Source organism: Ochotona princeps, chromosome 11 (genome assembly GCF_030435755.1).
Source record: "Ochotona princeps isolate mOchPri1 chromosome 11, mOchPri1.hap1, whole genome shotgun sequence".
In the NCBI taxonomy this organism is placed as follows: domain Eukaryota; kingdom Metazoa; phylum Chordata; class Mammalia; order Lagomorpha; family Ochotonidae; genus Ochotona; species Ochotona princeps.
The window spans coordinates 18,725,113-19,013,470 of NC_080842.1; the positions used below are offsets into that span (position 1 = coordinate 18,725,113).

The following is a 288,358-nucleotide window of genomic DNA, read 5'->3' on the forward strand; positions in this document are numbered from 1 at the left end:
CTTCCGATCCAGCTCCCTGAAGATAGCCTGGGAAAGCAGAGAAAGACGAACAAAGGTCTTGGGCCCCTGCACCCATGCAGGAGACCCAGAAGAAGATCCTGGCTCCTAGTTTTGGATCAGCCTAGCTCCAGCCTTTGCAGCCATTTGAGGAGTAAACAGCAGATGGGAAATCTCCCTCTCTCTCACCAACTCTGCCTTTAAGGCAGAGTTACAGGAAGAATGGAAAATAAAGAAAGACAGAGACAGACAGAAACAGAAATCTTCCATCCACTGGTTCACTTTCCAGAAGGCTGCAATGGCCAGAGCTAGAACAGGGTAAAGCCAGGATCCAGGAAATTCATCTGGGGCTCCCATTCTGATCACAAGGGCATAGGCATGTGGGCCATCTCTTGCTGTTTTTCCCAAACTACCAGCAAGGAGCTGAATCAGAAGTGGAACAACTAGACTCAAACTGGTGCCTGTATGCTATGCCAGAATTGCTGGGAAGGGCTTAACTGACACAACACAGCATCAACCCCAAAGTTTTTAAGGAGTGCAACATCATTGTGTATAATTAAAAATTTTAATTAATAGTCAAAAAAGATAATACAATTATTGCATTTTAATAATTTATATTATGTTGAATTTTATATTTAAGTTTTGCCAATTTTTATTCAAAATTAAGTAAAATTAATTATATATTAGAAAGAATTTGTTGTTTTGAAAAAAATCAGCATTTTCCAAATTCATTTTACCAGAATACAAGTGAATGATGGGATATTCTTCCAAATCCACAGTTAACAATTAAAAATGTGAATAGTACTGAATCCTATAAATACTATGTCTGCTGCTTAAATTGGGCATGGGAGATTTACCACAATAACTATGATAAAACCAAGTAATTATAACAACACATTGTACTAACTGTCAGCATTACTGTTCTTGTGCTTTGGAGCCATTACCAAGTAAGAGGTGCATGAGCAGGAACAGCACAATACTACAACAATCTGTTAACTGAGGTGTCTGCTAAGTAACTAGTAGTTAGGTCAGCACATACAGGGAAGATATGCTACACAAAGGGCCAGTCTCTTTCCCGAGTAGCAGGGAGCAGGCAGGTGTTGAAAGGACCACTTTGATCTTTGCATAATCTATGGTGATTAGAATACCAAAGTATATTGCTCACATTACAATCCCTTACAGAGTTTGGTAAAACCAATCAACCAACTAACCAACAAAACAAAAACAAGAAAGCTCCTATTATAATTCTCTCTTCCCTATCTCTTATACATCCTAGGCACAAATCCAAATAAAAGCTATCAAAGAAGTAATGCTACTTCCACTGTATAAAGCTTCACCACATCCAGCCCCTTTCTCTCTTAAAAGAGCTCCTCTGCATATGAGAAAGGGATCTGTAATATTATATTTACAGCAGCATAATTTACAATAGCAAAGACATGGAAACAAACCAGATGTCCGTAAAAAGAAGAGGGGATAACAAACTGGGGTACATCTACTCCATGAAATACTACTCAGTCATTAAAAGAATGAAGCTCTTCCATTTGCAATCAAATGGTTCCATCTAGAGACCATTATACTCAGTGAAACAAGTCAGTCCCCAAAGGACAAATACCGTATGTTCTCTTATAAAAGGCAATCTTCTTGCAAAATGAGATCAATAGCCCTTTCAATACTATTTTTGTTACATCTCAGGGAATTGATATTTTAAATTTTCATTAATTAATAAAAGACGTTTTTGTTTTTCTTATTAGTTTCCTCACTGACTCATGGGCCACACAATGGCATCATTTGCTTCAGAAAGGTCTTTGATTTTCACTTCTTCAGTGACACATTGGTCATTCAGTAGCATGTTATTTAACTTCAGCTTGCTGTAAATTTTCTATTTTTCTCTCTGTTGATTTTGTTTTATGGTTTTTCATTTAAGGGGATGTAGAGTAACTGTGTAGTAGAGATTACCAAGTACAGATGTGAAGATACAATTCATTGAGCATCTCTACTTCCAAATCAAAGATGGACTCCCAAGAAAACTGCTAAACATATCTTGACAGTTAGGATGCTGGATTCTCTGCCATTGCCCGTGCCTAAAATGTCAGGACACTTAAATAGCAGAATGATGGACTTATGGTTGATTGGGAAAACTATACTACTGTAATAACATGGGGGTGGGGATTTAGGAAGTTGGTAAGGGAAATCCTGGAGCACATGAAACTGTATCATGAATGATAAATTATTTTTTAAGAAAAGAGTTGCTTTCTTGGCTGCTGTGTGGTCCAAAGTCTAATTAGTCATAATGCTTAAAGGCTTGAGAATTCCGCAGACACATCCATGTACTAAATGATACCCTCAGACTCAGCAGACAGACAGTCGATGTTTCCTTTTGATCACAGAAATGCAATGTGAGTATTTATGTGAACAGGCCGTGAGACAGAATAATTTCTATCTCATGACACAAGGTCATCCTACTTATCCAAGAGACAAGTAGCACCATTTGCCTGGTCGAAGGGGTTAAGACAGCAACAATGATCATAGTCTGAAAAAGCTAAGTTGTGGTCAAAACACAAAGGAGGAATTTAACCCACTTAATGGAAATTAGCCTTTCTGCAAGTGAAATGCTTCATCAGTCTTTGTTAAAATAGAGAAAATTATTTCAAAGTGTTACCTCTCATAACTGTACTGTTAGTGCCTTCTTGATGGGAAACACATAAACGAAATATTAGAGACTTTCGTTAATACTCCATCACTACCAAATTAGGCCCGACCTTTTTTTTTTTGGTAATAAATCTGCAATACAGTTTATATCTCTTGTTACAGTATGAAGCAAATGTTAATAATTTACATGTGGCCTTTCATGCAGATCTTTTTTGTTCTTGAAATGCTAAGTGCTTTTCCTGCGGTGATTGTGTAAAATTGAAGACAATGATGCAAACCCTTTTCACATATCATGCCCTTCATATAAAAAAATTAGCTATTCTCTCCACCACTGTGACTATTTCTATATTTTGAGGTGAAAATAGGATTACTTATCCAGCAAGTAAGAGAAGGTTATGAACCCAGGAAGTGTAATTTTAGGGTCAAACCCTATGTCACAAAAATATGCTGCCAATCATGGAGGACAGAGATCCTGAAATATGAGAATGGGGGATTCTAAAAGCTCACACAAGTGTTCATTTTCTTTCTGTTCCATTTTCCCAAAAACTTTTTGGTGCCCCGTTATGTTGTAACTATCTCAACAGTCTTCTTTTTTGCCACCTTCATTCTTCTACTGTTTTTGATGGTATTTGGGCATATTGAGGAAGATCACTGATAAAAACATACTTGAAGAAACTCTGGGACCTGGTGCAATAGCTTAGTGGTTAAAGTCCTTGCCTCACATGCACTGAGATTTCATATGGGCACTGCTTTGTGTTCTGGCAGCCCCGCTTCCTATCTAGCTCCCTGCTTGTGGCCTGTCAAGGATAGCAGTCAAGGATAGCTCAAAGCCTTGGGACCTTATACTCGCATGGGAGACATGGAAGGGGTCTTATCATCTCTAAAGGAAAATCTGATTTCTTCCAGATATACTAAAATTCAAATCACTGACTGCAACCACAGAGGTTAATATTATACAATCCTGAGAGTATCATTCAACCCCCATGGGAATGATACCTCTAGGAGTTACACCATTTGGCAGTTCTATTAAAGTGGAGCAGTAACATTTATTTATAGTTACCATGTTTCAGAAATTGCTATCAATGTTTTACATGTATTAATTCATTTATTTAGTTCTCAGTTTAGTTCAGAATAAAGTGATAATAAATTCAGCTTAATAATATAGAGAAAAGTAGACATATGTTAATCATACTATGAACCAAAGTAATAGATAATAAGAGATCATCATAGTAGAAGGAACACTTTCTGAAGACAACCACTTGGACAGACAAGAGGAGTATTTTTTCTTTCCTAATAATCATCAAATATTCATTTCAGTCATTCCAATTGTTTCTTTTTTCCCTTAATCCTTATTATCTCTTTTGTAAAGACAAAGTATATCCTTTTAGGCCAGAAAAAAAATTTTTTTTAATTACAGAACAATAAATGGCAACTTCATGAAAGAAAGAAGATTCCCTAGTTAAAACATTCTGTTAAGTTCATTAAAGCATCCCAAAAATACTTATGCAATTTCAAGCAATTCTGACAGGTAACTGTGCTGTTTATGTCAACATTAATCCATCCTGAGTGAACATCAAGGCCTTCTATCTAGAACATGATAGCTGAACTTCAGCATTCTTGAAATAATGTCCAAGTAGGCCCTTTTTGCTCATATTCCTCTGAGATTTATGTCAAACTACGATATTTAGCAAGCCTTGAAAGCACACTGCAAAAATAAAATTATTTTTACAATATTTCATTAACACTATATCAGAATTCTGAGATTAAAAGGAGCCTATATATATGTATGTAATTTCACTTACGCTGAATACCAGAAGGAATATATTATTCAAATATATCCATACTCTGATTGAGTATAACTAGTACTGAACATAAAGCCCTTAATACTTCCTCAAAAAATCATGATAATAGTGTGTAATCATCTCTTTCTTAGGTGGAACAACATCTATCATCAAAAATCTTTTCATAATTAGAGAGCACTGGTTGAATATAAGCATGTGTTCAAAAAAAAAGTTTTTGGAAAATGACATTAAAAGTTGTTTATCTTCATGCAAAATATTTTGAAAGCCATGCCTATGGTGGACCTTCAAAAAGCTCATGAAAAATGCCTATTGTGAAAAAACTTGCATGAATTTCAGATTTTCATACCAAGACAAGCTATCATTTGAATCTATTTTCCCATGTTTCTCTTGTGTGTTCGCAAGTGTAATTTGAGTTCCAAAAGAGAACAGTGATGCATTTAAAAAGGAAGCACCATAAATGTTAGATGAAACGAATGTATAGATTAAAAAAATCGACCAATTCTAATTGGCTTAAATAAGTAAAATATATACCTACACACATAACAGAATTGCAGAATGAAAACCGCAATCTTAAAAGCAACCATAAAATAATTTAATGTTATGAATTAGAAAGGTGACGTTTCACTATAAACTAAAAGCAAGAAAGCATTCTCCAAGGGCTGACAAGTAATATCTGTCAAACAAAGTACTGTTGTGCAGTGAATATACTGAAAACATAAAAGTGAAACAAAGAAGTATGCTAGACAGAAATGCTGAGTTCATTTTCTACCAATGTATCACACTATGAAAAACTTCACTAAAAACCAAATAGTATGAAGCAGACTGTGTATGGAGGCCTTGAGAACATGAGACCCTTGTGTATTGCTTCAGAGGATCATACTGATCATTCATAGTCCACACTGCTGCCCTCTGGATGACATGCTGCTTGACCTTCCTGTCCCAGCTCGGTTCCCTGCAAATGACCAGGCAAGGCAAGCACACCAGTGCAGCCCATCCCACTGGGTTTTTACTGGAAGGATAGCTATCTCATCAACACAGAGGGAACCTTCTTATAATTATACAATGGCCTGAAATGCTTTCTACTCTATACTTTTCCCTCACATTCACCCCAAACATTCCTATTTTATTAATGAGAATCTACTCACATACTTACGAAAAATTAAGGTCTTCATTTAGTGTGACTTAACAAAATTATTATTTGGCAACCTCCATGGCAGATGGCAGTCTGTGAAGTGGGGAGGGAATTTGGGTGGGGTTTCTTGAAACCGTTTCCTGGATATATCAACTGTGGACCAAAGTAAATATGGAGGAAAAAGGTGGACCCAGGAGTTAGGAGACTGTTCTGGGAGAACAGCAGCATTGGAGTAGCTGCATCCCTGTATTGCGGTAGACTGTGTCTCCATCTCTGATGATGGTTTCCCTAAGAGGGTAACCACTGTTGTCAAGCTCATGGCCTCTAAACCCTCTCAAGCACTCTTTTGGGCAAAGAGAATAAGTCCACTGATGCATGGGTTGGAGAGTGACAGAGGATACATGTTACCTAATCATTCTTTATTTCTCTCACAAGAAGCCCATGGTCTGTTTGTCTCTTCCATACTATATGTCTTCAGAAGCGCTCAGATTTGTAGCATATTACATGGCATCTATGGGGTATATAAACCTGCTTAAATCTGGTATTCATATTAGAAATATAGTTTGCCTATAACTATGTAAAACCATATTCTTCACACTCACCTTTATTAGTAATTAAGCTGAGCCTTTTGTCTTGATATTCCTGTTCACTTTTGTCTTCTTTAATGGTTTCATCTGAAATAGAGTTAAACAGTTTTAGCTGAGTACCCAGACATTGTGGCACCCAGAACTATGCTGGCACACAGTAGACAACCCCAATGAAATGAATATGTTAAGTGCAATAAATCAAAATGAAATTGATGTTTAAGTTCAAAACAGGCCATCACCGGGTACACTGAGGATTCCATGAAGTTCATATGAACAGTTTTACATTTTCCAATATTACATATTTAATGCAGACATTAGCAGGAATTTATGTGTCTCAAGCTGAGAACTGTACCATTATTTTTGCCCCTTCCTCCAGTTATTCGCAGAAAGGGGGAGGAATTTTTCCAGTTGCAGCTGTTTAAAATTCTCATTCAGCTCAACACCGTGGGAAAATGCTATGTTCATTTCCTGAAAGTATTTTTACTTTTACAGTAAAATAAAATCTGCAATAAAATCTCTTTCCTAATTAGGTAATGACTACTATAAAAAAGAAATCGTAAAAAAGTATTACTATGCACTCTGAAAGACCTTGCTGGTGATGTGCCTACTGCCGTAAGTGCGCTGATAGCAGTGGTACGGGCACTCAGACATGGACAGGTTTTCTTTTTCTGTCTTTTTTTTATGGCATGAAATGTTCTCTCTCCTGACATAGAGAACATGCTTTCAGTTTCTTCAGGTTTTCAATCTATGCCCTGCTTTGTTCCACACAGTTTTCCTTCTGGGGCTCTGACTGCCAGATGTGTTCATGGGGCACTCACAACACCAGGTCAGCTTTGGGCATGTACTCTGCCCTGGGTTATTCTCATCACATTGGTATCTGAATGAATCCACTCTCTGGGATTGGAAATGCAATCTACCATTCTTTTCCCAGGGACTTTATCTGCTGTCCGTATTCTTTTTAACAGTTTAGTTTTTTTTTTTTTTTTCAAATCTCTGTTTTTCTTGCTAGGAGAGAAAGCCTAGACTTTCAAGTGGATCAATAGTGTTAAGCAGTCAGTTTGACAATTCTTATGAAAATGGGTTTTTCATTCCTTTCAGCTTTCTCCTCTGTTTTCTCGCTGACACAATCATGCATCTATAGACGGATGTAACAGCCTGCTTTCAAAAGCTGAGGCAGACGAGTTCCATTTACCAAAACTTCTGAGAAACTACATGATTGTGTAGAGGGATTTCCTCATCTAACGGGAACAATTATTGGGATAATTATAGAATGATTATGGAATAAATTTGCCATATTATTTTATAATAATATGGGACACTGGGGTGGCAGTGGTGATCAGAGATCCCTCCCAGGAATCTCTGCCTGCGTGGTGTTGCAGCATCTCTGTAGCCTGTTCGCACTTGGCTTAGTCTCTGCATACACATGTAAGACAATCAAACGAAGGCTAAACTGTACCTAGATAGTGATAAATGTTTCATTTTAACTAGATAGTTTCTGTTTTAAGAACTCTTCTCCAGTTATGAACGATTGGTTGGAGGACATTTTAATTACAGACTAGAGTTTCGAGTGATTAAAAGTGAAATTTATGTAAATACTCTGGTGCAATGAAATCAAACCACATGTAATCATCCAAATTGGCTCCATTTTATAGAAAGTATGAGTAAGGCAGGTCATTGTAAATGTCAGATGTCACACATTTATGAAATACTAGCAAGAACGGAGCAGAAGCCCCATCTCTTACCTCTCTGGACAGAAAATTTTGTTCTACACATTTTTTTTTTTTGCTTTACTTTTTAAAATTGGGAAAGAAAAGGATTAAGTTCATGGAACCATGTGTTACTGATTTCATCCACATGTGGATCTTGTATGGCAGAATACGGCACCTGTGATTTTTAGGTGATGAAAAGTACCACAAGGTCCTTGAGCTCACAGCAAAAGTCAAGTGAAGGCCTGCCTGCCTAGTACTACACATGACCCAGGGCACCCGATCATGTGGTCACCAAATTCCACTTATGGTACTTTGTATTTTAGGCAAAAACAGACAAATGTCTTGAGGAAATAATGCCCTGTGGTCAGCTACTGAAAAATCCTGTATTGGCCAAAGAATTTGCACAAAGCTCCACTGTGACTGTTACCATATCTCCTACAATGTGGATGGGAGTACCATGAGCTTAGCAGCCTCTGCAGATAATATTGGATCAGAGTAGTGCTGCATGCTCATGCTAACCAGGCAGGTGACAGGGAAGCAGTCTGCAAGATCATTGGTGGTCAAGCATTTCCATGGCCCCAAGACCAAGTGTCCCTGCCCCTCTGGCTCAGAGTCCAGTGGGGTCAGTTCAAGCCACACAGATCATGAACAGGTGAGCATCCTTTGCCTGCCTCTGCCTCTCAGACCTTCCAATAACAAAGAGTAAAAAACCCTGGTATCTTTTGTACACAGGGCCCTCCCCACTCTGGGTCTGCATAAATGAACTCCTTATGTATGCTAGGAGTGTAAAGAAGAGGAGGGGAAATAAAGAGTAGAAAAGAAAGGAAACTAAAAACAAAGTTTTCATGTATGTTGAGAATGAAAGGCTCCAGGCTAAATAAACAGGCCCAGGTTTCATATTTGTTACATCTTCTTACACACTCCTTGGTTATACAACCTAGTCTTCACAAAGCAATCAGGTATCTGGGCAGTATAAAATTTCATTTCACCAAAGCATCGTTCTCCTGCCATCAGCATCATTAAAAAGCAGAGCATTGCTTATTGTTTTAGTTTTGAAATTTGGCAGTTACACCAACTACAAAGAAAACTACAACAATGGAAATCAATTATGCCACTAGGAAAATTCTTCAAGCAAAAGTTATTCTATAAATATTATTTTATATGTGGCTTTTTATTTTGAAAGATACTGTTTTTGACAATATTTTTAGCTTATATTTAAAATGTTAGTTAAATTTTTCAACCCTTAGAATGAAAATAATTTTGTCTTTACTACTTGTAACTTAATACTAATTAGTGGGATAACATTTACATGATAGCCAAAGGCTTCATGATTCCACTGACTAAAGAGCTCAACAAGTAAAAAAAAATATATATATATATATATATTTATTTATATATATATATAAATATAGTTAAGTTGGAAAACAGGCCAAATCTATTAGCAAGTATGAAATGAGATATTTTTCTGTGTCTGGACTATTGTACTCAACATGATGTTCTCCGGTTCTAAACATTTCACTGCAAATGATACAATTTCATGCTTTTTAAAAGATACAGGTGAATAATATTCATACTAAATTAATAACTGTAACATAAAGCTGCAAATAGAGTATAATACGCATCCATTCACCTGACGCTGCATACCTTGGTTGTTTTTCTATTTTAGGTATCATGAACAGTGTTCATGCAAACATGGTGGATCAGGTAACTGATACAATGAACTTACATCTTTTGAGTATATATGGAAACTTTGTTTTTAACTTTAAGAGAAATTTTCACATTATTTTACTCAGTAGCTGCACTATTTAATGATTAATGAAAAAAATTTACATCACCCTTATTTCAGTCTCTAGCACAGCTCTACATTTTCATCACTATTTTGTATTCCAGCATTCAAAGATTAGATGAATATTGAAACTTCCGATTTTCTTTGATAATTTTACGTAATTACTTTCTAGCAAAATAAAGGTTTGCCTTTCAAATTAGATGTTGTTTTTAATCTCAGAATGATCTTGTCTGATTTTTTTCCTTTCTTTATGTTGTACACCCAACAGGTCGGTGTGTGGAAGAGCTGATTGGGGCACAGACTAACTAGCATGCTAGGTGAGCAACATGACAGGTGCCTCATTAAAATCCACTCTGCTCTCTCAGGATAGTTTAATTCCTTCTGTAACATGTTAACACTTTTTCTTTCCAGTAAATAAATTCAAAATTCCCTTTTCTTCTTTGAGCCCCAGATGGAAAATGGCTGATGTTCAGATTCAGTGTTTCTGCCAGCAGTATGCCCAGCAGGTGAGAGAGTTCTGAACCTGAGCATGAAAGAGATGGTAGGAAAAAAAAAAAAAGCAGAAATTGCAAAGTTTACAAAAATCAATAGTGTGTAAGAAGCAGCAGAAACTATTTTTAGGCAAACTATTGGAAAGTTGTGTCCAGGAACAAATTAGCCTTACTCTTAAAAGCTAAATGGCTAGAGGTATTCATTCAGTGTTTTATTTTAGGTATTCTGAGTTAGCAAAGTGAAGTGGAGAATTAAAGCTTGCCTTACCATATATCCATTCTCCACTGTGGCTTGTCAGAAATGTCCTATCCTAGGCTGCGACACAATTAATTTCTATCCCCTTTGTTCTAAAAACACTGCTCTATAGGACAGTAGTTCCAAAACAATCACTGTTTATATATACTCAGCTGCAGTACTTACTAGATTTAATGATACTCTTCCCATTCATCAGAATTCATGCGTAATGTATTTGGTATTGAGATACTATTACAATTATCTCTGTCTACAGAGGGAAAAATGATCATTATTATTAATTCACTAATTATGTTGATGGATCAGGCCAATCAAACTTTTCCATAAAATGGCCAAGTATTATTTTGAGTTGAATTATTGGTATTATAATTCTAACTCCTCCGTTTACTTTTTCTGTGGTTTTGCAACTGTAGAATCTACCTTAGATAAGCACACTGGGAAAGAAAAGATAATTTATTAACAGGAATAGTTCCATCATTCTCTATTTTCTCCAAGTCTCTTTTTTGATGCAATCAAAACTGATAGAAACCAATGAAGATACAGAAACAAACGCCAGTTGCAATCTTCAGCACTGCTTAGCTTTGCCTCTGAGCTTCTATGTTATTACAAAAGGATATAGATCTAGTTAATATATATAAAAATAAAATATTTTGGTGGGTAAACACACTCAATTATTTTATCATGCAGTCCTCGCAAGTGGAAGAAAGTGGTTTTACATCTACCAGTGATACTAAGATTCATATACATATATATAAATATATATATATATATAGTGGGGATATGGGTATGTGCGAAATTTTCACTGCAATAACATTTGGTTGAATTAATTAATAACTGGTTAACTTTTCCTGAGTGGTTTTTAAATAAGTGTTTAAGATTTTTTCTTTGGTTTTGATTTTTTTGGATGGATTCAAAACACAGAATATGGATGACATTCTTTCTATGTGCGGATTCTCAAAAACGGCAACGTCCCAGTGGCTACTGCTTTGAGGAGATCACATTCTCTTAAGTCTTTTGTTTTTTAAGTCTAGAAAAATAACTGCTGCTAGGAATCTGATCTCCCAGTTACTCAAACAAAGAGCATAAAATCCTGCCACAAGTTTGCAGTGAATATTTATGGATTGGTCAACTGTCATGCTTCAAATACACTGTCAGTGAATTCACTATGCCATAATGTATTTTACTCAGCAGAGAAAAAAATACTCTGAGACAATCTTTTCAAATAAATACTTCCTTAGTGCCAGGCACAGTAGCCTAGTGGCTATAGTCCTCACATTAAAGGCACCAGGATCCCACATGAGCACTGGTTCTAATCCCAGCAGCCCTGCTTCCCATCTAACTCCCTGCGTGACCTGGGAAAGCAGTTGAGGATACCCCAAATCCTTGGGGTCCTGCACCCACATGGCAGACCCAGAAGAAGTTCCTGGCTCCTGGCCTCGAATTGGCTCAGCTCCAGCCATTGTTGTCACTTGGGGAGAAAATCATTGGATGGAAGATCTTCCTCTCTGTCTCTCCTCTCTCTATATATCTGATTTTGCAATAAAAATAAATTAATAAATACTTCCTTGAAAGTGTATTGAGCCACCATTGCTACTTCCCAGGGTCCACATAGTAGGATGCTGCTGTGAGGAACTGAAGCCAGGCATCTAACACAGGCACCAATTTGGGATGCAGGAGTCTAAATTAGTACATGCCTGCCTCTAAAGATAGTTTTTGTTTTAACAATACTGCTCCTAGGAAAGCAACAACTCTAAAAGTGTGATCTTACAGGATATTGGTTAAGTAAATTGGAGAACATCTACATAATGGAATTCTTCATGCCCAATTAGTACAGGATTATGCTGGAAGAGCTGAAAGCATGATGTACAATGATGAAAAAGAAAACTTCTGTGTTGTTGATGTGATGCTATTCATATTTTTGTGTGTGTGAAAAGACATGTTTGCTTTGGAAATTCAAAAACTACATTCTGTAATTTACTAATGGAGCTATTGTTGGTGTGCTTTTCTGTGGATGATAAATAGATTTGATACTTATAATAAAGAGGAAATAATTTTAACCAAAGGAGGAAATTGACTTTGGAAAATGCTATGCTTAGAACACTTGCTGAACGTGGCTATCATGTAATCTAACTACTTTGCTTCAGGAGACAAGAGGGCTTTGTTGATTTGTAGAAGTGAGGAAGAAGAATACAATGTAGTGAAATCAGCATTAGGAGAGAAGAAGTTCCATAACCTCTGAAAACTACAAGAGCTCAAGGAATCATCTAGAACAAGATTTCCTGCCACCCACCTAGGACATTTGGTCTGGGTTTCCCACCCAGCTCTTAACATCAGCCTGTTTATCTTCCTTCTCACTCTGACATTCTGCCTTCCAAATAAATAAAAAATAAAAATTTAAAAGACTATCTATGGCAGTTTATTCATATTTACTCTACATACTAAAACCTTAAATCTATAGGGTCATGTGTTTGAACTATACTATTCATTTTTCAGCCAAGCAACTAAACCAATTGCAATTGCACGCAGGGAAGGGAATTCAATGCTGGTTTTGAATCCAGAGAAGGGCCAGTATAGATAATTAATATCCTTCCACAGGAAAGGAGTAAACAACAGGAGAAACTCTGGGGCCAATGCCCCTTTTGTGTCTCCAAGGAGAGACCTAACAGCACTTCAGCAGAGTCTGGGTGAAGTACGCAGGCCTGTTTGTCACTCTGCTGCTTTTCTTACACTCACCTGAAGTTTAAGGGAGAATTAATAAAATAAGCTTGCAAGAAGCTATAACAGTTTTGCCCATGGGAAAATGTAATGAGGGAGAAAATTGAGTTCTGTTAGCTGGTAGGAAAAAAGCAACTTAGGGAAACGAGCTGCCTTTGTCTGCAAAATGCTTTGATTAGAACACTTGGGAAAATGAGTCTCTACGGGGATAGATGTGACCTGATATTGGGATGTAAAGGCAGGAAGATGCAGAAGAGAAGCTGCATGGGGTGAAAGGGCAGCTTACTCTATGCTGTGACCCCCAAATCCTGAGAGGCAGGGGCATGAAGGACGCTGTGTGTTCTGGGAGCAGTACGCATGCACACACCTGAAAGTGTATAGTGAGCAGCCGTGATAAAATTACCAGATAGTACAAGACTGAATGTTTGTATCTAACTATGTCTCTATCTGAAATAGTGCATGAATAGAGAGGGCAACCTTTGAACCATTTACTCTTTTATAAGTTAGTGTACATATTGGCCAGGACAGGATTGAGAACTTCAATAAATTGTGAAATTAAAGTTTTAAGGCAACTATACAGATTTAATAAATGCAGAATGACCATTGTTACATACGGGTAAAAACCTTCGTTTCATGTCCATAGCCTATTTTACAAAAAAAAAAAAAAAATTTCCAGAAATAGTATCATTTAAAAAAATCAAAAGCATCTATTTTCTGGAAAATCTCTCCTATTGATTCATTTATTCTGAACCTTTTTTTAACTACTTTAGTTTTTTAAAAGGCAAAATGGCAGAGGAAAGGGAGAGATAAAGATAGAAATGTTCCTTCTGTTGTTTCACTTCCTCAATATCTACAATAATACTGAGGATGGACCAGACCATGGCCAGGAGCCAGAAACTCAATTTAGGTCTCCTGTGCAAGTGGCAGGGACCAAGGTCCATCACGGCTGCTTCCCAATGTGCACATATGCAGGAAGCTACAGTTGGAAGCCGACTTGAGCCAGCCCAGATACTCCAATACTGGAGATGGACATTCCAAACAGCACCTTAACCACTGAAAAATGCTTGCCTCAAATACATGTCTTGTGAGCACCTACTGTCCCAGCATGGTTCTAGGTGTTAGGACATGCTTGAGGATGCAGACAATGAACTTGGAAGCAGTTTGAAAGTTGTAGTTCTTTACACATTAGCAGTTGGAAAGTTTAGGAATCAGGTTGTCCATTTCTGTACCTAAGAATTAAGATTCGTATATATTGCTATTGAATTCAGACAGAAATAGCTAATGTTTACTGGTTGTCCTACAGTCCTACAATTCTGTTCCTTTCTGATGTTAACCAACTGGAATTAGGGCAGACTCCAAACCATAAAGCACAGTCAGTAACCAGATTCTCTCTACATAACGTGTTGTTTGCAAGTGGGAATCCCTGGAGTCTTAATTAATTAAGGCTGCAGTAAAAAAAATTCCTGATAATCCAGGTGACTTAAACATCAGAATTTGGGCAGGTGAAGAAAATGGTGACTATGACACTCTGGCTATGTCTCCACACAGGAAATCATTTGGACATTTCTTCACTGACCAAGTCACTTTCACAAGGACCAGAGAAGCCAGGTGAGAAGCCATAGTGCCTCCGTAACATCTAGCTTCAGTGTACTAATGAGAAAACACACACTGAACAACCATCCCTCCCTCAGGTTCAAATAGTACAGCAAAAAGACCGGGGGCACCCACTTGGAATAAGAGAATGAAATAAATCCAGATCATAGAAGTAAAATATATGCAGTACCAGGCTTGCTATGCTGAAATCTAGCCATGGAAAAGTAAGGCTGCAATGAGGGAATCTCAACTGAACTTGAACTGTGGTTATGCAACAAGGTGGAGGAATCCACCATGGGGGGAGGGTTTGGGGAGGGGTGGGGAGAATCCCAGTACCTATGAAACTGTATCACATAATACAATGTAACTAATGAATAAATTTTTAAAAAAGAAAGAAAGAAAAGTAAGGCTGCAAAGTGAATTTAAGCACTTTCCTTGAAATTCAGGGCCAGGCCTGCTACTGTGAAATGAGGCACCAAATAAAGCTTCCAAGTTTCTATCTCCAGGCATGTGCTCGTAGACATGAGAGCAACCAGAGATCTGCCCTTTATGGGACAGACTTATTTCACTCGATTGCTGCCAGTATCATACACCTGGCATATACTCTGGGCCTACAGAGGGGCTGGTGATTGTACAACTCAGGTATAACCAGCATAGAATTTGCCTGAGCATTCAAAGAACCACTTCTACCTCTTCTTCTTTAATTTCAGCCAGAAATGAAGGAATGCGATTTCAACCAGAGGGGAGTAGGAAAGGAATGTGGACTCCAGATTTAGCTTGAGGCTCAGAGCTATTCCTGCTCTTATGAAACCAGCCCCAAAGAGACAACAGAAGTCCTTATTCCCAGACCAGTACTCAAAACTTGGGATCGGATTATTGCCCATAGCCCTTGCCTACCTTCCTAGTGAACAGTGGTATTCCTATGTTTTATCTGCTTGTATCTTTACTTAGTGGAGCATTATTCCTGTGATTATAAAAGTAAATTAAAAATATGTTGTAACAATTCTTGAGGGTTAAAAGAGGAGTACAGGTTTAGAAAACTCAGAGTGAACTAATATTGGAAAACTTCCTCAATGTAGACAGACAACCTGGTTCAGCAGACACATAGAACACCAAATAAAGTTGACTTAAAAATTGCCCTCAACATTATACAATATAGTAAAGCTCTCAAAAGTATGACACAAAGAATGAATTCTAAAATTTGAGAGAGAAAACGTAGAGGTCACTTTTACAGGAATTGCACTATAGTAACAGGGAATTTTTCAAGAGAAGAAAGAATGGAAAGAGAATAAAAAGGAGAGGAGAGGAGAGGGGAAGGGAGGGGAATGGAGGGGAAGTGAGGGAAGGGAGGCCAGGGGAGGGGAGGAAGAAATGAAGGATATGAAAGAGGGATGAAGGAGAGGAAACAGGAGGAAACGAAAGAAAGAAAAGGGAAGGGAAGGAAGGAAACTGAAGAGAAGGCTGGGGTAGAGGAGGGCAGGGAAGAAGACCCAGCAATGTGCTTCACCAATACAGATGAATAAACAACAAAAAAAGATGTTGGAAAAACACATTCTCCCCAGAGAGCTCAAAAGTGAGTAAGGTTAGCTGTACTGACATCAGACAAAATAAACACTAAAACAAAACTGACAGAAAGAAACAAGGGTTATCTTCATATAATAATCAAGGAATCAATTCAACAAAATATGATTACTATAATTTTCTATACATGTTACACAGGTGTACCCAATTTCATTAACATGTTATTAAAGGGAGAGACACACGCCAATATAATAAAATGTGTACCTAAACATTCTATTTCATCAGTGGAGAAAGATCACCCAGAATAACAACAGCAAGAAAATTAAAAAAAAAAAACGTGAGAGCTAAATTACACTACAGAGCAAATGAGCCAAACATATTTACAGAGTATTCCATCCAATGAATACAGGTACACATTTTTTAAGTGAACTTACAGTACATTCTCTACTGTAGAGCATATGTTAGATGACAAAATAACTCTCAACAAATTAACAAAAAAAAAAAACCTAATACCACGTATTTGTCTGACCACAATATAATGCAATTAAAAATTAACGGGCCTAGTGTGATAGCCTAGCAGCTAAAGTCCTTGTCTTGAACGCACTGGGATCCCATGGGGCGCCGGTTCTAATCCCGGCAGCTCCACCTCCCATCCAGATCCCTGCTTGTGCCCTGGGAATGCAGTCAAGGATGGCCCAAGGCCTTGGGACCCTGCACCCATGTGGGAGACCTGCAAGAAGCTCCTTGCTCCTGGCTTTCAGATTGGCTCAGCACCAGCCGTTGAGGACATTTGGGGAGTGAATCATCGGACGGAAGATCCTCTCTGTCTCTCCTCCTCTCTGTATATCTGACTTTGCAATAAAAATAAATAAATCTTTCAAAAACAAAGGAAATTAACAACAACAACAGAGATTAATACTAAAGTTTTACAAAAACATGGAGTTTGAAGAACATACCCTTGAATCAATACTGAGTCATTGAAGAAATGAAAAGAAAAATGTTAAAATCCCTGGGAATACGAAAATGGACATACAATCTATCAAAATTTATCAAATGTAGCAAAAATAAGCTATGTTTGAGGTGTGTAGCAATAAATATCTACATTAAAAGAATTCAGAAAGAGGCTTTTATTAAAAGCACACCAGTCATCCAGAAAAATAAAAATGAAAGATACTGAAAGTTTAGAAGTGATCAAATAACAAAGATTCAAAAAATAAAAATCAAACCTAAAATGTACAGACATTTTAAATAAATCTGCAGTTTTATTTGCCAATGTGTTTATTTGTAAGACAGAGCACAGATGCAGCTGGCAGTAAAAGTGGGGTAAAGATAGATATAGAGACAGAGAGAGCTACATCATCTCCAACTGACTCACTTCTCAAAGAGCCGCAGTAGCTGCACTGGGGCCAAGCTGGAAATTTCATCTCCTACATGAGAGCATAGATGAGTTGGACCAAAGCACTAGCAAATACTACTAATTTCTCAAAAACTGAGTATATCTCTAGTTATATTAGAGCTCAACATGAGGCCCTCCTATGTCTTGGATCATAAAAATAACAGAGAATATAGTACTCCACTATTACAATACTTTATTTTGTTATTATACTTCTGTCTGAGGCCTTTGAAAGTAACAATATGGAGATAATTCATGCTATAATATTCTCAAAACATTCCATTTAGAAACCACATGATACAGCATCAATACAGTTCTCACATATCTGGATGGACTGTATAAACCAGTCAAAATTTTCATATACTTTATGCCTGAGTTGAAGCTATCCAAAAGTTCAGTTATCTTGAAAATGACTATTAAACAAAATAAATTTTATGATACACTTCCTACTCCCAGAGCACTTTGGAAAATATTTTTGAACATTTCAATAATTAATCATATGTATTCTCACTTTCCAAAAACCTTAGTAATCACTGATAAAGTACATATGACATGAAGGCTTAGTTGTTGTTTTATTTTGTTTTGTTTTGATGCAAAAAAAATGTTATACCAAGACTCTAGAATAGATACCGCTAAGGGTGTTGTAAACATTATACATGTATCAGGAAGGTGGATGGAGTAGAGACATAATGTCCATGTCAACAAAACATGGTGAACTAATAGCACATCATTTTAACCTCAAAGATGAGTGGCACTATTCCAGAGGTGAGAGAATATTTTATTTATCCAAACCTTATATTCAAATTGCAAGAAAGGGCTCATTGACCAGATGATGACTGGGTTCTGTTCTAAATTCAGGAAATTCCACTGTGGGTAAAAGGAAAAGGTACCTAATAAAGACCCTTGGAGGTTCCTCTGCTTATTTCCTCATTGGGTTCTTTAATGTTCTTACTGAAAGCACAATTTTGGCAAAGCAGTTTATGGTCACTGAACTTCCTGTGCAGCATCAAAGAGGGGCTGTAATGAATGGACTTTAAGAGTTTTACCTTGTGTTGATAGATTGGGCACAAGGATACCTTTGTCTTCTGACCCATCTGGATGGATGTAAACAGGGTAGTTTTTTAAAAAGAGGGTATTTGGAATTGACATACAGCAAGATTCTTGTAAACATAAGATTGATGGAAACAAAGGTGTATTCAGGAGGTCTTAGAAGAGCACTGAATATCATGAAGTTTTTGCTCTAAAGCAACTTTCACCATTATCTTTGAATATGCAGGCAGGGTGGAAGTGAGGTCCTAGGTGTTTCCTTCATCTTTCCACTAATGATACAATTTCAGATTCTTCCAAGTTGGAATTTGAGTTTCAGGGGCTAAATTTATAAAACATAGCTGGCCTCAACAACAAACATATATATAAATAAAAACAAATTTATCAAAAAAAGAAAGACATGTAATATGTTTCTAAAGAGAAAAAAATAAAGGATTGAGGGTGGTGCTGAGATTGAGTTCACCATTATGTGGCAATTATTAATGCCACATGCATGCACATCACTTGGCAAATATTGGTTGTGTTGAGTTTCCAGAATATATAAAATTCCCACCCCATCACCCAGCTGCCCTGTTCCCTCATGGACAGCTCCTGCACCTTGTGGCCAGAGGTGGTGAGGTGGCCATGCACCACTGACGGTTCTCCTGCTTTATATGAAAAGAAATACGAAGAGAAATTATAGGGGCTGTTTTAGCAGCCAATAAGATAAAATTAAAGGAACAGCCTCTAAGAAACACAAAGGAAAGCTATGTGCAGATAATGATAGTCAATAATATAAAGTATTGATCATAAGCACTTGCCTCAGAACAATGTAATCTTCTTAAAAGCAATACCTGGTAAAACTTCTAAAGGAAATAAAGATCCAAGGTTTATTTGGAAATTCTCATCTAGAGTTTTCAGAAACTGACAGATAAAAAAATGAGTAAAGTTAAGAAGAGTAAATATTTGGAAATGATTCAAAATCTCAAATTGATAGACATATCTAACATGTGTGCTTCACAAATTGAGACATTATTTTGTAACACACGTGGGACAGTTATATAAATTAAATACCTTCTGGTTTGCAGTGATCCTTAAAAGCTGTCAAACATCAATACTAAAAAAAACTTTACAATAACTCAAGCACAAAAGGAAAAGATCACTAAAATTTAGAAAGTTCTGAACAAGAAACAGAATTTAGTGATAAAAGAGAAAACTGAAAAACATTTTCAACATAGCTAATGTTTCTGCATAATAACTGAATGAGCAAAAATTAGTAATTACTATAAGCATTATGGGTGCATTAGTACTTTGATGAGGCAATCCCACTTTTTTGTGACTATGTATGTGAAGAGACGGGACTGTCCATACAAAGTTTTTATGGAGATTGGCTTGTGATAAATTCCTGGAAGCAATTAGGACTCCACTCGTTAGGAACTGGTAGAATAGACTACTGAATATATCTCACAGTAGAATATGACACAGTTGAACACACGCAGAGAAGAACTGCATTTATAGGCAAATAGGTACATACTCTTCAGTGAAAACTCATGAAGAGAGATATATGGCATGCGATTTTCATGGAAGGAAGAGTAGGAAATGTGAAAAGTCTCTGTATCTTCACACTTAGCCATTTAATTATATTAAAAAACTTTAGTGACAGCCAAGCAAAACCAATTATGAGTCAGGGAGAGATGGTGAAAAGCACAGAAATTAAAGCAAACTGCATAGTCTTCAAATATAGATTTCAGTTTATAGGTACATGCTCAAATTTTCATATTTGAAACCTAAGCAAAAAGACTGAGGCTTTCTAAATTGGTCATGTGCTATCCAGTGGAAATGGATTCTTTGCATGTTTGCTAGTGATAGGTGTGGTCTAAGAAGGCATAGAGATCCTAATTCTAAAGTGCTGATCTGTGAACACCAATGCAACAGGTGGCAACTAGCTTCATATTGTACACACAGGAAGAAACTAAGACTTGAATCGAAGATGACAGCAAGGACAGAGGGAAGACACACAGTAAGACCAGCTCCAGTGCAGAACCAAGAAACCATTTATCAAAAAACGGCCAAGGGTGTGGAGGCAAGTTCACATTGGAGTTGCAAAGATGAGTACAGAAATAAGTCATCTGTAGCAAATAATTGAGAAATTGGCACATCCAGCATTTTTTTTCCATTGGAAAGGCAGATCCACAGAGAGGAGACAGAAAAAAAAGACCTTCCATCTGCTGGGTCACTCTTCAAGTGGCAGCAATGGCCAGAGCTGAGCTGATCCGAAGCCAGGAGCCAGGAGCCTCCTCCAGGTCCCACACAGGTCCTCAGGACTTTGGGCTATCTGCCACTACCCTCCAAGGTTACAAGCAGGAGCTAGATGAGAAGTGTAGCGGCTGGGACAAGAACAGGTGCCCTTATGGGATGCAGGCACTTGCAAAGCAAGGATTTAGACACTCAGCCATCACTCCAAATACCCATCCAGAAATTTTTAAAAGACCTGTGTTCAAATTAGGAACAAGTGAGGATATCCTGAAGTCAGTTTGGCAGGGTTTAAGTATGGTTCTACCAAGAACCAGCTTAATCCTGTCTGGCTGGTAAACTTCCAGCACTGAGCAAAAGGACTGGAGGAAGGAACAGGGTTTTAAAGTACTTTAATATCCACCAACTTGTGTCAATTAAGAATAGTTCTATACAGCTTGAACTTGTATATCTGTCATCACTTCTCAGATGATACTCAAGGAAGTGAAATTCCATTGCATGTTCAAATACCTAGTAAGAAGTTATGCAAAAATAAAATGTAATTCCTACTCCTGTTACTGCTGTAGGTAATTAATATATTCATTTACCATTCATTATGCCTAGCAAGGGAACCACCAGGCATGTAGGATTATAAGAATAAATGTCTCCTCTTGAGCAGTTCACCACACCATGAGGGGGCTCTTTACACTGAAACTGTTTCCAAAAGGAATTTTCTGTTATCTTAACTGTGCCACTGGCAAAAAGAGACATCCAACCAGCATTATATTCAGTTCCAAGGGTTTTCAACACATCCATATGAGATGGCAAATCTCATTTCCTCCATGTCTAATGGTCTGGTTATATGGTTTGTCAGATTCCCCTACCCACAATTTACATTTCTTAGGACAGTTTCACTGGATATTACCAGCAGCATCAATAGAAAATAGGGAAATACAAAAGGGGTAGATTGCTAGCCCTTCAATTTTATTGTGTGTTAGTAGTCCTTGGATACAAATGATTAAGAAGTATCCGGGACCATTGACAAAGTGATGTCTCCTAGTAATAAATAAGCATATAAATTACTCAGTGAAACTTCCCTCCCTTCATGGATAGTAAATAGATCTTTCATAAGCATATAATTTGACTTAGATCTTCTGGTTTGTTTTATTACTTATCATGTTAAAAATGGAAGGGCTTTCTCAAATATATTGAATTACTTTCATTTTAAAATCTTTGAATTCCTTTGCTTTAAGTTAGTGGGGACAGTGAATGGAGCAGCCAAAGTAGAGATCTTGGAAATGATCCACTGGTATATTTAATGTAAAACTGAAATCTATTGATCCATATTTCTGCTGTAAAGTGGGAAAATGTAAGAGAAAACATCAGGAATGAATGCCTCAGGTCTGTTTTTTTTTATCAGAAATGATGAAAGAGACCAAACTAAAACTGCATCCGAGTATACATTGCTTATAACTGCTGTCCAATGGAGCACTCGTGCAGCTCTTCTAGGCCATAATTTTTCTGATGAGTTTATTGCTAAAATAATTAATTCCCAAGCAGGCCTAGACAGTATGAAATTAATTTATCATAGTATATTTTCATACAGCAATTTGAGAGTTTCCAAAGCAAGGAATAGAAAAATCGAACTGAGAGATCTCCCAAGAAGCTAAATTAAAAACATTTAAGACAATGTTTTGCTTGGTCTTTGAGAATTTGTGTGTAACCTGCAATCAATGCTCTGCTAACAATGATTCCAATGACATCTTTAAGCTCTGACAGCACTCAGAGTCAGTGCTTAGCTACTGGTTTCTATAAAATAAGGCAGCTGTTTGGAAATGCTTGAAAGAAATTGTGATTCCCTCAATATGACTCTAAATGGAAGTTAGTGCTGGCCAAGCAGAAGCTCACAGTTAGGCATTTTAGAGGCATTTCCCTTACAGAATATACATTGCTTATGAAGGCTGCACCTTTACAGGAGCTGGTGTAGACTTTCCTAAGTGGAAGAGAGGAACAGCAGGAATATGAAGCATGCAACACTTCTTTCATGTGTGATCCCTCTCTAGGAACAGCAAAATAGCAATATACACAACCAGACCCATTACACCTACCTGGACTAAGACACCCCACAATCAAAACCAAAAAGATACATACACACATGCATGTATTTGACAACCAAGCTCCATGAAGTATGTCACATTCAAACTGCACACATTTGGGGGCCCGACGGCGTGGCCTAGCGGCTAAAGTCCTCGCCTTCAACGCCCCGGGATCCCATATGGGCACCGGTTCTAATCCTGGCACCTCCACTTCCCATCCAGCTCCCTGCTTGTGGCCTGGGAAAGCAGTTGAGGACGGCCCAAAGCTCTGGGACCCTGCACCCATGTGGGAGACTCGGAGGAGGTTCCTGGTTCCTGGTTCCTGGCTTCGGATCGGCACAGCACTGGCTGCTGTGCTCACTTGGGGAGTGAATCATCGGAGGGAAGATCTTCCTTTCTGTCTCTCCTCCTCTCTGTATATTTGACTTTGTAATAAAAATTTTTTAAAAAATGCACACATTTTGAGGAGTATTGAAAATTGAGATAAAAAAGTCTTATTTAACAAAATGAATTCAGATATAATCATATTTTAGTAATGGATTCTTTCCATTAATCTGATGCAATACAGAAACAAGGCCAGGGCAATGAAAGTAAAAAAACTGCTTAGAACATAGGAGAAATTAAGAAACTTATCACAGCAACTTGAGCTTGTTTATGTCTCACCAAATAAGCTCCACTTATCTTGACATATTACTTATTCTTGACATGGGCCAAAACAGGAGTAATATAGAAAGCACTTTAAGTAGTAGTAACTGTAAGATGTGCATGTATTAGGGCAAAGTAATTTTCCCCCTCTACATTTTCCACATTTCCCTGTCAGTTATTTTCATCATTGCTCCTCTATTTTTTGCCAGTAAATTCTAAGAGAGAGTTAACTGAAAATAATATTCATCCTCATTTTGATGATCAGAGGTACAAATTGTTAGGATGTTACTCAGAAACGTTATTTTCAAGGCCAGCCCTGTGTCATCAGCAAGTTCAAACGCCCCATGCAGTGCCAGAATCCAGTATAGGTGCTGGCTCCAGTTGTGCCAGCTCCACTCCAATTCTCTCTGCTAATGTTCCTTGGAAAGCAGCAGAGAATGGTCCATGTGCTTCGGCCCCTGCAACCCAGGTGGGAGATCAAGACGATGCTCCTGGATTTGGCCTGGCCCAGCCCTGGCTGTTGCAGCCATATGGGGAATGAACCAGCAGAAGAGAGGATTCTCTCTCTCTGATTCTGCCTCTTCCTCTCTGTAGCTCTTTCCAAAAAAATCTTTTAAAATGTTTATTTCTGAATTAAATATTGATTTTCAATTGTAAGTGAAGAATACTGGTTTTTAATAGTTAATATTTTAATTTATGTGTGAGGCAGAAAGAGAGAGAGAGAAGAGAGAGAGAGAGGAAGCTTACATTCACTGCTTCACTATCTAAACGCCCACAACAGTCAAGGCTGAGCTGGCACAAAGCCAGAGTCCAGGAACTCAGTGAAGGTCTCCCATGTGGCTGGTAGAAACACAGTCAAGCCAAGCCATCACTGCTGAGTCACAGAGTGTGTTAGCGGGAAGCTGACTACCAGTCAGGAGCCAGAGCAACAAATCAAACTTACATGTCTGGTGCAGGACGCTGGCATCCTAATAGTCATCTTAACGACTCGGTTGAGCTCCTCCTGCCTCTGATTTTCACTTTTGATTCTCACAGTAGATAATTGTTGAGAAAAGATTGACTAACCAGTCCCTTTCACCGCAGGAATCTTTGGGATGCTTTATACAAGCAACCTCATACGTAGTGGCAAGGTATTACCACAGTGGATGCTTATTCCAGGTATTTACTCACTACTTTCAGACTTAGTACTCCATATACTAACGCAATCTTTCTGTTTGTGATAGTAACATTTTTATTTTTCACAGATGCTAGAATTTTATTTCATATTTGGCAATCCTTCCTTCAATTCAGTTCCTGTGGTTTCTTTTCCCTTCTCATTTCCTTCACTCCCTTTAATATCTCTCTTTCTGCCTTCCTCCTCAGTTTCCTCATCTTTCCATTTCTTTGATTTCTATCTTCCCTATTACTATGCCACACTTTCTTCTGGTTATTTTTTAAGTAATTGATGATCAATAATCATGCTTATTTCTGGTGAAACAAGCAAATTTCCTGTTCATGAAGGAATCAAACTGAATCAGTGTTAATGTGGTAAGGTAAAAGCAAAACACACTACATACAAGTAACTAAGGGGAAAATCACAGGAGGGTGGGAAATTAGTTGAAAGAACCAAAGCAGGAAAGGAAGAGTTAAGTTTTCACTTTTTAATGTTTTGGAACTCAGAGAAGTTTGGAGGACATTTTGTGTAGTGGCCAGGTTGGGGGATGGCAGGGAGAATATCAGTGTGCAGTGATACAAGAAGACACAGTAGCCAGTTAAGTCTCCTGCATGGGAAGAAGTAATGGGGGAATTACTTTTTGTGAGGAAAAAGGACCTCCCATCCTACAGTAAGACTTGTGTATTTATCTTGGAGATAATGCTCTCCTTCAAAGATTTTTAACATAGCAACTTTTTCTGTTTGCACAAAATAATTACAATGCAAATTGATTGAAGACGTCTTCCAAAAAAAATTACAACCAAAGAACCCCCTTATTTATCTATGATACGCTCTCAAATGACTAGTTTGTAAAAACATGTCTAGGTTCTTTTGTTCTTTTATTTAATTAATTAATGTTGAGATGCCGAAGGACAGAGTGAGCTCTTCCATCTGCTGGTTTACTCCCCAGATTCCAGCAACAGCCAGAAATAGGTCAGGTCAAGCCCAAGCCAAGACCTCAATCTGGTTCTCTCACACGGATGGTGGAGACATCAATATCTGAACCACCATCTACTTGCTGTTGAGAACATGTGCCAGCAAGAAGCTGGGTTAGAAGCAGAGCACCTGGGACTTAAATCAGGCACTGTGACACAGAATGCAGCATTCCAAATGAAAACATCCCTCTAAGAATTTTATAATACATACCTGCCATCCTTCCCAGGAATATCACCCACTTGGGAGTGCTGGAAACATGGCTGCAGTGGTTCAGACTTCATGAGCCAGGCAGTATGGATGCTGCACTCATCTAAAGGGAGACATGAAGCTGTTACCACAGGGAATGGGAAGCCAAGCATTCAAAAATTCCTGCTGCTTGTTTATGTTATACTGTCTGTATTGATCTAGGCTTCTACTTAGCATAATTTTTAAAGATTTATTTTATTTTTCTTGGAAAGGCAGATTTGCAGAGAGAAGGAGAGACATAGAAAAAGACCTTTCATCTACTGGTTCACTCCCCAAGTGGCCGCAATGGCCAGAGCTGAACCAACCCAAAGCCAGAAGCCTCTTCCGGGTCTCCCAAGTGGGTGTGGGTTCCCACTGCTTTGAACCACTCTCTACTGCATGCCCAGGCCACAAGCAGGGAGCTGAAGTGAAGGGCAGGACACCGACTTGTGCCCATGTGGGATCCCAGTCATACAAGATGAAAATTTAGCCGCTGAATCATCACAAGGGGTCCTAAGAGAGACATTTTCTATCTTTTGGTTCACCCCCCAAATGGCCACAGTGGCCAGGCTGAGCCATGCTGACATTAGCAGCCAGGGGCTTCATCTGGGTCTCCATGTGGGTGGCAGTGATGCAGGTATTTGGGTCATCAGCCCCTGTTTTCCAGGTGGATCAGGAGTGGAGCAGCAGGGCATGAACTGGTGCCCACGTGGGCTTTTCTCTTGCAGAATGTATTCCATGTCAGTGTGACCGAGTTCAAGTGTGACCGAGTTCAAGTCCCAGCTGTGCTCTCCAGTCCAGTCTCCTACTGATGCACTGACTGGGAGGTACTCGTGTTCCAATTACCCATGTGGGATACCCAGATTGAGTCCTGGCAGCTGGCTTTGGCCTGGCACTGATCCAGGCCTAACTGCTATGGGCATTTGAGGAGTTAAAAAAAAATAAAAGGCAAAAATTTGGAAACTATGAAGCTGTCCAGACTACACATTCACCCTCTGAGTCTCTGACAGACATGTCCCACAGCTCTGGTCCACTCACTTCGGTGTATATTTTGAGATCAAAAACTGGCAGATGACAATGCAACCAAATATCAGAATAATAGTATTCATTCACTGTGCTCTTCCTTTCACCCAAATGGCCTGATGACAGTACATTGCTTCGAGCACAATTTCAGCTACTTCTGAAGCTGACCCATTTTCAAATGAGTGTTGGGGAGCAGCTCAAATATTTGCCCCTAAATTTTAATCACTGCCATGGAAAAATTTTGGAGCATCTCATAGAAAATTGTGATCTTTGATAGTTTTACCAGAAAAAAAAAAAGTGGGAAAATTGCTGAAAATTGTAAAAAAGAAATACAGTTACAATTATTTGGCATTTCTGAAAACCTTTCTTAAAACCTGCTATTTTAACATTTAGGTAATGTAATCTATGATTTTAACTAATAGCTCAAATTTTCTTTTTCAATTTGCTGCCTTCAGTCTGGATGACATGGCCCTCTGCATGTGGTATCCGAGCAGCAACATCTACCTGGGCACCATTGCCAAGCTTCTGGGCTTTTTCGTATTCACGTCCATAGCACTAGTGGTGATATGCACTTATTAAAGACTGACATTTTAGGCAAATATTTTGTGATTAACCTGTCACAAATTACACTGCAAACATTTCAAACTTTCGCTTGCAGATATTTAAAAGTCTATTATAATATAAAAATACCTCTAAGTATCTAAATCTTAAGAGTTCAATGTATGTTTCTGTTAGGTACTGTGAAAATTTGATTCACTGACAGTTTGTGAGGGTTAAATAACACTAGTTAAAAATTCCATGTTTAAATATTTACACAGCTTTTGACTAACATGATACTTGCATGTGTTCTGGGGGGTATAGTGTGATATTTCAGTACATGCTGACAATGTAAAGGAGACCAAATCAAAAGTCAACCTTTCCTTTTCATTCTCATGATTTTATGTGTGCAGATGTTGTCTTTTCTATTTATTCATATAACATATAATAGGCTATTGTGATCTAGAGAGATATTTTAGTAACAATAGGATCCTGGTACTAATGGTGGTCTAAAAACAAAAGTCCCCTTTGAGTTGCAATGTTTTCTTCAACTTACTTTCCTCTAGATTAAATTTGACTTTATTTTGCTTCTAATTATTTATGCAGCTAGTTATGGTGTGTATTTTATTCCCCCTCATAAATTTTCAGCTGCGTTTCCTTCTCTTCCAGCTCCTAAAACTCTGTAAAACCTGACATACTGCCTGACATGTTTCATATTCAAACTATTCTGTCTCCTGCCCACTGTTGTGCTGTAGTAGATTCAGCTGCTGCTTTTAACACTGATATCCTATCCCATAACACTGGTTGAGTTCCAGTTTCTCTGTTTTCCATCCAGTAGAAAATGACCCAAGCACCCAGGGTCCTGACACTTACATGGGAGACCCAGATGGAGCTACTGGCTCTTGACTTCAGCATTGCAAAACTTCAGTTTTTATGGCTAATACAAGAAGAGAACAAGCAATAGAAGATTCTGTCTTCTCTCTCTCTCTTTACCTTACTCTCTATTGCTCTATTCTTCAAATAAACACTAAATAATTCTATCAGAATTAAATATTTTGATAAGACATTTGTTACTATATATTTAATATGCCTAATATACAATTCAGGAAGGCCCGGCACAGTACCTAATGGCAAAGGTCCTTGTCTTGCTTGCGCCAGGATTCAATATGGACACTGGCTCATGTCCTGGTTGCTCCACTTCCCATCCAGCTCCCTGCTTGTGCCATGAGAAAGTGGTTGAGAACAGCCCTAAGCCATGGGACCCTGCACCCACGTGGGAGACCTGGAGGAAGCTCCTGGCTCCTGGCTTTGGATTGGCTCAGCTCAAGCCATTGCAGCCACTTGGGGGAGTGAACCAGCTGATAGAAGATCTTTATCTCCACTTTTCTCTATATCTCTGCCATTCCAAGAAGAATAAGTAATTCTTCACAAAAAAAAATCTCAAAAATAATACAACTCAGTAGAGTAGATATACCTAACATTGCTTAGAATCTTAACTGTTTTAACTAATCTCTCTCTTTTTTTTCTTTTTTAAGATTTTTGTTTGTTTTACCTGAAGGCAGAGTTGCAGAGAGAAGAAGAGACAGAGAGATCTTAGATCTGCTGGTTCACTCCCCACATGGTCACAATGGCTGGAGATAAGCTGATCTGAAGTCAGGAGCATCTTCTGAGTTTTCCACATGGGTGCTGAGCACCCAACACTGCATTCCCAGAGCATAAGCAAGGAGCTGGATTTGAAGTGGAGCAGCCAAGACATCGACTGGTCTCTATATAACATGCCAGCATGGCAAGCAGAGGTTTAGCTAACTCTGCCACAGAGCCAGTTCTCCATTCTGTTAATCTTCACAATCTCACTTGCTATATGCATGCACTTTTGTTCTGTCAGTATTCCTACTGGACATTTAGCTTTATTCACATGTCTGTGCTCCCATAATTCTTGTTTTAGAGTTTAACATGATATATGGTACAATGAGGTGTTTTGATTTTTATATACACTGAGTGATGACTGAATCAGGATAATTAGTTTATCCACCAAGTTAAACTCTTACAGTTTCTTTATGGTAAGTATGTTAAAAATCTTCTCTTCTGTTTTGAGTTTAAAAATGCATTGTTGGTAACTATGTTAACCATGGTGTGCCTTTGAACGCCAGAATATCCTCTTACTGTAACATGAACAGACTGATCATCTTTTCCAACCACCTCCCCATACAGAACTATTAAATTCAGAGCTGCCACCTCATAGATTTTTCCATTTTGTGTTCTCTCCAATGATAGAAAAGCAAGCAGGAAGATAAATTGTATTTTCATGTACATACAGGACAATAATTTGACTCAAAGAAGTGAATAGAACATGGATTTTAAATTATCACCATGGCAGTGTCAGAAATCAGGCAGAAGACAAGGGCTACTAGTACACACTGATGAAGCGAGCCCAGTCAGTGGTAGGAAGCCAGATAATGAAGTCTGGCAAGAAATTTGAAAGAGTTCAATGACTGACTTTTATAGGAAAGTAGTAAATACAGAAAATTTATCACAGGGAATGTAACAGCAAGCTGTGATTATATACAGGATGAAAGACAACGAAAAATGTCCTTCAAAAGGAACTCATCACAGTTAAAAAAATCACTTCCTCAATCTGAAATGAAAAAAAAAATGTAACTTACAAGATATATGTAAACCTCATAAACCAGTCAAAGATACAGGGCAAATAAGGAAATAACTTACCCTCTAAAAAACAGATAGGAAAAAACACATAAACATGTTGAAAAGGGTCTGATATAACAGCAAAAGAAATCTCGTTTTAAAAAGAGATAATTTTGAAACACGCCAACATTTCTCACTTGTAACAGAGAACGCATTTTCCAACTTGTAACAAGAGAAAGGTGATTCAATACCACTTAAGCCAGTCAAATAACCTTCAATTATTTTAATAGCTACTTGAGATTAAAATGATAGTATTCTTAAACTTCATGAGCATTTACAAATCATGCTCATATTGCCAGCTAAAATATTAGCACATATTTTCAAGATTAAAATACAGTTTAGGGAAGCGGGATGTTTCTGAAATGGAAGAAACTGTCAGCAAATTAAAGAGCCAACCCTTGTACACAATGATACTCATGTATGCACACAAAGGGGTACTATATTAAACATCAAACTTCAGTAATCTAAACTCCCCTTTCCATTTAATTGCCCAACATGTATTACAAGCCCATGTGCCACATGGACACAGAGGTATAAGCTGGCACAACTTTCTAGAAACGGAATATTGGATCCCACCTTTGGTTTTCCAGAAGGCACAGCAGCCAACATTATCACTAACTGACCCGGGTATCAGAGGACATTGGCAATGTGATGTTTTAAAAATACTTCACTGATGGGACCAGCACAGTGGCAACACAGGCTACTCCTCCACCTACAGCACAGGCATCTCCTATGGGCACTGGTCAGTGTCCTGGATGCTCCACTTCTAGTCCAGCTCCCCACCTAAGACTTATAAAAGTAGTGGAAGATGGATCCTTGGGCCCTGAATCCACATGGAAAATCTGGAGGAAGATTGCTTGTTTCCTTTCTCCTTCCCTTGCTCCCTACTTTCCTCCTTCCATCTCCTTCCTTCTCTCTGAAAATCTGTAAAAGTAGTAAATAAATCTTCAAAAAACATTCACTGAAGCTGTGGAATAATGAGTATTATTTGCATTTTCTTAGAGATCCTCAAGTACTACCTCCTTAGCACGAAGCTATCATGATGTATGGGATTGGGGGGGGGGGGCGGGTTATGGTTTGATGACATTCCTGAACCTTCATTGGTAAAGACACAAACATGATGAGATCCTTGACACAGTCTTGCTTCCAGGGAACTCTTGGCCAAAAAGATTTTCTACTTTTGTCTGTGGGTTAGTCTGATTTGAGTGGTATTCCTATATCACAACTAACTTTTTTTCCCCTCAAACTCAGGCAGTGTACTGCAGGATCAAATCTATTCAAAGATACTAAACACTGGCTCTACCACAGACACACATACTCCGCTGTCTTATTTTGTGCTTACTCACACCCTCTTTCATTAATAAGCAATTGTCATAAATCCAAAATAATATTCCCTTTGAGTCAATTCGCCATATTTTATAAGAACCAAAGCTTTCATACAGTATCAATGACAGATATGCTGGCATACTGTTACCATTAAAAAATAAGTATACATATTTTTTCTTTTTCTTTTGGTTAATGTTTGAGATAGGAAGCTGAATTTCGTGACAGCCATGGTTGTTTGTCACATCCCATCCAAAGTAAGGGCTTCGAGTCAACCAAATGATATATGGAAGATAATGTGAATATTAGTGGCATGTCAATGATTCTGCCCTTCATCTATTTTAAATTAATATGGAAAATAAATGCAAAGGATATGATTTCTGAAAAAGCTTTACAGATGCTCTAAGGCTGTTTTTATTTTCACAATATTGAATGATTTTACATTTTCATACATATTTTCTACCTCCACTTATGTCAATAAATCAGGGCCTCTTTGTCAAAAGGGAAATAACCAACATCACTGTGGATGCTATGTTAAAAACCAATCTGACCACAATGCCAAAACATCTTTGAAAAGAATGGTTCTAAAGTTGAATAGTATACCAACAAGAGCAAAGGTCAACTGAACAAGGTGATTCTTTACTGTAAAATACATATTTTGAGGGGATTAGCCATTTAGCTGAATGGTTAAGATAATTTGTGTTGCATATCCCATTACCACAAGGTGGTCCCCACTGGGGTCCCAATTCTGGTTTCTGACTCCAGTTTTCTGTTCCTGTAATGCTCAAGTCATTAAGTTCCTTCCACGTCCTGGGAGATGTAGATTCGGTGCTCTGATCTCGTCTGCCTAACCACAGCTCTTCCAAGCACTGGTGAGTAGATCAGTAAATAGGAGAGCTTAGTCCCTGCAGTTACAAACACAAAATCCTGAAATTTAATGTATGTTTTGTGAAGTCTCGATGGGTAGGAAGTATATTTTAAAGGAATTTCCTGTTGTACCTGGATTCATGTACTTTCAATGTTGCATTGAAATGAAATGAGGCTTATCATGTCACCACACCTAAGTTTTGTAAAACATTCAAAAGTACCCTAAATAGAAACAAACTGATATGGTGCTACAAAAATGTCTATAGAAGGGCACTGCTGGGGGCCAGAGCTGTAGCCTAGTGGACAAAGTCTTCGTCAGCCATGCATTGGAATTCCAAATGGGCACAGATTCATATCCCAGCTCCTCCATTTCCCTTCTAGCTCCCTGATTGTAGCCTGGGAAAGCAGTCAAGGATGGCCCAAAGCCTTGGGACCCTGCACCCATGTGGGAGACCCAGAGGAGGCTCCTGGTTCCTGGCTTCAGATTGGCTCAGCTTCAGCCATTGCTGCCACTTGTGGAGTGAACCAGTGGATGAAAGATCTTTTTCTCTGTCTCTCCTTTTCTCTGTAAATCTCATTTTCCAATAAAAATGAACAAATCTTTTTTTAAAACGAAGAGGAAGAAAGGTACTGCTAATGCAGGCAGAAAGGAACTATTTTTGAAAATGTTTTAGAAGATATATTTACATAGCTAATATAAAAAATGAAAATGTATTTTATTTGTTTAATAAAATATTAAATTCATATATTTCAATCTAGCAGATTTTATAGATGCAGATGTAATGAATTTTGAATTAAAATATTATGAGGAGAGAAGAGTCAGTTAACAGCATCAACAAATTAACCATAAATTATATCTTTGAAGCAAATGGTAAAATAACTTCAAATAGTTGTCCTCAGTGTATCTTGTTAACAGTGTATCCCATTAAGCAGAATTTTTTTCCCTCTATGGAACCTAAATCTTTATTTATTTAGCAAGGATGAGGGTAAGTGAAAAAGTATGGAAAATGGAACCAGAAGGTAAATTTATTATTGAAAGAAAAATGACTTTCATTCCATTGTGCAGTATGGCACCCTGTATGTATGGCATACTCTCCTATGCTGATTCCTCTTCGAAGAAGCAGTCAGCATGTGCTCCACAGGCCGTCACTCGGCAAAGGCCACTGCAGTCAGAGGTGTGTGAGCCCTGGCGGGGAGTGCAAGGGAGTTCCTTGTATCCCACCCATCACAGGCGTGCAAAGAATTGGCCTGTCCCATGTTTCATACTTCCACACTTTGAGACAGTGAATTTTAGAGCCTAAAAATATGTTCCTTTTTGCTTGACATTTTTTTTCTCATTTTGATTTTTCAAGTCCCCTATTAAATTTCCTGCTGAAAATGGCTAATTCTGTACTAACATTTTCTAGCAATGATTCTAAAACAGATGGGAAGAACAGAATGCATGTGAACCAGGGTAAAGAAGGATAATGGCAACACAAATACTGAACTTTGCTCTACTGATAATAGTGAAGAATGACAGAGCAGGATGAATAATTTTTATTTATTCAGTTGAAAGGAACAATAGACACAGAGGCAGACCTCTTCCATCTGCTGCTTCGGTCTCCAAACACCTGCAGCAGGTTGTATTAGCCTTGGGTACAGTCCCAAGTGCTGGAACTCAGTCTAGATCTCCATGTGGGTGGTGGGGACTCAAATGAATTCAGTAAGTCTAATGTGGCATACAAGTGTCAAAAAGCTTGGTCTTAGCTTCTCAGTCAAATGCCTAGCCTCAGAAAAGACCCATAATTTTATTCAAAGAAGAATTCAGGCTTGTAGTTGGTCAGAGGAATGTGCAGTTCCTTTTGTTTAAGCTTTTTAGGTCTAAATAACAAAGAAGGCATGAAGAGATAAATAATGAAGATATATAAAGCTACTCAGAGGAGCTTTTCGAATGGAAACTCACGGATATCTATCCAAAGAGGAATGGATAAAGAAAACTATGACACATGTACTCTATGGAATATTTCTCAGCCACTAAAAAGAATTTTATTCTACCATTTGCAACAAAATGATCTCAACTAGAGACCATTATGCTCAGTGCAATAAGCCAATCCCAAAAGGACAAATATAATCTGTTCTCTCTGATGTAAGGCAACCTTGATGCAGAATACAAGATCCATAGATATACAGGTAAACATGCGTGTATATACAGCCATCTAGAGGAACTGTGTAATTGAGACTATCATATCAAAATGTGAAGATATAATGCAGTATGCATCTCCACTTTTAAATCAAAGATGGACTCGCAATGAAGCTGTTAAATATATCTTGACAAGGATGATGGACTCTCTGCAATTGTCCATACCCACAATGTCAGGATACATTTAAATAGAATTACAGACTTAAGACTGTTTTTGAAGAACTATACTATTGTAATAATACAGGAGAAATTAATGGAAGGAGAGGATTTGGAGAGGAAGGAAAGGAAAACTCCAGAACCTATAAAACTATATCATAAAATAAATAAATTATTTTAAAAAGAAATGAAATAAGTACATTTTGGTACAGTGATTTTTTTGGAGGCATTAATACATGGAATATAAAACATTCAAAATGTTCATGGAAAAATAATCAAAGATTTCATCACAGAAAATCAATAGAAACATATACATGGTAATTTCTAAAAGTTTGTATTCTCATCACCCTAATCTAATTGTGATGGGACATTTTGTCATCAGAAACTTGTTTCATCATAAATGCATAAAAACCTATTGAGTCATAAGAGAATCAATAGGGAGACAGAAGTGGTACAAAGACCCAGCCAGGAAGTTAACACAAAATTCATGAGGAAATCACAATCGACAAAAATGGGTCAGTCTCCTTCCCTGAGCAACCCCTTTTTAGGCAGAGAAGGACGTGTAATTCTGAATTTGGCAAGCTGGCTCTGAAGCAATGCATCACACACTGTACACATGCAGCTGTAACCCATGTTATAAACCCGTCAGGGAAGCCCCTTACTGCTGGTCTGGGACCTGTATTCTCCTTGAGACTTGAGCTTTCTAGGAGCTACTGTAGCAGATACAGTAATTTGAAGTGCCTGAATTCAGAGAGAATCCTGAGCATTCTTATGGTTGAGTTCAATAGTATCTGCTATTTTATGTTACTGGGCAACTTGAAACCACCACACTGATACATAACCATAATGAGGTGGATGTACACCTCATTGAAAAAGAATACAAAGTTTCTTTTTCTCAAGAAAGATGCTTCTCTTAAGAAAGAAATGACAAAATGTTCACAAGTTTTATTCAGGAAGGAACACATGGCAAGAAGTTTATTTCCTAGGGTAATTTCAGAGGAAATAAGGAAGTGGATTAGAAAATAGAGCAAAGAAAAAGTTTGATAAAATTCTATGTATTAAAATGTTTTCACTTCTGAAGTGCTTTTAATTCATCTATGTGTTTATTACAAGGCAATATTTAATGGTGAGGAATATGTTTGGAGAAACGGTAAATATCTATCCTAATGGGTGCCTTTATAAAAAAAAAAAAAAGACTTGATGGAAATTCTTATATAGGCCATATGAGCCATATTTGTTAACTCAATCTTTTTCAACATTTGCAGCTGGGTGAATACTCACAAAGAATTTCAGAATAATTCTTTTTAAATTTCATTGAAATAACTTGTTTTTGTGTCAATGAAAAAAATCTGAGGGTTAGGCATTTTGGGCAATGGTTACGTCACCTTTGGGGATAACCATACCAGAGTACCTGAGTTCAAGCCCGGGCTGCTTTGCTTCCTATCCAGCTTTCTACTAACACTCACCATGGGCTGTTAGGTGCCAGTTAGCCATGCAGAGCCCTGGATACAGTTCCTGGCTCTCAGCTCCAATCTGCTGTGTGTGAGGCCCTTGCAGGCATCTGGGGGAGAGAACCAGTAGATGCAGTTCTTTTTTCATCTGCCTTCTTGTGTCTGAATCTCTTTTTTCCTTTCAAGTAAAATGAAGACAAAGACATGTTTTAAAATCTTAAAAAAAATTAATTCATACCTCTAGTTATGAGCATTAAGGAATACTGTATTTGAATTATCTACTAAAATATCACTTCCAAAGAAGGGAGAATGATTGGGATCAACTCTGAATGGAAAAACAGAAATCTATCCACGAGAAACAGTTAGTGTGAGGACAGGGGAATAGGGAATGGAGAACTAGTAAGAGGCAACATCATGGGTACACAGGAGATTCTATGCTGAAGGTCATCCCTGACAACTGTCAAGGATAAAATTCTAACTAGCTACCAAGTCTGATCAGATCTCAAGGGTGAGGAGCTCTGCCTCAAAGGACTGAGCAACGATCTCACTAGCATTGGAAAAGGCCGAGACAAGCATAGTTCCCACAAACAGCCTGGCTGAAAAGAGAGCTCAGGGAGGCTTGATTACAATTTCCTCAAGGAGAAAATCTCATTTACCAAGAAGAACATCACATTTCCTGCTTCTTTAACATAAAGGATGGTAGCATAACTCCAGAGTGTTTTTTAGCTGAATTTATTGAACCACCAAAGCTTGAGGAGACAATAAAATCTGGGACCAGGTCTCCTGTTCAAAATCCATTTTTAGGAGGAACAGAATAGGGATGAACTTTATGACCAAACATCATCAAACAAGGCATGAATAAGAAACTCAGACAAGGTTATAAGAAAAAAGTCTAAAACATAAGATCTCAGAAAAATGAAATCTCATTTAGTTTGTTCTCTGAAAGATGCATAATGTAGGATAATGGGGAAATCTGAGAGAAAAGTGAGAAACAGAAAACACAAAAAATGTTTGGCTCAAATTGAAAAGCCTACAGAAATAACTAAGCAGGATTGCCAGAAACATACAGGAGATTCATTTAAAATTCAAGCTGATAAAAACAACAAAATAGGATTTAAATTATGTGTCATAAATATTGCATGTAAAAATTATGCTCTTAGAACCTTTTGTTATTTTAAGTTCAAATTGAAGTTTTCCTCCTCTGTTACAGCTTATTGTAAGTGCGAAGAACAAGTCATTATGGCTATATCTCATGTTGATGGCTGTTAAGTTCTTATCTCGCATCTTTGCATTTTAGTATGTTGAACACTTTAATTTGTGATCATTTATTTCTGACTTCATTTGGAACACAAAACTTTCCAGATGTTGTTGCCATAGGATTAACATTTTTGTAAGCATTTAAATACTTAAGCATGGCTCATTCAAGAAAAAAGCACATAGTTTTACAATGTGTTATACACAGATAATGCATTTTTAATTGTGAATGTATTTATTGAAGGCAAAGAAAGTATTAAGTGTGTTCTCATGGGTCAGTAATTGCAAATTGAGGAAGGCTTTTCTTAATCCTTGTTTCTCACACTATTTTATTTCTTCCTTTTTTTTTTTTTTTTTTTTTTGGTATCTGCCTGATTACTGGATCTATCCCTTTTCTTCCAAACCCTTTAAGCTGAACAATCAGAAGCTTCTTCTGAGTTCATTCTTAGGTAAATTTGTTCCAAGATATCCATACCTAATTATTTTTGTTTTTTGCTATTTTTCATTTATGTTAAGTGCCTCCAGTTAAAGTAACCAATGTCTCTAAAAGCTCAAAATGCTGCTTCTTTGTAGAGGAAATGATTACAGTGTTTTTGTGCTAAAGTGTTGCTGCAGTCCACACGTAAAATACATGCAAAGTTTGATCTCAAACTGTAGCCAAGTCAACAGACTTCATTTGGAGTAAACAGGTTTTATATGTGTGCGTGCTTGTCTGTTTTCCTTTGTCAGCCTCAGAACTTGCGATCTCTTCTCCACTAATATTCTTAGTGCTCCACTCAAACAATAATTCCCAAAGAATATACCACTTTCTTAAAATTCAAGACTGCATAATTTATCTATGGAAGATACAAAGATTTATGCATCTATTTATCTGAAAGACAGAATGACACAGAGAGCTGCAGAGACAGAAAGGGAGACGTTCCAGCTGTTGGTTCATTTGGGGAGTTAATCAACAAAATGAAACATCTGGGAAAGGCTAAGGCAGCAAGCTAGCATACCATTCACAGCTCATCTTGGGTGGTATGAGCACAAGCACTGGAGCTACCATCAGCTGATTCCAGGAACATTATCAGGGAGTTGGATTGGAAATGGAGACCATGCTGGGACATGAACCTGCACTGACATGAGATGTCATCTTTCCAAGCAGCTTCCTAAGATGCATCACTACAACACCCACACCCTAATTCTTATATTTGCTCCCTCTGCAGTATTAAAGAGGATTTTGGTCCACTTTCGGCTTCTTTAGAAAAACATCTGAGACTTGTTATTTACGAAAACGAAAGATCTGTTTAGTTCCTGAGGCTGGGAAGTTTGAGAACATGGTGGAGCATATCACGTGATGAGGCAGAGCAAATGTACTGGCCCAGTCTCTTCCTCTCTAGTTGCAAAGGCCCTCCTGTCCTAACCTCATTGTCTCATCCTACCATCTCCCAAGGAAACACTTCTAAATACCACTGATATCTAAATTCGAGGATTAAGCTTCTAGTTGATGAACTTTAGAGAACACATTCAAGTCACAGCAGCCAATTTCTGGCAATAATCCCATTAAAGACATCATACATCCACAACACTTCTTCCTCTAAAATAGTTAATGAAATAATTATAATTAGAAAAAACTATATACTAATGTGATGAACACTGAAGAGGCCACCACTGATCCTGGGAGTCAAATTAATATAAAGAAGAAAAATCTCCAGTAAATCTCCTGACCATAATCCTATTTTTCTCTCCTTATTTCATTAGTTCTAATTTTGTGGTTGGCCGTCTCTCGGCAGTCTTTTGAAGTGCATATTGTCTATCTTTGTTTTCTCAATAATGATCATAATTTTATAGAACATTAAGTAATTTGTATAATCAGCATATATTAATTTTATGTAAAAGGAACTAAACTGCATATCTGTATTTCTATATCAATTTTTGCTTTATTTTTGATATTTTAAGGTCAATACTATGTTTTGGAAGATTCAGTCACATTAATTTATGTATGATTTAAATACAGGTTGCTACTTTCAAAAGCTGTGCAGATATTTAGCAGCCATTATGAGAGATTTAAGACGTGGAAACAGTTGGGCTCTTTAAGAGTTGAATAGGGTTCTGCTCTCCTCAGAATGGACTATTCCATTCAGGTAATTAATTAGCAATGAATTATCTTGATAGATTTGCAGCTACAAAGGACAATGTGGCTAGGTCTCTAATATGGTCCAAAGCTCCCACCCTGGAATATTCTTTCCTAGCTTGCACAACTGCCAATCAGAAGGCCAGAACCAACCATGGTCCACACACCCTAGACCAGAATGTGGGCCAAAAACGAGCCTCTCTCATTTGTAAATCATTCAATGTGTACTATACAGTAGCAGAAAAGGAATTAAGATAGTAAGTCTACTTCTAAGTCATTTCTTTGTGGGGCTCAAGGGTGAATGTGTCACTGATTCAACAAGATGGCAATTGAAAGTCAAGGTCACTGTGGCAAACAAGATGGTGGCCAAGGACAGAGCCCTGTGCATGAACCAGGGTGGGGATCAAGTTGTTTCAAAGAAAGACTGATTGGCCAGGGCCATTTCACTCACCTGTCCCTAGCCTATGGGAAGTGGTTTCCTCAGTCATGCTGATGAAAATTGGCCCCTAGTTCTCCCCTCTGGGAATTCCTGGAATTCCTGGCCTGAAGCTGTTCGCTGCTCTATATAAGAATTTGTTTTTCCCAAATGAATCAAAACTACTTGGACTGAACCCCTGTCATGTTTGTGTGTCTCTTGTGAGCCGGGAGGCTGGTTGGTGGGTAGCAGGTTCACCCCCTCTGGCAACGGGGTCCTAGAGGAATCTGTGGGGGAGACCCTTCAATTTCTTCTCATAGTACATTTATTTAAACATACTGAAATTGACTGTCAATATACAATACAGAAATACAGTTGATCAACAGCAAAGGAAATTAGTAAAAATGTTTTGGGGTAGTAGAATACACATGTCTCTATTTTCATCTGTCTTTTGCTTTATACATTTAATTTCTTTAAAAAAAATTGATGGAGTAAACAGTAATCTTTTCGCTATGATCTATTTCCCTGCAAAGAAGTTGCAAAGATACCTTCCTCATTTCTCTCTTATTTTCACAGGTTTGCATTAAACATTTGGATCGTTAATTCACCAGGAATTGATTTTTATGCATGGTTTAAGCTAAGATCTATTATACTTTTTTCCATTTGTAGATACATATTTATTCTGAATATAATAATTTATATATCTTCTGCTTAATTCTCATCCTCTGTGACAGTTAACTCTGGTTTCAGAAGTGCCCTTTGGCTTGGCAGAAACTTTCTTAAAACTGCCATGTGTCTTAAGACCATTTATTTGACTCTCTAATATTCCCCTATGCTTTCTCAAGTGTAGATTAACATCACAACCTTCATTCTTCTCCTTAGCCTTCAGAACTCTCACTTAATAAGTCTATTGCTTTTCTAAGCATGTTTTCATGTCTATCTCTGGGTGCACTGAAATACACAACATCTTGCAAAAAGTTTATAATTTTCTCCAAAACTTATTTTTAGAACTTTAGAAAATATTCAGTAAGAATAAAATAAAATGCCTGTCATTATTAATGGAGGGGAATTTTAAAGATACAAACTATCTTTAAGTACTTAGTTAATTCTTGTTACTCCTTGCCTAGGACATCGAGAAGTACAGCAGAATGAGAGATGGTTATAGCCATACTAGGTTAGACCCTGTTTGGGTATAGCATACCGCAGTGGCTATCTTCACCCCCCTTCACGTAACTAAGACATAGGTTACAGAGATAGTAAAAAAAGGATTGTGAAATATTTGATTCCTGCTCACGAAAAGTACCAAGGAAACAGTGTGGTAGAATCACACATCAGGTAGGCATAAGGCTAGCCCACTAACCTGAGCTTGAAAAAAAATTTTGTATCTTGAACAAATCTCTTGCTTTTGCAAAATCGTATGGAGATTGTATTTCCTATGGATCACATCTTTGAAATATTAGAGGTGATGCTACAGTGAGAAATCATTAAAGGATAAGACAGCCTGGGAGAAATCTCTTAACCATCCATAAGTGACAATGACCATTTGTCATGGGATTGGGGGAGACATTAGGTGAGTGTATTCCTAAGTCTGTGCGAAACATCAAAAATGAGTCACATAGAACCTTGTTGACAAAACAGACATTAATTTCAGTAATAGTTTTACCTGGAGAGAGGATGTTCTGGGTCAACCTCTACGCAAAAGATTTTCCAATCTGTGGATTCAGTTGCTGCTGTTGCGTTATAGGTTACCCTGGCACACACAAGTCACACCAACTTCTTGGCTTCCATGTGGGAATCAGTGGGTCATAACAGATAATGCCCACTTGCGGAGATATAACTACTCCACTTGAGTTCTATGCCAATCTTACAGGCTCCAAGGGTTTCAGAATCATTGTTACCATTCCTTTTTTTTCCCTTTTTTCCAAAAGCGATGTCGCTATGAACACTTGGCCACCACAAGCCATTTATCCCTGTGTTAACTTTTCTGACACCTCCTGCTTAAAACCCAAAAGCTCAGCAGGATTGTGAGGCCCCACTTTCACAGTCTGTATTCGTACTGAAAATCAAGACCAAGCGAGTTTTTGCCCTTCTGCTCCACGGAAGGTTTCTGTCCTCCCTGAGCTCACCTTAGGACGCCTATATTACTGTTTGACAGGTGTATCGCCCCAAACTCCCCACCTGGCACTGTCCCTGGAGTGGGTCGCAACTGGCCAGCACACGGTATCATTCCATTTTCATATCACTTCAGGAAGATCTTGCTTCTTCATAGTCCCCTTCCTTCCTTTTTCTTTGGCCTAAACTTTTCACTTGGGAGCAAATGACTGAGACCAGTCAGTGTCTTCCTTGGTCTGGCTCTTCAAGAACTGTGTCAGAATATAGTTTATGACATTTGGTCATTTAGTGATTCTTCCAATGAGCCTTCCAATTACCGTGGTTCATTATGACAATCACTATCACATTAATGTAACAAATAAGAGTAGTGGGTCTAAGGAAGGTCAAGCATTGTACCTAAGGTTAGCCAGCTACTAACCTAGCAAGATGCAGAGTGAGAATTTAACCCTACCTCTCCTTGACTTCACATTCCACATCCATTCCGTTGTGCTGGCTCACCTACTGTCATCTATGCTTACACTCCCCAACACTAAATTTACCTCACAGCCCAGATAATCTTCCTGCTTCACTGCTTATGCTTCAGGGCAAAGTTTGTGGCTAAACTTTGACAGTGTCTGCCAACTCGTCCCGCCCATGCTTCATTCTGTGCTGACGTGGTAATGGTTGTTCCCCCTTTGCTTCCACTCTGCCTTACTGATGGATCTTTCTTCTACAAATGCTGACCATTGTCTTCATTACATAGCTTTCTTCCTGTTTCTAGTTTCTCTGCATTTTCATCAAATATCAGTTATTGATTTCTGAGATGCCAGAATGTTCATTTGAGGAACACTCCACTGCAGACAGAGTTTTACAGATAAATTATATTGAAAATCTGTTAGCTATTTAAATTCTAAATTGTTTTACACTGTCTTTAAGTTATTAAACTGTGCTATGAGAAGTCAGAAAATGTACAGAGAGCCCAGTTAATATACTCTGGCACCAACTCTTAGGGAAGGTTATGCCTTCCTGGCTAGGCAAATGCTTAAGTCATTTCATAGCTTATTTTAAAGTTCAAGAATAAAGTTATTACTGCACGGAGACATCAACCTAGTGCTTAGATAAAGGGTACAATGAGAAAACAATGAGTGATACTGTATCTGAACAAATACCTTTTTATGGTCTATTAACAATTCTGTGCTTGAACTGGTAGTTATTCACATTATCTTCTAAATGGAGTGTTGTTAAGAAGCACTGGGCTGTAAAATTATGTATTACATTACCAGTAGAAGAAAGAGACAAGAGTTGAGCTGCTTTTAAATGATAGCTGAGATGATGCCATTGGATCCATGAGTTTGGTGCATAATATGGACAGGGAGAGAACAGAGAGAGCTATGTCTTCTGAATGCTGAGTTAGCGGAATAAAAAAATGTACCTCGGGGTGATGTTGTGGTGCAGTAGATTAAACACTACCTGTAAAGCAGAATCCCTTATGAATCTTGATTCAAGTCCTCGCCACTCTACTTTTGATCCAGCTCCCTGTAAATGTGTCTTGGAAAGCAGCAGAATATTCCCCAGGTATTTAGGCCCCTGGTACTCATTTGGGAGAGCTGGACATAGTTTGTGGCCCCTGGCTTCAGCAAGGCCCAGCTCTCACTATTGTGACCACATGCGGAATGAACAGTGAAGGGAAGATCTCTTCCTTTCTTTCTCTGCCTCTCCCTCTCTCTGTAACTCTGTCTTTCAAATAATAAAATAAATATTTTTAAAAAATATTTATTCACTTTATTACAGTCAGATATACAGAGAGGATGAGAAACAGAGAGGAAGATCTTCCATCCGATGATTCACTCCCCAAGTGAGCCGCAACGGCCAGTGCGCGCCAATCCGAAGCCAGGAACCAGGAACCTCTTCCGGGTCTCCCACGCGGGTGCAGGGTCCCAATGCATTGGGCCTTCCTGGACTGCTTTCCCAGGCCACAGGCAGGGAGCTGGATGGGAAGTGGAGCAGCCGGGATTAGAACCGGCGCCCATATGGGATCCCAGGGCGTTCAAGGTGAGGACTTTAGCCACTAGGCCACGTCACCGGGCCCTAAATTAAATATTTTTTAAAAATCTCTGGTCCAAATAATACATGACAACAGAAGAAATTAGAATAGAGGAGGTTGCAGTTTTTACACTCTGGCTTGATATAACCCTGTCTAAAATATTAGTTTGCTGGGCCACAAGGCACAGATGGACCAAAGGAAGGCAGTGATTGGATGTACTTGATAGGGCTGTACAACCCCTTCAGCTGGGCAGAACTCCCTGGTCCCCCAGGCTAGCAGGAAACCCCTATGAAAATGAGCTCTGGAGGCGGACATGCAGCAGTCAGCAGTTACAGCAAGGTTCTGGTAAGCCAGGGTTTTCTTTGGGTCGTGAGGACAATAGGACTTTCAGGAAATGATCTCCTAGATCCTGCCTACAGCAGTGATGTGAGACTTCAGCCGCTGAGTGGAGCTGCCTTTGGCGAGGGCATTCTTGCTTTATTAAGACATGAGTGAGGGATCACTGGGATTGAAGCTGGAGCCTTCAGACTCAGCTTTCTTCCTCTACGCAGACAGTCACTCATCCTGATGCTGGGCCCCAACCCAGATGAACTCAGCTAACCCCAACAACCATCCAAAAGTCCTCCTTCTAAATACAATCAACCTATGATTGAGGACTAAATGGCCAACACAGGAATTTGTGGGCAAAGGGAGACACATTCAAACCATGGCAATAATAGCCTGCAATTATTGGCATGTGGGTACTCAGGTCCCAAAGAGAAAGTTAGAGGACAGAAGCAGCCAAGGAAAACGCAGGGAAGTAAGGTAGATCAGAGCCATTCTCAGTGGCAGGGGAACGCAACAATGGGGATGCTTGATATGTGGTTCTGATCCGGGTGTTTATGAAAACTTATTCCTCTCTGAGTCATCAGGCTTTGTGCTTGGGATATTCTGAGCATAATGCAATCAGAGACATAATGCACAATGAGTCACTTTCAGAAAAGAAATGTTCTTTGGAACACTAAGATGAACCTAAACTAACTCAGAAGAGGCAGGGACGGGGAGCTGGTGGAACCTTGGGCTGACTTTCCTTCTAGTGAAATTCTGGAGACAGGGGAGGGACCTATGTTTCCCTCTGCAAGTGGGAAAGGAAATTAATCAATTTTATGTCACTTAAAAAGGCTTGTTAATTTTATGAAACACCACAAGTTCCAGGTTGTAAGGACAAAGGGAAAATTTTCTCATATCTTAATTTCCCACCTTAAAATTCAATATGGATCTGACAAAAGAATTTGGACTTTAAGGAAGTTTTGACGTGTAAAACAGTTCTGAATTCTTAAGATTAGCACCCTTCTGCATACTTCAACGATCTAAAAGTTGATTTTTAAAGAGTCTAGTGAATAGGAGAGATATAATTTTAATACGTAAAATTAAATATGTAGAATTCAGTTGCTTTCCTTGTTATGAAGACTTCTAACAAAATCATCCTTATATTGTCAATCAATGTGAAGAAATCCTAAATGCTTTCTCATGTGTCATCAATACTTAAAACCGATCTTTAATCGCTTTCACCTTTTTAATGATTTTTAAAAAGATGTATTTTTATTTTCTTATTAGAAAGCCAGATATTCAAACAGGAGGAGAGACAGTGAGGAAGATCTCCTGTCTGTTGATTCACTACCCAAACGGCCACAATGACCAGTGCTGAACTGATCTGAAGCCAGGAGCCTGGAGGCTGGAGTTTTTCCAGGTCTCCCACACAGGTGCAGGGTCCCAAGGCTTTCGGCCATCCTCAACTGCTTTCCCAGGACACAAGAAGGGAGCTGGATGGGATGTGAGGCTGCCGGGATTAGAACCAACACCCATATGGGATCCTGGTGCATGCATGGTGAAGATGTTAGCTGCTAGGCTACCATGTCGGGCCCATTTTTAAAATGATTTTTAACAAGAAACCTTTAAATACTTTTATTATCCCTACATATGCTTATGGTTAAACTTATATTCATGGACTAATAGACAGTTTACATATGTATATGATTGAGGCTGATACTGTGTATCTGATCATATCAAAATGACTGTTAATGCCCCAGTTACTTTGCTGCAAACCCAGCTTTCTGTGAACGTTCCTGGGGGCAGCAAATGCTGTCTCAGTACTTGTCCCACTGCCACTCCCACAGGATGCCTGGCTGGAGTTCCTGGCTCCTATCTCCCACGTGGCCAAGGCCTGGCGGATGACCAGCCAATGGAAGATCTCTGTTGCTCTCTGTCTCTAGTGCTGACTCTGTTGCTATTCATTTAAAATAAGTAAACAAGTCTTTTTTTTAATTTACTATTTGTGATGGAATCAATACCAGCTGCCCAATTCCACCATGAGACTAAAAGAACAGGAGATACTGATAAGTGCTCTTTTCATGGCCTGTGCCAAAAACATTTTCCCTAAAATTCTGGATAAACCTCTTATATACCAAAGCAGGCTGGGGTAGATAATATTCCTTAAGCATTTTAAGAAAAACACAGAAACCAAACAGTCTCTATCACTAAGATAATAGCACCTGGCAATGTTATTACATGCGTTACACATTAGAGCAAGATCGTTACACCACAATGTCCATCAGAACTACCAAGAACTTTATAGCATTTTCCCAGATTAAAACTTCATCCTACACATTTGTATATTAGTATAAGACTACACCAAGCCAGACTCCCTTAAGTGCATAATAGAGACAAGATCTTTGTACCTCTGAAACTTCTGCCAAGACAGCAGTATCAACCGTGCTAAATCCAAAAGTTATCACACCATACATCTCACAGGTTTTCATACATGCATCTAACTGTAGAACCGTAAGAAGCAGGGTCAGGGTATAAATACCTTTGAAAAGACTTGAAGCCTGGGAAACACCAATGACTTTCGTAATTTTGCTTCACTTGTCAGGGCACTGTTGAGGCTCCCCCCAGATTCTGACCCAGTTTAAGTTTTGTGGAACAGCGGTGAGGCTGAAAACTTTAGGCTTCAAGAAGCTCCATCCCGGATCTGGCGTTATGTCCCACCAGCGGCTCCAGCCTGCAGGCAACCAGCTGTCCTCATAGACACAATCAGCATTAGCTACAACCTCCCCCACCACAGCTGTTCAATGGTTCCCAGACTTAAATTCAATTAAAAGGAAAAAGCCCTCCTAAGTTGGAGTTTTCATTCTTCTGGCAATTGGTTGGTTTGTTTTCAGCTGTTAAGTGCTCTCCAAAAGAGCCTCGATCTTGCACAGATAGTTGCAAGTTTCAGCTTTTCTTTTTTAGCACCTGTTTCTATGTAACTGTCAGGTCCTGCCTGGGACCACTGAGCTGTGCCAGACGCTGACTGGCTGGCTGAGTGCAGGTTTGGATGAAGACGTTGGCAGACATGCTGCAGGACTGGCCAGTGTGAGTGTAACAGCTTTTCAATTAAACCACAGCCTTTTCCTGAGTGATAGTAAGAAGTAAAGGAACAGTGACAACAAGCAAGAGGTGAAATAAAGGGGAGAGAAGTGAGGAGACTCCAGCTTTGGGAGGCAACCGACACAGCTCTCCCCCCGGGGAGCCTTTCCCATGCTCCACCATCAGAGGTTTCAGCTGTGGCCCCAGGCAGGTTTACTATAAGGAAATTTCTCCTTTTGTCTGCTTTCTCTTCTTACTCATCTTTTGGAGGCCTTGGGCTCCCTTCTATGTTGGAACACTTGGCGGTGTCCCCCTGCGTTTTTACAAGACACTTCCTCCAGCTACTGAGTAAGCTGAGCACATAGCATTTTCTCTCCCTAAGGACCTAAATGAATAAATAAATAAATCCAGTTATTCAATCCCATTTCTAGTTTAAATTACAGGATACCATCACATTTTTTAACCTTAATAAAGAATAACATAAGGGAGTCCCACAGTCATGACAAAGGGTAAAGGATGCAGTCAGGGAAACCACAGTGACTGTGAAGTGATTTGATTTCTTGCAGTCACACCATCGAATGTCAGGGGTCAGTACATGTCATCAGGCGCCACATGCTGATACTGCTGTCAATGATGGCCAACACACACAGTCATAGTCCATGACATTAATGACCCACCGATGTCCTAGCCACCCCTTTCTGAGTAGCCCCTAGGACATCCACACATGACAAGATCACCTAAGGATGCATGTCTCAGAACACATCTCTGTCATCAGCTGGCTCATGATAACACCGGGCACGTTTGAAAAATGTAATGTTTTGTTGTCACTCGCATTCATCTCTTGTTCTCACAGCCACATCTTGAATTACCTACAAGGTCACATGCTAAATACAAACTTGCTTCTCTCACATTTCTTGGTTTCATTACTATCTGCAATGTGGATGGGACTGTTAAAGTAGACAAAGAATTTCATAATTCATACATTAAAGTAAAAATGTATCAAATATGCTATAGTCCCAGTTGGTTTTTTCTTTCAGATCACTCTTATCTCTTTTTTTTTCCACCATCAGATGCTGAAAGAAAAATCACAAATTAGTCTACTTGCTAAGATCTTCCATCATTAAGGAGGAGAGGATTAGCAAATTTGCTGTTTTGTAGAACTCCCACTCTTCTCTTTGCTGCTTTACTCTGAACTCTCCCAATGTCGCCCTTCTACCCAGCTGACGAACCTGCTCGTTGGCTTGGATGCCTGACAACGCTAGTTCTCTGGGAACCAGCAGGGCATGACTTTCCTAATAGGCCCCTCTCCAACATGATAGCTGTGTTTTCACTTTATTCTGCCACTGAACCTTGAGAGGAAGCTAATCTTCCAAAATTCAAGAAAAGAAATGAGCAATTTATACCTTTAATTTAAGAACGGATGTAAGCATAAAGCATCAAAGACATTTTTCTGGAAAAAAAAAGTGAAATGTTTTATAGTAGGTTTGATTGAACTTATTTGGCCCAAGGGAGGTTCTTAATGGATGATTAACAAATGCATGAGCAGGTCAGTTACTCTAGGCATATAATTCTACATTTTTTAAGTTCAAAAAAATTAAGTTACTTTAAAGGTCTTCAATTCTAGAGTTATTAAAAATAATATAAAAATTTCCCTTTTAAAATTCTTTGTATTTGACATTTTTAAAGAAATCCTACAGAACAACCATTTAATAATTTAAAACTTTGGACATAGGTGTTCCAGTCTCAGCAAAGCATTTCCTACATGGACCAAGGTTGAGGAGACAAAATACTAGAAACCCTTCTCTTGTGCCTGCCATAGTACCCTAGTGGCAAAAGTCCTTGCCTTGCACATGCCGGGATCCCATGTGGACACTGGTTGGTGTGCCAGTGGCCCCATTTCCAATCCAGCTCCCTGCTTGTGGCCTGGGAAAGTTGTCGAGGACAGCCCAAAGCCTTGGGGCCCTGCATCTGCATGGGAGACCCAGAAGCAGCTCCTGGTTCTTGGCTTCAGATCGGTTCAGCACTGGCTGTTGTGGCCACTTGGGGAGTGAATCAGCTGATGGAAGATCTTCCTCTCTGTCTTTCCTCTCTGCATATCTGACTTTCCAATAAAAAATAAATAATCTTTTTTTAAACTTTCTCTTAATTGCACGATTTGTAAAATCTAATTTAAAATCTAAAACCTAGGTCACAAATGTTCTATAGTCTCTTGAGCAGTATTTATTTAAGGTTTGTGAAAAATGCATATTGCCTTTTAAACTCTTATTCATCATTTTTATTTATCCCCAAAAGACAGAAAGAGAGGGGTGGTAGGAGACAGAAGGGTATCTCCCATCTGCTGAATCATTCCTCTAATACTCCAAACTGGGGGCTGAAAATTCAATGCAGACCTCCCACACAGCTGGCAGGCACCCAACAGAATGTGCATTAGCAGAAAGCTAGAGTCGGAAGCGAAGCCAAGACTGGAAGGCAGGCACTCTAATATGTGATGTGGGCATCCCAGGTGAATTCTAAACGACTGCATCGAACATCCACTGCCCACCCCGTCCTCTTTCTGTGCAGTGCCGCTGTCTTCAATTCTAGACCCCCCCTTCCTTTGTTCCCAGTGACATGGTATTCTTTATTCTCTTGCTTTTTATCTGTCCCCTCCCACACACATTTTTTTGTTTTGTTTTGGTTGTTGAGTAGTCAATCTAATATCTATCCTCCAGAAGGGAAAATCATTAATCTTTTCTATGTACATGGCTGTAGTGGTAGGGTTTAATCAGAAAAACAAATGTAAATAATGTAAGAGATTTGTTATAGATAGTCAGTCTCATGCAGTTACTGAGTTTGGTTCTGAGTAGGCAGCTTAGATGAGTGTTGTCTTTGTGTTGGGTCTGAAATCACAAAGAACTCCACAGGCAGCCCTAGGAACTGTAAGGGCTTGCTACCCTGGCAATCTGTGGGCACAGCATCAGTGCCCTGGTAAACCTGTACAGCCTTCGAAGCATAAAAAGAGACATGGCCATGATAAATTGAAACAATGTGGGAAAGACATCTTGGAAAATGTGGTTCCAGCTTAGCTCTTATGATAAAATATTAATCTACTACTGTACAAAGCAAGAAGCCAAGGAAGATTTGGCTTATTCTACAATTTTTTGTGTTAATGGTTTTTGGAAGTTTTTAATACTCTGGAAAAGGAAGAAGTTGAATAATACTATAGCAAAAATTATTTAGGTCTTATATCACTTGTTCAAAACTCATTTTTATTTTATATTTTAATTTTTCAGTTATATGAAGTATATACACTCAGAAGTTATTTCTTTGATTTTCCAACCCAAGATGTAAGACTCTAATACCTGATCCATGAACTTGGACTCGAGAAGGGAAAAACAGAAAGTTATTTTCCCGCTAAAATCAACACAAGTCTTCTAGTTCATTTTGTGTGACTGTGGCTGGGCAATAAACAACAAAGATGTACCTCTTTTAATTGAGGAGGCTGAGAAGTTCAAGATCAATGGGTTGGCACTGATGAGGGCTTTCTTATCGCATCATCTGATGACAATACAGGGAGGGCAAGACAGTGTCACTAGAGGGACCAAACTTATTTTTCCAACAAATTTGCTCCTGTGACAGTCCATTCATGAGAGCAGAGTCCTCATAGACCTACTGTCATACGTGCATTGAGATTCCAGAATGCCAACTGGATAAAGAAAATGATGCTATTTCTACTAGCTAAGTAATCACATATAAATATCACAGTTTACCTGCAGCACAGGTGCACTATTTGACAAAAGAACAATGGAATAGGCTTTTTGTAAAATTTTAAATTTTCCAGTTAGAAATTTTTCTGGTTGATCACATGGCCACTATAGGAAATCAAAGTTCCTACCATAATCCTTAGGCCTTAGCAGAGGTTCTGGGGAAGGTCCTGCTTTCCCAGCCTGTGGCTGTAGTCCACCGTTTGAGTACATGTAACACGAACAGTTCCAGGACTTCTCTGGGTCTCCGTTTGTCAGCTTTTCCTTCTACAAGACCTTACCCATGGCCCGCTTCTTTCTGGGACACACTGCACGGCTGTCAGCCCTCTCTGGACACAAATGCCTTCTTGCTTTGTGATAGATTCGGTCATTGTTAGGTGAAGTGTCCTACTCAGAATATGTATTTCAGGAAATAGTTTCATTTTAGTCCTTGGAAAAGTAAAACTTTTGTTTCTTGGTTGGAAGACATGAAGAAGTATATACCTTCCAACTCAATTCCAAATAATTTTGCTCATTATGTCTTTAATGTCACCTTATATACTGGAACTCCAGTTTTATTTTAACTATAAAGAATCTCAATATACAGCAATAATATATGGCAGAATGTGCGAAATTATAAGACATTAGTTCTTTCCCCAAATTTGAAAATACTTATATATGCTAAAAGTACATTTATATTTGTAGCTATATTTGTGTGTATTTCTAGATACAAACACATGTAGAGTAGCTTAAGACCTCTATTTCCTTATTGTCTATTGATAAGCTCCATTTATTACTGAATGTGATGAAGTTACCAGCTATTACCAAAAGCATTTCTTACTTTGATTGTATTAACTTCTGATTCATGTGGGTGTCAATTGTGTGTTTATAATTGTTTTTAAATTTTGATGTAGTTTTCTCCCTTTTATCAATATAAATGTCCTTTAACTAATATATAATGTGTATAATGTGCTTTCATGTTCTCACAGATTTTAATGATTATTTTTCAGATATTCAGCTTCTTTTAATTACTATCTGTATAAATATGTTTCATTTTTCCACTTTCAATCTGCATTAGTCCTTGTATCTAAAATTTGGATCATGTTTTTCTCTTTTTAATCTGTTCTGCCAATGGGTGACTATTCATTAAGAAAATGAATCCATTTACATTTGATATCATACTGATAAGAAACATAGTACTAACTACTAATTTTTCCATTTTTCTGTATTGTTTCTAACTTTTAAGTTTCTGACATCCTCTAATTTTTTTCCTTGTTTCAAGTAAACAATTTTTATTCCTTTTTGTATATTTTAAAGATATTCTTTGTGATTACCATATTAACATCCTAAATTTGTAACTCCTACTTTAACTTTAATGACAATTTATCTTCCTGCCTCCCTGTTTTATATTTTGCTACAAAATTATTCCCTTAAATAGTACGTGCCTAACATAATCAATATGTAGTTATTTCTAGTACTTTCATAGTTCAACTGATATATGCAAAAAATGGAATTTTAAGTAAAATATACAGCACTACTGGCTTTAATATTTTTACATGTACTTACTTTTACTGGAAATCAGTTTCCTCCTATGGTTGTAGGGTCTCATGTCCAATCATTCCGAATTCAAGACTTCCTTCAGCATTCTTGTTGGTCAGTCCCAATGGTAAAACAACAACAACAACAACAAAACAAGCAAACAAATAAAAGAAACAGAAATCTTAGTTTTTGTTGATACTGTTATGCCTTAATTTCTTCCTCATTCGAAATTAGTTAATTAATAAATTAGAGAAACAGAAACAGAAATACAGCTCTCATCTTCTGTTCACTGACCAATTTTCTGCAAGGACTAGGGCTTGGCCAGGCCAAAGTCCAGAAGAGGCACAGGCTGAAGCCATGAGCTTGGGACTTACCTGAGTCTCCCATGTGGATTGTAAGAATTCATGCACCTGGGCTATCATCTGTTATCTTTCAGTATGCAAAACCAGGAAGATGAATCAGAAACAGTGTAGCTAGGACAAGAACTGGCACTCTGGGCCCGGAGCAGTGGCCTAGCAGCTCAGTCCTCACCTTGAATGTGCCGGAAACCCATAGGGGCGCCAGTTCTAATCCCAGCAGCCACGCTTTCCATCCATCTCCCTGTTTGTGACCTGGGAAAGCAGTCGAGGATGACCCAAAGCCTTGGGACCCTGCAACCGCGTGGGAAGAGGAACTGGGATCCTGGCTTTGGATCAGCGCAGCACTGGCCACTGCAGTCACTTGAAATTTCCCATGTAAGTGGGATGTCAGAATCATATACAGCGTATCTATATAGTATGTACAACTCATAGGCATCACAGTGACATTTCATGCAGAACTATAAAGGAAACAATTCATTTTTTAAAATGAATCTCTTTATTTGAAATGGATGGAAGTGAAAAGATATGGATGGAGGGAAGAAGGGAAGGATAGGGAGGAAGAAAAAGAGAGAGAATCTTCCATGTATCACATACTCTGGTTTACATATACACACAACAACCAAGCCAGGAGCACAAAATTTGATATGGAACTTCATGTGGGTGAAAGAGATCTGAGAACTTCAACTATCACCTGCTACATATCGGGGTGTACATTAACAAGAACTGGGACTGGATGTAGCAGGACCTAGACTTGAACTATTATCTCCGATTTGGGATATGGAATCCCAAATGACTACCACTGTGCCAAATGTTTGTTCTCAACTAAATTTTATTTTATCATCATCATATTAACTTTTGAAGAAAATGCCTAGATAGTGGGAATTTTATAAGGAAAATTAACAACTATTTGAAGATATATCTAGGGTTTTACATTATCTTGATTCAAGACCCATTCTCTCAGTCACATGTATATATTGTTGGAGAAAACCATCTATGTTCAGCAAGTAGATGTGATATGGTAAAAATGCATTTTTATAAGCTATTTCAAATAGTTTTGATTTCCAGATAACATCCTTACCTGTTCGTGTGGAAGGGGATTCTAAGACTTGATAACTATTGGTGTGAAGAATCTTCAGAATATGAAAATTTGCTTTTACTTGAGTTATACTGTTGCTTCGTACCAGTAAATAAAAAACAGTAGAGAAATTCCAGGACACTTTTCTTTTATAATCACAAGTTCCTGAAAATTAAGCACAGAAATCTTGAAAATTATGCTGTTCTTGGGGTCAACATTATGTTTATTTGGGTTTTAACACAACTTCCGGTCTTTCTACCTTCACACTTAGATTGTCACATTCAGAGTACACATTATTCGGTTCCAGATTGGCTTGTCACACTCTAGTATACAGCACTGGGGCTGGGCTGGTATTCTTAAAAAGCTTTTAATTGCATATGCAGTTATTGTTCTTTGGTCCAAGGATGCCTCTCTCTAGTTGCAAATGCTTACTGTCTAAATAAGAGACTCTGAGCAGGGACAATTTCTTTCTGCACTCAAGCTATTTGCATTCTTTTAGTGCAAATGAAATAATTATGTTCAGTTACACTTTAAACAATCTTCTAGAATTTTAACAAGCTAATTGTGTAAGAGGTTCTTTCCAAAGAGTCAATCTATATATGCAGAGTGTTAGATAAGAGCCAGACCTTCTAACTCATGCAAAAGTCAAAACAAAATGAATCAAGGGTCTAAGCTATAACCTAATTCCACCCACCTACAGAAAAACATTGGTGAAACTCTGTGAGACATAGGCATAAGCAAAGACTTCTTGGAAAAGGCCCCAGAAGCCCAGGCAATTAAATCCAAATAAACAAATAGGATTACATGAACTAAGAATCATCTGCACAGCAAAGGAAATTGTCAACAAAGTGGAGATGCAAGCAACCAAATGAAAACATTTGCAAATTATTCAATTGATGGAGTATTAATATTCAAAACATAGAAAAAACTCAAGAAACATAACAAAATAAACAGTCCAGTTAAGAATTGCTCAAAGAACATGAGCAGGCAATTTTCTAAGGATGAAAAACAAATGACCAACAGACACATGAAAAAAGTTTCAGGTTCACCAGACATTAGGGAAGTGCAAATTAAAACAACAATGAAGCTTCACCTCATCACAGTTAGAAAGAACAGCAACTGAAAAAATAAAAACCATAGAATGTTGGTGATGACGCAGGAAGAGGTGCTCTGATCCACTGTTGCTGGGAATGTAAAATACTACAATCATTATGGAGGACAGTTTGGAGATTCCTCAGAAATCTGGAAATAGATCTACCCAGTGACGCAGCTCTCCCACTCCTGGAAATTTTCCCAAATGAAATGAAATCCACTTGCAAGAGAGTTATTTATAAATCCATGTTTATTGCAGTTCAATTCAGAATAGCTAAGACAGAGAAATAATCCAAATGTCCATCAATTGATGACTGGATAAAGAAAATGAGGTACATCCACACTATGAAATACTAATCATCCATAAAAGGAACGTAACCCTGTCTTTTGCAACAAAACTGATGCAAATGAAAACCATATGCTTAGCAAGATAATCAGTCTCAAGAAGACCATGATCATGTTTTCTCCAATATGTGGCGGAAGACGCAAAGATAGAGGGATGAAATGGTCACTTTGGAATGGGACTGCATTTTTAGCCTGTCTATATACTTCAGAGGAAATGTGGTCTTTTACTTTATAGTTGTTGAGTATTAGGATTATTGGCAAATAAAGCCTGAAAATAGGGCAGATTAAAATGCCTGTGCAAATACTGCTTGAAGCGAGCTAAGGGAGAGAGGAGTACTGGGGAGAGGAGGAGAGTGAGGGAAGTCTGATTGTCTTCCTGCAATTGTACCTATAGGATACGTAAAATCTCTTCTTTTTGCAATAATGAAATATAATAAAATACATATTCCAAATTCATTTATTGGGAGGGTTTGACGTTGGGTGCTTTTAATGCCGCTGTTTCTGAAGGCATGTCCTTCTCTTAATCTTGTTTTTCCTTCTGTAGACTGACAGACGTCCCTGGATCAGTGAACACACAAAACTACTGTTTGAGCATGGCTTAAAACCATGGAGATTTACAGAACCATGACATTTCACAAACATGAAGTAAGACTTAAGGCTCTTTGCCAGGTAATACCTCTTTTATTTCCTCTTCAACTTTTCTGAGATCCTGTTTGACACGCATGTTCTCCATGTGCTTTTGAAAAGGTCATCACCACCAGAAAGTTCCATTTAGTTTAAAATGCAACAAATTAAGGTCCATGTTTACCATTGGCATTTCTGACTTACTGATCATTTGTATACAAACAGTAACGAGGTGTTTCTTCATACAACCTGCTTTACACTATTTTCAAAGTTCAGTAAATGGCTATGTGTAAAAAGCTCTCGGGTGCACTATAACCTACACATATGGCTTTAAATACTACTTCCCACTATTGTATATTCAGAATCCTAAAATCTGGTATTATTCTTTCTTTGACAATGTATGCAAGTTGGAGATTTTGTAAACCAGGCACAAAAGGAGTCATCCCAACCATCCCTTTATTCATAAAGTAACTAAAGTCGACTAAATAGGCTGCAAGGAAGACAAAAATGACAAATTTCGCAACATCATGAAGACATCGTAACTTGGAATCCTTGATTTGCATGCTTCATTTTCATTAGTCTTCAGGATCCAAAGGCCTTATGCTTCGAAATATCCAGTTTGGTATATAATTGTAACTTTTAGTTAAAAGGTCGAATGGATTAAAATAGGTGAGCTATACACAAATTATAAGTATAAAAGTCGTTGAGCTATACACAAATTATAAGTATAAAAGTCGTTTCGTGATTACAAATGTATTTCCTTGAGCAGTGTTTTAAACAGGTTTATTTATTTGCAAGAGTTGTACACGGACACAGAGAGGGAGAGGGTAAACAAGAGAGATCACTCTTCCATCCACTGACTCCTTCCCCAGATAGCCACACAGCTGGGCTGGGCCAACCTGAAGCCAGGAATCCAGAGCTTCTTCGTGTACCCCCATGGGGCTCCCACTGCTTTTCCTAGGCCATCAGCGGGGTGCTGGATTGGAAGTGGAGCAGCCAGAAAGAATCAGCATCTATTGGGATCTCAGGGTTGCAGAGATCAACTTTAACCACCGCCTCAAAGCAGCTGCCTGAACGGTATTATCTCTTAAATCTTCATTAAAGTAATTTTATTGGAGCAAAGGTAATAAAAATGATTTTTCAATGAATGATGATGGATTACAAAGTGCAAGTGACTCCAGCATCTTCGATATGTGAACAGACTCTCACACCCCACTGTCTGATAGCACACTCTTCAATGGATGATTCTCTCCCCAAACAGAGCATTTCATTGAGCCATATTGGACCAGTGCCTGTAATAATCAGATACAAGTGCATTAGCAAGTATAGCTAAGTGCTTATGTGTAGAGGGGCAAGACATTAATTCAGTCTCTAAACAATAGAGTGTTGCAATATCAACATTCCCTGCTCTTTCCTAGGGCTCCAAAAGTAATACCTTGTCTCAGAAAATTTTCTTGGTCAGCAAGTAAATTAGCAAAATACAAAGCAATAAGAACTATAATAAAGGTACATATATTATCTGATTTCTTAATCTATGAAAGATTAAAATACAATGTTTCTAATACCAAAAAAACATTTTCATGAGCCACTGATTTTGACGAGCTGAAGGAGAATAAAAAGCCCGCATAGAGTGACTATGTTGAATTTGCGGCTCAAGCTCATGATTCCAGCATCTAGACAGTGCAGATCCTGGGAACTAGTGGTGACAGCTCAAGCAGTTTGGTTCATGCCACCCACGGGGCAGACCAGGACTCCATTCCAGGCTCAGAAGCCATACATAAGAAACCAAATTCTTCAGTCTGCCTCTCAAACAACAGCAATAAAAGTAGCAACACTGATTTGAAGAGCTCAAATCATTTTTGCAATGCTTGCATCCGTCATGGGCCTTTTCATCTTGAAATTTTAAGGCAGACAATACAGACAAAAGTAACATAATATGATTTCTAAACCAGAAGCCCTGCCAGAACATTGAACTGCTCTCTCCAGATGGGGCATGTCTTCATGTGTAAGCATGTTGGCCGTGTCTGCCCTGAATTGCATGACATCTATAGAAACTTTCTGAAAGTCCCAATCACATGACCATCTCCATGCTGACTCAAAAGGGAGCCAAAATGGTGGGATATTTATAAGTTATGCTTAATACACTTATGGGCATTCATAAATTATATAAATGCACAGATGTGAAACTTCAGTGTGAACCATGGCTCGGTCACAATTTTGCACACAAGGACAGTAGTGTGCTTCTGCACCCAGAAGACTGTATGGTGCTTTGCTTTGAATTTTGTAAATCTTGTCACTGGATTATATCTCAGCAGGACAGAGTTTTAATAAAGCAAAGAAAGAGAATTGGGAGAAAGAATCTTCCCAATAATTCCCAGTTGACCAGCACAACAAGAAAATTATTCAGCTGATTAATGTACTCACACATGGACACTTACTTTTGGAAACTACTGTGAAGGCATTCCTGAATGTTACAATGCCACATTTGTGGGGAGAATACTGGAAATATAATCATGCTATTTAAAAAATTTCCAACGAGGAAGAAGATTTAAAGTGTTATGGGTCTATTATCTGATTGCATCTTTTAATAACCTTAGGCAATTGACTATCATTATTGCACAATCCATTTTACAGATGAAGAAACCAAAAATCAGAGAGAATAGGGAAGTTTTTCCAAGGTCACACAACATCCTCACCTGTGTCTGCCCAGAACAGTGCCTTTAAACAAAGACTGACTGCAATCACCTGAATTATCAGATTCATTCACCTGACAAATCTATTTTGAGTGCCTATCTGGGAAAGCCACATCAAAATCCAGTCTCCTAGAATGACCTCTGCCTAAGATCCACTGCAGATGGATGAACACTTAGATCACACAGTCAATGCAAAATTAGTACTTTTTATAGAATCCTGGTTCCTATTCAAGTTCTTTTTCTGCTGAGGACACACATCCATGTAATATATATCATACCAGTAAGTAATTCTGTGTTTGGCTATGTGGGAAGGAATCAGACACAGTAATCATGTTTTGGGTATTTGCGTATGAGGCAATATGCTAGGTCTTTTCACATTGAATTCTAAATTTCCTTCTTACCATGGCCTTGTAATGCTTATTACTCCATTTGATAGACAAAGACTTTGAAAGAGTATATGGTTTTTCTCAAAATAATAGAGGTTAGAACCCAGAAGAGGATATGATGACACTTAGCAGTTAAAATATTCATTGTATACCTAGATGTCCACATAGAGTTATAGAAATAATTTCCAAAGATTTGCTATTTTATTTTTGTATTAATATATTCAGGACTATTGTGCTTTAGGGAAAAATTTATTTAAAACATATTCTCCATTTTATTCTGAGTGTTTTCTGTGTTAAAAATTAATGCAAGGGGAGTGTAAAATTCATAAAAATGTTATCCTCATGTAAACTCTAAACATAAAAGGCAAATTTGTTTTTATTTCCTTAGATAATAACATCACTCAAAGATTTTTGCTGTTGCTGTTATTTATTTTTGCTTCTGAATAATGATTTGTACTCAGCAGAAAGTTATGCAAAATCGATGTGGGTATTTTGGCATGTTCTTTTATTCTGTCACTCTCATCCTTCTGTCTCTGCATCTGCACATATACCATTTCTTCTACAATTGGACGGCTAGAGGAGGACAAATTGATTTTGAGTTTTCTAAGCGCAATACAGATGTTGTCTAGGGTTCTGAGTTTTGTAAGGATGGTTTTCAATACTTGAGAGTATACATCACAGATAATACCATTTCCCCTTCAACCCCCTTTTAAAGAGACAGATAACGCTATTTCCTTTGGAGATTTGGGTGTTTTTAGTCTGATATTTACATTATCACCTCTTTTATGAAAAAGGTAGTAATCAGATTTTAACCATGAGCCAGATAAAGTGATGAGATTTGAGATTAGTTGCTGAACAGGTGAGCTAGAAAAGAGAAATTATAGTAGTTGAAATTCTCTGAATGTATTTTGATTATATCTAGTCATGGCTGGGTGACATGAATTTGTATCACCTCTAAGACTTTTTACATGGGACTTATCTGTGTTCACACAGTTATGTGTTCAGAGCTAAAGATACCTTAGAAAGTAAAATGTGGGGATAGTCCTATAGTTCAAGACAAGCCATGCACTCGCTCAGTTTTATTAGAGGCACCATAAAACTATGAGGCTAAAATAAGGCTCAGATTTCATCTTCATTCACCATTCTCTGAATCTTAAAGAATCAGCAAAACAAGCACTTTAGAACTTATTGGGTCATTCCATCAAGTGGAAAGTGTGCTATGAGAGCCAGGTTAAGGGATGCCCTTTCACACACAGACCACAGACACACAGACACACACACACACACACACGCACACATGCAGACACACATACACACACACACGCAGACACACACACATACAGACACACGCACACACAGACACACACACACACAACTATCACCATAGCTGCCGTTGCCAAAACATGTATCTAAACTTGGGAAAGTTTTCTAACCTCTGCTATCCTAAATTACTTTCTTCATAATGCTATCTATTTCTACCAGCACTGTGGGCATAGCTGAGATAACACCTAAAACCCTTAATAGATAATGCTATTCCATATTCAGTATGGCCTTTACTACTATGAATGACAAAATGCATATCACGTGAGCTCCACAGATTCTTAACTTAATATCCAAAACACAAGTATTTGTATTTCAAAACTTTCACTGGGCAGGAAGCAATATGTAAGAATTGATTTATTATTTTATTCATCTTCAAGGTTGTTTTTACTCCAATGACAGCTCAGAGATAAAGAGCTGTATTTTTTATTATCTCTGTTTACCCTTGCATTGTTAAAAGAAATATCACTTAGAAATCTGATGATACAATAAGAAAGTTGTAGTTAAAACAGCAACATGAAGGATAATTAAATGATGGCATTCATTTTTTGTTTCTGTCTTCAAAATTGTAAACCTAGGTGACAAAATAACAAACACCAGATACCTCTTCCTTCCACCTTGACTTCACCAGTTTTACCCACTTGGGAAAAAAAGAACATTCCATTTTATGCAAAAGGTGTATCCACATGAAAGAACCTATTTAAAGGTGCATGCTTTAAGCTTTTTCCTATAAATCATTTTGCTTACAGCCGGAAAACTAATTGTTCTTACAGCTAACAAGCATTATCTTTGGTAAGCCAGGTTTGCTTTTTAAAACAATAGAAAAAAGGAAAAGGAAGAACTGTTTCCAGAAAATTATATTCTTTCCATAATGAGGGAATTATACAAAGAAGATAAACTTTAGAGGTTTTTTTCCTTTTCTTTTTACTTCAGTTTCAGTAATTATGTACAATATAATATTAATCTGATTCTCTCTACTTTCCTAGAGAATAATAATTGAAACGCTAATACAAGTCTCTCTTTCACAAGCCTCTTCATTCACTCCAACTTCTGAGTTTCTGTTCCTACCTCTAATCTGTATTCGAAATCGTTTTATTGCCCCTCCTGAGAATAACTACAAATTTGAGGAGGAGTGAAAAATAAGCAATCGCTTTACACGAAAAGATTGCTCACTTCTAATCCCAAATCAGTTTACAATGTAAACCTGACTCTTAAAACACAGAGTCCAATGAAGCAGAGGATAGAATGTATTTAGAATTTTATTTTTTCTTCAAAATAAATCATCCTGTTTCTATTGTTTCTGTCACCGAGACCATTGTGCTTGGTTTGTAAAATTTATTGATCAATCCATCAATAAATTGCTTAATCAGTCTTCTGTAGATGGAGATCTGAAACAAGCCAGGCATGGAGCCACGTGACTGTGAGAGCTCCTGCAGCACGCGCTTCTCCGGGCACAGCTTTGTACGACGGAAAGCCACACTGAATGTTTCGACCCTTAGAACATCAGCAATGTAACACTGATCTGGCTTTTCTCTTTTTAAAAGAGAACGGCAAACATGTTCATTATACAGTGTGCATTTCTGCCAGCAGGGATGTCCTTCGGAGTCCAGCAGTACCATGAGTCACGCTTGGTAGGCACGTTGAATACGATGACTCACTCAGGCATAACAAACCTGCTGGCTTGGCATTACTCGCATTTTATCAGAAAGGCAATTGAAACTCTGAGTTAAGGTTTCAACCCAAATCTCCTTTGTCACAGGGAGACTTAGAACAGGAAGCCTGCTCTTTCCCATCTGCCTCACAGGGTGTTTGAAAATGTGAAAAGGAAGTCAAATCCTGGAAAACTTTATTTGTAATAGTAAAACTCTGAGACACATGTGGTATCACCAATCACCATGGACACACAGCCTCACCAAAGAGCTCTTAGCTATGCCAAGAGAACTTGAGGCTTGTCACTATACAGCCATGTCAGCAATCACATAAACTCTGCATTTTTACTGCTTCTTTAGAAGAACATATTTTCTTGCCCTTATCTTGAACCACTTCCTTTCCTTCTTACTGCTGCTTTATACCAGATATTCCTAGACGTGAAACAGAAACGAATAAAGGCTTTTGAGGAAAACAAAGTGTTCTGGTAGGTAGACCGGCCCTAAGGCTCACGCAGTCTTAAGGCAGCTATCTCCAGTTGTGTGCTTTTGGAAGTTTGGAAAAATATACATGTTAAGTTCATGGCAAGTCTTCATGTTCTGAGAAGAATGAAGTTTGGCTGTGGGAATCTTCACTTTGGAACCACAAGTGAAACTTGCTGTAAGTTGTTACTTTCCCTAAATTAAAGTACATGCAGTACTATCATAGCTCCAAATTTGGATTTATCTTTGTAATAAGTGGAAGATTCACCTCAAGACTAAAAGGTTTAAAAACCGTTCTGTAGGCATGTTCAAGAAACAAGCTGCTAAACGCAGCTGTAAAAAAAGTTCGCTTTGATTTACGATAAGTTGGGATTTTTTTTTTTTTAGGAAACTAGCTCATATTGATTAAATTATGTGAATTGAGCATTTGGCAAGCTCTGTATTTTTTTTTATCTGTAAAGATACATGCTGGGGGCCTGATGCAATAGCCTAGCAGCTAAAGTCCTCATCTTGCATGCACTGGGATCACATAAAAGTGCTGGCTCTAATCCTGGCAGCTCCACTTTCCATCCAGCTCCCTGCCTGTGGCCTGGGAAAGCAGTCAAGGATGGCCCAAAATCTTGGGACCCTGTACCCACGTGGGAGACCCAGAAGAGTCTCCTGGCTCCTGGCTCCTGGCTCCTAGCTTCAGATCTGCACAGCTTTGGACACTGTAGCCACTTGCGTAGTAAATCAACAGACAGAAGATCTTCCTCTCTGTCTCTTCTCCTCTCTGTATTTCTGACTTTCCAATAAAAATAAAATAAATCTTTTTAAAAAAAAAGATACATGCTGGAAATACAAGTCATTCACATACTGCTATTTCAAAAATTGATTTGTTCTTAATCATTTTCCAGGTAAGACACCATGGCTGAGAATTACACATCCTCTTCTGGAACTACAATTGTTTATCTCATAGATTTTAACAATTGCTTGAAATGGCTCACACAATTTTCTATTTGAAGCAAATAACCTTTCCTCCTGTAGACTCTCATTATCAGAGAGACGGATTCTCTCCTCATACAACCTTGTGGAAACTGAATGGCAGCTGAGTGTTGCTAAATGACTCACTCCATCATTTGATTCTCTCGTGACCAAGAGTTGGAGGATTTTTTTTCCTTATTTTTCTTTTCTGGAAAAAAATTCTATCTTATCACGTTTGAGAAAATTTCATGCTGGGGTTAAATTTCATAGGTATAAGAAAGATTTTAAGCTCTCGTTTGGCAACCTGGGGAAAATTCTGGTGGTGTGGTAGAATGGAAAAAAGACTGCACGGATGTATTTGGTTGTGGCAAATTACACATTCCATGTGCTTTGGTTCTTGGCGTCAGACTTGTAGGGGAAACATTAGAGACAGGTGCCCAGGGTTTACCTGGGTACAGCAACTTCGCATACCATTCTATGATCTTACATCTAGTCTCTTCATGACACTAAACGATTTTTCCCGTCTAAAAATACTTTAGGCCCTGTGGCTCCTGCTTCAGTCCATCTTTTAAACATGATATGAAAACAGAGATACAATTTTGACCTATTACCAATATTCCTCCGGTATTTAGCACCATGTCTGACATGTAGTTGTCATCTAATATAGTATAGATATTATCACTAAATATCTTTTAGATGTTAAAGAAATCCTTTTACATTTTTAGTGATAGAAAAATAACAGATTATCTGAGCTCCATATGTGTACTATGAAGAAGACAAGCACATTCCCCTCACTCGCCTTCCCAATACTCTTCCCTACCTTCCCTCTCTTCAACAGTATTTTCAAAAACATTATTTTAATCTACTCTGTATTCACAGTTAATTTACCACTAATCATATTCTTCAACAACTAAAAAGTACAAAGACCACAGGATCATATTTAAGCTGGATTATAAACAAGGAATAAGAATGGCCATCATATCCCAAAGTGTCCATTTCATTCTGACAATCTTTTTCGGGTGTTCTGTATTAGCTGCTACATATCACAGAAAATATATGATATTTATAAGACTGGCTTTTTTCTCTAAGTATAATGGTTCCTAGTTGTAGCCATGTTATTGGATTAGATGGGATTTCATTTCTTTTTGTGACTGTGTAGTGTTTCAAGATGAACATTTTCTTTACCCAATCACAAGTTGTTTGACATTTGGAATCAGTCCATATCTTAATTATGAAATCTATCATACTAGCTTTTCCAGTCTACTTAGCCAGTAAATTCTCTCATTTGTAGTGCCGTTGATCTATGCACTGATATTATATGTTGTTACACAGCAGAGTCCACAAGTGTCAATGCTGAATGAAAACACCGTGTTTAGGGTATCAACGTTCTCTTCAGGGCTCTTATAGTCTACCAAAAATGTGAACAATGATGACAAAACAGTTGACAGAAAGATTTGATGAAAGCTGACTTCTTACTAATATTGAACATGAATCACTAAAAAGTGATACAGACAGAATATAGTCTATGTTAAATTGAATATTATGTATTATCACATATTATCTGTAATATATATAATAGTGATAGAAACCATCAATCATAAAGCCAACTGGTTTAAGGCTTGAATTCATAGGGTTTCTCTACTTAATGTATTTTAATAACTCCTTTAGTGACTACTTATTGTTGATAGAGCCCAAGATTAGTTTTGCACAGAATTCTTAATTTTGTGTTTACTTGCTACAATTTCTGAGTCATAAGCAATATTTATATCTCTCAGCGTTTGTTGCAGATGTAGCTAGAAACTTCGTTGAATCTAGATGTGTCAGTTCGCTGCGTTCTTTAAAAGGGAAACTGACAGCAATACAAACATTTCATGATTACAGTTTTCTAATGTAGACAGCATTATAGGATAACCTACCAGCCATCCAGTGTGGATAATGAGAAGCCTATTCTTAAGAGAAGTATAAGAAACTGACCAGCGATCATGGTATTATTGGGAATCAACATGGAGCAGTGCTAAACAGATTAAATTTCCCATACGAAGTAATCTTACTTAGATTTGAATTCCAGCTGTGGAACATTGGGCAGCCACTGCTGACCCCAAGCCTTGGCTTCCTCATGTGTAAGATGAGGGAGAAAAATACTTCACCGGCCATTGTGATCCTTTCAGGAAGTGAATGGTGCCTAACACACAGTGACACACAGTGGAGCTCATATCTTTCATGCTTTTCCAGGATTATTCATTTATACACATGAAATTAAATTTCAAGGAGGTTACAGAATAAATCTAAAGCAAAAAAAAGAAATCTTTCTTGTCCTAGCTTTCTGATCGATGATTTGACATACTGCCCTATTTGAGCGCTATAGATATAACTGTCTTAAATTCTTATATTTAATCCTACAATTTTACATATAATTACCTCTCCATTTTTCCAGTGCTCCCATATGTATCCATAAAGCTTATAAAATTAATAAGCTTAAACAGTATCATTTATAAAATGTCATGCTGGGATGGGGTTTTCATTCAGCTTGGATAAGCCCTCCAACTGGGATGCTCACATGCCATATTTGAGTGCCTGAGCTTAAAACCAACATTTGGTTCCCAATTGGAAGTTCCTGCTAATAGAAGCCCTGAAAGGCAGGAGTAGGCTACTTATATAAATTGTAAATTCCCTGATACCCCCATGAGAGACTTGGACTGACTGCCCAGCTCCTGGCTTCAACCCCTCACTGGCCCTTGAGGCCATTTGAATAATGAACCAACCCATATATGGCCATTCCAGCCTGCTTTCTCTCAGAAGTGAACAGGTTAAAAAAATAATAAGTTCATGAACAAATACTCCAAATACAAGTTTATTTTTATGCAACATTTTAAAATCAATCCATACTAGGTATTCAACACGTCATGAAGGTGCAAGTATCGCCATAGTGATTAGGATGTCATGTGACCACATCTCACATTATTTTGTGTGATCCCATAAGGCTGACGTTATGGCGTAGTTGTTAGGTCGCCACCTGCATTGCAAGTTTGTATCTCAACTATTCCACTTCTAAACAGCTCTCTGCTAATGCACCTGAGAAAGTGGTCGAAATGCGTGGCCTGCTACACCCATGTGAGACACTTGGAAGATGAACCAGTGATCCAAAATGCAGACTTGCCCAGCTCTGGCTGCTGTGGCCTTTTAGGGAATTAACAGTGAATGAAAGATCTCTTCCCTTCACCAACACCATGCTGCCTCTTTCTCTGTAATTCTGCCTTTGAAGTAAATAAAAATAAATGTTTAAAAATATAAGAAAATAAAATGCCTGGATTCCAGTCCTAGGTTCATTCCTAATCCTCACTTCCTGCTAAAACATTCTGGGAGGCAGCATATGATAGCTCAAGTAATTGGCTCCCTCTCACTCATGGATTCATTTCATGGTTTCTGGCTTAGTCTGGCCAATCCCCAGCTGTTGTGGGTATTTGGGAACTCAACCAACAGATGGCATATCTTCAGCTCGCTCACTTTTGTCTCAGCCTTTAAAATCAACAAGCATTTCTCAAAGAAAGATATACAAATGGCCAAAATGTCCAACTTATCAACATCACTACTCAATCAGAGAATACAAATCAAAATCACAATGAGATAGCAACTCACTGCAGTATGATGTGTTATCATCGTAGGGCAAATCGAAAGATGAGGAAGAGAGAACCTTCACACATAGTTGGTGCTGTTGTCAACTAGTACAACCATTATGGGAAATACTATTACAGTTCCTCAAAAACTAAAACCAGAGCTAGCATATGACCCTGTAATATCACTTGAAATCCCGCTATAGAAAACCTATCTGCACTGCCATGTTTACTATCTCACCATTCACAACAGCCAGAAAATGGAAACAAAGTGTCCCTCTATCAATGAAAGGATAATGAAAATGTGGTACATATACTCAAAAGAGTACTCCTCAGCCATAAAAAGGAGCGAATATCTTGTTATTTGCAACAGCGTGGATGGAACTGGAGATCATTACCTTTGCTGAAATGAGCCATGCCCCCAAGATAAATATCATTTGATCTCACTCACATGTGAAGCCTTCAAATATAAATCTTAGGGGAAAAAAATGTGGTTCCAGAAACTGGAGAGAGATTGGAACTGGCTGCTTGAACAGTAAACTAGAAATGAGGAAGATATATAACATGAACTTACTACTTTAAAAAGTAGAGTATACATATTACTACATATATAAACGAATGTTAGTTGCTTGAAAGGAAAAAGATATTTGGCCTGACTAGACATTACCTAATGAGCACATGTAATGAAAACATCCATACTTACCTCAAAAAGTATGCATTTCTGTTAGCTTTAAATAAATTAAAAATAAAGCAAAATTTCACAAGATACTTAGAGAATTCTTTCTATGCTCTGTTCCTGCCTTTACGTAGTAATTCTGTATCATTAGAGAATGCCTGAATTTCATTACAAATATGTGTGTGTGTGTGTGTTTGTATTCTTCAAATTACCTCGTCCAAAATAAGATTCCTTGTGCACACTTTTAACTCCTGGGTATCCCAAACTCCTGCAGACAACATTTGCAGCACGCAATTCCCAGTGATCATCACAAATTGTACCCCATTGGCCATTGTGTAAAATCTCCACTCTCCCCTCATGAGGGCCGTTGCCACCAATCAGCCGAACTGTCTTATTTGGAGCTTTAAATAAAGAAACAAAAAATGGGGTTAATTATTACATGTTACCTGAAAAAACTTTTTTTTTTCAAAAAGACATTTTATTGCACATTTCCCCAACAAGTTCAACTATTGGAATAAATATTAAACTTTCTAGCACCACCTACTGGTGAAGAGTTTAACTGCAAAGGTTGCATTTGTGAAAGGTGAATAGCAAAATCCATTCTGTTACGTAAGCATGCATGAGAACTGTAAAGATTACATTGCTATAGCTTTGAAAAATTCAACAACTATATGTTCATCATTGTGATATAGATTTTAACAGTTTTTAGAATTATACATAGCGAAGTTAAATGACCCACTGACAGTGACTTTCAACCGTGTTGGACAACAAGCAGATGTTTTATATTAACCTAAACAGGAAAAGGGAAAAACTCATCTTTTACCAGAGGAAACATGGTGACTGTAGTTACAATATTAATTCATAAATAAAGAAGATCTTTTGAGCCCCCATAATGAAATAAAAAATAAAAATATTCTAAGAGTTTTTTAAAATTAGTAAAAACAATTTTGTTGATAATGTCTAATCAAACTTTTTATGTATCTTAATCATGTGACAGAGGTTTACATAAATACATCATACATAAACGCAATGGTTGTCTCTTTAAAACTCAACATGTACATTTTAAATGTAAACAGATAAGTAGCAGTAATCTATTAATGCTATAATAACAATCACTAGAGGTGTCAAAGTTCTTTTAAAAGACCACATTATTCTAGAAAGCATTTATTTTCAAAATCACTTAGTTGAAAAACAGAATAAAAGGCAGAGATAGAAAATTTCTTAAGAGAGGGACTGTAGGGTCCGGCGTGGTGGCCTAGTGGCTAAAGTCCTCACCTTGAATGCGCCAGGATCCCATATGGGTGCTGGTTCTAATCCCAGCAGGTCCACTTCCCATCCAGCTCCCTGCTTGTGGCCTGGGAAAGCAGTTGAGGACAGCCCAAAGCTTTGGGACCCTGCACCCGTGTGGGAGACCAGGAGTAAGTTCCTGGCTCCTGACTTTGAATCAGCACAGCACCGGCCGTTGCGGTCACTTGGGGAGTGAATTATTGGACGGAAGATCTTCCTCTCTGTCTTTCCTCCTCTCTGTATATCTGCCTTTGCAATAAAAATAAATAAATCTTAAAAAAAGAGGGGGACTGTACGTAAGGGGAGGTATAACGGAAGTGCAGCAGGAATAAATACGTCTATAGGCAGAAACAGAGAGGAGTACATCCCTGTACCTGCAAGACAAGGATGTTCTCACAGTGAACAACAGATAAGCCCTACGTTGTTGGGAGACACCCCAATGGTAGTATGATGGACTTCTGGGGGCACTGAAGGCACCCAGTGAAAGACTGGAGAGGAGAACAGTGGGGGAGGGGAAAGTGGAAGCCGCAGTGCCTACATAACAAATGCAAGCTAACAATATTTTCCAACAATTTTAGAGCCAATTAATAAATACATTTCAAGCTAAATATGTTTTTTTTAAAAACAAATTCGAAGAACACAAAAGCAAGCAGAATTGAAGAAAATTCCAGAAGAATTTTCCAGAAGTTATAGTAAATGGGTCATTCAATGCTGAGTGAAACACCTGAATGACCCATTTACTATAACTGTTGAAGAAAATGCAAAAGAATAAAAGCAATAATGGCATGTATAAATCTAAAAATACTGTATTTAACATATTGTGTCCTGCTAAAATTTTCATGAAAGTTCTAAGTATCCAAGCCTCATATTTTTGTTATGAATAAAAAATGGGGAAAAACATCAGGTACGTTGAAACATTTGATTAAATAAGCTGAATTTTCTCCTTGCCAAACAAGCATGTGTAAGCATCTTCACTGTTCATTCTTTACTCCTGTTCCTCCCAATAGGTCACTCATGATGTCTGTCTGGCTGTTTCTCTTACTTTGGTATGAAGCAGAACCACAGATTACTAGACCTACATTTGATCCACCAGGTCTGGAACAGAGTCCAGTAGTTCATACTTTTAACAAGTTTCTAAGTCAGGCACATGCTCTAAGCCAAGAAACATGTTGTGGACTACTACCCAAAAACATTGCGTCCTTGTTTAAACAAGGAGGCATGCAATCCTTTTGTCATGTATTTAAACAGTTGGCCATCATACATTTCTTCCTGATTCTCTATGTTCATTGTACTCTGAGTGAGAGTAAATTTCTGTATTCAGACTCGCCAGGATCAAATGTTTTGATGAGCTCATGGATACCAATCACCTAAAATACTTGATGATTATAAGTTGGTATTGACAGATGGACCCACCATACTGACCACTGACTGTCTCTGAACTCACAGAGAAGACAAGGTGAACAAATTTATTCAGACTAAGTATCACCTCCCATGTGACTGCTCTGTTTTGTCATCACCATCAATCACAGCATCTTCTCTGGAACACTAAAGACTGGATTTTTGTCGAATCTAGCTAACTCATCATTATATGGACACTGATAATGTCTTATTTTGCATCAAACTACGTGTTTAGTAGGTATATTTGGAAACTTTTCTCCTGGAGCTGAAAGTTTCAGAAGAGAATAAGTTATAAATCTATTTCTGAATGAGTGCCTTAATTCTCCTCTTAACTTCATTCATTTAGACTTTTTCCAGATACAAATCAAGTAAACACAGAATAGGAATTGGCTATATGACTACACAATGTGTCTATGTCAATGATTACTTTTAAACTGGTATTGAAACAGTAACCAAGGCAGTGTAGCCCAAAATGTAAACAAAATACATTTTCAAGATCATTGGATGTTCTAATAAACCCAAGGATAATATTAGGATAACCTTGACCAAGATGTGAATTTACTGAGTATCCTCCCAGGTTGCTTCACTCTTATTGTTGTTGTTAAGTATCTTTGTTCTTCAGCACATATGCTAGAATATTTCTGCTAACAGGCCCTAGTTTTCTATTTCTCCACCATTTTCTGAGTGAAAGCTTTACACGTCCAGGAAAGTCTTCCCCTGGCCTGGCTTGAGTTAGATGTGTATCTGTAGATTAAACAACCTGAACATAGAGGCAAAGCCTCCTTCACCAATGTAGACTTTCTGGAATGAGGGTACAGTGAAACATCCCTGTGGAAGATTTTTGAGCCAAGAAAAACCTTAAGTTTATTCTAGAAAATACTTTAAACCTTTGACATATTCACTCAAGATCAGTTATGCCATAGGTCTAGCTCTATATTCTTATCTGTGACTGTAGAGTACAACGAAAGTAAAAAGTTCGGGGGACAGGAATGAACATTTAACCCAGTGGCTAACACAAACTGCATCTGCTATTGAGTACCCAGGTTTGATACCAAGCTAAGGCAGCTGACTCCAGCTTCCATGCAAGTCAGACCCTGGCAGAACACACTGATGGCTCAACTAGTTTGGTTCTTGATGTCCATGTGGGAAGCCTGGATTGCCCAGTCAGCCCCCGCACAGCTGCAGTCACAGGGACCTTCAGGGGAGTCAGCCAGTAGACACATGCATTTTTCCCCTCTCTGCCTGTCTCTCACACCCAATACCTCAAATTTTTCAAAAACTGCTTTACAATCAAAAGTCAACTTGCAGTGAGAAACAGAATTTTCTCAAAAAGTAGAACATCGGAGTATATTGGACAATGCCACATTTTCCTACCTGAGAATATGGATCATAACCAATGATCTTTCAGTTTCACTAATTCACGGATTTACCATCACACATGACAGTGAGCGTTTGTTGTGGAACTGTCTTTCGCTAATACATTTTCCTTTGTATACATTAATACCTGCAATCAGGTTAGATTATCTGACATAACTCTACCCTGGCATCTTAGGTTGACTACAGACAACCTCTTACTTCCTAGTTCTTGAGGAATGTATACAACTGATAGGTTCTTTATGCTTTCTAAAATCTGTATAATTCCATAATCAGAGAAAGTAATTCCAAGTATAGTAAATGTTATCAAATTCAGTGTTTATTGTTGTTTTCTTTTTAATTTCTAATTGTAAGGATAGAGGTAAAACAGAAATAAGATATGTAAGAACAGTGTAAAAGCTAAATCAATTATAGTGTTGTATTTGGTAGATAGCATTACAAGTACTAAAGATAACTGTCAAAATCATCATATAGAAACTGAGTGTGTGTGTGTGATAAAACAGCATTATCATATTTGAGATAAAAATTTATAACTATGTAAAAAAAATAGCTACAATTCTAAAAAGGAAACTTCCAGAAATGGTAGAAAAAAAATTGCCATAAAATGCATGTATGCCTAATAATGGCATAAAATTAGAATCTCCTCCTATTTTCTGCAATTTTATCATTTTAATTAAGTTAAAATAAATAGTGGATTACGTAATTTCTAACACCTTTACTGCTTGAAAATTTCTATGACACACAGCTGAAATTCACTCATAAAACTGAAATCTGAGAAAAAAACACTGAAGTATGAGAACAAATTTCAAATGAGAGTGTAATATAATGCCATTGACAAACTAACAACCACCACAAAAATAGCACCAGCTGGTGTCTAGGCAACACACACAAATACATATTGTAAAAATGGAAAAATGTCATGGAAAGAACCATATAAACTCTAGGATAAAGGCTTTCAACTGGGAAGCAAGAAAGAAAGGGCATACCTGTAGATTCAACTGTACCCAGAACATTGTATTTCTTTAAAAAACAAATAACTATAGCCAGTATGGTAAACGATAGTATCTTGGAAATCTAGGGAGTTTCTTATGACTATCTACTGGACATTTACTGTAAATGTCCTGTCTTCTTTTCTTTATACTGAAGTGCCACATAATGTTTCAATTATTGTCCACAGTGATCTCAAAAATCTCAGAATGGAGCTGAAAAATTCCTAAAACTTATTATTACTATCCCTTTTGTTTTTAGCTATGTTTGTATATACTAATGTTCCTTGCTATATGAGAACTGCTCATAAAATTGAGTATAGTAACATGCTGCACAGGTGCGCAGCTTAGGAGCAATCACTTATACTACACAATGTAGGATTACTGTAGGGTTTGTCATGTCGATTTCTGCAAGTACACTAAGATGTTTAAACAATGACAAAATTACCCATTTCTAAGAATATATCCTTCCTGTTAAATGATGCACAACTTCATGTTTAAAATATAATTTATTTAAAGAAGAAAATAACATATTCCCAGTACTAGTGATAGGAGTCATATTCCTAGTCCTAAATAAATTATGAGAATATTTTAAAAGTTAAGTCTCTTAAAGTTAAGGGGATAAAAAAGATGGATCTTTAAGAATGTACTTACCTCTAATAGATAAACAAAATTTTAATTTGAAAAAAAGAAGTCTGGGAAGATGGGGACTAAGGTGACTACTTTGTATCCATTACCACTACTAAGCACAATGAAAGAACTCAAGATGGACTCTGTGGATGCCTGGACTAGCAATTAAAATGTTGCTACTTGGGAGGCCTGCATCCCATACAGAAATTCTCAGATGGGAGTCCTGGCTCTACATCTAACTCTGTTTTCTTAAGAACAGAGGATGCAGACCCCAGGAGGCAGCAGGTGTAAGTACAGGCACTGGATCCCTGCCACACAAGTGAGATCTGATAGATTCAATTATCTTGGATCTGGTCTGACCTACCACTGGATACTGAAGGTATTTGGAGAGTAATCCAGTTTATCAGAGATCTTTCTGTATCTCTGTTTCCCCAACTCCAATTTACCTTTCAAATAAATAAATAACAAGAAATTTATCTGTAGAACAATGTAACAGATCTGAAGTATTATACAGAAACTCAGGCGAGGGAAAAATGTTTTGAAATCTTGGGCCAAAAAATAAGAATACAATATAAACAAAGAGGACTTCAACAGAGAAAAGTGCTTGTATCTTTTACAACAGTAAAATTACAGTTGTGATGGCTGACACCTGATGAGGGTTCAGTGAGGAAACTCTGGCATCTAAATTTAGTGGAAACACTCGGAGACAGTAGAATCTGAGGTTCAACTTCAGCATGTAGATTCTCCCACTTCTATCTTCCTATTATGCCTACATCTTCAGTAAAACTCTGATTCCTCAGCAAGACCAGGGGACTTCCTCCGATGAAAGGGGAGGTGTGATGCTCACTGATGAATGAGGTGGTCTAGAAAGATGGTAGCAGCCAAAGACACGTCTGAGCATCAGTGTCTCAAAGCTTTTGCGACAAATGATCACAGATTATGCAGCTCAAAGCAGTCATTTGTCCCCTCACAATTCTGCAGGCTAGAACTTGGAAGTCCAGGTATTAAGAGAGCCATCACCTGTGCAGGCTCCAGAGGGATCTTCTTGCCTTTCCTAGCTTTGAATGGCATCTGGTGAGTCCCAGCATTCCTTGTTTCGTACACCGATCTCTGTTGGAGCCACTGTGATCCGCTGGCTCGTGCCTCTCAGTCTTTCTATGCTGGATTTCAGTCAACCGAACAGCGAAGGTTTCAACTTAAGCTGATCCACACACACCCTACTTCCAGATAATGTCAGGTTCCAATGGTTCATGTAGGCATGAAATTTTAAAAACACTGCAAAGTGTTAGAACTCACAACCATAAAGTTACAGATTTGGGTAAAATATAACTGAATAAAAGTTTTTTGAATTTTCACCAAAATGTTGGATAAGAGGTTACATTAGAACATACAGTTTGTGCACTATTTTCTTTCAATATTTTAAGAAAGTACAGATCTAGAATATTGGAAGACTGCACGATAGTTGGAGAAGAGATATTTGGGTTACTCTGGAAATTACTGGATAAAAAAAAAATTCATCCATGATCTTATTTCATATCCATGCTTCCACTGCTGAATAACTGTAATAAAGACTGGGAATTTATGTCTCATGTTAGACTGTGATAAACTCAGATTATGCAAATCTAAACTATGAGTAAGACTGTATGACTCCATGTATGAAAGTTTGTAAATTAAAGAGAGCTATTGTTTTCTATATTTGATGTGTCATTCTAATTTAACTATCATATAATACTTCATAATAAACTTATTAACAGAATGGGTAAATACTTAAGATGAAGGACTTAGCATTTAAAAAAAATCATTATTTATGCATATCCCCACCAGATCAAAAATAAGTTGTATTGGGAGAAAATGAACAAAACTAGAAAATAAATATGACAAAATCATAATATGGTTGTTGGAGCAAGTCCTTTTCAAAGATTTGTGGGCTACAAGACTATATCTGTTACTGGATTTAAAGACCATCAATTAAATAAAAACATCAAGGGGCATATTGTCTTAACTGGGTAGTGTTCATATGTAGAAATATTCAATGTCATTTTAGAGCAATCTTGTTATTTAATATTTTATTTTTAGGAAAGTTAATTTTAAAGTTATTTTACAAAAAGAAACTGAAAAAATAATACAGAGGATTTTATTTACCTATTTCTGGGTTATTTAAATTTTTGTTCTTCACTTACAACTCTGGTACACAAAAAGAGCCAAGTCTAACATTAAGTTAATGACCAGGGCTTTTTAAAAATTCCTGTCATAAAACCACATCAAGCGCACTGATATTCTTTCTAATTTCTAAACACAAAAGTCACATCTACAACATGTAAGTCTTCTTCCTCTGAGCTGCTGAGATTTCAATACAAGACCTTACTTCAATAAGCCTACATCTGCCCCTTTATAAAATGAAAATAACAGCATCTACCAATGAGTTTTCAGATGTAACGAAAGTGAGATTATAGATGGGACAGTAAATGAGAGAATGCATTTTAAACTGTTGAACACCACCATAAATCACAATAATAGATTTGTTAGTTATAATTTCTTCTGAAACTTATTCTTGGTCTATGAAATCGTAATATGAAGAAGATTTGAGGGATGGGCTTCGGGGAAAAATATGTCTGAAGTTTGGCTTACTAATCTGTCCAGTTACTCAGAGAGTTGACAACTCAGTACATTTTTATGAAGTAAAACAGCTTTCTAAAATAACTGTTTTGAAGATAACTGGAAATCTACCTTCTCCTGGGCATTGTGTGTGATATTTTGTTTAAACTCATAATTTTTCCACTGTAATTAGGCCGCCTTACTTGGTAGATGACAACAGCGTCCAACGTCTTCATTACGTCTGCACATGACACGAGAGACCACAGTCCATGTCTAGCGGCCGAGCCCAGAAGTATGTTAGGAGAGATAACTTCAACTTGCAAAAATTCATCCAAGAAGCTCTTTTTTTCCTCATGGAAACCTTGCTTCCATTTGCTTTGCTTATGCCATGACCATGTTAGACTCATCACACTAAGTGTTCTCTCAGAAAACAAGAAAAATGTATACTGGTGTACTCTGGATCATAACAGAGCAGGTATTCTCAGGGCAAGCACTGGCCTAGCAGACGCTGCTTAAGACATCCACAGCCTAAGTCACAGTATGGTTTCAGTTCTTGTTTGCAGTTCCTGACTGGCTTTGTGTTACTAAAAACCATGGGAGGTATCCAGGATGGCTCACATAATTCAAGGCAACACTTAACTGAATGCAACACCCACCTAGCACTGGCCAGTATGAACATTTGGGGCAGAACTATAGGATGAGAGTGTGCATTCTCTCTCTTTCTTTTCTTTTCTTTTTAAACAAAATTTAAAAAGCAAAGATTTAGGGGCCTGGCACAATGACTCAATGGATAATCCTCCCCTTGTAAGTGTTAGGATCACATATGCGTAGGTTTCACACCTCAGTTGCTCCACTTTCCATCCATCTTCCTGCTTGTGGAAAATCAGTAGAGGATGGCCCAAAGCTTTAGGACCCTGCACCTGTATGGGAGACCAGGAAGAAGCTCCTGGCTTTGGATCAACTCAGCTCTGGCCATTGTGGCCACTTGGGAAGAGCCAGCAGATAGAAGATCTTTCTCTCTGTCTCTCCTTCTCTCTGTAAATCTGCCTCTCCAATAAAAACTGTAAAAGTAAAAATAAAAAATAAATGATATATTTCAACATGTATACTAGTTGGTAGTTGGGCTGTGGTACTTATTTCATAGGAAGACCCTGGTTCTGACTTACAGAACAAGAGGCAGAATCACTATCATGAAACAGGATGTTTTTTACTTCAAGTTGGTAGACCTCATTGGTAGCTTTAAACAGGTTTGTCACCCCAGCTGTATTACACACTTGCTTTATAAACTTGGAGAAATAACATTTTGCCTCTTTGCACATATTAGAGATACTATTTGTATTATTTCTGTACCAAAATCCAGATCCCTATACCAAAATCGATACTTCTGGCCTACTGATTGAAAATCAGTGATGGCAGTATCTTATATTAAGACAGTTTCTCAATGACTTTGAGCTACTTTGAGTTTCAGAATGCCAAGGAGGCATTTCAGAAGTCACATGTGTATCAGTCTGCAGCAAAAAAACAAAACAAAACAAAAAAAACCTATATCACAATTTCTGTATGTCAAACCCGTCATATTCATATGGCAAAAACTTCAGAGGTTACTCCAATGTTTGCCAGAGCTTGAGAACAAGCTCTAGATCAATACTATAGTATGAACCCTGGGGCGGTTTTATAATTGCCCATATGGGATCCTGGCACCTGGTGGTGGAGGATTAGCCAGTTGAGCCATTCTGCCAGACCCTTATATCACTGGTTATTAAATTTTTATAATATAACCTCACATTGTGGGAGGACTGATTCACTGCTTATGAACTCTTGCCTAGAAATAATTTTTAACAATTCAGAAAGGTTGGCTTAATCTTTCTATGTTGTGCAACTTGAACAATCTGTTTTACCACCATTGGGTGCTTATAGCATTTGTTTGGACAGTTTAAAACCCTTCTCTAGACCTGGTTGTTAGGCAGGGGAAATTCAATGATCAACATAGAGAAAAAAACTGTTTTATAGAAAAGAAAGAGACCTTCTTTCTCAGTTAATACAGCCTGCACAGGTCAACCTGATGATTATTGGAACATACGTTCAAGAGAAAGTAAGAAATGAAGAGAAACAGAGAGAGAGTCAAATCCTTAATTTGAATTCCCAGATCATTCCATGCCTGAAGCAAAAATCATCTTCCACACTTGTTAATTATATAATGTAATCCATCCTACGAATAAGTAAGCTTTTGTTACATTCCACTCAAAAGGTTCTTACAAATACAAGAATATTTCAAAAAGTGTGTAAAACATGTAATTTAAAATAATCTTGAGTCTGGCACGGTAGCCTAGTAGCTACAGTCTTCACCTTGCACGCAGCAGAATCCTATATGGGTGCCAGTTCTAATTCTGGAAACCATGCTTCCCATCCAGCCCCCTGCCTGTGGCCTGGAAAAGCAGTAGCGAACGGCCCAAAGCCTTGAGACCCTGTATCCTCATGGGAGACCTGGAAGAGGCCCCGGCTCCTGGCATCGGATAGGTGCATCTCCGGCTGTTGTGGCCGCTTGGGGAGTGAATCATTGGATGGAAGATCTTCCTCTCTATCTCTCCTCCTCTCTGTATAGCTGACTTTTCAAAAAAAATAAAATAAATTTTTACAAAATAATCTTATTTGATCACCAAAATTTTTTGGAGTCCCTTTTTAAAGAAGTCTTCAGAGTTCATGTAAAATGAGTATTTCTTTTAAAATCTATGCATGAATTAAAATATTTGTTTTATGTTTTATATTTCTATTCTATATATTTATTTCTATTTATTTGAAAGGCACAGACATCGACAGAGAGAGATATGCCATCTGCTGGTTCACTTCTCAAATCAACCACCACAGCTAGGGTTAGTCAAGAACACAGTTGGCATCTCCTGAGTGGCAAGTACTAACCTATTTGCCCTAATCTGCCTCTTTAGAGGACACACATTAGCAGGAAGTTGGAATTGAAAGCAGAGGGAGGATTCAATCCTAGTCACTTTGATGCAAGGTTCTAGTACCTCCAGAGGCTTATTAATCATAAAGCCAAAAGACCACCCAAAGGTATCTAATTCCATTTTGCTGTTAAATTTTTAAAGAACTGCATATATCAGTGGTGTTCATTTGACAAGGAGTATCCAAGTGAGTACCTAGGTCATCCTATTAATCATTAATGTCATTAAGTATCGTCTTCTCAAATAGTATTATCTTGATCATTTCATCTAATCACGAAACATCCTAATGAAAAGACAATCTAATGTGAAAATAGCACATTGGTAAGAAATAAAGCTAATATGTTTTTATAACTGTAAAAGCAAGAGAATACCTCAATTTTAGGTCATCTTTAAGAACTGAAAGGACAACAAAGAAAGTCGATCTCAATCTGAAACATCTGCATCCTAGTTCTACAAAGATGGTGACATCACACTAGCCAGAGATCATCACATTTTAAGGAACCAATCAAGTATGCCATGTGGATTTTTTATAAAAATGTGTCCAGAACTGAATATCTGTTTTCAGTTAAGGGATTTGTCTGCGTCTCAGCATTCCTAAGAGATGGAAAGGTAGAATGACACAAACTCCTGTTAGGAATTAGGGTCATTTTTATAAAAAGAACTCACATCGTCATTCCTTTCAACAGCTCCCCAGAATAGCAAGGCCTTGGAATTCCATCCTGCAGTGGACTGAGCAGAATGTGAAGCCGCCCTGAGGGAAGGCAGAGTGGGAATGACAGCAGTATCTCAAGAAAGGGGCAGTCTGCAGGTACAGCCACAACGGGAGCTGGGAGAGGGCATGCGTTTCTTGGACGTGTCTTGTGCCAGCAAGTTACCCACATTGTTCCAGGGAATTGGAAGCGGAGCTTCACTTTGTAAGGCCTGTACGTTTCCCCCGGTTACCATTCTGCAGGATTCAAACAACAAACTGGGATCCTATCCTTGGGAAACACTTATATCTGAGCAATATAAAAGATATTGTGTTTATGTGAAGGCTAAATCCCTTACTGCAGACTGGGAAGCCAAAAAAGAACGAAGGCCATTCAGTCCTCAGAGCTAGCAGAGGAAAGGGAAGCTGTGTTGGATCTTTGTACATCTGCATTTCTGCACATACCCAGTGAACTGCAGTTTTTGTTAGTACAAAAGACCTGGCTGGAAGTGTATTGATTTTTTTTTTTTCCTTCTAATTGGTTGTGGGGAGAGTTGGGCTGGGAGAGTCAGCTGGGATAGGCACTTAACAGGACAACTACTAACCCCTGGATCCATTATCAATTTAAATCTGTTTCACTTGATAAGACATATTCAGAAATGCATCTAAGGTGTTAATGAAATGCTGTACATATTTAGTAACAATTTATTACAGAAAGTCTTAGCCACCCTACTGTCAAGAGTCAGCATTTATGCACAGCTATCACTGCTCAAGTACAATGTGTTTTGTTCACTCGTAGCTTATGCAACTGAGAAAACCACATTGTAGAGTTAATAAAGAGAAACAGTAAAATAAGAAAGACATCAAACAAAGGATACTGAAAAATGCTAAAACCCAGCCATTATTGAGGTAGACAGACCACTAACAAGGATCTTTTGCCCCGGTGCACATAAGTAATTCCTATGGGTGGTGATGGAAGCATTACAGGAAGACCACATTTCTGGGGGACAAACTGCAGGCAATAGCTGGAGTAGTTGTGAAAGTAGAAACATAAACAAACAAAAATTAACAAAAAACTCTTTTTGGAACTTGACCTACTACACAAATTTTTATCTTAAGATTTTCAATTTATTAGGCATCTTTTGGAAATCAATCTACTCATGAGAAATCAACAAATCACTGCTTTTTCTTTCCTCTCTCACACACACAATCTTATAAAATATATAAATAAAACAATCCATAAAAGTTGTATAGGAATTAATTGGAATCATAGGTATTGGATTTGTGTTCCTTCTCTTTTACGTGACCATAGGCATCAATTTCTGATCTATATAATGGGGATAAAAACCAATAATCACCCTAAGAGCTCTTCAGAGGATTATAGATGATCATGTATCAAAATACCTTGCACTGATTATCAACTGTACAGTCATCAGAGAAGATTTTACTTCACCTAACTGAATGCTTTGAGAGTGACCAGAATTCATCCATGACTGAGCCACATCTTTGGTAGAACTCAGACCAAAGATTAATGAATTTTTCTGATCATTGCATGCATTTCAAAATAGGATACTCAAAATTTGCATCCTAGTTATACTTTCATTGGGCATAAGAAAAATATACATACTAACAAACCATGCAGTAGTAACTGAAATATTTAGGACAAATCCTCACAAACCATTTAATTGTATAGCAGGATTATGTATTTATTTATTGCATGAATGAAATGCTTACCCTTCCAAGTTCAGATAAGAACACAGCAGACAACCCACTGTAACAACCACTAAGCTTGGTGCATGCATCTTTTCATTCTATAGTACTGTAACCGGCATATTTTGTGCATTTGAACTGGCTATACACTATTTTGTTTAAAGAGACAAAGCAAAGTCTGTGTCGCCTGCTTTGAAAAATCAGAACTAGTATTATACACCTAACAATCCATAGTTAGGCTGGGATATCAGATGACTTTTGAACTGAATCCTTGGAATTGTTCCAGGACATCCAGTGTGACTCGAGGCTTGCTAACAGAAGAATTCACTGTCCTCCACCTGCCTTGAGTGCAGGGTGAAACGGCAAGTCACATCAACTTCAGCCAGGCATAAACAGGTCCCACATATCTCTAGCTGTTCCTGTTAGCTGGCTGTTCACAGTCGCTAGGTGGCCAGTTTTGAAGACCAGATGACTGGCAGATTCCCTCCTGCTTCCTCATTATTTTTCTTTGCAGATCTGGGTGTCATGCAGGTACAGAGTCAGAGGGCACCACTGACAACTCCAATTTGTTTCAGCCCTTCTTGGAACTTTCTCATCCACACCATCTTGGGCTGTGTTTTGTCCTTCAGAGTTTTTGGATTCCTGTTTTATTAGCCTGACATTTGTTCTGACCTCTGTTGACAGCTTCTGGCTTCTGGCGAGCTCTCTGTTTAGTCGCTCTTTTTATTTATAACTAGCGCTCTTCTACTAGGCTCAGACAAACTCAATGATTTGTGATCTGGTCACAGTTGCATAGTTCTATCTAACACAAAATCTCATTCTCTAGCATCTCTCGTTTCTTCCATGATATTTCTTTGGCTTCTTGCATTTTCATTTTCTTTAACTCTTGTTCTGATTACAGATTTAAAACATCTATACCTCTGCATGAGAGACGAATAGCAGTTCCAGTTCAGGGAAATCACTGTGAACCATACCTTACGCCTTTAAAGCATTTTATGATTTTACAGAGTCTCTTCTCACACACATCTTATTTGATCCCCACAACAACCCTGTGAGGTAGGTGTTACAACATCCCACCCCTCTTTTTTTAATGCAAGGCAGGGAATGGAAATGGTGAGCTGGGCATGGGTACATTGCTCAGAACTCTGCTAGAATCTGAATGGTGTGAGCCCGCAGCGATGTGATAGAAAGGGCACTTGTGAAAATGGCTTCTGTGAATCAGCCTACAGACACTGAAAAATGACATGGCATCCTACCTTTTTCTTATGCCATTTTTGTCTAACTTTTCCTGACTTTTTTCCAGCCTCATTTTCTTCACTTTTTCAAACCTACACAGAGTATTTCCAGCTCCACAGAAATATCCCTTTTCCTCCAGGGTCTATGCTGGTCACCTAAACCATAAAATATGGAATGGTGTTTACGAAAAAATTTTGTCAGCACTACTTTTTCTTGATCAAATTATTTTGGGGGGAAGTGGCAAATACTAAAAGGAGTTTTCAGTCAAATATGTTGAGTACATTATCCAAGAACCACTTTACTTCTCTTTAAAACTTGGGGGAAGAATGTGCCGTAATTTGGGGACTGTCAAGACAGGAAGGTAAATAGTCAAAATTAAATGTTTGAAAAACATTATAAGGAACAAAAAGTCATTAACTTCTATGAAACCGTTACATGCCTGGTCTTTGTCCAGTATTAACCTGGACATGTCATAGTTTCCTGTTGATTTGGCTATGTCTCCCAGGGACAACTGACTCTAAAGCCAGAAGACATATCTACCTTACCAGCTGTTAAACTCAGCTCCACAAGTAAGGAACATATACTAAAATAATGAGTGTGTGAATGATTTCATAGATGCATTTTATTTTATGTCTTCCTTATACCTGGTTGAGAATAATGTATCAAATGTAAAGAGACCACATATAATTAGCATGTAAGAGGTTTCTCATAGAACCCAATCTATTAAATTTTAGGTTCAGGAAAAATCTAGGTGAGGGGGTATGGAGAGCCCCTAGTATCAGCATCGTATCACAGGGCTGGTTAGAGGGCCTACCTGTTAGCGCATGGGACTCATCCCAGCTAGAATAGAGTAACCAGGGTGGGGACCTAGAGCGTGAAGTGGTGTGAGCATGGCAGCAGAGGTCCAAGCAGCACCAAGGACCAGGAGAGGAAGTCGTGTGGAGGCAGGCTGGACACAGGCATCGAGGCTGTTTGGAGTCACAAGGAATGTCTTGGAATTCAGTTGTGCTGATGACTTGTCCAGAGTTGAAAGGTCTTTTAATGAGATGCAGCAGGTGTCCTGCTCAAGCCATCTGATCTTAAAAGGGTCCTGCCCTAATTCGATCAGCCTGTTGAACTTGGTCCTAACACATATGTAAAAGAGGAAATCAATTATTATTTTGTTGTATTTAAATCATGTCTGAAAAAAAATTCAAAATTATGCCAAAATAGCTCAACATGAAAACTTTATGTACCAGAATCAAAGATGTGGGGAATCAGACAGTTTGCTATGGAGTAAGTTGGTATTACCTTCTGGAGCCATTTACAAGAATTGATCAAATTGTCAAATGCATATAACCTTTGAATCAGTTATTCTACTTCTGGAAAATTCGCTATTAACATTTCCACAATATCACATGAGGATGTTTGAAGGTAGTATTATTTATTTAAGCCAAAACAAAACAAAAATCATTAAGAGTTCAGGAGTAGGAAACTCAATTATTGCATTATGATAATTTTGATATACCTATATGAAGGTACCTTTAAAAACTTGAGCAAATTAGAATTAAAAGATGGCTTAATTCAAACAATTTTAAAATCTACGCAGTCTTCAAAGGTTCACAAAAAATGTGTATCATGAAAAACTATAACCTGGTTTATGTCAAAAAGTGGTCCTAAAAGGACAAATATAGGTTTTCCCCTCATCTGAGTAAAAAAAAAAGTATATATATATATATAAAATCTGTATGAGTCTGGCATTTTGAGACTTGATTATTGTTTACAGTCTTTATTCTTGAGAAAAAGTATGATGCTTTGTGCTTTTTTTTTCTACTTTCTAGCTCTTGAATTCTTTAACTGAGTGTGAAGCCTATGACTGCAGAGTAACTGAATGTATGCCACTGTATAAGTTGAAAAACAAATAAAAAAGGAAGGAGAGGGATAGTTAACTTCATATAAATAAAGTGAGTTAAAATAGTAAGCCATAAACTCTGTATGAATTTCAACAACTTTTCAACAAAATAAACTTATTTGGTAATTGCATTTTTTTCTGGACCTTTTGAAGTTCTCTTGTGTGTTGGGATAATGTACACTCACTGAAAGGAAAGAGGTAGAGCACTAAGAGATGACAATGATGGATGACAAGCACACTCACTTAGATGAGGGAAGACAGAACATGCCACCTAAGCCTATGTGTAGGATTCTCTCTCTCATTAGAAAATTATTGTGTACTCTGCAGGAAGAAACCAGAGGTCATGCACACTTACACAAAGAAACATATCTGTTAGTCCTGTCCCAAAGGAATTATGTTCATAAATTAAAAAGAAACATGAAGGTATAACTAAAAGACTTTCTAATTCTACCTAAAGATGCTGCTGAAAACTTTTCAAGAGCCTGAGGTTGCAGAAGACAGTGTGGATAAACAGTTTATAAACTAAGAAATATAAAAGATCATTCCTTATCTGTCCAACTTGAGATCAGAGTCAATGTTGAGAAGCCTCAGGCCAAGGAGATAAGGAAGAACAAAAGATAAAATAAAGCTAGAGATAAAGAGAAACCTACAAAGAAGAGTTCAAAGAGAAGCTGGATTGAAACAAAAGAGAAAAGGGAGGAAGGGGGACAAAAATCAGGACAGAAGTGACCACATAAATGCATAAATGGACAATGGATGCAAAGGTAGAGATAACTGCTTCAAGTATTTCAATATAATAGTAACATTAATGATTAAATAAAGCACTCAGAATCTTCAATGTTCTGCCATGCATCATGGAAAGTGCCGTGGTAACATTACACTCCAACCACGAATATTCATGCCAGGAACCCCAACTTGTCTACCTGTAGTGTTTAGAAACGCAATTTTCCGCCATAAAAATCAGTGCCTTCCTTTTCAGAGCAATAATTATAATTAAAATCTATGAAATTTTGGTTTATCAGAAGACAAGTCAAGACCCTTCTAAAACAGATTCCTTAATGAATAAAAATGTGACTGTTTTCTTTGTATCAGCCACTCCCCACAGGCATCCAGCACAGGTGGCCGCTCATGTAGACGCAGGGGGGAGTCCTTTGCTTCTCAGGCCAGTGAAGAGACCTCATTCCTCTTTCCAACTCTTCATCTTGTGAGAGCAGTTTAGGTGAAAACATAAAACAACTGGGTCTAATTTATACATTCCTTGCATTGCAACATGAAGTCAGCATTCCATTGACGACTATCCCATTATAAAACCTACTGTGGTGTAGTTTTTAAAAGTTTAGGCCCAAGGAACATCACTTTTAAGGTTTTAGAAACCCAAAACTTGTATTTGTGAACCTATCTCTCAGGATTCGTAGTTCGTCACAACTCCCATCTGGAAGGTGTCAGCTCAGTTAGTAGGTGAGGAGGCTGTAATTGTTTCTATTCATGAGCTTGGTTTTCCTTCAGTGGCTAGAAATTGACTTGAAAATTGAACAATTTTCTAGGTGTAGTTTTTAGAAAATGGTACTCAGCACATGCACACAAATACAAATGGGTAGGCAGGTTGTATAATTTTATCTGTTTTGCCCAAATTAAGCATGATCAACAGAGAACTCTGGCTAGTGTCTACAAAATCTTTGAATCTGTGCTGAAATTCCTAATATTTGTCTCAAACACGACACCATTGACATGATATTAGTTCATAGAAAAATATGCAAAGAAAGTAACAATTGACACACTTACTTTGGACGCTTCCACTGCCCTTTTCCCCCTTCTGGCCTTTTTGTCCAGGATTTCCTTGAGAAAAAAAAAATCAGCAAAAAATTGTTTTTATTCAGTGAAATTCACAAAGGTTTACTTAAAATGAACACAAATCTAAAATATCAATGTATAATAACTGACAAATATAATGATATAGTAATATTGATATTAATGTGCTATCTCAATTTATTCATAAGGACATAAACTTTCCTATTTCCCTGAAACAAGCAAAGCTGAAATGCAAGCTGAATGTTTTGTGATAGTTTCTCTTCTTCTTTTTTTAAGTTATTTGTTTTTATTGGAAATGTAGAATTATAGAGGAAAAAGGGAGATACATATAGAGAGAGTCAATTTTCCAACTGTTGGTTCACTACCCAAATGGCTGTAAGAGCTAACAGTTAGGTCAATCAAAATCTAGAGCTTCTTCTGGGTTTCCAGACCCTCAGACTGCTTTCCCAGGTCATAATCCAGGGGTTGGATGGGAAGTGGAGAAGCTGGGACACAAACAGGTGCCCGTATGTGTTGCTGTGGACAGGATTACATGCTAAGTCACAGCACTGGTCTCTTCTCTTTCTCATTTGATTATGTGTGTTCCACTGGTGCCCCAGTGTTTATCATCCCCTTTTTAAGCCTTCTTCTTCTACCCCTATGTTCATTTTCTGTGTCTTTAGGCAGAACATCTCCAAGATGAACTGTGAATGAGCTGCTGGGAGTACAAGGTTCCCAGGACCTCAGATGCAGGGAAAGGTAGAAAGGCCCCTGGTGCAAGCGTGCCTGGATTTCACCCACGAGCTTGAGGAATGTAACTTAAAAATCAAGTACTTTGGCACTGGAACTGTGGTACAGCAGGTTCAGGTGCCTATACCACCAGCACACCAGAGTGCTAGATCAAGTCCTGACTGTTCTGCTTCCAATCCAGCTCCCTGTTAATGTACCTGAGAAAAGAGCAGAGGACATTCTTTCTGCTCCCCACCCCCTTATCTCCTTCTATCCTTCTCTAGCTGTCCATCTGCCTTTCAAATATACAAATATTTTAAAAACAGATTTCAGAATAAGTAAAAACTCTTGAATTATTTTATCTTTGCCACTAAGTTTGTATACTTATGACAAGTCTTGAAGCACTTTGTAGAAGAATAAGCTTCACCTTATCAAAGTGCAATACTTTCCTTTCAAAAGTATCCCAAAATTGCTTTCCAAAAGCTTTACTGGAAACTTCTCTCTGAGATATTCTCAGTGAGTACACAGCCTTTTTTAAACCTTTTATGGCACAATTATTTTAAATATTATCTTAAAATCTAAACATGTGTAATAATGTTTATTAAGTATTAATTTCTCTAGTGTATCTTGTTTTCATCTATACTTTCTTTTGAACTTTCATCTTCACATACTTCTCAGAGAATTCTTCAGGGAACTAATTTACCAAATTTTAAAAATAAAACATATAATGAGTAGCACAAGACTGAGGCACTTAAAAAGTATAGGTTCTCTTCAACTGAAATTTTACTTTGAAGATTTAATAAAATGACAACCATTGTTATGAAAATAAATTCTAATATTGTATTTCTAATTCAGAGAAGTTAATATAATAAATAAGATTTCATCATATCAGATCAGAAAAGAGAAAAAGAAAAACGCAAATTGTTCCCAGAAGTCTTTCCACACAGCAATTTGATATTCGTGAGCAGAAAAGCTCAAGCACAAGCAATGACTCTGCTGTGTAATAATGTTAATCAGAAGCTACACATAGACTAAACCACAAAGATGCTGAAGCAAACTCCTGTATGATTTCTCAGGGATCCTGAGTGGCCATTACCATTTATAGCATTTTAACTTTAAATCCAGAGATCACATAACTTATTTTTCTGACATAAAATAATTATTTTTGAGTTTCCTTGAAATCTATAAGTAATTTTGCCATGATTATTACATGGAAGGCTTTATTTATCTGTTGAACACAAAGAGCCTAAGTTCAGAAATCCCTGGGTAATGCTGATAACTTCAAACAAGTTAACCAACACTTCTGTATTCGTTGCCCTCCAGGGGCCTGGTGTCAGCTTGGCTGTATTAGAGACCCACATAGATCCCATTGTTCAGGATTAGACCATCCCGTCTCTGGTAGAGCCTACTTCTAGACTGGTTATCTGTGGCTAGCTGATTTGTCCCCAAGCCTAGTTGCCACTGGCTGCTCATGAATGTTGATATTGCCAATAATCCTATAATAAACCTTGTTAAAACTGATAAAATTCCAAATATGGCAATATCAGCATTTGGAGCAATAGGAATCTTCATTTATTGCTGGTGAGAATGCAGAACACAGAATCGCTTTGGAAGAAAGATGAACAGTTTCTTTCAAAGCAAAACAGATTCTTCATGGGCTGCAGGAATCTCATCCCTAGGTAATTTCCTATCTGAGAAAAAAAAAAAGAAAAGAAAAAGCCCTGCACCTGCACACAAAGGTTTACAGCAACTTCATTTGTAATCGATAAAACTTGAAGCTACCAAATGTCCTTTAATATATGAAAGGAATATTATTGAGCCATCAGGCCATGGGTAAAAAATGGGGAGAAACCTTAAACACATATATTTGCAAAGTGAAAGAATCTAGTCTGAAAAGACTACACACTGTTTGATTCCAATCAAAAGATGTTCTGCAATAGACAAACTAGGAAGAAAACAAAAGATCAGTGATTGCCAGGAATCTGTCAGAGGGAGAGTTTGGTGACAAGGAAAATGATGTTTAGGCTGGGCAGCTATTCTGTTAGAATACTGTGGTGAATACACAACATTAGAGATTCAGTCTTTATGGATTTTGAAAAGCACATACACCAAGTAGTTCAGTGAATAGTAATCTACCAATATCACTTTATTTATTGATATAAATTAGACAAACTAAGGCAAGGTGGTAACAGTAGGTTGGTGATATATATGGGAACAATTACTATGTATTTTTTTTTCCAATTGACCTAAACTACCCTAAAAACAAATTCTATTTAAGATAACTTTGTAATAAGAATCTGATTCTTTTGGTGATAATCCACTTTGCAATTCAATCTGAAACAATAAACCTACCCCCTTCTGAAATTGCTGCTCAGAGTTCAAAATTTGAACTTAGGACATTGGCACAAACCAGTGAAGATATGACCATCACAAGAGTGTATGTTAAAGTGTGGAAAGATGTTGATTATTAAGCATTAGTAATCATTAGTGCAGTTTATTTTACACAAGCATGGAATTTCAGTCTTATCTATATTGAAACAACTGGAACTTTCCAGAATTTGCCCAGTTGTGGTCAAAAGAGTATTTACATTTTGTGTGGTTTGGTTATCCATTCTTTCACTGTCTTTGTTCTAAGCTACATACTGTTCTTCATGGTGATTATGATTGTATTGAGTTTGTAAAACCTTCTTGTAAACAAGAAAAATTAACTATTTTCCTGGGGACAAAGATATTCTTCAAGTAAACAGGAATAATCTTTAAAACATGTAAGTTTTAAAATGTTAAAGTCTTGGGTTTTTTTTTAAAGTTTTAAAAAAGTTTTTATAAAGTTTTTAAAAAGAAACTATACAAATGAATGCTGCTATTCAAAAATGATATCTTCCTTTAGAATAGAGAAGCAGAATGATAAACATAAAGAGAGAGAGAAACAGAGATGAAAGAAACATCCACACCCAGAAGAGCGAGCAAGCACACTCCTGTCCACTGCTCTCTCCCCACACCCGCACAGGGATGAAGCCAGAACTCAGTCGTAGGTGGCCGGCTTCTAATCATTTCACTTGCTTGAGTTACCTCTGCTGTCTGCCAAGGTCTGTGTTTGCAGAAGTGGAAGCTAGACCCAGATATCTAAAAGGGCGTGAGTGAATTGACCAACATTTTAATTACTAAGCCAGATACCTAACTTGGTAATCATCTTTTTTTTTTTTTTTTTGATAGTCCGTGAAGTTTTAAAAACCTGTCTGTGGTTGTTTCTTCTGCATTATACAACAACAAATACACCAGATGTCACAATACCTGTTCTCCCAGTCTTCCCTGACTGTCCTGGATACCCTCGACTTCCAGGAAAGCCAACCGCTCCTCGATCACCTTTCAGGCCTGGAGGACCTAAGTAGTTGATGGAGAAAAACAATGGAAACACCAATTAATTTTTTACTGAAATTTAAATGTTAAGGTTCCAATTAAGCAATGTGATTTCTTTAATGATAATGTAATAAGTGACTTGTTTCCCTAAAATTTCATGCTGCACCAAAAGATAGTGTATACACAATAAAATACAAATATTGATCATGTAGTATGCTGTAGATATTCAATTTTAAAAATCGCTGCTGAAATTAAAGACATAGGAAGAAACAAAACTGAAATTGTAACCAGAAGGCTTACAATGCAGTTAATCAGGAATGTGTAAATGGTAGAATTTTGTTGGAGCTAACTCAAACAATGCAAATAGCACAAACACGAACATTCTCACACACACATACATATATACACATTACGTTGTATATACATACATATATACGAATATACAAGTCTTCGGTTTTATATGAATATATGTAAACTAGAAAACACTTCTCTTTTTTGTCCTGCAAAAAATATCTCTCTAGTGACCACAGACACTACATATAAAATAAATTTTATGTTTACAGGGAATAAAATAGTTTATTTGGTGTTCAGTGCTTTGATCTTAATTTTAATGTCATTATCAGCTCAAAAAAATCCAACTAATCACATTTCTAATTGGCTGGAGAGGAACATTCTAAGAAACTAAATACATATTTTTGTAATATTAACTATTTAGAATATTGCCTCCAGTTTACAAGTTTCAGGAGGCATCATTTCAACATGTTTAACTTGAAAAAAAGGGGGGTGGGAATTTTCTTATGGCTCATTTTTAAACCTATTGAGTACCTAGCATCTGAGAAATACTTAATTTAATACTAAGATTGAGTACCTAGCATCTGAGAAATACTTAATTTAAGGATACTATTGTAAACAACTTATATTATTAACTCAAAATAATTAAGAAATATTTTTAAATCTGGAGTAAAACTTTGACTTTGATAGAAACTAAACAAATAGACCAAATAATAAAACAAGAAAGTGTGTTTAGAAATATCAATTGATAAAAATATTAACAAAATTAGATTTCCATTTCATTTGTTTAATTTCTTTCTAAATTCTCTCATTTAAAAAAAGTCTTCCTTACTCTCCAGTCCCTCACAAATTTTTATACATACTTTCTTCATTAATTCAATAAAACCATGCTGTGAATGTATACTCTACCAATCTCTTCATAGAAACCAATGCAATGATTTATTGGCAAATTGTGGTGCATTTTCAATGAGTAAGGACATATATCAGCAAATGAAGCATCCAGAATACTTACATAGAAATCAGCAACTTGCAATCACTCTCTCCGTGTTGAGAACAAAACAGACACAGTCTCACTTACTACACCTTTGCAAAGGTCAAACTCCTGTGGTTTTACCAATCAAAAAGGGCAAGGTACATAACTGTCTATATTCATGGACATTTTAAAGTACATGTTTAATATTTACTGTGTTCAAGGTATTGTATAAGTACTTGGTGTGAGAAAACATCTAATAGGGATCTCAAAAAGCTTATAATTCGGTGGAAATATCGAATAAAAACAACTAATATCTCAACAGCTTACAATTTTTTTATTATATATTTTATTATGCTTATATTTTTAAAAAAATAGACAACTTCTAAAAAGCAGTTTTTTTCCAGCCGGCCAGCTGTTCAACATTTACCAGTGCAAGATCATAAAAGGCATATGTCTTTCCGTTTTAGCTGATTTTATGTCAATGTCAAGTAGGATTTCCCATACTTAAGCATTAATTATAATGATGTGGTGGCCTTGTTAAAATGCTGATACACATTCCATACAAGTGGGTGAGAACTCAGGCTCCAACATACCTAATATAATGTCAGCAAATACCAATCTGGTTATTATTCACACCACAAACCAATTATTGCAAAAATCGTATTTTGCTGACAGTTTTTTTAATGTCAGTTTAGTCATATATTTTTCTTCAAAAGACAACCATTGAACTCAGATTTTAGTGAATTCAATAAAAGCTGGACTTGGCTCCAGCTAAAGTGTTCCACTCTTCCTTATATAATACGGCTGACACAGAAGCCACTTCTCATTGTTAAGACTATTAACCTCACAACGATGTTTATGCACTCCGGTTGTCATCCTCACTTTTTGTTAATAACAGAACAGTTCAAGTCTTCAAAATTACAAATTACTTATTACTACTCGTATTTGACTTCTAAAACCACTGAGCTATAAGGCATTCTAGTCATGTATTAATAAAACTATTGAGTCTATGAATGCAATGTCAAGGCCATAATTTTGTAGCTGTCATTAACTTATTTTTTGAATGAATATAAACGGAACTGATTTGAACCATGCTTGAAAGTGTGGCTCCTAAATAGTGGCACCTCTGATGAATTTTATTCCAGGAGACTAGGTTTCTCTGTCTTTAGCTGATTTTTGGCAATCTGTAGCAAGGTGAAAATTTCTTACACCTGCTTCTAAATCAGGCAATATAAATACAATGACCCAGGATCTCACATAAAGTCTAAGTTTCAGGATCCTTCACCGTATTCGAGCCCAAACCCATCATTTGGCAATGGTCTGACAGAAGGGAAGAGAGATCAGATAACTTTCCTAAGACTGGTATGATAATCAATTGCATATCGTAGATTTCCAGCTCTCCACTCAGGCCTCTCCGTCTGGTCTGGAAGACTGGTTAAGTTCAATGACTCTGCAATCATGCCTGTCTGGGTTCAAATACTAACTGACTTTTACCAGACACTGACCTTAAGCAAGTCATTTAACTTCCCAGTGCATCTGTCAACTAGAGCTTTTGTCCCTGCATTCTCTATTTGATGTAATTAAAAGAGATAATATAAAACACTTAAAAAAAAAAAAAAAAAAAAACACTTAGAAAAATTCTAAGCTCACTTACAAGTGAGCTTATTTTCTGCAAATCTTTATTCCTTCTCTTCTTCATTGTTTTCATCACTATTTTGTGAGATCTGCTAAACTTAATTTAATGAAATGTGCATAGTTAGCAATGGCCTTTTGTTATTAACAGAGGAAGCAGATTGTTTTCTCCAAAAGAATTCTTCTTTCAACAAAGCAACAATCGCTGTAGGCAGCAACATTCTTACTCATAGTCTGGGTGCATGGGCTAGGTGTAAAAAGATGTATGTAAAAGTGAATAAAATATGGTTCCTGTCTTCCAATATTCATATTTAAGATGTGTGGCTGTTATTTTCTCTTCCGGAGGCATGATTCCTATGGTGCAAAGTTCAGGCTATGTAAGAACAGTAAATAGAATTGGTGGATGATGAAAAGTTTGCAGCCAGAAGAACCTCCAGGCATCTTGGTAGGTAACCCCACGTGTCAGGCTATCTTGTAATTGATCTCCCTAGAGAAGGAAAAGTCCATTAGATGTCCTATAAAATAGTTTCTGTAGAAACTAAGGAGGTGTGCCTTTTGCAGCTTTGTTGTAAACAGGGTAATAAACGTAAATTCCCCTTAGAGGCCTTTAGATAAGATGAAGAACACTTTATCATGAATTCCCTTCCCTTCTATAATTACTTATCATAGTGTAAGCTTGGTGAAAGCAGTGATTCTAAATTTGCTGCAGGTTCTCCACAGGATACAGGACATCAGGCATGGAGAGAATGCTCATACATATTCCTTTGAACAAAAAGTAGTTTTCCCCTGGCATGCTTACAAGGAAAGAGCACACTAAAGGGAATCACTATAACCTTATTTTCAGATATGGCATAATGTAACAATACCCACCATAGGACATTAGCAATGCTTGTGATATATTTAATGCACTGATCATCTAAGACAATGATAGGACTCACTAAGCTTTCTCAGTCATATTTTGCTGCAAGTCTAGGAGAGTTTTTCTTGGTCAAGTTGAGTTTGGCGGGCTCAGTTGGATATATACATGAAGACAATGAATTTGCTCAGAACACAGCAGAATCACTGTGATTATCTATCAGATGTATTTACTTCCTGATTTCAGGACTAAGTATGAAGCAATTAGGCAATCTGGCAGAGAGCTAAACAATACAGCAATCAAAAAGAAAAGAACCCATTAGGACAGATGCTTGCTGGTTTGAACACTTTTGCTGCCATGGATCAACACAAATGGCAACCTGAAAACCTAAACCGATCAGTTTATCACCCCAGCAACTACATCTATCTCTTTTTCATGAAACTGGATGATGCCTATTTGTGCAAATCAACAAGCAGTAAACTAACCCTCACTAAAAGACTCAAAGTAGCTTTGCAATTGTATCTGCTCACAGCATTAACAACATCTGAAAACCTTCAAATCCCTCTATTTCATACATCCATAGTTCAGAAAGAGCTGCAAAAAATACTCCCAAGATGAAGCTTTGTGTAGCAGGTTGCAATCCAGACAGAACTGTTACAGTTGAGTTCTGAAGCTCTGACAATTGCAGTTTGCAATGGAAGAGCTGACACACCCTTGACAATAGTAGTTCTGAGAGCTGAAACAATACTGATTAGTTCCTCTGCTTATTATATTAATGCATCATTGTTAAGGTCTGCTGAGTGCAAACAGAAGGGATTTTCTGAATTAAATTTTCTTCCTGATAGTACTTTCAAAGGCACACCAAAAACCAACCCACATAACATATGGAAAATCTTTTAAAATAGTTTAAAAAGTGCTTACTGGTTAAAGCTTCACACACTGTTTCTTAAGCATGATGATGTAAAGGTCAGGCTGGTGTCACATTTATGATTTTCTAATATAACTTGGGCTAGTCAATACATTGATCAAGAGTGGAGAACACTCCATGTAATCAAACAAATAAGATGAAGTAGCTGTTTAGACAGTTTTGAACAGCACAGATAAGTTAAGTTATAATTAGGCCATGTAATACATTCCTTACTTTCAAACTGCAGGAGAGTATTTGATTTCCAGCCAAGAGTAACCTGACAATCATGTTATTGTTATTGTCTTTCTCATTTTTTTAAGAGCAACAAAAGTTCATGTACTCTATCTTTTTCTGTGTTCTATATCTTCTTTCAACATATTGCTTTCAAGATTACAACACAGAGGGAAATAACTTGAAACATTTTTCCTGCCTAAAATACAGAGTGGTTCTGACAGCCATAATAAAATCTTGTCTATTCTAGCTAATATTTACATTCAAAATTTTTGAGTTTAAGCTATATTCCAGTCAAGAACTATGTAAGAAACTTCATCCATTTTTCCTTGATTCAAATTTATTTATATTTCTTGTACCTTAAAAAAAAGATACTCCCAAATTTATCCTATCTGAAGATGATTTTCAGTTCTCTTTCATGTGTGACTTAAAGTTATTCTGCATCTGCAATCTAATACATAGATGATACTACATAGACTGTAGAGCTGTTCCATCTGCTGACTACAGCTAACATATGTAACTGTCCAAAAATCAATACTCATCAGTAGGTATATTATGTTGTTCCTGGTTGTGCTGATGAAAGTCTTCACATCTCCCCCCAAACACACCACACACACCCCACAGTAAGCAAACAGAATCCACTCTTCCCCCACGAGACTGCATGTGTACTTCACAGCCTCAAAACAGATGCTGAAGTATTCACTATTACCTTACCTACTGGACCTGGAACGCCTGGTGGGCCACTTTGTCCAATTGGGCCTCTGTCTCCTTTTTCACCTGGGGGTCCAGGAGGGCCTTTAAAAAAAGTCACAATTATGTATCAAAACCGTAAAGCATAGGTAAAATTGATTTTTCATTTATCAAGGCAGTTCTATTTTCTGTAAAACAGAATGGCTATAACTGGCTTTCCTGAACAGAGGAAGACTCTGCTATCAAGTAGTACAGTATCCTCTAATCAAGAAGAAAGTCCCAAATTGAACAGCCTGAAGTTGTATGGATTATTTATATGTTCACAACATGAAATAATATGCTGAGTACACATCATGTGGGGAGCACATCTATGGGATTTATAAAGACACCTGCGATACCTTCAAGAGCAATACAATCCACACTTTGGAAACAACCAAAATTCTTGCTGTAAAAACTCACTGGAAACTCAGATACTTAACAGGGAAGTAAAGATTCTTGTGAGTGACAAAGGCTTGAAAAGAATGCTTGGGGGGCCTAGAACTTAAGCAAGCTCTTTGAAGAGCGAGTGGAATGAGGAGTAAGAGAAACCTGTGAATGTGGGAGAGTCATAGAGAAAGGCAACATGTCAGAACGAATACAAGCACATCTTACCAAATGAAGTACTAAGTAGAGATCTAAATCAATATAAAGAGTATAAAATAAGATGAAGAGATTGCAGGGAAAGGTGACTGATTGACTTCACTTTCCCACATGGCCTATAAATGTGAGAATGAATCCTGATTTTATTTGATTTGAGGTCCAGCAAAGCAGATATATGATGATCACTTCTTTATGGTTCACTGGTTAATTGCTTAGTGGCCAACAATATAGAGTTTGTAGGATGATTACATAAAAAACATATGGAGCCAAAATACAGACACATGCACATACAGAAGCAAGACATTTTAATGGGTACTCTTTTAGAATGATGGAATCTTGCAGTTTATTATTCCTCACGGTTTTCTAGGATTTTATATTTTCTATTATAAGTTGTTTCTTTGATAATAAAAATACAATAAAGTATTACTGTTTAATATTACATGCAAAGATAAAGGGGCAGTATGCCATTCAGAAAAGTGATGATATCATAAATGATTAAACCTACATTGTAGCTTGAAAAATTAAGTGCATCAGATAAAGAGAAAACAGGAAGAAGGATGTCAAAAGAAATGAAAACATGGATGGAATATACTTATCCATGTGATAATCTTTATATGACTCCTTCTTAGAATTCTTCAGGTATTTACATGGTAATCTGATTAAAATATATAACAAATACCCCTTAATCCAAGCATACCAAATATAGCTGTGTGTTCTCCTTGGTGTCTCTACCTGAGCAAACCATAGCAATTGAGAATGCTTCTTTTAACGTTTATTTTGCTGGAAAGGCAGAGACATAAGCATAAAGAAGCTCTTCTATCCTGAGATTCTCACCACAGCTGGGACAGGATCAGGCTAAAGGTTGTAGCAGAGATCTCAATGCAGGCTTCTCACATGGCTGACAAGGATCAAAGTCCTCCTCTGCTTTGCAGAAGGCTTAGAACATCTGCTTGTGTTTGAAAATGTTTCCATCTTATTCTATATTGCATCAAACTTTACTTCTTCCTTTTAAAATATGAAAGAAACTTAAAATCCCTGCTTAAGGTGAAGGAAAGAATATGTGTTCTATATACTCCATGCAGAAGAAGCAACTGAAGAATTGACTGATCTATCATTAGTTTGGAGAGTTCAAAATGATTTCTAATTATTAGTTAGGTAGGGGAAAGAATCCAGAAGTTTGAAAAAACAACTGACAAGTTGGATTCAAAAATATACAGAGAACTTTGCACTTGTTGAAAATTTATATTTTGGGGGACATTAAAGGTATTGTCAATGAGAAATCATTAGACCTTAAGAGATTTAATTTGATTTACCTTTTCTATTAAAAGGGTTCTATTCTTATCAAACCTACATTTGATCCTAAGAAAATTTCTTTCTCTGTGAATTTGTAGTGAAACTAAGCACAAAATCTATTCATTGCAAACTACAGAATTCAAATCCCTGAATTTATAAGTACATTTTTAATTGGTCATTTTCTGAAAGATATTTTACCTTGAATTAAAGTGATATTTCTCAATGTCTGTGAATGTTCCCAATCTTTCAGTCTGAGATCATTAGTGATGTTATTTAGTATTTTCACTTCTCCTTTTATTTCCTGTTCCAAACGAGCTTGTTCTTGTTTCATAGACATAATTTCTGCTGATGCATTGTGCACACGCTCCTTTAATTTGCTGATTTCCTGTGAAAATTAAGTAACCATCCACAACCAAACTATCAAGAGTGAAAGTTAAGCAACCATGGAGAGGCAGACTTTAAAAAAATATGCATGGCAGAGATTTTATGGCATATGAACACGGGAGTTGGAAATATTTTAAAATAATAATTCAGCTACAAAGCATTCTACTTTGTACTAAAAAGCCTAACTTTTTGCATCTACAGCATTCTGCCCAACTCAGTTGAGCTTATCTAAGGTGTATTTCTATTTCCAAATACATACTTGAAAAAAAAATAAATTACGAGCTTGTTACATGGTTTTTAATTTATGGGAAGTAAAGTTTCTTCATAGTATATTTACAACAGAATTATATGTGGATTTGATAGATTCTTAGAAAAATCATAGCAATAAAATTTAATATGATTCTCAGTGGTAATGAACAGTATACATGGATTTTAATCTTAAAATAAATTAATATTTTGCTTATATATATAAATACATATATATCTTCATCTACATATACATGTGAAAGAAATCACATTGTTATTGCATTCTGAAAATGCTCTTAATTTTTACTCAATAATTTATTAAGTGTACCTACCTACTAAATAGAGATGAACTCATTTTCAATACTGCAGTAGAAATCTATTACTTTTGCATAATCTAAGAATTTCTATTCACTGATATTTAAGATACATACAATTTTACCATTTTAAATAATTTTGTAATTAACATCATTTTTTATAAACTCATGTATTCATACTTGTGCTTTCATAGGGTACTTTTCTGGGAATGGATTTGATCAATTACAGCTTTGCTTGGTCAGTAGTAACACACTTTCCTCCAATGATATGCTTCCATTTTGGCCATCATTCTCTACATTCCCCAAGCCTATTTCTTGCACCCAAATACTGAGTAACATTAATATATTTAATTTGAGGAGTATGAGCAAGTGAATAAGAAATCATCATCACAATTCACTCTTCAAATTATGCTGAAGTTAAATTACCCAGCCATCAAGTCTCTGATTTTATTTTCTTTCTGCTCTGCTTTGACTACATTATCTGTCTTTGTAACATGCTTTATGCTCTCATGTTTTCCATTTATATGTGGAAACAAACCAGTGGTCTATAATTCCTTAATGTGGGGCTTACGACAAAGTTATGCTGTCTTGGAGACACTGTGGTGAGAGAATCATTTACAGGAGATTGCCAAGCCTTTCAAGATGGTGAACACGGTAACTTATCTAGATTTATCTCTTCGAGGTCATTATAATCAGGCACAGAGGCTCCTCTCAACTGTGCCTATGTCCATACACTTCCTTCCTTCATCACTGTCACCTCAGGCACAGCATTATATATCTAATAAAGATGAGATGGCAAACATGGATGCTTGAGGGACATCAATACATTTAAAAACTCCACTTGACTTAATTTAGAGAGCTACAGATTGTTCCACTTAGGTCAGGTAGTTTCAAGCAAGACACTGCAATGATTAGGAGACAAGCAAAGGATTTTAGAACCTGAAGACCTAGAATGACCCATAGTTTTCATACTACGGCTCAGATGGCCTTTTCATTCCATTCTTTCAAAACTGCCCCTGGTGCACACATTGTCCAAGTTTACTGGGAGAAGGTAAAATGAGTTTCTTTTTTTAAACTGCTATATAATACCTAGGCACACCCTCCACTTACTATTTAGAAAAAGAGCTTGATAGTTTGTAATCTCAATTTTCCGTAAACAATGGAGAGGATAAATTCCACCCAATCTTTCTTTTAGATCCTCTTTTCCTGGATAGGTATTACACAGGTATCACATACAAATCTTTTCTTCAAGCAACATTTACTGATTCCAGTATTCATTTTAGAAGCAGGGGTATGGAATAGCAGCAGAATGTGAAAGCTGGTTTTGGACTGCATTTCACCAACAGAATCTCCGTATTTAAACGATAAAATGCTATTGTCTTCAGATACCTTAAGATAAAGATGAAGCAAAAACTCCACAATTTTGAGTTATTGAGTCACTCAAGTCATTGATACATATAAGATCTTTTCTTATCCTGTTCATACCTTTCTGTACATACATCAGAGATTTATCCTTGTCTTACATGTGGTGTCAATTGTTAAAAATCACTTGTAATATTTTATCTTTACAGAAAATAATCTCATTTTAAAAAGAATGAATTCAAGAAAACTATAGTATAGTGATGCCTATATCACATAGCAATGTTAGATTTTTATAATATTAATATGATTTGGTATCCTAGGTCTTAGATATTTTATGAAATGAAGATTTTTTTTCACACAGGTACTGAAATTTTAGCCAACTATTTATTTGTGTGAAAAAAATGTAATTGCTTAACAACAAAAATGTGACTCAAAAAATTAATGATTTATTTCTAATTCCTTTTCATTAATGCAATGTTACCCAGATCTTAAAAACAGGAAAGTCAAGAGAACTCAGGAAATTATGGTCTATTGGCCAAACTCAACTCAGAATTTGTTTTTGTGAAGCAACAGTGTATCACAGCTTGACTCCTTTATCTATAGCTACATTCAAGCTTTGAACGGTTGAGCCAGGAAGCTCACAACAGCCCACATTTCCATCTTGTTCACTACACAGAAAATTTTGTTGACAACTATTGTGTCACTCTCTTGGCCATAATATAAGGGGATATCCCACTCTCTATTCTACAGCCTGACAGCAGAAGTGCTTTTCTCAGCGCTATTTTTCCTCAATGTTTACATAATATCTTACTTTGCATAAAAATAGGAAGCTTAATGTCTCTTCAATCCTAAGATGCTTTATCCTATAATGATCCTATCATAGTGAGAAATATACATTATTCAAAATGCAATTCTTTATATATAGTTATTTGTACATATAAAATTTATACATTCTATGAGAGGCAAAACAGACTATTTCAAAGTTTAGATTTTGTGTGGTTTCCATGTAAATGAGGTCACTTTCCTTTGATGATGAAGAAACTATGCCTACCTCTGCAGATAAGATAATCTCAAAGTGATGAATGGTTTAGACAGTCTAAGAAAGTACTTTAGTAGTAGTTACAAAGTAAAAACATATTAACAGAGTCTTTAGCAAATGGAAAAAATACTGATTCGTTGTTGGGAATCTAGAGGAGGTACTAGGTAAACCCATTTGATATCTTTGGTAAGATTTACAGAGAAACAACAGCATGCATGACAATATTGAAATGGATCATGCCACTATTGTGCTACCTAAATAGAAAGGGTCTAAATGGTTTAAATTCTGAGTTTTCCGTACAAACATTCTTACCTCTTGTTCTTCAAGTGCAATCTCTTGGATTTTTCCATTCAGTGTTTCTGTGTAGAGGTGCAAATTAAGCAGTGTCATATTCAGATTTGTTAAGGAACTGGAGATTTCATCTATCGCCTTCCCATGTCCCTGGACTGAGGAAACCAAGGTACTTAGTTGGAAAAGAACATCATTAAGCCTTTGATCAGTTGTCGCACTGAAATTTTGAAAATGCTCTAAATCTATGAGATTTTCTTCAGTATCTGAGATATATTGAATTCTTTTCTCCATGTTGTTAATGTGTTCCATAACAATTTGTTGAAATTTCATTTCATCTTCACTGTCATTTCCTTTTCCCATGAGACTTGAAGAGATACCATTTGCATTAATTGAACCAACTGTGCAATTCTTCATTTCCCATTTCAGGAGTTGAGCTGTATGTTTAAGTAAAAATAAAACAAGTTATGGCTCATATCCATAAATATATCCTTCATTCTATTTTTTATTATCCCATTTTTATCCCATTTTATTGCAACATTTCAAATGCCAGCTTAAATCATGTATTTATTTTAAATACACAATGTATGAATCACACTAAATATATTGTGGAAAAGCAAATTCTTTACCTGTCGGTTTATATTTGTTACATGGTTATGTCATTCTTTTTGAACAGTTACCTATATGAATCTTTCTGAATTTGCCAGTTAGAAAAAATTTTATAGAATATGAAATGTATTCTAACCTATTTCATGGAACTGTTGTTAGAATAAAATAACGCTTAATACAGTTCAGAATATTAAATGTATTATAACCTATTCCACAGAACTATTGTTAAAATGAGATAATGTTTAATACAGATTGTAAAGTAATTGTGTCAAATGTCTAAGCCATGATTATAATGATAAAAACATGGATGGTAAGCAGCAGTAGCAGTGTCATCTTCTATATGAAAAACTGCCAATTTGTGTGCCTTATTCAGCTAAGGGAAATGACGTTTTCAGCTTATATAAGCCCAACTCACAGTGAGTAGAGCAGGCAACTGGAAAAGTAAGTTTTCTATACAAAAATAGCTTTTAAAACTGTATAGATTACAAAACATATATTCATAGTAGGAAATTCAAATAACATGAATAACTACAAGAAATTAATTTACCAGGCATCTTATCATCTCATATTAGACTCTAAAATTTTGGTGCCAAACCTAGCCCTCTTTTTCCAATGGAACATCTTTATTATTACAAAATAAAGATAATGTTTTACATGTAGTTTGGCAACTAATTTTTTTATTTATTGCTATATCATAAATGCTTTTCATATTGTTTAGTATTTTTGTATAAAACTAATTTAATCACTTCAGTGTATTCTAAATTTAGATCTCATGGGTTGATCTAATAAAATTGCTACATTTCATTTGTTCATTTTCAGTAATATAGTCAACATTTTCATGAATAAGCTTATGATTAATTATTTCCCAAGGGAAACATTTCTGTCAAATGGAATTTTGGGGCTACACTAAACTGCTGATACATATTTTCAAAGAGGCATGTGTCCTATAAGTCTTTAGTCTTGTGAAATAATCCAGAACAATCTGCATTAAAGCTTAAAAAAAATGTAAGGTGTGAGCCTTAACTTCCCAAATTAAAATATTACATAATTATTCACAACAAAAAACATGCTAGACACCATGTTAGCACAAATTAGTGATGAATACGATTTTATCAGTTATCCATATATCTCTTAATCTTTTTATATTTTCAGCTGAAAAATATTAGTCAAATTCATATTAGGCTGACCACATATAATCTTGGAAACATGACATGAATTAAAAAAAAGAATAACCATGATTCAACTAAATCTTAAAATTTTAAAAAATCTTTCAGTTAATAAAACACTTTAAATGGAATTTTTATGTACCATATTTTACTTCACTCATCCAGCATACCTGCCAAAACAAATAACTTTTAAAATTTTAGGAGTACATATCAACTATATGCATATGTTTATGATGACAAATGGAGATAAGTATTGTATTTTGGTACTTTTTTCAGAATTATTCTGATTTACAACATAAAGTTGGGATGAGCTACTAAATCCTGTTTTTAAGACATATATTTAGTGAGATCTGCTCCATATTGTGCCAAGTTTCATATGGATGTGAACTTAGAAAACCGAACCATTTTCAGCTTCTCCTCAATCCAACTAGGTTTCTATTCTACTTTTCAGAAATAAACCACTTCAGGATATTCACTGTCAATCCTAACTATACATCTTGACTTGGATAGTATTTTCTAGAAGCCCAGGGATTTTTGAGTCAGAGTCATGAATTTCTTGCTTCCTCCCATCTGCATCCTACCTGGGCTTAGTGGGGGCTACAGTCCTTGGGATTGACTCTGCAGGCCATGGTTTGTGAAGAACGCTGAAATTTTCCCAGATAATTACAGTCTTCATTAGGGAGCTCAACCCCAAAAAGTACTGCTCAGCTCCTCATCTCTAACTATAGAGAAGCATCTAAATAGATGGTATACAGATCACCTCCATTGGTTAGGAGGCTAGTTGGCTGGCCAGACACATCGTGTTCTTTCATGGCTGTAGATATTTGTGTGCTCTGGTGGATATGGTGATAGAGTGAGGTTTCTCGTTTTTAATGGCTAGAACATGAACTAATTTTCACCTGTGGAAAATTTTTTTCTAATGTAAATTTTGGCAACTGGTATTTTTACTGGTTCATGATGTTTTGTTACAAAATTCCAGTTAAACATAAGACAGTAGAGTACAGAAGTTAGGATTCCAAAGTCATACTGAGAACACTAGCTCCAATACAGAGACTCAGTACTTTCATGTGGGTAATAAGAATAATGAGTCCATGTACTTAGAGGATGGTTATAAAATTATATTAAAATAATCTGGGAAAATTTCATTGCCAAGTGTCTGAACATAGTAAATACTCATAAGATTATAGCAACTATGACAACTGTTGTTTATATTAGCATTTCTTTCTTAGCAGAGGGTTCATTCTGTCTTGAAAAAAAATTTTATATGGCTCCTGGCAGAGGAAGTTTGGCCCTGTGCTCAGAGCATTTTCTCGCTGAAATGATTAGTATGCACATAAAAATGTTTCTTATTCCCAGCCTATCTTTTGATACAGCACATGGCCAGATATTTTACAAGCCAAAGAGAAGAGTGGCACCACAAGGCATATAAATTCAAACGCCAATCAAAATTCATCAAACTCAGAAAAAATGATGCTAGGAAAATATTTACATATTTGCTTGAGGTATGTGTCATCCTTGGAAATACTCCAATCTATACCAGTTCAAGTTAAATAAACTCTCAAAAGAAATGTATACCTGGAGACTATCACATTGAGACCAAGCCACATATTCTAATATTTTTTTTTTCTTTGACAGGAACCTATCTAGCTATCTTTAAAGATGTTTTAAGTTATAGCCCTATGAAATATGTGGCTGCATAAACTGGAAGAATATTAATGAGATACAGGCCATTATTTTTCAAGATCTCTTCCCTTCGAAGACTTATGGAAATGTATCTTTCTGCTCTCAGTACTATGAGTAGGTTTTTCAGAAAGACTTCTTTTTTTGTTTTTTTTTTTATATTATAGGTATTGTTAATGTAAATGTTTGTATTTGTCTTTACACTGACAACTAAAATACTTATCATGAAATTTGTAGCCCACCACTAGGAGTATATGGGACTTTGGAGTATAATATATATTTGAAATGATCTAGTCTTTTTCATTTTACTTTCACATGTCTATATTCCTCTTACTCCTTTCTATTCAAATTTTATCCTATTTTTAAATGCGTCACTAACTTTCCAGATTTTTTAACTTAATAAATTTGAGAAACATTGTGTGCCATGAAACTTCTCTTATGAATGTCATATATACAAAACACTGAATACTTTGTGCTGTCACAGTAAGTGAGTCATGAGTGAGTTGCCAAGACTCAGAGCCCTCAAACACTATACCTGCCACTATGGCAATCACGGGTATGAGAACCGCAAACACCAGGAGATACAGGGCAATCAGTGCAGCTTTGAAGGATTTCAGTTTTTCTTGAAGTGGAGGACCATTTTTAGGATCTATGAAAACAAGCAGGAAAGAACAACCTACTATTAGGATGTTTGTTCTTAATTCATTAATTTTTATAAAGGTATCATTATTTATTATCCATATTTTTTAAAAGTAGAAAGGAGACAGATCTCAGAGATTCATTGATTTGCTCCTCAAATACCCACAATAGTTGAGATTAGGCCAACCTAACACCAGGAACGAGGAACTCCGTCTGGATGTTGAACTTGTGTGACATGAGTCAAGTGAGTGAAATTTATCCCGCTGCTTCCAGTGTGCTAATAGGAAGCTGGAATCGTGAGCAGTGCTGAACCCTGAACTCAATGTCTCTGATAGGAGATGCAGGCATCTTAACTGCTATGCCAAATGTACTCATCATTGATGCACAGATCACCAAATACAATATTAGAATAAAACAGGGGAGGCCTATATAGGTCTTCATTTATGCAATAGGAAGCAATAGGACAATCACATGAAAAACTAATACAGATATTACCATGGATATTTAAGTTATTTATCTTCTCTGTAAACATCTACAAGAACATTACTAGGATCCACAAGTTGTACTTGTCCCATTTTGGAACATTAGTTGGTAATTTTTACTATTATTCCTTCCAAATGCAAGCAAAAATTTCACTTTTCTATATTTTTCATGCCAGAATAAATTCCAGATGAAGATGAAGTTCCTCAAGCAATGTAGTCATGCACTACAAACAATGTTTTAGTCAAGGACTGACCTCATATGCAACAGTGTCTCACAAGATTACAATGGAGCTGCAAAACCCCTGTTGCCTAGTAACGGGGTATACATCTCTTGTCCCAATGCAGTGCACTATGTTTGCAGTGATGCTTCTGCAAACAAATGGATTATACTGCCAGCTGTATTAAACTATAGCATAAACAATTATGTACAGAGCACAATATGAGGTAATGATAACAGATGACCATGTTATTGTTTTCTAGTTTTATTCTAGATTTATCATTATTTTAGGACACACTTATTGTTCTATATATTTTTAAGTTTGCAGAATGTACCAAGTCATGCCTGCAATAGCCTAACATTCCCCTAACATTTAGGTTTGTGTAAATAGGCGTTACAATGCTTGTACCATTATGAAAATGCCAAATACAATTTCTCTGTTGTAAAGGGACACATGAATGAATGTAACTATGAATTGATTCCTATTTTGAAATCAGACAAGATAAATATTTATTTTCGGTGACTACTACACAGAAATATGTATTTTTTTAATTTAACTCTACTTCCATAGTTTTCTATCTGGATATTTCATCCAAATGCAGTGTGTATAGAGGACTCAAACAGGTGAAGAATAGCAACTTACATCTTGTCTGAACTTGGGAATGGATCAATGAAGCCCATTCATTAGATATTTTAGAATATATTAATGACAATAATCTTTCCATTTTACACATTCCTATAGGGTAGGAATTCCTAAAGAATGCTAATTTTAGTAGAGGTATACTGATATAGAAAAGAAACTTGTTAGATAAGCAAAACCTTTCTATGACTGTGAATTAAACACCCATTAAAAATTTCCTAAGGTAGTAGTTAAGATACCATTTAGATGTTGTGACAAGAACCAGCTACAATGGGCAATTTATACAGTGAATTACAAGATGATAACTCTCTTTTTCTCTCAACAAAAATGCTTGGTGCAAGAGTTTGGTGTGATGATGATATAGGATGACATATGCATCCTATTTCAGAGTGCTTGGATTTGAGTCACGACTCTCCTCCCAGTTCTGGCTTTTTTGCTAATGTAGATCCTGGGAGGCAGCAGGTGATGTCCCAGGTACTTGGATCCTTGCCACCAACATGAGAGACCCAAACGGAGTACCTGGCATCTGACTCAAACCTAGCCTACCTTGGCTATGGGAGGCAGCGAGTGAGTCAGAGAATAGATGATCTCTCCCTCTCTTTCCATCTCTCAGTCTGTCTGTCCCACTTAAGCAAAAATCAAAAGTTATATAATTAAAATATAAAAATTTATTTTTTGTCATTGTAGATTTTACCTTCATATTATAAATTTATAAATTTTAGACCTTAAATAATGTTTTATAAAATACTGAAAGAAAAAAATAGAAGAAACTGCTTAAAGAATAAAGAAAAAGAAAATACTTAAGGATAAAGAAGAACAACATGTTTATAAAAGATGTCACCTGCCACGCTAAGCCTGAAACCTAAGTGCTAACATCCCTACCAGTGACACCTAAAAGTTTCTGTTGCCTTTCTCTTGCTCCCCACCACCTCCATATTTTATTGTTATCTTTTTTCTATCTGTTTCATTGATGCACCTTCTTACTCATCCTAAGTACAGTACACAAGATCACCGCTGGGGTTGTGTGGCTATGGTCAGTATTCCAGCTTTGCCTCTCGAAGGACTTGTACATGACCCCTTAACCTAAGACTCAAACTCAGGTACTCTGAAAGAAGATGGGGGTGCTCCAAAGAATGTACTAATCCCTGTGCCAAGTGTCTCTCCCAAAATATCATTTTACTGTCCATGTGCACTTGATGTAAGTCTAAGATTGTCACTCTACATACTGACATAACTGGAAGAGCTAACACCTCCTCAGCACCGGTTTCCCTTTTACTTACTTGGAGGAAGCAAGGTTGTCATGGCACGAGCATCAAACTTCACAGATTCAGAATAGCTATCAATGTCCTCCTGCTGATCAGTGAAACTGTTCCACCGCGCCATACTCCTGTCAACACAAGGAAACTGCATTAGTTACTGGCAAAATGGTTGGGTTTCTTTGCATAATGTCTCAATGGCAATTTATAAAGTTCAATGTTGTCAAGGGAAGGAGTATTGAGCTAAATGTGTGCATCCTTCATATGTACCAATATATGAAGCTTAACAATTAAGTTTTGATTTCCACATATAAAGACTTATCTGAGACCAACTCATGTATCTTTGTATGTACAAATGTGTCCAAGTGACAGACAATTGCTGTGTGGCTGAAAAGAAACCCATGTAATTTATTTTAGAATGAATGGTTACAAACATTCGGAATTTTCTGTTCTTTTATCAAGGTATTTTCTACTATATTTCATCAAAGGTTCTGAAATGAGTGTGTTTAACACAGATGTATGAACCATTCTTTTCTGACAAACCATCTGTTTGCCACTCTGAAAAAAGTCTAATCTGGAGATTAAAGAAAGTTTTTCTTTCAATTCTCATTTTTCTTTCTTACTTCTTCCTTCCTTCATTTTCCTTTCCCTTTTTCAGAATTTTTCTCAGTGGAGGCAAAACAAGTAAGTCTCTTTTCCTCATATAGCATAGCCTTACATTTGGAGACATAGTCTATGGTCATGTCTCTTTAATATGTATTGGATTTACTTGGGAACTTAAAATGACAAGTCTCACTCGCTGATTTTCTGATAGTTGGATTGGCAGTCATGTATTTACAATTCTTTTTGTTTGTTTTAAAGATTCATTTTAATTTTCTTATAAAGTCAGATTTACAGAGAGAAGGTGAAAAAGAAAGATCCGTCCGTTGATTAACAACCCAGTGGCTGCGATGGCAGAGCAAAGCTGATTCCAGGCCAGAAGCCAAGACCCTCCTCCATGACTCCCATGTGGCTGCAGGGTTCCAAGGCTTTGGGCCACCTTCTGCTGCTTTCCCAGGCTACAAACGAGGTGCTGGATTGGGAAGTGGAGCAGCCAGGACAGGAACTGCTACCCATTTGGGAACCAGGCATATGTAAGGCAAGGACTTTAGCAAATAGGCTATTTCACATGAATTTACAATTCTTCCAAGTCACGAAGGATAGTGTTAATGTTGATTGGAAGACCACGTTTTAAAAGAAAGGAAACTGTACAACATTGTTCAGTTAATGTTTTTGATACAGTTAGTTTAACTCCAACAACTTTTGGTTATTTTTCTGGTTTCCTCTGATTTATGGATTTAAGATAGAATGGTTTTAACCAGTTCAGAAAAGGAGGGACCACCATTCATATATAAATGTATATCCTACTTTGGGGAAAGCCATTGCTAGATAAGGATATGACTCCTGTCCACACGTAATTTTTTTATACTTAGTAAGGGGATTCTTGGAAATAACAAGCCTTCTACACATATAATTTCTAAGTACTTCTCTCCATAAATTCATATTGATCTTTGGGAGAAAGGGATAGGGTAGAATAGATACAAGAATTCAAATGCCTATTCAAGCACAAGAACACAAATTGAGAAAATACTGTGTGAAGCAAATCTGTATGATTCAAATCTAGACTGCCTTTTTACTTCTTCACTTCTGCCTTGTACTATTATTAGCTTTGGATTAGAGTTTTCTTCAGCAAGAAAGCAAATGAAAACAGACAAACAAATAAAAAACAAGAAAAATCCTGAGCCAAGGAAGTTTAGCTCTGTCATAACGGTTTTAACTCTGAACATTTGTAAAAGACGGACTCAAAAAGCACGTGTCCATATGTATCAGAGATATAACAAACAAAAGCAGTTGTTTAAGATTTAGTTATTTGTTTTATTGAAAAGTCAGAATTACAGAGAGAAGGATATTCTACACACTGGTTCAGTCCCTAAGCGGCCACAATGGCCAGAGCTGAGCCATTCCAAAGCCAAGAGCCAGGATCTTCTTCCAGGTGTCCCACGGAGGTACATGGTCCCAAGGCTTTGGGCCATCCTCGACTGCTCTCCCAGGCCACAAGCAGGGAGCTGGATGGGAAGTGGAGCATCCAGGACACAAACTGGAGCCTGTATGGTATCTTGGCACATGCAAGGTGAGGACTTTAGCCACTAGGCTACCACACTGGGCCCAACAAATCAGTTCTTTTTGGACTGCGTGCTGTTTTCCCTTCTTTGACTATGATCTTTGTCTTCACATTTGAGACATCTTTGCTCCATTTTCACATAAATGCAATGGAAACATCTCAGATTATTAACTCTGATTTCCAGCAAAAAATGTTTATGAAAAAGGTGAAAATGTTTGAATCTAACTATCTGTGGGTTGAGTACCACTGAAGGGCAAACCTTGCATCTGGTTTTGCTCTACACTGCATCTGCAGAGACAAAAGAAGCATGGGGACATTGACTGTAAAAAAATTAATGAATCATCTGAAATGTCTTTGGTAAGACTGCAATCTCATCCATTACATTCCTTTTGTTTCTGAAGTGAGGTGATACATGGATCAATGAGTTGTCTCTATCTGATACAGAAATTCTTAGCAAACGGACAAAGTCCATGATTCAGATTTAGTCTTTCCCTCCCACCTGCCTGCCTGCCTGTCTCCCTTCCTTCCCTCTTCTCTCTCACTGTCTTTTCTGCAGTAATTTGTCTGACAGCTTTTAGGGTTCTTTTTACCCTGTTGAATCATTGCTTCAAACTTGCTATGCCTTTGCTTTCATTCTGTCAGGCCCCACTGACAGCTTCCTCATCCCACTGCAGTTTCCATAGAGGCTCTGTCAATGCAATGGTTCGGGTAACTCGGGCTCATTTAGAATGATCTTAGTTGCTTGGAATATTGATCAACCCTGACTATCAGCTTCCAAACACCAATGATGTTTTCTGGTCATTATGTCACTTCTTGTCCTGCAGTTTCCCTCCCAAACTCTCATCTCTTGCCCTTCCAGGAGTCAAGTTCTTTGAGAATCACAGCTTAGCACACATGCAGAATGTAGATGGAAAGATAAACATTAGACACTCTGTCAGCATTATTTGCCTTGAGCAGTTTGTGGACACTCCTTTACTCAACATTTGTTGTCGCAAAAATACTATCGATAGTGAGCTTCCACAACAAAGCAGACCCTTCATATTGTTTGGGCTGATGTCTCTCAAATCATCAGCTGTGTTTAAATCTCTTTAAATATATATTACAGTACTTTAATAAGGACGATAAGAATTCTCCCGGCAACAAAACATAAGCATTTTCTTATTTTTAAAATGAGAGAGGTGATCAATCTTGAATGACAACCCAGTGATCCATCCAGGTCTCAGCAAAGCAGCATACATGTTAGTTTTCTGTCAACTTGGCTTAATCATTACAGCAAACTATCACATCACACGCTCTGCAAGAAAGCAGGATGTCAGGATCAACGGACATGGAATATGCTCACCTTGAGCAATCTTGTGCACAAATGTGTAACACTAAAAACTCCGTCATTGATTCATCACTGACATCAAGATCTATGTACAGAGGCAAAGGCATATTACCAAAGAGAGAAGCTAACTCTTTGGGGAGAGTAGGTTTTCAAGGTAAGCACATAGAACAAATCTAATTTTATCAAGACAGAAACATAAGCAGAGCCTTGAGGGTAGGAGATTATTTCAGGATGGAAAATGGAGTAAGAGGCAGGAAAGTATGCACAACACAAGACCTTAGAGTGACTCAGCATCAAAGAAGTGGCAAGTCAGGGCATGACTCAGCAAAACAGCCTGGCCAGGCTTGTTCCTGGGAGCATCCTGCTCATCACGCTCTCCTTTCATTAATCTGATTTCTCAACTCAAAGCATAATTGTGAAATCACTTTCTATTACAAGTTAAACTTAAATATATATACATATAATTTTTGCTTTAGTAGTAAACATTGCTAGTAACACATTGTATCATCTGTTAAATGTTTTGCTTTTCTTCCATTTACCCTGTCATAGAGATGAAGGTTTTTAAAATTCTGATATATGAACTCTTTCTCTCCATTGCTTATAGAGATGATAATAAATATTTCATTGATTATTATGTTTTAAACAATCCTTTCCTTGGGAAAAACTCAACACATTTAGAAAGAAAATCCTTCAGCCAATGACTAGTGTTTGTCCAACTGAAAATATTTCCTCTTTTAGGGTATTTCCAAGAGCTCACTCAAAAAGTTAAGGATAAGTTTACGGGGAGGGCATGTTGCACAATGTATTAAGCCATTTGACTGGACTGTTGTTCCAATCCACGTTCCTACTAATGAAGCCTAGTGGGCGGAAGATGGCAGTTCAAGTTCTCGGCCCTTTGACACCTATGTGGGAGACAAGGATAGTGTTCCTGACTCACTTTCTCTCTCCTTTCCTCTCTCCCTCTGTCTTTCATGCAAATAAAAATAACTTTAAAACTTTTTTTTGAAAGTCCTAAAATCTGTGCATTTTTTCCTAATTTGTATTTTGCATAATCTTTATGATGACTTTTCACATGCTATTGCAGACTGGCAAAGGATCTACCAAGGAGATGAACATTAAGCATCTACTGAATGGAAAAATGAATAGAAACATCTTTTTTCCCTCTGGCTATCCTGGAACATCATTAGAAGATTTTTGTCTTTTGGAGTAATGTACTCTGGCACATCATTAGGAGCTTTCTGTTTTCTGGAGCAATGAATAGAAGGAGTTGGTTCATCATGAACTCCATGGAATATTTTGTACATATATATTTTTTTTTCAGAATAAAAAGATTAACTTAATCATAAAAACTGTTATCATAGGATTACTGGTGCTTTCTGTTATTGCTTTTTTTCTAATATTCATACTCTTCCTGGAAATATCATATGCTTCAATGACATGAACTACTTTTTTATGTTCATCAAGTCAATACATCCATTAGATCATGTAACTCAGATTTTTAGCATACAGATAAAGACAATGATGAATATTCCACATCAACCTAACATCTTTTTCCAGGATTCTTGATGTCAGCATACCATCCATGGATAGTAACAATATATCATAGCAACCACTTCAAATTACCATCAACTTCTTATGACTCACAGATGACAGTTCCACATATAAGATATAGAAGCTAAGAAAGTACAGAAACCATAATCCAGAGTTTTATTCCAGAACACTCTCACCCACATGAACCTTGCCTGACCACAGGACAACTCCTGACTTCCTGAACTCATTCCTTTCACTTTGTCCCAATTTTTGGAATTCAGCTTATTTTTATCTATCTTGGCCAGGCATCTTTGAACAGTAGCAATGAAATAGACAATTAAGGGGAAATCCAAGAGCATTTAAAAACAGAAGGAAATTAAAAGAATTAATTTTTTTCACAATGCACTTTTTCAAAGTGCTGCCAAAACACAGCACTTTAGCACAGGAGGAAAAAAATTACACAATAGAAACTATTTTTCAGGAAAAAATATGAGAGATACAAACATAAGAACAAAATATTTACTATATGACTGAAGGGAAAAAAGACTAGAAATGAAGGAACTTTCTAATACTAGAATAAAAACAGGAGGTAGCCAAGGTTATAAAAAAACAAACCTTCAAGGCATGGGAGGATATCTACAATCGGCAATAGGTATTCTGGAATGTTTTACTGGTGCAGTGGAATTAGAAGCAGATATGAGAGATCAATAAATAGCACATATCTAAAAATGAAAGGCCTTGCTGTTCTCCAGAAATTCACTCATGCTTATGCTTGTGTCTAGAAGAGAGACACTGATGTTGGATGGAGACAGTGTAGTGAAGGAATCAGAGTTTCACAGGCAGGTCTCTTCCTCTCCCCATTGGTTAACTGCAGCGTATTCCAAGGCTCCGTGTCTGTCCTCTTTCTTCTGACTATCCAGTCCCTCGCTGATCCAATGAGCTTCCCCAATTAACACCTCTGTAAGGCTACTGACCCTTCCATTTTAATCTTCTGTAGAGACTTCTCAACATTCAGATCCATTTGTGTACCTGCCAAGTAATACCTCTTACTAGATTTCTAAGTTGCATGGCAACAGAAAACAAGGAGAAAGAGAAAATCCTCTATCCACTGGTTCACTCCCCAAATGCTTCAACAGTCAGTCTAAGCCAAGGATGAAGGCAGAAACTAGGAATTCCATGTGCATGGTGGTATTCAAGTTCCTTAGCTCTCATCAGTTGCAGAACATTTAGTGAGATACTGGATTGAAAGCAGAGGTGTTGGAACAGGTGCAAGTACTTTGACAGCAGATGCAGGCTCCCATGTGCACAATGTTTGTACAACGATGTACAATGTTTGCCCCAATTAGCTTGTTTTCAACCTAATGAAAAATCTAACTCCTTATTACTACCCAGCTATCATTTTGTCCAAGTCACATCAATTTCCTGCCCTTGTTTGCTTTAGTAGTCTAATCGTCTAACTGGCCTTCTTCCTTCACTCTGACATTTTCTTGTGGCATTTTGTTGGGTACATACCTCCTTTAGTGAGCCAGATCATGTTTCTCCCTTGCCTCAATGCTCCTTAACCACTTCCCATGTCACTCAGATCCCAGCTAAAAGTTCACTCTTTTTAATTTTTTTTTATTTTTATTTATTTATAATTTTTTTAAGTTCAGTCTTTCTTGACCATTAATCATTTGCTCTCTCCCATCCTGGCTTGGTTTTTCACCTGTCAACCCCAAATCTATTTTATTCATTTGCCTCATCTATTGTCTATCTTCTCTCAGAATAGATCCATGAGTTCGAAATCTCCTTGTTTTAGTGACCAGAGTCCCTGACACTTACAAGATGATCACTACATACACAATCTATCATTAAAAACTGCATATAAGATATCTACAAAAGATATGTATTATAAAAATGTGCATAAAAACTACTGTTACGTGTATTATGAAAATACTGTGTATATATTCCTTTTTTACACTAACATAAACTTATTTTAATTCTAATACACTTTTTCACAGACCCTTGTAAGAGACAAAACATCTCATAAGATGACTGTATTTCATACATTCGCTCATGTCTCAAGAAAAGTTCAAATTAGACTAAAACAGAAATTCAAAAAGATCTTTTACACATTGGGAAATAAAATACTCTTCACAGGTTGTAAGCAGTCAATTTAAACAAAAAAGAAGTGTCTTTAATGGCTCTCCTTTACATCAGAGCTATTTCTTATTAGAATCACCAGATTAGGGGGGAAGAAAAGGAATCACCCGATTATTTCAGCTCCTCAACTGGCTATCATAACTCTAATCATTTTCAAGAAATGTTACAGTATGCATATGTATAAGGTTTCTTAGAAGCCAGTGAGCAGTTCACGACCTCCAAGCGTGCCTTTCCATGCTGTTACTAAATGTGCAGGAAAAAGTAACTTCATGTAGCTACTTCTCTCATGAAACGTGAAAGTACTGGTAAAGGATTGCGCAACCTCTGCGCTTGTGTAATTTAACACTACATTCTCATGAGAAGTGAAACACATTCCCGCAATATCAGCATTCAAGATATACAACAGGAAAACTCTAGTGAAAAATTATCAAGGTTAACTTGTTTGGAACTGTGGCCATTTTTGGCTCCAGTTTTAAATAAAACTTTGGTGGTGATATTAGTAAGTTAGACTATAATGTGTCTGCCTATCACCATACTATAGGAAAAATGTCCTGATTTTGCATATTAAAGGTGAGTGTTTTTAATGTAAGTATCTGTGGAGGTATATGCTATATAGTTAATGACACAGTGTATGCATTTACCATAAATGTGTCTCAGTATTTTTATATTTAAATAAGTTTTTCAAATCTAAAATCATCTGTTATCTAACAATTCAACAAATGCATGTTTCCTATTAATAAAGCCATTACCCTACAACAGAATTCTTCATTTTAAATTTTTCTTCTCTTTCTTTTGGAGGGTAATATTTTACTGAAATAAATAATATTGAAAACATTTTCATTATTTACCTTTATTGTTTTGAAATATTTTAGGATAAATAGCCATAGTTTCAATTATCAGTAACTGCATCCTAAATCCATTTTTTAAAAGATTGTGTGACTTTACAAATATTCCAGTCATATATAACTGTGACAATTTTTAAAAAATTAATCATTAAATGAAGTTTCAAAGTGGCTTTTTCTTCAATGTTTCAAAAATCATTTTTCAAGATATAGTTTTATAGGCATGGGGTTCTACTTTTAATTCTTATTATTTTTAATTACTATTACAGAAAAAAGAGATTTGTAATTTTATTTCTTTTTTACTGGGTTACTATCTTTCTTCATACATTACACTTACATACTTACAGATGCTTCCGGCATGCATAAGTGTACATAAATAAGTTCTTTATATAAAAAATATGTATTTACCTTTTGCCTTTTCATATTAAACATACATTTCTTTCTTCTAAAACCCTTCCCTGTCTAACTAAATGTGTCATGCAATTCTTAAGGCTGATTTCATGTCAAGATTTCAAACAAGTAGTAATCTTGCAATACTCTTTCTTATTTGAAAGTTAAACTTTGAGGTTTGCAAGCACAGTTGAAAACATACATACACATATAATGCAAACAAAGCATACTTGTGAAGCCAACTGCTCAGCTCTTCAGCTGTCTTTTGCAGGGAAGTTTCTAGTAGGAAATGGAAACACCTTGAGTCTGATGCCACTGTATTCTTCTTTGGTAATAATGGAGAAACAGCATCATTTTTTTTTTTGCATCTAAAATCTAGAAATGAATATTGGCTATGCCATTAGATAGCCATGTGAAACTAGGCAAAGTTCTTAACTTTTTGAATTGCGAGACATTTTGTAAAATATTACAATGTTGATGACAGTGAGTTTAAAAATTGTCTAGCACATAGAAAGCATTAATAAATGAAGCACAATTATTTTCTAATGTCATGTTTATATTTCCTCATTTATTCTGATAATTGCTCCATAAGATATATGGTACTATTTTCTCCATGTTACAATTTAGGAAGCCAAAATGTAATGTTTAAGAAGATGGTCAATGTCGCACAGCTAGAAGAGTGGAGAGATAAGATTTGACTAGAAGCAGGCAGTGAGAACAGCAGCTCCTGATTACTGCATACGGTTTATAACCATGGCATAAGCCATTCACAATCCCATGATCAATGGGGATGTCAAGCCCCATTTGCTACCATGTAAATATAATCCATTTTTGAAAAGATGAACTTAACTTCTACATTTCCATGAACAGGGTTATTTTAATAGTTTCTTTCTCTTCTTGAAGGAATTTTTCTCTTCTTTTATATTCCCATACTAGCAATTTGTAACACTTCCATAATACTTAAAGGTGTCTACTTAGATATATGTTTTAGATCATAACCACTGTGAGGACAATAAAATCTCTTCATCACCTCTAGTTCAGTGAAGTGTTACGATAGATTTCCAGTCAATATTTACTATATGAACAAGTAAAGAAAATAAAACACATTAACCAAATAACTGTTAATCAAAAACTGAGGAAGGAAAGGAGAATAACTAAAATGTGTTAAAACATATTGAATAAGTCATTATTTTTTTAAAAAGATGCATAATTACATGACAAAATTGTTCAAACAAAAAACATCTAATATATTTCATATGCATGTATACATACACATATTCACTCTTGTAAACATTAGTAGAATTCCTATTTTTTATTGAAAACAACCAAACCAACATATTAGTAAAATAAATTATTAGTAATAATATTAATTATACTATATCCTTTACCACAAACACACACAGAGTACATATTTAAAATCAATAGGAACAAATATGGAAAAAAATACTAAAGTAAGTCTTTTACCGTGACTTCTTGGAGAAGGCAGCAATGATTTATCCGCTTCCCTCTCTTTAAAATTGAAACCCCAAATCTTTATCTCCTAGTATTTCAACGTCTAGTCCATGAAGAGAGGAAATGACACATCTGAGTGTTGAAAATCTTTCTGAACAATGTATTTCAATAGCACTCTTATCACTGCACAACTTTGCAAAATCTAAATTTGTCAGACAACTGACTCCTCTTCCCACTCAGGACATAAAAAAAGAAAGCAAAAAAGAGAAGTTAAGGGAGAAGAAACAAGGGTCATTGGAATACTGCACACAGCTTACAGAGGGTGGATTTTTTTTCTCCTTATAAGAAGTTAGATATACCTTCTATAACATTCACTATCCCCCCTAGCAGTAGGCAACTATTTAGGTTGCATTTTACCTAGGCAAGTATTACACTGATGGGAGAAAAGCAGCTAATAGCTGGTGGACATCCTGAGCTTGGTTAATGCCAGATTTGTGTTAACTATACCAGTGTGCCAGCAAAGTTGCCTATTCTACTCCCTTTTTAAAAAAAAATAAAAGATATGTCAGGGGCAGAGTCCAGAATGCCAGCAGACAGGGTCTGGGTACCTACATACAAGCATGCATAGGCCCCAGGTAGGTGGGCAGGATCCCAAGGCAGCATAAACATACTGCTTAGAGGACTGAGCTTGGAGGTTTACATGCTCACAGGCACCGGGGGGCGGGGGGGGGAGGAGGCTGTGCATTACTCAGGGAAGCAGATCTAGAGATGTGTGGGAGGGAGGGAGGACTGCTGAGGGAGAGTGTGATAGGTGAGAAGCGACTTCTTGGGGACTTCCACCAATCAGGCTACTCCACTTGCAGGTAAACAAGGGGACTGAGACTGTGTGATTTAGAGGAGGGAAAGTAGAGGTCATTTGCATGCCAAACCAAAACACCCACTCACATGGGAGACCGAGCTGGGCTTGTTGGTATAACCACCATCTACTGGAACACATGAAAGCCATGGCTGGGGGGGCCTGTCAGGTCTCGACCACAGCACTCACTAGTGAGTGTTGGGGCAGCGGGTGGGCCAGGTTAGGCTGGGCCACCACACTAACCAGCATGTGAGAAAATCGAGTCTGGAAGTAGATTCTGTAGAGGATCAATGTACAATTGAAACTGTGGGACTGCCATACAGCTGGTTTGCTTAATGGCTGGGGTGGTTCCAGGTCAAACTAGACATGATCGTGGAACTCATCAACGTTCATGCATACAGGGTTTGGGAACAGGCTGGGCTGGTTCAGACTGTAGCACCCACAGGTGCACCCAAGTATTGGATGTGGGGCAGGCCAGGCCACAACATCCACCAGCATATCCAAAGTCTAAGACTGGGGGTGGGGGGCAGACTGTGCAAGATAAGGGCATAGCACCCACTGGCACATGTAAGATCTGGTCTGGGAGTGGGACTGGTGGGGGAACTTGGGGAACTTCCCTTGTGGGCTGTAACTCCCTCTGGAGAGCACTTGAATCAAACTTGGGTGTAGGCTAGGCTGGGCAAGGTCGTTCCATTTGTCAGCAGGTGTGTGGACTGGCTCTGTAGAGGGTAGACTGAGCCACGCCAGGCCAAAATGGAGCCAGAATGGGATGTGGACCAGGTTAGGCTAGGTTATCCAATTACTGATTTGCATGAAAGCCAGGGCTGGGGAAAGGCTCGGCCAGCAAGAGTTAGGACTGGGGGAGGGCCAGGCCACACCAGGCTGCAGCATCTGATAGCAAAGGCCAAGAAGGGGGATGGATTATGCTGGCCTGAGCCAGAGGAACCAATGACATACACATTATCTGTAGCTGGGAGCAAGCCTGGTCTGTGAGCTAAGAGGATGCCCTTGCTGTTTTGCTGCAGTTCCTACTGCTGAGCATAAGATCCGAAAGGGGGGCAACAAACTAAGCAGGACATAGCTGCAGTTTTCCTTGGCTTGAGCGTGCACTGGGGCTGGGGTGTGCCATAATGAGTTAGGCTCCAGCACCCAGTGGTGCTCATAGGAGCCAGAGTGGGTGCAGAACATGCTGAGCTAGGTCTCTGGACCAGCTAAGCCACACAAGCTGGGTCTGGGAGTGAGCCTAGCAGGACTGGGCTGTAGTACCCAACAGTAAGAGCCAGAACGGGTCTGGGCTAGTTAGGCAGGGCTGTTGTACCTGCCAGGACAGAAGATGAGCCTAGGCAGGTTGGGACAAGAACCCACCAGTGTTTGCAAGATCTGCCACTGGGAGGCAACCTGATAGAAGAGTCTGGAGAACTCCTCTGTCAGGATGCAGTCCCTGCAGGTGAGCGCAAGAACCAAGGCTGGGAGCAGTCCAGGCCAAGCTAGGTTATAGTACCTGCCAGCATAGGTATGATTCAGGTCTGGGGGTGGGCCAGGCTAGGCCAGTTCATAGCACCAACTGGCAGATTTGAGAACCAGGACAGGGTGCAGGACAGGTCAGGGTTGGGCCACAACACCCACCAATTCACATTAGGGTAGGACTAGGGTTGTCCAGGCCAGACTAGCTGGCAGTGCAGCACCCACCAGCATGAGCTGGAACTAGGGATGGACCAGGCCGAGCCAGCTTGCACTATCCTCCAGTGAATGCCAAGGTGAGGCAAGCCATGCAACACTGGGCCACAGTACCCAGCAGCACACAGAACACCTTGGGAAATGCAGTGAACCTGGCACAAGGGATCCAGGGACTCCCTTGCTGGGCCACTGTTCCAACTGGTGCTCATGAGAACTGGGACGGGGCAAACGGTTGGCAGGGCTACAAAGCCCACTGGCCTGCATGTGAGCTGGGTGTGGTGGAGAGCCAGGCTGTGCTAAGCAACCATATTCACTGGTGCAGGCTAAACAAGAGTAGTGGGCCTAGTAGAGAAATTGTGGACACCCTTCTCATGGCCTGCAACTCCCACCAGTGAGCATGAGAATGAGGGCTGGAGGTGGACTCGGCTGGACAGGCGGTGACACCAGCTGGCATGAACATAGGTTGGATATCAGGGTCAGTTGGACTGAGCTAGGTTCCAACATCCATTGATGTGTGCGAGAGCTGAATGTGATATGGGACAGACTGGACCAGGTTGCTACACATACTGGCATGCACAAGAACCAGGGCTGGGGGAAGGCCTGGTGGGGTTTTTGGGAGTCACTCTGACTAGGCTTTAGTTCCTGGTGGTGTGCATGAGAGCTGAGTGCATAGTAGGCTGGGTTGGACAGGGCTGCAGCATCCATCAGTTTGTGTATGAGATAGGGCTGGAAAAAGAATTGATCCAACAACTGTGACCACCAGTATGTGTGTAGGCTGATGTGGATGACTGAGCTGGACCCCGTACCATCTGGCACACATGGGAGTCAGTTTTGGGGTCACCTCTGGTGAGGTTTCTTTTGGGATCTCCCCAACTGTGCCACTGAATTTAGAACTAACCATGGGGAAAATCACAGAATCTGTGGTCTGACCTTGGAGTACATGTGGCAGATCTGGGTCTCTCTGGTGGCTGAGGCTTATGCCGTGGATGGCAGGCCCAGATGCTCATGCACACAGCAATCAGTTCTTTGAGGACTGTATAGGACATCTAGTTCCATGGAGGGCAGAACAAACTGAACAGCTCTCCTGGTAAAGTTTTGACAGCGTGTGTCTGGATGAATCAAGACTCTAAGTTGGACTATGTCAGCCAATGGTCCTTGAAGGATCTCTAAGGATCTCTTCAACATTGGAGTAACAAAATCAATAGCATGTAGAACTATCAAAACCACTTAAGCAGTGCCCTTGGAAAATGTTTCACATCAGGTACCCTGGAATGACATCAGGTAGTCGTCCACCATTCCAGGGTGCTCCCAGCACCCCTCTCCCCTTTTTTCCCCTTTCCCCAGACACAGGAAGAAAAAAAAAGCATTGGAGGCAGTTGTCTCATCTACTTTTTCCTATTACTCAACCCTCCTCACTCTAATCAGTGGTCCACAAGGGTATGCATCTTTCTCAACTATCTAAACATCATCAAAAATGAAATGAAATTATCATTAAAAAATTCACTATTCCTCACAATCTCTATTTTCACATTATACTACTGAGGGAAGAGTCAATGGTTAAGTAATTTATTTTTATTCCTCTATTTTCCTGTACATTTTATCCCTAGCCTCAAACACAAGATGCTTGAGGACAGAATATAATCCCTAATAACTAAAAGCAATAGTCAACTAATGCTAACTTGCTTAACTCTCCCTATGCTGGCATTAGCATTGTCTAATCTTTGAAGCACCCCAGTCGTACTATGGAGGTAAATGGTCTCCAGAACTGGAGCTGGAGAAAGGAATTGCCCTTTACCTTCAGCCACCCAGGTTATCCATGCACATTGTACAAGCTAAGGTATTATACACAGTAAGATACCTTCAGGGATGGGCACTGGGCGAGGAGGTGGACACTACCTGGGAGTGCCTGGAATTACTGATTTTGAGTTATGGGTACATGACTCTACTGAATGCAGCTCCCCGCTAACACCAACCCTGAGGAGACAGGAAATAATGGCTCCGGTACTGGGGTCCCTGTCACATAGAAGACCAGGAGTTTTGGGCCACTGGCTTTGACCTGATAGAGCCTCAGGTGTGTTGCAAACATTTGGAGGATGGAATCTCTCTGTTTCTCCCTCCATCTCTCTCCCTTCCTTTCTTCTTTTCAAATACATAACAACTAATCAATTTTTTTAAAGGTTTAAAAGATAAACATTACCTTAATGAGCTAATTTTTGTAATTAATACTTCCCGGGAAGGTATTTAGATTCTATTAGCATCTATTGGTTCTCCAAACAGAAGGGATCACACTTCCCAACAATAAGCACCACCAGCTAGTACGCCCAATAGAAACAACACAGGAATAATGCACTGAATTTGAAAAACACAGGATAACAATATTCCCCCGTTCCTTTTTAACGGGTAGGGCCACAGTTGATCCAAGCTGGACTGACATAAGGCTGAGAGATCACTGCTATTTAAGTTTATCATCAACTTTTTAAAGGTGAAGGAACTGAAGACTAATGTGAAGAGTCAATCCACTTCCTTTGCAACTATTCATGTATGCATCTCAGTTTGCAATATGGTCCTTCAGACTCTTATTTTTTAAAAAGATGTATTACTTCTATTGAAAAGTCAGGTATACAGGGAGGAGACAGAAAGGAAGAACTTCAATCTGCTGTTTCACTCCCCAATTGGCTGAGCTAATCTGAAGCCAGGGGCCAGGAGCCAGGAGCCTCTTTTGGGTCTCCCATGTGGATGCAGGGTCCCAAGGCTTTGGGCCATCCTTGACTACTTTCTCAAGCCACAAACAGGGAGCTGGATGTGAAGTAGGGCTTCCAGGACACAAACTGGCACCCATACGGGATCCTGGTGTATGTAAGGGCAAGGACTTTAGCTGCTAGGCTACCACGCTGGGACTGGTCCTTCGGACTCTTTACAACATTTGAGATTAAGAATCCCTGTATATATTGTTAAATTTAGATATCCTTGTTAACACTACAAGATTCAAAATGACAAACATGTGTTAATACATGAACATGTCAACTTTCCAAAAATTGTATCCTAATGAGGTTTTATGTGTATGCTTTCTGTCAGATAGAGTTCTATTTCTAGCATGAGTTTGTAATATTTTTGTATATATCCATATTTCCACACTGTTAACCACTTCCCTACTTGATGACTTTCACATTCCTCAACCTAATTGTTTAGTTTAAGATGAAATTGTTCTCCCTGTCTACATAATATACAGACACACACACACACTCCTCATACTTACTTATATAGTAATTATATCTATGCATTTATTATGTAATATATAATGGCATATGATGTTGTCTTTTAGGCCTTACTGTATGTAAAACACATTATCAAGAAATTAGGTAGAATATATCCACTTCAATTTAATTGGCTGGAAAAACAGGAAATGACTAGGGCAGTGAGGCCCAACTTCATTTTTGAGGTTCACAGATGTTCATAGATGGAGTGTATAGAACAAAGGAAACACAACATAAATGTTCAACAAAAATAGAGAAGTGGATTCGAAGAATTGAGTTGAAAGTCTCAAGGTTCATTACGGTAGAGGCATACAGAACTCATGGAAGATTTATATTTCATACTGAAGAGATATTTTAATGTCTACAATGGCACTAACAATGAGTTATTAGAAATATAAATGTGATAAGATAAAGTTACATGATAAATGCCAATAATGATTGTTCACATTCTTAACTCAAAGCAATACTTAGCGATTTAAATTCAGATTTGATAATGTGCAAGACACACTTTTCCATGAAAATACAAGTGTCCATTCAATTCCCAAAACACACTTCACTCTTCTGTTATCTTCCCATACCATCATGATCCCACACATGACTGCATGGAAACGCATCAATAATTCTGGAAATAGAGCCAAACACTAGATTCATACTGGGCCATATTCCAAAGTCCTCTGATAAGGAAGCGTGGTAACATTGGCTAATTTGAATCCTCTGATGATCACAAAATTGGAGAAACTATTACAAACCCCACAGCCAGGTGAGGCCACCGTGAGGCAGTCGACCCCAAACGCACTACTGTACAACACAAAGACGTAGGAACTGGCATGCTAACCTGCTCCCATCCAACCAGTTTGTCTCCATGAAACTGATCTGCGGCATCATGGATCTCGTGGAGGCAAGGCAAAACCTAAAATCATTTTTTTACATCCAAAATACCTCAAGCGTGGTGCTGGATTTCCTCAGAACTATATTGAAGAACTACATACCAGCAGGTCTTTTTTGCTTGATTATCACAAGCTGGAAAGCCTGTGGATAGTGCCGCCCATCCGGTCAAGCTGCTGTTCATGAAGCACCGTCACACCTAGAGTGTCTTGTAGTAACACATGCCCCACTTCCGACCTAGTTCCCTGCTAGCGTGCCTGGCAAAGCAGAGGATAAATCTCCAATATCTGAGACACTGCCACCTATAATGCAGTTCTGAATGAAGGAAGCTCCTGGCTCCTGGCTCCTGCTTTAGGCTCTGACTGTTGCAGCAGTTCAGGGATTGAACCTGTGATAGGAGATCCCTCTCTTGCCCTTTCTCTATTGCTCTGCCTTTCAAATAAACAAGTAAAAGCTGCTAAGAGAAGCAGAAAAAAAAAAAAAAACAACGATGTTATAGCAACATTTTATATAACTGAATGCAAATAAGTTTCCTACAAATTACAAATATGAAAATTGAAATACAGAAATAAACTATACAGCAGCAGCATTGGGCAGTACCATCCATGTGTTAATCCTGAACTATTCTGATTGTACTGTCTGGGCTTAAAATGACAATATTAAAATGTTATTACTTGAGGGCCTGGCACGGTGGTCTAGTGGCTAAAGTCCTTGCCTTGAACATGCCAAGATCCCATATGGGCACTGGTGGTAATCCCAGCCTCTCTGCTTCCCATCCAGCTCCTGAGGATGGCCCAAAAGCCTTGGGACCCTGCACCTGCATGGGAGACCCAGGAGAGGCTCCTGGCTCCTGGCTTCGGATTGGCGTAGTTCCAGCCATTGAGCCTGCTTGGGGGGTAATCAACAGATGGAAGATCTTCTCCTCTGTCTCTCCTTCTCTCTGTATATCTGACTTTCCAATAAAAATAAATACATCTTTTTTAAAAATGTTATTACTTGAAATTTTAAAATTTATGAAATGTATTACCTTCAAAAGTTTGTAAATAATTGTGGCCTCAGCAAATTTTGCCCTACATGTATGCTGTCATATTTTAACATAAAATTATAACAAAATCATAATAAAATTAATATGTCATTACTCAAACTATTATCTTTACTTTGAGAAACATTGTATTTTCTGTTGTATCAGCGTTTGAAAGTGAGTGCTTGGAGCACAGTGGGCAGGGGCCAGAGGTGCATTGTGGCACAGCACACAAAGCCACTGCCCAAAACTCTGGCATGCCATGTTTGCTGGTTTGTACCACAGGTGTTCAGGTGTTCCATTTCCAATGCCGCTCCCTACTAATGGCCTGAAAAAGCAGCAAAAGATGGCCTGAGTGCTTGTTCCCTTGCTATCCATGTGGGAGACAGGGAAGAAGCTCCTGGTTCCACACTTTGGGGGAAAATCAATGGATAGGAAATCTCTGAATGTGTCTGTTTCTTTCAAGTAAGTAAAATCAATTTAAATATTTATTCTAATTTATTTGAAAAGTGGGGTAGGTTTACATGTATTAGTTCACTTTCCAAATTATCACAGTGGCCAGGGCTGGGCCAGCCCAAAGCCAGAAGCCTATTAATCCATCTGGTTCTCTAACATTACCTGGGCCATCTTCAGGCACTTTTCCAAGTGCATTAGCATAACACAGGATCACAGTGCAGAAGCTGGAGTGCACACCAGTATCTACATGGGATTCTGGTCTTGTTGGTGCCACAATGCTGGGCCTTTTTAAAGACTGCAATATATGGAGTTGGAATGTGTTATGGAGGATGATGTCACCACCAGCATCCTATACAAGCAAGAATTCAAGACATACTTCCAGTCCTCTTCCCTATTTATATGCCTAGAAATAGCAGCAAATGATGGGCCAAGTGTTAGGGCCCCTGCCATCCACGTGGGAGACTTAGATGAAGCCCCGGGGTTCTGTCTTCCAACTGGCACCATCATGACCATTGAGACCATTTGGGGAGTAAACAAGTGAATGAAAGATTTATCCTTCCTACTCCTTTTTCTCCTTTCCCTCCTCTCTCCTCTACTTTCTGATTTTCAAATGAAATGAATTTTAAAAAAAAGATTATAAACTATTCCCTGCTTCTAGTTTCCCACTCAATTAACACGGCTCCAGTCAAATATCAGTAGATCAGAACTACTATTATAGTACAGCATGTTAAACTGCTACTTGCAAAGCTATCATCTCCAATCAGAATACCAGGGGCTACCAGCTGCTGCATTTCCATGTGTGCTAGCAGAGCTGGATGGGAGGAACAGCGAGAACTCCTACTGATACTCTGATATGGAATGTGGACATGCCAGGAGGCTAAACCCAGGGCACCACAACACCCCACCGGTACAAGAGTGGTTTTTAAATACAAGTTGAAAGGGAAAGCCAAAGATAAAAACCAGGACATTAGAGGAAAAAAATGAATTCTGATAGCAATTCCTACAGCAAACATTAAACACAGCCCAATTCCAAGTCATATTAATATAAAATCTCGCACTCAACGGCAAAAAGTATTTCCAACGTAGCAGTCACACATTCTTTGGACAATTAGGGAAGTAGGATGGGTAGACAATGCAATATTCTTGTGACTAATTTCCTTACATGCTCAGTTTCGTCCCAAAAAGGGGCATTAAGGCTCCACGCTTTCCTCGTGATCATGTCTCACTAAAAAGATGGCAAAAATACGAAGAAAAGTGGCTGTGAGTTCATTTTTAGGTTTTATTTTTCTTAAAGAATGATTTTATATTTTAATACATAAATTCATTTTGAATTTCCAAACAATAAAAACTTATGAGCATTGTAGGTAATTTTAGCAAGAAAGAACTTGGAAAAAGGAATATTGCATCTTTTTCATAAATTCTATGAATTCTATAAAATGTTGTAAAAACAAAATGAGTTTGATCAGTAACAAAGCATTAGTCTAATCAAAACCTCTCTCCCCATATCTATATACTTGCATATATAGATATACTTAACTAGTTCTAATTTAGATCTAACTTACAGTTATTCTCAGAGGCTGTGCAAAGGTACAAATACTGTCAACATTATATCATGGTTCAAGGCCGTTAGCACCCAAGTGCTTAAGACAGAACCTACTGCTGCATTAAAAAAATCAACCATATATTCTGAACTTATTTGAAGTTAAAAGGAAATAGTGTATATAGGTAACACACACACACATACACACACATGCACAATATCCATCACATGAGTTTAGGAAATTATGGCTTCAGAATTACAGTGAAAGTCCCAAGCAGCTTAAATAACTGTAAACTCTGTACAAGTGTTAGCATAAGCTTGGACAATATGCATATCAAGTGAATTTTAACCTAGAAGAATCCTGATTGTACGTACTGATCACTAGTGTCCAGGAATGTTCTTTCTTCTTTCTTTTCCAATTCAGTTGTCACAGCTCAGTTAAATAGTTTATACTATCCCAACTGTAACTCCAAATGGCATGTTATCTCTACCCAACTTTGAGCAGCATGGATACAGAGTCTCAAAAATTTGTCTTTTTTATTTCTCTCTATTATTTATACAAATATATATTAGAAATGCCTTTTCATCTCTAGTAGTGAACCATTTTAAAACATTCTCTCGACCCTTTGAGATTTGCAAGTAAACATTCTCATTTATCCAATCTACAGGAAAGAATTAGTTAGATCCTCATTAATTAGGCTCAGGTCCTTCAGCAGATCTGATGGAGTCTTGTGGCTTTCTGCAAGACAATAATGACAGCCAAAAAGCACCCAATAAAAGGGAACAATGATTATGATAATGAGTATGAGAGGAAAAGGCATCTTTTTATCATCAGCTAAAGCTCAGGATCTTCACCACAAGCTATTAATACAAGCAACAAGGACTATATCCCAACTGCCAAGGAGGCCACAGGGAATTGGATGCCCTCGGAGGCCGAGTACTCTGAGGTCACCCACCCCCAACCGGAGCTTCCACAGGGGATGGAAGAAGTCCAAACACTAACGCGCAGAAACCAATGTCATCGGAAAGACAACCAGAAGCCCTGAGCGGTCCGCAGAAACAGAAGAACAATAAATGTCCTTCGGGACCAGGGAGGAGAGCTTTCTCTGGTCCGAGCCTGGCTCCACCTCTGGACCCCCGCCCTCCCTCGCAATGACCATCGGGATTGCTTCTAAAACCCCTCATAGCAAACAATCATGCAAACTAAAAAAAAAACCTAAAATATATAGACAAACAACAGAAAGTAGAGCTTGAAATCTGACAGGAAAGAGCTGGCATGGATTGGCTCATGCCTCGCTGGGTGGGACACAAAGATTAGTTACTCCTCACCGTGGTGTTGAGGATTTTCCTGCACACCCCCCCAAAAAAAAAATGTTCTGCACCTTAAATGTCAACAAATATCTTGTTAGAGTTACAAGCCAGTCTAGATTATACTAAAATTTGCCAAGATCAGCGAAATCATACTTCAAAACAACAAATGGCTAAATACTAAAATGAAATAGACACGAGACAGCTGAATGGTACCTTATAGCCATTTTAAGGTATATAGCAGCTGGTCCTGTATATAAACTAAAATTGAAATGTCAATGAGCTAATCATAGGTTGTGGTTAGGACTTACTTTTTTTTTTTTTTTTTTTTTTTAACATACTGGTTACTCAAAACCATGTCAATTCCATAATATTGCAAATTGCTGTTGATGTTATATTGGGACTCTTAATTGACTGTGATGATATTCTACCAGCTCTAACTTCAGACCAGAAATGGTCTCCCCAAGAAACCGTTCAACCCGTCTGGACAATAAGTAGCTGGACTCCATGCTTGGTATACGTTTGCAAGGAAAGAATCTTGATTGAATTTGAACTGTAATACTGCATCAAGGTGGAGGAATCCACCAGGGGGGAGGGGCGTGGGGTGGGGTGGGGGGATTCCCAGAGCCTATGAAACTGTCACATAATGCAAAATAATTAATAAAAAAAAAGAAAAGAAACAAAAGGGCAACATCATGTTTTCAATAACAGTCCAAAGAAGAGAATGCATCAGAAAGATGAAGTAGAACTAATAATATAAACTGTTTAAGGCTGCATGCTTCTTCATGATATAAATGAGATACAATTGCAGTACTTAATCTTGAGACGCCTATTATTTAGATAGGAATACAAACTATCTTAAGAAAATTCCTTTGCAAGGCAAAAGTTTTTGAAAATTCAAATGAGTTCTTTCCCATCTGTCATAATGCTTACAAGGAATTTACATAGCACTTCACATGGTATTATCTTAACTAAAAGACACAGTTTTTTTTCTGTTTTCACAACATATGAAAGAAATTTTTGTTTATTACTTCCATTTACTATTGTAGTGATGTACATATCAAATATCCCAGCCTGCCTTTGAAACCTATAATAAAAACATTAATTTTTTTTTACAGATTAAACTACAAGTACAAATTAAACCATAAGTACAAGTACAAATTAAACTTACAAGTAGTAAGGTAGGTTAAACAGAATTGTTTTAAAATCAATCACTCATATTATTATATTTATTACTCAAAATAAACTCCTTAAGTCCAAATCACATGCCTAATCCATGCCATATAGGAAAAATGAGTGAAGTAGGACCTCTAATGACAGAATATAAATAAATTAGAAAACATTGATTGCAGTAAAAGGACAGTGCTATTCACTTAAGAAAAAATATTACTGCATCTTCAATTATTTTCAAAAAGCAAGCATTTTTCTTTTCATGACCTACTCATTATATCCAAAAATCTTCTTTGATAAAATGGAAGATACCGAAATAATGTAAGCCACAGGCTACTGAGCATGACTATTTTTGCTACTGCTATTAGTAAGAGAGAAAAACAGAGAGAAAGAGACATGAGGAGATCTTCCATTGCCTAGTTCTATCCCAAAAGGCTACACCAGTTAGAACTGGACCAGATGGAAGCCAAGAGCCAGAAAATCCATCTAAGTTTCCCATGTGGATGGCAGAAACCCAAGTTCTTCAGCTATCTACTACTTCAAAAATGTGGCTGGCTAGGACACAACTGCCTGAGCTGTTTCCATGGCCTCTCAGATTCCTCATTAGCAGGAAGCTAGAAATGGGAACAGAGCTAGGCACCAAACCCAAGCATGCCAATATGGAATGTTGAAATACCAAGCAACATTTCAACCACTACACCAATATCTACCTCAGATTACATCTAAAGCTTAGTGGTTGGCATCTAGTATGCTCTATAAGCATGCTTTTAAATTAAAAATAAAAATGATGAAATTTGGAAAAATAACTTTGACTCTTCATTGATATTCATATTCAGGTCCTTAAAATGTCCCTTTGGTAATAATATCTGATCAGTATGATAATTTCATCCACAGTATCATGTTGGAGAGTAAGTGTCACCATGTCATTATGCCCAGTAAAATCAATGGGAAATTTTGTTTTGCTATAAATGAGATACCATACAAGTTATATGATATCTTTTCCTTTGTCTCCCAATAGAATGGTTTGTTCTTGATAACTCAGCAATTTTAACAGCTGCTTTAAATTTTATAAAGGTTGGAAAGCTTCTTGTTACAAATACCATCATCAATGATTTTTCTTATGAAATTTTAGTATTAAAACAAGGGAAATATAATAAATTCTACAGCCAAGATATCTTTCAAATCCTAGATCTACTAATTATCTGCTATGTGACTCTGGATGTTATTTAATCTTGCTACGCCTCATCTTTTCTTATCCTTAAAAGAAAGAGAATAAGAGGACTGACTTTCTTATAGATGAGTTGTGAAAATGAGCTAATAGCTATACTTCTCCATAGTGCACAATCAAGTGTAAAGTTCATTATCGTTTTTATGGTAACAATTCTTCATGTTACCATCATGTATCTATTTCTGAAGACCATTTGGTACTTTGAATTGTGTTTATTTTGTGTTTTGGGGTAGATGTGAAATTATTTGATATTGTCTATCTCTATTTATTTCCATTTTATTTAAAAGACAGAGAGAAAGACAAGCAGATAAAGGTTGGCAGAGATCTTCTACCTATCGTTTCACTTCCCAAATGCATGCAGAGTTCAGTGTCAACCAGACCAATGCCTAGAACCCACAACTCCGGTGGGGTCTCCTGCATGTGCAGCAGACACACAAATAAGAGTGTTATCAGCTGCTTCCTCCTGGGTGCACAGTAGTAGGAGGCTGGATTAGAACAGAACAGCCGGAATTCAAACCAACAACTACAATACAGGAGGTGACATAGTCACAAGGCCTCTGTGAATTAGCTTTAGTTACTCTAGAGCAAAGGTTTATGTTAGCCCACAGTTGTGAAAATTTATAATCCAAGATTGGGCAATGAGAACAGATCAACCTCATTGATCTAGATTTTGATGAAGGCAATAGGAAGCAGAAATCATGCAGAGGAATTGAGGAAGTAGACTGGGGCACGTAGATCCAGGGAGACTCTCCTCTTACCACTGTGATGACATGAAAGGCTTCATCTCAGTTGCCCCATTTAATCACTCATTTCCCAAAGCCCCAACCTTCACACACCATGTTAGGGTTAGGCTCTTAACCCTTAAGTCATCAACCTATAACTTTAGGGTTTAGACGCTGCATGAACTGGGAAGCATCAGAATTAGTAGGAGGAAGCTAGAATCAACAGAAGTGTGCATTCCAACTGACATCTTAGCCCTTGTGTCAAACACCCACCCCTTTATCTTTGACCTTTTAAATAGATAGCATTAAATGGACAGGTAATATTTAACTGAATGATTCTGAGGTGAATAAATCATGACCAGCATTTGAATAATTATCACTTCCTCAACAGCATAGTTCCAATTTCAGCGATCACAGCAAACTGGTTGTAAGCTCCTGACTTACAATTTTAATGACTCATGTTTAGTCCATAGACCACTAAATTAAACAGCATAAGCTCTTTTTTCAAAGTGTCTCATTCATTGGTCACTGCAGATCTGTTGTTAATTTCACACAGAGAACACAATACAGATGCATTGCCTCCTTCTAATCCAGTAGTAAATTGATGGAACATTAAAAAACACAATAAGTGCCAGCTTAGTGGTAATCAAACTGGTACTCACCCTCCACATGCAGCACTGGCATCTCATAGGATAGCTGGTTCATGTCCCGGATGCTCCACTTCTAATCGAGCTCCTTTCTATTGACCTGGAAAAGCAGCAGAGGATAGCCCAAGTGCTTGGGTCCCTGCACCCATGTAGGAGACAGCAGAAGCCTCTGCCTCCCAGACTCAGTCTCTCTGTCTCTCTCTGTCTCTCTCTCTCTCTTTCTTTCTTTCTCTTTAACTCTAACTTTCAAGAAAAATACATGTTAAAAAAGCATCAAAAGAGGAAGGTGTCCACTCAAGAAAAAAATTTTTTAAATGCAATATGGAAATGAAAATTGATGATGCCAGAAGTGAGATTCCTGATGAATGTACTGGAATTATGGAATAACTGACTATACAAAGAATGAAACTGGTACCACCCCAAGACTTCAGGTTTTCAGCCAGAGTTACAAGCTTAACAAAAATTATAAAGTGATTATGATTAAAACAATCAAGATGATATAGAGAATGTAATACTGGCAGAAATTTTACATTAAAGAAACTCAGTTATATTTCATAACTTGAAACCCAAGGAGAAAATGTTTTGAGAAGAGTATGGATAATTGCCAAAAAACACACAAAAACCCACAAAACACGCACACAGTGCTTCTTGTGTATTAAACAACTAGAAGAAGGCAAGTACTAGTCAAACTACTTTTGGTGGTTTTCTTTCTTACAAAAAAGAAAAATCCTTAAACACTCATTGTCTGTACTATTATAAGTGATATTGCATATAAATACTAGTTTTTGGGACCCTCATGGTAGCCTAGTGGCTAAAGTTCTTGCCTAGCATGAGCCGGGATCCCATATGGGCATCAGTTCTTATCCCAGCACCAGGCTTCCCATCCAGCTCCCTGCCTGTGGCCTGGGAAAGCAGCCAAGGGTGGCCCAAAGCCTTGGGACCCTGAACCTTTATGGGAGACCTGGAAGAAGCTCCTGGCTTCAGATCAGCACAGCTCCAGCTATTGCAGCCACTAGGGGAGTAAGCTAGCAGAGAAAAGATTTTTCTCTCTCCTTCTCTCCATAAATCTAACATTCTAATAAAGATGAATGAATGTTTAAAAAAACTACTGTATTTTATTTTTCTATATATTGACCACTACTAGTAAAATAATTTTTAGTGTTTGAAAGAATCAGAGTACGTGGGGAAATTTTCATTTTCTTCTTTAAGTTTGCTTACTCATTTTCAACTTGCATGATCATTTTCTCCACCCCCACTACAATGCAGAATGAGGAGTACCAATATATTTTTTAAAGATTTATTTATTTTTACTGGAAATGCAGATTCCAGAGAGAGAGAGAGAGAGAGAGAGAGATCTTCTGCGTGTTCATTCCCCGAGTGGCCACAATGTCTGGAGCTGAGCCAGGAGCTTCTTCAAGGTCTCCCATGCAGGTGCAGGGTCCTAAGCTTTTGAGGGCAGAGGACTGTCCATTTTTAAAGTGGGCATTTATATAGGATTCTCTTTGCTTATTTAGTAGTCTGTACAAAATCATGAAGACAAACAGTAATAACGATACATCAATGATAATGTACAAAAGAAAAAAACAGTATTTATAAACAATTTCCTTCTAAAAGACAGGAAAGAATGACAGAAAGACAAGTCTAATTAAACACACTCCTCTGCTTGATTTAACTCTATCCTCAATGTGTTATCACTCCATATGCTGTGCTTTAAGATAGCATGATCAGGGCTTGGTGCGATAGCCTAGTGGCTAAACCATCGCCTTTTATCCACTTGGATTCCATACAGTTCATATCCCGGCTGCTCCACTTCCCATCCAACTCTTGCTTATGGCCTGAAAAAGCAGAGGAGGATGGCCCAAAGCCTTTGGACCCTGCACCCATGTCAGAGACTAGGAAGAAGCTCCTGGCTCCTGGCTTCAGATTGGCCCAGCTCTGGTCATTGTTGTGGCCACCTGTGGAATGAATCAGGGGACAGATCTTTCTCTCTGTATCTCTGTCTCTCTGTATGTCTGCCTTTCCAATAAATAAATAAATATATCTTAAAAACAAAGCATTATCAAGGAGCCAAAAAGGAATATACAATTTAACACCAAAATGTAATTAAATTGGTGCAGATATACTTAATGAAAGACATAACAAACAGATATTCACAGAAGAATGTTCTCAAAAAATGATTGTAATTGAAATTCTTTGGCATAGCCAAGTGAGTTTGTTTAGTCTGTTTCCACTTTGTGAGTTCCTCTTATCTATAAGCAATATCAATATTGACAGGTTCCCATGGTACCACCGTAGCATTTGCTCAACATTTTGCAAATGTGTGCACATGGATTAAAAGACAAAAGTCAAGTTTTAATTCCCTAGCTTCTGACTTTGCTTTGCCCTCAACCTACCTTAATGCTATCCAACTGTTAATGTTGATCTGTATTCAGATAATAATGCTTTTTCAGGCTTCTTCCCAATGAGGAATTTTTATATATTGTGCTTATTTCTTCTGTGAAATTAATTTTCATGTTATCTGAACACTCAGAGTGATATGTGGAAACCAACATATTAACCAAACATTTGGTTTTGTTGTTTGGTTTCAAAAATTCAAATGTCAGTGAAAATGCACTCAAAAAAATAGATTGTGCTCTCCCCCTGTCTTATTTGGAAATTGTAACAGAATATCTGACACTGGGTAACAAATAGCAATAAAGTTCATTGTTCATGGCTCTGAAGGCCAGTAGGCATGAGATTGAGGCACCAGCAGACACAGTGTCCAGTGAGGGCTGTCTGCTTCAGGGATGTTACATTCTAGCTGTATCCTGACATGTTACAGGGCGCAAACGAGCTCCTTTGGGCTGCTTTTCTAAGTCACACATCCCCTCATGATGTAATAACCCTTCAAAGTCCTTTACCTCTTATTTCCATTATCTCAACATTAGATTTTAACAGATGGATTTTGGGGAGTGTACCAACACCTTCCCAAGCCTCACCTATCTGGGAGTCTTAAAGTAATGGGCAGAAAGGAATTCGACTTAAGGAAAAAGAAAAAGGGAGGTAGACAATTTTTTTTCAGTTGTTCCTTTTTGTCCTCTCTATTTGGATGCCTTATAGATCACTTTTCTTTTTGTAATACAGCAGCAGTATTTAATTATTAATTTGAAATTAGCAATTTTTTTACTAGGATGCACTTCACTGAATATTTTCTGCTTTTAATTTCAGTATCATTAGTCAGACGAGGCATAGACATTGTCATCATTTTATTACTATTTATTATTCCCTTCTTGTAATGCTTGTAGAGAATCTGAAGTCAAACATTGTTTCTATTACAACATATGTAATAAATTTTTAATTTGAACTCTAAGTTAATAAATATTATAAACCACAAATAACAATATTATAAAATATAAATGTAGAATATAAATAAATTTAAGTATAACTTATTCTATACTTACATAATATGAGTTGCATATTATGAAATACTGTTTCTCATACTAACTTCTTGAATTTTACTCATTCCTTCATGGAGAATACGTGGGTCGGGTGGGAAAGTCAGCAGTAATTGTGGCCTAGGTAATATCAGAAACTTTAGGACCACTGTCACAAGACCTTAAATCTTTGCCTTTCTGAACACCAGTGTTTGGGTTTTTCCCACATGACTGTCATGAAGATAGGATAGATGGGTTGAAAACAGGAGTATATTTAATACGTATTAGAATGAGGGAGAAAAAGTATTTTAAAGGGAAAATACAGACAGTGAAGACAAATTTCTCTTTGGAAATTTAATTCCTAAGCTTTGGTTTCAGATGGGCTGCAAAAACTGAGACTGCAAAAACTGGGATTGCAAAAATCAATGAGAGAGAGGGAGGAAGACACACAAACACACATACACACACACACACACACACACAGAGAGAGAGAGAGAGAGAGAGAGAGAGAGAGAGAGAGAGAGAGAGACTGACTCTCCATCTGCTGCTTCACTCCTTACTTGCTCACAATACAAGGACACAGAGCACAGTGGACCTGAAGCTCAAAGTCAGGAACTAGGCTAGCTCAATGACTTGAGACATCTCTGGCCTCCCAGGATCTGCACAGTGGGAAGCTGAGCCTGAAGCCAGAGGTGAAACCTCTTCAACGCAGGTACTGGGATGTGAGAGGCAGCTGTCTTCACTGCCATGTGACCCCAGCCTTAACCCCTCCACAACACACACAGTATTTTTTCAGTTAGAAAATTATCATGGAATTTTAATTTTGCAAAATTATACATGAATAATACAAGAAACTAATCTGGGAATACCTCAAAGTATCTTGGGAGATCTCCCCAATCGAACTGCTGGACTCAGAACTCTAATCAAGAAAAGACAGAAGACAGAACAGGTCAATCATTCATCTCAGCTATATGTTGGCAGCGAAATATGGGGCAAACGGAGACTTTATGATGGACCATATCAATCAGTGGACGACCTCATCGAGAGAAACTGGCAGCGATTCATAACTGGAGAACTATTAACACCACTTGAGCACATATCTCAGAGCATGCCCCACACCCGGGACTCGGGGTGGGCGGGAAACCGGGTGGGGCTTCTCCCTCAATATCCCCCTTTACCTCAGATACATGATGGAAACAATATGGACATAATAGTATTACCCACTTCCCTATCCCCATGAACCTTTTTTTTTCTTTTTCTTTCTTTAACTGTAATTAACTATGTAAAGATTGTCAACAACAACACAATAAAATAGATTTAAAAAAATAAAATTATACATGAATAGTATAATTAGAAAATTTTTATAAATTACAATTCCCTTTAATTCTCAGATAAATTTTATTCATGCTTTTGAATTTTTCTTATGTATTATTCTTTGTCAGTTTATACAGTAGTTATTATTGAAGACCTCTACATACATTTATATTTAATGTTCCTGGATGCATTACATATACATTGCTCTCTCTTATATCTTCCTTCTTGATAAATACATGCAATAGATATATATATATTTATATATATATATGAGAGAGATTCTTTTTATAGGGCAGAATCCTAGAGGTGGAATTATTGGTGAAGTCGTTTAAACCTCAGGTCTGATAATTACTGTTTCTTTTCATTTCAACCAGTAGAACACGGTTTACCTTTTTTTTCTTTTTTTAAATTTATTTATTATTTTTAATTCATTAATTACATTGTATTATGTGACACAGTTTCATAGGTACTTGGGTTCTTCCCACCCCTCCCCACACCCTCCCACCATGGTGGATTCCTCCACCTTGTTGCATAACCACAGCTCAAGTTCAGTTGAGATTCCCCCATTGCAAGCGTATACCAAACATAGAGTCCAGCATCTTATTGTCCAGTCAAGTTCAACGGCTTCTTAGGTATACCCTCTCTGGTCTGAAGGCAGAGCCAGCAGAGTATCATCCCAATCAATTAAAAGCTCCAACATACCATCAGCAAAAATTTACATCATTATGGAATTAATTGACATAGTAATGAGTAACCAATATGTTAAAAGTAAATGCGAGTTCTTAACCACCTTCTGTGACCACCTCATTGACATTTCAATTTTAGTTTATATGGTTTACCTTTTTAATCACAGAAATTCTGCAGGGTTTAAGAATAATATTTTCTGAGACAAGGGTCTAATCTCCAGAATATACAAAGATCTCCAGAACAACCAGAACAACAAAACAAACAAACCACTCAAAAAATGAGCATGGGAAATGGGCAGACGCTTTACAAAGGAACAAATCCAAATGGCCAACAAACATATGAAAAAATGTTCAAGCTCCCTGGTAATATGGGAAATCCAAATCAAAACATCACCAAGGTACCACCTAATGCCAGTAAGAATGGCTCACATAGAGAAAACACCAACACTTGCTGGAGAGGATGTGGGGGAAGGGGAACCCTACTCCACTGCTGGTGGGACTGAAGGTTGGTGCAGCCTCTATGGAAGTCAGTATGGAGAACACTCAAACAACTGAAAATCTGCATACCACATGATCCAGCAATAGCACTTCTAGGAATATATCCAAAACACCTGTTACATGAGAAACCAACATCCACCCCTATGTTCATAGCATCACAATCAATAATTGCAAAATCATGGAAGCATCTGAAATGCCCATCAACAGATGACTGGATAAGGAAACTATGGTTCATCTATCTACTCTATGGAATACTACTCAGTTATTAAAAAAAATGCATTTCTTCATGGCCAAATGGACCCAACTGGAAACTATTACACTAAGGGAAAAGAGCCAATCGCAAAACGTCAGATATCACAGGTTTGCCTTAATATAAGATAAAGCAATGTCAAACCTAAAAATAGTACCTGTAAATTGTAATACTATCACAGCCTCAATCTGTCTGTACCACATGCAGTAAGATACTGTGATGTAATCCACTAATCAATAAGCAATGAGAGACAGACTGTAAATGATAACTCTGTTTAAAATTGGCCTTTTAACACCTAATTTTCATAATTGGTCTCATGGAGACTTTAATACTACTGCTGATAAACAATTTTCTACATTCTCAGATAGGACCATACAAACGCCTATGTAGATAACATAACTGACTGGTATCCTGGAACACCAATAACCCATGCAAAGGCTATGCTCTTATCTCTAGACTTTTCTGAGGGATTCCCCTGAAAAACTGTGGGTTTCCTTTGATTCCTCTGACCCCAGAGTTGTAACAACCACCCCAAATACAACGCTGCCCCTGGAGAAAATGGACTCCCCAGAAGAACTATATCAAAGAACTAAAAAAACCTGATATGCTGTCAGTATACTTTTTGTTCCACAATAGGTTAGGAGGGCAGAGAAATCTTCCACCTTCTTAGAGAGTGAGAGGAAAACGTTATGTATAATCTATCAAGACTGTAACAGGTGACTTACAGATAACACACTCTAAACCGCATTAGATATTAGCAAAAATATAGAGACTAACAGTAGGACCCAAGGGCGATCCTGACAGCCTCTTAACAGAAGGTCATATGCACAGAGCAGAAGGGGACCCCAGAGTGGAACAAGATGATAGGAGGAGATTTATATTCTAGTCCCGGAGACACCTGGAAATCTCCCAAGTGCTTTTGCCACAGAAGCAGTGGATGCATCATCACAGATTGCCAGTATGGGCACCAAGGACCATATCCTGACTGCCAAGGAGATCACAGGGAATTTGAATGCCCTAGTAGGTTGAGAATTCTGAGGTCAGCCAGTTCCTACTGGATCTCCCGCGTGGGATTGAAGCAACCCAGAACCTCCACATAGGGTCTGATGATATTGGAACAACAGACAGGAGCCCCAGGAGGTTCTCAGAGATGGAAAAATTGTAAATTTCCTTCTGGACTCAGGAGAGGCGCTTTCTCTGGTCCTTACTTAGTTCCAACTTTGGCTCCCCGTGCTCTCTGGCAATGACCATCAGGATCGCTCAGAAGCCCCATAATTAACTCAGACAGACAAAGAGAGACTAATACAGAAAGATTTGAACAGACAGGAAAAAGTCAGCTGGCCTATAATCACTCAGCCTGTACCTAACTGGTCAGGCTGTGGACTGGGCCTTTCCTAGAACTCATGAGTTAGGACGCAGAGTTCAGTTATTCCTCACTAGCTAAGAAACTGCAGATTTCTCTGTACACCCATCTAAGACTGTTAATATATGGTTTGTTAAAATTATAAATCAGTTTTGATTATGCTAAAATGCATGAAGTTCTATAAAATCTCACTTGACTACTATAAACTGCTAAATACAAATATAATCATAAAAAAAGAAAGTAATAGCACTCACCAAAACCAAAGGCCAATGTGAAGATCATCCCAGGAGAATAACAACAGAAGTCTAAATCAAACTGAGCATCCCTAAAAAGACAGGGCAAAAATACCACCTATCCATATTGGCCCTGAATGTAAATGGCTTAAACTCATCAATTCAAAGGCATAAATTAGTAACTGGATTAAAAACACAAAACCTATCTGTCTGTTGCCTACAGGAGATATACCGCACCAACAAAGCTCAACAGAAACTATATCTCATGGATATTGATGTTTTTGTTTTTATTTTCATTTCTTCAAAGAATTTATTTTCTCATTAATTTCTTCTCTGACTCATAAGTCATACCATGTCTTCAAGGAGGTCCTTGATATTCTTCTTCATTGTTTCAGTTACGTATTAATCACTCACTAGCATGTTATTTAACTTCATTGTTCTGTAAAGTTCTGTTTTTCTTCTTGTTGATTTTGTATTGTGGCTTTTCATTTAAGGAGATGTATAGTAACTGTGTAATGGAGACTATCATATCCAGATGTGAGGATACAACACAGTATGCATCTCTACTTCCACATCAAAGATTTACTCCCAATGAAAGTGTTCACTATATCTTGACAATAGGATGCTGGACACTGACATTTTTCATGCCCACAATGACGGACATATGACTTTTTATGAAGAATTGTACTACTGTATTAAATTAGGAGAAATTAGTGGGGGGGAGGGAGGATTATTGGGGAAGGGAAATCCCAAAACCTATGGAACTGTATCATAAAATAATAATAAAAAGAATATTTTCCAATCTTCTAAGGTGAACTGTAATATCTATTTGTGTTTATGTTTATTTGATTACTAGTAAGACATGTTAAATTTCACTTAATTTGAAATTTTACTATGTGAACTTTTGTAATTTTGTGCTTTTTAATTTTTATTAGTCTGTTTCAAAAATTTTTAGAATTTTTTTATATTATAGTAACTGAAAAATGTGTTGTAAATTATTTCCTTTACTGATATTTGGTGCCTCTCAATATTTAATTTGAAAAATTTTCTTTATAATTATATTGAAATTTCCATTGTGTTCTATGATTTTTCACTTAAGAAGCCTTCATCCCTTCTATGAATACCTGTATATTCATAGGTTTCTAAATAACAATTTCTCTCATTATGACAAAAAAATCAGATGGGTTTGGTTGTAAATATCTAACCAACTTGCCCTTTTGGAGCTTGTTTAGAGTGGAGCTTGATGGTTGTAGGGCATCTACTTCCATTGTGGCAGACTGCCATTCACAATTCACAAACTTTAACTACCGGTTTTTGTATGCCCATAGGAGCTGGTTGCTGCATTCCACTTCACTTAATTCCTAAAATCGTTTACATTTCAATTTAGGAGACAGTGAAAAGCAAACATCTGACTTGTACTCACCTCACATATTATTATGTTTTCAGATGAAACAGAGTTAAGTGATCCTTTATTTATCCATTAGTTTGTTTTCTCAAATTAACTTTGATTCAAAACTAATTTTCACAATATCGTGCCATAATCCTTCTTTATCAAGTTTCATTTGTCAGGCACAATTTATTGAAAGCATTTTCAGTTGTTACTGAGATTCTTATTTGGTCTTTCATTTGTTCTACTATTAAAAATATATTCTAATAATACTATAAATTATTCCACAGTAATTTTTGTACTAATTTTCATGTTGAAACCATATGGTTTTAATGATTGCTTTGTGTTTATAAGATCATTGAGTATGACTGCTCACTTAACATTATGACCACACTTATACATAATGGCTTTCAGATCATTCTGCCATTTTTAAAAATAGTATTTTGTTGCAATCTTACTTGGAATAATTTTAAAACCGTGCATTAACTTTGCAAATTGAAATCTACATTTTTATCCAATCATTATTAATACTGACAATATAGAGAAACCTGGTTTTAAACAGCAAAAAATAAAGTGTATGTGGTTCCTGGTTTTAAGGAGCTTTCACATTTATGATGTAGTACATCTCCACTGTGAGATATCTGTCCATCCATTCATACAATATGTTGCATCTTCGTAATGATCCTGGTTCTAACTAGAGAAGTGCTGCAACGTTTTCCTTCTCCTGCCTTGCCCAAACATCCTTCCTCCCCTCTCCTTACTCCTCCTCCTCCTTACTCCAATGTTAAGGCCTTTGTATTAAATGAGGGTATATAAGAAGCTCATGAGAAATGAAATAAAACTATGTGATTTTGTCAATGTGAAAAAATTGCCATCTGTACAAAAATGTTTAGAAGCCTCCTTATATACGTATCTATGAATTTTTAGCATAGGGTTCCATTTTTTTGTTAATTTTATTTTTTGACAAAATTTTTAAATACCTCGTATCATCACAAAGGTAGCTAACCAAATGCACAAGCACACATCATGCATGTGCGTGTGTGTGTGTGTGTGTGTCTTCCAAGTTAGTTCTTCAGGCTTTAATATTCTCATGAGTTTTAGACAAGTATACAACAGGTAAAAAGTATTTTACAATATTTTGTGGGCTGGTGTTGTGAGCCAGTGGATTAACTCAACAGTTCCAACACCAGCATATCATGTTAGAGCACAGGTTTGAGGCTTCTCTGCTTGCTATTCAGCTCTCCACTGATGTCCCTAAGAAAGCAGCAGAAGATGCGCCAAACTTGGGTCCCATTCACCCATGTAGGAGACCAGGAAGAAGTTTCAGGTTCCCAGCTTTGCTCTTGCCCAGCCCCATCCATTGAAGCTATCTGGGGAATGAATCAGCAGATGAAGATCTCTTCCTCTATCATTGTGCCTTTCAAATAAATTAAAAATAAATCTTACAAAAACATTTTCTCTCTCTTTCCAAATATTTCAGATTGTATACTTGGTGATTAACTGAGTTGGATGGATTTTTCAAAAGTACTTAGAAATAACAGCAATCTTTTTTTTTTTTTTTTTACATATACGGGTGCGTCCATAGAGAAGTCCACGACATGTATACATCAGTAGGGGACGAACACTTAATTGGTTAGTAGGGAAAAACAAGAGTGAGAGAAGTGGGTCTGATAGCAGAGTCTGTGGGGGCAATGTAGGCTCACCCCTACGTAACTGCAATCTCTGCAGGCTTGCTCAAGAACTGTGGATGGGGTCAGGCCTTGCTGGGAAGCTAAGGGGGCACATTAGCTGGGTTGGGGTTCCCACAGGTAAGGACAAGAGTAGGATTGGGAGCAGCGCATTTTACTGGAAATGGCTACAGCATGCACCAGTGCAGGTGTGCACTTGGATTGTGGAGCAACAGATTGGGCTTGACTCCAGCCCGCCCTCTGATACTCGTGAGAGCCAGGTTGGGTGTAGAACAGGCTAGACCAAGTCTGGACTCCCGCTGAACTAATGAAAGCTATGTCTGGGTATGGGCCAGGTATCACTGGGCTGCAACACCCAACAACAAGAACCAGAATGGGTGTCGCTGATTGAGCAAGCCCACTGTTCTTGCTAGGGTAGGAGGTAGGCAAAGTCAACCTGTGCCAACAACCCACTGGTGTATACAAGAACTGCCACTGGGAGGACGCTCGACAGAAGAGCTTGGGAAACTCCTTCAACGGGATGAAATCCCTTCAGTTGAGCACAAAAAGAGAGGCAAGGAGCAGCCCAAACTATACCAGGTTACATACATGTGGGTCAGGTCTGGAGACAGACCAGTCTAGGCAGCACACAACACCCACTGGCAGATCTGACAACCGCGACAGAGGGCAGCAGGTGCCAGATCATGCAGGAACACCAGCAGTTCACATTAGGACCAGGACAGCAATTAGACTGGTCTGGGATAGACTACTGAACTCACCAGCAGGAGCTGGAACAGGGGGCAGACTAGACTAGATCAGGCTGTGCACAAAATTGCAAATGTTGAGGTGAGGCGAGTCATGCCAGCCTAGGACCAGTGCGGGCCGGGTATGTGAGTCCCAGGCACAGGGTATCTGACAGGGCTCGGGTTGCCTGGCCCAGGTCCTGGGGCCTGCCTGCGAGGTGAGTGCTGGGTTTATGAGCCTCAAGGGTGGGGGATTTGGCGATGCTTGGGATGCCTGGCCTGGGTCCTTGGACTCACCTGCAAGAACATGTCCTGCAAGAACATGAAAAAGGCAGGCCCTATTGTAAAAGGAGAATATGGCAGATCATTTGGTGCTGCAGCAGAAGAACAGAACTGATTGGGCAACTACCCCAAACAAACTATGACAGCAAAAAATCTTGGTGAATGGAGTAAGTGGACATTGGGAGGGTGACATCATCTTTGGATCAGTGAAATCAGCAACATCTCAGAACTATCCAGGCCACTTGGACAGAACCCTCAGAATATATACATTTTGAGACTCTGGGTTGATATGAGGTGGTGGTTTCTCATCCCTGGGTACTGAGACGTGTGGAAAGTCATGAGTGGTTTCTTCCTTTATCTCTCCCTTCCCCCAGAAACAACAAGCAGAAATAGCAAATTTGGCAGCAATGAGTTCACACAATGTTCGCTAAATCTCTATCCTTCCCACACTGACCAACCAAAAGTAATCATTATAAAAAACTAAATAAATAAATATTCAAAAAGAACAGCAATCAAACTATCCAGCCTTGTAATTCATTTGATCAACTCCAGTCTTTAGTTTTGTTTGCTCTTTCTCAATAATTCATTCACATATTCATCTACTCTGTTTGTCTAAACAATATAGTGTGAATCAAACATCAGATATACTTGTGGTTTACAAAATGTCTTTTCTGAGTCCAGCTCATTGGCTCAATTAGCTAATCCTCCCCTCAACCACTGAGATCCCGCATGGGTGCTGGTTCATGTCCCAGATGCTCCACTTCCCATCCAGCTTCCTGCTTGTGGCCTGGGAAAGCAGAAGAGGATGGCCCAAGGCCTTGGGATCTTGAGCCAATGTGGCAATCCCAGAGAAAGCTCCTGGTTCCAGTCTTCAGTTCAGCTCAGCTCTGGCTATTGTAGTCACGTTTGGAGTGAACCAGCTGATGGAAGCTCTTTATCTCTGTCTCTCCTCTCTGTAAATCTGAGTTTCCAATAAAAATAAATAAATCTGTTTTTAAAAGCTCAAAAGAGTGTCCAAGCATCTACACAGAGAGGATAGGAACTTCCCATGTTTTAGATATTGGATGTGGTTCCAACCTGTATTGTTACTGGCTTTGTAGAAATTTGTAGAAATTTGTAGAAATTTTGCAGAACTAGTATCAGCATTGCTTTTCTTATAATGAAATTATCTTTCTACAATGCATCCATTTTAGAAGGAAATATATTCCCCACAGTATCATTTATAACAGGTACTAACAAATAGAAGATAACATCAATTTCAATGATATACAATTTTAAATTTAGCTTCATGTGGGTTCAATGAGGTTTTACTTTTCAACCACAGAGGTTTCCAACAAATTTATGTTGTAATCATAGAAAGTTTGTCATTGAAAATTTATTCCTCCCTTGTTTTATTCATTCACAGATATTTCAATGAAACTTTCAGCATTCTACAATCTGGTTCTCTGATTCACCACATGTAACCTATATTCCTTTTACATTTTTTAAGAATTAAAGATATATTTTCCTGTTGACTATTCTTAGCCTTTCTATTACATTGGCTTAATTTACATTTGGAAATATGACTTCTAATATGTGCATTGGGCATTGTTTTGTTTATAGAAATGCACAATCCCGTGCCACTATCCAGTTTATTCAACATTTTAAAGCTATATTTAGATATTTTTTAAAATCTAGAAAACCATTATAGAGAACAATAAAGAAAAATTTTAGAAAACTGAAAGGAGGAAATATCTTTGTCCTCCTCTTATTTCCTGTTCCACACATGCAGGCTGAAAGAGCAATGTCAAGTTGAAACAATATTGACAGCATTGTGCTGTAACAAGTAAGCCACTACCTGCAGTGGCACCATCCCATACAGGGACCAGTTTGGGTCCTGTCTGCTACCATTTCCATCCAGCTTCCTGCTAATATGCCTGGAAAATCTGTGCAAGATTGCCTAAGTGTTTGGGCCCCTGCTGCCCACAGGTATACCTGATGGATTTTCGGACTCCTGGCTTTGGCCCAGCCAAGAGCTGACCATTGTGACCCTCTGGGCAACAAATCAGTGAATGGAAGATCTATTTCTCTCCCTCTTACTCTCTCCCTCCTTCTCTCCCTTTCACTCTTTCTCCCTCTAACATTCCCTTTTTATATGCTGTAACTCTGACTTCCAAATAAATGTTAATAAAATATTCTATTAGGTTCCTCTTTACTAGAGAGCTGAACTGTGCTTTGTCTTACTTCTGCAAGACATCTTCTATTTGCCATTGTACAATTTAGCCAGACATTTGGAAAATCTAGTTCATAACAGGTTGTAGCCAAAACTCAACACCTCTATTGCCTTGAAACCCTGACCAAGCACCTCTTCCTTCCCTCATTTTTCTGTTTTGCTGATGATATTACAATTGGCTGTTTCCCAGAGAATTTGGAGAGGTTGTGTTTAATGAGAAACTGATAAGCAGGTCATTTTTTCCTCTAGGTACACAAAACTCTTGGTTATACTCAAGCTGTCTTTTGATAGTCCAGGTTTGAGCACAAGTCACCCACAACACAGGCCAATGTGATCAAATATAGTTGCACTGCTTTTCCTTTCTTCCTGTCACAGGGCTATTACTAAGAAAAGTTTGTTTGTTTGTTGTTGTTAGAAAAAAAGATACAAACAAAAAGAAACAAACAAAACCCAAACCTGTTTTTTGAGTCTTTGAATAGATTATCCTTGGGCATGAGAGTTTGGGAGGTAATTAAAACAAATGACATCATATCACGTGTGTGTACGGTTCCTTCTCCTGTTTCTGTTGAAGCTGAAATTGAAGAAGGAGTACGAATCATCATACACCGTTTCCCGAGGTGTCCCTTTCCTGACCAGACAACTCTTATTGCACGCTGGTCTTCCATTGTTCCAAATCCCTGTGCGCTTCTGCCTGGTTGCTCACATGCTAGGCCACACTTTGATTACAGGTTCACAGTTAACTGTCAGATGCTCAGGAACAGGCTACGCCTCTCATATCTTTTTAATCTTTCACTGAAGTATAAGACAAATCCAGAGTAAATGTTAATGACATCTATTTGAATTAATGGATGAATAAATGAATAAATAATTACTCTCAATCTTGAGGAGTCACTCAGACAGCTGGGAGCTAAATTAATTTCTCCTTCATTGAATGATTGTCCAGATGGAAGGAAACTTTCAGAGAAGCAGAGATCAGCGTGTCTTTCCTCCTTATTATCCCTTTCTTTATTAAAGATTGAAAAATGAGGTTCAATAGATTTTCTTCTAATTAGGCATCCATATTTAGGATTAAGTTTCATGATAGACTTTAACCACGCTATATCATGGACACTTTAGCATAGTTTAAACATTAGACACAGATTTTAATATTAAACTTAAAAGCTTATATATGGCAATCACAGGCTATCAAGAGGAACTCTTTCATCTTTGTGTAGAATGAAAATGACTACACTGTGAATGAGAATCATCGCACAGCAGCTTTAAGACCATTTTTAAATTTAAGCAGAATGACAATTACTGACTGTGGTTTTTATGCATACACATGTATAGCTTTATATAAATATGTGTGTATAAAATAGGATGAGTCTCTAAGCTCCAAATAAACAATAAGTCTGAGACTAGATAAAAAGTTAAGATAGCTCATCATGCTTGCTGCTAGCATATGGTTTGATATTCTGAAAACACATTATTATTATATGATAAATTTTAAAATTAAAATAAATGAAAATTTCATTCAGTCAGGTAAAACGTATATCTTTCTATATGTACATCATGATTTTTTTCTTCCAGATAGTTGTCTTACTTTTCCATTTAACTATTAAAAATGTGAAGAGAGCATATATTTATGGTTACTGCAATTCTTTATATTTTCATAAAATGAATGAAAGATAAAAATTATTAAAGTTTCAAAATATTTTCGCTTTGTTTGTTTGGGGGTTAACCAGTGTATGGGTGGTAGACTACCCCAAGCCTCTGTGTTTCTAATAAAATGAAAATAAATACATAAAATTAAAAACCATTTAAGGAGGAAGAATGCTGAAACTTTATTTAGAATTATTTTATTTTGCATGGAGAGTAAAGGGGAGAGAGAGATCTTTCATCTGCTGAGTCATTCACCAGGCAGCTGCAACAATAAGGACCTGTATCTTCGTATCTTGGTGTCTTGGGTGAGTTACAGGCCCCATGTTTTTGAGCTGTCTTCAGTTGCCTTTCCAGGCAAACTAGCAAAAACTGACTGGAAGCAGAAGAGCTGAGACTCTAGCAGTACTCTAACATGATATACGGGCATTGCAGGCAGCAGCCCATCCTGTATAATGCCAGCCCTCCTGATGTGTTTTTCAATTTCAGCATGCTCTGCTATGAAATGGCTCCTTTTTTTTCTTGTGTCTATAATAGAGCTTCTATTCTTCACCTATGAGAAACTATGCTGTTTGGAACATCAAAATCAGTAAAAATGCTTTTAACTGCTCAATGAAGAGATGATGTATGAATAAGTGCCTTGAATGATGAATAAAGATGTATGTGTATTATTTCCATAACTCAGTCATGAATGGAACGGAAGTTCACATGTGCTCTTGAACCAGTAAGTCACTGACATACAGAGGAGTAGATGTGTAGATTCATACTCAGAACCTTAGCAATACACTGACCTTGGACTGGACTTTACTCTTGGTTTTCCACAATAATAGACTAAGTTGAGTTAGAGACAGTTCCACTTGTTCAGTTTTTGAAGAGTTTATTTTTCTATCATGAGCGGTCACTTTCTTAGTTTTCTTTTCAACTCTTGGTTTGAAAACAATAGATAAAAATTTAAAAAGTAAAAGTCATATGCTATCATAAGAATGTTAGGTTCAAGGTTAACAGTTCAGTTTTATGGGTAGTAACTGATTTTTTAAATAATTTCTCTTTGAACTTTATAGACTATAGATTCATGATATGTATTATTGGGTTCTTTGTGATTTATTTGAATATTAATAATTTGAAGCATTCTGTAAGAAGAAAATTTAAATCTAATCATAAGTTGCTTATTGGAATCACTTATTATGTAATTAGTTTAGCAGATATTTGAACATAAAAGGGTTCCATAATCTTGATTTCCAACATCATGTGTAATTTTGCTTATTTTGAATATCTTTTCAATGAAACCATGTGCTATTCTTTAACTCTAGATTCTTTCTCATGGCATTAAGTTTGTGACTGTGGCATTCTGTATGCTTCTTTCATTGCAACACTTTTATAGTATCTCATTCTATCAAGAGTAAAATTTATTTGTTTTACTGTAAATTGTCTTTCAAGTTGCTTTTCTTTTCTTTTTAGATTTGTTTTATTTTGTAATTAGAAAGGTGAATTAACAGAGAGAAGGAGATACAGAAACGAAGATCTTCAATCTGCCTGTTCACTCCCAAGTGCCCACAATGACCACAGCTGAGCCAATCCAAAGCCAGGAACTAGCAGCTTCTTCCAGGTCTTCTGTGTGGGTGCAGGGTCCCAAGGCTTTGGGCCATCCTCCACTGCTTTCCCAGGCCTCAAACAGGGAGCTGGATGGAAAGTAGGGCAGCCAAAACACAAACCAATGCCCATATGGGATCGTGACGTACACAAGGTGAGTGAGGTTTTAGCCACTAGGATATAGTACCAGACCCTTAAAAACTGATTTTCTTATTGGATTATGTAAAAGGTGCTGTTATGAACCTTTGGTATATGTGTTTCAGTGAGTGTCTACTATGCAAAAGTGAATATTAATGTTACATTGTAGGTAAAAAGGCAAAAGATTTATACGATCTGAAGAGAAACCAGAGTATAACATTGTAGGTAAATATGAACAAATGTAAGGGTAATAGAGTATGTGTATATCCCATTGTAGAAGAAAACAGTCAATCTTTCAAACTATTTGTACCATTTATACTTATACTATTAGGGAATTAGTTATTCATGTTTGCATTCCTACTATCTGAGTAATTTCCCCTTTTTTATTGTTTTGCTTGGGCCATTCTCTTATATGTGTAATTTTCATTTGTATCCCCTAATGACATTTGAGTACCACATCATAGTTCACTTTTGCCTTTTGAATATCCTATGTTGTTAAATGTTGCTTGAGGTCCTGGCACAGTGGCCTAGCATACTGGGATCCCATATGGGCACTGCTTCAAATCCCAGCAGCCCTGCTTCCCATCCAGCTCCCTGCTTGTGGCCGGGGAAAGCAGTGGAGGACGGCCCAAAGCATTGGGACCCTGCACCCACATGGGAGACCTGCAGGAAATTCCTGGCTCCTGGCTTCAGATTGGCAAAGGACCAGCCATTGTGGTTACTTGGAGAGTGAATCACTGGACAGATCTTCCTATCTCTCCTCCTCTCTGTATATCTGACTTTGCAATAGAAATAAATAAATCTTAAAAACAAATGTTGCTTGAAGTTGTCAGCCCTTTTTCTGCTGTGCTAACATTTGAGCTTACTGATTTACAGGATTATTTTTTTCTACATTCTGTCTAAAAACTTATCAAATATATACAGTAAGGTTCTTCTGTTAGAGTACTAGATGACTTTTTCTTCTCTGTAGGTCCCTTCTTTTGGGAAAAATTGTCAATGAGATCTTTAGCACATTCTATTGTGTTTTCTTTTAAAAGCATTCTGTGTTTTAGTATTTTCTCTATAACATGGGTAGAATTGATTTTTGTGTTTTCTGTAAATAGAGGTTTAATTTTTTTTCCACTAAAGATATAATTAACAGAATATGCTTATGGAAATGACATTCCCTTCCTAACAGTATAGCAATGTAAGCTGTGTCAATCAAATGCCCCTCTTTGTAAGCCTATTTCTGAGCTCACTTTCTATTCTGTTTATTTTTGTTATGTTCTTTAAATATTTGTATAATCAATATTTCAAGGTGTAATTAGCAAATGTCTTAACCACAGAATATTTGTAATACAGTTCATTTTTTCACAACAACAAATGTAAATATATTTCAGGTTGTTGTTTAACTGTTTTTTTTAACAACTTATTGTATTCAGTTAGTTCATCAGGGTTTCTACCTCATAACATGCCTACAGCAGGGGTAGAAACAGAGGCCAACAGAGGCCTTTTGTTAAGGGAAGTAACCCAAGCACAGAAAGACAAATATCTCATTTTTATCTAGAAGTTAAAAATGTAATAGTGGCCCACACTGGGGATGGAAGTTGTGAAGAAGGCTGGGGGGTGGGGGAGGGGAGTAAAAAAAGTTTGATTAATAGATACTAGGCTGGGCCCAGTGGCGTGGCCTAGCAGCTAAAGTCCTCGCCTTGAAAGCCCCGGGATCCCATATGGGCGCCGGTTCTAATCCCGGCAGCTCCACTTCCCATCCAGCTCCCAGCTAGTGGCCTGGGAAAGCAGTTGAGGATGGCCCAAAGCCTTGGGACCCTGCACCCGCGTGGGGGACCTGGAAGAGGTTCCTGGTTCTTGGCTTCAGATCGGCGTGCACCAGCCGTTTCGGCTCACTTGGGGAGTGAATCATCGGATGAAAGATCTTCCTCTCTGTCTCTCCTCCTCTCTGTATATCTGCCTTTCCAATAAAAATGAATAAATCTTTTAAAAAAAATAGATACTAGGCTAGAACTTATCAGGAGTAGGAAGACCTGGGGTTACACAGCAGAGAAGACTGATCATCCATAATATTGATGTGTTTTATAGTTCTCCATTAAAATCCCTTAGGATAGTAAGTTTCGGATACTTCGATAAAGAAATGTTAAATGCTTGAAAGGTCAACTATATTCACCCTAACTGGATATTATACAATGTGTAACATGTAAAATGTAGTGAAACAGAGTACTCCAGAACCATGCACAACTTTGTATGGCTGCTAATTTTTCATACAAAAATTTAAAATTAAAAATATTTTCCAAATATTCAATGTAGTTGAGTGTTGACTGCAGTGCTTGAAACTATGTGTTGTTCGGAGGAAATGGAACATTAGGAGAGAACATGAGCATTAAAAACTCATCAGGGCCACCCCTCATGGCCCAACGAGCTAAAATACCACTTGGTAAGCTTGTCTCCCATGGGTGAGCAGTTTCAATCCAGCTCCCTGCTAATAAGGCAGGCATTGGATGATGGCTCAAATTCTTGTGTTCCTGATACCTACACAGGAGATCCAGGGTAGAGTTACTGACTACTAGCTTTGGTTCAGCCCTTCCCCAGGCATTTAAGCATTTGGTTCATCAACTGGTTGATGAAGAGTTTGTCTCTCTCTGTCTCTCTGTCTCTCTCTCTTTTCTCTCTTTCCCTGTTATTCTGTCAAATAAACAAGTGACTCATTAAAATTAAATCTGCATGGATTCTTATCACACGAAAACTGGTTATTTTTATCATAATCTCAACACTGATGAGCCAAGTTTTCCAGGACTCCTTGGAATCAGGATAACAGCCTCAGAGAATTAGATTTTCTCAAAATGATCAGAAGGATTCTTCCTTGCTCTAAAAGTGTCACCCTGAAGTCACAGACATACTTTGTAAAAGACCTAATAAGAAACAGCATGGCTAAAACAACAGAGAATTGGCATCTGAATACACTACTTATAAATTTTGACTTCTCAGATGCTGTGAGAATTTTGATAAGCTTATTTCATAATCATACTCTATGTCAGAAATGCAATGAGAAACCAAAGCTCTCCTCCTGTTTGTCAGGTCAGATTTTGGAAAAGTCACAGACAAATCCAAGTGGTAGATGATGGGAAATTCCATCCTTTCCTACAGAACAGCAGTTGTCCTGGACCCATATTTTTAGGTATCACCTCAAGGATACTGGAGAGTGATGACCAGACAGCTCCTTCTCCAGTTACAACTCTTTGTAATCCCTCTGCTTAGTAGGAAATTACTCTAGGAGCATCTCAAACTTTTTCATTAAAATTTAATGTGGTGTGAGGGCAGAAGAACACTGGCAAAGGAAGGACATTTGGAACTTGGCTAAGATTGGAATTTGGTTGCATTACCCTTAAATATACTGGTAGGTTTATGAACAATTGCTTTGACAATGCTCTTGAAAAAGGTCTTATGGAAGAGCAGCAGTCAGCTTAACCATGAAAAAAAAAGTGTAGTTTCAAACTTCACAAAAAGTTTAAGAGATGCGTTAACAATAAAGTACTTTGGGCCCTGCATGATAGTCTACTGGCTAAAGTAGTCATTTTGCACCCACCTGGATCCCACAGGGGCACTGGTTCATGTCCAGGCTGCTTCACTTCCCATTCAACTCCCTGATTGTGGCCTTGGAAAGCAGTGGACAACATTCCAAAGCTTTGGGATCCTGAATCCACCTGGGAGATCATGAAGAAGCTCCTGGCTCCTAGCTACAGATTGGATCAGTTCTGGCCATTGTGGCCACTTGGGGAGTGAACCAGCAGATGGGAGATCTTTATCTTTGTCCCTCATTCTCTAGGTATATCTGCCTTTCCAATGAAAATAAATGTTAAAGAAAAGAAAAAAGAAAAACAAAGAAAGCACTTTGTATCATAGGGAGTAAGGGAACACTGTTCTGAAATGGAATTTTTCCAAGTTTGTTCCATATCATGGAATCCTGAACTGAATAAGGAAAGCAACTTCAATGCTGCCAGCTCTCTTAGGCAGGGATACTTAACATGTGGTTGTCACCTTCATGTATAGTTAAGGGCAGATATTCTGAAATGACTTGGATACATCCATGCACATTTCCATGCTCAGCCTTGCTGGATAATATCCCACAGTGATTTAGGAACTCACACTGATACTTAAAAAATAAGCAGAACAAAAGAGATTATTAAAAAAAGAGGGAAACTAATTATTAGAGGGAAACTAATTATTAGAGGGAAACTAATCTTACTGCTAAGCAGTGTGCTACACTATGTAGTGAATGTTTGCGTTTTGGAGTTTTACAGTTATTTAAGGTAATAGTGTCATGAATGGTTTGAAAATGTCTGGTGACTTATTTTAAGTGATCACCATTAAGTCAGAAAAATGTGTTTTCAAATGTTTTTTAAAGTGCCTTTTGAAAATTTTTAAACAATTTAAACTGCGTAAAATAAATCATCATGTTCAAAGTTTAAAAAAAAGATACACACACATGCATGTAACTGAAATAATAATACTTAACTGTAGTTATTAAACTACAGTTAAATATTATTACTTAATAATCAGTGTAAAGATAAAAGGATAAATAAAATAAAAGGAAAAGGGATCTCATGGTAAAAATGGACAAGCAGCAGTAGTCTCCCACACAGATCTGTAGCAGGAAACTCATAATCTTAACTTTGGATTTTTTTTTCTGTTGCCCCAAATGTAAATGATGATACAAGTGACCCTGAGAGCTCCTCTCAAATGTGACTTCATTGTACTTTGTTTTAGCCTTCTTATGAGTCAAAGTCAACAGAGTAGGTATGGAACTGATTGAAGCAGGATGAATGTTCTGACCGAAGAATAACATCCCTACCCCTAAGTGGGTGTACTCCGTGTTAAACTGGCCATCTCCTACAAAGATGGTGCAACAGAAGACAGAGTTTGAAAGCTTTATGAACTACTTTTACAAAGAAATTTTTTAAAGAGATAAGTAGAGACACATAGAGAGAGATCTTCTATCTGCTGTTTCACACCCCAAACAGCAGCAAAGGTCAGAGCTAAGCATATCCACAACCAGGGGTCGAGGAGTTTCTTCTTAACCTCCCACATGGGCCATCCTCTGCTGCTTTCCCAGGACAAAAGCAGAGCGCTAAATCAGAAGTGAAACAGCTGGGACACAAAGCAGCACCCCAGTCCTTACAGGAGGGGGGGTTAGCATACTGCTAACAGGAGGTGGGGTTAGCCTACTGCACCACCATGCTAGCCTTTGGTTTATGGACTTTTAAAACAAATCAGAATTGCTTAAACTTCCTGAAGACTTTAATTTTTCATTCTAACCACTTCAAACTTAACTCTACCTCATTAATTCAAAGTCTGGCATTTTGAAGTAAGTATATTTAATAAATGAACCTAATTATACTCACTGATTCTCCTTTTACCACTGGTAAAGATGTATCATTAACGATTTTTTTAGAAGTCCAAAGTACATGTTCTTCGAGTGAAAAGCAGGAGAGACACAGCACAGAGTCCTGGAGAGAATAGAAAACTCCACATTCTCTCAGAAGTAGGTCCTTTGGAATCTGGTAAAAAAAAAAAAATAGGATTGTACTGTACTCCAAATACCATTTAATGTCCTAATAGTCCTTGCTTAAACTTTCAGTGTAATCATTTTTAAATGTTGTTAAATATAACTTAGGTGAGCTAAAAGTATAGTTACTGTGCTACTTTGTAGCTACATAAATTCTAACTGATGTACATCAGTGGTATTACTTGACTTGGTAGCAAGGGAAAGCAGATGCTAATAAAAGCAAAAATTGATTAAAGAGTTAGAATTTGTTCTAATAAAAGTATAAACTCTAATGTATTCAGTTAACCTACATTTATTATAAACGAAGTCTTATAACTTGTATTACATCCTGTAGATGCAAGTAGAAATGTAAATTAATCCAGGCCTCAAAACCTTGCATGCTAGGGCTAAACATGAAATGCACAGATACACATTGTGAGGAGCCAGATGAACATCTAGCATTAAACATGTGATAGCATGCTTGGGTTGCAGGATTCACTAGAATATGTAATAGAGACACTGAGTTCAGCTTGGTGTCAGAAAAGGAGAGTTCTACATAGCAAATAAATTCACTAAATAAAAGGACATTATGGATGAAACTCCTCCTATCCTACAGACACACCCCCCAGCAACTGGAACTTAGCTTCACAGTTAAGACACTATACCCAAAACTAGAATACCTGGGTTCCAGACTCAACTTTCTAATTCCAATTTCTGCTTATGCAGATCCTGGGAGTCACAGGTGATGGCTCAAGAAACCAGCTCCTATCACCTATATGACAGATTTTAATTGAATTTCTGGCACCAGGTTTTGCCTTGGCCCTTAGTTCCCACCTGTCTGGAGAGGAATGCCTAGCAGGTAGAAGTAGGCACCTCCCTCAGGGACTTAGCTGCTTGTATCTCTGTCAAGCAGAGGTCCCTCCCCTGCCCCAGTTTCTCCCTGGCTGAGAAGTTCAGAGTACAATCTGAGGTTGGGTGAGGCAGAGGTAACAGAGGTGGTATCATCCAGGCTCCAGGAGCTCAGACAGCAGAGCACTACTTCACAGGTATGCACTGGTTACAGATTGCAGAATTGCTAAAGGTTACAGCTGCCGGAGTCCAGCTCCAGCCGAGTTTGGAGTTCAGGAAGGGTGCATGGAGTCGGCGATAAAAAAGACACGGACATTGTCACTTGGTGCCCTTTTGCAACAGCTCAAGAAGATGTCCTTTTTATTTACTCAGACACATTACAAGCCTCCACACAAACAACTAATTGTTCTATTTTTACTTCAAGACTAAGGGGGCATGTACAGACATTTGGTCATTCCGTCTGCACTTCATGGCTAAGCAGGTGCCCCTAAAGATAATTCTGCAAAATACTGCATTTTTATTCTTCAAAGCAAGCCATTATTCATTCTTCAGTAGTAGTCATGGAGTGACAGCCAGGACTCCAAGGCCAAGGCACATGCGATTACCTGTTAATCAGTATTACATTCCTACAACACTTCTATTTCTACAATTTACCCATTATTTAATGGGGAAATAAGTTACAAGGGAAAAAATGTGAAATCCAAGACAAAAGTTTCAAATATTAAATCCCCCTACAATTATAGATTCTACAACTCCATAAACAATAAAACAATAATTAAAAGCATATTTCCTGAATAACAGCATCCTTAATTTCTCTAGCTAAAAATTATAAAAGTGGCTAAAACAGTTACATTTTCTATGCTCCAAAAAAGTTGCAAAGACAAGCTAGCCTTTGAGATAACAATAACTATATAGATAACAATAACTATATATATTGCCATAGTAGTTTCTCACTCCCATCACTTGCCTTAATATTTAGGATATTTATTAAGCCCTTTCCCAGAAGGTGTGCTACATGTCTGGGCCAGGTTCTGAGGCAATGCTTAGCACACAATAAGGTGTCCAGAAATGGCATGGGCTTAATTGTGCTCCTGTGTGTCAACTGTCAAAGGCCCACTTACCAAGACATTATCAGCGACATTAACTCTCAAGCTCAAGCTCACATTGGTTGCAAAAACTGTCTCACAGGGGCAAACAACAATGCTTCAATAGATTATAGAATTCTTAGTGGGGTGCTTGAGTGTCCATACAAACAGGGGATGAAACAGCATCAAGGTGGTCAGAGAGAAATCCGCTAGGCCCTGCCAAACAGGGGAGCTGTTCTCTTCACACCTTCATGTCATCCACACCTACTACACAGACCCCAGCATACAGCCATAACAAATGATACACAATTTTACAAAACAAGTTCACCAGCTAACCTGTTTTAGGTTGTAATCCTCAAACCTACATTCTACCAGGGCCTACTATCAAGGCTGCATTAAGGTTAAGCTAAAATTTTAATACATGTGATCATTTCTCACATCATGATACCATATTAAGCAGTGAAGAATGGATGGATTGTATATAGAATTGATGAATCAACTTCTCTGGTTCATATCTCAACTAATATGTGTGACCTGAGAAAGCTAACTTCTCAGGGTATCAGCATGTCATTTTTCCCATGTAACAAGTGGGAATGGAACTGTTTTTTTTCCTGTAAGAAATATTCTATTGAGGTCCAAATGAATTAATACCTGTAGAAGTATCTAGAACAATGTTGAACACAGTAAATATTTAATAAATATTGGCTATTACTGCTGCTAACAAAGCAGAGACTATGAGTTTATTGGTAGGTGTAATTTTACGGTATATAGTACAGAAACAAATTTCATGAACACTACCATTCTGAAGCGGTCAACCTTCTTGGGTAGAATATCTACAGATTCACAAACTTTTCAATGTGTATCAAGTCCTGTAAATGTTTAATCACAGCACTAGATTGATGCAAGGGAGAGGGCATATGAAGAAACAGGAGCACAACCCCACAGGGATTGGGTCCCCAGGATATGCTTCCTCTCTGAATTGTGAAACTCTACATTATTCCTGAGGAATCTTTGCTTCAGGAGAACAAAGATAGCAGGGTTCAATGGTAATTTTTATGCCCCTTTGATCACACAGCCCAGCCAGGCTCTAAAACTGGCAAAGTCAGGTATAGGTCATCTTCCCAACGCATCTTTACATAACACAAACAAACCAGTTCTTGGTGTCTCAAAGGGTGGTTTTGATCTTTAAATAGCACATCATCAATCACCAGCTGGTCCAGTTCATCATCATCTTGGAGTAGGGTCAGTACTTGCAGGCACCTCCAGAGATGAGCACAGAGCTGTAAAACAACCTGATCTTATGCAGCCCACACATCTGACCCAAGTCCAAAGTTTTAACTGCATAAATTATTCATCCTCATATTTGCTGTCTCTTCTGCACTATTATACAAAAATAAAAGTAACAATTTCTTAAACACAAAGCTCTCATATTTGCATCATGTCATATGACATAATAGTGCTTCCAAGCAGCACTCCACTTCCTATTTGTAGTTATATAGTATCTAGACCACTCTTTTATCATCAAACTTTGACCTTCATGAATAATATAAATAGATTAACCTACTTACTCCTCTAGGAGTAACAAAAGGACATTTGTGGGGAGGTTTTAATTCAATCTCCCAATATGGTGGTGATCAATATCAGTATTATTAATCTAATGAATTGTACCAAGTGCGCCAATATAATCATAAAAATCAGTTGTACTATGAATTAGAATAAGACTATTAGAAAATGAGTCAGTTTTAAATAAAATGCTTCCCTATACTTCTCAACAAAAGCAGTCCTAACTAATACAAAATGTCATGGGCTTAAGTTAAATAGCTAAAGTGAAATCTTAACTGGTTTTGAGCTCCAAACCTCTCCAGGGATGAGCCATGAAACATTTTATGTTCTCAGATTATGCTGATATTAGTTCCCAACATACCTTATCTTTAAGTGATATTTGTTCTCATTTATAAAATCCTAGTTAAGCTTAATTGATTTTTAATTGTAACTACCACACTATTGGATCCTTATGGTTGTTTTCTTTGAACAAAGGAAGCCCTCATAATGGATTCCGACATGGATGCAAATAACCTTCTCAAATTATGAATTCTCTCATAGGCTCAGAGAACCTTAAGTCTCCCACAAAATCATCTCTTTAGCTCTGCTGCATGCTCCTATACCATGACCAACACTAGTCATTCCAGGTGTTCCTTCACCAGGTCTGTTTATTGTCATCCAAATATGACTCCAGAATGAAACCCCTTAAATCAGCAGGGCCCATGCCAGACCTTCAACTTGAAAGAACTGAGGCAATTTTTTTTTTTTTTTCTGAGGCAATTTTTGTAGGCAATGAGCTTCACTCTGTGAGCACCAGTACAGTAGCTAAGAGAGAATTTCTGGTTCTTACTCTCATGTAGTGTGAAGGTGGTGTAACTATTTCTTTTTTGAATTACCATTTTTGTTTCTTTCCTAACAGCAGTCATTTCTCCTTTCCTTCTAGGGGAGGATCCTCAAGTGCTGTCAAAGGACAGACTCACTGAGATCTGGTCTGTGCTGCCCAACCCCATAACCACATCTCCCATCACTGGAGTAAGGTTCAATAAGCACACACTTTTTGGACTACCCCATTAATCATGAATACTAGCTTAGAGGCCTAAGGGAAGCAAGCCATGTATCCCATCACCCTGTAAAGAATCGGGACAGCAGAACGTTGAGGTAATGCTATGGCTGAAATTTAACAACCAATGCTTCCTCTAGAACTTGTAAATCCAACCATGATCCCAGTACTACAGAATTAAACAGAAGAAAGAAAAATACAGATAGGAAAGATGTTTATACACTATTTCTTCTCGTAATATTTATATATTAAAATTTATTTTATTTTATTTGACAGGCACACACAACATGAGTACACACAATGAGAAAGAGAGAGAGACATCTTCCATCAACGGGTTCTCTCTTAAAATGCCTGAAAGCTCCAAGTGAAAGCTCTTCAGTCTGTTAATAGCTGCAACAAATAGCTACAAAATCCAAGGTTGGACAAGGCCAAAGTCAGGAGTCAGGAGCTTCACTCAGGTCACCAGTGTAGGTGTAGGAACACAAGCACTTTGCCCATCCTCCATTGCTTTCCTAGGTGCATTGTCAGCAAGCTGCATCAGAAGTACAACAGTCAGGATGCAAACCAGCATCCAATATGCAGGAAGCAGCTTAATGTGCTATGGCACAATGCCATCTGCTCCATGAGCTTCTGGAAGTAACTTTATGTATAACATGTAGGCTATGATATGTTTGATCTGTGTACACCTAAAAAAATCATTGCCACAATTAACAAAAAAGGCATATATGTCATGTTTCAGAATGCCCTCATGCTCCTTTGAAATCCATTTTCCCACATTTTTCTATATTCCCCTCTAGTTACCAGGCAACAGTGATCTATTTTCTGTGAAAAAGTTTGATTTAAAATTTCTAGAATTTTATATAAATGGAACCATATGTGCCTTCTTTTAATCAGTTCTCTTACACTCAGCATAAGTATTTTGAGTTTCAACAACATTAGAGAATGTAGCAGCTATACTTGCTCTTTGTTCATTGACAGAGCTTTTGGAAAAAAGATTAAATTATATAAAAACCAAGTTTAAAATTCTCTTGTAAGAACTGCACTGAAGCCTGGCATGGTACCTAGTTGTTAAAGTTCTCTTCTTGCATGCACCAGGATCCCATATGGGAGCCAGTTCTAATCCCAGGTACTCCACTTCCCATTCTGCTCCCTGCCTGTGGCCTGGGAAAGCAGTAGAGGATGGCCCAAAGCCTTGTATCCACGTGGGAGATCTTGAAAAAGCTCCTGACTTTGGATCAGCTCAGCTTGGCCAAGGCGGCAACTTGGGGAGTAAATCAGCATATGGAAGATGGTTCTCTCTCTCTCCCTGCAAATCTGACCTTTCAATAAAAATAAATAAATATTTTTAAAAAGAACTCCACTGAATCTATAGGTCATTATTTCTAGCAAATTTTCCATTTGAATATGCAATTCCTTCAGACCTATAAAAGTATATTTTTAAGTCACTTTAGTCTTATCCATATATAAGTGTATATTTCTTATTAGATTTATCTTATAACATACAGATTTATTGCATGAGTGAAATCTTCAGATTTGTAACGATATTTTCTATATATAAAAATCTAACTTTTGTACACAGAATTTATATATGGCAGCTTACTAAATTCATTGATTCTATCATCTTGAAAATTTCATGCAAAAACTTACTACCTGTGAACAGTGACAGCTTCACTCATACTTTTACACCATTTTGTACTACATACATTTATCCTGCTCATTTGGGTTGTCACCACTTACAAGAACAATATGTAATACAAATGTCTGTGTCTAATTTGCCAAGGGCCTGCCTTAGTGTGTTAGAGTTGTTATGATTCACAAGCCAGCATTCACAAATTATTAATGGCAAAAAACACATTGTTTATATTAGACCTTCATCTCTGTACAATGGATTTGTGAATATCATCAACACACCTTGGTGTGTTACCATCACTACCTACCAGAGTAGTTCCACAGATCACATACTGCTCATCCCACTCTTCCCTCCCCTCTTCCTCTCTAACACTTTGGTAACTGAAGATCTTCATATACTATCATGATTTTACATTTTCCAGTGTCAGGTATTGAGAACCATATACCTCGTATGGTATGTAGCCTTTTGAAATGGATTTTCTCACTTAATAAGGTATATATACAATTCTTCATGACTTGATAGCCTATTTATACTTATCATGACATAGCACTCAATCGGGTGTATGGAACACAGATTGATTCATTCTCTATTGAAAAACATTTTACCTACTTTTAGATTTTTTTTCCTTGATGAATTATTATTTTAGAAATGCATGGGGCATATAGGTAATTTATAATTATTACTTAAACTCTATATATTATAGATTATTACATTTATAACTATGTAACTATAGTTTCATAGCTAACATGTTAGAAATAAAAATATGAGGATACTTTAAAAAGTTCATGAAATTAGAATTCAGAGTCAAGTTATTTTGATTCAAAAAATTGAAGTTAAGGCATGTTTCTTCATAATACGCATCTGCATTAACTTTTTGAAGATACCCTTGTACACTTGGTGTCTCTAAATACATACAAATGCCTATCTATACGTATTTGTACCCATCAAATCATTTTTAAGGTTTTTAATAATAATTATGTACATATTATGTATATAGATTTAACAGCATGCAATAATTATATATATTTTAGATAGAAATGTCTTGTTACAAAAGTGTTCGTGGCATTTTTAGATGTATCTAAAGATATACAGATAAATTATAACTAAGTAGCTAAATATGTTAATCCAAATGTTCACCGTATTTCCCCTGGGGATAGATTTAAAATGATTTTTTAACTTTTAATTTTTCTTCTCATTTAGAGCATGGAATTGCATCCTTGATATTATCCCTTATATTTGGAAATTAATCTGAAGCAATAACAAATTCAGAACTTTTGCACAGCAAAGAAAATGATCAATGGAATGAAGAAATATGCAACAGAATTTGAACAGATACTTACTAACTACCTATCTGATGAAGGATTAGTATCCCAAATATATCACCAACATAAAAAATTCAACAAAACACAGAAACAACCTATCTACTTAAGAAATGGTCAAAGATCTGACGGGGCTCGGGTCACATGGCCTGGGTTCTGGAGCCCACTTGCAAGGGGACTGCTGGGTGCATGAGCCCTGGGCACAGGGCATCCAGCAGGGCCCGGGCTGCCTGGCCCAGGTCCTGGGGCCCACCTAGGAGTGAAAGAGGTAGAGCAGTTGATGCAAACCTTGATGCACATGGAGAATCAGACAGCTCACTGAACACCATAGCAGAGAAGAACTGAACAAATTGGACAACTACCCCAGCCAAATGATGACAGCAAAAACTGGGTGAATGGAGACCTGAGGTCAATTATGTCAGCCAATGGACATTGGGAGGGCTCAACAGCATTTTAGAACTGTATTAACCACTTGGGCAGAACCCTCGGAACATACGCCACATTGGACCCTGGGTTGATATCTGGTGGTGGTTCCCCACCCCTGGGTCATTTAGGAGACTGGATGTGAATTCCCCCTTTACGGATCCCCTTCCCCAAGAAATAAGAAGAAACATAAGATCTGGAAACCACGGTTTTACTCACTTTTCACTAATCCTCAATCCCTCCCACCCTGATATACCATGTAATTATCATCATCAAAAATACAGCTAAAAAAAAAGTGAAGAAATAGTCAAAGGACTTCAACAATCATTTTTAAAAAAAGGAAATACAAATGGCCAAAAATTACATGAAAAAATGCTTCACATCACTAGCCCTCAGGGAAATGCAAACCAAAATGAGATATCACCTCATCCCTGTCAAAATGGCTGAAATCCAGAACACAAAGAATAACAAATACTGGCAAAAATGTGGAGAAAGGGGAACACTTATACACTGTTGGTTGGAAAGTAAAAGTACAGAAAAAAAAAAAAAACCCTCAGCCACAATAGAAATAGTAGAAATAGCCTTCAAAACATTTAAATACAAAACATTCATTAATAGCCCATGTTGTGGCGTACTGGATTGGGTCACCACCATTAATGCCACCTTTAATGCCAGCATCCCATATGGACATCTGGTCCAACTCACCTACAAAGTTGTCTGGCAAGGCAGCAGAGAGTGGCCTACTTGTTTGGTCCCTGCTACCTACATGGGAGATCCAGATTAAGCCACTGGTTCCTGGCTCCTGACTTTATCCTGGCCCGGTCATGGCCATTGCAGTCATTTGGAGAGTGAACCAGAAGCCGGAAGATTTCTTCCTTTTTGTCTCTCCCTCTCTTTGAAACTATGTCTTTAAAAGAAATACTTAGACCTTTGAAAAAGAAAACAATAAATTAAGAAAAGGAAGCAAAGAATGATCTTAAAGATACAATTGAGAATAAAAGAATACCTCTCCAGTGGGAATTGAATGCTAATGAAGGAAAAAAAAAACTTGCAAAAAGTTATATATATAAGATACAATAGATCCTAAAGAAGGGAAACTTTTAATGGGGCCTGACGTTTTTGTACTGTAAATAAAGATGACTTAAAATAAAAATAAAAATAAAAAAAGATACAATATATAAGTAACAAATGAAAATACTAATTGCATTTTAAATGTTTGTATTGGGCCTTTCTGTGAAATAATTAGACCCAGGCGGAGGTGTCAGATGACTTGAATCTCAATTGCTGCATGTAAAGCTGATAGCTCTGCCTTTCGATAAATTGATGAATTTTTCGGCTTGAAATTTAAAAAAAAAAGTAAATTGATTCTTCAGAGATTTGATGTCATATTTTCTTGTATCTCCCATGTCACTGATAAGAGAACTTTATGACATTCAGTTAGCAAATGAATTTTCATAATTCATGTAGATAGGAAAGACATTATATTAAAACAGACAAGATAAGTATAGGAACAGATAGAAGGCAATGAAGTGAAACAAGCTGAGTGATGGAAAAGACAGCTTAACTCCTTCCCGAGTCAACTCTTCTTGTCACGGTACCCCTTCAAAGAAAGTTGAAGCATCGAGAAAGGCAGTAGGTTAGCAGAAATTCTGTTTCTGTTTCCATACTGAGACCATGCAAAACTGGAAAGCAAGTGAAATATAGTTAAAATACCATAAGCCTATAAATAAGTTAAGAAAAAACTATTGTTTAAAATTAGAATGTTGTAACAATGCCAAAATTATGAACTGATTTCGCCTAACCTCCAGTATCTCAGAACGGGATTTTATTTAGACACTGCCATACCCAGGCAATGAATTTTAAAGAATATCAGTAAGGTGTACCTTAATTCAGTTTTAAAAAAAAGGTAAATTTGGAGACAGGCACCCATACAGCTAAGAAGATGTCTTCACGAGAAAACAGCCACCAACTGAGATCCTTCCCTTTTGGCCTTCAAAATAACTAATGCTGGCAATCTCCAGATTTTTTACTTCCAACATCCAGAACTGTGAGATAATTAATTTGATTATGTCCCCCATTTTGTGATATTCTGTTGTGGCAACCCTAGAAAATTTATAAAAGAATATTTTAACAAGTTCATGAAAAACATCAAGCTGACTATTGCTTATTTTGGTGCAAAAATGTTTAAAATTCATACCTAACCTCTTTCATAATACACCTGTTTTTTTATTATTATTATTATTATTATTATCATTATTATTATTATTAAGGAGAAAACAGAACAGTAGAGAGAGGGGTCCCAATGGTTGGCTCATTCTCCAACTGCCTCAGCAGCTGGCCAGTAGAAGTGAGAACTTAATCCAGACCTCCTTAATGGGTGGTAGGGAGCCAGGTACCTAAGCCATACCCCTGTTCCCTCTCAAGGTCTACTTTAAGAAATACATCCCATAAATAATATCAGGAATCCAAACTCAAGATCTGGAGTCTGGCATGGAATGCAGGTACTCTGACATATGACATGACCTCTTAACCATTAGGCTGAACGCCTTCCTTCTGAAGATCCCTAATAAAGCCAATCTAAGACTTCATCTGAAGCTTTTCACTGATTTTAAGTTCTAACAAATAAAACTTTACACTAACTATCAGGCATAAAAATTTGCAACAATGAAGTTCCAAAATACCTTAATAAAAGTGTAAATAATAAGTACATTATTTCACATTTTATGGGTTTCTCAAAAATAGGTAAGGTGTTATTTAAAAGGATATTTAAAAACATGATTACAGGAAAATATTTTTGTATAACTAATTCCTTTTGAAGAAGCAAAGTATTTTGAAGGAACAAACTTGTTAAAAATACTTGTTCTATACGTTGGATATTACAAACAGAAAGAAAAAAATGCACAACTGTAATCTCCTCCTGAGGAAATCAGTCATATTATTTTCAGTTTGACTATCTGAGAACATTATGTGATTATGATCATCTCTGCTGCCTCCCCTCAGGATGCATCACCCTAATAAACCACGACAGACAACACTGAATATATAGTACAGATCTTGAGCAGGCTGCTTTGCACTTTTAAAGTTAGATAATGATATTTCGAGTATTCATGCAGGTATACACTAAATCATTTTTTTAAATCTCCATATGCATATACATATTCAATAACTAAACTTACATTCAACACTTCAAGACAAAGAAAATAAACACAGGAAACTAAACGGGGGGGGGGGAGTCTGATATTCTAAGCAACTGAGAAAAACAGCTGAAATCATTAAACTATGTGAAGTATGATTTCCTCAAATGATGGTGGTAGAGTCAGCAAACTTGGTAAAGGACATCCTTCATCTCATCTCAGTATGATGGATTCAGCTTAACAGTTATTTACAAAGCAGATGCAGTGGCAAATTCCATTCCTCAATATCCACAGATTCCCATGACAGGAACTGGAAATAGGGCCAGAATAGGGCATGCACACACTAAAATCCATTTTGGATCAATGAGATATTCTCATATTTTGAATACATTTAATTGCTATAAAGAACATTAGACCTCTTTCCAAGTGACAGAACCACTAAGCTGTGGGCAGAAAGTCCTTTTGGAAAGAGTGGGTCAGGTATCATATCTCTGAGGAAGTGACCTTATCATTGGGACCTGAGATTGTGTGACAATTTGGGAGGATAGCAGAACAGAAATCTCACGCACAAAGGCCCTGAAGTGGGAACAAGCTGGTTTCATAGGAGCACAGGAAGTCCAGGGTTTCCGGAGTGGCCAGCAATTGCAACACAGACAGCAGAGATTGAAAAGGGTCAGAGATCCAGAAAGGATCGCAAGTGATGGCCAAAAGCCCATATTTCTGCATTTCAAGGCCACTGGAGAGTTCAAATGTGAAAAATGGCACTTCCTGATTTATGTTTTTTAAATATCATCTTGGCTGTGCTACTCTGAGAAGGAAGTTATAAGAGGGAAAGCTTTTAAGACTGAACATCATCTTCTACACTTCCACACTTCAGTGGCTAGAATGCAGTCAATCAGTGCTTGGTATTTATTAAATGACTCATTGAATGAATTCCTGGATTGCAGGTAGGGGTGTGTGTGTGTGTGTATACAGCATGTGTCTGCTTAAGAATGAATACCCTTTTCAAGGATACCCATCCCCTTTATCTCAATGGGTTGCAGAAATCACAATTTCTGGAGACGTGGAACACTGATTTGACTAATGTCAATTAGCATTCAGATTGGTAAAAAGAAAATAAAAGAGAATGAAGTATAAAAAGAGGAAGATCATTTCCAAAATACATTATTAACTTATGGATCACAGAAAGTAGCATGTGGATTTCTAATTAACTATTACATTTTTCTAGATTTATACACCTGCTTTGTATGTGCCCCTGAGGATAATACAGCTTCTTCATTAATGATGAATACAGAAAACATATTTTGCCTCATTAAAATTTATTTGACAATCATTAAGCTCCTATTTTTTTCCCACAGAACATTAAAAGATGACTAAACAGGACCTGGCCCGATAGACTAGCAGCTAAAGTCCTCGCCTTGCACATACTAGGATCTCATGCAGTCACCAGTTCTAATCCTAGTGGCCTCGCTTCCCATCCAGCTCCCTGCTTGTGGCCTGGGAAAGCAGTCAAGAATGACACAAAGCCTTGGGACCCTGCACCCATGTGGGAGACCTGGAAGAGGTTCCTGGCTCCTGACTTCACATCAGCTCCACTCTAATCGTTGCAGCCACTTGGGGAGTGAACCATCAGATGGAAGATCTTCCTCTGTCTCTTCTCTCTGTATGTTTGACTTGCCAATAAAAATAAAATAAAATCTTTTTAAAAAGATGACTAAGCATCCATTCTAGCACTCAGTGTTTAGCTGGGGGCAGTTGCATCCTCAGACCTGAGAAGTTATACTTCCCTAGGTCTCACATTATGGAAGGTTCATAACCATTGGAACATAGAATTTAAAAAATAAATAAACAAATAAAATTTAATTTGTTCTCATGAGAAAATTATGTAACCGTTAAGCAACTTATTAAACTAAGAGAAAATATCAGAGAGTAGAGGTATGGCTCCCTGAGGGCAGGGTGCCTGGGCTGAGTGTGAAAATGAGCAATGTGGGTGAGCAATGAAGCGTGGGCCAGAGTGATGGAGTGGTCTACAGCTGCCTGCCCCTCATCACCCAACACAGGCCCAGGTTCGTCAGCTCTGAGGAACATCCCATCTTTCCTCTTCTCTGCCCACAGACATGCAGTTTAGCTAGGCATTGAGAATTGCATGGAAGACTTGTTCAATGGAGAGATTTATTTTTTTTCATCTTCAATCCATTTATTTTAAGGCAGAATGACAGAGAGGGACACACACACACACACACCCCATATGGTTGCAATGGTAGAGGCTGGCCCATGCCCAAACAAGATGCCAGTAGCTCAGAACAAGTCTGCCATGTATGTGGCAAGGACCAATAACCTGAGTCATCATTCTTTGCCTCCCTGGTGCATTAGCATGGAGCTAGACTGGAGGCTTAGCAGCTGGTACTCCAACAGAAAATTGAACTGGCACTGGTGCTTGCATATGTTGTGCCCACATAGCAGGTAGGTGCAAGCATTGTAGCTTAATCCATTGTGTCATAACATTGATCCTGACAGGGAGATTTGAAGAGAGAAAAATTCTGTGTCCCTTATCCTATTCAGGCAGATCCTGTCTGGGCCCAGGTCCATCTCTTGCCTATTTCATCCTAACAGATAATGAGTAGCATTGAAGCTTCAGGGCTGGAAGGAAGCAAAGGGGACTGGAATTTAGTATCCTTAGCCTTATACTGTCTGCACCAGGTGCTGATGTTTTCAGGGCACTCAGTGAGCCAAGTTGGACACTGATCATTCAAAATATTGATGTGGATCTCATAAATTGCATTTAAAACCATTCAACAGCCCTGGGGAAATGACTACAGAAAAACCCCGTAATAACGATAATAAACAATGGTAGGATGGAGCTGTGTAATGGACATAGGGTGTGATTCAGTTGAAAGTGTTGGTCAAACATGGCTCTTCCTGCTTATAGCTCTACTGAAAATTTTGAATGTGCATTGCTATTCTAGGTCTCAATGACTTTAAATCATGGAGGTAGAAATAATCTCTGGTTCAGAAGGCATCTACCTGAGGATTAATGTTATCAGAAAGCAACACCACTGACCCGGTCCCACGGTCAGTGCAGGTTTTTGCCAACTCCCCAGTGTTGTGCTAGGCCATATAGCAAGGGAAGAGATTCCTTCTTCTCTGTGGTTTGAAGGCCTATACAATTTCAGAAAGGGAAGCAATTATGTGACATGATTTCAAAAATAAAGTGTTAGAGGAGAAATGCAGTCATGCCTTGTTTAACAAGGGGGATGTACGTCAGTGGGTGACTACTGCTGAAAAACATCATGGACTATACTTAAATCAGGATAAATGCAGTGGATATAGTGCAATGGCTCAGTGGCTGGATCCTCATCTTGCATGTGCCAGGATACTATGTGGGCACTGGTTCATGCCCTTGATGCTCTACTTTCCCTCCATCTCCCTGCTTGTAGCCTGAGAAAGCAGTGGAGGATGGTTCAGGGCCTCGGGACCCTGCACCCATGTGGGAGACATGAAGGAAGTCCCTGGATCCTAGCTTCAGATCAGCTTAGCTCTGGCCATTGTGGCCACTTTGGAAGTGAACCAGTGCATGGAGTATCTTTCTGTACCTCCTCGGTGGATTTACCATTTCTGTGAAGGTAGATAAACTTTACTTTTTTAAAAAGGTAAATATAAATCTTCTAAATCTGCAATCGTGTATTTTCATTTTATGTGAAAGAGAACCAGCTGTAGGTACATTTTCCAGCTGCTCATGCACTCCTCAAAAACCAACAGCAGCCAGAACCACATCAGTCCCAAGCCAGTATCCCACAGGTTTGCCAGAGATCTAAGGATCTGAATTGTTATCTGCTGCTTTCCTGGCTGTTCATTTAGCAGGAAGATGGATCAGAAGATGGATGGAATTTGGGCATCAAAATTGGTGACATAATCACTGTTAAAACATAATCCTCTGAGACTGAGGTCTTCTATGTGTGTGAGTCATTGAACAAAAGCCATTGCTCAGCATGAGTATAAATAAGCAAAAGTACACAGTTACACATATACAAAGTGTGTTAGATTGAGCATAGGTTGATTATGATATTGATGATAGAAATCAAATCAGGATGCTTGTGCAGCAAAATGATACCTAGATAACACACACTGACATGTTATGTTACAGATTATGGAATATTGTCAACTTTCTAAAGAATCCTAACAATGAACTAACTGTAAACAGGAGTAAATTGGTTGATTTAGAATCTATATCTTGCTGATGGTAAAGTCAAATCAGAACCTAAGTGAAAGAACAGAAATCACATTGTCTGACAAGGAAACTGATGGCGTTAATAAATTCCAAGTGGGAATGGAACCAACATATCCACGAAGGGCCCAACAGTTATTTGTAGGACGTACTGCTGTATGTATGATTTGCATTTTATCCCTTTGGTTTATAAGTATGCTCAGTTTATTTTCACATAGCTCATATCTTAAATCTCGCAGTAAGTTTTACATGTAGCTACTTTTATAAAAATAAACATAAAATATTAAAAAGTCAGAAAAGAAGTTATGTTACTATTACTGCTATAGGTAGATAATTAGCAGAGCATCTGAAATCACCAAAAACAAATGTGTGGCTTGATTTCCACAAATTTTTGCTTGATTTGGGCTTCTGAGATTAAGTACCCTAGATTTCAATGTTTGCAGTATCTAGACTTTGCTCAGGAAGAAGTAAGCTACCGCATGTTTCATTGCTTTTCCTCTCAAATTCCATTTTTTATTTTAATTGATATATAACAGTTGTATATATTTGTGGTAGACCTAAAGGCACTTCAATAAGTATTTACAATGTGCCATTATTAGACTCAGAATCTGATCAGAATAATCAGTAAAGAACCTGTGACAAAGTAAAGAAACACAGAGAGAAAAGAAAGAGTGCTTTGCTTTTATATCCCAACGGCTTTGAATAATTTATTGTCAATAATACAAATCCCCCTCACTTGATTTCTACACACTGACTGCCAAAAAGCAAATATGAATAACAAAATCCAACTCATTTTATCCCTACTTTATGGCCCCTGTGTGACACTTTTCTGGGCGTTTTACGACTTTTCCACTTTTGTCCAAGCTAACAAAACAGCCTGATAGTTCTTCCCTTTCTAAATAATTCAGCAATAACTGTGAGTATAGTAAAAAATCATTTATAATGCATCTGGATAATTTCATGAAGTAGGTTCCAGCTGCCTATATATCTCCACCTAATGTGAATGATACAATTCATAAAATCTTAAACCTGGAGTGGAATTACAAGAAAGATCTAGCACAAACAACTGTGTTTGATCCAGCTGGAATGATGCCTAAATCATTCTTTCAAAATTATTCTCTATCTTTTGAAAAACAGAATGAAAAGTATCATATCCAGATGTGAGAATACAATGCAGTATGCATCACTACTTCTAGACAAAGATGAAGTCCCAATGAAACTGTTTACTATATCTTGACAATAAGATGCTGGACTCTGCCACTGTCCATGCCCACAAGGATGGACATGTGACTGTGTCTGAAGAACTATACTATAGCAATGATACAGAGGAACTCAGTGAGGGGGAAGGGAATTGGGAAGGGAATAAGGGAAATCCTAGGGCCTATGGAACTCTATCATATAATGACAATAATAAAAAGAAGTAAAAATAAATAAATAATGAAAAATGAAAAATAGAATGAAAAGAAATATTCTTCATGATATTTCTTTTTTTTTTTAAAGATTTATTCATTTTATTACAGCCAGATATACATAGAGGAGGAGAGACAGAGAGGAAGATCTTCCATCGGATGATTCACTCCCCAAGTGAGCCGCAACGGGCCGGTGCTGTGCCGATCCGAAGCCGGAAACCTGGAACCTCTTCCGGGTCTCCCACGCGGGTGCAGGGTCCCAATGCATTGGGCCATCCTCAACTGCTTTCCCAGGCCACAAGCAGGGAGCTGGATGGGAAGTGGAGCTGCCGGGATTAGAACCGGCGCCCATGTGGGATCCCGGGGCGTTCAAGGCGAGGACTTTAGCTGCTAGGCCACGCCGCCGGGCCCAATATTTCTTTTTTTTAAACATATATTTTTATTGCATTTCTTTCTTTTAAAAATTAATTACATTGCATTATGTGATACATTTTTTTATGCACTGGGATTCCCCCTGCCCCTCCCCAAACCCTCCCCCCATGGTGGATTGCTCCACCTTGTTGCATTTCCATAGTTCAAATTCAGTTGATATTCTTTCATTGGAGATATTTACCAAGCATAAAGTCCAGCATCTTATTGTCATGGTAAGTTCAATGGTTTCTTGGGGAGACCATCTCTGGTCTGAAGGTAGAGCCGGCAGAGTATCATCCCAATCAATTAAAAGCCCCAACATAATATTTCCAACCATTTACAACATTGTGGCATTAATTGACATGGTATTGATTAACCAATATGTTAATAGGAAAATGAAGGTTTTCAACCACAACATCCTGTGACTTCTTCATAGACATTTCAATTTTGGTTTACATTCAACCGTGTTCTATACACCTTAAAATGACTTAGATTGCTATTCAGCTGTCTCATGCCTATTTTAATTTTAGTCTTTAACAGTTTATAGCATTGAAGCATGATTTCGCTGAACCTGGCTGTTTTTTTAGGTGGTCTAACTCTATAATTCTAACAGGATATATGTTAACAGTTTAGGTGAGCATGTTTAGGAGGGGTGTGCAGAGAAATCTTCCATACCCCAGTGAGGAGTAACTAATCTTTGTGTCCCACCCAGTGAGTTATAAGTGCATCCACGCTGACCGTTTCCTGTTTCTAAGCTTTTCTTGTTGTTCTCCGTCTATCTATTCTAGTTTGGTTTGTTTGTTTGTTTGTTTGTTTGTTTGTTTTGAGGGGTTTCTGGAGCGCTCCTGATGGTTATTACGAGAGGGGGTGGGGACCCAAAGTTGGAAGCCGGCAAGGACCAGAGAAAGCTCCTCTCCCTAGTCCTGAAGGAAGTTTACTGTTCTTCTGTTTCTGCGGACCACTCAGCATTCCTGGTTGTTGTTCCGATGACCTTGGATCCTGCAAGGCAGGACTTGAGCTTCTTCCATCCCATGTGGTAGATCCAAATGGGGGTGGTTGACCTCATTGTTGACCTCTGAAGGCACTCCAGTTCCTCGTGGTCTCCTTGGCATTAGGGATGTAGTCCTCGGTGCTCCTTGGTACTGATAGTCCTTGGTGAGTATCTGGGAATCTTCAGGGTTGGAATATAAGCCTCCTCCTCCTGTCCACCTGCTCCACTCTGGGGTCCCCCCTGCTCTTTGCATATGACTTCCTGTTAAGAGGTTGTTAGGATTACTCCTGATTCCCCCATATGCCTTTGTAGTTTTACTATTGTGTAATGCTAATTCGAATCTGTTTTCTATGAGTTACCAGTTATGATCCTGATAGGTTATATTTCCCGTCTGCCTCACACCTTTTAGGGTGAGGTAAGATTTCTCTGCTCTCCCTCCCCTTTTCCAAGTATCATGGGGCCTTACAAGTATATTAGGTTTAATTTTCTTTTTCTTTTTTTTTTTCTTGCTTAGTGTTTATGTTTACTATTGCTGGGAATCACCAGAAATTCATCTCTGACCTACACAAAGGCTGGCCTTATTCAAGACTGTCCCTAAGCAGCTTTTTCTGATCGTAAAAACTCCATAGCTCGCCGCCGGGCAGCCATCAGGCAGAGCCTGGCACCATTTGGTGCACTGGCCGCCCAAAGCCAGGGACCCCCTCACTGCCTTGCGGCGGTGGTCTTGGCATGCTGAGTCCTCGTTCTTGGATCCAGCCTGGCTGGGCCGCCCCTCCAGGGCTGCCCCGAGCCCTGGGGGATAGCCAGTCGCCTCCAGGCCAGCCAAGGTTCCAAACCCTCCCCCATCTTCATGATATTTCAACAAATATTCTTGAGTTTGTTTTTTCTGGTATGTGAGAGGATGCCAGAAAAATCAGAAAATTCATTCTCTAGCAAAATAGTAATTTTTCTGCAATACATGACAAATCATGACAATCTTCAGCAAAATAACATTTGTCACTCCAATTGAAAATTTTTTCCAATGTATAGATATAACTTTCACCTCTATTATGCCTTATGATAACTTTTGTACATATCTTTTTTTCCCTTAAAATTCACTAACACCTCATTGCAAGTGGAGTATGTTCTTGATGTTTAAATAGGCTCATAACAACAACAAAAAAAATAGCCTCGTAACAACCTACAAGATCCATTCTGTTTATGTCCCCCTTTCCTCCATTATTGTCACCTCTAACCTTGCAATCTTCTTCCTTTCCCTTGAATTCCCTACATTAAGTTTTGCCATAGTTCTCTGAAGTCTATCTGCATGAATTGTTGTTCTCCCGGATGTGTGGATGGCTGGGTCTTTTTCTTCATTCAGATCTCACCTCAAACAGCAACAGTAGCTGATCCTGAACCAAAAGAACCTTCCTACCACTAGGTTCTCAGGCTCCTTTCATCAAGCGCCTTGTTCAGCTTATTTCTAATACATATGTTGGTAACAGAATATTCCACATTCATTTGCTTATTTAAATTCAGTGTTTCCTCATTTAATATTAGCTTTGCGAAAGCAGGACTATCATTTATATATGCAGTGTGTTGTTATATCATAGTTATCTCTAAGCCTACCATGTTAGTACTGCTTACTAATGAACTGCTTAACAAATGAGCAAATATGACACTGTGATGGTCCACAGTCTCTGTAAACTTCAAGCTGGATGACATTGTGAGGTAGGGGGATGAAGGTCATACTCAAATGTGACAACCTATTTTTTCAATGATTTAGAATGGTACATAGAGCAATAAACCATGAGAAATTTTAGAATGAATCTAGTTAATGAATTTGTGTTTTCATAATTCATTTATTCATTTACATATATATAGTATTTATTAACAGTCTACAAAGTGCTAGACATTTGTAGCAAAAAAAAAGTAGTTTAAAAAGCATAGAGATTTTGTGAAGTCTACTCTAATGTGGTGGCAGATAATAATAAATATTTGCAACAATTAATGTAAAATATGTGACAAAAATATGAATGTAAACAAAAAAGGGCAATATGAAACTATGAGATTATTTCATACAGGGGACTGGTTTATATATATTTTACTTTCTGGGTTTTTTGGGGGATATTAGGTAGATTCACACTGATACTTGTAAAGTGGAGAATATAACACATAACTATAACAAACAGGTTAAGTTCACCCTTCAGGTTCAGAAATACAGTATTATTTTCTTTCAAGTCTTCTTTAGTGCCTCCCCAGTTCCAATCACTTCTTGTTTTCCTTGGTGTAAAGCTTACCTTACTATCTATAATTTCATTGCCTTATTTGTAATTGTATAAGTCTTATGATCCTTCAGCTTATGTTTGTAGCTTAATTTTGATAAACATATTTAAATAGAACCTATTCTTTGCTTTTGTTAATACTATTTAAGAAATATTCATCAGTGTTTTTCATCAAACTATACTTTATCCATTCTGTTCATGTCTTCTGTGATTCAGTTGTCTATGATCATGATTACCTCATCACATAAACGTATTCCCAGTTCATTTTTCCGTTATATTGTGATGGAACATTTGCACTGTAATCACCTATTCTCAATTATCAAGCTCCTGAAATTTCTATTTTCTTCTAGAAATTAATGCCCTCTCAACTTCTTATTTTATTTAATGGCAATTCAATTGTTTTTTTTTTTTTATGTCAAAAACTTTGTAGCCACTTTTGACTTCTTTTCCCTCGAAACTGCCAACTATTCCCACAGCAAACGCTGTCAGGTGTTTCTTTCAAGCACCGGCAGGATGCTTTCCCTTCTTGCTCACCCTACAGCGGCTGCTCTGCTCGCAGCACCATGCTCTTTCTTCAAGTTTGACATTAGCACTGACTTGTGCTTCTGGTCAACAAGAACATGGTCACAGTCATCACCTAAAAGATAAGTCTCAGCACGGCCACTTCAAAATTCCACAGCATCTTCCTGTTTTGGAGTAAAGGGCTAATTCTCCACCAGGGCTCACTAGAACATGCATGTTCAGCCAGGTGCAATGGCTCAGTTGATTGATCCTCCCCTTCAGGTCCTGGGATCCCATATGAGTGTTGGTTCCTGAGCTGGCTGCTCCACTTCTGATACAGCTCCAGCTCATGACCTGGGAAAGCAGCAGATGATGGCCCAAAACTTTGGACCCCTGCACCTGTGTGGGAGACCCAGAGGAGACTCCTGTCTCCTAGCTGTGGAGCTGCTCAGCTCCCTCCAGCTGTTGTAGCTATTAGATGAGTGAACCAGCAGAGGGAAAGTTACATTTCTTTCCTGTAGATCTGCCTATCCAATAAAATAAAATACATCTTTAAAAAAAAGAAACAATATAAATGTTTTGCACGTCATTATCCGATTTCTGGCTTCTCTCCTCTCTGTAGCTAGTCTAGCCTCCCTTCTACTGGTGGAACCATCCAGCACTGCCCTGAGAGGGAGACTTGGTACATTTTTTTCCTGACCTAGATGCTATTCTCCCATATCACTTCACTTGTTTCCTTCAGGTCTTTGTTTAAAAACCTCTTTCTCAGATGGCATTTCTTCAACCTCAACTGACTTTTCACTGTTCCCTTTTAGTGTTCTACTTTGTCTCTCCCATGAGCTCTTATATATATAATATATATATATAATACTATACTTATTCTACTAGTCTGCCTCCTTTTCTCTCTGTTTATTCTACATTCTTTGAATGTAAGATGAGAAAACAAGTTTGCTCAGTCTTGTTTACCACGGAATCTTCCTTATCTGGAAGAGAGCTTGAAAAATGAATGCAGCTTATTGAATCCATTGAATGTATCAGTGAGATAAAAAGCATTGATTACTGTCATTTTCATATGCTAATATTTCAGCTTCAATTAACAGTTTAGCCTCTGATGACACTTTTGTAAACCAATGTCCTCTATTTTCCCACATCTGTTTTCCTCTGCAGCCCATTTAATTTTCACCCGTATTTCCTGTCAGGGATATCATTAACCTGTTCCTGGACAATCCCTACAGAACTGTCCAGTAACAGCTGTCTATACCATTTTAGAGAGACAGACAAAGAGAAAAAGAGATTTTCCATATGCTTCTTCACTCTCCAAATGGTTAAAATGGATATGGTTAGGCCAGGCTATAGCCAGGAGCCTGAAAAGCCAACGCAGATCTCCACATGGTTGCAGGAATCCATGCACCTGAGCCACCTTTCGCTGCTTCTCAAAGGCTTCTTAACAAGAAGCTGGACTAAATGGAGCATATGAGGGCCCAGTGCGGTAGCCTATCAGCTAAGTCCTTGCCTTGCACATCTGGGACCAGCACCAGTTTCAGCCCCAGTTGTTTTACTTCCCATCACGCTCTCTGTCTGTGGCCTGCAAAAGCAGTAGAGGATGGCCCCAAAGCCTTGGCATCCTGCACCCATGTGGGAGACCTGGAAAAAGCTCCTGGCTCCTGGGTTCAGAATGCCCCAGCTCCAACCACTGCTGCTCCTTTGGGAGTGAACCAGTGAATGGAAGATCTTTCTCTCTGCGTCTTTCTCTTCTCTCTGTTAATCTGACTTTTCAATAAAAATAAGTCAATCTTAAAAACAACAAAAAAAGTGGAACACATGAAACTTGAACCGGTACTCACATGGCATATCAGCTCTGCAGTCAGCAGCATAACCTCCTGAAGTATGCCTGACCCAAACTGCAGATATTTTTTAAAGATTTATGTATGTATTTATGTATTTAACAGCAAGAGTGACAAAAGAAGGTGGTGAGAGACATTCCATCAATAGGTTCATTCTCCAGATGGGCACATAGCCAAGTGGAAACCAACAGACCGAAAATCAGTCCAGGTCTCCCACGGTGGCAAGGCACCAGTGGCTTGGACCATCGTCTGTGTTGCTTTTCCAGTCATGTCAGCCACAAACTAGATAGGAAGCAGAGAAGCCCTAACCTGAACTTGCTATACCTTGGGCCCGGCGTGATGACTCAGTGGCTAAATCCTCATTTTACAAGTACCAGAATCCCATACGGGTGCGAGTTTGTATCCTGGTGCTCCACTTCCCATCCAGCTCCCTGCTTCTGGCCTGGGAAAGCAGCAGATGGCCCAAAGCCTTATTACCCTGCATCCAAGCAGGAGACCTGGAAGAAGCTCCTGACTCCTAGCTTAGGATCAACTCAGCTCCATTCATTATAGCCACTTCAGGGAGTGAATTAGCATATGGAAGATCTTTCTCTATCACCTTTTCTCTGTAAATCTGCTTTTCCGGGCCCAGCAGCGTGGCCTAGCAGCTAAAGTCCATGGCTTGAACACGCCAGGATCCCATATGGGCACCAGTTCTAATCCCGGCAGCTCCACTTCCCATCCAGCTCCCTGCTTGTGGCCTGGGAAAGCAGTCGAGGACGGTCCAAAGCCTTGGGACCCTGCACCCACGTGGGAGACCCGGAAGAGGTTCCAGGTTCCCGGTTTCGGATCGGCACAGCACCAGACATTGCGGCTCACTTGGGGAGTGAATCATCGGACGGAAGATCTTCCTCTCTGTCTCTCCTCCTCTCTGTATATCTGACTTTCCAATAAAAATAAATAAATCTTTTTAAAAAATCTGCCTTTCCAATAAATCTAAAAAAAAAAAAAAAGTTACCTGACCTCAATTCTGGCCCGAGAAAAATGTTATCTCAAAGAGAGAATCAACATTTTTTAGAAAAGGAAAACATGCTACATTATTTTCAATAGTCCTTTTCACTTCTACTAAAAGTAATGAAATCAACAATGTAAAGATTATCAAAATATAAAGAAAAGCAAAAAAAGAAAAGTATCATCTTTGAAAGTAATCACATCACAATTTATAAAAAGTAATTTCTCCTAAAAAAAAAGTAATGAGAAATGTTATGCATTGAGTCAAAATACATTATAAACAACTCGCAACAGAAATATGAATACAAATGCATTTATGATGCTGTAAAACTGACACAAGCAGTTGTAATGTAGTGAAGTAGGCAGCTAGTTCAGGGTCAAGAGCTTAGAAGCCACTCGCCCACCTCCTAGGTGTTCCCTCCTGCCCACCTGTGACTCTCACCTATCATCACCTGAAACCTAAGAGGGGCTGGTACTGCATTGTGTAGCCATGCCCCTCACAAGCCCCCATAAAGGCCCATGATAGGGAGGGGCTCACTCTCTTGGTTGTGTACTTCCATCACTCTTGCACTCTGACTCTTGGCTCCTCAGTACCTGCCTGCTCTGGCTTCCTGAGGAGAGGTATCCCCTGAGCATGGCCCCCATGTGTCTGTATTCCTCACCCTCTGTTAACTGCTTGGGTGGGACAGTGAAGATAGCTATGCTAAGATGTTTTGTGTTTCTAATATTGTGCTTTCAAGAGTCCTAGGAGAGGTGAGGCTTAGTACTAATGGAATGTGGGCAGAGAAGCCAGGGAAAGGTGAATGGTGTGCAGCTTTGTAAGTGTGCCCAGGTTGTTCGCTGCATGTCTTTTAGGATAACTTACATTGTTGGGGAAGCTGGGACATAAGTCTTCAGCTTAATGGATGGACTTCAGGGTAATGACCTCTTAGGGTTTTAATTCAGATTTGCTTGCCACATGGACTCGTGATTTGCTATTTCTAGTGGGTCCTGTTATCACCAAACTTGGTTAATAAAGACTCCTTAATAAACATTAGACATGTCTGGTGTGATCCTGCTCGCACCCCCCATTTTTTCTGTACCACAGGTGCTATTTTTAAGCAGCATGTATTCATTGGCAGATAGTCTTTTACTTTTTCCCTGACTAGATACCACATTATGAATGACTAAGAAATATTTTATTTCCATTATAGAAGCATTTCATTTTTTTGTTACATCAGATAGATTCAACTTAAATCCCATTTATTACCACTTCTCAGTAAAATATATCATGTATCTTTTTATTAGTCTGTTTATTTTACCCAAGATGTGATGTATGCTGGCAAACCAAAGCCTTCAGGAATTTGGAAAATTAAAAAGAGAAAGGAGGATTCTAAAAATCTCTGCGGAGGTTCATAAATAATTGTATTTCCTAGGTAATCTTCAATGAGGCTGACTTGTCATTTTATCACCTTTTTTTTTCCTGCCATGAATCCACAAAGAAATAGAAAAACAGAAAAAAAATCGGTAGATGTATCATCAAACATAAAATCAATAAAACAATCTTATTAACTTTAAATTAAAATTTTCCAAATGGATATATCAAAAATGTAACAACCTGACTTTTTCTTGGCTTATGTATGGTATTTACTCCATCCTTATGGAAGCTGAAAGCAATCTAAATAGAAGGTCAGGTATTTCTCTGCCAGAAACAGAAACAGAAGTAATAGCTTCCTGATTAGGAAATATTGCTTGCGTGAACTCTAAGGTAATATTACGATATTATGCTAATTGTGGACATGCTAACTTAGAACATGGACCTTTTAGAAACATAATTCCTAGGAAAGAGGAGCCCCTGGAAAGTGGCCAGATTTAAGTGTTGCTTCATTGTGATCATTGTAAAAACCAGTCTCTCTAATTCCACACTGCATTGTGTTATTGCATTCTCAGCCACAGGAATGTGGATAGATGGGCAAAGAGAAACCGCCTAGACAAGGCACAAGGCTCCAAGTCCTGCAGAAAGACCCGGGAGAAATCAGTCAGCCAAAGTACCAACGCTCACAGGCGTATTGTTCTTCCGAATGTGTACCACTGCAGGTGCTATCTTAGAAAGACTTCTGCTTCCAAATGGAGAATGGAAATACATTTGGCCTTAGTCCTAGAGACCGAAAACCCTCAGAGAAGTGTTAAAGGACTTCTACCTGCCTCCTCTAAAAAAAGGACAGAAACTAGAAATTGTCACGTGCTAACAGCTGGCTGGGTTATGGTCAGAATCGAAGAATCCAGGAACAAAAAGTTATCTGATAGAAATTCTAGTCATAATGCTGTAGTCCATACACTGAACCTTGGAAATCCACTTTTTACCAAGACACTAAAAAAGGTGAAGTGTTGTTTTTTTTCTTTCTCTCTTTCAAATGATCTAACTTGAAGTGTCTAGAGTTCTAGCAGGAGTAGACATCAAATGCCTGTTGAAGAAAATGTTTCCAATGTAGCTATTAGTTACCATGCAACTTGAGAGTAAGTAGCGCCAAGAACACAGAGATGCACGTCACAAGAGCTAACATCAGAACAACAGCTAACTAGACTCTTACATGAATTTTGAGGATGGAATTGCCGGAGCAAAAGGGATTGCTATATAGATTACTTATATATCAAAAGATTAAATAAATATGAGGTAGCAATTGAAGATTATCAAGAAAGAACAGATAGATACAATCAAAAATCCCTAAATGCAAACCAAACAGAACTTTCAGAAAAGAAAATCTTTTTGTTGGCATTAAAAATAAACCTGAACATGAGCCAAAGTAAGGGCTGGCTGGTGGGGCTTTGCTACAGCATCAGCTGGCAAGTACAGGGACTATGGGCAAGTCCTGTTGAGTTAGACTGCTGGACCATCTGGAAAGTACAAGATCTGGGGTAGGGAGTGGGCCCAGTAGGGAAACTGTAGGCACCCCTCTATTGGGCTGCAACTCCCATTGGTGAGCATAAAAACCAGGACTGGGGGTGGGCCTGGCTATACAGGAAGTGACACCCACTGGCATGAGTGAGGATTGGAGGATCAAGTCAGTTGGGTTGAGTTTGGCTCCAACACCCAATGACATGCATGAGAGCTGAATGGGATGTGGGACAGACCAGATCAGTCCACTGCACATGCTGGCAAGTATAGGAACCAGGGCTGGGGGCTGGTAGTGGGGGTTATTGGGGATTGCTCTGACTGGGCTGCAGCTCCCGATGGTGTACATGGGGGACAAGTGTGTGGTGACAGGGTTGGACTAGGCTTTAACACCATTGGTTTGCGTAAGAGACAGGGCTGGAGATAGATCTGACCCAGCAATGACAACCATCAGTGTGTGCATGTAGGCTGAAGTGGGTGATAGAATGAGCTGGACACCATATAGGTGGGTGCACATGGAATAAGGTCTAGGGATCACCTCAGATGAGATTTCTTTGAGGATTCCACAACTAAACTGCTGGACTCAGAACTCCAACCACAGGGAGAGAGGCAGGACCTATGATCTGACAGTGGAGTGCATGCATCTTAATTGGGCTTCATCAGGTGCTAAAAATGGGCATACCCAGATGCACATGGTGGATAAGGCAGTACATTGAAGCCTGCAGAAGACATTTGGTACCGTAGCAGAGGAGGGAGGGTAGAATAAATTGGTTAGCCACCTCAGTAAAGCTTGTCAGCAAATTTCTGGGCAAATGAACACTCTAAGATGGACTATATCAGCCAATGAATGTTACTGTGATCCCTCATCCTTGGATCTTTGACATCAAGAGCATGCAAGAATTACCAAAAACCACTTGAAGAAAACTCTCAGAACTTGTCCACATTGGGAACCCTGCGATAAAATCGGGTGGCCATTCCCCATCCCCAGTTACTGAAAAGATTGGGAGGCTGGATGCAGCGTCTTGCCTTATCTCCTTCCTTCCACTGGATACAGAAAGAAGAAAAAACAAAATGTGGAAACAATGCTCTCACCCACTTTCCCCTAAGCCTCAACACTTACCACCCTAATCAACTACATAAACATTATCAAAACTAAAAGTTGAAAATAAAATAATAAACCTGAGGGAATTAAACAGCAAATGAGATAGTACTGAAGGTAAAATTAGTGAACAGAAAGACTTGTGTGGAAAATAGAATACAGTACAGAGCACAGAAAGCAAGAGTAGAAAACTATGTCAAGAAACATTAGAATTAAAATTTCTAATGGTTGGGCCCGGTGGAGTGGCCTAGCGGCTGAAGTCCTCACCTTGAAAGCCCCGGGATCCCATATGGGCGCCCGTTCTGATCCCAGCAGCTCCACTTCCCATCCAGCTCCCTGCTTGTGGCCTGGGAAAGCAGTCGAGGACGGCCCAAAGCTTTGGGACCCTGCACCCGCGTGGGAGACCCGGAAGAGGTTCCAGGTTCCTGGCATCGGATCGGCGCGCACCGGCCCGTTGCGGCTCACTTGGGGAGTGAATCATCAGACGGAAGATCTTCCTCTCTGTCTGTCCTCCTCTGTGTATATCTGACTTTGTAACAAAATAAATAAATCTTTTTAAAAAAAAAAGTGCTATGGTCATGATGCAATAGAGAATGAGTCTCTATAGCCAGGAAAAGAGCAATTATTAAAAAAAAAAATTTCTAATGGTCCTCTCATTGAAGTTTTGGTTAAAGGAATAATATCTGCAGAGAAATCACTGAGAATTTTCTGAAATCAATGAAACATTTTTCTTCATCATGATGTATAAACTATGCTCATTTTGAAATATAAAAATATGAATCCATTGTGTGAAACGCAACTATTTTTAATTATTTTCCAAAGGATGATAATGTCTTTGTATAAATTATTTTTCCAAGTCTAAAAATGAATAAGTAAGTATTTAAAAAACGGTTTAGAGGCCATGATTGTGGCACAGTGCATAAAGCCACAGCTTGCAATGCCCGCATGCCATATGGGTCCTGATTTATGTTTCAGCTGTTCCACTTCCCAGCCAGCTCCCTGTTATTGGTCTGGGGAAAGCTGTGAAAGGTGGAAAACCAGGTTAATCTCCTGGCTGCAGTTTGGAACAACTGTATCTTTCACAGTCATTAGGGGATGCAGAAGGAGGGAAGTGAACAATGGGGATTGGGCGAAATAGGGTGTTTTCTTCCCTACATCTCTCTCTCTTCTCTATCTGAAACTTTGAATTTTAAGTAAATAACTGTTTTGTAAAAAGATGATAGCGGGACTGGCGCGGTGTGGCCTAGTGGCTAAAGTTCTTGGCTTGAACACGCCAGGATCGCAGAGGGTCACCGGTTTGAATCCCAGCAGCTCCACTTCCCATCCAGCTCCCTGCTTGTGGCCTGGGAAAGCAGTCGAGGACGGCCCAAAGCCTTGGGACCCTGCATCTGTGTGGGAGACCTGGAGGAGGTTCCTGGCTCCTGGCTTCGGATTGGCGCAGCACCAGCCGTTATGGTCACTTGGGGAGTGAATCATCGGACAGAAGATCTTTCTCTGTCTCTTCTCCTCTCTGTTTATCTGACTTGGCAATAAAAATAAATAAATCTTAAAAATATTATGGTAGCAATGTTAATTACTGTGAATATTTTAAGAGTATTTTTACATTAATCTTAATTGAAATTATCCTGTAAGAATTATTATCCCATATTCCTTTTTAAAATTACTCTCATGATGGGGCATTATAGTGAAATCTCTAAAGTGATTTATTACTTACTAAAATGTGGTCTTGAATTACAATCTTTGTGTTATTGCACCTTTCTCTTTCAAATAAATACTTGTTTTGGTTCCTATATGAGTTACCAAAGTGTTTGATGCCCTCAGCAGATCTGGGTTTTATAAATAAAGCCTGCCCTAGCTGCCACTTCCTGGCATACAAGGCCCAGGGGATCCCACTGCTGAAGAAGCTGGAGAGTTTGGGAGAAGAGCTGATCTCAATACAGTAGGAGACATGGTGCAGGAAGAAACAATTATGTAGTCCAGGATGTTTTCTCTCTGTCCTTTGAACAGCAGCAGGTGTACGGGGCCTCCCTTCTCTGCCAGTCTCTGATGTCCCTGAGGTACTTCTGGGATGGTGTCACATCAACCCTCCCTTGCACAGACACACAGAGATTTGGTATTATTCCTAGTTGAAATTTGTTAAAAGTTCTCTGAATTTTAAAAAAAAAAGGTCCCCTATACTCTGATATATCACAAAGTAGCTCTACATCCAAGTTCACTTACATCTGCATCATTTTTTTCTCTTCAGCAAAATAAATCAGTATATATATTTGAATTATTTTGGTCCTGTGTATTTTTTAAAGATTTATTTATTTTTATTGAAAAGGTACACATACAGAGAGGAGGAGAGACAGACAGGAAGATACTTCGCCTGATGGTTCACTCCCCAGGCAGCCGCAACAGCTGGAGCTGTGCTGATCCAAAGCCAGGAGCCAGGAGCCAGGAGGCAGGAGCCTCTTCCAGGTGTCCCACACAGATGCAGGGTCCCAAGGCTTTGGGACCATCCTCAACTGCCTTCCCAGGCCACAAGCAGAGAGCTGGATGGGAAGCAGACCCACCAGGATTAGAACCAGCACCCAAATGGGATCCCAGTGCATTCAAGGTGAGGACTTTAACTGCTGTGCTATCGCACTGGGCCCCCTAGCCCTATTTTTTTTTTTTACATAAAAACAAACATACTTAAATTGTTAAATTAATTGACTTGAATGCTGTACACAAATTTGATGATTATGTAAAGTTTTCTTAGTCCTTTAACTTCTATAAGATGACAGTTGTTGTTCAAATGGCCAATATGATATTTATTTAATGAGGCATTATCAAAATCACATACTACTTTATATATCCAGTTGAGCTACTTGTATTTAAAATAGGTCTGGCTATAAGAAGAAAGAATAAGTACACTCAAAAATTTAATATATAAACAAAGGCATTCAAAACGTTCTACTGAATTAATATGTGACCGAATTCCATCTATGACATACAAAATGTATTGTTTAAAGAGAAAAATTACAACATTTATTGTTTTACTTTAGATGTCTTAAAGCTAATGGCACGATTATAGATTTAAGCTCCAAAGTTAACGCCTTAACAGTCTATATTTTGTGTGTGTGTGTGTATATATATATATACACACATATATCTAATATGTTAAATCACATGAATCTTAAGCAAACCTATGAAGAAAATTTGCTGTTACATGCGTTTTAAAGAAAAGACAGCTGCAGTGATACCTTGGCTCAATTACTAATTTTATCTGTGTTTCTAACTCAAAATATTCACTTAATACTTCTCACATTATTTTATTTCGCATGACTCGAGGAAGGATATTCTTGTGCTCTAATCATGAATTTTTCTCATTATCTTTTGCCCCTCCCACCTCTACCCCCACCCCTGATATTTATTAAGAAGGAAGTCGCATGATTCTGACTGAGCCTTCAGTTTTGTGGCTACTGAAAAGCAGTCAATGATTTATTGTATGTCTGTGATGCCAATGATGACAATGATGACAACTGCAAAACTTAGGATGATGCAGAAATATTTTGTAAGTTCAAAGCACATTGATAATATATTGATGTGGCAGGTAGACTGTCCACAAATGAACTCTGCAATGCAGTCTCTTCATGAATAGTCAGTCCCTTCTTTATTCCCTTGAAATAGAACTTGTGTTAATGTGTGGACGATGGATGACAAAAAAAATATCAAAGCAGCTGCTGCAGTGCAAGTAAAATTAAATTACTTTAGACAGAGTGGGCAAAAAAAAAGCCCCAGAAGGTTAACAGGCAAGACACATTGTCAGCTTTTGTAAGAGTCCCAATTTAATGGATGCAAAAAAGGTAAAACCATAGCACGCACAGCACAGTCCATTATCATCAGAGAAATTGGCAGTTCATCAGATGAGGAAGAAGAAAGACAAAGTTGTGAGTACTAGTATTAGATCAGAGCTTAATCAGTCTAGAAACAACTGCTGACTTGGCTGGACTTTTGAACCCATTTTCCACATACTGACAACAATTTTATTTGTAAAATGCTAGGAGGAGTTAGGCTAATAAACAGCGAAATCAGCTCTCTATCAGAATGAGTCCCAGGGAAACAGTTAAATAGACTTTGACAATATGAAACTACAGCTTCTACCATTGTCTATACCTATAATTCCATGATGCATTTAAATAGTGGAACGTTCAACTTGTTACTGCAGAACTATACGGCTGTAATAACATGGGAGGAAATGGTGAGAGGGGAAAATGTGGAGGGCAAAAGGTGAAGGCAAGGGAGGAATCCCTATACCTAACAAAAAAGTATCATGGAAAAATAATAAAAGTAACTTCAAAAGAAAGAAAAGAGAGGAGCCTACCTTTAGCAATTCTTTAGTATTTTTCATAAGAGTAGACAAGGCAAGATTATCAATTCCAGGACCTCCTATGAGTTTTTATTTTATTGTATTTTTAACACAACACCTGGCTTGACAGGATTACAAAGTAGAAACCTCTAAGGCCTTTGCCTTTGGTTGTTTCTCCAGCCTCTGATTAGCTGTTATTTTAGCCCTGGGACTGATTGCTAGCTGTTATTCTGCACTCCCTGACTGCTTATATTAGGTAGCCATTTTGTGTATAAAATAATCTAGTACATGGAGGCTTCCCTGGCAACTCCCTGTTTGGAGCACCCCTCCCTACTTCAATAAGCCTTGCTTTGTTCCCTAACCCTGCCGCAAGGCATGTCTTGTTGAAAGTGAGAGTGGAGCCAGCATCACCTTCATTGTAACAATGGTGTATGACAAAAATAAAAAAAGGTGGTAAGCTTTTGACATCAATCCTTCTTTCTTTATCCCACTGCTTAGGGAATTCTACAAAAAAAAAAAAAAAAAAAAAAATCAGTAACAACTTTATTCCCTGAGTGCTCCCGAAGCAGTGACACCACTATATCCCCCATTACACTGAAAAGGCATTATTTTTGACAACATAACAGAGCTCGGTGACAAACAAGAGAAGCTAGCTGCTTGAAGAGAAATATGGACTCCTCAGAATCAGACTGTCACCATGCACACACTGTTGTAAATTACGGCCTCTGACGTGGTCCAGTTTTTATTGTGTTTGTGAACATTTGTTAAAATCAACTTACTTTTATGCAAAAGCAAAATCATATTTTGATAGAGACTATTTCTCTTTGAGCTAGGAAATAACACCAAACTATCACCAGTAGATTTCAGTCTGTATAAGGAAGAAGATCAAAATGCAAATGGCTATGATTGAAGAGGGGTGATACAATTGCAAAAGCACCAAAGGAAAAGTTACATATCCTGCTATAGAAGAATTCCTAAATCATGCCAATACTTAAGTTACCATCAGTAGTGCACATTCATCCAGTGTCATCCACTTGTTCAGTGACAAATTTTGTTAAGAGAGGAGAAAACAAAATTAAATGATCTGGGTAATGTGACAGTAATGCCTATTCATTTTCTATGACGTTTTCCCTTCAATGGAAAAGGACTTCATTTATATGATAAAGAAGGTTCTTTCTTTTTTTCTGACTGGAGGGTTTGGCCAATTCTCTGCTCAAGTGCTTTTAACTCCTGATTAATTGGCAATTGGACAAAATTATACTTTCAATTGCGCTCCAGGCCCTCCATATCAATTGAGGATGAATTGTCTTCAAAACAAATAAAACATTAGCTGAAAGTAACACAAAAGTGCTTTACGTTATGTAAAAGGTCTTTTCTCTATAAATGTAACAACCATATTAACAATACAAAGGAAACACAACTGCTCTAACAATTTGTCTTGCAATGTTCTGTTCAAAATTTCACTGTAAGCCAGATGAAAAAGACATCTGCAGCCTAAGCCCTGAGAGGTATTGGCCTGCTGCAGCCTGACCCTTGCAGGCAGCTCAGTAGTGGTAGTTAGAAAGTGATGGGCTCCCAGCAAGCCTAACAGATTTGTTGCTTTTTGGTTTTTCGGTTCTCCGCCCTCTGGTCATGCATTTCTCTTTACTAAAATTGATACTGTAATAAATCTTCATATTTCATAAGCGGCCCAGACCAAAATAAAAATAAATAACTTAAAGACTTTTCAGATCATGAAAACGTGTTTAAAAAGTGCCAGGTCAGTGAGTCCCAGGGATGGGAGGTCCAACAGGGCCTGGGTCACATGGCCCGGGTCCTTGGGCCTGCCTGCACAGTGGGGGAGCTGAGAGCTGGGATGGCCCTGGTCACCTGCCTCAGGTCCTTGGGCATGCCCATGAGAATTGGTCCTCCTCAGTGGAAAAGACTGAATAGTGGACAACAGGCCCTGATGCACATGGGAGGTAGAGCTGCCCACTGGGGTTGCAGGGGACGTCTGGTACGATAGCAGAGGAATGTGAACAGAATAAATTGGACAACTACCCCACCCAAATGATAACAGCAAAAATCTGGTCAAATGGAGACTGTAAGGTTGAGTATGTCAGCCAATGGACATTGGAAGGGATTCCTGGCCCTTGGTTGGTGAGATTAAGAGCATTTTAGAACTACTGAAATGACCTGGGTGGAACCTCAGAGCATGTGCAACATCAGGACCCTGGATTAATAGGGGTGGCCATTCTACATCCCCAGGTTCTGAGGCAGTTGGGAGGCTGGGTATGGCTCCTCCCCTTATCTTATTCTTTCCCTCAGAAACAGGAAGAATAGAAAATTTGGAAACAATGATCATACCCACGTTCCCCTAACTCCCAATCCTTCTCACCCTGATTAAATATCATCAATAATGTATTTTTAAGTGCTGGATCTTTTCTTGAAAGCAAATATACATAATTATAGCAAGTGATTTTGAGAGAAGAGTCAGACTAGGTAGTAGGCAGTGAGGGTATTCTGGATCCCTGAGACATTTTTTCTCAAATATGAAATGGTATTTTCTCTATCATGTCTGGGATTCACCAGAGCATGTTTCTCCCAAGAGACAAGTGCATATTTAACATATCAAGAACAGCTTCCCCAAGAGACAAGGTTGATATTAAAATATCAGTTTCCCACCTAAAGAGCCCAATTCCATCTATGAGCCACTGAGGGGGTAAATCAGACTGGTCTCTTTATCATTACAAAGACTGAGAAGTTCACCAGTAACACCTTTGGGGGCCTTTGGTCCCAAGGTCAGGTACCATGAAACCAGGAATTTTCCTTTGTTTATGGAGAAACTCCTTCAAAGTGAACTTTTAAAAGAAATTAGCCCCACCATTATCTTGGGTTTTTTTCTTCTTTCCTCCTGTCCCAATGGCAGGAGGTTTGGGTTTTCTCTCTGCTCCTCCTGCCACAATGGCAGGGGCTGAGGGTTCTTTTCTCTCTTGAAGCCCCCTCCCATCACTAGGATGGGAACTTCTCATCTTTTCTAATAAATCTTACTTTAAAACTAAATTGAGTCCACATGAAAATTCTTCTTTCCTGCGAGAGAAGAATTGAGGTTGCTGCAGTGTCCTGGGTCAAAAACTCTACATTTTTTTTTAAAGTAGGGAGAGTAGTTATAGATTAATAAATGATCACATTCAGACAGTTAAAAAGCGCTACTTTTTTGTTTATTTTGCAAGATCACTCCACAATATCTGAGAAAAATCATTAAGAGTCTAACCCAAACTGAATAACAGGTGTCTGGTCATGAAGACAGTAAGTATACTGGCAAGGGCCAGATGGGAATCAATTTGCAGCAAGCAAAAATGATAGGGCAAAGACTCCAGATTCCAGGCTGGGTAAAAGGGAAGAACTAGAGGCCACAGACTGCCAGATTTGCAAACACATCAAATGGTGCAATATTCATGAGTAGTTTAGGGTTAAGAATGAGCAACAGATAACGCATTTGAATGTTCTGAGGCGTATTTTTGTGTACAACAAACACTAGGAACATTTAAACTATCAATGAGAAGGAAGAAATCTGAGTAATAATATTGGGATATATATGAAACTAATTTCAAAACACTCTGTTGTAGATACAGACTAAACACAGTAGTATACTTGGAGTATATTGTGTTCTATAGATGATATTATTCTCATCATTAGCTAGAGATTTGGATTAGCTTAGACGCCATTTAGCCCCTGATTCATCTAACCTTCCTTGTTCTAAATCTGTGTTCACCAAGGGATTTCTACAACCTTCTGGTACAGAGAACATGTGTTGCTCATGTTGACTCAATTACTACAATCTTTGTGCCAACTGCATATCTCATTATGAATTAGTGTACTTGTTTTTGTTGCTAAACAAATAAACAATGTCAGTCTAACTTATTGCAAAGCATAGCATTGCTCTGTTGCTTTTTTTCTGTCTTCCTTAAAAAGTTTTACTAATAGTGTCTTCATCTTACTAATGTGGTAAAGATTAAATGAAATCATTTGCTGTTTCAAAGTTTGTAAAATATCTTGCACTCCAAGGCAGAAATAAGTCTTATTAATACAGATTTGTATAGATGGATATTGATTCCCCTCTCTGGGGATAAGTTTCTCAACTGCAAAATTCAAGTTAGATCAACAATGTATAACAGCCCTGAATGATAATATTTCAAAATTCAATAATTACAACAGTAAGACTGCATGTACCACAAATAGTTTCTGCACTACAATTTTGTGCAGATACTTTCTGCATCGATGCCTCTATCTTAATTTCAGATCCTTATGTGTAAGTGAATTCGACGTGAAAGACAACAGCAGCCTCATTTCTTGCCTCACAGGAAAGAAACATTTTCATGCAGACAATTTCAATGTGCAAAGCAAGATTTATTTAAGAGAGAGTGGGCTCCAAGGATGGGGCTAAGAAGAGACTTCAAGGGAGGAAAGAAGTGAACATTCATGCGGGTTGAAGTTTTTAAGCACCATCTCTGGGAAGGAGAACAAATTAGTCACTTAAGGGGCAGAAATGAACTCCCCCTCAAAAATAGGGAGGTGGAGAGAAGTAGTTCACAATGGGCAGTAGATTCTAGCACCTCAATCAGAACCCAAACAGCAGCAGGGTGTGACTGCTGGCCCCCATCTCCCCACCTTTTGTCTCCTTGCTTTTGTCATCACAACAACTCTAAATGATGCGAGCTGATATTCTGATTTTGTCTGTTCACTCTCCAAAAGGGACTAAGGAAGATGAAACTAAGGAGACCATGCTCTTGGAAGGGAAAAAAATGGAGGGAAGCAAGATTTTGTTTTAAAAGGTAATTTCACCAGGGATCAGAGATCCATCCTAGCTGCCTAATAGCCAGTCTAACTCTTTACACTTAAATAATAATAATTGCTTGTTTCCTTGCCTTTTTGAGGCTCTCAGGCATAATGCACAAAAGTAGCAAGGGTATACATTCTTGTTTTATTTCTGATCTCAGTAGAAAGTTTTCTATATTTCACCATCAAATGTTACGTTTTGCTGATGAATTGTTTAGACCATCCACTATGTTAATGAAACTCTGTTAATGAATTTAACTTTTATTCCTAATTTACTGAGTTCTAAATTTGAAAGCAAATTCATTTTGTTTTAAAAGTGAAGGAGAGGGGCCCGGCGGCGTGGTCTAGCGGCTAAAGTCCTCGCCTTGAAAGCCCTGGGATCCCATATGGGCGCCGGTTCTAATCCCGGCAGCTCCACTTCCCATCCAGCTCCCTGCTTGTGGCCTGGGAAAGCAGTTGAGGACGGCCCAATGCTTTGGGACCCTGCACCCGCGTGGGAGACCCGGAAGAGGTTCCAGGTTCCCGGCATCGGATCGGCGCGCATCGGCCCGTTGCGGCTCACTTGGGGAGTGAATCATCGGACGGAAGATCTTCCTCTCTGTCTCTCCTCCTCTGTGTATATCTGGCTGTAATAAAATGAATAAATCTTTAAAAAAAAAAAAAACTGCAAAAAAAAAAAAAAGTGAAGGAGAGGAGGGGAGAAAGGGAGGGGAAGAGAGGGAGGAAACGGTGGGGGAGGAGGGAAAGGGAGGGAGACACAGATCTTTCTACTGGTTCTACCGACTTACTACCCAAACCTGGGGAAAGATCAATAGTGTTGTGGGGTAGGCAACTAGTTCAAACTTGGAAGCCACTCCCTCCCACCTCCTAGGTGTTCCCTCCTGCCCACCTGTGACTCTCACCTATCATCACCTGAAACCTAAGAGGGGCTGGTACTGCATTGTGTAGCCATGCCCCTCACAAGCCCCCATAAAGGCCCATGATAGGGAGGGGCTCACTCTCTTGGCTGCTCTGGCTTCCTGAGGAGAGGTATCCCCTGAGCATGGCCCCCATGTGTCTGTATTCCTCACCCTCTGTTAACTGCTTGGGTGGGACAATGAAGATAGCTATGCTAAGATACTCTGTATTTCTGGTTTGTGTGCTATCGGGAATTCCAGGAGAGGTGAGGCTTAGCAGTGGTGAAGTGAGGGCAGGAGGGCGGGGGAGGGTTGAATGTCTGCACCTTTGTAAGTGTGCCCAGGTTGTTCACTGCATGTCTCTTAGTATAACTTACATTGTTGGGTAAGCTGGGACATAGGTCTTCGCCTTAATGGATGGACTTCGGGGTAATGACCATTTGTTTCTCTAGGGGTTATGATTGATTTGATGCCATATGGACTTGTGATTTGCTATTTTTAGTGGGTCCTGTTATCACCAAGCTTGGTTAATAAAGACTCCTTAATAAACATTAGATATGTCTGGTGTGATCTCACTCACATCCTATAACATTATCACCAAGCTTGGTTAATAAAGACGCCTTAATACACCCTCGACTTGTCTGGTGTGATCTTGCTCACACCCTGCAACAATAGGAACTCCACTAAGTCTCCCTCATGGGTGGCAAAGACCTATGTCCTTGAATCATCACTGCTGCCTCCCAGGATGGGCATTTGCAGACAGGGCAAATCAGAAATCCATGACCAAGTACATTTTTTCTTTTTTTGAATTTTTCTATGTTGTGTAAGTTTTCATTATTTCATTTTATTCGAAAGCTAGAAACACAGGCAGACGGAAGAGTTCCAAAGGCTGATTCATTCCAAATGCCCTTAACAACTATTAGGAGCCACAGACTTATGGGCCTTAGACTTGGCCTACCTGACAGCCTGTTGCATTGCAAAGCCTGCCTTGGGCAAGCAGGGCCACAGCAAGCAGGATATTAGGCCAGAACATCCTGTGTAGAGCAAGCGGAATAGAAACTCCACCCTTGTCTCTGTTCAAATAATTAGTTCTTCCCCTGTTTCAATATAGATGATTAGTTCCTGCCCTGCTTCAATGAAGATAATTACTTCCAGGAAACCCCTCCCCTTACCCTCCTCCTCTAGAGAAGAAGGTATATATACATGAGGAGTAAAAATAAAGAGCATGAGGCAGTCTTTCCCACCAAGTACGGGTGTCCGTGTGTTTCTTGGGCTAGCAGCTGGGCATTTCCAGTCCACCCTCAGGGTTTGAGCGTCCTGGCCTGTAGGTCGGGACAAACAGTCAAGGCTGAGCCAAGCCAAATCAGTAGCAGGAATTCAACAGCAACCTTCCATATGGGTGTTAGGAACCTGTGTACTTGGGCCTGACCTTGTGTCCCTCATCTCTGGGTGTTCATGAGCAGGAAACTGGAATGGAGATTGGAGTTGAGACTACCACAGATATTCAGTATGAGATACATGGGTTGGGAGCCTTCAAGGGGCAATGTAACTGCTGTTTAGTACCTAAACTTCAGAAGACCCTTTGCAGTGTGCAAAATTACTTGCACCATTTTTGTCCTATTGGAGATCTTTCTGGAAATACATCAGCAACCAGAGAAGGACGAAGAGGACCATCACCAGTTGCCTATAGGGATGACATTGCTTTAACAAGGCCCTTGACTGACAAGGCCACAGCTCTAGGAAACACATTCTTAATAAGAGTACTACTTAGGCAAGGCGGCGTGGTCTGGTGGCTAAGGTCCTCGCCTTGATCCCATATGGCAGCTGGTTCTAATCCCGGCAGCTCCACTTCCTCTCTGTCTCTCCTCCTCTCAGTATATCTGACTTTGTAATAAAAATAAAATAAATCTTTAAAAAAAAAAAAAAGTACTACTCTACTTGGCCACACACTCTGCTCTCCCCTTTCCTGTGGGCGTGCAATGATCCACCTAAGGCTGGGATGGGGATGAACTAACAAACAGCAGGGAAAATGGCCCTAATGTGGATCAAGTCCACAGGAAGCTTGATTCCCCAAAGAAATAAAAGCTGCTGGGACTGGTACTGAATTGCCCTGAGAGTCACATCTCTCCGAGAGGCTCCCCCTCACTCACAAATTACAGTCCATGTTTTTTCTAGCAAAACTGAATTTTCTCAAATTGTGTTGAAAATTCACATTAGTGATCTAAAGAATATTGATATCAATTCAATATTTATCCAATAAATACTTTGATTTTTGAAAACTTTCCTTGAAAAGTATCAATAGGTTCTGTCCTACCAGTTACATGAGAGGGAGACAGGAATATTCCCACTGCAGAGATGAAAATGAATGATGAAAATGAATGATGAAAGGAGGTAGGTGGGCCTGGTACAATAGCATAGCGGTTAAAGTCCTCCCCTTGAACACGCCAGGATCCCAGAGGGGTGCAAGTTCTAATCCTGGCAGTTCCACTTCCCCTCCAGCTCCCTGCTTGTGGCCTGGGAAAGCAGTAAAAAATGGCCCAAAGCTTTGGGACCCTGCACCCACGTGGGAGACCCAGAGGAAACTATTGGCTCCTGGCTTCGGATTAGCTCAGCTCCAGCCACTGTGGCTACTTGGGGAGTGAACCATCAGATGGAAGATCTTCCTCTCTGTCTCTCCTCCTCTCTGTATATTCACCTTTCCAATTAAAAAAAAAAAATCTCTTTTTTTCAATGGAATCTTAAGATTTTTTTTTTTAAAGATTTTATTATTACTGAAAAGCCGGATATACAGAGAGGAGGACAGACGGAGAGGAAGATCTTCCATCCGATGTTTCACTCCCCAAGTGAGCCGCAACGGGCCGGTACGCGCCAAACCGATGCCGGGACCAGGAACCTCTTCCAGGTCTCCCACGCGGGTGCAGGGTCCCAAAGCTTTGGGCCGTCCTCGACTGCTTTCCCAGGCCACAAGCAGGGAGCTGGATGGGAAGTGGAGCTGCCGGGATTAGAACCGGTGGCCATATGGGATCCCGGGGCTTTCAAGGCGAGGACTTTAGCCGCTAGGCCACGCCGCCGGGCCCAAGATTATTTTTGTTTTCTAAGTTTTACTATCTTCTGAGAAGTTCTCAGGTGAACTATATTTAAAGTCTCCTAACTACTTCCAAACATCTCATTCAAGAAGTACAATCTTTATTTATAAGTATTACATTGCATTAAATGCCATAAATATTGCCTATATTTTTAAATCAGGGGACAACTTATTATTTTAATTCTATAAGATACAACATTCATTGGTAAAATGCCTCTGCTCTCATTATAATGCCCATCATCGAAATGGAGTAGCAGTTGGAAACCATGTTTTTGAAATTACAATTTGTAGTTTTCTTCAAATAAGTCTCCTACATTTTTGGTTAGATTTATTCCCAGATATTTCATACTTTTCTCTGTTATTTTGAATGGTATCTTGCTGGTTAAATCTTTTTCCATCTTGGGGCTGTTTGCATACACTATGGCTGTTGATTTTTGTTCATTAATTTTGTACCCTGCCACTCTACCAAACTCTCATACAAGTTCTAGCAGTCTCTGTATTGAGTCTCTTGGCTCTTCTACATAAAGAATCATATCATCTGCGTATAGTGAGAGTTTGACTTCTTCGTTTCCCATTTGGATTCCTCTGATTTCTTTTTCTTGTCTTATGGCCTCAGCGAGTACCTCTAGGACTATGTTGAATAGTAGTGGAGAAAGTGGACATCCCTGTCTTGTTCCAGATCTCAGTGGGAAGGGTTCCAGTTTTTCTCCATTCAGTATGATGCTGGCGTTGGGTTTTTCATATATGGCTTTAATTATGTTGTGGATTTTTCCATCTATGCCTACCTTGGTTAGGGTTTTTAGTAGGAAGTGGTGTTGGATTTTGTCGAAAGCTTTTTCTGCATCTATTGATACTATCATGTGATTCTTGTTTTTCAGTTTTTGGATGTGGTGTATCACATTTATGGATTTCCGAATGTTGAACTATCCCTGCATTCCAGGGATGAATCCTACTTGATCTGGATGAATGATCTGTCTGATGTGTTTTTGAATTCTGTTGGCTAGGATTTTGTTGAGAATCTTAGCATCAATGTTCATCGAAGAGATAGGTCTGTAGTTTTCCTTCTCTGTTAGTTCTCTGTCTGGTTTTGGGATTAAGGTAATGTTGGCTTCATAGAATGAGTTTGGAAGGGTTGCCTCTTTTTCTGTTGTTTTGAAGAGTTTGTAGAGGATTGGGGTCAGTTCTCTTCGGAATGTTTTGTAGAATTCTGGAGTGAAGCCGTCTGGGCCTGGACTTTTCTTTGTTGGGAGGTCTTTAATCACTGATTCAATCTCTACTTCAGTTATGGGTTTGTTCAGGTCATTTGTTGCCTCTGGGCTAAGTTTTGGCAGGTGGTAGAAGTCTAAGAACTTTTCCATTTCTTGGTGATCTTCTGATTTGTTGGAGTACAGTGCTTTGTAGTAATTTCTAATTATGGCCTTAATGGATGCGGTGTCTGTTGTTATGTTGCCTTTTTCATCTTTGATGTTGTTAATTCTTGCCTTCTCTTGTTTTTTCTTTGTCAGTCGGGCCAGTGGGGTGTCCATCTTGTTTATCTTCTCAAAGGACCAGCTTTTTGATTCATTGATTTTGTGTATCGTTTTTTTTATTTCTATCTGATTAATTTCCTCCCTTGTTTTGATGATTTCTTGTTTCCTATTGTGTGTAGGGCTCTTCTGCTGTTGTTTTTCCAATTCCTGGAGGTGTGTGTTTAGTTCCTGTATTTGGCGCCTCTCTTCGGCCTTGACATGAGCTCCAATTGCGATGAGTTTACCCCGTAGAACTGCTTTGGCAGTGTCCCACAAATTTTGGAATGTTGTGTCAGAGTTTTCATTGGTTTCCATAAATTTTTTGATCTCATCTTTAATTTCTTCTCTGATCCATTGTTCGTTTAATAGCATATTGTTCAGCCTCCAAGAGTTTCTGTATTTCCTGGGGCATTTTGAATTGCTGATTTCCAGTTTCATTCCGTGGTGGTCTGAGAGGATACATAGTATGATTCCTATCTTTTTGAAGTTAGCAGGGGGAATCACAGTTCCGGACCTCTGGACATACTATAGGGCAGTGGTTATCAAAACAGCATGGTACTGGCACAAAGATAGAGAGGAAGATCAATGGAGCAGAATAGAAACACCAGAAGGGAACCCAAACAGGTACAGCCAAATAATCTTTGACAAAAAGACAAACGACAATCCAGGCAAATGGGAAGGTCTGTTCAATAAATGCTGTTGGGACAACTGGTTAATAGCCTGCAGAAACAAAAAGATAGATCCACATCTCTCACCATACACTAAGATCAGATCTAAATGGATAACAGATCTAAACCTACATCCAGAAACCTTCAAACTGTTGGAAGAAAATGTTGGAAACACACTGCAACACTTAGGGGTAGGCCCTCACTTCCTAAAAAAGACTCCAAATGCAGTAGAAATCGAGACCAAAATAAACAATTGGGACCTCATCAAACTAAGAAGCTTCTGTACAGCTAGAGAAACAATCAACAAAGTAAAAAGGCAACCCACAGAATGGGAGATCTTCGCACACGACATAGGTGATAGAGGGCTGATCTCCAGAATATACAAAGAGCTACAAAACAACCAAAATGTCAAAACAAACAAGCCACTCAAGAAATGGGCACGGGAAATAGGCAAACACTTCACAAAGGAACAAACCCAAATGGCAAATAAACATATGAAAAAATGCTCAAGTTCCCTGGCAATAAGGGAAATCCAAATTAAAACATCAATGAGGTACCACCTAACGCCAGTAAGACTGGCCCACATGAATAAAAGCACCAACAACACTTGTTGGCGAGGTTGCGGGGAAAAAGGGAACCCTACTCCACTGCTGGTGGGGCTGCAGGCTGGTACAGCCTCTCTGGAAATCAGTATGGAGAATATTCAAACAACTCAAATTCAACATACCATATGATCCAGCAATAGCACTCCTAGGAATATATCCAGAACAATTGTTTTATGAGAAACCAACATGCACTCCTATGCTCATAGCAGCACAATCAGTAATTGCAAAAACATGGAAGCAACCAAAATGCCCATCAACAGAGGATTGGATAAGAAAACTATGGTTCATCTACTCCATGGAATACTACTCAGCTATTAAAAACAACAAAATGCAGTTCTTTGTGGCCAAATGGGCCAAACTGGAAACCATAATGCTAAGGGAAATGAGCCAATCCCAAAAGGTTAAATACCGCATGTTTGCCTTAATTTAAGATGATATGATGTTATGTATAACATGTTATGTTTTGTATGTTATATGTTGTGTATAAACTAAAATTGAAGTGTAGGTGAGGTGGTCACAGAAGGTGGCTGGGAACTCGCATTTACTTTTAACATATTGGTTACTCATTACTATGTCAATTAATTCCATAATGATGTAAATTTTTGCTGATGGTATGTTGGAGCTTTCAATTGACTGGGATGATACTCTGCTGGCTCTGTCTTCAGACCAGAGAGGGTATACCTAAGAAGCCGTTGAACTTGACTGGACAATAAGATGCTGGACTCTATGTTTGGTATACGCTTGCAATGGGGGAATCTCAACTGAACTTGAGCTGTGGTTATGCAACAAGGTGGAGGAATCCACCATGGTGGGAGGATTTGGGGAGGAGTGGGGAGAACCCAACTACCTATGTAACTGTGTCACATAATACAATGTAATTAATGAAGTAAAAATAATAAATAATAAAATAAAATAAAAATTAAAAAAAAAGAAATTACAATTTGTATCTATAATTTAAGAAAGCTACGTCATTTTAATGAAATATGAAACCAGTAAGCAATTGTTTACATAATTTTCTCTACTGTATTAAATAGATAATATCTCAACAAATTAAATGATTGTCTACACTTAAAATACAAATACTATTAGAACAAAATTATATTTTGCTATAATACAAATGGAATGTCAGTCAATAAAACTTTTTGTTTATTTATAAAAACAATTGTCATTTTATTAATAGTTACTTTCACAGTTGCCTTTCAGTATAGCCGTGCTGGGAATAGGAATAAAAATTCACTACCCATCCATGCTGCTGGCAGCACATAATTTAGTCACTGGGGTATACTATGATCTGTTTTTCTCAAGGCATAACTATCATTTGGGAGTAAATCAATCAGTTTTAGAAGCTTGTATAAGTCTTTTACAAGGCCAGGAACTATCAGAACATTGATGCAGAGTTCATTAACTGATAATTACATGCTTGAAAAATCAAGCCCAATTATTAATTTAGAAAAAATTTTGAAGAAATCTAAGCCAATTTTCTAAGGATGTAACTATCATTAAGTAAGAAGTATTTTAGTACATTTCAAACATTTCACATCATTTTATTAGATAGGTGCCAACATACTTATAGTTAAAGCTGTTAAGTCACATCTGTTATAAAAATGGATTTTTTCAATTGATTTTCTTGTAGTTATTTCTGTAGTTGTATAGACAGGAACATCTTAAGTGTACTTTATAAGTTTGATTAAATTTATATGTTTGAAAGACTACTGACAAATATATTTTTTAGAAATATGGATCTAAACAAAATGAAAATAGCACTTGATTAATGGAATATTCAACCTAACATTGAAGGACATTTATAACTTCACAATATTGAGAACACTCCAAATAGTCCAAGATAACTGGAGATATTTTTGTGTGAAAGAAGTTAAATTATTGGTCCATAATAGATTTGTCTCTGATTCACAAATACTCAGAGCATATGAGGGATTTGATTAGATTACGTTTTTTGCTGCGCTGATGTCCAGGGTCCTGTATTCACAGAAAATTCCTAGTATCATTCAAAGTGATTTACACAGTTTGATAGTTCAATTTGCTCACTCCCTGTTCATTATGTACTGAATAAATCATTAATACTCAATTGCTTTAAAATAGTTCCCTAGTGTAACCTCTTATTTTATTTTTGATGATTTTTATATATTTGATTAGGGAGTGAAGGTCAAGGGCTACAGAAAAGTGGGTGAGACAACTGTTTTGACATTCTCTTTGTCCCTTCCTGCGTCTAGGGGGAGGGCAAAGCAAAGAAGCCTCACAACCATCACACTGTCTCCGATAAGTCATATTTTTGTTGTTGTTAAATTTTTATCTTGAATTTTTGGATTTTGTGGAACAATTTTGTATAAACTGGGATTCTCCCTTAAACTCCCAAACCCTGACAGATTTTCCCCATGTTGCTACAATAGTATAGTCCTTCACAAGCAGTCAGAATTCCAGCAGTCTGTTATTTAAGTGGTACAGGCAATGTCAGACAGTCCACCATCCCATCGTCTACACATTTCTAACAGTTTCATTGGAAGTCCATCTGATTTGGAAGCAGGGCATGAAGTGTAATTTTAAAAAATGAAAATTAAATGTATTTTAGAAACTGATTTCAGTTAAATAGAATAGTTGTATTGCATTGTTTAATCAAGAAATTGCCAAAAATTTTTAAATATAGTTTAATTGCACATGTAACTAGAGCATTATAAATACAACTATTTGATATTCATATTGTAGAATGTAACACTAACTTTCAAAGAAAATAAGAAATGTTTGATTTGAGGATTTACATCAAAATACAGAACTGTTCATATTCTTTCACTTTCATAGATTTGAAACATCCGTTGCCTTCTTCAATTTAATTTGGGAGTCATTTTCAAGTACATGTACACCATCAAGTAATTTAATTGTGTCTGTTCTCCAGCACATATTTACAGCAGGCTACTGATTATGGGAAAAACATTATTCTCTATCTTTTTAAAGGCTTAGATTGCTGTAATGCAATGTACTCTCCAAAGTCTGAATCTTCTGATCTCAAGATTATTTTCTCGGGTAAAAAACTTTAACAATCTATATTGTTATTCAAAGAAATAATATGTTAGTATTAAATGAAATAACTTTAAAGTGTCTTAAGTTAAACTCCTTTGATTGGTAGATAAGACAAAAATAAAGCAGAAATTAATATAAATTTATTACCATATTAATATGCTTTATATTAAACTTTTACTGATAAAAACTGAAGTGCATGTGCACTGTTGTAAAAAATTGTCTAAAAGAAAAAAAAACTATGGAGAAATAAGTCTGTCTTTCCTCTGTGTGTATTTATATGATTGATCTGTCTGAATAATTTATAAAAGAACAGTTTTCATGAAAGTTGCAAAGGAAATCTTCACTCCAAGTCTATAAAATACAAAGACAACCTAACTAATCCTATAAACTATCTTTGCTTGGAATAGAAGCAAAATAATTTTTAGAGAAGGAAACATAGGTTATCAGTCAATAAATATTTATCTGAGTTTCATCATTTATTTCAGTTATTTCATGTTTATTAAATGATGTTACACTGGGGGTCAGCATCATTGAGGCTAGCTTTCAGTTGTGGCATTAGCATCCCATCAGGGCACCAGTTTGAGTTCCTAACTTTTTCTTTTTGTTTTAAAATGAAGATGCATACTGCATTATATCCTCAAATCTGAATATGATAATCTCTATTACATAGTTACTATGCACCCCCTTAAATGAAAAACCATAAAACAAAATCAACAACAGTAATAGAAAATTTACAATGCCATGATGTTTAATAACATGGTGTTGAATGACCACTATGTCACTGAAGAAATGAAAAAAAGAATTAAAACCTTTTTTGAAGAAAATAATGCTAATATATGACAAATGAGTCAGTGAAGAATTTAGTAAGAGGAAAAAAATTCAATTTCGAATAAATGAAAATATAAACAAAAATATCAAAACTCATAAGATGTAGCAGAAACAGTACTGAAAGGGCTATTGATCTTTTATTTTGTATGACGTTTGCCTTATGTTAGAGAGAACATATAATATTTGTCTTTTAGGATTGACTTATTTCACTGAGCATAATGGTCTCTGGCTGGGACCATACTGTTGCAAATGGCAGGATTTCATCCTTTTTAGTGCCTGAGTAGTATTCCATGGAGTAGATGTACCACAGTTGCTCTTTTGATGAGGAGGTGATTTTGTCCAAGAAATATGCTATGAAGCATTCTTTATTTTATAGAATGTAAATAACAATAATTTTCATTTTATTCTCTAGTGAAACCAATCACATTAAAGTCCTACATTAGTGAATGTTAAAAACTGACCTATAGATGAGGTGGAGGAGGAGAAAACTGACATCTGGTTCCTGTAAAACTCATAATGAATGAATTTCAGGTTTCTGAAATTAAATTATCTAGTATCTAAAATCAAAGGAGGAAAGTTATAAAGGTATGTGAAAATTTGTCCACAATTCCACTCTCATCAAATACAATTAAAGCGGCAGTGTGAGAAGGATGTTTGATAATACCACTGTTCTGCTGAAGGAGGAAATGAGTTATTATTATTGTTACTATTATTTTGAGAATGAAGAGGGTGATGGTGAAGTGTGAGAAGACAAAATATCAGATTTATATTTCAATGACTACACCTGAGGAATTTTACTTAAAATGCAAACGAATATGCTTATCTAGTTTTTAACTCATGGAGGTATTTATTAAGTAACTAGATGAGGCTTCTTTACATCTATCAGATTGGCAACTGATAAACAAAGATAGAGCCAATAGAGAGTTAAGAATTCTTCTATACTTGCTCTGCTCATCTACACTAATAAAATTTTACAGGATATTCTGGAATTATTTCATGAAACGAATGCGGTGTGCATCACTCATAAGACACAGGCAAAGGCAAAACAAAATAAATCCAAAATACAGTTCTACATGGCAATGTAAAAGTTAATCATAGGATTGTTTGGAAAGAAATTTTGAGAAGTAATCTGAAGTGTCTCTCACTCTACTTCTAATGGATAAATCCTATATAGTTTTACATATTTTACTATGAAAAGGAAAATAGTAGAAATTTAATAGAACATGTAAGAATATATGTAACATATTTTACAAAACTGGATAATATATATTCACACACTAACATATATTCAAGTATTAGGATGTCAGGGAATATAAATAATTTCTCTTTCTCTGTTTATCTAATTATAAATCATCCAGATAACAATAATAATGGAAAACGATGTACCAAATAACAAAACTTCAATAATGTATAAGCACAGATAAACTGTATGTAGAACTCCACAAATGAATATTGCAAAGGATCTGGAAATTTAAACTGGGATGTAAAAGTGATTTTTCAGAGTGGGAGGAACATAAAGAATTCACTTCTCTATTCTTGAGTAATTCTGCAGTGAAGTTGCATTTATGAAAATATAATCATACACATAGTGTATTTAATTAAGAACATACTAATATTGATAAGCCTACATATGGGAGTCAACCCAAAGCAATATGCTACATGGTGCTTCCATTCAACAAGTAGACAAAGGCTCACCGAGGGTTGAACCATTTCTCTAAGTAGACCGGTCTAGAAAATCATTTCAAAGTCCTCTTGGATTAAGTTGTATCATATTTATGAGAAATCATTAAAATTAGACATAGAACTAAAACCTTGTCTTGTCAGATTTGCCTCTACTTATCGACCTAAGATAATTTATGTGCACAGAAATGATTACTCATCATTGCTCATGTCCTACACAAGGCAAAAAAACCAAAAATTTGTCATGTTTTCTTTATGTAATGTTTAGGTTAAAAATTAAGGTTCTTCCCATTAAGAAAAAGAAGAAATAAAAATTAGAAAAAAGTTTATGTAAATAGCATCTTTCCTTTCTTGTAAATATATTAAATATTAATATTTTAGAAAATCATAAGAAAACCAGTTCATCCCACTGGAGTGGTGCAGTCTTCATTAACAATGTATGCATGTTTGAAAACTTATATTTAAACAAAAACAGGATCATGTCAAACAGAGTATCATTTATTTTTGACTCTGCTTTCAGGTTATCAAATGTTGTCATTTCTTCATTCAGATTTTAGAAATCCAGCTCTCGTAACATAGTCAGCCCTTGCATGTTTTCCAGACTGTGGGTTCCTAATGATTCCTATTCAACATCGCCATTATTATATTTTTGCATACATTTTTCATAGGGAAAACTCCAATAGAATTACAGGCTTAGAAAAGACTATAAAATTGAGATATTCGCATTTTTTAAAGTAGAGGTAATGGTAAATTTCACGGTGACTTGGAATCAGCTGCTTAAATTTAGGTCAGAAACAAGATCATGTCACCTTGACTGTACTCAGAGAACTACAAGATCAAAAGCTGAATAATAATGATTTAGAGGACAAAATTGGTTATTTGATAAGTACAGATGAAGAAATAATTTTGATGATGGAATTAGTAGGGCTACATCTTGAAAGATAATTAAGTGGGAAAATATGGAATAAACTCATGTATGCGGGAGAACGGGAGAGAAAATAGGCACAGAAAGGTATCTGTGCATGACAAGGATGATATAAAATGTGCAGAGAGAGCCAAACCAATCAAGGTGAATGGAATTCAACTGAATTGAAGATAAATTGATTGAAATAGTTCTTGACTTATAGTTCTTTGCTACTATATCAATTTTTAATTATTACTACTATTTTCATTGTTGGCTTTAATCAAAAAATATTTCCATGATTTTACTGCATACGTAACAGTGGAATCAACAGACCTTTGGTAATTTAAAAAATTTCCACTTAAAAGACATTTTTCTTGAAAATTTTGAAACCATTGTAAATTTTGTGAAAGAAAACATTTCCTTGGGAGCTTTTAATTAGGTTTGAAGGTAAAATATTTGTTGTTTAATAAAGAAAGTTTGCGTTATCTTCCTTTTTGTCACCAATCCTTTATCCAACATGTGCCTATTCTCCAGGCTTTACTAATTCTATTACCCTTGTTGCTGGTGTTCATTATTTCACTCATTTGAGATCAGAACAACTTAGAAAGGTTGAAAACTTTTTAAAACTGTCCTGAAAATGAACAGCCTAGGAGATAACGCTGAACACCTGAGCACTTGATGTATTACATCGCAGTAGTATCTGACAACCCTTACTCCCTGCTGATACAATTTTTTTCTAATAATTTAGTCTCTGTCTATTAAAAGACAATTACAGATAATGCACACAAGCAAGTGCTGGAGGATGCCCAGAAGAGGATTGTAGAGAGGTTATCAAAACACAATTCACCAAAAGAATTTTGCATTGATTTTTCAAAATATCATTTTAAATATAGACAGCTAGATAGATTTTTTTTAAGTACTACACAGAAATAATTTCCCCCTTGTTGTTCTGTATAATGTATTTTTAAACCATCCAAAGCTTAATTGACTATTTATCTTGTTTATCATAACTAAATACTTATCTTTTTCCCTTGCTGTATGTGGCTTTGAATACAGTCCTAGACTTGAGGAGATTAATTTGTTTTTATATTTTTGCAGCTTCATGAAGACGTCCGTAATGCTGCAGTAGCAGTGTAATTGCATTAACCTCCATTAGTGACCTTATAGACTGTGGTGCCCTCATATTCTACATAAGAAGTCTCTTGGGTCATCCTGGGCTTATTACACTAAAGATATTCTAGTCATTCATTGGTCTCAACCTTGCCCATTAGAGGATTTCAAATGCAAGTGAAAGTTCCTAAAATAGACTTTGATACTTTATTTACCAAATGAAGTACAGGAACTCGCTCGCTTAACTGAGTGAAAAACACAGCAAACGGAATTATCACATATCACATGCTCTGATCTATATGAAAATAAGGTATAATCTTTATAATCTTATCCTTTTGCATACCAAAGCGTCTGCCTGAGTAAGTTAGAGGGTTTTTTTTTTTTTTCAAGTTAACTGTTTGTTTTGTTAAGAAGATTAGAAGCTATTTTTCCTGGTTTACTTTATATTGATATGAGATTGCATCTGTACTGGAGGCAAACCTACTGGAAAAGATGAGTACATTATCTTTTTAAAAGACTTCTTAATTTTTATTAAAAAAGCAGACTTACAGAGAGAAGGAGAGACAATGATCTCCCATCTGTTGCTTCACTCCCCAAATGGCTACAATGGCTAGAGCTGAGCCAATCCGAAGCCATGAGCGGGGAGCTTCTTCTGGGTCTCCGACATGGGTAAAGGGGTCCCAAGCCTTTGGGCTGTGCTCGACTGCTTTCCTAGGCCATAAGCAGGGAGCTGGATGGAGATTAGAAGAGCCAGGACACGCTCCAGTGCTGATATGGGATCGCAGCACTAGCAAGGGGGAAGATTAGCTAAGTGACCCATTGTACCAGGCCCAAGAGCACATAATGCGTTTGAAGGCACTTTTCATGTAATAAGTAGAATACATGATGTCTGCATTACAATTTGGTAAAAATTTAGGTTGTCCCCCCACCCTAATTATATCTCTAAATCAGCTTTTTCTTCCTTAAAATGAACAGATCAGATAAAGAGTTTCTAAGGAACCCTCTCTACACATCTATGAAAATGGATATCAAACAATCTTGCTGTTTTGGAAACTATGAAATCCAAGATCAAGGCACTGAAGTTATTATTTTGCCTCTAAGAGCATGAAGGAGGTCAATGTTGTGGCATAGCATATCATGCCTTTATCTGCTATGCCAACACCCCTTTTGGGTGCTGGTTCAAGTCTTGGATGCTCCAATTCTGATCCAGCTCCCTTATAATGTACTTAGGAAAGCAGCAGAAGATTCTTCAAGTACTTACACTGCTGTACAACACGGCAGACCCAGACCAAGCTCCAGCCCTGGTTCCTGGTTTTAGCCTGGCCAGGTGAGGCTGCTGTGACCAGTTGTGAAGTAAACCAGGGGATGTAAGATTTTGTCTCTTTTCCTTCTTCAGTCTGACTTCCAAGTAAAGAGGAAATTAAAATAAATTAGCTAATTAAATCGATTGAAGATGTTTAGTAAAATTGCCCTATTTTAAATATTTGGCCTCAATCCAAAAGTGATGACAGGGATAGAATATGTGTTTTATTGTTGTTGTTATATACTTTTTAAATTTTTATTGGCAAGGCAGATTCACAGAATAAGAGAGACAGAAAGATCTCCCATCCACTGGATCACTACCCAAATAGTTACAATAGCCAGAGCTGAGCCGATACGAAGCCAGAGGCAGGGAAATCTTTGGGCCTTCCAAGTGGGTGCAAGGTCCCAAGGCTTTGAGCCATCCTATATTGCTTTCCCAGGCAACAAACAGGGAGTTGCATGTGAAAAGGAGCAGCTGGGGGACACAAACCAGCACCCTTGCAAGGAGAGGATTAGCCAATTGAGCTATTGTACCGGCCCCTTTCTTTGCTATTTTAAAAACAGATTAATCATTTAATTATGTGAGGTAAATTTACATAGATTAAAGGAGAGACAAAGAGAAAGAGACCTTCCCCCAGCTGATTCACTCCCCTAATGGCCACAATAGCCAGAGCTGGGCTGGTCTGAAGCCAGGAGCCTGGCAAGTGTTCCAAGTCTCCCAAGGGGTGCAGGGACTTACGGATTCAAGTCATCCTCCACTGCTTTCCCAGATGCCTTAGCAAGGATCAACAGTGGGACAAGCAGGACTTGATGGGGCCTGTATGTGATGGCAGCATTAAAGGCTGACCCGAGTCCACCAAGCTACGATGCTGCCCCGATGGATATTAATTACGAATGACAACATGGTGGCTTAAAACTAGAAACACTTACTCAGTTCTCAATTTGGTGAGTTGACAGTTCGGCTGGATTCATCTGAATGTTTTGTCTACTTCTCAACTGGGGTCAGGCATGCATCTACAGGTTAATTCCAGGGTTGGCTGTCTCTTAAAATCCGATAGATTAACCTACACTTGTTGACAGGGCAGTTGAATGCTTTTAAGAGAGATTGAGGATTTCAAGGCTATAAGACCTCTGGAGGTCTATCTGAGAACTGGCCTGTCACTGATACAATGATAGATCAAAAACTGTATCATAATGCCAGTCCAGATAACAGCAGTGGGGAACAAACAATTACTTGATACACAGATAGTTTAAAGTATGTGTCCCATTTACACACCCCCAAATTATGTTTGTATTTTCAGATAATACTTATTTGATACATAATATTGAACTGATAGTTTTCTGAATTTATATATATTTATGCATAAAATTCTGAGTGAAAGGATAGAAATGTAACAATCTGATATTGCTATGTAATATTTGAAATGAAAGTGGGTTTTGAAATGGATGATTTGATTATGTTTTCTGACAAATTAATAAACTTGACTAACTTCACAAAATAGAATGGCTTAGTTGATCTAGGAATAGAAGGTTGGGTCTTATCCCTACCCAGACAGGATTCTTTAAACTATAATTAAGTGATTGAGACCTTGAACGTTTAGCAATTTTAAGTTCTGCAAAAAATAATATACAATGTAACAAACTAGCCATAATTTCAACATAGCTTATAGGTTGTATGGAACTGTAATTAATTACATTTATTCCTGTCACCTGATTTACATGGAAACCAAACAACTGCTATTAATTTTTCAAAGGAATATTAGAAATTGTTTGATAAAATTTGTAATAAAAATGTCGAATTATTTAATAGGAAAATAATTATCGCTGTAGAAAAACCAAAAATGAAATCAAAATTACTATACAAGAACATCAAAATATCTCAAAATGATGGATAAAGATGACATTTACAAGGCTTGGTAATATAGAATAGTAAAGTTTACAGGAGATTAATCTAATATTGGAGACATCTCATTTTTCACAGGAGTTGAATCATAATTCAACTGTCTCTCTTTGACAAGGTCAAAATTGAGCAGGATACACACTCAAATGCTGCAGCTGGAGCAGTTTCATTACATCCTAAATCAGTTTCTGTATAATTTCATATATAAAATCAAATTCTGTGGAAAGTATCTACTCTTAATATATTAAAAAAGAAAATGAAAAAGGAAACCTTGGAAACTTTACATTCAACTACTACAGAAAAAAAACTGTAGTTTGATACATAATTAATCAGAATTATCAGCAGCTGGGGTTCATCCATGTTGCTGGGAATCATAACAGAAAACAAAGCCAGCTGTTTCTTTCCGCATATCAACTCCATTACCGTCTCAAGAGCTATTCTGATTAAGACTAACATGAAGTGATCCTTTTCATCACTTCGCAGCTGCTGTTAGTGTTTAGATTTCAAAATCAGCATATGCTGTATATTCAGAAACTTAAGTAAACTAAATACACATCTGTGTGATTTAAATGGTTCCAAGACCAATTGGCATGCAGTTGCCAAGATGGTCGATATTTTCCTCTGTCCCATGCCATACCACTCCTCACGGAGTTGATGGATGATAGCTAATGAAATACCTCTATTTGGGTGAGTGTGGTCCTCAGATATTTGAGAAATAATATGAAACACCTTTGAAGGTGCTTGGTACTTTGAAAATACATTTCAAAGTTTAAGATAGTAAATAGTTTGAGATTTAAATAGTTTAAGAACTGCTGTTTATTGGGTCTGAGCAAGCAGTAAAAACAATGCAAAAACAACAATATTGACATTCACATATTATTTGAAAATGGCATTGTATTATACTGGGTAATTTGGAATTCATTCTGTTTACTAAAGCAGTTAATTTCCTAAAACAATCTTATGATTAATTTAAATGAGTACCCAGTGAACCATCAAATATGTATTCTTTATTACAGTCAAGAAAATTTGGGAGATTAAAAACAAGTACAATTGTCCTCCAACTATCAACCCAGACATACTTTAAGCAGCTCAACATTCAATGAGCTAACTTTTTTCCCTCTTTTTAATGACTTGTTGCAATCATAATGCTTCTTTAAGAACTGTGCTATACTTATAACTCACTGGGTGGGACACAAAGATTAGTTACTCCTCTCTGGGGTATTGAAGATTTCTCTGCACACCCCTCCTAAACATGCTCACCTAAACTGTTAACATATATCCTGTTAGAATTACAGAGTTAGACCACCTGAAAAACAGCCAGGTTCAGTGAAAACATGCTTCAATGCTATAAACTGCTAAAGACTAAAATTAAAATAGGCATGAGACAGCTGAATAGCAATCTAAGTCATTTTAAGGTGTATAGAACACGGTTGAATGTAAACCAAAATTGAAATGTCTATGAAGAAGTCACAGGATGTTGTGGTTGAAAACCTTCATTTTCCTATTAACATATTGGTTAATCAATACCATGTCAATTAATGCCACAATGTTGTAAATGGTTGGAAATATTATGTTGGGGCTTTTAATTGATTGGGATGATACTCTGCCGGCTCTACCTTCAGACCAGAGATGGTCTCCCCAAGAAACCATTGAACTTACCAGGACAATAAGATGCTGGGCTTTATGCTTGGTAAATACCTCCAATGAAAGAATGTCAACTGAATTTGAACTGTGGAAATGCAACAAGGTGGAGCAATCCACCATGGGGGGAGGGTTTGGGGAGGAGCAGGGGGAATCCCAGTGCATAAAAAATGTATCACATAATGCAATGTAATTAATTTTAAAAAAAGGAAATGCAATAAAAATACATGTTTTTTTAAAAAAAAGAACTGTGCTATAGTAAATGGAAAGCAGGGGGCTCTGCACATATTTTACCCCTGAAAAATAACTCTATCACTTATATTTATGGCATTTGCTATTTCTGCTTGTGCAGGAAAGTCTTAATATTCAGTTGCTCTCTCTTCGTTGGGTACCGACTCTGTTAACAAGCTTAGTTCCATAAAAATTACTTTTAAACTCATGATTGAAAGTAACATTTTCTTCTTTTGACTTATATTTCTCAAACATAAGCACACTCCACATATGTATTACCAGACTATACATCAGGAATGCATTTTCTGGCTGGGGAGTAAGAAGAAAATCCTTTTAAGCAAATATTCCAGCTGACACAATATCTATACTTGCAAAACATTGCTTTAAATTCCTCAATTTTACTTGTACTTCTTTTGAAATGTCTGTCATACGCCACACTCATCCTCACATTTTTCTCTAGCAAGTTGGTGGGAATGTAAATTCTGCAGCTGTGATGAAAAATAATATGGTGATTCCAGATGAAATTAAAAATAGAGGCACCATATAATGTATGATACAGAAATTTCGGTTCTGGGTGCATACCCCAAAGAAGTGTAAGTAGAAACAGTTCCCATGTACCCAATGGCATTATTTACAATATCCAAAAGGTGAAATGCAGTATATGCATATGTTGGAACACTACTCAGTATCAAAAGTTGAATAAATTATGACACATTCTAAAACATAAATAAAACTCATAGGGGTCAATGTGGTGGCATAGCAAGCTGATACTCCCTCTCCCTGTGGTGGCTGGATCCCATATGGATGCCAACTCTTATCCATGCTGCTCCACTTCCGATCTAGCTCTCTGCTTATGATCTGGGAAAGCAGTAGAGGATGGCCCAAAGAAATGGGAACCTGCACCCATGTGGGACACCTGGAAGAAGCTCCTGGCTCCTGGCTTTGGATTAGCTCAGCTCTGGCCATTACAACACCCAGAGAGTGAACCAGTGGATGAAAGATCTTTCTCTCTGTCTCTTCTTCTCTGTTATCTACCTTTATAATAAAAAATAAAACTTGAAAAAAAGAACTTGTAGACACTATGTTAAGCATATAAGGTAGTAAAAAGACACAGGTCATTTTCAAGTAGTACTTGATCAAATCACAGGGATAGAAAATGCAACAGTGATTGCTGGGCAAGTGAAAAGGGAAAGAGGAGAATTACTATAAACGCATAAGATTTCAGAATGGAAAGAATTTTTGGAGCTGAATGGATTTATTATGTTTTCACAATAATGTGAATGTACATTTAAATGTGATTAAAATGGTAACTTTTACATGCACACATATTTATCAGGAAAAAAATTACAGAAAAAAATATTGGGTAATAGGAGTATGTACTTAAGTACCAAGAGGGTATAATTAGAATTAAAGTGAAGTGAGGTAGGTGTCATTGACATGGTACAGTGCATTAAGCTACTGTTTGCTGTTTCCAGTCCTGTTGGCTAGGGTTCTTAACCCACTTTTTGCTAATGTACCTTCTAGGATAGCATAAGATAGCCTAAGTACCTAGCCTCCAATACTCACATAGGAGACCTGGATATTTGGCCCAGCCCAGCCTTTAGCTATTGTGGGAATTTGGGGAGTGAAATGGAAAATGGAAAATCTGTCTGTGTCTTTGTTATTCTTCCTTTTAAATAAATGAGGTAGGATGTGCATAAAAAGTTATTTTCAATATGCATGATAATCACTCAAGGAAAGTGATTAAATAATAAGTATTTATGGTGTTTCCATAAATTCCCATGCAGATTAAGGAAATAAAAGAGGGGGGAGAGCCTGAAGTTTATTCATAAAAAGTAACAAAAGAGGAGAAGTGAGTAAAGAAAACACACACACAAAAATAGTATAAGGCAGTTAAATATCCCAATGCTTCTATATATGGAAATCACTTAAAGTTGTTAGCCAGAAAGTATGACCTGCAACATACAACTAAAACATTTACAAAATCTAGCTGTTAGGATATGGCATTTTAAAAACACACTGAAAGCAAAAAAACACAGGAAAAATTCGAAACACATAAAAAAAATTATAATGGAAATAAATCCCAACCTAAGACGACCTGGGAAAGTTAGGTTAATAGAAGAGAGCCAAGGAAAAGAAGCATTATTGCGTATATTAGACTACTACATAATGATGAGCTTCAATTCACCTGAAAATGAAGACTTTCTAAATGTCTGTGCATATTATGAATTAGTCTTTCCATAGTGCAAATCTGACATATCCGCTCACTATCGTTATAGGACCAAACAAAGAACCAAGGAGAATTGAGGTGCTCCAGAACAGTGCTAAAGCAGAGCACCTTTCCTTTGCAATATCAGTTTGTAGTATGTGTATTTTGATTTAGGCATGCTAGGTGGACAGGACTGGACAATGTCCTCTAAAGTCTGGAACGCCCAATGGACACAACTGAGATATGTAAAGCAGATGGTACTGCTGATCATAAAAAGAGGTACAAACACTCCTATATGTGCATTTTCAGAAATAGATTTCTAAACTATAATAGAAACATGATCTCCAGCAAGTAGGATGGACATTCCCAGGGTTCACCTCATTAATTCTTGTCCATTGTTATTCCTTGTTGTTGACTGTGCCATGACCAATATCTTTAATACAGTATTTATTTTTTGGTTTCAGGTTTTTGTTTCTCGTAGGAGAGTGAACCCAATACTTTTTATTATAACTTGAACCAACATTTCAGTTATGTATGACAGAAATTTAATTTGTTGTAACTAATACAAATCGTTAGACGAAATGACATGTTGTGTAAACTCAAACTATGTTGTAGTGTCTTAGCTTATATCAAATACACTACGAATATTGTGGGTTAGGTAGTTATATACTTTCTTGTGTCAGAGAAAAGTTGCTAAGACTGTCACCTTGTATAACTCAGAAAGCAAACCATATGCCTTGTAAGCATGCACTTCTAGAGGGGAAGCATTTGTATAGAGCTAGAATGTCAACATGTATCAGTGGTTCCTTGAGGCTTTTAGTAAGATGTTGTAAAAATAGAGATTAGCTTAGGCAAAATTTGATGCTTTACAAGCAGCAGAAATGGTTCATAAATTCAAAGCTTTTTTGTTTGGAAAGTTAACTTCAGCTGCAAATTTCCTCCCAGGGTGAGTATTAAAGTTACCCTCAGAGATATATCATTAAATGTGAGTGTTTGTTTGCATGTGTTGTTGTGAAAAGTGTGTGTGTGTGTGTGTGTGTGAGAGAGAGAGAGAGAAAGAGAGGGAGAAAGAGAGGGAGGAAAAGAGAAATAAAAGTGGTACAAAAATAAATCAATGTAGCAGGGCTAGGTATAATGTTCAGAAGTACACAACACTGCTGGCATACAGATCAGAATATAAATCAAAATTTCAAGAAATTTATCTTATTGAAACAATTGTCACTGGTTAAGCCTCTAGCTTGGCCTGAAAAGTTTTTGGCTAAGTGATACAATATGACTTGCTAAATCTTAACATACACTATTTAGAAGCTGCATATGGTCCTCATTCTTTAAGAAAGGCATTCTACAGGGGAGGGTTATGGCCCAAGAATATCTATGAGGTTATACTCAAAGTCCTTATAACCAAGGGGAGATACATTTTTTCAGCATACTTTTTCCCAGTAAGAATATCTATGTGTTTATCCACCAATATTCCATCACAGTTATGGTTCAATTACTGCACTGTTTTTCATTTTCCCCTTTTCTAATTGCAAGATGTTAATGCTGTTATTGCCATCCTGTTCTTTATCAACATTGTGTGTAGATGACCTTGTCAGTAATTCAATTCTGACCATAGTATCCACTTTCAGACCTGATGGAGATATCTGAACATTACCTAGACACCTTGAACAGTGAGCTGAATATATATCTCCATTAGACTTTACTTTGACTTCCTTGCAAAGGACAGGAGTATGCTCTAAGTGTGGGAAGAATGTAAATGACCATTCGATGGCAAATGGCCAGTCAGTGGCAAGGAATTCTTACTGACAACAAAATGGATGCCCTTTTCCTGAGCACACAGATGGGCAACTTTATGTAGCATCTCTCTCTTGCAATTGATTTTGACCATGTATTTGAATTCCAGGCAGTATACTGTGAGTACAGAAAATGTATGTTATTCTAGGCAAAGACGTTATAGCAGAAAGGTGTCTATGTAATTTCTGCTAATGAAAATGTACATAAATAGCAAGGAAAAATTAGAAGTAGGAGGAGCAATCCACAAAAAACAATAAGATTCTTATGTAACCATGTGTAGTGGTTTTACCTACCAATTTAATATGTGCTCCCAGTTGTCCATAGGTGAAAACCTGCTTTCCTCGCATTTTTTTCCACTTTCTTTTTTTTTTTTCTGCTTTTCTAATTGTTAATGTGATTGAAGCAATTACAGGTAATATTCTCTAATGATTCTTAAGAATGTTAAAAATAAATGCTCCAGAGCTTGTATATGAGAACCTTTAAATAGTCCAAATTAAGGCAAAAATCAGAATTAAATGTGTTTTAACAAGAGAATAAATGAGTAAACATTTGTTCGTTGAACAGAAGCTAATATATCTTTATTACATAAATTTGAACTATATGCACCATTATGGATAAATGTTAGATACATGGCACAATGTGACTATTGTTAGAAAACATACTGCAGAATGCTATCATTTTTGCAAAGTTCAAAAATAACACACTAGTCAATTTTGAGGTTTAGAGTCAGGGACTTATGTAATTTAACTCTAAAGAATTAAAACAAAATTGGGTATTGGAACAGCGTATCAACTCAGGTTAAAGGTAAAGTTTTTGTTTTGAGGCTATATATTGATTTTATACATGTTCAGTCTATAATCCTCTTAAAAATATTATTTGAAAGGCAGTGCTACAGGGACAGAAAGAGAAAGATTTTCAATATACTGAGGATATACTGATACAATGTGATCAATGTTGCCTATTACTATCCATGATTATTTATACAAACAAGACGTTAAAATTTGTAACAAAGCAACTTCTTGACTACTGTTTCTAAACGCTCTATATATGAAAACCCACAACTATTTTCAGTAAATCACATATAGGTCTGTATTGCATTCTCCATTCCATTCTATCTCAATACCCACAGCAAAGGAAATGTCTGTAGTGCTTATTTCTCGCAACTAGAATTAGGGTAAGCATCTGAATGCATCAGGCATTGTTCAATACTTGGGAAAGAGCCTTTCTTGTTCAGTTGGATGTTCCCATGGAGATCACATTACCCATTAGGCATGGGATTATTGCCAGGGGTGTGGACTGCATACTCCGTAGCCTTAAGAGGTACAGGACACACAGATCAGCAACTTGCTCACTCCCCTCACATACAAATTCTCTTACAGTACATAGGCCTCTTCTTGGGGAGCCTCATGGATGAACAAGCAGTGACAGAGCTCAACATTTCAGTCTTGAGATTTAAGGTTGTTTGATTGCTGTCTTAACACTCTTAACTTTATAACTGAATCTACAAATGATCTTTAGTAGGAGAAGAAAGCATGTTCTAGGCTTTGGGACATGGGAAAGCACATGGTCTTGTATTGGATTCTTCTTGTTTTCTCTGGGCAGCTTCTAGCTACCTGGCTCCCCCATCTTACAGTCCGCAACCCCTGACACCTAAGTAGTGCATGATGGGCAGTCAAGCTTAGGTGCATGTTCCAAGACGCTAGTCAGAGGAGCTTGTGGCGCTTGTCTGTATGTTGGGTTGAGGAAACATGACATTAACAACAACACTTGAGACATCATGACTCTTTGAGAGAGAGATTACCAACCAAAAAAATATTTGCTTTTGTAAAAATGGGAACTATATTTTTATTTTGCATCAGATCCCAAAAATCATGCACTAAACCCTAACATCTTCCCTTACGTGACTTTTCTACTTTCTGCCCTTAGTAATTTTATCACTTTAGTATTGCTTCAGATTATAACTTTAAGAAATAGAAGTGCCACTTAATTTCACCGTTGTCCCTCAAACAAAGGAGAAACAAAACATTTAGACCTCATCCTTGGGTCATGGAAGAAAATAGCAAAAAATAAAATAAAACAAGAGATATTGGAATAAATTATACAACAACAGTGCCTAGCCACAACACTTTTCTGAAGTTTAGATACTTTACCTTTCAGGCTTTATTATCAATTTATGAATAGATAGAAATTGTTAGAATTTATAGATTAAAATATTCAAAAGTCAACATAGAACTGATTTTGTATCTGTATTCTGAAAGTGTTGACAAGCTCACAAGCAACAGCACTTAGAAAGACCAAGTATAGCTACATATATGTACTCAGAGCCAACACCATGATTTAGAGGAGGAGACATAGTGGTGTTTAGGTGAAAGGGCTTTCTTGAACACAAATCTTCCAAACACTTCAAGGCCAGGGGATATCTTGCTTCACTGAATTAATTATTGAAAAAAAAATGAGAGAGGAGAAATTTTTCCATGTGGACACAGCATATTTGGAGTTAAAAAATCTCCCTAAATTTCTTTTTTTTTTTTTTCTCTGACTCCTACCCCACTGACTCAGTACTAGAAGCTCAGTGTTCCAAAAATCTGGATAGTTCCTACAAAGTGTGAACAGTGATTATCCTACAGATACTAGTCACTATGCTAGGCTCAGCATACAGCTATCAAAATAAGAGTATAAGCAAGATTCAGAGCAACACAACTATGTTAGGAGCAATAGCAGGTGGGATGGATTTTATCATAGTGGATATGCAAAATAGTCCTAGAAATCCTGATCAAGATTGAAATTTAGAAATAAATCATAAAATAGTAAATAGCTATTTAATGTAAGAAGAAAGTCTAAGGTTTACAGTAATCTATAAAAGCATGCGGTGATACATCAACAAATTCTGAATAACTGGTTTAGAAACACCATAATAACAAAAATGTCTGGTGAGAAAACAAAAGTGAAAGTGCCCAGTAAGTTTGGTTTTCCATGACTGTAGGATTACTTACAGTCCATGTGCTTTAGAAAGTAATGTTACTTTTATATTTGTCCCTTTAGTTATAGCTGCAGGTATAGGTAACAAGATATTTTACAGAGCCATCTTTGAATAAAACTATGAATTGTGTGTTTTATATTCATTAACCATGGTGATACATACATATTTTGCTACTCAATTTGAAAAACAGATTAAAGCTCACTGTGCATTTTCATCAGAGTTTACTGATTTATTTTAAGTAACCTGATCAGGAAATGAGAAAATTTTGATTATGGTATCCAACCTTATTTTAAACACATCTATTTAGCTTCTGCATCTTTATATACCAGGTTTATTTAAATTTTTAAAAAAAGGTTTTATTTATTTGAAAGGCAGAGTTAGAGAGATACAGAGAATTTTTCCATCTGCTGGTTCATTCCTCAAATAGCCTTCAATGGTCATGGCTGGGGCAGACTAAAGCCAGGAGTCATAAACTTCATCCAGGTTTCACATATTGGTGCAGGGGCCCAAACACTTGGGTCATTCTCTGCTGCTTTCCCAGTTGCATTAGCTGGGAGCAAGGACACGAACCAGTGCCTACATGGGATGCCAGCACTGCAGTGAGGGATAAACCCATTATGCTAGATGCAGGGCCCTTGTTTAAAATTTTCATTAGGTATTTTCCTTTTTTTGTTCTAGGTCTTTCAGGTTTCATACTGACCAAGATGATTTATGTCAGTATTTCTATAATTACATACAAATAGGACACACTGTTAACCTGCAAAGTAGTTTACCCTTGTTTTTATAACTATTGCTTCAAACCCTTTCAGTTTTCTTGAACATCATTGATTGCATATCTGATTTACTCTTCTTTCATTTAGTCCAGCTACTGATAAGACAGAATAGATCAAGCGATTAGTTTAGAATGTGAAATAAACCAAATTACAATCAGAAGAAATTTTCTCCTATTATCATAAAAGGTAATGTTTATAAAATGACTGATAATTAGGTTTGAGGGCCCGGCGGCGTGGCCTAGCGGCTAAAGTCCTCACCTTGAAAGCCCCGGGATCCCATATGGGCGCCGGTTCTAATCCCGGCAGCTCCACTTCCCATCCAGCTCCCTGCTTGTGGCCTGGGAAAGCAGTCGAGGACGGCCCAATGCATTGGGACCCTGCACCCGCGTGGGAGACCCGGAAGAGGTTCCAGGTTCCCAGCTTCGGATCGGCGCGCATCGGCCCGTTGCAGCTCACTTGGGGAGTGAAACATCGGATGGAAGATCTTCCTCTCTGTCTCTCCTCCTCTGTGTATATCTGGCTGTAATAAAATGAATAAAATCTTTAAAAAAAAAAAAATGACTGATAATTAGGTTTGAATACTCTCTCTCTCTCTCTCTCTCTCTCTCTCTCTCTCTCTCTCTTTTAATCCAGAATACACTGGCAGGCAGTTTTTGGACTCATGCTGTAAAAAAGCAAAGGCAAAAAGTGGGGAGACCAGCATATTCAGAAAGATGCAACTGAAGAAAATGAATTGATGGCAGAGTAACTTCATAATAGAATACACAAAATTCTGCATGCACAGAGGGTTCATTTCATTTATTTCTGGGAACTCTCCTAACAGTTTACAAGTTGTGCTCCAAGTGGTACCGACTCTCCTTACCCATGAGTTAGCTGCAATGTGAACCAAGGCGCCAAGATGAGTGGTGACTGACCCGCTCTGCCTGGCCCTGTACTTTCTCCTCCACTTCTCAAGACTGAGCATCCCTGGGTTATTAAGTTAGAGTTATACAAACAGTAAGGGAAGTTTTGTTTTGTAGATTGATTACCAATAGTATCAACTGGTACCAATCAAATGATATCCCAAACTTTCAGATGTGTTTCAACTGAGTAAAAACCATTCTCTTTACAGTTTTACCATTTCAGTTTTCATTATCAATTATTTGGTGCTAATTTTGAAATGTTTCAGTTACTTTTTGTGTGATGATGAAAGAAGTAACTAGTATCTTCTTTATATAATAGTTGCATTTCTACTTATTTCTGAAATTCTCTGTATTTTCCCAATGTTTTCTTTTCTTTCCTTTTCTTGGCTTTTTAGGAAACAACACAACTATTTCTCCTTCCTGAATATAGTACTAAATAATGCACACCTTCCACTTAGTTTTATCACACAATGCTTTCAGATTTGCAGTATTATAAATTCCATAATTTTGGGGGGGTGATGTTTGCATAGTTGATTAGGATAGGACGAATTGAGGGTTAGGGGAAAGTAGGTGAGACTACTACCTCCAAACTTATTTTTTCCTCCTGTGTCTGGGGGAAGAGGAGAGACAAGGGGAGAGTCCACGCCCAGCCTCCCTACCACCTCAGTACCTGGAAAAAGGCCACCCAACACCAACCCAAGTTTTCGATGTGTAGCATGTTCTGAGGGTTCTGCTTAAGTGGATTCAGTTTTCTGAAATGTTGTTGATGTTGCTGATTCAAGGAAGAGGAAATCCTTCCAAGGTTCATTGGTTGACAGATTCCACCCTAGAGTCTCCATTCTCCCAGATATTTGGTGCCAATGCTTGGCTGAGGTAACCGTCCAGTTTGCTCTGTTCTCCATCGTTTGCTATGATACCAGATGTCCTCTGTAAGCTCCAAGGCACTGCCATATTCTCCATATGAATCTGGTAGATTGTTGAATCCGGTAGATAGAATCTGGGTGTGCTGTCCACTGTTTCATTTTTTCCACTGAAGCAGCACATTCCGACACACGCACTTCATGGTCAGTCCACCAATCCTGCAATTCTCCCCAGGGTTGGAGTTCTGAGTTAGCAATTAACTTTGGGGGATCCCCAATGAGACCTCACCTGAGGTGATCCCAGACCTGACTCCTGTGTATGCTTGCCAGTACAGGATCTAGCTCACTCCGTATCCCACATCAGCATATATACACACTGGTAATTGCAATTGCTGGATCAGTTCTGTCTCCAGACCAATCTCTCATGCAAACCAACGGATGCTGCAGCTCAGCCCAACGCAGCTCACAACACTCTTGGCCCTCATGTACACCATCGAGAGCTGGAGCCTAGTTGGAGTGACTTCCACTGGGTTGGTTCCTGCATCAGCCAGCAGGTGCAATAGACTGGTCTGGTCTGTCTCACGTCCCATTCAGCTCTCATGCACATCATGACTGACTCGACCCTCTAGCCCACACTCATGGCAGTGGGTACCACTGCCTGTCTAGCCAGGCCCACTCCCAGTCCTGGTTCTCATGCTCACCAGTGAGAGTTCTAGCCCATCAGAGGGGTGCTCACAGCTTCCCTAACAGACCCACTTTCTACCCCAGATATTGCACTCTCCGGATGGTTTGGCAGTCTACCTTGACAGGACTTGCCTCCAGTCCCAGCACTTGCCAACTGATGCTGTAGCAAAGCCCAACCAACCTGTACTTACTCTGCTTCATGCATGCAAACATGGATGCAGTCAGTTAGCCCAGCCTGGCTTTCCCCCAACCAGGTTCATATGCAGGCCAACAGATATTATAACCCTGCCTGGCTTGGTCTGTCCCCAATCCCAGTTCTCAATCATTAGTTGGAGCAGTGGCCCAGCAGTAGAGCCTGCACCGCCCCCCTACCAGGCTCACACCCCACTGGTGAGTACTGCAGCCCTGTCTGGCATGGCCTGCCTCAATGTGGCATTTGCCAGTAGATGCTGGAACATCTCCCAGCCCAGCCTGTACTCAATTCCAGCTCATTCCAGTGGGGTGCTGTAGCCAAGCCAGGCCCACCCAGCCCCCAATCCTGGCCCTAATGTAAACTGGTTGGTGCTGCAGCCCAGCCCAACCTGTACTGCACCCTGTCCTGGTTCTCAGATCTTCCGGTGGATGTTATAAACTGGCCCAGCCTGGGCTGCCCCCAGACCTGACCCATACATATGAGAGAAGGTACTGTAACCTGGCCTGGTCTGGCCTGCTCCTTGCATTGTTTCTTGCACTCACCTGCAGTGTCTGTGCCCTGACAAAGGAGTTTCCCAAGCTTGTTTACCAGGTCCCCCCCTACTGACAGATCTCGTGCACACTGGTGGGTCCTTGGCCCAGGCTGATTTAGTCTACATCCTGTTGTGGCAGGAACAGTGGCCTTGTCTAACCCACACCTATTCTGGTTCTTACCACACCTAGTCCATGCCCAGACATAACTCTCACATGGTTCAGCAGGAGCTGAGACCTAGCTCAGTCCATCCTACACCTACCCCTGGGTCTCACAAGCACCAGTGGGTGCTGGAGTAGAGCTCAGTCTGAATCACCCCAAATCCAGTCCACATCATGCTGAGGGACATTGCAGCATGTCGAGCTTAAATTGTCACCCCCATTTGGGCTCTCATGCTCATCATGGGGGACCACAACCCAGCTGGGGTGTCCCCTTAGCTCCCTAGCCAGAGCTGTTCCCAGTCACAGATCTTGTGTGTGCCAGTGGTTGCACTGCCCCATCTCAGCATAGTACATCCTCTATCTTGGCCTTTGCTGTCAGATGTGCACCATGGCCTGTCCTGACTGTCCCCAGTCTTGCTGGTGCAGTGAGTGCTGCAGCCTAGCCTGCCCAGTCTGCTCCCATCCTTGACTCATCCTTGACTCATGCATACTAGTAGATGCGATAGCGTAATCCAGCATGATCTGCACTCAAGCCTGGCTCCTGCACACACTGAACATGCCCATCCACCCCCATCCAGAAGTACCCTACACACTTGCCGATGGGTGGAGCTACATTTCCCAATCTGATTAATATTGGGGCCTGAATCCGTGCTTACCAGTGGGAGCTATTGTCCACCAGGGGAGTTTCCCAAGTTCCCCCACCAGGCCTACTCCCACACCCAGATCTTGTACATGCCAGCTGGTGCTAGGCCCTTATCCAGTGTGGTCTGCTCCCTCTTCCTGGCCTATGTATAAACTTGTTGAAGTTGCGGCCCAGCCCACCCACACCCTATTCTTGTGTGTGCCTATGGGTGCTGCAGCCTGGACTACCTTGGCCTGTACCCAACCGCAGTATCCATGATTGTTGGAGGGTTCCATGTTATGCTTAGCTCAGCCCCTCATCGCCCCAGCTCTTAAGCAAACCAGCAAAAACTGTAGTTGCACAGGGGTGAGCACATACCCCCACATTATCTGCCCCTAGCCCTGATTCTTTCATATGCTGGTTAGTGTCACGGTACAATCTAGTGCCCTGCCAGACAGACTACCAGTTCTAGCTTTAGTCTGCACAAGTAAGTGGTATTCGGAGATTATTGATGCTAATTAGCCCAGTTCAGGTCTCCTACATGGGCTGATGCATTGATGTGACCCTGAAAGAACTTCCCATGCCCCCTTCGAAACTGCTCAGTTTCAGTCCCTTTGCTTACCTCCAACTACTATGGCCTTGTGATGAAAATCCCTTAATAGTCATTCCTTATCTGCAATGTACTCCCTTACCAGTCCTCCCTCCCACATATCTCACGCCCTTGCCTATCAATTTACCCTCCCTCCTCTTCTATGGTACCAGATGTCCTCTGTAAGCCCCAATGCTATATTTTCTATGTACATCTGGGTATGCCATCCACAACTCTGAGTCACTGAGCCAATCTGAGCCTCAGATCAGCAGGAATATCAGCCTTGTCAATTCAAGTCCCTCAAAGGTCATTCCTCACCTAAACATAAGCCTTCAAGTCCCTGCATGCTCCACCTGTGCCATCTCCCAGCCCTCCTGCAATTCAATACCAACAACCTCCACAAGCATGCCACCAGACAGCCCATGGGCTTCACCCATCACCATTGGCACCCCAGGCTACCTGACCCAGGCCACACTGAGACCCTCTTCATGGCTAACTGCCCAGGCTCCCTCCACACAGGCAGGCCAAAGAACCCAGACAAGGAGACCAGGGCATCACTAAACCCCCCATGCCCAGGGCTCATAGGCCCAAATCTCGCAATGTAAGTGGGCCAAAGGGTCCAGGCCAGGTGAACTGAGCCCCCCTGGATCCCCTTTAACATCTTTAATATTAAATGTGCTTTCAGGGATATATTTACTCTAAATCTACTGTTAAACAGTAGTTAATCACAAGTCTAATCAGCTTTCAAATAATGTATACTTTTATAGAATATTTTTAATTTCTTTACTCCACTTGCAATATTTACTCATTTCCCACAGCACTTTGCATTTATCCATAACAAACATTTCTTAGTGACATATGAAAGTGTCTGCACATTGTAGCTCTTGGTATTGAATGCAGAAAGTTAAAGTCTATGTAGACAAATGATTACATTTGGTTAATTTTTGTTAATAATAAGCTAAGGTCAGAAAACAAAGGAACAGATATGAATATAAACATTGTGAAAGGTGCTAGCAATACATAGATGGAGATACATGAGTCATTGAATTTTATGCTGTTATTGTGGTAGTAAGAAACCTAGAAAAAGCAAAAAACTAAAACACTGTTCCTGAAATTCAGTATTAGATGTATGATTTGGCAATATTCTTCAGAGAACTTTCCACAGAGCCTTGACCATTTAGGACGTGCTAGGGTGTGAAGAATTTTTCTAGTAGGTGAATTATATGGAGGGAAAATGGTTTTTGTTTGCTTGTTTTCATTTTACCTGAAAGGCAGAGAGATAGCAGGCACAAAACGGACAAGAAGGTGAGGGGAGCGATTCTTCCATGTGCAAAAGAAATTGAACAGCGATTCTCCTGCCCACGTGGCCAGCTCCTGAGCGTCTGGGTTTGTGGGCTTGCAGGGAGCCGGGGGAATCGAACTGGTAGTGGCATGCAGGGAATTGGGGGCTCATGTCCAGGCAGGTAGAGGGAGTCTGGGGGCTTGCCCATGTGTTTGATCCAGGGCGGAGCTGGGTGAAGGGAGAGGAGAGCCCCAGGGAACCTTGAATTGGCTGGATTCTTGGGTGTGTGGAGGAATAAGGTCCCTGGCCAGGAGCCAGGAGCTTGCGACCCTGGTAGGCAGGCAGAGCTCCAAACCAGCATCCCACCCACTGGGCTTTGGAAGGATGGGACTGGGAACCCATGCATCTTGGGCTCAGGAACAGTAGATTGATTAGGGAAAACGGCAGGGAGGTGTGGGGAAGGGTGGACCACTAAGCAAATGTGTTGCAGGTGAGGAATGACTTCTGAGGGTCTTCCAATTACAAGGCCACTGTACTTGCAGATTCTGTGGTCTGACTGTGGAGTGCATGTGTCAGAACTGGGCCACTTCAGTGGCTTGGACGTAGGAGTAGATGGCATATCAAAGTGCATATGGAGGATATGGCAGTCCATTGGGGCCTAGAGAGGATATCTGGTACCATATCAGATGCAGGAGGGCAGAACAAATTGATCAACTACCCCAGCCAAGTGTAGACAGCAATTATGTGGGCAAATGGAGACTCTAAGGTGGACTATGTTACTCAGTAGACCTTGGATGGATTTCCTCATGCTTGGATCTGCAAGTTAACCAGCATTTCAAAATGACTGAAACCATTTGAGCAGAATCCTTGGAGCATACTCCACATGGGGGACCTTGGGATGACAACAAGTGGCCATTCCCCATCTCTGGGTACAGAGGCAATTGAGAGGCTGGATGTGGCTTTTCCCCTTATCCCTCCCCATTTTCCCCAGATACAAGAAGAGGAAAACAGAAAATGTGGAAACAATGGTCTCATTACTCTCCCCTAAGCCTTGATTCTTACCACCCAAATCAACTATGCAAACATGAAAAACAAAATTTTTTAAATGAATTTTAAAAAAATCACAAAAAGAAAAAAATTAAACAGCCAATATTATATTCTAGAAAGCTTCATTTTCCAGGAAGTTTTCCCTTTATTAATGTTCTTTTAAATATATTGATGTTCAGTTCTACTATAATTTCTTCAAATCAGATAGTCAAAGGGAATCCCTGTAGCGTCATGTTAAAATAAGGTATTTTCATGTACATGCAAAGTTTATGATTTTTCATAAATGTAAATTATATTAGAATAATAAAAATATCATTTATGTACTTGCACTCTTTATAATAAGAAGAAACTACATGAATAATACAACATTTAGAGTATATGAAAAACTTACCTTCATGCAGAAAAACAGTGTGATCATTAGAATCTTTTCTTGGCTGCTTATTCTGCCTTTAGTTACTCATACAGATTTTGATAAATTTATTGGAAGAATAAAATAAGAAGAAAGATGTTAAGCAGTACTATGCCCCCAACAGTTTGAGTTTTTGGGCCTCATCAGTGCTAGTGCACCTTCCTATATCCATAAAGTAGGAAGGAGACATATGACAAATTCTGGCAAGTAATTTAAGAGCTCAATATTTTACTTTACTATTGAGAGCTGAAACTCTTATTGCACATATCAGTCATCACCAGCTCTCTTATGAGCTGAATTAATGTCTCCTCACAGTCCATGTGTTGTGGGTCCCTTTAACTCAGGATGTGCAATTATTCAGAGATAGCATCAGTATAGAAGTAAGTAAGTCAAACTAAGATGTTGGGAGGGGGACACTGCTAAGCCAATATGATTTACTCATAGAAAATGTCCCAAGATTCAACACAGAGACATGTTTGGAGACGTACAGTGTAGAGACATGGGGAAAAGATAACTACCTCCCCATCAAGGTGAAAGGCATGGAGCAATTCCTCCGCTAATAGTCCTCAAAAGAAATCAATCCTGATGACACGTGGACTTAGGACTTCTATGTCCCAGAACCATGAAACAATATGTTTCAGTTACATAAGCTCCTCAGCTTGTAGTACTTCATTATGGGAATCCGAGCAAGTCAATGCACTAAGTAGACCATTTTGGGGATTTACAGGTTAAGTATTATTAAGACATCAATTCTCCCTAAATTGGTCTATAGGCCTAAACAATCCAATCAGTAGAGTTCTTTGAAGAAACTTAAAAACTGCCCCTAAAATTTATACAGAAATGAGGTTTTGCAATAGCCAAAAAGACTTTACAGGAACAAAATTTGATTAATATTATTTCCAGAATACTTAAGGAAACTACTACATTAAGAGGTTTTAGAGAGAGAATCAAGACAGCAGAATAGGATAAGAACATGTTTAAACAGACAGAGAAATATTAGCCAGTGTGAAGCAGAGAGGGCACATTCCAGGAAATAGAAGAGGACAGAATAGCAGCAGAGGAAAACCTGGAGACTGACAGACACAGAAAAGCAGAGGACACAATGTTGTGGTGTTGCAGTAACCAATACCCCAGCTGCATTCAGCAAGTGGTGATCTGAAGAGCATGGGCAGCTGGAACTCCACCAGCAACAAGATTCCACCCAAAATTGGTCCGAGTAGTCCTCAGACTTGACAGCTAGGAGATTAAGAATGTATAGTGATGGAGTACTGGGGTCTACCATACATACACAGACATAGGGGTATAATGGAACATGCATCCCTGCTTCCAGATGAAACATGGATTCCTGAAGAAACTGTTGGACATGTGTAGACAATGGAATGCTGGGCTGTCTGACATTGTCTGTACCAACAATGTCGGGGTACACTTAAATAAGAGACTGATGGAGTTATGATTCTTTATGAAGGACGACACTATTGTAACAAAATGGGGAAAATCTGACAGGGGGTGGGAGTTTGGGGAGGAATCCCAGCCTATATGAAATTGTAGAACATAATTCAAAATTCAAAATAAAAATATATTTTTAAAAAAAAGAGAAAAAAGACTAAAAATAGGAATCAAAAGGATAAGAGGAAATCATGTATGAAAGGAAGTAAAATGAGAATCCAGATATGCCTACCTTCACTTAGTTCAATAATTAACAGATAACCTTAGATATCTAGCTAAATTGAAGCTTGAATTCACTCGCTGCACACTGGAGGTGAACTGTGGCCAGATTCCTAGCACATTCTTCTGGATATTGAGGAATAGATCAAATAACATATGTGCAAAAGACCTTTGGAAAGCGCCATTTCACTTTGCTCATATTTTCTGTAAGATTTCTGCCAGCTTTATTGAAGTATTACAAAAATGCTTTATTTAAAGTAGAAAATTCAGTAGCTTTTAGCATTCTCAGAGCTAACTGGCCATCATCACAATTTTAGACTTCCATGATTCGTAAAACAAAAACAAACTATTCTTAACAATTAGCAATAATTGCCCAGCGTCTCCTTTGACTCACACACACACAAACCACCCCGGCCCCAGACTTAGACAGCCAGCATTCTACAGCATCCTGCTTTCTGTTTCTAGATGCATTTCTTCTGAACATTTTGCATAAATAGACTTATTTACGTGACGTTTTGTGACTGGGTTTCTTCTATTTCACATCATTTTCAAAGTCTCTCCCATTTTTAAGCATGTATCAACACAGCATTCATTTTGATTTTCTGACAGTGTTCAACTATATAAATATACTGTATTTTCTTAAACCACTGGAAAAAAAAAGAATTTTAGTAGCAGCTCATCAGGAGCCATTTTGTATAGTGTGGAACACTGTAGGAACAACAGTGAGCTACTCATGTGCTGAGCTGGAAGTGAACTAACCAAGCTCAGCACATTCTACTAGTCTCACAGTGAAATACGGATTTTAGCATCATACGGGTCAAAATAGGTCCATGTGGCCCTCAGACCTGATGGCCAACAGGTTCCAGCAAGATCAGCACCAACAACCTAGCTATATAGGACTCCTAATGTCTCCCTAATCCTGTGAACTGCTCACACCAGAAGTGAGAGAAAGTCTTTACAGATAATGGTGCAACCTCAGCACAGTATCACAGGAGGTGGAGACTGGTGAGCCAGGAGATGGAGCTAGAGAGACCATGGTACAAATCTAACGTAAGAACCAAGACTGGGAACTCACTAGAGGGAATGGAACAATTGGCTGCAAGCAAAGAGCTATGTACCAACTGCAACAAGTAAAACTGAACTCTAGATCTGTTGGTGACACAGCTTAGAAACCTACCCCAAGAAGAATCTAATAACCAGAAGTACAATGACCAAGAGCAAAAGAAGAGACAAAGGCACAATGAATATTCCTTGAAGACTCCCCTGCAAAGGAGCACAAGACTGCCAACTTCAAAGTTAACTGAGTAAGACATTGAGAAAATGAGGGATACAGAATTCAAAACACTGGGTATAAAGCTTCTGATCAACAATGAGAAGCATGAAAAGCAGGCATTCAAGGAATTTAAGGAATGTGTCACACGGGAAATAAAACAAATGAAAGCTGATAGATCAGAAATGAAGAATACAGTGGAACAAATTAAAAGTGCAGTGGAGAGTCTCCAAAATAGAATGAAGGAGGCAGAAGAAAGGATCTCAGATTTGGAAGATATTTCCTGTCACCAGGGGAAACAAACAAAAAGCTGAAAGCAGAGTTGTATCAGGCCAAAAAAATATTCAAGAATTGAAAGAAACTATTAAAAGGCCAAATATAAGAGGTAAAGGAGTCCCAGAAGGTGCAGAAAGAGAAACTGGGATTAAATATCTATTCAATGAAACACTAGGGGGCAAATATCCCTAATCTAGAGAAAGAAATGGAAAACAACATCTTAGAGGGGCACAGAACTTCCAACAGGCTTGACCAAAAGCCATCTTCACCACGACACATGATAATCAACCTCTCTTCAATCGAATATAAGGAAAAGATTCTTAAATGTGCACATGAAAAAAATCTATTGACATATAAGTGACTGCCAATTGAATTCACAGGAGACTTTTCACGGGAAACTCTACAGGCAAGAAGAGAACGGAGAGACAGATTCCAGATTCCAAACGCAAAAAATTTTCAGCCCAGGATAACATACCCGGCAAAGCTGCCCTTAGTCTTTGAAAATGAAATAAAATTCTTTCGCAGTAAAGAAAAGTTAATAGAATATGCCTCTTCCAAACCTACTCTACAAAGGATATTGAAGATATTCTCTTCAGAGAAGAGGAGTAAAATTCAAAGGCAAGTGTGAAGAACATCCCAGTAAAATAACAGAAGATTGAATCAATGAAAAACTCATTGCTAAAATACAGGAGCAAATTACTACCCATTGATATTATCCCTGAATATATATGGCTTAAACTCATAAATCAAACACAATAGATAAGTAGATTGGATTAAAAATTCAAAGCACATCTTTTTGTTGCCTACAGGGGACATATCTCACCAACAAAGATCAGCAGAAACTATTTCATGGATTTTGTTGCTTTTGTTTTTAATTTCATTTCTTCAAAACACTCTCTTCCTCAATAAATTCTTCAGTGACACATAGATCATACAGTAGCATCATTTTCTTCTAGAAGGTTCCTGAATTTCTTTTTCATTCCATCAGCGACACATTAGTCATTCAGTAACATGTTATTCAACTTCTTGGCATTTTTAATTTCTTCTTTTTTTTCCTGTTGTTGATTCTGTTTTGTGGCTTATCATTTAATGGTGTGTACAATGAGTGTGTAATGGAGACTATCATATGCAGTAACATGTTATTTAACTTCATGGTGTTGTAAACTTCTATTTTTCTTCCTGTTGTTGATTTTGTATTGTAGCTTTTCATTTTAGGGGATGTACAGTAACTGTGTAATGGAGACTATCATATGCAGATGTGAGGATACAACACAGTAAGCATTTCTACTTCCAGATCAAAGATGGACTCCCAAAGAAACTGCTAAGTTTATCTTGACAATGGGATGCTGGACTCTGCCACTGTCCATGCCCACAATGATGGACATACGACTGTGTATGAAGAACTATACTATAATAATGATAAATGGGAACTCAGGGGAAAGTGGAAAGGACTTGCAGAGGGGGTAAGGGAAATTCCAGGGTCTAAGGAACTGTATTATAAAATAACAATAGTAAAAAAGAAAGGAAAATAAAAAATTAAATAAAATAAAAAGATTTTAAAGTTCAGTAAAAATGGACCAAAACTCAGATATATTGTCATTGCATATTTACGGGGGGGAATACATAAATGAAAGGATTTTCCATCATTAGCCTTTTAGGAAATGCAAATTAAAAGTCAATGAAGGCTCATACTACATGTTAGGGTCAAAATGAACAAAGTTTAATCCTGATTCTACTATGTATTGATGATATTTTCTTTCTTTCCTTTAAGACTTATTAGAAAATTCAATGAAACAGCTCAGTGGCTAAGTTTTTGCCTTACAAGTGCCAGGATCTCATAATGTGTGCTAGTTTGGGTACTGGCTGCTCCACTTCCCACCCAACTCTGTAGCCTGGGAAAGCAGTAGAGGATGACCCAAACCTTTGGGACCCTGCACCCATATGAAATACCAGAAAGAGGCTACTGGCTCCTAGCTTAGGATTGCCTCAGCTGCACCCACTGCAGCCAACTGGGGCATGAACCAGTGGACAGAAGGTTTTTCTCTCTTTCTCTCCTTCTCTTTGTAAATCAGTCTTTCCAATAAAAAGAAAAATAAATCTTTACAAAAAGAGATTTATTTATTGGAAAGGTAGTGTGACAGACAAATGACACAAACTGATGGCAACATCTTTCACCTGCTGATTCATTCCCCAATGTTTACAACAGCAATGATTAAGTCATACTGATTCCATGAATCCAGAATTCCACTGGGATCTCCCATGTGAATGGCAAAAGCTCAAGTACCTAAGCCATTATCTGCTGCCTTTCCAAGATCCGTAACAGGATCTTGGATCCTGAATCTGAAGCAGAGTAACTGAGACTTCAACCATTACTCCAGTATGGAATATGGCCATCCCACACATGGGCTTAATCCAGTGTATAGCAATGTCTGCCTCAATGGTGCTTAACAACTCATGGGAACAGAAAATTTTAAAAACCACTTGGAAATCAATTTAACAGCTTCTTAAGAAGTTATAAACATACATATCATGTGACTCAGTCATTTATTTTCTATCAAAGAAAAATAAGAGCATGAACCCACACAGACTGTTACAAAAAGGGCTCATTTCTTTTTAGTAGCCCCAAGCTAAAAAATAACCCAAATGGCTACCACTAAGTGAACAGATTAAAATTCCCATAATTATTTCACAGAATATGACAAAGCAATACAATTAGATGAAATTTTGCTACATGTAACATTAGTAAACATCAAAATAATTAGAGTAAATGAACCAGTCTTCTTAGGAAGAAGAGATCTATGCAAAATTTTCAAAATGTAAGCTAACCTATTGTGACAACAAGCAGGTCAGTTACTTTCTGGGAAGAGGGAGAACAAATGGGAAAAGCAGGAGGTAGATATTACAAACCAGCAAGTGGAATGTTTGAGGCGGTAGAAAGGTGTATTGCCTTGGGTTTGATGACGGTTTAATTGGAGGTATGTTTCAAAGCATATAAAATTATATAGCTTAATCTCATCTAGTTATTTTGTATTTTTACTATGTTTAAATAAAGTTTTATAAATAATGTTAGGGACTAAGTCTGCAAGAAATTAAGAGAATTGGAATAATGAGACATCTTCTGGAAGGGATATAAAAGAATGTTTCTATAGAGAGAAGGACATTCCAGTGATAGTCTGTTTTGGTGGAAGAGTGATAAAATATCTATAAATGCCAACCAGAATTTTCATGCTATAATAGAGTGCAAATGATTGGTAGAGTTGGCATGATGATTTAGCACCCGTTATTTTCGCATTGAGGCTCAAAAAAGCTCCATTTTAGACGTAAAACGGGCAAATTATAAAAATTTACTGAGGTAAAGGCATTTTTCTGGATTTGAACAGCAGAGTACAGTTATGGAATGGACCAGGTGAAGAATAATTCACTTGCCTGGAAAGTCAATGAGATCACAGAAAAATTCAGAAATTGGGAGGAAATGAAATAGAATCAAACGAACTTTAACATTTGGAATTGTCATAAGCATTAACACAGGCATTAGTTCATGCCATCTAAGTGCAAAATGTGCTTTATGAGAGCTTTATAGGATTATATAAATTATTTCACTATAATATGATGAAATCCAATTGGAAGGCATTTGTAACATTTGTTGTCATGAATGATATTTCCAAAATAAAGTCATACTAGAATTTGTGTGTAGAAGCAACTATTCCAATGAAGGGAGTGGAGCTGTAAAGAAACAAGGTGAATACTGCAGCCAGAGGGTTGGGAATTCAGTGGATACGGTGGATTGGGATGCCCTCATCTCATCTTGGAGTCTCTGAAACTGAGTCACGCCTTTGATTTTTGATCGATTTTCCTGTGTAAGCACCTGAGAAGCAGCAAGTGATGGTCTAAATACTTGCAGTCCTATCACTCACATTGGAATCCTGATAGAATTCCTGACTCCAGGGTTTAGCCTGGTCCAGCTCTGGATGTTTGCTAGCATTTGACGTATGAACCAGCATATGTGTGAGGTTTCTCCTCTTCATTTTTTTATTTGGTCACTCTGTCCTTCATGAATGAATAATTATTTTATAAGATTAGAACTTCTGATGGTACATTAGTAAAAGAACAACATACTAATACAGAGCTAGGACAAAGAAAAAAACAGAAAATAATTAAGGGCCTGATAGAGTAGGTTACATTCAGCCTGATTTGAACGGTAAATATGGACTGGCCTATTACAAAATCCTGAAGAGTTTTCTTCTAGAAATTTTAAAGGATTATGACTTATATTTTGATCCCAACTGCAGTTTAGTTGATTCCTGTAAATGGGGAGATACAGAGATCTAGTGTCATTCATCTGAACAAGAATATCCAAGTTTCAACACACTTTATTGAAAAGACTGTGTTCTTTATCAATGTATATTCTTAGGATCATTGTCAAGCATCAGTTAGTCATATAGATATTAATCATTTACTTATAGGTTCTCTATTTTGTTCTATTACTGCAACAAAAATACATAGAATTATGTTTCTGTCATGTTCCCCCACATATATCTGGGCATGCTATCCGCTGCACAGGAATGAGCAACTGAGGCGGTCCAATATCTACTTCTTGATACAGGCAATACAAAGTTAGGTCACATATACTGTACTTATCCTTGTGGCTGGGATTTGAGTCTAGTTGTCTAGCTGGGATTCGAAGTGGGCCAGTCCAGGCAAGACTCCTCCACCTGTCAGCTAGCATGTGGGCCAGATCTGGGGATGGGTCAAGTTGGTCAAGGTTGCTGCACCTTCCGGCATAAATCAGAATGGGTGCAGACCAGTTGGACTAGATTGTAGCACCTGTTGGCAAGTGCCACGACTGAGGACAAGTCATGTCAGGCTAGACTACACTAGCACCTGGCAGGTGCAAGATCTGGGGCTGAGAGTGCATCTGGTCGGGGAACCATGGGCAATCCCTGCTAGACTACAGCTCCTCCTGGTGAATATGAGAACCAGGGACAAGAAAAAAAAAAAAAAAGAGAGAGAGAGAAAACCAGGGACGGGGGCAGGTGAGGCTGGTCAAGGCAGCATCACCAGTTGGCATATGTGTGGGCCATGTCTGAGTGCAGGCTGTGATGAGCTAAGCTACAGCACCCATGGGTTTGCAAGAGCGTCAGAAAAAAAGTGAGACAGACTGGGTTAGGGCCACAGCCACACATGCGGGGGCCAGGGGTGGCCTGGTAGGGATTATCCAGCATCACTCTGACAAGGGTGCAGTGCCCACTGGTGTTCTTGAATACCAGGCCTGTGGTAGCCTTCAAGAATACCAGTGGTATTGTCCAAAAGGACAAATATATGTTCTCTCTGATATAAGGTGACCATACTGCAAAATATAAAACAGACAAACATTCTCAAAGATGCACTGTATAATTGAGAACAGCATAGCTGGAAGTGAAGATTTGTTGCAGTAAGTGAATTTGTTGCACATACTGCAATACTAGATTTTCAACTATTGCTTATACCTGCAATGCTATGAATCACTTAAATAGCAGAATGTTAAACTTTGAACTGTTAGAAAAGGATCATACTTTAATACGATGTAATAATACGTATCATGTAATAATATGGAGAAAACGGTGGGAGAATTAAAAGGGTAGAAAAGAAAAAGCAGGAGAATGGGGAGGAAGGAAATTCTTTACCTACAAAACTGCATCATGGAAACTAATAAGAATAAAAATGGTTTGATCTGATTAAAATTTCTTGCTTTTGTTAATCTTTGATCACACTGACAATTTGGTTTATGGCGAATATATATCTTAACAAAAGTTTTACCATGGAAAATTCCACCTGTTTATTACTCTCACACATTTTACCAGGCAATAAACATGGCAGCATGATTACAGTTTTGAAATTTTAAGGACAAAACAGAAGCTCCTTCATTATATTTAACATGCAAGTATCATTTATGACAGTCTTCAAAACGTCTGCTAAAACCATTTGGTAATATAATTAAAATTAAGATTATTATTTCAGCAGGTGGCATTTGTCCTGAGTCACAGAATTTGACCATCTTATACGTAGGCACCAGAAAACACAATTCAGTTTTGTCTTTAAGAAAGGTTAATTTGGCAACAACCATATTTACCTTCTCTTTGAGAAACACAATGGTTAATAGAAACCTATGTCAGGTTGTCTGACAAATAGAAGCACCTATTTCACATGATTATAGGGAATGAGAGTCTGTTTGTTCATTACAATTCCATGAATGCAAAGTGCTTTACTTGGTAGGCTAGGCAAACATGAGTATCTAGGAAAGGCTTCAAAGAAATAGTCAAGGAAAAGAAGGTGTGAAGCCACCACCTTTCTGGTGATCTGAAACCTTTGCACTGGAGGAGAATTTAGAGACAGACATATTTCTTCCTAGGAATCCTGAGGGATGACCTGGACCTGCTCTGCAGTAATAATGAAGTCGTACGTTATCCAACACTTAGGCATGCAAGGTCTAATGCTCTAATCTGGGAGAAAATGAACAAGCATAAGTTAAACCCTGTTTTATATTCTTTAGAAGATTCATATTGCAAAGCGTTTATGACCTACTTAAAAGCTCCATGTAGTGGCATCCAGTTATAAGTGGAGAGAAAATAATTTCTTTCAGGTGATCTTTTACTTTGTCTCTGAAAGCACTGTGAGCATAAAACCTAAGTAGCTTAACTGAAGTTGGAGAAATTTTTTTCACCCTCTATACAAAAATGGTATAAAGCTACAGACAGCAAAGATAATTGATAAAATGTCATCAGTGAATTTACATTTTCTTAAATCTAAACGTATTATGTTACTTAAATCTTCCAGCTTATGTGTTGTAATACGTAACACTCCAATGTGCCACAGTTGCTGAAATTTGCATTTTTATACTCTTTCATCAAAATCTATGTAGAAAGCTAAATTTGAAATAAATTTCAAAATCCTTCACGTTTTAAGTTGAGAGAGTCTGTAACTCCCCAAATCTTATCATTATCTAAGGATTTGTGTGGGTGATTTGTGGAGGGGCTGAGCAAAAAGAGGAGTGGAGGAGCGGCTAGCTGTACACACCCACAGTGAGATCACTGTGCTTGCCCCACAATCTGTCTTGTGTATTTCTTCCAGTAGTCTTCATAGCTAAAGTTATCATAAGATTGAAGTGATTTTGGCTTTTATATCTTATTTAAAAGTCTTTTGTGGAGGAAATAAGAATATATTCTACTGAATGAGAGACTTTGTAAAGACTTGGACATGATGTACTTGTCTTTGAGTGATAATTCTACACTTGCATCGCCCAAATCTGGTCACTTGATATCTTTGTTTCAGAAATGATGGGGTACCTCCGTTTAGGCTGTATTCTCTTCAACACACCCCACACCACTGTGACTGCTGAAAGGGCCACTGTGCTTTTCTGTGCAAGCTTTCTCACTGCTGACGATTCTAAACACGTAAAATACGATGCACTGGGCACTTTAGCTAAAACATATGGACCTCAGCTGCTGAGTACTATGAATAACTTTTACAATAAAAATAAGTAAATCTTAAAAAAGATTTTTTAAATCAGATATATAGAGAGAAGAAGACACAGAGAATATCTTCGGTCTGATGATTTACTCCCCAGGTAGCCACAAGAGCCGGAGATGAGCCGATGTGAAGCCAGGAGCCGAGAGCCTCTTACAGGTCTGCCACGCAGGTGCAATGTCCCAAGGCTTTGGGCCATCCTCGACTGCTTTCCTAGACCACAAGCAGGGATCTGGATGGGAAGCAGGGCCACCAAGATATGAACTGGTACCCACGTAGCATCCTGGCACGTTCAAGGTAAGAACTTCAGCCACTAGGCTACCATGCTAGGTGTATGTGTACATACGTATATATATGTATATACACATATGTATATATGTATATATATATGTATGTATATATATACATATATATACATACATATTTAGTTTCATTGTAGAGATAAATTTACAAATAAAAGCAGATATAGAAAGAAACATCTTTCATCTACTGGTTCACTTCCCCAAGTGGCCACAACAGTTGGAGCCAAACTCTGCAGCCCTCAGCTTCCTCCAAGTCTCCCACATGAGTGCAGGGTCCCAATGCCTTGGGCCTTCCTCTGCTGCTTTCCCAGACCACAAGTACAAAGCTGGAAAGGATGTGGAGCATCTAGGACACAAACAGCCCCCGTATGGGATCCCAACAGATGCAAGGTGACAATTTAGCCACTACACTAGCGTGCTGACCAGGAATAACCTTGAAGTACAGTAATAATAACCTGTGGATCTACTTCAATCTTATTTTCCTTTTTTTTCAAAAAGAGCAATACAATGTGAAGATAGTGTTAGTCATGACCATGCTTTTCAACCTTTACAGGATTACTATAAAGACAATTGCAGTAGACTCACTTAGTCTCTCAGCAGATTATCTCTCTTACCAGTCATCATCCCATCTTCTGGGTCAGTGTAAAATTTTTGCTGTATTTTAAGATAAACACTGATTACTATCTGAACCCTAATCACATGACCTTTCCTTTTGCAGGTGTGGGGAAAGGACAGAAAATCCTAACGCAATGCTAGGCATCATGTGCCTGGCATAGTGCCTGGCATCTACCACTTAAACAAAAAATGAGCAACCCAGTGGAGCCAGTGATTTGTAACCAAGAGGCAACTGGTTTTTCACAAGAAGGTTCATGTAATTAGATAACACACAGAAGTAACAGCCAATATCTTGATTCTAACAGGAATCCTCCTTCTTTATTTAAAATCTTTGCTTTTCCCCTTGCGTTATTATATTGAATGGAATTTCTAATAAAATGCTAAATAGAAATATTTACAGCGGGCATCTGTTCCCAACCTTGAAGACAAGTATTTAATTTTTCAGTGCTCTATTAGATTTAGCTTGTTTTTTTATCTAGTTAAAAATTCTATTTTTATCTTTTTAAAAATATGTGTATTATTTATGTATTTATGTATTTACTTGTTGGAGAGGCAGATACACAGAGAGAAGGAGATACAAAGAGAAAGATCTTCCATCCATTGGTTCATGCCCAAAGTGGCCGTAATGACCAGAACTAAGCCAATCTGAAACCAGGAGCCAAGAGCTTCTTCTGGGTCTCCCATATGGGGCCATCCATGACTGCTTTCCCAGGCCACAAGCAGAGAGCTGGAAGGGAAACAAAGCAGCCAAGATATGAACTGGTGCCCACCTGCAATCCTGGAACATGCAAGGCGAGGACTTTAGCCACTAGGCTACTGCACTGGGCTTCAAGAATTTTATTTCTTTTCATTTTACCTGAATGGACAAGACACACAGAGAAAGACAGAGATTGATGGAGAATGAGAGAGATCTTCCCTTTGCTGGTTTACTGCCCAATGTCCACTGTAGCTACGACTGAACCAGACCAGAGCCAGGGGCCTAGAACTCAATCCAGGTTTTCTACCGGAGTGGCAGAGATGTAATTACTTCAACAATCACCTGCTTCTTTTCAGGGTGTACACTGACAGTCGGTCCAGAAACTGGAACTTTGCTCAGGCAACAATTCCAGACAGTGCCCAATTATTGTGTCTAACCATGCAACAATTTTTTGTTTATGCCATTATTTAGGGTGCAAAGTTCCCCTCCCTTTGACTCTGGTTTTCTGCAACTTTTCAAAAAGCCATGATTGGCAACTGAGTACTTTCAATGTATTTTTTTTTCATTTGTTGAGATGAGCACACATTTTATTTTTATTCTATGGTTTGATAAAATGGTAAATATCACTGATTATTTTGTGAATGTTAAACTAAGCTTGAATTTCTGAGTAAACCACATGTAACCACACATGACATTTTTCTGTATCATTTAATTTAATTTGATGATGTTTTGTTAATTATTCATGCTTCTGTTTTGAGAAGGGATCCTAGTAATTGCATTATTTTCTTTACAAAAGTGCTTTATAATTTTAATATCTTAATACTGATGTATTGAGTTTGTTTCTTTCACTATTTTCCAAAACAGTTTGTCTTGATATTAATTATTTCTTAAATAGTTGATATTACATTCACAGCAGATCCAGATTCATTGGATCATGGTTTTGTCCTCGCCCAACCATGGCAGCTTCAGCATTTGGAGTAGAAATCAGCAAAGGCGAGTTCTCTTTCTTGTATTTGTCTCTCCGTCTCTGACCTTCAAATTAAATGGCTAATTAAAAACTATTCCAAGAAAATGTTTATTAAATCTTTCTGATTTCATTTCTGTTCTAGGGAATTATCAGAAATATTCTTCTATTGGACTATTTCTAAAGCCATTGTTTCAGTACACCTTCAATGGATTTAAGAAAGAAAACCTGAATGAAAATATACAGGTATCTTATAACTCAAAGAAGAATTTTAATAGATCAAATTTATATTCCTCAAATAGGTATTAAATAATTTAAGACATGGAGATCAAAAGCAAATAGGATAATTTACAAAATCACTCAACATGATGACTTTGTATAGTCATGTGATTTTGACATACTTATTATTTCAACATGTCTTATTATTTTATAAGCAGTATCTGCCAAACTATTACATAAGTTTTTATCAAATACATACATCTTTGCATTTTTGAACCCTAAAGGAAGTAAGGTAAGTGAGTAGTTTATTTAGGATGTCTGCTGTAAAGGTATTTTTGATCACCATAAAATTTTGGTGTTCAATATCAATATATCATATCATTTATTATTGTGATTGTGTAAATATGTCTGTATGATGAGGCTGAATTTTTCTTCTCAGACAAAACCTGACTTTTGCTTATTTCTGTATATATCACAATATCTAATACAATGTTATTAGCATAGAAGAATGCTATTATATTATGAAAAACAAACATTCTAAACTTCTGAAATACTAAAATTTCTCACCAATGCTGAGCTTTATGTTTTGTCTTCAAAGTAAACACAAATCTTGATGGCTAAGCATTTACTTAGCTGAGATATTATGAATGGTTCTGCCCAGCATGTGGCAAGTCTTTATCACATGGATTGGTTCTTAGTCCAAGCACTGGATTTCCAGAGGAGCATCTGTTAACTCATTCTGGGCCAGAGTTGTAAAGCTGCCATATTCCTAGTAATATGGCTAAAAGGTGACACAGCCTGTGACAGCCAGAGTCTGTGTGGAGCAGAGCCCCATTCAGACCTTCATGTGACACATGAATATGCAGGACCAAATTATTTGTTATGGCCTTAAGCCTCAACAAATTCTTGGGATGTGTCTCATGGCAGCAATGTTGATTCTCCCATAATTTATACCCTTCCTTTTAAGGAGTAAAACACTGGTGTTTAAGCAAAGCTTAGAATTTTTTCATCACTGGTTTTTCTCAGCGATGGTGGGAGGGTTTGTTCAAATGGGAAATAATTGAGTCTTAATAAATCATACATATACAACCTACTAGTTGCTTTTCAAAGTGCGTTCAACTTCTCCTCTATGTAGAATGGATACTAACAACTGATTTGGCCACGCTAGACACGTAAAAGAAATTGAAAGGAGGTTAGAAATCAAAGAATTATTGGGGAATCTTTTTAATTGAGAGAAATTTCCTATTATTGGATTTGAAATAAAAATACTTGATTTATAAATACATGAAATTGTAGCAATGTCAAATCAGAAATATTTTACTGACTTATATTTTTTTCCCAGAATTGTACAGGGCTCTCATTATTCTCCTAGAGATTTTTAAATCAATCTTTCCAAACACCATAAAATCTACATATCTCAACATGCTCCCTTTCAGAGTGTCACTTTATTTTAAATTGAACATGCAATTGGCTTGAGTCTAGTTCAAATCAGGATGATTTATCAGACAGCAAGTAATGGGAAAGGAGAGTTGAGTAAATTTGTTCTCTTCATGCCAACTTAGCACATGCTCACTCTATTTGCTACTCTGCTGCTGTCACAATTTTGACCTCACGCAGGTTGTATCCCCAAACATTTGAAGAAAGATAAGTAAAAAGGCATGGAAATATTAGAAAACATTGTTTTCTTGCTATTTAAGCTTTGACACTGAGGACTCAAACTGAAATAGATTCCCACGAGCAATTCTTATTCAAATTGCTGCATCATTGTTTTATTCTTCTCTAAATGGCATCATTACTGAGCATTTCTTGAAAGCACACTCTGCCAATATCAGAAGGAATGATGCCATTGGTGCTTCAATTTTCATCTACTTTCTCCCCTCAGAACAAGGAAAAAACCTTTGCACATGTAACAGGACACACAGGGAGAATATTTGGAGCCTTTAGCTTGTGTCACTGTTTACGTGCCAGTCTCATTCTACACTCTCAACTCCCTTGTAGAGGTGTTATTTGGTTTTCCTGAGGATCTCCTCCTACTTTTGCTTTCAAAGGTACACTTTATCACTGATCTTGGGTCGGCAAGCTCCTCGCTCAAAAAAGCTTCAATTGTTCTAAAGGCAGAAGTCGAAAGAGGGTGTTTTTGAAACACTCATGCCTCTTCAGGAAGAAACAAACTCTTTAGCTCTTACCCCTCTCAACACCCTGCTGTTGATCCATGCCTCCCCACATCCCTCTGGTAGCCCATCTCTGAATAGCTTTTTTATACACTTACTCTCTCCTGCAATTGCCTATGAAGAGGCACTCATGCCAAAAGATGATTTTAGACCAGTAAGCTATAGTCACCACTTTAGGTTTTCTACAAATTCATTAATGCTCCTATTTAAGAACAATCGAGTCTGGCCCAAACCAGAAGAAATGTAAGACTAGTAGACCTATATAAATACTAGAAAAATGTTGGGGTCCTAAAACATATGTTTTCAGTCATTTTTCCACAATATTTTGGAATTTTTATCACAACTCACAAATGGAACCTGTAGCAATTGGAGAGGTAGGAAACCTTTTTACAGGAACGGGGGTGTGTGCGGTGACTAACAGAGAAACAGTCCACTCTAACACATATATAAATTCTATTTTCTTGCCCGAATATATAAAGCTAGAAATATACTGCTATATAGTTATTCAGAGTAAAATTATCATTTTCAGTCATGCATTTCTTGCAAAATTGTTGGCTGCCTTCAAAGAATTCCAGATCAGTGGGCATTGCAGGATATTTCCAAATAATTCTGGATTTGATAAACTCACCAAATCTCAGGTGCTCCTTACTTAACAGTTTCAGTATGATCCTTGCTTATATACGATGAACAAGAATTCACTCATCATTGAGTACTTCAAATACATATAGCGAGCTAATTTCTCTAATCACTTGATGATTTACCTGTGTACTGGTCTTTACTTGGGTTTAGGTATTTTGTTCAGTTTTTTTTTTTTAATATTACTTTTCTTACAGTGTGCATTCCATTTACCTTCTGGGCACTCCAGTCCTGGCCGGTCTCCCTCTTGTTCCACTAACATCTAGCATAGTTGACTTTCTGCCATCACGAAAGAAAGGCATTCTTGAAGACTGGTCATTTTTTCTGTGTTATTGCCTCCAAGGAGTCAGTTTTCACTGCCATTCAGGTCTCATTCTGCTGAGAATCCTTTCATACATTCTGATGCTGACATATCTCCACTGTTAAAATTTTGCATTTTAGCAACTTGTAAATGTTTACCATATGTACTTTTAAAATATTTACTCTTTTTTTTTTTTGTCTAAGATCTTCTTGGTTCCTGTTAATGAGATTGGAAATGTCACTCATCTTTGACTAGTCCCTATCTCTCATTCCTGATCTGTCACCACTCTCTGAACTATTTAAACTTTACATTTTATCACTTTTTCATCTATCTTATATCTACCGAACACACTTATGATGGAGTAGTTTTCCATGACGACTACTATTAACAAGCCATTCTTCCTGAAAAAAATTGGGTTTTCCCTAAATGAGGGAATTTATAGCTAATATACCTAATAATAAAATTAGGTGTTAACTAATGGTAATAAGATATTGTTGACAATCTTCACATATCACACTGATGAAACATCAAAACTTAATTTTCCACCCTTATCATTTTGTCTTCACTCATGTACAGAGATTAAGCTATGCCATACACTTTTATGCCCACAATACTCATCTGATGTAACAATTTTACATAAAAAGCAACCACAAAGAGGACACAAATATTCTCTACATACATAGATAGGTTGTACATTAACATGAAAAAATGAAACCGTGCACAGGGACACAGTTAATTGTCAGTATTGACTATGGAGGAGGTGAAGAAGTATTTGGAGTTAAACACTGTTCACATATGTATAAAATTACATATTTGGTTTATTAAAATGAAAAACATAAAATAGAGGCCAGGTATAATGGTTCTATTGGCTAATCCTCCCTATGCGAGTGCCAGTATCCTATAGAGTTCATGTCCCAGCTGCTCCACTTCCCATCCAGCTCCCTATTTATGGCCTGGGAAAGCAGGGGAGAATGTTCCAAAGCCTTGGGAATCTGCTCCCTCATGGGAGACCTGGAAGAAATTCCTAGCTCCTGGCTTTGAATAGGCTCAACTCCAACCATTGTGGCAATTTGGGGAGTGAAACAGAGGATGGAAGATCTTTCTCTCTGTCTCTCCTCTCTGTAAATCTGCCTTTCCAATAAAAGTAAACAAACCTTAAAAAAAGAAAACAAAGAAACTATTAAATTCAATACAATTATGCTTTGTGAGTTAAGCCAGTCACAAGAAAGCCAAATATCATATTTTCTGTCGTATGTAGCAGCTAACACAGGATACAAAAATGAAAGGTATAGGAATGAAATGAGTATTTTGAGATTTAATTATTTTGAATTGTTATGAAAATTTTGAATTCAACATGAACACTTATACTGTATCTGTCTAGCTAATTTTTATTTACCTTGAATATAAATTGAATTGACATATCATTGAAAACATATTCTAAAAATCTATGCCATGAGTTTAATTTTTAAAAAAATTTGTTTTATGTTTATTGGAAAGGCAGATTTATAGAGAGTAGAAACAAAGAAAGATCTTCTGTCTTCTGGCCCACTTCCCAAGCAGTCACAAAGGTCAGAGCTAAGCCAACCTGAAGCCAGGAGCTGCTTCTGGTCTCCGACGTGGGCACCGGGTTCCAAGGCTTTGGGCTATCCTCAACTGCTTTCCTAGGCCACAGGCAGGGAGCTGGATAAGAAGTAGAACAGCTGGGACATGAACCAGCGCCTATATGGGATCTCAGGCATGCAAGGTGAGGATTTATCCACTGATCCATTATGCCGGGCCCAGTTTAACACACTTATACAAGTGAATAATTATTTCATCATCACTTTAATTTTCTTGCTGATTTTGATTAATTGTGAAGTAGAAAAAAATTGAAAAACAATTGGAGACAACTAAAGGTTCAAATTTTTGTAACAGTGTTTGGTAATATGTATCTGCTACTTGCTATTGTGTATTAAGTATTAGATCAGCAATAATGAGTGAATTTAAAGAAACACTTTTTTTGTTGTTTCTCTTTTACACTCTGATGTAAGCTCTATTTTTTCCAGCCAAAGACATGTAAATTAAGACTTTCCTTTTATTCATGCTTATTTATGAGCTTTTTAATGTTTATTTATGAACAGAGAAAGATCTTACACCTACTCATTCACTCTCCAAGTACCCAGAGAGAGATCAGGCCAGGGCCAAGGCCAGAGCCAGGGACTCCATTCATGTATCTTGTTCTTTATGGTGTTGGTCCAGGGACTCACGTACCAGAACTTGAGCCATCATCTGCTGCTTCTCAGCTACACTGAGAAAAAGCAGAATCATCAACAGAGGTCATACTCAATGCCAGGCACTCCAAGGTGGGCAGGTGAATTCTCCCAAGTAGTGACTTAACCCCCACCCTAGAGCCTATCCTGAAAATACATTCTTAATAAAAAATTGATGCTGAATGGTAATTGAGCCACTGTGTTAGACATCTTATCTATTATAATTGCTTAATTTAGGTAATTGGCTTAATTATTTCTCATTTTCTGCAAGGTTTCCACATAGCATCCCAAGTCACATGCTGACATAGGAATTCATGCATCTGATTTCTGTCTATAACTTGTTCCTGAAATACCTGCATTACTTTGAAGAAATCCTTTGAAATTGATTCTCAATGCCTCCATCACACAAAGCACAGAAGCAGTTATGCAAGGCAAGATTTCTCCTTCCTCTTCTCATCACAAACAATTGGCTACATTTGCACAAAGATAAAAATGCAATTTACTTGGGTAGTCATGACATGCAGTGGGATTTTGATCTTTGTCATAGAATGTAAACCGGGAATGGGAAGATCTCTTAATGGTTAAGGTATGTTCCCTAATAAGGCAGGATGGACTATTTTTTTGTTTTTTGTTTTTGTTTAGCAGCTTTACACAACATCTGGATTTCTATGCCAGTAAATTAAAAAAAAAAAAGAGGAGGTTTTGAAATTAGCATGCATCAATGAACTAGTTTGAAATCAGGCAAGATTATCTATATGAAAATCTGCATTTCTACAATCTTATAGGGACACAATCAATTTGCATGGTTGTCATTAAGGAGACCTTATCTGTCAAACTTCTATTATCAATGTTCCACTAAGGTTTTCATGCTTGAAAAACTAATGCGTTGTTCAGTTATACAAAATTTGCTGCCCATGGATGTTTTTGACGATTCCAACTTTATCACCCTAACATCAAGTTCTATTGTTTTTAGGAAGATATTTGTAATTACAAATGCTGTTTTGATGAGAAAATGAATGTTCTGCTCCTTTACAAGGTAAAAATGATATCACATTTCTGGTTTTAAGATGATTTTGTGGTCTAAGCTTGCTATGTGTTTTACGTGCTAAAGTGCTCGTGAGAATTAGAGAGCATCACTTCTTCCCTTGGCCTATCACTGACATGCTGTTTGGCTTTATCATCAAACTTCCCAACCTGCTGCTTGGAGGCTTTTCCAGCAAACAGCAGAGCACATTGGATCCCTGGGGGGAGGGAAACTCGGCAGGCCTCCAGGACCACTTCATCCTGGAGGTTGGGTTTTTTGACCTGCACAGGTGCCAGTACCCAGGCCATGTGCTGCCCTGGTGGATGGGTGCATGGTGGGCCTTCAAGATCCCCTGCTTGGAGGCATTTCAAACCCTGCACAGGTACAAATAACTGAGTACCTTTGACAGCTGGGCCGCCCAGGGGCACACCCTCATGGTTCGAGGTTCTTGATGTATAGGAGGATGATGGGATCTCACATGTGGCAGTGGGAGATGACATGCATTTTTTATGCCCAGGCTAGGAATTACAGCTTAGGGACTTCCACTGATAATTCCATGACATGTGTATGTATGTAGGGGACTGACACCAAAGTGGTTTGGAGGTGAGAACAAGAGTGAGAAAAGTGGATCTGATAGCAGAATCTGCAGGGGCACCCCTATGGAACTGCAATCCCTGCTGGCTCCTCCTAGAACTTAGAATGGGGTCAAGCCTTGCTGGGAGCTAACGGGTATCCCAGCTGGGTTGGGGTTCACACTGGTGAAAATTGAGGGCAGCAGGCTTGGCTCTATATGGCTACAGACTGCACCAGCACGAGTGTGCGCTGGGGTGGTGAAGCAACAGATTGGGCTTGACCCCAGCTCCCACTGATACTCATGAGAGCCAGTTTGGGTACAGAACAGGTCAGACTAGCTCTGGACTCCCACTGAACTACATGAAAGCTGTGTCTGGGCACAGGTAGTGCTGGGCTGCAACACCCAACAACAAGAACCAGAATGGGTGTAGCCAGCTGAGCAAGACCACTGCTCTTGTCAGGACAGGAAGTAGACAAAGTCAACCTGGGCCAACAACCCACTGGTGTGCACAAGAACTGCCACTGGGAGGAGGCTTGATGGAGGAGCTTGGGAAACTCCTTCACTGACATGCTGTCCCTGCAGATCAGCACAAGAAGCAAGGCAAGGAACAGCCCAGATCATGCCAGGTTACAGTACCCGATGGCATACATGTGGGTCAGGTCTGGGAACAGACCAGTCTGGGCCAGTACATAACACCCCCTGGCAGATCTGAGAATCAGGGCAGAAGGCAGCAGGAGCCAGAGAAGTCCGCAACACCAGCCAGTTCACTTTAGGACTGAGACAGCTATCGGCCTGGGCTGGGATAGACTGCAGCACTCGTCAGCAGAAGCTGGAACAGGGGCAGACTAGACTAGACCAGGCTGTGCAATAAGACTGCAGACACTGAGGTGAGGAGAAGCATGCCGGCCTGGGCCCAGCATGGGCCAGGTACATGAGTCCAAGGGACAGGAGATTTGACAGGGCTTGGGGAGCTTCGCTAAGGTCATGGGGCCTACCTGTGTGGTGGGCGATGGGTTCCTGAGCCCCAGGGACAGGGAATTGGTAGGAAGTGGGTCAACTGGCCCAGATCCTGGGGCCCACCTTCTAGGTAGGTATTGGATTCATGAACCCTGAGGGTGGGGGTTCTGGCAGGGTTTGGGTCACCTGGCCTGGTTCCCAGGGCCTGTGGATATTGGATTCGTGAGCCACAGGGATGGGGATATGGCGGTGCTTTGGACACCTAGCCCAGGTACGAGGACCTGCCTGTAAAAACATGCCCTGCTTACTGAAAAAGGCAGAGCAGTGGACACAAGCCCTGTTGTTAAAGGAGAATATGGCAACACATTTGGTGCTGTCACAGAACAGAAATAACTGGACAACTACCCCAAACAGCAAAAATATCTAGGTGAATGGAACCAATGGACATTGGGAGGGTGACATCACCCTTGGATCAGTGAAATCAGCAGCATTTCAGAACTATCCAGGGTACTTGGACAGAACACTCAGAATATATACACATTGAGATGCTGGGTTGATAGCAAACGGCAGTTCCTCATCCCTGGGTACTGGGATATGTGGAAAGTCTTGAGTGGTTTTCCCCTTTGTTTCTTCCCTTCCTCCAGAAACAACAAGAATAAATAGCAAATTCAGAAGCAATGAATTCACCCAATTTTCCCTAAACCTTGATCCTTCCCACCCTGATCAACCATGTAATCATTATTAAGAAATAAAATTAAAAAAAACACCTTCCCACCACCTCAGATTGTGCATACATGTAATAAATTCTCTTCCACCATCAGTATCTACTTAAAAGGGATGATACAAGAAATAATTGTGGGAGTCTTTAACCTGCTTATTGCTGCTCTTTGGAATACAATTTTACCACAAATAAGATTATTTGGCAGAAGAAATATATAAGCCCTTTCATAAATTATTCTCTTGATTTTGTGGTTTCCAATTGAGCCAAGAAATTACACTCTTTTCCACTCTGAGTCGATAAGGGCAATGATCCCAGAGCTGCTACACTGGTGGCAGTGAGTTCTCCGTGCACACAATACTACTCATCAGCCTGCTGCCATAGTTGTGCAGAATGAAAGGTGAGCATCTGCTCTTCCAAGCAAAATGAAGACATTCATATTCACCAGGCGCACTTCAGTACACGATAATTGTTCCCAAAGGATGGAAAACACCACCTAGCTTTGCTAGAAGTCCTAATACAGATGGTAAAACAATATTGTATTTCACTGAAACAAGAGTTTTTGTTGAAATTCACTGATTAAACCTGACACATAAATGGTGTATGCTTTCGGAAACACAATAAAATCAAAATTTAGAATGATAAGCTTAGCATAATGTCAATACTTTAATTTTTACATACTTGAAAATCATAATGGACTGAAATTTACACTAATAGAAGTATATATAATTGTAATATAAAGATCTAGAATATGCAATAAATCGCATAGAGATCCACTTGTTGAGAAATTCTGCACATTTATCCAGGCAATTTTATCAGACGCATGGCATTGTTCACTGCTCATGATTTAGTGAATCACACTCCTTCCCCAAATCTGTCTGAAATCTTTAAAATAACAGAATGTGCAAGAGTTAACATTTTGAAATGCAAAATTCACCTTTAGAAAAATGCAAAATGTATTGAGATTATATTCAAAATGCACACCATATTATGATAGGATAATAAATAACAATCCTGAAGTACTGATTTTGCATTGTACATGTTACAACCTTTCTGTAAACATTGAGACCAATAAAAGACACAAGCTTTTTAAAGCTGAGTTTCCATCTTAGGTTTCATTTATGAAGCAGTGATCCTGGGAAAATCAGGTATTATTACTTCAGAGTCACTAAACTCTACATCACAACTTAAAACATAATGCTTACTTAATAGAATATAAAAAGGAATTAGATGTTGTGAAAGCATTCAAATACTCAAACTATTTGGCTTACTAAACCACAAAATGATTGTCCATTTACTCTTTAAAAAAAAAAAAAACCTCTTATTTCTTTTATTGATTTGAAGATGAAAGAGATAGATAGACACAGAGACAGAAATCTCACATCTGCTGGTTCACTCTCCAGATGCCCATACAGCAAGGCATATAGCCCATACACCAGGCTCACAACAGAAGCCGTGAATTTCATCTGGGTCTCTCCATGGATGGCAGAAGCTTAAGTCTTTGAGCCATGACCCTCGGCTTCTCAGGGTGCCTGCTAGCAGAGAGCTACAATGAGGAGAAAAGCCAGAATTCAAACCCAAGCACTTCAATAGAGCATGCCAAGACCCCCAGTAGCACTGTAACACCAACTAGCCAGTGTGCATAAAAACACATATAATTATTTAAACAAACATGGACAATCATGAATTCATCTAGAACAACTGCTTAAACAGGACAATCAGACAAGCAACCTTCCCTTCCTTTCAGTAACAGAAACATTTAGCTTAAATATTCTCTTTACAAAGATTTCCCACTACAGGGCCCAGCACAGTGTTTTAATGGCTAAAGTCCTCACCTAGAACCCACCGGGATCCCATTGGGCACTGGATTAGAACCACTTCCCATCCAACTCCATGCTTGTGGCCTGGGAAAGCAGTTGAGGATGGCCCAAAGCCTTGGGACCCTGCACCCATGTCGGAGACCTGGAGGAAGTTCCTGGCTCCTGGCTTCAGATTGGCACAGCACTGGCCGTTGCGGTCACTTGGGGAGTGAATCATCAAACAGAGGATATTCCTCTCTGTCTCTCACCATCTCTGTATATTTGACTTTGCAATAAAAAGAAATAAATCTTAAAAAAAAACATTTCCCACTACAGTCAGTTATTTGCAGCATTCTATCATCATTTCCTTTTTAAAGCATGTATTCTTTTTTCCTGAAAAAGCAAAATGCTAAAGAGGTAGAACAGCCAGGCAGAGGGGAATGTACAGGTTCACTCCCTGAACGGCAGTAACGTCCAGGACTGGGCAAGCCTAAAGCCAGGAGCCAAGAGCTCCATCTAGGTCTCCAAGGTGAATAGCATCAACTCAAATATTTGAGCCATTATCTGTTGCTTCCCAAGCACATTAGCAAGGAGCCGGATTAGAAGCAGAGTTGTTGGGACTCTTAACTAGCAAGTTAATATGGCATGTGGTCGGCCTAATCAACTTAACTGACTGTGCCACAATGCCTAGTTCTTTGTCATCATTTTCATCAATTAAAAATTAGTCAATTACACAGCTCTTTACTCAAAGACTAGATGAAGCAAAATAAATAAAAATAACCACAAAATAGAAATAAGTAGAAATAAAGTCCAGGAATGTCCAGAAATGCTTTAACCCAGTTCACCTTTGGTAAGCACTTATAGATGGTGCTTTGCTGAAATTATCACCAGCGGAAATGTCAGGCTCTCACTGCAGTTTCTAGATGAAAGTGGAGAAATAGTTTGAGTTTCCAGTAGCAGAGCCCTGAATCCAAGCCAACAGCCCCAATTTCACAGCCTGCACTCTACCTCTCCCCAGTCTCTCCACTTGTGCCATTTATTTGGGAATTGATTTGCCATTGGTAGATCTATTTAGCTGAATGGTACGAAGTGCGGCATGATGGTTGGAACTAGAGCTTGTGTGTTACCAGGCACTGAGGAGCTCAGATTTAGTTTGATCAAATATGACAGTTCTTCACATATTGAGAGCAGAAGTTCAAACACTTGTGTGGCAGTGGTGTATATAGTGTTCCAAATAGACATTTCAAGTCATATAGAAGCCCCTATGGTGAAAATGAGCCGGCAGTGATGGGGAAATGGAGAAGTTCAAGAAAGTATCGGGGAGTTGCTGTGAAAAGGACTAAGATATGCCAGTCAGCTAATATCAGATGAAAAGTGCAGAGAAGTATACGGATAAAAGGGAAGTTCTGTAGTTTAGACTCTGATGGATCAGGCAATGCATGGAGTCCCACAGTCAGAGTACATCACAACACACACCTGGTTGAGAACATTTACTGACATTTAAATCACATAGTTTTTTTAACAAACCCTGAAGTTTCAATTTTATATTATAAAATCCTAAAGATAAAATTTTCTACCCACTGCATCTTTTCTAGACCAAGGGGATTAGAAAGAGAATACTACTAATTTTCAGAAACTAAACTGCACAGAACTTTCTGAAATGTCACCACAATCCTTATATGGACTCTATATTATAAAAGGGTGAAATTATTGTTCAAAGAAATAAATCCCTGAAAACTTGGACAACTTCCCAGAAGATGCATTTACCATTTTAACTTGCTGAAGAAAAATTTGAAATGAATTTTAGTGATGAAACTACCTTGATACTTCATACCAAATAAACTATTTGTCCATCTGTAGTTTTGCACTTGCCAAATGAAATGATTTGAGATTCAATATTTTAAAATATAAAGAGAAAACTACTTAAGATTATTTGTACAGAGGAAATAATGAAATTTTCTACTTGCATTTCTACTTCCAGACTAAAGATGGACTCCCAATGAGACTGTTTACTATATCTTGACAATCTCTGCCATTGTCCATGCCCACAATGATGGACACATGACTGTTTATGAAGAACTATATTATAGTAATTATATAGGGAAACTCTGTGAGAGGGTAGAGAATTGGGGAGGGGATGAGAGAAATCCTAGGGCCTATGGAACTGTATCATAAAATGATAATAACAAAAAGTAAACATTTTAAAAAAGATAAAAAAATAAATTTTCCAATGTTTATGCAAAGAATATTTTACACATGTATGCATGTATCTGTGTGAGGCATCTTCACATACTGTATATGTATTTCAAAATTTGTTCACCTAAATTTTGAAATCTTTTCAGATCTGTACAAGCTTATTCTCTTCATATGTTTGTATATATGTATATATGTATGTATTATAGTTTCATGTACAATCATCTTATGTGAAAATATATATATACATGTATACCTGGATTTGTATATGCCATGTGTTGTTTTTCAATAATTACAGGCTTCTCTGTGTTTTTCTACTATAATCGTGTAGCTGTTTTGAAAATTCATTATTCTGTGATCTTCATATTAATGTCTTTGATCTACTATTTATTTTATAAACAAAAATAAAGTTAACATTATTCCTATCATTTTCTATCCACATTATTTTAATTAAAAATGTGTTAACAAGCTTAACCTTTTACTCCTTAAGTTGTCGACTTGAATAACATGCTTTTTTCTTTATTAGTGATAAGGCAATAAATGGTTTACTTTAAAACATGCTCTTTTGTTAGTTGAACTGTGATAACATGTAACATGCATGTGCTACATGTGTGTATACCTACAGGTAACATATACCTATATACTCAACTGTATATTATGTGTTTATTAGTAAACACACATGCCCCTACTCTCATGGCTATACATAAGATATGTATGTATAGATCTACATACATGTAAGTGCCATTAGGTACCTAAACCTTTTTTGAAAGATTTACTTTTATTTCAAAGGCAGAGTTACAGAGAAAAGAGAGACAGAGCTCTTGCATTTGGTGGTTGACTCCTCAAATGGCCACATCAGCGGAACCTGGACCCATTTGATTCCAGCAGCTAGGAGCTTCTTTCTAGTATCCCTCATGGGTACAGAGGCCCAAATAGTTGGACCGCCTTCTGTTGATTTCCCAAGTGAGTTAGCAGGATGCTGGATCAGAGGAGGGGCAGCTTGGATTCCAACAGGTACCACTTTGGATTCCAGGCCAGAAGGCCACAGTTCTACACACCTATGCCATAGCACAGGCCCCAACATATACACTTTGTGCTATCTCTGAGTGTATGACATGATCTGTTTCTGAGCATATAACATCTCTATAACTTCTGTAACCTTATGACAGCCTTTGATAATTTTTTTAATAATTAAAACTTCCCAATGCCATTAATATGTTTTCAGTGTCCCAATATTTTATTCAAATAAAACTCATCTAGAATCATATGAGCATAATATTTTCTGAAATATTGTGAGCTCAAAAGTATTTCTTTTGATTTAAAAGGAAGGCTATACCAACCTCTTAACAGGAGGTCATATGCATAGAGCAGGGGGGGACCCCAGAGTTGAGCAGGTGGACAGGAGGAGGCTTGTATCCCAACCCTGAAGACTCCCAGATCCTCACCAAAGACTATTAGTACAAGCACTGAGGACTACATCCCAACTGCCAAGGAGACCACGGGGAATTGGAGTGCCTTCAGAGGTCAACAACTCTGAGGTCACCCACTCCCATTTGGATCTACCACAAGGGATGGAAGAAGCCCAAATCCTGCCTTGCAGGATCCAAGGGCATCAGAACGACAACCAGGAGCCCTGAGCGGTCCACAGAAACAGAAGAACAGTAAACTTCCTTCGGGAATAGGGAGAGGAGCTTTCTCTGGTCCTTGCCCAGTTCCGACTTTGTGTCCCCACCCTCTCTGGCAATGACCATCAGGATCGCTCCAGAAACTCCTCAAAACAAGCAAGCAAACAAACAAAAAAACTAGAATAGATAAAGAAGAACAAGGAAAGCTTAGCAACAGACAGGAAATGGTCAGCGAGGATGCACTTATAACTCACTGGGTGGGACACAAAGATTAGTCACTCCTCACTGGGGTATGGAAGATTTCTCTGCACACCCCTCCTAAAACTGTTCACCTAAACTGTTGACATACGTCTTGTTAGAGTTATAGAGTTAGACTACCCAAAAAACAACCAGGTTCAGCAGAATCATGCTTCAACGCTATGAACCGCTAAATACTAAAATTAAAATAGACATGAGACAGCTGAATAGTAATCTATAGCCATTTTAAGGTGTATAGAACCCGGTTGTATGTAAACTAATAATTGAAATGTCAATGTAGAAGTCACAGGATGTGGTTCAGAACTTGCGTTCTTATTTTTTTTCTCTTTTAACATATTGGTTACTCAATACCATGTCAACTAATTCCATAACGTTATAAATTGTTACTGATGCAATGTCAGGGCTTTTAATTGATCGGGATGATACTCTGCCAGCTTTACCTTCAGACCAGAGATAGTCTCCCCAAGAAACCGTTGAACTTATCTGGACAATAAGATGCCGGACTTTATGCTTGGTAGATGGCTTGCAATGAAAGAATCTCAACTGAATTTGAACTGTGGTAACGCAACAAGGTGGAGCAATCCACCATGGGGGGGTGAAAGGAAGCGGGGGAAACCCAGTGCCTATAAAACTGTCACATAATGCAATGTAATCAATAAAAATACATTTAAAAAAAAGGAAAAAAATGAAAAAAAAGGAATGCTAGCTCATCACATAATCTTTGACTCTAATTTATTTCCTTAAGTGTCAATAGATTGTTCAATGCATAAACAGATTGTTTAATGCCTAAAAATCATGGCAATTTCATTTTTCTTTTATCTTTATGTCATGTCAGCCTAGAACTAAAAATATTTTTGCAGCTGGAATGCTTTTTCCCAATTTATGTCTTAAAGTTATATGCAGTTGAAATTCCTCTGAATTCCTACATCTGCCAAAGTTGTTGCAACACTTGATGTGACACAAGTGCTTCAGTTTAATTCTAAGTAAGATTTTGATATCTCTATGCATTTCTGGAAATTGAAACAGACAACTTGCAGAATCTAATCATGTTAAGAAAATTTGTCCCAGGGAAGAAAGAACCAAGTTGTAAATCTGACAAACTCAGGACATTTTTAATTCTAGATACCAAATGAATGCATGAGTACAGCACAGCACATATTCTAAAAAGTTGTCTTTTTAAAATAGAGTATCCCATAAATTAAGATATGTATACTTAATTTATCAAAGACAACAATTCCTATTTGTGTGTGTGTGTGTGCATAGTGCTAGAACTGTTGGCTACTTTAAGTCTTCCTGATTTTTTTTTCCTTTTAATGTGCTATCATTCATGTCCTACTTTAATTGTACAATTCACTCTTCATGTTGCTGGCCCTCTGACTGTGCCTACCTAATTTGTGTTCATACAGGGCAATGCAGAAGACATGCGGAGTAACACTTACTCACTGATTAGGAGTTGAGAAAGTTCCCAGCTCTTTGGCCTCTTCACAAGTGTGATTCTGAGGCATGCTTGCATCACAGATTTTGTCAGCAAATTTCAGTTGATCACAGGGATAACTGTACTGAGCAAGATGCATTTTGTCCTCTACGCCTATTCTTTCCTACTTTGTCAATTATCCATCATTACATTTTGACATTGCCTTCCAAATTAACTACTCAATTTATGCACAAATGTTCATCGTAAACACTGTCTCTGGTTAAAGATCCAAAACAAAGCACAAGTAGTCCTAGGAAAGAAAGAACTCTGGATGGAATTGTGACATTTGTTTATACGCCTACCAGAAAACAAGACAGGCTCTATTACACAGAGAGATAGAGGATGAGAATAATACCTGATTGACCAGTTATCTGAGGGAACACACATCAACTGATTAAGTCAATTTTGTGACCTGTTACATGAAACACATGAGTAAATTAGTAAAGATTAGTAATGAAAATTACAAAGTAAGTTCCCAGTTGTTAAGTACCACTGAAAACTATGTGGAGAAAATGATGAGTTCATATTAATTATTAGCTTACAACATTGTCTTTCGCTTCCAACAATAGAGAACAGACTATACTTAAAAAAAAAAAAAAATGCCCACTACCTAATTGTGAGAGTCACAGAGTTCCAAATGCCAAACTAACAGATCTGATAATATTCTTAAGACAAAGTTAGGATACCTGAATGCCCCCAAGACACTCTGTATCAGCAGAATTGGTCCTAGAGAAATGCTGGAGATTAGTAAATATCCGGGGTTAAGAAAGTGGTCTTGGGGCCCGTGTTGTAGCATATTGGTTACGCTACCACTTGCGATTCTAGAATCCCATGTAAGCACTGCTTCTAGGCCTGGATGCTGCCATTTTCAATATAACTTTCTGCTATTGTGCCTGGGAAAGCAGTGGAGGAGGCCCAAATGTTAATGTGCCTGCATCCATGTGAGAGACATGGCTGAAGCTCCTGTCTCCTGAGCTCTGCATGGCCCAGCCTTGACCACTGAAGTTATTTGTGGAGGGAACCTGCAAATAGAAGATCCTTCTCTGTGTCTCTCCCTGTCACTCTACCTTTCAAACAAATTTTTCATGTAGTCTAAATTCTTGTCATCCTCAAGAATTTTCCTCACCTCACCTTGGTTTTGTTTTTGTTAAAATTAGTTGATTTATTTGAAAGGAAGAATGACACACAGTGAGAAAAAGACACTTGGGAAGAGATCCTTCATCCCACTGGTCAAGTCTCCATAAGATCACAGCAGCTGCAGCCAGAGCAGGAACTGGACTGGAAATGAAGCATCCAGGACTGGAACTCGTGTCCAGATACAGGCACTACATGTGGCGTAACATGCTACACCACAGTGTCATCCCACCACCCCCTTCCACAGTTTCCAGTTGAAGAGTAAGACCAAAACTTGGCATGATCTGTTTGAGAAGTACTTCTCCTTTTTTAGGAGGAAAGAGATCGTTCACTAAAAGATCTACAAATCTTACCTGAGTTTGTGTGCATTTACCTCTGAAAGAAATACAACAAAAATTTCTTTGGTTATCTTTCATTTTGATTATACTGACTGATTTTCCTACCACTATGCGCCATCTATTCGAGGGAAAAATGTGTATTCTTTTTAAATTGAAGTCACTATGAAAAGAAAGATGATACATATTTTCATTTTTCCTTCTTCAAATTGAATTATCAATCATCAGTACCATTCCCAAACATTAAAAAGTCTACATTTCAAAAGGCTTTTGTTTTTCTTTCAATAATATTACCTAGAAGAGGTTAGGAATATATAAAAATTTTACTTAAAGGAGTGTTTTATTTTGTTAATAATTAAGAGATTGTATCATAAAGCCCAACATTAACAAGTAAACATGCTAGAAAAGTCACCCCTGTGGCATGAAAAAAGAACTTCAGAAAAAGTATCTCACAAAATTCATACTGCCATAAATTCTGTAAGTGTATAACGTTTTCCTTTATGATTAGTGAAACCTGTTTTAAAGAAACAATAAAACAGAAAGTCCCAATAGATTATTACCTGCTAGTAACGTCATAGGTAGTTAAATTTCAGGGAATAGGAGATGTAAATAAAACAAGATTCAATGACTACTTCAAGATCTGATATGTACATTTCATTTATATGCAAAATCATGTATCTAACATAGCTGCTATTCTAATTTTATATGTGGAAGCACTGAAATTCAGACAAGTAAGATTAGTCATTATTAAGCTGGTACATATTGTGGTTTTACTGAAAATGCCCAGAACCACATTAGCACATAATGATAAAGCATTGCAGTAAGCTCTTTGCGCACCATTTATTGCTTTTTGTTATATTTTTTTTAAAAAAATATGTATTTTATTATTCCATGCTATAGTTCCACAGGCTTTTGAATTTCCCTCACTCTCCTCCCCAAATCTCCACCCACTCCCACTGATTTCCCCTTTGTTGTTACAATAGTATAGTCCTTTAGAATCATTCATAAGTCCATCCTTCCGCTATTTAAGTGTATCCTGATACAGTAGGTATGGACATTGGCAGACAGTCCAGCTTGCTACTGCTGAGATACATTCAAGGGTTTCATTGGCAGTCCATCTCTGATGTGGAAGTAGAGACACATACTGCATTGGATCTTCACATCTGGATATGACAGTCTCTACTACAGTTACTGTACATCCCTTAAGTGAAAAGCCATAAAACAAAATCAGTAACAGAAACATAGAAAATTTACGGTGACATGAAATTTAATAACATGTTGCTGAATGACCCAATGTGCAGCTGAAGAAATAAACAAGAAAATCAAAGATCTTCCTGAAGCAAATAACGCTATTATATGATCTATGAGTCAGTGAGGAAATTAAGAAAAGCAAAAACTTTTAAAAATTAAAATAAAATGAAAATTATCAAACCCTTGAGATGTAACAAAAGCAGCACTGAAATGGCTATTGATCTTATTTTACCAGAAGAGACTCTGGCAGGGCAGTGATGTGAAGAAGAATTATCTGAAGAATACAAAGCCATTGTGAATACTGTCCTTTGTGGATTGATTTGTCACTATTGCCACTGTCACTGGATCTTGATTAACTCTGCTCTACATTTTCACTCTCATAAGCATTATCAAGATCAAAATGAATGTCATATCTCTACCACTTTCAAATGTGTTTAAAATTCAGTTACATTTAGTTACTTTTTTCCAAGGAACATGCCATAAAATAAACTCTTGAACCATACTTGTGCAGATCTATAAAAAAGAAAATTATGTAACCTACTCATATTAGGTGTTCATATAATATAGTAATAGGCATTCTACTAAGCAAAATCTCATTTGCAATCATTTACCTATAGGTTTTTCTAAATAATGGAAAACATCTGTATTTTTAAAGAGTAGTGTTCTTTTTTTTTCAAGAGCAAAGTTTTCCAAACATTAGTGTAGTTTATCATGCTGCCTTTTAATAACAATGGATGTAACAAGAAACAATGAAATGAATTTCAATTTTATATTCTCTTGTCAATTGCAAGTGCTCTATTAGAAAGATAAATTGTATCCCTTCTCACAAACTTACATTGGTACTCTGAAGTTAAGAATATACTTTGTCAACTTTAAAAAGTATTTCATTACTAAACACAACCGAGACACTAGAAACTTTATAAATGTCGAAGAACAATGCCTACTTTCCAATAACTTGTGAACATCACAGAATAAAAATGAGGTGAAGTAAACAGATTGGGAAAAAATTGGTAGATCTTAAAGGCTTTGCTATTCAACAAGGTGTCAAACTGAAAATTAAATTCCAGAATGCTTTAGCACTGAGAAAACAATTGTAAAAATTCTCAGCCACACTTTGCATCTTATGTCAAAAATGACATCGTTTAACAGAACAAATGTAGAACCAAATGAACATCAAACTAAGTCCCTAATCCTTACAAAAAGACGGAGAAAATTCCTCAGATGTCAATGAATTTTTCTGTGTGTTGGCACCTCCAGGAAAACTGCCCAAAAATGGTAAGAAAAAATAAATGAGAAGCCCAAGCAATCAAATGTACTTTTAGCTTGTTATTCAATTGTCAACACCAAGGCAAGATGGCAATGCAGACAAAAACAGCAGTTGCGTTGATCAGTTTTTAACATGGACTATCATGAGAATTATGTCATAGTTCTTACTTAGTTGTTCTATCTTCAAGAAATAAATATGATCTGTCTTCTTATTTCTAGGCAAGAACATATCAATCATCATTTTGTTTATCTGCATTTCAGGAACAATCTCATTAAAGGATCATGTCTCCACAAGGTTCTTTGACTAAGCAAAAGGGGACATGCACAACTCTTTAAAATGAACGCATAAATTTTCTCTAAAGTGGAGAATAACAGAAGAATTTCCCAGTTATCAAAAATGATTTCAGAGTTGATGTTTAAATGCATTGATTTCTTTATATTTCATGTCTGAAAAAAGTCTAATCTTCAGAAAACAAGATACACTCCATCAGAAGTACATATTTCGAAACCATACATATTTCCAGGGAGCATATTTTTGCATGGAATTAACTTCAGTCTATGTAGTAGCCAGTATTTGATATCTATGCATCCTCAAGTTCCCTCAGCCTCAAAGTGGGAGAAAACAGCTAAATGGATAGTTGATAACATGGCAGAGTACAGGTGCCTACTTTTTGCCTACTTTTCCACAAAGGAAAAGAAAAAGGAAAAACATTTGCCTACTTTTCCACAAAGGAGAATCAGAGAACAAACAGATAGCTGCATCTCAAGGTGAATGGTAGAGGAAAAACATGTAACGCGTTAAGAAAACATGGAAAGCCAGTAGTCTAAGGAATCTTGGGATGGCAAAACAGAAAGGGTGAAAAAGGAAAAACAGTAACTTAGATCCACTACAATAGTCCGGAAGAGTCCTCAATGTTGGGAAGAGGGCAGGTGGCAAAGCCTCAGCAGAGCCCATCTGCAGGGCCTTTTAGAGCTCACTACAGCAGGAACCCACAGCTGCCACCGGGGAACCCAGGAAGCACAATAACTCCTGCAGCCCTCAATGCAGTCTACTTTGATTTGAAGAAAGAATTTACATCATAAGCTGCAACACTACGCATCCATCCTGAAAAAATGTCACAATGAGAATCCAGGTTCCCCTAGGGAACAAAAAATCCCCCATTAAATCCTGTTCCTGAGTCCTCAGAGTAGCACTCACACTAGCCAGAAAAAAAAAAATCTAGATCATGAATCTCATAGAACCAGTTAGAGCAATAGTGACACAGCACCCTGGCTCATGCAACACTGCACTGCAAGGGAGATGGGGTACAAAACAATAGATTTCCTGCCTCCAAAACCCAAGAAGTGGGAATTTTTCATGCCTCAAACTTGGGCTTGCTCTTCAAATTCTTCCCCTCCTCCTGTTACTCATGACACCATTGGCTGCCACTGGCAATCACATCCAATAGAGTTGCTGAGCAGGGAATCTGCACTACTGCCTGGAGCTGTGATCTGAAATGTATGCAGGGCTTCTGCAGTTTGGGCCTTTCATAGAAAACAGCCCGGGACCATCCCTTCCTTTAGTCCCTGCAGAATATCTGATTTGAATACTCATATCTTTCTATAAGTTTAGGAACTTTTTAAATATCTTTGAATATACTTTCTATTCCCCTTGACACTGGCAAGTCCTTTTTTATACCCAAATTACTTGAATTTTTGTTCCCTTCATGCTATCCCAAAGTCCCCATAAACTTTGTGTGCTTCTTCGTATAGTTTCTTTCCTCTACCAACTGGATATTTACAGAGCCTGTCTTTGAATCCACAGATTATTCTGATTTTTCATGTTATTAATTTTGATTGGTGTACTTTTAGTTACAGCATTCATGGTTAATTTTTGACAATTATTTTCATTTGTCTGTTACAATGTCTCTGTTAAAGTATTAAGCTCTGCTTCTGTGCTCTTTCCAAGTTTGCTGTGTTTCCTTCAATCAACCATTTGAAAGTACTCATCTAAGTATTTGACATTGCCATATCCTAGGGTGGATGGTTTTTTCTGACATTTTGTTAGGTGAATTTATAGTTCTCTGAAAGTTCTTGAAGTTTGTATAAGAAATTATCTGTACTATGAAGGAGTAGATATATTTTCTAACTCTATCTGGTTTTCTTCGATGCTAACCTTTTAGAAATTCCAGTCTCTTTGTTTTCTCTAAGCCCATGAATACTTGGGGCACTTCAACACTTGCTGGCACCTTAACAGTTCGCCACCAGCACGGTGTCAGAGCCGTCACTACCTAAGTTTCAGGAGGTTCCTACATTCAAGTTTGTTTCAAACCTCTGGCTGGCAAACACTAAGTGTGATCCACAAAAGTGTGCCGAAAGGTGTAGTCTGCCCTTACATATTACATCCCAGGGTCATGGGAGATCCAAGTGCCAAGTCTTGTGGAGCAACATGATAACATGATAGAATCATTCCTGACATCCACTTAGATTAGCACAGCATGAGGACAGGACCAAAGTCTAGCCTACTATGGTCTGTGTGGTGCTTAGATCCACAGCACAAAGCACTGCAACTAGTCATGAGAGATGCTGGATAGACCCTAACTCGAATCAGCTGAGGTCACTGGACTCAACTTGGTGTCAAAAGCTGTTCTAGAGGCACTGGCCTGACATCTACAGCTCTTGTGAAGGTAGCTTGTTATGTGATTAGCTCTTCAAATTAGTGTCTCCAGGAAACGGTCATTGAAGAGCCTTATTCCATCATTTTCTTGCTCCAATTTCACTTCCTTTTCTTTCTGATGAATATTTATTTTTGCCTAAGTAATACTATATCAATAGTTTCAGCACTTTACAAATGTCATTTCAGTATTATTTTTTAGACCCCACTGTTTCTAATGTGTGAAATTTGTTTCCCATTTTAATTCAGACTATTTCCCATTGAGCTTTCATTTTAAAGATAAGATGAAAACACTCCTTCAGTAGAGTTTATATCTGAGCACTTCTCAGGGGTTTTCTGACCATTAGACCCATAAAACCACCAAGGTTTTGAAACAATGGTGTAGGCAGCAGCACAAAACCACCAGAGACAGTCTGATTGAGCATGTCCACTTATTGTAATGCGAACAAAAACTTACCTGGACTAAGAAGGGGAAAGGCAGAAGGGCATCTCCCGACAGTCCTCCCACCCAGTGATGACACTGTAATTGGCTAGAAGGCAGGTCTAGATCTCTGGACTCTCCAATCAAGTAATGGGTTATGTAAAACATGCGTGGCTGGCAGCCATGCTGCAGGTCAGAGGAAGCTAGGCCATGGGTCACGTACAACACATAGGTTGGGAGGTAATGTGGGTTGTACCTGACTTCTCAGAGATGCTTTATCAAGCAAGTTCCAGCACAGCTTGTCCAAGGACAGAGCAGAGACTGGGGTGCAGCCCACCATTCTTGTCACTATTGCCAGTAATCTGGCCGGGTTGAGGTCTCAGTGAGCCAAGCCCATTGTCAAGGGATTGCCCCTGGGACACGAGATGGTGCACGCCTATGGCCTCCCAGATAGGCCAAGCAGGCAGAGATCTAGGGCCAATTTCCAACAAGCACTGAGATTATGCTGTCAAATCATCTGTTCTTTATAAAAGCCCGAGATTTAGACAGCAGGAAATATTTGTTTCACAGAAAGGACGGCAGCTTCAGGGCCAAGGGGAGGGTTTCTTTGTTCTCCAGCCCCACTCTAACCTTTAGATAGCTCCCTGGCCTCTTCCTCCTGCTCTCAGTCTTTGTAGGACATCTGCTGTACATTTGGCAGTGGCTGATGTTTAGGAGAAATTTCTTTCGAGAGAGTTGACTTCCCAGAAAGCAAGCAAGACCTCTAGAATTTCTCAAATTTCTCTCAGTTCTGTCCAGTCCCAGTTCTCAGACATTGTGAAAGTCTGAAGTAGTTCGGGTTAATTTGCCATGTGCTGACTCAATTGTCTTGTGAAGCACCTGCAGCCACACTGCAAAAACTAAGAAAGAATTGGGAGTTGGGTGCAGACCCACCAAGTGGCTGCCTCTCCTTCCTCTGCATTACAATCTACGACAGCAGTCCAAATAAAACCCTTAAATATCACTGTACCTTATCATTCTACATTTAGAGTTGTTTTCATCCCATTTTGATTCACAAGTATGTCAGTACAGTAATGTGATCTAGAAGTCCAGGCTTTAATAATTATGTCAAATAAACTACATATCATTCTATAATCCAGAATTAGTTAAATTCCCGGATTAGAAAGTATCAATAATTTAGCTAAGACATTAACCATCTAATCTGAAACTAAGCCTAAAAGTCTTGGGGGTCACTTTCATTACCATTCTGACCAAAGGTACCAGACCTGTGCTCTTATGATGCTGACATTCACATGTTAGATCCTATGCAGCTTTTTGATATCTCTAATCCCTGTCCAGTATCTTAGTAATTTCACAGGTTAGACCAAAATTACGATTTGAGTATACACCCAAATTTCTCCCAGATATCCAGATGAAATAGGCATAATAGAAAAACAAATTAGGTTTTCATTACTTATGAATTAGTTGGGCTTGTTAGAGTATTTTAAAAGCATTGTGCTTTAATGTCATTTCCTGAGTTGCAACCTGAAAAAAATGCAAATAAGTCAAAAACTTATCTGTAAAATTAATCAGTCTTGAACTAAACTTATTATATTATTTTTATTTTGCATGGTAATCAAGTTTGTTTCCTGATTGGTGGCAAGAGCTATAAACTATTTTGCAGCCGTTGCAACAATAAAAAGGACAATTGCAGCAAATTTTTTTCTAATTAAATAAAATTCTTGGGAACATAAATTTGCTGATTTAGAAGACTGCTTTTCTAAACTCTGTTTACTCTTCAGAAAATTATCCATTTAAACTGTAAAAAAAACAGCATTGTTTCATCATGAAGTAAGAAAAGTTTTGAGGTTAAATATCGATATTAAATTATATGCATATAAATAACTTCATGCTTATGCCAAATGTTTTGTTCCTATTGAATGAAATTTCAATATTGCTAAAAACTGAATCATCATTTTTGCACAGTCAGATTGAGGCAATATAATTCTGGGAGAAATTTGCTTTCTTTTTTTACTAAGATTTCTTCAGTGGTAAAACAAGCAACAAAATCCAACTCTTGATGTGACTTTAGTAAGCAAGAACACGAAGTATGGACCTTTTGATAATATTATCCTGGAAGGTGATGGCATGGAGCAAGTTGTTTGAACATATATCAAGCATTTGTGCTTATTTTTGGTACACTAATCAAAAATTCTGTTCTTCAGACATGAATGTTTAAAGTGTTTACTGAAATAATGTGTTTTCCTAAAATCATTAAAGATGGAATATAACAATATGATATATCTGAGAATATTTTTTAAGTTGTACCTCTATACAGAACACACACATCAATAAACTATATCACATATGGTTGTTTATATCCTGTAATTAATCAGTTCATTGTAGTATAATTTATCATTTTTATGATCTTATAAATGTGAGTTAATGCATATTTGTACATTTCAGTTCTGGTATTGAAATTAAATGTCTAAACATCACTTACATCTTTGCATCACAAAACCAGTGTGACATTCTACAGTATCATTGCTATACATGATTATTTTTGTTTTACTGTGTAACACACTAATTATTTCTGGGCGCAGCATGATGACTCAGTGACTAAATCCTTACATTGCATGTACTGGGATTCTATATGGGCACCGGTTCATGTCCTGGCTACTCCACTTCTCTTTCAGCTCCCTGCTTATGGTCTGGGAGAGCAGTAGAAGATGACCCAAAGCCTTGGGATCATGTACCCATGTCAGAGACCCAAAAGAAGCTCCTGGCTCCTGGATTCCGAATGGCTCAGCTCTGGTCATTGTGGCCACTTGGGAATTGAACCAGCAGACAGAAAACTTTTGTCTCTCCTTCTGTCTGTAAATCTGCCTTCCAATGAAAAAAATAAGTAAATCTTTGAAAACAAAACAAAACAAAACAAAACACGCTAATTCTCCTACTGCCCACAACAGTGAAGGCTGGTCCAAGACAAGCACAAAGCATGGAGCTCCTCTGTCCTCCCACATGTTTGGGAAGGACCCAAACACCACAGTCATTACCAGTGTCCCAGGATGATCTTTATTAGGAAGCTTCATTGGAATTAAAACACTTGGAATTTGAACTTCATACTTCAAAATGTGATGAAGGCATCTGAGGCTGTCAGTTAACTGCTGTGCCAAAGACACAGTCCAAACAACTAACATTCAAATTGAGGAGAAATTATTTTTGATAGCTGAATACCAGTTTCGAAAGCCATTGTGTTTTTCTTATTTCTTTACTTTGAAAGTCAAAATTACAAAAGGGTGAGAGAAGAAGGGTGGGACAAAGGGATAGAAGTGGGAGGAAGGAAAAGATCTTATATTTGCTGGTTCACTCCCTAAATGGCCATAACAGGCAGGGCTGGCCAGGCTGAGCACACGAATTAAGAGTTTCTTCTGGTATCCCATACGAGTGGCAGGGGACTGAGCAATTTGGCTGTCTTTTGCTGCTTTTCTCAGGTCATTAGTAGGGAACAGAATCGGAAGTTAGAGCAGCTGTAATTGGAGCAATCACCCACTTGAGATGCTGGTGTCTCAGGTGGCAGCTTAACCTGATACACCACAATGCTTGCCACCGCTGTGTATATATTTTTTGAATGATAAAATAATTTACAGAAAAGTGAAGATAATATCAAACCTATATTTTAATATTGTAACTTTTATATTCACAGCTGAAGTTCATTGTGGAATTTACTAATACCATTATCCACAATATGGGAATGAAATTGTAAATATCACAGAAGTTCATGAGAGAAGAACAGTAAGTACAGAACAAATTGTTTAAAAAGAAGAAAAACTGTATGATTACTAGAACTCAGAAGGAACATATTTTTGTGACATTTCAGAATGTTGGCTTTAAGTTAAAAAGTAATGAAAAGTTACTAATTAACTTATCTGTCAATACAGGAGAAAGAAGAATGTACATCATCATATGGACTTCTAATTTAGTATCTTGCCAGGAGTTTAATTATGCTTAATTTGATTGGGTTCATTCAAGTTAGAAATTAAAATGCTGTGATACAACAGTGGATCAGTAAGAGTAGTGAGAACTAACAGCCTCTGTAGGGACCAAAACAACCTAAGTGGCCTTAAATTCAAAATGAAGAAGCTATACTTAATTATATTCTCACTGAGAGGTACCCAATTTTTTGAGCAGAGATAAGATTCAAACACAGCTGCCTATTTAGAAAATTAAGGTGACTGTTTTGATTTGGATAATGAGGGGTAGGGACTTCAGAAAGAAATCTATTTTAATAATCCAAGCAGGGTTTTTAATTAGATTGGAGTGGAAAATGTTGTAATACTCCATTTCAGGAGATATAACAAAATTAATTTAACAGAGTTTCAGAACAGGAAAAGATCAATACTAAGCTGACATCATAAATTAACAGTATATCGTTAGAATTGACCGGATTTTCTCTTGTGTATTGAGAGATAAATGGGACACCAAAAAAAGTGATAGATGGTAATAGGGTTACAATTTCACACTGTTTAAGTCTCATATTAAGGCTATTAGTGATATTATTCTTAGGCTTTCTCACATTTTGTGTTCAGCTGTTTACACAAGACAACATGCATTTCTACACACACACACACATCCGAGGAGTCTGAGGGGCTGGCAATGCACGTTAAACTGCTGCTTGGAACACCTGCATCCGTTATAGGAGTGCAGGTTCCAGGCCTGACTACACAGCTTCCAACGCAGTTTCCAAGCACACAGCTCAATGTCTCCACCATGCCTGTGGAAAACAGAACATGTTCTGGGCTCCTGCCTTCATTCTGCCCTGGCTCTTCCAGGCATTTAGGGCAAAAAAACAAGAGATGGAAGTGTTTCTCTCTCTCTCTCTCTCTCTCTGTCCCTTTCTCACTCCTTCTCCTCTATGTGGCTCTCCTGCAGATGAAAGCAAACAAAAATATATTTGATTAGGAAAACGGCATCATTTCTAGGATTTTTCACACTGTAATGGGATGCTCAGATGTTTCAGTAAGAAACATCTGAGCTACTGCTGGTGCTGGGAGGGCTGTGGGCAGTGATTGCTGAGCCTTCAGTTCCTTCAAGGATTGTCTTGGTTAGAGTAAACTGTCTCCCTTCTCCTTAACCTTGTCCACTTTCTCAGCATGGCTAACAATGACCCATCTGTGAGACACTTTAATAATGCAGCCATCTAGGTACAATTGCAGACAATTGTAAAAGACCATTTTCCTTCCAGAGGCTTCCACTGGGTTAACCACTGCTATCTTGGGCAAGTATTACAGTTCAGCTGCTTCTATTACCAAAAGCTGCCTCTAACACTAATTTGTTTTGTTTGATAGCAGATTTCAGGGGGATCCCCTTGCAAACATGCTACATAGTGAATATGGTTGTGGTATCTGCTTCCCAGGATCCCAGATTGGAAATCATTCTTTATCAGAAGACTCAGAGTGCACTAATTAAAACAAAAAAATTTTCCTGATTTATTCCTTAATGGAAATTGTGTGTTAGGTCATTGCAAAAATAAAGGTCAGCCTACTTCACTGAAACATATGAAGAGGAGGCACTCAGTCACTTTGTACTAGCACTTACAAAGTAACTGAACACCCAACATGCCCTTTCTGTGTTTCATAAGCAAGGAGAGGGCAACGATCATGTCTCCACAAGGAACTAAGTATCTGATAGATCAAATTAGCTTTTCTGGCACCTGAGAATTCCCAGTCATCCAGAAATACAGCTGCGATAATACAGTAGACATTTCATGCAAAGGGAAAATTTTGTAAAGATTGTTGTAGAAGTGTGTTTGAAAACATACTGTAGAAAACAGCAAATTATGCTGGGAATAAATCTTTTGGCAAGAGTAATTTATTTGCCTTCCTTTAAACAGGAACTTACAGAAAATAACTATTATAATTTAGTTTTAATAAACCACTATTATGTGATGGTTGTAATTTGCCTCAACCATGCCTATAAAAACGGTTAGGTATAAGAATTTTTTTACTTACAACCAGAAGAAATTCTAGCAACAGAAATGTTACATTAGGAATATCTGATTATGTTCTATGTCACACAAAGATAAAACACATAGAGTCTCAAGGGTAAATCCCAGGTTTTAAAAATAATTTTAAAAAAATACTCATAAACTATTAAGAATTGACTTGTGTTCGCTCCCCAACTAATCAACTACCAACACTCAGCACCTCAGAATGTGACTATGCATGTAGATGAAGTCGTTACAGAGGTATTCAGGTTACAGTGAGGTCATTTGGATAAGTCCTAACTCAACATCACCATGACCAGTGTCTTTACAGAACGGGAAATCTCGGACACAGGAGTAGATGCTGAGTGAGAAGAGACAGAGAGAAATGCCACAGGATCCTAGGACTAGCAGCAACTGGGACCTAGAAGAATCAAGGAAAGATCACCCTGCAGATTTCAGAGGGGGGCCCTGCTGACAACTTGATTTCAGATTTCCAGAATGCACGATTGTGAGATGATAAATTTCTATAACTCTGTGACATTCTGCTTATATTTCTTTCAGCATCCAAGTTTATAATTTTTTTAAAAAAAATATGTATTTATTTGAAAATCATGAAGATGAAGAGACAGCCAAGACACAAAGTCACTGGTTCACTCTTCCAAGTAGCTACAATATGCCAAGTTGGCCCAACCAAAGCCAGGAGACTCAATCCATGTTTCCCACATGGGTGATGTGTGATTTTCAAATTACATTTAAAATTTTCATTTATTTCAGAGACAAAATGTGAGAGCAAAAAGAGAGATAAACATACAAAGAGAGAAAGAGTTCCCCAAATGATACCTTCGCTGGAGGTAGAAAGTCAGATGTGGGGAACTCAGATGTGGATGTCAGAAAACTAATTACTTGTGTCACTCACACAGTCTATTTTAGCAGAAAGTTAAATTGGAGGGCAGGACATGGGTATCAAACACAGGTATTCCAAAAGAGAGACATAGACATCCTAATGGGTGGTTTAGCCACTAGACCAATTGCCTACTCCTCTGATTTTTCTCTACCACATATTCAGTATGTGGTTTAACATTAGCACCATGGAAGTGTATAAACACACATTATATCTTTACGAGCACTGAGATTATTTTGTATGGATATGGTTTCAAATCCACAATAGTAATGGCTTTACTGCTTAATATTCAACATGTTCATTATTACAGAAAGCAATGTTCCAAGTTAAAAACATCAAACTTAATGTCTAAACATTCTATTGGAGGAAATTTGGTCTAAAGCTAGTTTCATGAATTGTAAATTTCAACCTGCATTTAAAGAAACAAGGCAATCAGTGTTTGTTCCATTCCTTAGCAACAACTTCAATGCTATAAAAACTAGGTAGGCAATTGCAAGTAGTATGATATTAATAATATACTTATTTCACTGTAACTCATTTTTTAGTTATAATGGTAATATAACTTCTTGACTTGTTAATGACTATTGATTATGTGTAAGGGGTAACAAATTACAGAAATTATCTTAGTTCTAAAAAATAAAAGATTTGGGAAGTTACTCTTGATTTTTAATAATGCCTATTTTTTTCATTTAGGTTTTCTTGTACACTCTGTGGGGTACAGTGAAATACACTATTACATGTGTACAACATGCAAACCCAAACACCTCACATTCTCTCAGGTATGTGGAAGCGAAAATAAAAGAGTTTAATAACTAAACTTTTAAACACACTTCTCAAAAGAGGTTTAGATCCTCAGTACCATAACAAGATGTCACAGAGTGTTACTTATTTCAGTTTATCATACATCTTCCCTGAGACCTCACGTCCTGCCTTTTTCATCATAACATAATCTAGAGTAAAAATGATGACTTCCCAAAGGTCATAATATCAAGCTAGGAAATAAGAGGCTTAGGAGTTATCAACGCAGTGATGCTAAGGTGTCTGTGAACATATCTATAATCATCATCATCTCTGGCTGGAAATGCTGCGAACCCATTAGGAACCAGTTATACTTCTGTACAAAAGGCTATCACTTGTCAGTAAGAGAAACCATGGTCATTACACACAACCCAAATATTACCCTTTGAAGAAAATGACCCTGGAATCGTCTGGGAAATGGAACTATTTCATCAGATTTGGCCTTTGCAGAGTACTGCGGTTCAGTTCTCCACTGTGTGGTTTGAACAGCAGCAACCATGCATAACGTACACCCCTGGGATTTCAGGGTACCCACACAATGCTTTCAAGGACTGATTATCAGCTTCCTTCTCATTCACAAAAATATCATTCCAGGAGAGGAGGGGCAATTTACATTTTATTTTAGTTATCATTATATTATTTTTGGTGTTACTATAACATGTTGGACATTCCTTGTGTTAACATAGCCTTGGAGTCTTGCATACCCTTAAAGATGCTTGTGGCTGGCTGACATTGGAAACCATTTCAAGGACTTGATTTTGATGAAAATGATTTCCTCGTACTCTTAAGACATCTTTAAGTTAATTACATTGATTAGATTATACTTTCAACTTTGGCATCTTACTGGCAGAATTAGTTTCAAGGGCAGTATGTTACTTTGTGTGGGTGTCGGGAAAAATATGCTGAAGAAAAACTTAATCTTTTAGCAAATTGTTCAGAAAAGAAATGATCCCTGGGAAACAAACTAGTGAAGAGAGAAAGGAGAGAGGAGGTGACTTATAAAATCATAGGATTGAAAGTGAGACAGAACAAGTAAAATGATGTGTAAATTGGGAAATTCTCAATGTGAGAACAGGAAGTTCAGAAATCAACTCTAACTGGGCACTTCTTGTATTTCTGTTTTTATGTTGATGCAGGCAAATCCCTTGAAATTACCAAAGATGCTCCAGTGTCTTTATTAAATAGTATTTGGCTATTCCCATTATACTTGTAAATTGCACATCATCAGTAACCTGTGCTTATTAGTTCATGAAGGGTCTTTTGCTATCAAATAATTGTTGTTTGTTTTTAAATAGCTAAGAGCATTAAGTAATACTTTTATTTGGATAGCCAAGATTGATATATCAGAGTGTGCCTAAAACAATCACAAAAGGATTCTGATAGGAACTAAACTTTGATTTCAGACTTAAACAAACTAGCATTTATTTCCAGGTAGACAGAGCAGATGAATAAGAGAGGGAATGAAATGATAAATCTAGGTGGTTGCTAAAAGCATGGACTTGTGTTGTAGGAAAGGTCTTCAAGTATTTTCTATGTATTGAATGCACTCATACTATCAAGGTGAATAATCTTCCTTGACCTTAATTTACTTGCTTATCACATAAGTAATAAAAATGACATCATCAGATTATTGAAAGGGATAAATGCCACCATATGGGTATTCATAAAGATTACTGACACACAGTCAATGCTCAATACAGGTTATTTATTATTAATATCATCATCCTCACAAACACTGATGCAGGTTTTTATTTCTTTATAAGTTTGTTATTTTCAGGTTAATTTAGAAAAATAAGGATAATATGCATTAAAATAATAAATTCTGAATTGCTGTAATAGTCATGTATATTTCTGAAATACTTTAAATGACCATCATATTAGGTACCTATATCAATAAGCCAAAGTAACTAGTTGCATTGTTATCAGTTCTAACCTACATTTAATCATATACTAAATCTTGATCATTTTGAGGAATTTTAGACAAATTACATTTTCTGAATTTAGAGATTTTTTTTATCCTCCTTGCTATTGAAATCTAGACTTTTCTATCTTGATTTTGCTCATAACATCACAAAACTAAGTCCATGTCTCAAAATTGAGGCCTTAGTTACATATTAATGTTGAATGGCAATGTCTACACCAGTTTTTCCAGGTTTTACCCCTGGCACTGTAGTCTAGATTTTGTGTTTGCTGATTCTCAGCCTGTCAGGTTTGGACTTCTCAACTTATTCCATGGGCTTTATTCCTGTTCCTCTATAGAGGGAATAGAAGCAGGCTGACATGACCCCAGCCTCAGTAACGACTCAGTCTCTCTCAAAAAACAGTCCTTGAAGACCTAATACTTGTAAAACACCCTTGAGATCACAGATGAACAATGCAATCAATATTCTTCAGCACTTTTTTTCCTCTTTCGAATGCCTTACTGATCTAATTTCATCTTTTTCAGTAAAAGGATTAAAAATCTTCCCAGTAACCTCTAGATTGTGTAAAAATGTGACAATTTGTATTAGATGCTTCTTAAGTCACCAGATATTGTTGACTCTCATTTATGAAGCAGGAAAGCAACCTACTGATGACGTTCCCATATCTATGCAGCTATGATTTAACTAAATCAAGTAGACTGCATACTCCTTGTGGCAGTAATTTTTGTATTATTTAATATGTATGCACTATTATCTAATTCTGTGTGGTGAAATGGTACTGCTAAATAAATGATGAATTCAGTTACATATACAAATCTGTCTCTGAAAGCTCTATTTAGAAAATTAAGGGGTGGGGAGGCTAAGCAATGAGAAAATAGAACTGGTTTGAGAATCAGACTTGTAAGAAACAGATTTTACACAATGTAAAGTTATAAAGTTCATGCTGTTAAAGCGGGAGTTAGGCATCATCAGGGCGGCCCTTGGGATACTTGCTTCTTCTCTCTTTCAGGACTTCACCTGGATTACATTCAGCAAGTGAGCTCCCTAAGCTTGCATGCACTATTCCTTGTATAGAAGGAGATGCTTTGATCGTGCGGTCAGTTTGTTATAAACGAGTGTCTTACAGCAACACTATTTTAACATCTTACAGTTTTGTAGATTGAAAATCCAATGCACATCTCACTGAACTAACCAGACTAAAATCAAGATATGGCAAGACTATACTGTTTCCTGGACTCCAGGGGAAATCTACCTTCCTGCTTTTTGCAGGTTGTGTAGGTCAGCAGTATCTTTTGACTTCAGGCCTTTCCCCTATCCTGAAAACCAGACAGCAGGGCTTGGGTCCTATCACATGGTTTCATTCTCACATTCTCTGCCTTCCTCTGTCACATTAGAGATTCTTGTGATTACATGTGGCACATACAAATGATCCAGAATAAGCACCCTATTCTAAGATCAGTTAATTGGCTACTCTATTTCCATATAAGATCTTACTTTCTCTTTGCCCCATAATGTAAGGTATTTATAGGTTACAGTCCATGGACATCTTTGGGGACCATTCTTCTGCTTGCCACAAGCATAACAGGCGAAATTTCCACTGAATCCATAGATCTCACACCATTAGAGTGTTGCCAGGAGATCTGACCAGGTTGCACTATTATGAATTTTTTTTTTGCTTCTATTAGATAACTCAGGGAAGGTAGAGAATAGATTGCAGGCCTGTTAACTCTGCTTTACTGAATAATTAATCACAGAATTTTGAAGTTTCAGTTGATTTGAGTGATTCTAGTCAAACCACTCTATTACATAGCCTTTTCTAATATCTAATATGTGCAGCTACGTATTAATCAGCATTTGAATAACAACACTATGAACTTTTTAAACTCTGGATGAAAGAGTGTGTGAACAGCCTAGCCTTGTTGTAAGTGTATGGTATACAGATATACACATATATAGATATCTATATATGTTTGTGTGTATGTGTATATCTATATCTATCAATATCTATAGATAGTAATAAGCCAAAGTAACCAATTGCATTGTTATCAGTTCTAATCTACAGACATTTAATCATATACTAAATCCTGATCTTTGAGGAATTTTAGACAAATTATATTTATAGATATATCTATAGATATAGATAGAGAGAGGAGAGGGAGGGAGAAACAAAGGGAATGCTTTCTTCTTTTTTTCCAAATGTTTTCTTAATCTTTGGTCACCTATTTCTGAACCTAATTCCCTTGCCCACTGAGGACAAAACAGTCTGAAAAATATGTCCAGGGTTCCTAAAAGCAAACACAAGGGAAACAATTTAACCCTGGAACCTGCAGAAAGAATCAAATCTTCCAACATCTTGACTTTAGTTCAGAGAGACTAATTTTGGACTTAGTGCCTCCAGAATGGTAAAGCAATAAATTGGTAAAGTAATAAATTTATGTTATTGTCAGGCAGTTGTGTGGCACTTTGTCAAATCAGTTAAAAGAAACACAACTGATAAGTTGACGATGCATCATTTTCATAGGTGTTATCACCATAGAGTATGTTTTTACTCTTTTGTATTTTTGAAAGAGTTCTTTATTTTAAAGGCAAAGTTATAAACAGAAAGGAGAGAGAGAGAGAGAGAGAGAGAGAGAGAGAGGTCTTCTAGTCACTAATTCACTCCCCAGAAGGCCACAATAGCCAGAGCTTAGCCAAGCTAAAGCCAGAAAACAAGAGCTTCTACATGTCCCCACACGCATGCAGGGGCCCAGGCACTTGGGCCATCTTCCATTGCTTTCCTAAGGCATTATCAGGGAGCTAATCAGAAGTGGAGCAGCTGAGACTGGAACACGCATCTAAATGAGATTTGGTGCTGCAGATGGCAGCTTTTCCAGCAGTGTCACAGTGCTAGCCACCACCCATCCCCCATCACCATGTATTAGAGAACATGAAGATCCTACTTGGAACTAAGGAATCTGAAACAGAGTGAAGTTAATCATCGATATTTTCAAAGATTCTAAGACTTATTTCCAAAGATTCTAAGACCTGAAGGGAGACATTGCACCCATGTGATGTCAGAGTTTCTATTACTTACCACCATAACAGATATCTCTCAAGCAAGATCTAATGTACTATATGAGCAGCTATTTGCCATTATAACATACGAGCAGCTATTCTTAGCCATTATAACATATAGCTGCTATAGTTAGCTATGCATTTGCAGAATAACTGTCTACCTTCAATAGGAATTGTCTCTGTAAATCTTGGGGAATGAGAGATGCTACTTGGACATAGCACCTGGTTCTTCCAGGTTTTTATGATCTCATTTCAGTCCATCTTGCTGTTCTTACTAACAATGAACCATAAAGACACATGGGTTGGGGGAGATCGGAGCTGTATACAAATAAGGAATACTCAAAATATAAACTCACTCTTCCAGTTGTGCTTGAAAATTAAACCAATAATGTTAATCTAACAACACTGATGTGCAGCTTAAATTTACCCAATGAAATCACAGTGGACAGTTCCTCTATAATCAGAACGATGCATGCCAAATTAATTTCTGTAAAATAGGTCTTCTTGAACGTACCAGTTTTGTGTCTGGGTTGAACTAAATTAACAATTCAGCCTTTTTAATTCAGGCAGTTCCACATTAGGTAACAACCGGGACATTTGAAGAAAACCTTTGTAAAGTGAAGTTTGTTTTGTGCTGTATTCTGGCTCTACTTCCTAGAACTGGGTAGGTTAGATTTCTTTTCTATTAAAGGTCATAATTCCTATTCTAAAGCAAGTAAGTATCAAAATTCATATTTCTATTATATATTATGGCATAAGGATTTAAAATTAAGAAATAGCTACTTAACATCAAATAAATAAACAGTAAGTTGTGAAACCCAAGTCTTTTGATTACAAAGCTTAAAAACGTATGTGTTTGTATCTATGCAGTACATGTAAACAAAAGTTCCACCGTTGCAAAATTTTGATTAAAAATTTAGCAGTTAAATTTGTATCAAAATTCCTGAGCATGACACTATAATAATAACCAACTAGATCAATACACTTTTGCGAGTCCTTGCTAACAGCCAGCTTAGAAAAGAATTGTGGTCTTATTATTGTCTTCATAATACATCTCTTAGGTTCAAGTTGAAGCAAATACATATTTAACAGCAGCCAAAACCACATTGTGTTATTTCTGAAAACAATGTAACCAAGTAAAAAGTATGTATTCACAATAAATTTTCCAATTTAGTCTTTTTTTTTTTTAAATATTTATTCATTTTATTACAGCCAGATATAAACAGAGGAGGAGAGACAGAGAGGAAGATCTTCCGTCCGATGATTCACTCCCCAAGTGAGCCGCAACGGGCCGATGCGCGCCGATCCAATGCCAAGAACCAGGAACCTCTTCTGGGTCTCCCACGCGGGTGCAGTGTCCCAATGCATTGGGCTGTCCTCAACTGCTTTCCCAGGCCACAAGCAGGGAGCTGGATGGGAAGTGGAGCTGCCGGGATTAGAACCGGCGCCCATATGGGATCCCGGGGCTTTCAAGGCGAGGACTTTAGCCGCTAGACCACGCCGCAGGGCCCAATTTAGTCTTTTTTTAAAAAAAGATTTTATTTTTCCTGGAAAGGCAGGCTTACAAAAAGAGGAAGAGACAAAGATCTTCCTTCCTCTAGTTCACTTACCAAGTGGCCGTAATGGCTGGAGCTGAGCTGATCCGAAGCCAGGAGCCTCTTTCTGGTCTTTCACATAGGTGCAGGTACCCAAACCCTTGGGCCACTCTTTACTGTTTTCCCAGGCCACAAGCAGGGAGCTGAGTGGGAAGTAAAGCAGCCGGGACACAAACCAGCACCCATACGGGATCCTGCACTTGAAAGAGGAAGATTTAGCCTCCAATTCAGTCTTAATTAAAATGTGGCAGATTTTTCTTAAAAGGCAATCTAATGTGCCAATATTAAGTGCAGAAATAGTTTAATGTAGTTTTTCCATTGAGAAGGCAAATTATGTCTTTTATATGGTTTAAAGGCAAAAACAAATCATGTTGGAAAAACAATTTTATATAGTTACAGTATTTTATATCATAAAACAATATTTTGACTATACAAACTTATTTTAATGGCTTCAGTTTAAAAAGATGTGCTAAGGGGAGCCAGTGTTGCAGTTAGTGCTGCACAGGATACCTTATCCCTTCTTGGGGGACCCGGCTGCTAGTCTGGCTTTGCTCCTGGTTTAAGGTTCCTGCTGATTCACATGGTAGAAGGCAACACAAGAGAGCTCACGATATGGATACCTCAGTCTCTGTGTTCCTGGCTCCTGATTTCCACCCAGACCAATGCTAGCTAATGTAAGCATTTGGGGGATGAACTGAGGAATGGGAAATCTGTCTCCTCTCCTCTACTTTTCAAATAAAATAAATCACACTGTTTGAAAAAGGACCCAGTACTAATCATTATTTTTTAAAAATCAAGTAATATCATTTAAACTATATCAAATAGTTCTATCACATGGCATAATTAGCACAAAACTTTAAAAAATGAATGGGATAAAATATAAATAGCAAAATTAGATGTTCTAAATTGGAATAATTAATGCATTAATGTCTATTTGCACAATTAAAAAACTGCACAAAACTCTAGTTACTAAGGAACCAACTAGACACTTAGCAGAGTAGCAAATAAAATGTTATTTTTAGAATGTATGGTAAATGACTGTGTTCCAAAATAATTTAAAAGGTGAATTTAATCTTTCAACTTCAGAGAAACTCTTGATTGTATAATTTACTCAAACAGAAACAGAGTTGTGTTTAGGCCAGGTGTCAACAAGCAAACGTGGGTGACTATCTTTAGTAACTCCATATTCTGCATTACTTGTTTCCTTGCATTTTTCTCTATATTATAAAACCACCATTTTGACTGCACAAAGACTGGTGTGGTCAATTCTTTAGACTCTTTAAGAAGAGATCAAACATGAGGCCAGCATGATGGCTCAGTTGGCTCATCTTCCCTTTGCAAGAACCAGCATTCAAAAACTGGGTACAGGTTCATGTTCCAGCTGCTCCACTGCCCATTCACACCATTCAGCTCCCTGCTCATGCCCTGGAAAAGCTGCAGCAGATGGTCCAAAAACCTCAGGACCCTGCACCTGTGTGGGAGACCTGGAAGAAGCTCCTAACTCCATATTGGGTCAGCTCTGACCTTTGTGGCCAAGTGGGGAATAAATCAGTAGATGGAAGTTATGTCTCTCTCCCCTTCTCTGTAAAATCTGTCTTTCCAACAAAAACAAATTAAAATAATAATAATAATAATAATAATAATAATAAAGTAAAGCAGATAAGCAAAAATAAAATTGTATTTAAGGTAGGATTTCAATGGCTGGGCATTGTTTAAACAGATGGGATGACGAAAACAAAGGAATAGTGTCCAAACTGAAGTACTATGTGGAATATTGAAGGAGGCCTGGGTGAGAAGAATCCGTCTCACTCAAGTTGAATAACAAGTTGAAAGGGACCTAACATCATACACAAACAGTGCAAATCTTCAGCATATTGAGACAACATAGTTTTCCTTCAAAATTCACTATATTAGATTTTATTGCACAATTTGCCCACTGGAAAAGCTTGAAAGCCCATTCTCCATCAAAAGCAATGATCAGCTTAAAATTTATTGGAAGGCAAGTTTTGACATGTCCTCTAAATCTTGCTTAAAGTGATATTCTGAGTGGTATTTGTAACAACATTATTTTTCTAACCTTTTCCATTCCATACAATACGACATCTTCCCATTTTCACCACACTAGACACCTGATGAAAAATTTTGTAAAATAAGCATAAGCAATCGCAGCAAAGATCATTTAGCAAATAAATATAATAGTGTGATCAAGATAATGGATTCTGAAGCTTAGATGCATTAAAATCAAAATACAATTACACACACAATACTCGAGTAACCTTGGGTATAGTTAAACATTTCTTTGCTTCATCCATTATATGGGATGATGTTAGGATTTTCCTTCCAACAATGTTGTCATTCTTAACAATGCATTCAGCACATGCAACAGGGTTTAACTCCCAAAACATGGTATAAATACTAGCTTTGTTTTCTGCTGCTTCTCTAGTGTTGGATTCCTCTCTATGTCAGTACTCTAATTGGGAGAGATAACATTATCTCCTGCAGCAACTATTTCAATTTTGAAACACTTTAAGTCGTAAAATCTTTTCTCTGTGCTTCTTTGTGTTGAATTCCTTTTAATTTCCTAATTGCTTCCATTGTTCCTAAAGCCTTTGCTGCCCTTTTGAATTAGCATGCCCTGTTCTCTCTTGCCTCAATTGGGAGAGGTTTCCAAATCTTTTCTGTACACTATTAACACCACATCACCTGTAATCATTCCTCACTTGATGTATTTCTCAGGATCTCATGAACCTGATCATTTGCCTCTGAATCTATTTGTCTTCTGATATCATTCTTACACATCCAGGTAAATAACTGCATTTTCATCTCCAAAGATTTGTACACTAATGATCTTTCCAATGGCCAATGGAATAGATGAAATTGCAAAGCATGCTCTTGTACCATCTGATCAGTTATCTGTCTCAACAATGCATCTTGATATGAAACACTTTGCCATGACCAAATTGCTATCGAATTATTAGAAACAGTGCTCTAACGGACTTCTCTTATTGGGCTAATAACCTGAGCAGAGAGGATTCTGGAAGACTAGGAGGAGGATCTATCAGGCCTCTCCATTTTCACCCTCACCACCTCCCCTTAATCTGTGCCAGCAAAGTTCATGCTGGAGTGTTTAAAAAGGGTCCTACTTAAAATGATTAATGCACACAGAGGTTAAGTACTGTATATTAACCATGCATTAAAAATTAGAATATTATGTATAAATTTATCATAATGACTTAACAGGGTTGAATATTTTTAAGGCTCTTCAAAGCTACATATCTCCTAAAACGCTAATTTATTTAATGAAAGTAACTTATTTTTCTCGTTAACCATTTTTTTAAAATTGGGCATATGTCTTGTGTACAGACATGCATTACTTATAAATATACACACTTACTTAGTCTTAAATAGAGACTGCATAACCACATTCTCTGAAAATATTTTGAGGAAGTCTCATCGAAATTATAGTTATTAAAATTCTGGGCAGAAAACCATTTCTAATGGCAGTAGTATATATCACAGTATTTTATAAAATTATGTGTTGACAGAAGAAAATTCAGAGAAGGATATTATGCTTAAAGTCACTCTGCACAGTATCCATTCTGAAAAATGTATCATGTAATTTTGTTTTATTCTAAAAGAAAAAACAAAGTGTTGGATGCAGTAGTCCTTCGGTGAGACTTTTCTCCACCTGTGCTCCCATAAGTGATTGTCCTTAGTTATGCTGTCAGGCATGATATAACCATGATTCCAGTTTGGATTCAACCAGCAGCATCCCCGTAACAGTCTATCCCCCTGACAAATCTTTTCTGCTGATGAAACAATGGAATTTTACGGCTCATTTCTTGAATAATATATTTAAGCTTGTTTTATGTCTATTTGCCCTAAGTTGCTGATCCTATAAAACTGAAAGCTGACTAAAGTGTCTTGTCAAATTTTTGGAGTTACATATTTTCCTAATTGGATTTGTTGATTTATTGCTAACAAAGTTTCTACTTCAGCCACTTATTTGGGATTTGAGAAGCTTCAATCTGAAATAAGACTTGAGCTTGAAAAAGTGCCTGAAATAGATTTACCCACAGAAAGGTTAACTTGAGAGAAATGAAATAAGCAAAACAAAAAAATCATTCATAATCATCTTCTTCCCACTCCACAATAAAATTATTGAAAGTCCATGTGTTTGAGAAGAGAAACTTATCTTGGTAATTTCTGCCAACTAAATTTCCTTCTGAGAGTCAGTTTCACTGTTAATTAATATTCTGTCAGAATATTATGATTAATGATAATAAATTTATCTCTATCTATAATTATATTAATTATGGAATATAATTATAGATGGAGCAATATCCTAAATCTAATGAATATTCAATCAGGAAATAAGAAAATGATCCCAAAATCCAATTGAGAATACTTATCAAATCTCATAGCAAGTAACTGAAAATGAGGTACTTTCTCAGTATTTGTAACAAAAAGCTCACAAATCCTTCAAACTTTATCAAACTTTATCTTGTAGCTGGGGTTTACAGAATAAAGAGGATGGCTGACTGATTTTGTTTTGTCAACTTTCAGGAGTCTTTTTTGCATACATTACTAACTTATTTAGCATAATGCCTTTCCTTAGAGTCATTCTGTTTACATACCTGTTTGTCAGTGGGGATCTCTTTCTCACATTAAAAAAAGGCATTCTAATGTTTGGACCTTGCCAACAGAGTCCTGGTTCACAGAAATAAATACAATGCTCTGGATTCCAAAGTAACTAAATTAAATCTGGCAAAGAGAACAAATCCCAAGGACTAATAAAATCTATCTCATCACGTCAAAGAAAAAAATGTCAGGTTCTACAATCTGATGCTTAGTCAAAAGAAACAAAACTTTGAGGTTATAGGATATTTGACTTAATGCCACATTGGGACAGTGTTATGGCACATATCATTAGCCTACTACTGCTTGCATTCCAGCTGTTGTGATCCTACTGCATTGGCTAATGCACATGAACAGGCTGTAGTGGAAGGCAGTCCAAGTGTTTGGGCCCATGCCACTCATGGGCAAATCCTGAACTGAGTTCCTGGTTCCTGCCTTAGGCCTGTCCAAAGCATGGTGTTTGTATCAATTTGGCAACTGAACCATCAGGTAAAGGATCTCTATCTCTCCATCATTCATTCTGCCTTTCAAATAAGCAACTTTTTAAATATATATGAAAAGTCCTTGCTAAAAATCATTAGTTTTAAGTCTCTAATAAAAATAATTTTGTTTGAAAATAAAACTTAATGCTTCCTTAGCTAAAAATGTGACTGTTATTAGACCAGCATGAATTCACCTGGGTGCTTTCTGACTGCCTTGTTTCATTTCTTCCATACAAACAGTGCAATCATGATCATCTTATCAACAAGCCATCTGAAAATAAGATAAGGAAAAATACTGTACACAATCACTTCTTACAGGGCAGCACATTGGAAAACAGATTCTGGATTCTTGGCTTTGCCAGGTTTATCACTGTCTGCCATACTGACATTAGAATTTACTAGCACCAAAAGGATGAAATAAATATGGAAAATGGAGTACCTGGTTATTTTTCAATGCCAGAATTACTGTTACAAGAGAATCATTTTATTATGGAATTATCCTACTAGATATTCAATTTTTTCTTTTCCACTTCAATTGTAAAATTACAAAGAAAACTCAGGTAAGAAGACCAACATACCAAATTACTTTCCAAACTTTTGGAAAGGTATTTAAAGTATTAAGTCCCATGTTCCAAATTCTAACCATCATCCACAGAAAATTATGATATGGAAGGAAGCTATATGATGAAGAATAATTGGGACAAATTAAATAGGGGAGGGGAGAGGAGAGGACAGGCATTATTCAGCAGACATCATGACCATGATATAGTTAGCCAAACTACAGCAACCCTAACAGAATTTTAGAACCAGTATATTTGGCTTAAGGAGAGAACACATAACCTAGAAAACACTGTGGTATTGAATGAGGAGATGGGTGCTTTGTTTATATAAACTACATACACAGAACATTGAAATTGTTGTTGGAGAAAAATCCAAAGGTTAGGATTCTATACACTGGAACTGGCATTAAAGCTAGTCATATGGTCCAAAATTTAGCTCATGTGGGGCTGAAAAGATAGCATTTTTAGCTTACTGTTTCCAAAGCAATGAAAATGTCAAACATGAGCATCACTGCCATAAAGCTGGCAAAATGTTTCTTTTGTTTTGCAAATTTGGAGTAGAAAAGGAGAATTTGGCCACAAATTTCCTTCTTCTTTGTTTTGGAAATATAAATCATTTGATGAAAAGTGGAAGAAGCAGTTTACAAATATGACCAAGAAAACTAAGGTTAAAAATATCCATTACAAATGGGGAAGCATAAGTATCTTTAAATCTTTCACGATTAAGTTTGATGCTAGCTCTGAGATTTACGTAAATGGTCTGTATTATATCAAATGGCCTTTGCTTCTGTTCCTAATATATTGAGTTTTTTTAAAAAAGACTTATTTTTATTTTTGGAAAGGCTGATTTACAGAGATATGGACAGATGGTAAGAAAGATCCTTCATACACTGGATCACTCACCACGTGGCCACAACAGCTGGAGGTGAACCAATCTAAACAGAGTCCACATGGGATTTGGAGCTTGAAGGGGGAGGATCAGCCAACTGAGTCATCATGCCAGGTATATGTTGAAAGCTTTCATCATAAGAGGGCACTGAATTATTTCTACACCTATCAAGTTTATCTTAATTTTTAAAAATTTGTATTCTGTTACTATATCATTTTTACTGATTTTCCTATGTTGAATAATCCTTAAACCCTAGAATAATTATACAAACTAGTCATGATTTATGAGTATTTTAGTGTGCTATTGATTTGGCCTGATAGTACTGAAAAATTTGCATATATATGCATCAGGAATGTTGGCCTATAAATTTTTTGTGTGTTTTTCTGGCTTTAGTTTCAGAAAAACACTTATCTCATAAAGTGAGTATCTTTCTCCTAATCCTTTTTGGAAGAGTGTAAGAATGACTGGTGTTAATTCTTTAAATGTTGGCTAGAATTCAGCAGTATAACCATGAGAACTGAGCAATTCAATGCTGGGAGATTTTAGATTGCAGATTCCATCTCCACATAGGTTAACACTTGGTTGCCACAGTCTATTTCTTCACGATTCAGTCTTGGCAGCTTGTATGCTTTTAGGAATACATCCATTTCTTCCAAATTTTATGTTGGCATAAAATTTTTCAAATCACTCTATTATGATTCTTTTTTATTGCTGTGGCATAAGTTGTAAAGGCTCCTCATTCACTTATGACCTTTTCTTATTAAGTTTTCAAAATGAAAACTCTGTTCACATAAGAGAATCCATGTATTTCACAGGTACAATTCTAAAAAGATAACCACAGTTCCCTCCCTCCTTTTTTTCTCATCTAACTACAGGTTTGCACGTTTTATTCATCTTTAAAAAAGTTCAGAACTTCTGAAGAAAATCGTACACAGCACACTTACTGCTTAACTCCATTGTTAATGGATTCAAATCCAGACAATCTAAGTGGTACTTAAATTTAAACACAAGTTAGTCTCCCCAATTTGAGTTTCAACATGATGATTTAATAGTATACTTCCTTTAAAGTAATGAGAGGCATAAGGGACCTTAGAGTTCAAATCTAGATATTCAAACCATGATTTATACCTCCATGGACTATGTACTGGCTGGAATTACTGCTGACTTAAAGTTCCTGCTATGACCTTATATAAACTATGCATTTGTGCTTCTTGTTTGCATCTGGTAATCATCTTTAATCAGCTTACTTCTCAGTAGGGGAGGATTTACTTCTGTTGCCGTCTTGCTGTTTTCCAACTTCAACTGTTTTGTGTTTAAAGTTCTTGCAATTCCTCTATTCCTTTACTTTAAAAACATGCAGCAAAAGCGATTTTTAAAAACAAAATAAAGGTCAAATATTGCTGTTAAGAGCATCAAAACGTTTTCAAATTTGTGTACATACTATATATGATATAGTATATCCATTTTAATAAATATCATTTCTCTATGAAAAATCTTTTTAGCAAAGGCAAAATTATGTTTGAACGCAGCTGTGCTGAAATATTTCCTTTATGATTGAGGAGAAACTAGTGATTATAACATAGAAACTTAAAGGCACAGGGGCCCAAGATAGGCTGAAAAGCCGAAAAGACAGAACTCAGCAATGTATCCTGCAGTTACTTTCTACGTGTGAGTAAGGACCGTATCAGGTGTGTTTGTCCTTATATCCTGCTTGTCTGACATAAAGTGCTTATAAAAATAACTATTATGCAACTCTACATTGTCTTCTGATTTATTGAATAGTGCACTTACAATCCAGGTAGAAGAAACATCAAGTGGACTTATTTTGGAGGATTTTGTTAATATTTGTGATTATTTTGTAGTGTTGGCTGATGAGAATGTTACAAATAATTAATACTGTATCATTTCCTTGACCCAATAATTTTATATTTCAATTTGTGTGTCATTTTTAAAGAACATATGCTTTTTAGGCAATTTTCATGTCTTCATTGTTTGGGGGGAAATAATGCTTCCAAATGACTTGTCATATAGTAAAATTAAAAAGTACAAATGATTGAGATTTAGAGACACTGGCCAGTTTGATGTAAAGCATTGACTTTCTTTTAAAAAAGTGTCAAGATCCATATACATGCATTCACATAGCATAGAGAGCTAGGATATTCTCATGCAAGTGTGAGCAAAATGTAATAGGATGATGGATGTATTATCAAATAAATACTAGGTAACAGAAATCACTTACAAATAACACTAGTAAGAAACATAGTAAAATCCCATAAATTAATTCCTTCAACAGGACTCTGTAGTGAATAAGATCAATCAGTCATCAGTTGGTTTTTGCTGAAATGTTAATACATATAAAGTCGTGAATGTTTCCTTCAACTTCTCTCCTAATAGTATTATAGATGTCATGTCCCTTTCGGATAGTTCCATATCACATAGCAAAGCACCCCCAGACATGAAGCATTTGTACCACTCTGTCATGGCCATCTTTGCAACACATGCTGGTTTCTACAAGCTATGTCAATTTAGTGTTTAGTGCTCAATTATGTAATTGTGCAGTTACTCTAGGAGTTTTGGGTATTTGCACATAATTTTACTTTTTCTGTTTTTTGTTAAAATAAATGCTGTTTCCAGCTTTGGCTCCCCATTCTCTCTTGCACTGACCATCAGGGTCACTCATGAACTCCCAAATTCGCTCACATAGAGAGAGACTAATATAGAAAGTTTTGAACAGAGAGGAAGAAGTCAGCAGGCCTATGATTGCTCAGCCTGTACCTTACTGGTCAGGCTCCCAACTGGTTTTCCCTAGACCTCAGTAGGTAGGATGTACAGTTCAGTTGTTCCTCACTTGCTCAGTTACTGGGGATTTCTCTGCTCATCCGCCTAAGACCGTTCTACCTTTCGATTGTTCATATGGCTTGTTACAGCTGTTTTGATTGCCCTAAAATGCCCAATGCCTGAAGTTCGGTAAAATCTTGCCTGAATACTATAAACCGCTAAGTTTAAATTAGGAAAAAAAAAAAGAAATGCTGTTTCAGATCAAAACTTAGAACTTTAGTCGTTCTAAATATTAGTTGTTGATTTCTTAAGCAGATTAAGCCTGTAACTATAATGGAATTCAAAAATTGTTATCACCAAAATTAAAAAAAAAACGTAAGGGAAGGTGGGAAGTATCATTATGGGCTTAAAATATTACAAAAGAAATCTATGAAATCTTGTTCATATAAAAAATTCATATAAACTTCAGAAAAATCCTTTTAGCTTATACAAAAGATTTTCATTGACCAGTAATACAAACTAGGAACCCCCTAGTTCGTATGCTTTAAATGATTATTAACATGCTGCTTTAAATGATTATTAACTTAACCTACAACTTTTCCACTTGGGAAATAAGTATAATTATATCACCTATTTTACCTGGTTATCACAGAAATTAAATATGAAATGTTGGCAGAGGACCATGATTCAGAATCACTTAACAAATATCTGCTATTATGAATTTTTTGTATTTATAGTGGTAACCATTAATAAAGTTTAGTTTTTTTTTGCTTTCTCCTAATATCAACAAAAATGAACAGGTCCATTCTACATATAAAATATAAATAATTGATTTGGCTTCTTTTTCCTTAAAATTGCTTAATATTGTGTGTCTTGAATAAAAAAAGAGTAGATATGTTATTAAACTTCGCTATTATCAATC

General features: G+C 37.9%; 1 protein-coding gene and 1 long non-coding RNA gene across 4 annotated transcripts; both read right to left on the minus strand.

Annotated features, from left to right (window-relative positions):
* Positions 1-6,030: 6,030 nt before the first annotated feature.
* LOC131481432 (uncharacterized) lies at positions 6,031-52,879 on the minus strand. The gene is made up of 3 exons (XR_009246328.1): positions 52,815-52,879; positions 25,966-26,065; positions 6,031-6,254 (listed from the first exon to the last, which is right to left on the minus strand). It is a non-coding gene; the product is annotated as an uncharacterized LOC131481432 (long non-coding RNA).
* Positions 52,880-57,175: 4,296 nt separating this feature from the next.
* Positions 57,176-140,925, minus strand: MSR1 (macrophage scavenger receptor 1). 3 transcript variants are annotated; one of them, XM_058669866.1, is made up of 10 exons: positions 140,907-140,925; positions 108,545-108,651; positions 105,822-105,935; positions 101,856-102,268; positions 98,397-98,583; positions 96,291-96,371; positions 90,621-90,710; positions 86,595-86,648; positions 68,273-68,461; positions 57,176-57,574 (listed from the first exon to the last, which is right to left on the minus strand). In XM_058669866.1, exons 2-10 carry the CDS (start codon positions 108,645-108,647, stop codon positions 57,441-57,443), a joined length of 1,365 nt encoding a protein of 454 aa, XP_058525849.1. In that variant the 5' UTR covers positions 108,648-108,651; positions 140,907-140,925; the 3' UTR covers positions 57,176-57,440. The 3 variants fall into 3 exon arrangements, with proteins under 3 accessions (XP_058525849.1, XP_004597893.2, XP_058525850.1); XM_004597836.2 differs by lacking the exon at positions 140,907-140,925 and adding an exon at positions 118,377-118,519; XM_058669867.1 differs by lacking the exons at positions 57,176-57,574; positions 68,273-68,461; positions 140,907-140,925 and adding exons at positions 83,526-84,045; positions 118,377-118,517.
* Positions 140,926-288,358: the final 147,433 nt, after the last annotated feature.

Coding starts and splice junctions, on each gene's coding strand:
- MSR1 (XM_058669866.1), bottom strand. CDS start 108,647: ATGGCGCGGTGGAACAGTTTCACTGATCAGCAGGAGGACATTGATAGC. Junction 102,269..105,821: donor CGTGATTGCCATAGTGGCAG/GTATAGTGTTTG, acceptor TTAAACATACAG/CTCAACTCCTGAAATGGGAA. Junction 68,462..86,594: donor GGGCAGTGGAAGCGTCCAAA/GTAAGTGTGTCA, acceptor CTTTATTTAAAG/CTCCAAATAAGACAGTTCGG.